Raw genomic sequence first — 288,358 nt, forward strand, 5'->3', positions numbered from 1 at the left:
CCATTTAGATCACATATCTTGTATGTCCAGTTTATCTGATCTATTAAACTTGCCAAGCACCATGAAGGAAGAACAGCACAGCGAGAAACAGCATGTTCATGCCAATGAGACAGCTAATGGATAAGTTCAGGATGGTCATCTGGCATGGAGAACATTGTTCTCCTCCTTGCAGCAAATCCTTCCCCAAGCAGCTCCACCAAGACTTTCAAAATGGGAGGAAAGGACTGCATCCAATACATCTCAAGGTTCTTATATAGCTGCCTATATTCGAGCAGCTTTAGGTGTTCCAGGCTTGTCAGACTTTAAATTAAGAGCTGTAACTTTCTATAATCTCCCTGTCATACATTCTGTCTGCATGTTTTTCAAACTAATAATTTTATATATATATATAATATATATATTATAACACTACATATAAAACACTATTAATAATGCTGGAAAAGTACTAAAAGTACTCATTATGAAAAGAGCTGATATCTCATCTTCCTGAGAAACTTGTATGAACAGTAGGTAATAATAGAAATGCTTGTAGAATCCAGTGGAGAAACTTGAAATACTGAGTAATAACTGTCAGAAAATATTATAGGGCAAGAAATGTCTTTCTTGCCCTATAATATTTTCCGACAGTTCTTACTGTTAAATAGGAAGCATGACTGAAACAGAGGTATTTAAGGTCAAATGTTGCTCAGGAAAGCTATAACTAAAGCAAGATTTGGTCGGTCAACATATTCACTTTCTTACATTGACTTTAAAGTAGCCTAATAAAACATGAATATGACTATGTACACTGAGAAGACAATCAAGCCTGACTTTGTCCGTATCATTCCTGGAGAGAATTGTATAGCACAGGCTCTGGGCCTCTAGACTTAATGATGAATAACTTTTTTTTTTTTTTTTTTTTTCCCAAGTGAAAAAAAGAAATGACACTAATGATGGTAGAACTGAACTGTTCCCGAGTCCTCTCCTTCACAGGAAAAACAAGCAAACTAACAAGCAAACAAAAATCCACCAACAAATACGTACAAAAATAATTATAAGATTATTTTAGCCTTACTTTTTGAATGTCATGATCTTCAGAGACATTCTCAGATAATTATTAGATTCAGATAAACTAGATGTAAAGATATTCACAGGTATGGTTATAATTAAGGTTCTCAATTTCAAAAGAACAAATTAAGTTAGCTAATTAACAAAGTCAGTTGGTCTGGAGTACTTATGGACTGCACAGTAAGTAGTATAGGCTTGGGAAATTTCTCTATTAAAGGTACAAAATCTACAAAAGGATCCTATCCCAAGTATGGAGGACACTTCTAATTTTTTAAGCTTACAAAATCACAAAAGAACATAGAATCATGGAGAGTTTGTGTTGGAAGGGTCTTAAAGACCCTTATCTAGTTCCAACCCCATCCCACTGGACCAGATTGCTCAAAGCCCCATCCATCCTGGCCTTGAACATTTCCAGGGACTGGGCATCTACAGCTTCTCTGGGCAACCTGTTCCAGTGCCTCACCACCCTCTGAGTAAACAATTTCTTCCTAATGTCTGATCTTAATCAAGTTTAAAATCATTACCACTTGTCCTACTGCAACACTCCCTGATAATGAGTCTCTCCCCATCTTCCCTATAGAAAAGGTACTGGGAAGTAGGTTATGTACTGGAAGGTTGTTATGAGGTCTCCCTGGAGCATTCTCTTCTCCAGGCTAAACAATCCCCACTCTCTCAGCCTGTAGGATATTTAAGAAAAAATAGAGGTTCTACAAGAAATGAAAACGGGATCGAGTGCACCCTCAGTAAGTTTGCAGATGACACCAAGTTAGGTGCATGTGTTGATCTGCTCGAGGGTAGGACAGCTCTGCAGGAGGATCTGGATAGGCTGGACCGATGGGCTGAGGTCAACTGTATGAAGCTTAACAAGGCCAAGTTCCGGGTCCTGCACCTGGGGCGCAACAACCCCAAGCAGCGCTACAGGCTGGGAGATGAGTGGTTGGAAAGCTGCCTGGCAGAGAAGGACCTGGGAGTATTGGTTGATAGTTGGCTGAATATGAGCCAGCAGCATGCTCAGGTGGCCAAGAAGGCCAACAGCATCCTGGCTTGCATAAGAAGCAGTGTGGCCAGGAGGGCTAGGGAAGTGATTGTCCCCCTGTACTCAGCTCTGGTGAGGCCGCACCTCGAGTACTGTGTTCAGTTTTGGGCCCCTCACTACAAGAAGGACATGGAGGTGCTCGAGCGAGTCCAGAGAAGGGCGACGAAGCTGGTGAGGGGTCTGGAGAACAAGGCTTATGAGGAGCGGCTGAGGGAGCTGGGATTGTTCAGCCTGGAGAAGAGGAGGCTCAGGGGCGACCTTATCGTACTCTACAGGTACCTTAAAGGAAGCTGTAGAGAGGTGGGGGTTGGTATATTCTCCCACGTGCCTGGTGACAGGACGAGGGGGAATGGGCTAAAGTTGCGTCAGGGGATATTTAGGTTGGATATTAGAAAGAACTTTGCTGAAAAGGTTGTTAGGCACTGGAATAGGCTGCCCAGGGAAGTGGTTCAGTCACTATCCCTGGAGGTCTTCAAAAGACATTTAGATCTAGAGTTCAGTGATATGGTTTAGTGGAGGACTTGTTAGTGTTAGGTCAGAGGTTGGACTAGGTGATCTTGGAGGTCTCTTCCAACCTAGATGATTCTGTGTGATTCTGTGATTCTGTGAAAAGCATAATGATAACTGTCAGGAACCAAATCCAATGAAAACCTGATGTTAAAAAGAAAGGATTAGAAATAAGAGAACACAATAGAAACATGGATTTGTTATGCACTGAGTATGGGTTAAAGGTTAGAAATACTTCCAAGTGTGGCTGAAATTCTAAATCAATGTTTCCTCTTAATTTTTTACACATACATTTCTGCTGAAAATGGAAGCAGAGTTCTGATGGCTTAATGTGAATAAATTTATAAAAATTTCCTTGGGAATAGAAATTACTCTATTGACTTAAAATCAGAAACCAAAGGGCTTAATACAGTGTGTGGAAAGCTTACAGAATTCTGAAATTGTTGATCTGGTAGCAAGTATATTTAATAATTTTGTTATTACTCTTTGACAGTAATACTGGATGACTGGAGAACAGCAAGTTAACACTTAATATTTAAGTAGAGGAAAGTTGTACATACAATTACAATATCAACCTGAGCAAGGTTTGGATAGGCTTGAAGGTACAGATAAATGGAAAAATCATATCAAGTGTGATATTGATTTGCTAAGGTTTGCCTAAGCCGTACTATTTAGATAGCTTTCTAAGATGAAAAAATGGATTAATTTTTTCTCTATTCTGCTGAGATTTCTGAAAGCAATTTTTAAAGTATCACATAGGAGATTAAAGTAGAGAATCAGATGATGAGGGATTATAAAAGAGGGCATGAATTGTTTAAAAGAGAGATAACAATGTGTGATGTTGCAAGGAGAAGCATCAAGGAGTTCAGTGCCTGAAAAGGAGGTGAGTCAATGATGAGTACTAGGGAGGATGAATAGCAGAATGGTGTCAAGGACCAGAGTAATAGACTAAATTCAATAGTCTAGGCTGCAACTGATCTAAGAGGCTAGTAAAAATAATAATAATAATAAAAAATCTGTTATAGGTGAGATACTCATCAACTGAAAATGACTGAGGAAAAAGACTCAGACAAATGTTTATTAATAAAAGAATTACATTACCAACAAGGAGTTATTGTGAAAAAAAAAAAAAAAAAAAAAGATCCTAAGTGAAATCAGCTAAGATAAGCAAGCATGTGATATTTTGCAAAATGATACAGTAAATTCTCTCTCATCTGGAGGTGTTTCTGTATAATTCTGTCAAACTGATGGCTGAAAGTCTATGAGAAGATAAAAAAAATTGTTAATACATCAAGCAATTTAATATTAGTTTGGGAAGAACAGTGCAGGATGAGAACAACTAGGTATAAATGATTAAAAATTAATTCACCCAGAAATAAGTGACATTTTAGAGCATTTTTCTAATGGCAATAATGGGAATAAAAAGCTGAACTGCACATAAAATGATACTGAATTGGTTTAGGAAAAAGGTTATTTCTATGATGCTTGCCTGCAGTAGCATGGAAATAAACTCAGTGGTTCCTAAATTCCCCTTGTGTATTTCAATGATTCTGATCTTGTAAAGAATTTTTTTTTTTAAATTTGATTTTTTTTTTCCAAATCTTAAAATGCTCATGTGCCTTCACAGAAATATATCTGTCTCATTGGGATGATTTCTTTGAAGCCAGTGACATCACCCATAAATCCACAGGGAGAAAATCAGACCTAAAGTGAACTCTCATAAATCCAAGGGGAACGCAGAATTCTAGGGACTGTGCAATTATAACAAATGTAAAAACACATATTTTGTAAAACATCACTAATCTTTTCTGACTAGCTTTATTCTTCCCAAGCAATTATGACTTCAATGTACCTTAGTGTTATTGAAATAAAATCTAAATATATAAACAGTTTTAATGTTTTGACACAAATTAATTAAGCTACTTACTGTAAGAAGCACATAAGGAAAAAAAAAAAAAAAGCATGGTTCCTTGATTTTGAGAGAAGTGATTTAAAAAGACCATATCTTTTCTCTATGCTACTGAAACATGAGACAAACTAAAAATGGTATTAACAAAAACAACAACAACAACAAAATCACATTTCCATACAGGAACAAGCCTAGGCAAAGCAAAACACATTACACTGAACCATCATACACATAGTTGCCAAAAGAAATATCCTTTTCCCTAAGAGCTGGGCATTCCACCAGAACATGCAGTATTCACTGAGTTGGAGCAGGCTGTGTCAGGCTCAGCTGAACACTAAAGCAGAGTTTGAGGGAGAGGAGGGAAAGGAGAAGGAGCATGCTGTCTCAATGTAGGTTCAGCTCTATTAGTGTTTTACCTTGGATCAGGAACATGCTTTTGAAGTGAGCTTCCTCATCCTCATCGTAATAGCTTGCATCACAGCGCAGTCTCAAAGTGGACAAACTGTACTCCTTTTGGATGAAACTAAACTGGAAGATGCACTGCCGAAGCCCACCTAATGCATTTCAATAGCAAATTGTTATTTAAACAGTCAGGCTAGATCTAGCCCAAAGAAAAGGCCCTGAAATACATTTACAGTGGGCATGAGGTATCCTCTGTAGTGTTTTGCTCCACAGATACACATTTATTTGGTTAGGTCATACCGCTTGCTCAGTGTAGACATATCCTATACCTCTAGCAAAGCTCACTTTTTCTTTTTCCTCCTGGGGAAACACAATGACTCTATAGCATAAAATGGCCCAAATTATGTTCAAAAAGAAATTACAGTCCACATACAAATGCCTTCAAAAAGGGAAAAATAAAAAGATGCAATACTGTGGGCTAGGTTAGAGGGAAAAGATGTACAAGATGGAAGACAGTTCAGACATCAGGGAAGGAAAGCCTGAAATAAATAAATAAAATAAAATAAGATAAATAAAATATAAAATAAAATAAAATAAAATAAAATAAAATAAAATAAAATAAAATAAAATAAAATAAAATAAAATAAAATAAAATAAAATAAAATAAAATAAAATAAAATAAAATAAAATAAAATAAAATAAAATAAAATAAAATAAAATAAAATAAATAAAACAAGGTAAGGAGCAGTAAAGCAAATGACATAGCTAGGAATAGAATAGGTAAAAGAACTGTGGGTGTAAATATTAACAGTGTATTCTCCTTTCCCATGTAATTAAAAGGATGTGAGGACTATGTAGTAACTTGTTCCATTTCTTGTTCTTCTAAGAAAACAAACAAACAAATAAGCAAACAAAAACAACAACCAAAACAAAAACCACTCCATCACCACCAAACTACTTTCAAGTGTGGTAGGTACCAGGAAATCCTGGGTGTCTTCTTTCTCCTTCACATAAAGTGGGGCTTGGAAAGCCTGGACTGAATCTAGCGAGAGCTAGCCCTTCTTCCAGTCTCCCCACATGAACATGTAGGCTTGTAAAGAAACACTTCTTCATGTTCCTGTTCATAGAGCAGGCTCCTAACGGAGAGTTTTTCCTTTGTTAACACACAAGTTCAGAATAGATGATCAAAGAGTTATCCCATCTCCGGGTAACCAGTTGTTAACTGCTGCAAATAACAGATGTGGACAACATCAAGGTGCAAGTTGTATGCTAGTAGCTTTTAAAATGGTAGGTAGTGGCTTAATAAGGGAAGAAATCAATACAAGTATGTTGGAAAAAAAGTGGCAGAAAGATGTGGACCTGAGCACTGGCACAGGTTGCCCAGAGACATTGTGGAGTCTCGTCCCCTGAAGATCTTCAAAAGCTACCTGGATGTGGTCCTTGTCAAGCTGCTCTAGGTTTCCCTGCTTGAGCAGGGGGGTTGGACTAGATGATCTCCAGAGGTCTCTTCCAACCTCACACATCCTGTAATACTCTGATTCTGTGACCCGTAAATTTAAGAGATGGTTTAGTAGAGCCTCAGTTTCTAAATCCAGGAGAAAAAGAGTTAAGATATTTCACCCTCTTGAAGTGATATATACTACCCCAGTACAGACACAATATATGTATATTTTACTGTCTTTGATCTACTGCAAAATGTGTACAGCTTCCCTCCAGTCAAAAGCTTTGCTTACTTAACAGAAGCTCTGTGTGTTCAAGAAGTTCAAGAAAGGCCTCCATTAGGCATGTAATTAACTTCATGAACTAGTCCTTAATCCCACAGGCTTAAACAACTCCTATTTACCTGCTGACAGCTGCCACAGCAATAAGTTCCCAGCAATCTGCCAGAGACCCTACATTGTGGCTCAGTGATATGCTCTGAAACTTTTAAGTGACTTTTGCCTCCTCTTTAACCACAGCCTACCTGCACAGCAGCCAAGCCATGGATATCACCTTACCCCACCTTCTTCCCTTCCAATGCTTATAGCTTGTATCTCAACCACAGCTAACCTTTCCATGTTTGGTGGCCTTGCAAGCAGAGCTGCCACCTGGTAACTTCCAGAAGCTCTTGCCAGCTGAAGGAAGGAAAAGATTTAATAAAAGTTGCATGGCTACTGTGAAAAAGAGAACTAAAAGTCTTCCAGTAAGTGACATACAAGAAGCTATTGGCATATTTTCAGTAATCAGTTCTCAGGCTTGTTCATGTCTCAGTTTTTTAGAGTTTTAGTGAACAAGTCATTCTGGAAGAGCAACCTGTACTATAAATGACTTTGTAACTGCCTTAGAATGAGGAAAAAGAAACATAATTTGCTTTTTAGTTCATTTCACAGGTTGCTGAGAATTGCTAGTTGCAGTACACTTAATAGCTCTTTAAAGTGAAACGAGTTAGTATTTTAAATGGACACATGAAAACAAATTAAACTATTGACAGACAGTACTAATGGTTCCTCCTGTCTGTCCCAACTCCTCTCTGTTTAGTTACTTTCTACTTCTGATAAAAGACAAAATATATCTACTAGATGTGAAATATCCTTAGTGAAATAAAAGGACTTATCCATGGTGCCAATATTGGTATTCTGTAAAATAACTACATTCACATAAATGTTAAACAATTCTGTAATGTGCCAGGCAATGTTTATAACTGCACAAAAATAATAATCCAGATGAGAGCTTTTACATTACAAGATGATTACACTTTTTTACATATTTTATAATGAAACAGACCCTTCTTTTTTCAGTTTAATAGCCAAGAATAGTATCTCATTAGAAGTGCTTTCAATTTAACCCTTGTAAGTTGGAAAATATTGTCCTATAATTAGCTCAGGGTATTTAAACCCTCCCAGAAAAGCAGTAAATGCATATGGATGCCTAAATGTTAAATGAAATTATAGTAATGCATAATGTAAGCCTTTTGTTGTATTTTTCTTCTTCTTCCTTTTTTTTTTTAAATCAACTAAGGTTATTATGAGAGAAATAAATAACTTTTATAATTTCACTGCCTATAGAATCTATTATTTCATGTACTCTTTCTTGAAATGGATTATTCAGCTCATTTCCAAGGACTTTTGAGGGCAGCCAGCTGAACTCTAGGAGTAAAGCTTGCCCTTATTTCTCTGTATTGTACTACTATGCAGTATAGAAAAGTGATTTGTGAAAATGTGCCAAGAGCTGCATTGATGTTATTCATTGGAAAAAAAGTTTAATTCTCCTCCCAGTGTGAATCCCTCAACTCTTGTTAAAGTTAGTCAGAGGTATAAAATGACAAATGCTCACACGTAAAGGATAGCAATAAAATACATTAGTTCACCTAAGTTAATGCTAAAGAGTTACATGCAGTCCATATTAATAGCCCACCTGAGGCAGACAAGGCCTCAATACACGAATGAGGCTAAAGGTTGTGGATAGGGCATTCCCAATAAAGAAGGGATGGGCTTTCAGTTCTCCTCAGATCTTGTTCTCTAATCACAGGATTATAAAAGTGGCTCCCACCACAGGGTCTTCTGTCCCACTACACAAATTGGACAAGATGCAGGAAGAGAAGTGTCAGATACAGCTCTCTCTCACCTCAGTGCTTACCCATCACCTGCTGGGTAGGGAAGCAGGAGCCACAGTTCTGACTACTTCAGGCTGAGGTAAATGTTTTAACCATTAGATTAGTTTGGAAAGAGTAGCATAAACTAACTACCTATTTTGAAAAAAGCGAAACAGACATTTCTATGGAAATGCACTAAACCACTGCCTGGAATTGAGAAACTGTGTTTGGCTCTGAATCCTTGTTTCACATAGGCACCTACCACAGAGATGCCAGGGGGCAAGGTGGGGAGAGAAGGTAAATAAACATACCTCTTTGCTTTCAGGCATTTTCTATTTGCTAGCTGAGACACAACTCTCCTCTGCGTGCTAGGTATGGTAAATCCTATTTTTAGGCACTCAGGTCTCCCTCTTCAATATATGGGGGACTAAGATGTTTCATACAGTAATTTCAGTGCCATTGGAGTAGAGTTTACCAGGTTTTCAACAACACAGTACTGTGTATCACAATGGCTATGTCCAGGCCTGAATTATTCATCAATAGACGAGGGTTACCAAGATGATTAGAGGACTGGAGAACCTGTCGTACAATGACAGGCTGAGAGAGCTGGGCCTGTTTAGCCTGGAAAAGAGGAGACTGAGGGGAGACCTCATCAATGTATATAAATATCCGAGGGGAGGGTGTTGAGAGGATGGAGCCAGTCTCTTTTCAGTTGTGCCCAGCAACAGGATGAGAGGCAATGGGCACAAATTGAAGCATAGGAGATTCCGGCTCAATATGAGGGGGCACTTCTTTACTGTGAGGGTGAGAGAGCACTGGAACAGTTTTCTCAGAGAGGTTGTGGAGTCTTCGTCTCTGGAGATATTCAAAACCCACCTAGATGTCATACTGTGCAACCTGCTCTAGGTGATCCTGCTTGTCGTGAGGTTAGACTAGATGATCTTCAGAGGTCCCTTCCAAGCCCACCCATTCTGTGATTCTGTGATTATTTATTGCTCAGAAAGCCACAGTTCTGTACATCTGCAAAAGGTTATGCAATACATACTGGCACATCACTGAGTATTTAAGTCATACCAAAACCAACATTGTTCAACATTGCAGTGACACTGGTTTGCAAGAACAGTGTTGTATCTTTCTACTGGTCTCCTTTGCACTCGTGTGCAGTACTGAACAGATCTCTTATGTGTCTGATTTGGTTTTTGCACCTCTCCTTCTGGGAACCAAAGCATAGTCTACTTTCTGAAGAGACTCTGAGTGGTGTTATCTTACCACAAGATGCCCAAGGCCAACAAAGGGTCTTTCCGGGTGAGATGTGAGCTATGATATGTTCTTGCCCCAGTAAGGGACAACAGCACACATGTTGCCCCTTACATGGGGACATGGAGGGAAGCTGGGGTGCCAGGATATAGTATCTATTTTAACCATATTGTAGCCAGATGGCCAGTGCTTTGAATCTCTTGATTTGCAGAAGTCTTCACTCTTCAAAAATCCCGGTGGCATGAATGGGAGAGGTTGTAAAGTGAGGCTATGTTCCATATCAGCCTGGAACAAACTGCTCTTACCTAATTATCAGTAAAATCATGTGGCCCTTGCTCACCATTTATTCAGAAAGAAGCTTTGCTAAATAAGGACTTCAAAAGCTGTAAAGTGAAGCTGTCTGAAATTGATATATTCTTAAAACCCTGATCTGTACCTATTACTCTCTCTGTTTATTCTACTCCTCTTTCCTCTGGGTACTACAGATGCTTTCTGGAATTTCCAAACTACAAATCAAATCCATCTGTGCAAAACTATAAATAAAAATTTTGCAAAACAGCTTTATTTAAATCGAATGCCAGCAGCACCAATTAGCTCTTGCTATGCTATCTACTGTATAAGGCCTAAAGATCTGAACACAGTCTTTCATCTGTTAGCATTCAGGAGACTGATAAAAATTTACTCTGCCTTTAAACAAGCTGTACGTGACTGAAATTTACCTCATCCTGGGGTGTGCTATAAATAATGTCAATCTGAAGGGGCTGTGAATTCTTTCACAGCTTTGTTTAAGAGCTATTTATAACCGTGGTTATCAATGACTGTACCACAAAATTTCTGTCAGCTTAGAATTTCAGTTGCAGCCAGGAAGTTTGATGGATGCTTGCCCACTCTTCCCTAGTGAAATATAATTATCAAGGCATAAAAATCACTTAATCACAATGCTGGAATGTTTAAGCATAACAGTAATTAGTTCTTCTGTAATGCTTTCCATCCACAGATGTAAGTATTTTACAACAGAAATTATCACTTCCATTTTATAGTTGAAGTAAACTGAGGCAGAGAAGGAGCAGCACAGGATCATTTTTACAGGTGGCTAGAAAGAAAGCCTTGAAGAGAAAAAAAGTCTTCTCATTGCCAATCCAGAGTCCCCCTTGCTCCTGCTGTTTAGCACAGGGTCAGGCAGAGAAATAGCAAGAAAACATTATGTCCCAGCTTGTTCTTTCTGCTGGAACAACCTCTACTGAAAATACTACTACTACTGTAATAATAATTCTATAAAAGCCCAACCTTTTAGAGTGTACTCACTGAGAAGTTTGATACAATTTTCTGAAAAAAAAAATATAAAAAAATTGCAGTGTGCTAAGCTGGCCATCTAACACTGTACTCCAGCCAGAAATGATGGAATAGGGCTCAAGCTCTCTTTTGTTGTTTTTCTTTGAATCAGAGTTATGATTATGAGAAATGGCTGGGGGCACTCATACTGTGCCACTTGAACTGAAATTATTGAACCAGTGGAATTATTGAACCAGAGTGAAAATGTGGACTCTCTCAGCCAACTCAATATCCAGCAGTGTTACTCTCATCACCCATAAGGCAGCTCAGAGGACTCCCAAGTCTTTGAATTCTGTGGGAAGGATGGTTCATGGGCACCACCAGGAATATAAACTGTAGATAAATTTGGTTCAACATAATAAACCTTGCCTGTTAGACATGGACAGGACTGAAGGAATCTTTTATTGATTTTTTTTGGGGTAGTGGTACATGGTCATTCTTAGCTGATAGAGCAAAATTAGTCTAGGTAATTTTCCTATTGCTTTTGACACCAGAAGAGAGGTGATCTGTAGATTTAGTCCTCAACAGAGCGTGTGAAGATAGCCACAAGGAGGAAAAGACAATTCAATATTACATATGTTTTAGACATGTTGACTGAAGACCAGCACTAGTACACACTGGTTAAATAGAAAATATTTACTCTAATATTATGAGTTCTTCATTTTCATATACTAATAATCTCATAACCTCTATGCTGAGAGCTCTCAAATGCAGCTTTTCAGCACTTACACTTGTGCAGTTTTGCAATGGTTCTTATCTCCCAGGTTTATGCCACCATTTCTTTATCATATACGTCATAAAAATTACCCTATTAATCTTTCTTGCTAAAATCATTCTTTTTCCCTTGAACAGCTGATAAAAGTATTTCCTGCACCTAACTACCAAATGACATCATGGTCTATTTTTTCCAACCTCATGTTCAAACAATGGACAGAATTATTTCTATTACCTCAGTAGCATTACTCTAGCCTGGTCTTATCATTCCAAGAAGAAAAGGAAATAAGAAGACATTTTGAAAGTATGAGATGTTGTTCTCCCACATAGAGCAGTCTGAGAAATGGTACAAAGAGCTCTCTCTCATGATGGAAGGATGGAAAACCTATGAATCATTTTCTGTCTTCTGTTGCTGGTGAATTCAAAATTCCTTCATATGATGTAGCAGTCAGCATGAAGGTCATAAGATGTTTAAGATCAGCATTATCTTGTTTTAAAATATCCATGAGAATTGTTTTGACAGAAAGACCATTAAAACAGCTTTACAGTCTTCAGCCACCATAAACTGTGCTGGCATCTCTTATTTACTACCTTATGGGGTCTGAGCCACAATTCCCATATATTTAAGTGGTAATATCTATGCAAAACTTAATATATATATATATAAAAATAAATAGCAAAGTCCTTTCAGGTTATGAGTAAACAAAAGATGAGTGGTTTGAAAGCTAGGGTAATACTTTCTCTACATGAATCTATAACTGAGTACCTACCTAGAAGCATATAATGCCTACTATTCTCAGCAAGAATTGTGTGTGTTATTTTGAACATGTCAAAGTGCATACAGTCATTCATCCTATGGGCAATAGTTGGTGGTAACTGAATAAGTATAGACTTTACACTACACTTTACAGTGGCACTTTTCAAAGCAAAATTGTACACGTAGATACCATTGCACAAGGAAAGTTCAGATTAAGGTTAGTGTTTATGATAAGGAGTGGATGGTTAGGCAGTGTTTTAGGAGCTAGTGCCTAGCCACAATAACCAGTTTAATCGGAGGTTAACTGGGGGAAAAAAAAAAATAAAATAATAAACATCTATACAATTTTAGGTCACATTTTAAAGAAAGATTATTTGGGGAAAATATCTGATAATTATATCAAGGATTTGATTGTTTTAATGGAATCATTTCAAAAAAACTTTTGAATATTTAAATGAAAAAAAAAATCACTAAAATCTTAACTATGAAAACATTTCACTGTTGCTTTCCATTAAATCCTGATCTTCAAACAATATCATTTGCCTCTGTCTTTACTCTAGTGACTGCAGAATCAGTTTAACTTAAAATATTTTAACTCTGGAGTAGTTGTTCATGTTTTCTTCTTTTAAGCTTGTATTTGGAATTTATTTAGTTCAATTGCTAGGGAAACATTTCATGGATTTCTTCCTAAAGATGTAGACACACCAAGATTTTGAAATGTTAAAAAACAGACATTTAAAGTGCATTGATGTGAAAGGTAATTAAAAAGTGAGAGAAACAGTAAAGTTATGAGCCTACCTCTTTGTTCTAAGAAGTTGTCTTGCCAAATAGAACATAATATTGTTCGTTGAACTGCGAAAAAGTTGTTTTCCAGCTTACTCTGGCTGTTTGTAAAAGCTCAGAAATGAGATCAGTTCTAGACTTTCAGTCACCTTACCAGACAAAAATCCATGTTTTAATTATAAATGCTTAAATGATTCATGTCATACTACATAATCCTACTTATGGTAAACATTAGAAAGAATGAATGGGGAAGAACACGTTATCTGGAAAATATTATCCTTTACTTCCGAGTGAAACTATTTACCTGAGGTCAGATTGATGCTTCTGTAAAAGACCAGCAAGGACTTAACAGCCCTGATGTAACACAGATACCAAAAGTAAGAGAATAAGAGCTCAGTAGAGCTAAGAATGATTTGTTATTTGGCCCATAACTGACCCAGTGTCAGTCCACTACTGTAGAGACCCTGCCTGACTCTTGTCCTGTTCTGTCTACAGGACTGGGGCAATGGCAAAAAAAAAAAAAAAAAAAAAAAGCCGGGGGGGGAAAAGGGGGGAAAGTTAGTAAGGAGTTATAACTCTTGGGATTAGAAGTTAGAATACAGTGAGTGAAGTACCAGGTAGATATGACACAAATAGGATTTCTGAGGCATTCACATATCCTCATAGATGACAGCAAGCAGATATACATCCTATCTACCAACACAACAGAAAGAGGGAAAAGTGGAAGGTTTCTTCTTTAGTAAATGCGAGTATGTGACATGGAGATTGAGACATGCAGGGTGAGTAAAGAACCTTTGAGGGAAATTAAGGCCCAGAAGAGAATTCAGCATTTTAATGAAAAACCCTTTGGTCTCAACACTGCATTTAAATAAAGTCCAGAATTAAGAACACGTATTTTCAAACAAACAAACAAACAAACAGACTGCTACAAAAAAAGAAACAACAAAAATATTGCAAAGCCTAAAATAAACACAGAGCAATCTGCACACTTGGGAATACAAACTTGGCCCTTTGCATCCGTTAGTGGTGAAACAAATTCTTCATCTCCAAACATTGTGAACGGTCAAAAGTTCACTTTACATATTGGTTAGTGTGTTTCTTTAATAAGAGGGCTGCATATCCGAGATAACAAAAGTGCCATGTGTTGCAGCAGATACTACAGTAAGGACTATTCTTACAGAACAGCAGAGAAGATAATCACATAGACCTTATGTAAATAAGCAGAACACACATTACAGCTACAGTAAATCTAAGCAGCTTTCAATTTGCTCTTTCCCTTGCTGCCTAATTTTTCAAGTCTTTTGCTTAACCATGCATTTTTTTCCTTCCTTTGCCTGACTACTTCCTGCCTTGTTTGGTTTAACTCTCCTGTTCTTAATGCATAGGAAACAGGTCTTGCACAGAATCTATATAAGAATCTTTATGGTATAAAATCTAATTTAGGAAATAGTTGTGTAGTACTTCACAAATTATAATCAAATCTATCAAGTTGATAAGGCAGGCACAATATATGCTCATTTAAAAAGCTTCCCTATGGCATGTTTATTTATATCTGCCATAAGTGATATATAAGTATGCATATCTGTGTGAGAGAGGAAGTGTGTTTATATGCTCATGACTACATGTTTGTGTGTGCTAAAATATATAGCTGCATCTATTTCACATATGCACATTATTATCTGCTGATACCCAGGGATAAGCACAACTAGAAATGTCATTTACTTAGCACTGCTGATGAATACTAGAAAATACCCTGAACAGTTTGCGTGTACATATCCTAAAGTGGATCACATTCACTAACTTCAGGCCAAGTTACAGCAGCTGAAAATTATCTGTTGACTAAGAGACAATGTGATTCAAGATACCAGATTAAAGAGAGAAGGCCTGAGTCCCATCCTTTGGTCTCCTGCTGACCTCAGTGTTATTAGCAAAAAACTTCACTGGCTCTTCACTTCTATAAAATATCTTCCCTTACAAACCATGCTTTGAAATCTGCATGTGAATAATGACTTCAAAGCAGAATATTTATTATAATTATCCAGGTGACCAGATGTGGACCTATGTGGACTGCTAACCAGGCAGTATCTGAAAATTAGAGTCCTAAAGCAAGCATTTCTCCTGATAAAGATTATCCTCATGAAACGTTTATTAATTCCCATCACTGTGAGAACTGCATAGTGCATCTGTGCTTTGAGAATCAGATCCTGATTCTACCCAAGTTGAAAAGACAAAAAAATGCTGTTGAGGGAACAGAAAAACATGTTTCCAATAAACAAGCATTGATTTCAGATGGTTTTGGCTGATTTCAGCATCACCTCCTACACTGTGTAAGCAAAGGAGTTATTTGTGATGTTGACATTTGTTTATTGGGTGCCATCATGTTCCACTGGGAGCTAGATAAGGACAAGTGTCTCCCTTTATACAGATCACGGAACAAACATTTTCAATATTCAAATTTTAAAGCTGTAATTTTGATTTGATTTCAAGTACTAATTTACCATAGTTACTGTTACTCTTCAGTGTATTCAGGAGATGACAATTAGACCACAGGGATCTGTAATCCTATTTATGACATAGGGCTCATTAAATCAACAGCAAGGGTGATGTCAAAATCAGGACATAAAAAGCAAAACTTCTCACTATTGCAAATTGGCACAGAGCCAGCTGATAGACACCTGCTGAGGCACCGGATCTCCTACTTCATAGGAAGCATACATTACTGGAGCAAGGCAAAAAATGCTTGTTTTCTTCCTGATGTTCATAAATAAAACTATTTATTTATTTTTATTTCCCTTTTTCTCCTATCCTACTTAGGCAGAATACTCCTGTGACTTCAGCTGAGGAATGTTCCATTGTGTGGAGTGTTAAATAGGGCATTTTTTAAAAACAGTCAAAGAGAAACTAAGGTCATAGATATGAGCAGTAGTACTGCTAAAGGAGACATATTTCAGTGCTGCCTATGAAGTCTAAGCAGACCAATACACCTCTGAAATAAACTTGTTCTTTCTTGCTTCAGTGAAAGCTGCATTTGTATGTGTTTATGGAAAATGCAGCTTTTGTGACAACAGTGAGTATGTATGATGTATATACACAAATGAATATAGAATATAGGAAAAAAATCTAAAATCTTTTCTGTGCCACTAAGAGTTTTATATGTCATTATAAATCCTGGGAACCATCAGAAACAGACTAAGGCATCAGCTTAAATATTGCAAATACAAAGAACCATTCAAAATGTGATGGTTATTTAAGTAAGTATCTTCCCAATAAATTACTTTTCTCTCTTCGCTTGACTCTTCAGTCTTTCATAGGTACTTACTGATGAATATCTTGTTTCCATGTGTCTGTGTGGGAGAATGAGTGAAATGAAATGCAGTGAAAAAAAAAAAAAAAGAAAAAAAAGAGGGTTTTTAACTGCCATGCTGAGAATGTCATCAAAGATATGTGTGTGTAGCACAGCTGGGTTGGACAACTCTGTACCAAAATGCAGATATTAACATCCAGCAGGAATATGCATATGCAAAAGATGCATAAGGACACAGAAAAACAACAGCTCTGGTGTTTGCCAGCCATGGACACAGACCAGATCTCTTGGTGTCTCTGCTAAAGCTCGGGTCAGGATTTGTGCAAAGTTTGCTGTTGACTACTACATTCCTCTTCTGTACCTTCTAGTAGGAGCAACAAGCCGTCCGTCCGTCCGTCCATCCTTCCTTCCTTCTCCATCCTAGTACCATCCCTTTTCCTACTCCCTGCCATGACAGCCCAAGCCCTGGCTTGACCCAGTAGGGATGCTAATATTCAATTTTGGGTTTATTGCTTTCAACTGTCTCTGAAGAGACTGAATTCCACTTTTTCTTGTTACATTTTTGTTTCCTCAAGCCACAAAAGCAGAAGTCACTTTGTGTGGGTATTCTTTCAGGCACACATAGGAACTAGACCAAGTCTGAAGAAGAGCCCCATAGTGAGTTAACTCTTACTGTAGGATGAAGGAAGGGGACATAAGTTTGTGTGCAGTTTGCAGGTTTCATGGATGATAAACACTCCAGGCTGCCACAGCTTCTTAATCCAGGGTGCTCAGCATCCTACACCAGGCTTCTCTGACTTTTCTTTCAGATAGCGGAAAAAAGAGTGGTGGAAAGGTTCCTTCTTTCCTTCTTATGTTCTCAGTAGGCAAAATCAGTACTAAGCCTCTCTGCTGCTTCAGCACAAGGTTTGCAGTTGCAGCAAAACTTTGCAAAGGCTGTGCACCAGACTAGAGAGTTCCCATACATAATTTCCTTCAAACTCCCATCAGCACGTATTACTGGTACTGGATGACCCAAACAAGCACATAGACATTGACACATTTCCATGCAAAGGAACATGTTTTATATGCACAAATATCTCTTCAAATTTCACTCTTGTATGATGATGATGAGCGAATCTTTAAAATATTATCCTATTAACTTCAATTAACCTTTGGAACGTGATTATTCCAAATCAAACACAATACCGTTTGACCACACAAGGGGCACCCGAGGAGAGGTGACAAATACTACAAAAAAAAAGATAAAAGATAATTTAACAAGAAGCAAGTTGTAAAGGGTGACAAAGTGTTATTTCCATAATAAGCTTATCTGAGCCTGGGTAAGTTCCTGAACAGGGTGTGGATTTGGCAGTAGTAAAGAAACAGGCCACACAAAGAATGTCTGTTGAGCTAATGAATGCCACTGAAGTGGTTGACTTTCATTTCTCTGGTTTGGATCCTTGCCACCTTTACTCTAATGTCAGATTTTGTTTAATTGGCAAATACACCTTCAAAGGATTGCAGAGCCCTCCATGCTGCTCCATGGGCTGTTAATATTTAATTGTGATTTGTTAAAGGCATACTAGCAGTTGATAAAACTATGTGTCTGGGTGCTTTATTGCAGTGCAAATCAGCGGCTGGTCTTTCTACGTTTCTTTTTTTTTTCTTTTTTTTTTTTTTTGAGAGAAGGATATTGTTTTAGAGACAGGGAGAGAAAAACATATATTTGTTATAGTTTTCCATCAGAAAGTTTTTTGCAAAGAACCACAGACATTGCAAATAGACTTTGCAGGTATGAAATTCATAGAAGTGATTTCCTTATCTACATTTATTTCACTACAAAGGAAAACAATTAAGTCAATTGGAAATTACTGGCATCTTAAAAAGACAGAATTAGCTTTTGCCTTTTGCCCTTTGAAATGCCTTAACAAATTATGGACTTTGAGGAAAGGGAAATTATTTAAATTTGGCCTTTTTGATGATCAGTTTGAGAATACAACAGCAGGAATCCTTTTGGAATTTGTCCAGATGTATTAAATTTCACTGAAGTTCCACTTCCATTGAACTTGTAGGAAGCAAAATACCTAGGACACGATTCAAATCAGTAAGTCTGAAGCACTATGTTGTATGAAGAGCTTTATATCACACTAAAGTCCCTACACGATTTCTAAATATCACCATTTTTGTTAATTACATGGCCAAAAAAACCACCCAGCCAAACAAAAAAACATAGTCTTTATTCAAACAAATGAACATTCAAGCACATGATACAAATAGCAATATAAAATAGAAAGTAAAGAAAGAATCCCTTGTAAAATATTTTCAGTCTTAGCCCAAGCACATTCAACAAAATCACACAACCACACCCATTTCTTTGCTGTCTAAAAATCCTTAGTTCTTTTTAATTAACTGCTCCATTACAGTAACTTTTTATCTTCCTCAGAAATGGGAGTCAGACAATTAAAAAAAAAAAAAAGCATCAAAGAAGTTATTTAACCCTGTAAGCAATAATTTACACTGATGCCAACACTTTGAAAGTGAGGGCACATTACCTTTTTGACACATGTGAGTAATTTCCCTTGAGTTCATTTCTGTTGTTGCCATGCTAGCAAATAAAGTTTATTCAAAGAGTAAAAATACACCAAAGTCTTTTTTTAGAAACTGTTTTAAAACACATCTGCTCAAAAGTGGGACAATATTTCTGCATCTTAGTTGATGTTTCCCTTTCTACAACATCTGAAACATAGATAACCTTGATAATTTTAAAATGTTCTTTAATCAATAAAGACCAAGCCATAATCCAATATTAGTTACACCACTGAAAAACTCAGTAAAGACAATTGTCTTGATTCATTTAACTGTTTTCTTGTTTTTTTCTTCTTGAATATTTCTAAGGATGAGGGTAGCTAATCATCCCAATTTTATCTCTAGTTCGGCTGGTGACCTGATGGTTAGTTTTGAACTGTTTGAATATTTCTTTCCAAGAAAACAGGGAACAGACTTCCTATTCAGGAATCGTATGCTGTTACAATCACCTGTGCATCTGCTGTCTTATTCAGCTGGTCAGAACATCTAGGGTGGAAAACATTCTTGTTAAGCAGTCCAGCACAGAACCAGTAGCTACCATTACAATTTACAAGGAAATAACTAGGATCTAGAGCCTGAGGCTCAGACGGTTGGTTTATCCTAAACCAGTAAAACTGTAAACCAGTTTGGATCTATGCTACTATTTCTGTACATTGGAGGGAAAATGCTAATTTTGCCTTTTTTTATTATTTATTATTTTTTAATTATTGTAAGGACTTTGAAGCAGAAGAAGTGTCATACCAATTCAGATTTTCATTATTCATTACTTTTTTTTTTTTTACTTTTCATTACTTTTCATTACATTATTCATTACTATTATTTTTTTTTACTTTACTTTTCATTACTTCTCAAACTACTCCTTTTTCTAAATCTTAAACATTACATTAAATAGTTCTTTCAAACTACGATCATAATTCACTATGTTTGTCTCATTATTTATCTGTGTGTCAAATCCCTTACAAATGCCTCAGTCACTGTGATATTCTACGGCAGTTATTTCCACAGAATCATCTCACATTCTGCAGAAAGCATTTTTTCTGTTTCAGATGGATATTTAACAATTTTTATCACATAGACGTCCTCTTGCCGTTCAACAGGGACAATGTGACGGGAATGAGCTAAATTTTGAGACAGGTAAATCCATATTGAACATGATATATTGTACATAATACAAATATGCCATACAATTGTCCTGGTTCCAGTTAGGACAGAGTTAAGTAGCTCATAGTAGCTGGTAGGGTGCTATGTTTTGGATTAGGATGAGAAGAGCGCTGATAACATGCTGATGTTTTAATTGTTGCAGAGCAGTGTTTACACCAGGCCAAGGACTTTTCGGCTTCTTGCTCTGTCCTGCCAGCGAGCAGGCTGGGGGTGCAGCAGGAGCTGGGAGGGGACAGACCCAGGACAGCTGACCCAAACTGGCCAAAGGGGTATTCCATACCATCTGACGTCATGCTAAACAATATATAGGGGTGGCTGGCCGGGGTGGGGGGGCCGGCTGCTCGGGAATAGGCTGGGCATCGGTCAGCGGGTGGTGAGCAATTGCATTGTGCATCACTTGTTTTCTTACACATTATTATTGTTAATACTATTACCATTATCACTATTATTATTATTATTGTTATTATTATTTTCCTGTCTTAATAAACTGTCTTTATCTCAACTCACAGGCTTCACTTTCCCGTTTCTCTCCCCCCATCCCAGAGAGGGAGGGGGGAGGGTGAGCGAACGGCTGTGTGGTGTTTAGCTGCCAGCCGGGTTAAACCACAACAGTCTTTTTGGCGCCCAACGTGGGGCCCGAAGGGTTGAGATATCGACAAATCTGACCAGAGTGTGTTAAACTAAAATTGGTATAAGTATTGGACCTGCTTAATAGTTGCTAGTCACGATGTTGATTGCCTTAATCTCCAGTCTGCTGTACCTGTATTCCAAATTGAGTTTTATGGTGCGTTACTTTCTGTATGTGCTCCCTGTTGCACTGTTTATCCTTTCCGGGCCCTGGTTTAAGATTGTTATGGTACTGTGCGGTGTAACAATGGCTTATGAAATGATGAAATATCTGGTCACGACTTTAACCTGGTATTTGTACTCAGCACTGACGTCGACTCTATACTTTGGAACCCATATCTCGGAAACTATTAGCAATTACACCTATTGCCTGTTTTCGTTAGGGAGCCAATCTGTGAAGGGGACAGGGGAAGACATGTTTCCCTACCTGTTCACTCTCCCTTTCTCCTTCACCACCACTCTCTTATCCCCCGAGTTAGTTACGGTGGTTCTCCGAGATGTTGAATATCCTTGGGATACTCAGACCAGCCTGCTCTTGTTGTTATGTCTCCTGAATGCGCTTCAGATTTTGTGGAGGGTTAAACAACTACTTAGGAATCTCATCCGGAGATCTGTCTTGAGGCGGGATAGTTGCGAGTGGCAGGGAGTGTGGGAGGATATGGGCAGGTTTCTAGAGCAGTGGTCACCTCCAGTGTTTTGGACATTCACCCCTGAACAACTGCAAAATCCTAAAAAGCTGGCAGAATGCTTGAAAAAAAGGTGTCATGACTCTGGCAGTTCCAAAGTGACACAAATCACTGTAGCGTGCTGGGGTCTGGCTTGTGCCTATCGAGCTGCAATTGATGTTATTAGCAACCTAGCTCCAGCTCCTGCAGCCGCTCCAGCTGCAGCTCCTGCAGCCGCTCCAGTTCCAGCTCCTGCAGCTACTCCAGCTCCAGCTCCTGCAGCCGCTCCAGTTCCAGCTCCTGCAGCTACTCCAGCTCCAGCTCCTGCAGCCGCTCCAGCTCCAGCTCCAGCTCCTGCAGCCGCTCCAGTTCCAGCTCCTGCAGCTACTCCAGCTCCAGCTCCTGCAGCCGCTCCAGCTCCTGCAGCCGCTCCAGTTCCAGCTCCTGCAGCTACTCCAGCTCCAGCTCCTGCAGCCGTTCCAGTTCCAGCTCCTGCAGCCGCTCCAGCTCCTGCAGCCGCTCCAGCTCCAGCTCCTGCAGCTACTCCAGCTCCAGCTCCTGCAGCCGCTCCAGCTCCTGCAGCCGCTCCAGCTCCAGCTCCTGCAGCCGTTCCGGCTCCTGCAGCCGCTCCAGCTCCTGCAGCCGCTCCAGCTCCAGCCCCTGCAGCCGCTCCAGCTCCTGCAGCTGCCCCAGCTCCTGCAGCTGCCCCAGCTCGTGCAGCTGCTCCCACTCCTGTGGCTGGGTCAGAGAAACGAGCTGTAGCAGTGCAAGTTGACCCCGCAGAGGGTATCCCAACCCCTGTGGCAGACCCTGTGTCTGGGTCAGAGAAACGAGCTGTAGCAGTGCAAGTTGACCCCGCAGAGTGTATTCCAAGCCCTGTGGCAGACCCTGTGTCTGGGTCAGAGAAACGAGCTGTAGCAGTGCAAGTTGACCCCGCAGAGGGTATTCCAACCCCTGTGGCAGACCCTGTGGCTGGGTCAGAGAAACGAGCTGTAGCAGTGCAAGTTGCCCCTGTAGACAAGGTGAAAAAATGGTATAGAGGCTCAGGTCGTTTAAAACGCAGACAGTCTTCTGCTAAGTCTGGGCGAAGTGAAGACGAGGCTGGGCCATCAAAGGTGCAGGAGACTGAAGATGAGGATGAGGATGGCGAAAAATCAACAGTAACTACCCGGACTCCATACCAGCCATCAAAGGTGCAGGAGACTGAAGATGAGGATGAGGATGTCGGAAAATCAACAGTAACTACCCGAACTCTACACCGGCCATCAAAGGTGCAGAAGACTGAAGATGAGGATGAGGATGTCGAAAAATCAACAGTAATTACCCGGACTCTATACCAGCGTGAGCTACGAGATGTGCGAAAAGATTTTGGTCGCTGTATAGGCGAGCAGCTTGTCACCTGGCTGCTCCGGTGCTGGGACACGGGAGCCAATTATGTGGAATTGGAGGGCAAGGAAGCCAGGCGGCTGGGATCCCTTGCTAGGGACGCATGCATTGACAAAGCAATTGGAGATGGAGCACAATCTCGCAGCCTCTGGAGGCGTCTCCTGTCAGCTGTGAAGGAAAGGTATCTCTTCAAGGAAGAACTTGTATGTTTACCAAGCAAATGGACCACCATGGAGAAGGGAATTCAGTACCTGAGGGAATTGGCCGTACGGGAAGTAATTTATAAGGACCTAGATGACGCACAAACATCCGCAGATCCAGATGCAGTCCAGTGTACACCACCCATGTGGCGGAAGTTTGTACGGAGTGCCCCATCATCATATGCCAACTCATTGGCAATACTAGCCTGGAAAACGGAGGAGAATCCCACAGTGAATGAAGTGACTAAAATACTCCGGCAGTACGAAGGAAATCTCTCCTCTTCCCTAAAGGCCTGTGTCTCAGCTGTGGAGAAACTCTCTGAAGAGGTCCACCAACTTAAAGAGAATTTATCTTCCCCTCCACCTGAACGAACCAGTGTCCACCAGCTAAAAGAGAATGCTTTAGAGAAACTTTCTGAAAAGATCCACCAACTTGAAGAAAGATTATCTTCCCCTTCACCTGAACGAACCAGTGTCCACCAGCTAAAAGAGAATGCTTTGGAGAAACTTTCTGAAAAGATCCACCAACTTGAAGAAAGATTATCTTCCCCTTCACCTGAACGAACCAGTGTCCACCAGCTAAAAGAGAATGCTTTGGAGAAACTTTCTGAAAAGATCCACCAACTTGAAGAAAGATTATCTTCCCCTTCACCTGAACGAACTAGTGTCCACCAGCTAAAAGAGAATACCTTGGAGAAACTTTCTGAAGAGATCCACCAACTTAAAGAGAGTTTATTTTCCTCCCCACCTGTACAAACCAGTGTCTCAGCTATTAGGGGTAAACGTTCATCTATGCAAGGAAGACAATATGGTGGGCACACACACCGCGCCACCCTGTGGTTTTACCTACGTGACCATGGAGAGGACATGAGAAAATGGGATGGAAAATCTACTGCGACCCTAGAGGCACGGGTACGTGAATTGCAAAGGAAAACAATTGGGAAAAAGGAGTTCTCTGAAAGGTTTGCTGCTCCAACTTCCAGCAGGCAGTCCTTTAAACACAGAAATGAAGATTCTGACCAGGACTAGAGGGGCCCTGCCTCCAGCCAGGGGGAGGAAAGGGACAATCGAGTTTATTGGACTGTGTGGATTCGATGGCCTGGCACGTCAGACGCACAGAAGTATAAGGCTTTGGTAGACACCGGTGCACAATGTACTCTAATGCCATCAAGCTATAAAGGGCCAGAGCCCATCTGTATTTATGGTGTGACGGGGGGATCCCAGCAGTTAACTGTATTGGAGGCTGAAGTGAGTCTAACTGGTAATGAGTGGCAAAAGCACCGTATTGTGACTGGCCCAGATGCTCCGTGCATCCTTGGCATAGACTATCTTAGAAGAGGATATTTCAAGGACCCAAAAGGGTTCCGCTGGGCTTTTGGCATAGCTGCTTTGGAGACAGAGGACATTAAACAGTTGTCTACCTTGCCTGGTCTCTCAGAGGACCCTTCTGTTGTGGGGTTGCTGAGGGTTGAAGAACAGCAAGTGCCGATCGCTACCACAACTGTGCACCGGCGGCAATATCGCACCAACCGAGACTCCCTGAGTCCCATCCATAAGCTAATTCGTCAACTGGAGAGCCAAGGAGTGATCAGCAAGACTCATTCACCTTTTAATAGTCCCATATGGCCAGTGCGAAAGTCTAATGGTGAGTGGAGACTAACAGTGGACTATCGTGGCCTGAACGAAGTCACGCCACCACTGAGTGCTGCAGTGCCGGACATGCTAGAACTCCAGTATGAACTGGAATCAAAGGCAGCCAAGTGGTATGCCACAATTGATATCGCTAATGCATTTTTCTCCATCCCTCTAGCAGCACAGTGCAGGCCACAGTTTGCTTTCACTTGGAGGGGAGTCCAATATACTTGGAATCGGCTGCCCCAGGGGTGGAAACACAGCCCTACCATTTGCCATGGACTGATCCAGTCTGCGCTGGAGCAGGGGGAAGCTCCTGAACACCTGCAGTACATCGATGACATCATTGTGTGGGGTGACACTGCAGAAGAAGTTTTCGAGAAAGGGAAGAAAATAGTCCAAATCCTTCTGAAGGCCGGTTTTGCCATAAAACAGAATAAAGTTAAAGGACCTGCACGAGAGATCCAGTTTTTAGGAATAAAATGGCAAGATGGACGCCGTCAAATCCCAATGGATGTGATCAACAAAATAACAGCTATGTCTCCACCAACTAGCAAAAAAGAAACACAAACTTTCCTAGGTGTCGTGGGGTTTTGGAGAATGCATATTCCAAATTACAGTCTGATTGTAAACCCGCTCTACCAAGTAACCCGTAAGAAGAATGCTTTTGAATGGGGCCCTGAGCAACGACAAGCCTTTGAACAAATTAAGCAGGAAATAGTTCATGCAGTAGCCCTCGGGCCAGTCCGAACAGGACCAGATGTAAAGAATGTGCTCTACACCGCAGCCGGAGAGAATGGTCCCACCTGGAGCCTCTGGCAGAAAGAACCTGGGGAAACTCAAGGTCGACCCCTGGGGTTTTGGAGTCGGGGATACAGAGGATCTGAAGCCCGCTATACTCCAACTGAAAAGGAGATATTGGCAGCATATGAAGGAGTTCGATCTGCTTCGGAAGTGGTCGGTACTGAAGCGCAGCTCCTCCTGGCACCCCGACTGCCGGTACTAGGCTGGATGTTCAAAGGAAGGGTCCCCTCTACGCATCATGCAACTGATGCTACATGGAGCAAGTGGGTTGCACTGATTACTCAGCGGGCTCGAATAGGAAACCCCAGTCGCCCAGGAATCTTGGAGGTGATTATGGACTGGCCAGAAGGCAAATACTTTGGGATATCACCAGAGGAGGAGGTGGTTCGTGCTGAAGAAGCCCCCCTGTACAACAAGCTACCGGAAAATGAGAAGAAATATGCCTTGTTCACTGACGGGTCCTGTCGTATTGTGGGAAAGCATCGGAGATGGAAAGCTGCTGTATGGAGTCCTACACGACGAGTTGCAGAAGCTGCTGAGGGAGAAGGTGAATCGAGTCAGTTTGCAGAAGTAAAAGCCATTCAGCTGGCTTTAGATATTGCTGAACGAGAAAAGTGGCCAGTTCTCTATCTCTATACTGATTCATGGATGGTAGCAAATGCCCTGTGGGGGTGGTTACAGCAATGGAAGCAGAACAACTGGCAGCGCAGGGGCAAGCCCATCTGGGCTGCGGCATTGTGGCAAGATATTGCTGCCCGGGTAGAGAACCTGGTTGTAAAGGTACGCCATGTAGATGCTCATGTGCCCAAGAATCGGGCTACTGAAGAACACCAAAACAACCAGCAGGTGGATCAGGCTGCTAAGATTGAAGTGGCTCAGGTGGACCTGGACTGGCAACATAAAGGTGAATTATTTATAGCCCGATGGGCCCATGACACCTCAGGCCATCAAGGTAGAGATGCAACCTACAGATGGGCTCGTGATCGAGGGGTGGACCTGACCATGGACACTATAGCACAGGTTATTCATGACTGTGAAACATGTGCTGCAATCAAGCAAGCCAAACGGTCAAAACCTCTTTGGTATGGAGGACGATGGCTGAAATATAAATATGGAGAGGCCTGGCAGATTGATTACATCACACTCCCTCAAACCCGCAACGGCAAGCGCCACGTACTTACAATGGTGGAAGCAACCACCGGATGGCTGGAAACATATCCTGTGCCCCATGCCACCGCCCGGAACACTATCCTGGGCCTTGAAAAGCAAGTCTTATGGCGACATGGCACCCCAGAGAGAATTGAGTCAGACAACGGGACTCATTTCCGAAACAACCTTATAGACACTTGGGCCAAAGAACATGGTATTGAGTGGGTGTATCACATCCCCTATCATGCACCAGCCTCTGGAAAAGTTGAACGATACAATGGACTGTTGAAGACTACACTGAAAGCAATGGGTGCTGGGACATTCAAAAATTGGGATACACATTTGGCAAAGGCCACCTGGTTAGTCAATACCAGGGGATCTGCCAACCGAGCTGGACCTGCCCAATCAAACCTGTTACGCACTGTAGAAGGGGATAAAGTTCCTGTAGTGCACGTAAGAAACATGCTGGGTAAAACAGTCTGGGCTACTCCTGCCTCAGGAAAAGGCAAACCCATTCGTGGAATTGCTTTTGCTCAGGGACCTGGATGCACTTGGTGGGTAATGCAAAAGAATGGGGAGGTCCGGTGTGTACCTCAAGGGGATTTGATACTGGGTGAGAATAGCTCATGAGTTGAATTGTAGTATGTTAATTATTATATAATAATGTATGTCATCACTACCATGATTGCTATATATCATAGATGAAAATGGTGATTAATTAGAATGTATTGGACAGAGTGTAACCTGAGCATGACATAAATGGTATGGAATAAGGGGTGGATATCTGTCCTGGTTCCAGTTAGGACAGAGTTAAGTAGCTCATAGTAGCTGGTAGGGTGCTATGTTTTGGATTAGGATGAGAAGAGCGCTGATAACATGCTGATGTTTTAATTGTTGCAGAGCAGTGTTTACACCAGGCCAAGGACTTTTCGGCTTCTTGCTCTGTCCTGCCAGCGAGCAGGCTGGGGGTGCAGCAGGAGCTGGGAGGGGACAGACCCAGGACAGCTGACCCAAACTGGCCAAAGGGGTATTCCATACCATCTGACGTCATGCTAAACAATATATAGGGGTGGCTGGCCGGGGTGGGGGGGCCGGCTGCTCGGGAATAGGCTGGGCATCGGTCAGCGGGTGGTGAGCAATTGCATTGTGCATCACTTGTTTTCTTACACATTATTATTGTTAATACTATTACCATTATCACTATTATTATTATTATTGTTATTATTATTTTCCTGTCTTAATAAACTGTCTTTATCTCAACTCACAGGCTTCACTTTCCCGTTTCTCTCCCCCCATCCCAGAGAGGGAGGGGGGAGGGTGAGCGAACGGCTGTGTGGTGTTTAGCTGCCAGCCGGGTTAAACCACAACAACAATAAAACAAAAATTAAAAAGCAAGTATTATTAAATATCAAGAAACACTGATTTTACATCAAACATATTTTTTCTTTGTCTGCTTTCTCTTTAAACACACTTAGAGGCACACTTCTCTGGACAAACACAGAAGTTACTTACTCAAGATTCTTTGCATTATAGTTTGCTCAAGGCTGCTGTAAAACATGCAAGACACCCATCTCTCTGAAGTCAATAGTAGTACTTGAGGTATGGAGTACTATGATTAAAGGTAGCAGAATTTAACCCTAAGTTCAATGTTACTTTTGAATGAATCAGATGAATTCATCTGCTCTTGTCCATTACGGAAGTATTATATTGTGATATGGTGCACATTTTCTCCTTCACTGTGTTTAGCATTATGTCTGTTTGAGCCTGAGGCAGAAAAAAAAAAAAAAAAAAAAAAGAATTATGAAACTGAGAAGGAGGAAGAAAAATGGCAATGGGACTAATAAGAGGGAAAATAAATAAATAAATAAATAAATAAATAAAGTTTTCAGGTTTCTATTCCTTTTGGAAATGTCTTAGATAAAATGAAAAGAGTTACATATTCCAATTGTTTTTTTTTTTTTTTGACATTGCTTTGCATGACATTCTCTTAAGCCAGAGAAGGAAATAATATCTTGAACAAATCACTCAATGAGAAATGCACAAAAAAAACATACTCAAAGAGAAGTTGTCAACATTTTTCTCACAAATTAGCAACATATTTCTGTGGCACCCTCTTCTATTCCATCCTTTCATTAAACATATGAATGACAGCACAGAGTCTACCCACCCTGTTTGTAAGTCACATAGAAAATGGGAAGCTCACTGGAGACCATGACTGCCACTCAAACCGATCCCTACAAATTGGAGATGTGGTCCAAAAGCAGCACAGCAACAACGACAAAAAATCTGAGAGATTGAATATGCAAACAGAAAATCAAGAACAACATGACAAGCAGCAAAAAAAGGATTGATGAAAGGAAGTTAGAGTGGATCACAAACTAAATCCAGGTGAAAAATGTGATGCTATTGACAATTAACAGGTTGTGACAAGTAACACAGAGGAGGTAATTTCTCTTTATCCTGCAAACATGAGATCTCAGCTGGAGTCCAGTTTTGACTACCCTGCTATAAAAACAAGGTAAATCAGTTCAATAGAGTCAAAACCAGTCATTTCTAGCCATCATTGCATACTGCTATAGTTCTAGAAGGATCACAAAACATACTCCGTATCTGGAGCCACCAGAACTACACCACTCTGAACTCGATGTAGCTACATATAGAGAAAGGTCATGGGAGGAATATTAATGATTCTGCATTCTCACTGTGAAGTAGAGAGATGCCAACATAAACTAAATTTCACTTTGGCTTTTACCCATGCCCATTAGCCATAAAAACAAACAAATTCCAAACAGCAAAGGGAGATTGCATGTGGATAACAAGGGAGTTGGGGGTTAAACAGGTGTAGGACTGATATGATGGCATGGTCCTAACACCAAGCAGCCACTAGCCTGAGAACTGCTGGCAGCTTTGATCATTATTTTGAACCCCTCCTGGATTAACATTAGATTTTATTATTATTATTTTATATATATACACTCAGTCTTCCACTCTTATTTGCTGGAAATAAGAACTTCTTCTTTCATTCTTCCTAATGCCAGGATACTTCCCAATGCCAGAATTACCCCACGGTAATTCTTCCTGTCTCCACATGAGATTGGTGTTTCTGGCAAACCCTCCATAATTCCTATATGTTGATGTAATTGTCTGCTCTGTACTTTGTTATTTGTTCCTGCTATTCTGAGATTTAATTTATAAAGGCAGTCACCTGAATTAACCCAGTAATTTATCTGAAATTTAGGAGTGCAAAGGAGATCACAGTGAATACAAGATTTAAGATTCACCAGGTGATAATACTTCAAGTAGCAAAAAAAGGCTTTTTGGAAAACATTCATTTTTTTTCTGGTATAATGTATATATATATATATGATACTGAATATTTAAATCTTATTTTTCTAACTACTGCTTGACCTTATATGTTGCTAATAAAAAGTTTTCTTAACTCAATTCACTATTGAAGTTTAACATTGTCCTCAGGTAAACATGAAGAGCATGCTCACACTGAACAATATACACAATTTGATACCAGCATTTTCATTTTAATTTGTAAGTTTGTTTGTTGTTTTTGTTGTTGTTGTTGAGGAAAAAATAAATAAATAAAAGCTTCCAGAATGCTTCTGTCAGCATAAAATATTAGTCTGTGAAAAAATGTTTTCATACAGGAACCTCAGCATGTCTAGCAATTCAGCAAAAACATTTATGCCAAAAATTTGGAGATATATTTACCAAGATATATATATATATATAACTTTAAAAATATATCTAAAAAGACCCCAAATATTTGAAAATATAAATTTATCAAATTATTTCCTATTGTGAGGATATTAGATACCATCTCTTTTTCAGTCAAGCAATGGCTCTTGGAGGGAAGGAATAGATGAATTCTCCTACTCGTTTTTGTCTTGAAAATATGAAAAAAGTGATAAAAGCAGAAGAGAAATGGGAGAAAACTCAGTGGTGGACAGCTGTAGAACCACACAAGATGGTGAATAGCTGTTGTTACTTGGAGGTCATGTGACACCAACTGCTAGTCAGGCTCCATCTTGTTGGCCAACTAAAGCAGGAGACACTGGTTAGGAAAGACAAAAAGCCTCAAAATTTAGTTGGAATTCCTGGAAAACTTTGTTCTTTATTGTAGAAGAAATATGCTTCTGTCTTCACTTGTGGTCTGAAACATATCTCTTTCCTACAAAATGCTTGACTCCCACCTGGCAAATATAGTACTGTATGGACAGTGAAATTGACAGGGACAACCTAGTGCCCCACATGTTCTGAAGAGTTTTGAAAAGGCACATAGTGAACGAGGGCATGGGAATAGTCTGTCTTAGCTAAAGAAAGCTTCGTCTGCCTTGCAGGAATAGTCTTCTTTTCAGTAGATATTCAAAACCCTCCTGGATGTGATCTTGTGCAATGTGCTGTAGGTGACCCTGCTTGGCAGAGAGGTTGGACTCTCCAGAGGTCCTTTCCAACCTCAGCTGTTCTGTGATTCTGTAAAATGTGTTGGTGGATTTGAGCACTAAGACTTGTAGCAGGTATGTGCCTGTTCAAATTGGAGAATATTCACTCTGCTTGGAGACATGCATCAGACGTGCATAAAAGTGAGTGGTTTCTCACTGGAGGTTTTATGAAGGTGTTTTAATGACAGTCCTCAAGACAGTACTAGTGCTAAACAACATGGACAGATGAGCCTCATGGACTTTACTGTGGGCATTGTAACCAGTTAGAGAAGATCACAGACCCAAAGCCTCAACCCTGTCTGCCCCTTCCTGCCTGAGAATGTTTGAGAGCCACTTAGTGTGTAGGAAAGAGGGGAATCCTTTAAATAAGAACTAAATCTGTTGAAACAAGTGAAGTAACAGCATTGTAAAAATCCATATGTGAGCAAAATGGCTTTGACAGTCTCTTACACAGCTCCAGTGTAACTCATTAAACTTGTGTTTCAATGTAGTATTTGTTTGACTATAATTTTTCTCAGATGCAGACCTTCTTATACTTATATTGTAAGAGCATAGGCACTCACTATTTGGGAGGTTATTGAACTAATTCTCCAATAGTCAAAACAAGGAACAACTGTGACTTAGAGTTAAGGGACTCAAAAACCTCTTCTTTCTGCACAATCAGCAGCCTGTCAGCTGTAAAGAATTACGAGCATTTTCAAGGATTTCTGCAGAAAAGAAAACATTAATAAAACGATTAACAGATTTTCCCTCCCTCTTAATATGTTTAACACTCAGCACCTTTGCTTACCTTTCAGCTTAATGTCACTAGTTCAGTTATTTTTATAAATACTGCTGTAGGATATCTTGATATATAAATAGTTTACAGTGAGGCTTGTTTGGGAAGATCTTAATATACTGAGTTTCTGACTGATATGGAAGTTAGTTACAAGGAAAATAGCATATCTTACCTGTTTGAAAAACCAAGCTTTGACCCTACTGCAGATCCTGTTGGAAGTTGTCAAAAACCTAAATTCTGCATTTAATTTGCATCCAGCTGATGAGTTTGCACCTCCTGTGTAGCTGCTGGAGAAGTGCACTGAGGCTGGGATGACCTGTTCTTGGCAGTACTCCTCCATCCTGATTCAAGGGGCCAGATATCCTGCCAAGACCAGAATACTGTGCTCTGCTCAGATGTTAACCGAGATCAAAACAGAATGTCAAACACTTCTGAAGCAAGGTTTCCTTCTTCACAGTTTCCATCTTCAGGTTCCACTGTACTACAACCCAGCTTTCTTCTTTTAGCTGATCTGGGAGACTGATGCACGTGTAAAACCTGCAGTTTATGATATACTGTAGTTTTATGCTTTCATCAAGGACATCATATAAATTGCAGATGAAGGACAACAAAATCATTTGAAAATACAGATACTTTCTGAACTTTTTACGGCCACCTACACATCTAAGGATTTGAGAGGTGAGTGATAGATGTGTTTAGCTGTTTAACTATTAAACAACTCAGAAGATTTTTACTACTTTGATAACTGATATTACTATTCAGGCTCATCTCTTTTTTTTATATGAGGCATTGAAAAAAAAGTTAGCATGTCTCTAATTATATTTTCAGTCCTTGCTGCACAATGGAAACAGCTGTACTATTCAATTAATGCAGTAGCCAAAACATTGAATTATATTTTATTAGATTTTATTGCTATTATGTAGCACTGGAAAGAATAAAAGCCTTACTAATTTACCAGCATATGCTTTAAAAATGCCAAAATCTTAAAATTTTAAGAGAGCTTTCTGAAAACATTAATTCCAGTGTGTAGAGAAATTACTACCTAAAGGTAAAGTGATGTAACAGAGTTATTACAAGAAAAAACATATGTGGCATATTACTCACATAGGCTTTGATTCAGCAAAGCACTGAAGCATATCTTTAATATGTGAATATCTCACTGACTTCAATAGGACTATTCATATGCTTAAAATTAGGCCATTGCTTAAGTATGTTGCTGATTTGAAGCCACTGAAATCAAATCAGACTTAAGACCATGACATCATAACTTAAAGGTTACTTCTTAAAATAATTCAGAATGGCATTCACTTTAATAAATGTAAGCATTTACACTATAAGCATTTATGTTCTTGGGGTGTATAGAAGAATAACTTCTCCAACTACAGATGTCCAAAGTTACTTAAAGATGAACTTTATTTTTTCCTCTCTTCTTGTTTTCAGCGTTATCCTGATTTCTTTACAACCTGATATGAACTAAACTCTTGTTACATTTAATCTAAAAAACAACGAACAAACACAGTGAAACTCCTGCCTGTCTGAGGTTAGATCAAAATGTCTTCCTATAAAGCAAGAGTCTTAATATTATGCTAATAAGGATCTACAGAAAACCATGTGTTTGTTTTTAGAGTGTTAATGATCTTCAGTTGGCAGGAAGCACCTGATTTCCCAGGAGCTGGATGATATAAACCAGTAGGAAAAGAACTGTAGAAATAAGACTGTAGCATTGAGAATATAGTTCTGTCTTGCTTCATCTTGGTTTCTCTGGCCTTTATTTGTTATGAAAGTATGTTCTTCCCTTTGCTTATGAATTAAACTTTTAATTATGCTGATTATATCTAGGTCCACCTTGAAACTTGATTTCATGCTGTGAACTGACTTTGGTGGAATTTAAAGCGAGCTTTTGTGGTTTGGCTGTTGAGTGTTTTCACAGAAAAATCCAATGCTTACCATAATTCCTCAAATAATTTAGAAAATCATGATTTCCTAGTAAACAGCTCAGTCCACATGATGAAAGCCTTATCTTATAATCTTTCAGGATAATTTCTTAGTTTCTATATTAGAAAATTCTTGCCATTACCTGTCTAGAGACACCAAAAAGTACTCCCAACACAAAATTAACTATTTAAATCCAGTGGACTTTATGCATGAATTCCTGAATGCAGCATCCTTTAGCTAATAGATCAAAAATCACCTATGAAACTGAAGTTATGCATGCAAACAAGCTCACAAAGCCAGTCAGTGAAGGAATATGGAGTAAAATCTTTTCAAAATAATTATTCTTTCTTCATTTCTTTAATGCTTAAAATATCCACAGAAGATGACTTATGGCATTGAAGTTCATAACATCTTTAAAACTTGACTGAGGAGAGTTATTATTTCCACAATGTATATAAACATTTGTTTGTTCCTGTAGCTCACAGAACTGATGTTTTTTATCACCTTCTTTCTGTTAATATTCTTCTCTGATAATAACTGCCCTTTTCTCTCCAACTAGCTAATTAATTACCACAGTTCAGTTTAAGATAGTTAATCTCAGCAAGTATTTAAATTGTTTCTATTTGAACCCTAAAAAGGATATTGCTCAAAGCCCTTATTTTTTCCCCTTCTGTAGCACTGTTTGATTGACTTTCTCTGCAAACCTTTATTTTTCTTTTACACCCTAACAGCACCATGGATACGGTATAATTTTTGCACTTGACCCAGTCAGTGGACTGTCTATATAGGATGTATTCTGCCAAATAAAAACATTCAGGGAAAAATAAAGGATTACAATATTTTCAGTTGAGTAATGAAGCTGCAAGTATGACTTCTTGGTCTCTCATCCACATGGATATACATCTTTTCAAATTTTGATTTATAGTCATGAATGAACAGAACAGAAAATAAAATTTGGCTCAAGCTACAGATTTTTGTCTGACTTCAAGTAAAAGGCTAGTAACATTTTTTTTCTTGAATTTTATACCAATTCAAAGAACAATACTAAAGGTTGAATATAAGGGATAAATTCATCAAAATTATAATGAAATATCAAAATTTAATAATGATGATGTGTGTGCTTCCAGTCCTTTCAGAATACTTGTCTCTCATCCAGATGATGACTGTGAAGTACAATGTAAGTAAACAACAATAAAGTTGAAGACTATTAATACTACTACTATTACTAAAAAGGTTAGCTTTATTTCACAGTTTCAAAAATTTCTATGGCTTATGATTGCATTGCTAAAATATTGATTCCTATTTAAAACATCCCTAATTTGAGAATTTTTAATTCATCTGGTAACATAATCCATTCCTCCAAGACCCTCTGGATTTTTTCTTTCCACATCTTGACATAAATGAAACATAAGATCCTTTGGAGCTTGGTTTTAGTTTGGGTTAATTTTAGTAAACATATTTTCCTCACTCACCTATGTTCACCTTTCTTGTATTACAAATTTCACAGCGTAACCAAAGTAATAAACTATTTCCTAGATAAACAAAATGGCATAAATGTTCGTAGAACAGTTTATTGTAGGAAGATTTAAACTAACATGCTATTATAGTTTAAAGATATAAATAGTTAATAATTTCAGATTAATTATTAATAATTAATGTTGATGATAATTTGACTCATGAGGTTACCTCCCTCTCTTTTTATGAAAAAACAGAGAGAAAGTTACTGTTCTGCCCCACTTGGTGCAGAGAATTACTTCTCAGACTTGCATAATTCAGGTGTGTCCCATCACCAGCCTGTTAAGTAGCACCTGTATTTTTCTCCTGTTGGGAGCTGATAAAGCTTGTAAAAATAGCATTGTTTTGGCAAGAATATATAACCCTCTCACTAGGACATTCACTGGCAATATAACAGATCTCTGTTCATGTTTCTTGTCATACATGTTTTGTACTGGAAGCCTGTTTTCCTATGCCTCAAGACTATGGGACATCAGCCAGGCTCTTGATCTGTTAAGTTTTTGTCTAATTCAAATAAAACCTGAAACTTCTTTTGATACTGTGAAGTATTTCAAGGGGTTTTTGTTCCAAACTTTCTCTTTCCTATAAAAAGTTAGTTTTTGCATATTGACATTTTCGAGTGAGTATCCATATAGTCAGAAATTCCGGATCAGTTCTACTGCAGTTAAGTTTTTTCCCCTCCAATTCTCATAAAACAAACTTCCTAGAAAATTATAAAATATAGCTAGCCAGCTTTTAATCTAATCTGGTTTGGCTTTCAGTATCTAAATAATACAAAGTTTGCCATTGTGTGTTTTTGAAAGAATTATGAACTGTGGCTTTCCCTAACTAAGTGAAAAGATGTCTTCCTTAATTTAGACTTCCCTGGTATGTCCAGCAAACAATGATTCATGAAAACCCTATTTTAAATTCTTCTTTACAAAAAGCCTTTTCTTTGCTCTGTACACAGGGAGAAAATTGACCACAAGCTTGTCTCCTGCAAATGTGGTTTCCTCATCACATAACTCTTCCAGCAGAGGACAATGCCTTTTTCATCCTAGTCAGAGCTAGGTTAACCAGGGAGGAAAGTGTGTCCAAAACTGATTAAAAAAAAAAAAGGGGGAGGAGGGGAAGGGGGGATGGGGGAGAAGGCAGACTCCCCCCCCCCCCCCCCCCCCCCCAACTGAAATGATTAGGAAACAACCTTGTACATAACAGATTGAGAAAACTGGTGAGAACTGTTGTATATATTTAATCTAAATGTGGGCCAGCTTCTTGGCTATCATAAACTGGTTATCAAGACACGTCTGAAGGCTACAGATGAATTTTGTCACTGGATAATCTGACCCACTTATTTAAACCACATATTTATAAAACATTTCTATTTTCAAATTACAGAAAAAGGAAAAAGTGTTATAGAGAAGGGTCTAAAATAATTCTTCATGTCACACTACTCATATCAAAATGGACATAATTACAAAATGAGGCCTGTGGACTGCCCCTTACACATCATTGTTCTGTGTTAGAGTTCCTCTAAGAATGGTGAAGAATAAAATGCTCATCTTAAACATTAAAACATTAAGAGGTATTAAAAAAAAAAAAAGGATAAGTGCAATATAGATTTTTGTAAGCGGTGTCCCAAAGTGTACCTTGCAATGTAGATTATTCTAGGGAAAAAAAGGTATCTTCTGTTTACCTTTCTGTTCATAATATTTCTTTACAGACTGTTTCAAAAAGCTGGATATGTGGCAATGATAGTGTTTTCATGAATTCATGCACCCAAAATTCTGTCTCAAGCCTAATTAAAAATGAGTTTTAACCATTTAAAAATTCTTATTCCCAAAATTGATTCATTTGGGAGCTATAAATTTTCTTAGGTTATCTGTGAAACAACTATAGCATACCATCCTTATTCATAAGAATAACTGATGCATGCATCAATACAATGGAGGTTTTATAAGTAGAATTTGCTTTCAAATTTATTTCTGTGCATTCAGTTGAATCCTCAGGGAGATGCAAAGACAAATTTGACCCCTCATTAGGAATATCTCCATGTCTTTCCATTTTTCTTTCCCGGTGATTTAGATGAGGTGTATGCAATTAATTCTGCAGTATTTTGATTTTATTTATTGACCTTAACTCTGCATTTCCATCTCATAGTTCAAAAATAATTGTAAAAGTGTAATATTTGTCAAGAACTGGATTTACCAATTTCAAAGTGCACAGCTGATTTAGAATAAATAAATTCCACACAATTCATGACACCCGATTCCTACTCCAACCACTATGTTTTCAAATAGTTTCAGTAGGCCCAGAACTACCAAATATTTGCTATTCAACCCACACAATAACCAGAACCCAACACAAAAAGAATGGAAGACTGAAAAATTTCTTTCCCAAGACAAGAATTTATTGGAGATCTGTGTGGAGGAAAATGTGTGCTAAATCATACCACCTTCTCTCTTGAATATATCTTTTTCTTTTCTCCATGTCTTGTATGTGGATTTCACATCCAATGCTCCAGCTTTCTTTTGGAGATGACTCCAAAATCTGTTTTGCCTATTTGTCCTCAGCATTTGAAAACACTTCTTCAGTGTTTTTGAGAGAACAATTAAAAAGCATCATCTCCTGATGTATATTAATGCTGTAAACAGTAAGGGCCTCAGATTAACCACAGAGATTGACACAAAGCCCTTTATGTATCAGATCTATATCTATAAATTTGTAGTCTGAAGTTACTGTATGCTACAGAAGAAGTTGCACCAGAAAGTATTCATGGAACCAAATTCTGGGGTTTTCAGTTATTGATGGAAGAAAAAATCTAAGCAGAAAAACAAACACATATCAAAGTCATACAGTTCTTGTTAACCAACAATATGATTCATTTAATGTGGGATTACTTAGCCTAATTGTTTACCATGTTTTCTTTTTAATTTAGGTTACTTTTTCTAAGGAGTAATACTCAATATTATTTTAAAAATCTCTCTTACCTTTCTGTTTCCATGGTTATTCTTGGAACTTGACTCAGATTTTCAAATATGTTTGATATTCCTTAAATTGCATTTTGAGTTTTGAGGTGAATTTGTTTTTCTTTTTCTTTCTTTCTTTCTTTCTTAAATTCTTAAATTCATTTATTTATTTATTTTATTTTCTCTGATGTAGTTCTGGATTTAAGTAACTCTTGAAGTTAAACCGATCTTGTGAGTAAATAAAGTTTCACTGAGGAAGTGTAACAGTCTTGTAACATCTTTTACCAGTGCCAGCTCTCACTAAGGAAATAGAAGGCTATTTGAATTGTAGATAAAAAGTGACCATTTTCCTCTTGTTTACAATCAATTTTATTGAACTTTGTGTAATTCTACATCCTACCATGGGAAAAAAAAAAGTGTAATATAACAGTTATAATGCATGTATGCTAGTGTTCTTACGTGTTTTGTTATTGCTCGTCTACAGATGCAGATCCAGCTGTAGAAAGCATCTTTGAATTTATTCATTATTTACTATATATACATACATATATACATATATAAAGCACCTTAATGTCTTGTCTAAGCAGCTTAAGAAACACTAGTAATCTTTACACCCAGTCACACATGATCTACAGAAAACAACTCTTATCTCTGGAAGAAAAAATCTCGTTTTCCTCAAGGATGAGGCTAAGTCCAAGTCATCTGGTCTAGTTGGCGCCAAAGTTAAGAAGAGATATTAGAAAGATTATGAGCCCATAATTAGGGATTTATAATTACCTAATTAAAAGACAAATCCTCTCAGGCCCAGCCCAAGAGTTTCTATTCAAACTAGTAACAGCTCTGAGTAATATGCACTAATTGGAGGGTCCAACTGGTGAAGGCTGTAATCTGGGGAGCAGCCTGGTTTCTTCTGGTCACTCCTAATGAGGTGCTGCCCAGTGAGAAGTTATTTTGCCCATTGCTTCAATGCTGTGGCAGCTATTAACAGTGACAGAGTAGTCCTTGTCTTACAGTACTCCTTTTGGAAGTCTAAATCATTTGATATTGTACCTGCTAAATGGGACAGGTTATGTTTGAGATGGAATAGAAGAGAAATCCATAGGTCATTATAAGTTTACAGGGTTTGAATTCCAGCAGTGCTGAGTGGATTATACCAATCAAATCTAGGTTTAGGACTGTTGAGAAAGCCATCTGTTGTTTGTATTTTGAATCTGAATGCATAAAATGTAGGGCAAATCAATCATCTGCCTCAAACATTGACTTTCTAGCTAAGGGTGAATAGCTTCCTCAGCAAAAAGGAAGGTTTTTGGTGGTGGAGAAATCCAGCTATTGATTTATGTGGCAAAATGTCAACTGATTAATCCTATCAGAGAACTTTAATTAGATGTATGCTCATTTACTATCCTTGTCCCAGGGCTACTGCTGTTTATAGTATTGGCTGGCATTTGGACTTGCTGGTGTCAGCACTGCACAGCCAGTTTGCAACAGGCAACGTCATCACTTACAAAAATACTGCAATTTTGCCAAAAAGCTATTTAAGCCAAAAAAAAAAATGTACTAAAGTTTAAAATTAAAAATATATAAATGAGTAATTCTAGTTGTACTTTGTGGTCTTCAAAATTATTTTATTATGCAAACCTACAAATAAAGGCCAGATGGTGTAACACATAGATATTTCAAGGCCTGTATTAGAAATTGCAATCAATATTCTCAGTGGAAGTTCTATGAATGAAATGTAGATTTGCCAGTGGAATAGCTAAGGTGGCTGAAATCTGTTCATGCGGTTTGAAACAGCTGCAAACAGAGCTTTTTTCTCCTTTCGAAATGCATCTCCCTCAGAGCTCAAACCAAACTGTTGTCAAATATAGAAATCAGGTCAGACAAGATGTGAAATTCATATACAAAAGAAAAGCTTTTTCTGTCTAAAGGAAGAGGTGTCCTTTCCAACTCTACATTCCAGAGTAGTTTGTCCAGAGCATGTAGGACTTGCACTGGATTTTAAAGTGCCTCAAAAAAACCTTGAATATTGGCAATTGAAGTCTGATCACCTCTCTGCCTCACACTACTTTTTAATATGCCACCTATTTAGAATCATAGAATCACATAATATCTGAGTTGGAAGGGACCCACAGGGATCATTGAGTCCAACTCCTTGGCCCCCAAAGGAATACCACCACCACCACGCCGCCCCCCCCCCCCCCAAAAAAAAAAATAAATAAAAAAAATAATCTGATAATGTTTTTGAGAGTATTGTCCAAACAGTCCACTTCTTGAATTATTTGTACATTTCTTTGACATTTACAAATATGTCAAATGATGATGAAGGATAAGTTTGCAAATCTCAACATCAGTCAAATGTAGGTTAAAGGGTATTATTTGCTGAAATGCTGATCACAGAAATATTTATGTCAGTTGAATAATTCAATAAAAATCAGTTAATATCCATATCAGTTGTTATGAAGTTTTATATTCTGACAGAGTTATCTAGGAATGTCCTACGTGGAATAGGATTTTCGTAACATCAATCACACCACTAGTATTTTTTCCCTTTTCTGGATTAGAGATAGGAATGCAGTTCATACTCAGTGGACACCAGGTCTTTTTTGTTCCTCTCTTGAACTTGCCAATAGGAGCAATCTCAAATATTGAAAGACAAGGTTGTCAATACATGAATGAAGAGGTGAACAATGAAACATAAATGTGGAAAAAATGCATTAAAAAACAAAACAAACAAACAAAAACCTTTGCATCTTTGCTCTCTTCGAGATCTGATAGCTGCTTCCAGATCTGATCCCCCGTTTATTTGTATTGGACCTGTGACAGCTCCTTCTCTTTGCTGTCAAAGATGTTCCAGCTATCTTTATCCCAGAGGAAACCCAGGTAGAAGTGATAGAGCAGTGCAGCATAGAGCACGTTCCAGGTTTAGCTATCCCTGCCCAGGACAATCCACATATCTCTGTAGACCTTGTCCTCGTATACACTTCCTAGTGCTATGTATTGCATCATACATTTTCATGTGGATCTGCAAAACTATAATTATGGCAGGCCATACCCCAACTATCACATTATTTCTTGTTATCACACAAAAGCAATTACTAAGACTTAAAGTCACTTGAAGTCCAGAGAATACCCAGGCCAAGTGTTCAGCATAGTGAATACAAAGAGTCTTGAGGCTAAGTCTAAGAATGTGAATACAAGCCACGTTGCTTCTTAGGCTTAAAGGCCACAGATAGTCTACTCAGCCAAAAGTCTTAGTGGTGCATAGAAGGGAGCAGAGTGACTGAGAATCTGTAGTGCATCTCAGTTTCATCTGAAAGGAATTCTGCCATGTTCTACCAGAACACAGTAACAGGGACCATCAGGAGATTTCATTCACTTTTGATAAAATGCTATACTGGTTGTCAGTACTAATAACCAATGTCTGCTTTCCTCCCACAACAACCTTCAGCCCCAGGCCTCTTGCTTTGACATTAGTAGAGTCCTCCAACACAGTCACTGTTCCCAGTCCTGTCTAGCTGCTTGTGCCTCTTGCTATCCTAACACCTGTCCTGGATCCCTGTCTGGTCAACTTCTCTCTTCCCTCAACCACTGACATCCAACCATATTCTCCAATCTCCTTCTTTATATTGAGTTCACATTCCTCCTTTCACTTTTTGTCCACCGTATCAACATGATACTTTACAATCTCTGCTAGTGTTCACATCTGAACCAGTTTAGTGCAGGATTATGAACATCACAGAGGAAGGTCTACCAGAATTTTGAATGAGGCCAAGACAACACATTTACCTGGACAAGGATCCAGAAAGAAAACCTTTTCTCAGTGTTCAAGAGGCAGTTGGACAATGCCCTCATTAATATGTTTTAACTGTTGGTTATCCCTGAAATAGTCATGCAATTGCACGAGATGATCTTTGAAGGTCACTTCCAACTGAAATATTCCTATTCCTGTTCTGTTCTATTCTATTATTCTATTCTATTATTATTCTATTATTCTATTATTCTATTATTCTATTATTCTATTATTCTATTATTCTATTATTCTATTCTATTCTATTCTATTCTATTCTATTCTATTCTATTCTATTCTATTCTATTCTATTCTATTCTATTCTATTCTATTCTATTCTATAGAAAGCTAATAAAGCACATCTGATAACAAATAAAGTTTGGTCAAGTGACAAACAACAATGCAGGGTCTAAAAGACAATGTCAATGTTATGAATCAGGTATATCACTGAAAGTCCTCCTGTATATTGAGAACTGTTTGAGGAAGTAAGATTAAAGGACACTTGTTAGTAATAGCAATCAGAAACAAGGATGCATTCTGTGAAATTAAGCACAATACTCAAATCAATTCTGGAAATTATTTTGAGAAAATAATATTTAGATCTAATAGAGGTTGATGTGTGAAAAAAATGAAGCTAATCTGGACAACAAGCAATCATAAAGATATTCATGTAAGGAGTGTAACAATTTTATCCTTTTCCCATGCATTTTATGTGATTTTTTAAAATTGCATTTTCTGCTAGTTCCTAATTCCATTCATAAACAAGTTATCCAATAGATAGGTAGATTTTTTTGTGTGTGTGACAACTTTCCAAATTATTTTATTGGATTTTGTTTTTATTTTTAATAAACTAACAGATTTTTTTTTCAATTACTCTTTAAAAGTGTTGAAGACCTATTTTCTCACAGGAAAAAAACAAACAAAAAAACAGGTCTTACAGCTATAGTCTTCTGATAGTTTTGTACATTGACTAAAAGAAAACATTCAGAAAATTCAGGACATTTGGGAACTTAATCTCTATAAAATATGAGAGTCCTGAACAATCTGAAAGGATAAGAGTTTTTATGAAACATTTAACTCAGTATTTTTCTTATCAAACTAAATCATTCTCTAAATAGAGGAGAATGTTAATTCTTCCATTTTTTAGTGGAAAAACAGGTTAAAAAATGCAAGTTGAAATCCATGCCACACTCCCATTTTGCACATTGTAACATGACAAAAATAATTACAATACAAAGGCAACACGATTTACATATTAAACCTCACATTCCTAACTAATATTCTGTGGAAAAAAAGATGAGCAATTCTTACCTTAAAATACAATGTCTATAATAATATAGGTTTAAAATGTTTTGTAAATTGTTGCTAGTATATTTTAAAATAACCATTTTAACAGCATTATGATATAAATTTACTGTGCTACAAATATACTGTGGGGATTCTTTCTATGCGGCTCAGATTTTTGTTCTTGAATGTTAGTATTGATATTCAATTAATTGAGATTAGAATACAGTTTGAGATTGTTTTCCCACTAAATATATTGATTATTTAGTTCTTCATATACTTTATTTTTCCCCTTATATATTTACTGTTGAGTTTTAGTTAATTTCCTGTTAATTTAGTAACAATTACCCATTTTTAAATTGATCTCTCATTTCTTTTTGATTTTCTAGTTCAGATGGTTCTCATAACTCACAATGTTGTAACACATGTAATATCTTGAATAAATGCAATTATCTCTGACTTAAAATTGTAGAAATACTCTGAAAAAATGTTTTATTTTGAAAATATCCACGTAAAAATATTAGACAGGTAAATCTTTTTGAAAATATGATTTCATTTGAATTACTAAATAATCTTACTAGATCTAGAATCTAATATTATTTAAAAGCTGATGCATATAGAAATAGATCTTTTAAACTAATCTGTTGTGAAAGCTATACTTGAAAACATTACCTCACAATAATTCTGACAATGGGGAAAGGGCAGACCCCTGGTGTATAAAATATTTGTTGTTGCGTTTGTAATAGTGACTGATAATTAAATTGGGTTTGTAACAGATGGCAGGAAAGTAAGTCAGTTTGTGGCAGAAGGCAGACATGCTAGCTAATGAGAAATTACAAAGGTATGATGCAAACACTTGAATGAGGTAGATAAGTGAACTGCATCTATTACGTAAACTGTATTTCAGTTAAAACTGTGAATGTTTTAATAGAATTAAGAGTACCATTCAGTTATTCAAGCATAATAGCACAGTTAACAATTATATACATTACTGGAGTTCTTCAATATATCTCAAGTGTACCAGAGGGACCCACTTACTAAATACATAAATAAATAGATAGATAAATAAATAAATAAATAAAAAGAATTCCTAACCCTGCGGCTACCAAAAAAAAAAAAAAAAAGAATGTAAAGAATGTCATATATGGTCCACAATAACTGACTGAAAAATTAATATATATTAATAAACTTTATAATAACCAAATTCACATTTAGCCAAAATCTGAAATGATAATCGAATTAGTCACTGATATTTGAACAAATGCTATTAGCACTTTATTTGACTGTAAAAGTAATGTGTGTTCTATGGAAATGATAAGCCTATTTCATGAAATGCTAATTAAATTATATATATTTGAACAGTGGTAGTCATTTCTATAGTTCACAAATAGCCAGATAATATAAACCTCAGAGCTCTGATGGGCTATTTTTCTGTCTACATAAAGATAAAACTGGAGCAGTTCAAGAGGGCATTATGATGAAAAAAACTCTTTCATAATGGGATGAATTTGATGAATTTCCTGATTATCTGGTAACTGCCCTACTTTCTTAACAAGCCTTTGTGGAACAGTACCTGGAAGAAGTCTGAGAAAGACAGTTAAAGCTCTATAAAGTCAGAGCTATCTCCAACTCAAGACCGAGACATGTCAATCTACGGACTGATGACAGTAATGGTATGCTAGCCCCTTACCAGTCCTGTTAGATGAAATATGTTTGACCAAGATATTTAAAGACTTGACACAGCATTCATAATAATGATTCTAATTAGACTGTTTGACATTCAGAAATCACACAGGAGTGGGCACTGCAGATGTTCTGGTGGTTATTGCCAGATCTATCAGAAACACACAGCATAGTCATCCTGAGCACCACTGGTCAGTGTGCTGCATTTTGGCTGAGCTTACCGGGTATAAACCATCCAAACGTATGGCAGATGTTGCAAGTGACCAACCAGGTTGGCTCCTCACATGTACGCCAGACATCCTGTGTACAGTCTGCCTGACATTGTATTCCCACGGTATTATACAAACTTGCAACTATTTTCAAATCCCATTTTTGAATCAGTTTTGCTTCCAATCTACACTTCAGATGTAAATAAACTTTGTAAAAACTAGAAATTCAAAAGATATAGCAGATCAACATCTTTCTAACTGCCTTTTAGATGCTGCAAAGCTATGTGAAACTTTCAGGGTAAGGATGGTACACTGATACTTCTATTTTTGTCAAAAAAAAAAAATCCACATAGAGAAGGATGGTAGAATCTCTCTTAGCTCTTATGTTGGGCTTGGCACAGATTTAATTGATAACCCTTCATTTTTCCTATTTTCTATATATTTGGGGGAGAAGGGGAATCTCTCATATGTATCCTTTTGAATTTCTACAATTACACAATTTCTACAATAACACAGTTCTGTATGACTCTAACAAAATATAAAAAGGTTGGGAAAGTCAGCTTTCTCAAATTCAAATCAGTGATTTTGATAAGTGTGATACTTTTTAAGATGGAAAATTCAAAAGAGAACTAAATCCAAAACAGCTACCTTTTGGTGTCTTTGTTGTTCAGAGAGAGAACAAGATTAAAGAACAAATGACTAGAAAAAAAAAAAGATTCTGCACCTCCAATTTCCCAAGGATATTTGCTGCAAAAGCTACCTAAACTTTACTACTACTCACAGAGTAATAATGTATATATTTTACGGATAGCATATTATTCAATCTTTTTATCAGACATACTCATCAGCTCTGTGGATGTGAAACGTCTTTTTTCATATGAAATTTCTCTTGGCAAAGAGCAATCTGTGAATTTGCCAATGTAAATTTAACTGCAGAGTTCTAAGAAAATTAGTTATAACTAGGCAAATTTTAAACTATTTAGGTTAACAAAGGTCTTCTATACCTAGATCTAATACAACTTGAAATAACAGTTGACTTTATATTTATGAGACAGACTGTAGACAAAGGGACCATTGCTTACCAATACCATAAAGGAGAATGTGTAAGTATTTGATTATAAACTTCAATGAGATGTTGTTTAAAATAGGAACTGAGTGGAGGCAGAAGCATACATGAATCATCTGGTGTGGCTGATTTCTCCCACTCCATATTATTTAAGAAGCTTTACTGTGCCAATGAGATGGGAAAATACCAGGAATGTGCATAAATTCCAGACTTACACTCATGTCTCTCAAAATCTCTGGAACTATTGACCCATTATTCAAGCCATTATCTCCATTATCTTCCAGGCTTATCCTCATAGAGCTTTTTTTTTTTTTTTTTTTTTTAATATATAACTGGTTTAATAGTATAACATTTAAAGCGGCATTGTTAGAACAGCTGATCAAAGTTCTGCTGATCAACTTTACTACCTTTCACATTACCATGGAGCTGTTGTCTGATTTGTGCAGGGAAGGTGGCCAGCAGTGGTTGTGTATGGCACAGAGACTCCCGTCACACTGCATGAGTGCAGCTGTAGGAACTTCTGTCCCTTGGAAAGTACAAGACAATTTATATAAGGCAACAACGGATGTGAAAGAGAGAGTCACCATCTGAAAGTCCTTCATTTACTGATTTCTTATAAATAAGTACACATTGAATAACTCCCAGTCTTCCCTCAAATGAGTTAAAACCATTTTTACAGACGTGTATTTTTCCAATTAGTCTTTTTGAATGTTTTTAATGTACATATTTAAATAATATAAGAAACAGGAGAAGACGTTGCATATATTACAATAACAAACTCAGAACAGAATAGCAGACTGCAGCAGATTTTTTTTTTTTTATGTTTCACACAAGGAATATGAATACATACACATTTTGGATGTTTTATAAAGACCAAATGGTTAGTATTAAAGGATCTGGGAAGAACAACAACAACAAAAAAGCTATGGAATCTGTCTAGACTTTGTCTGATCCCCATCTCAAGTGCATGCCTTGCCCTTGCTAAGACCTGATTGTTCTTCCCTCCCATCCTTGGTTTCCATACAAAGAAAACACAGGTATGCAGCTCCAGACAGGTTTGGATGACCTGAGGATAATGTGGATGACCAGGATGGGGGGTAGGGATTGGGAGAGGGAGAGGACGGTGCAACATGAATTCTGACAAGAATCTGCCAAGAAATGTGAGAGGTTTTTCTCTGTAAAGGGGATTTTCATTGGTTGATTTTTTTTTCTTTAGTATAAACATTTGTAATAGTCACATTCCCTCAGAAGTGCCTATCTGTCCCTCTTGTGCCGAGTTCCACTTTCTTTGTCTGCAATCTGGTAGAAATGTGCAGTTCAGAGTATTTACGTCTTTACCTAGTAATAAGAACGTAATAAAGCAGATGACAGCAAATCCTCTACATCACAGAGATTCTTCTACACATGGAGGGTGTCAAAACCTGGGGAGTATGCTACCTTTTGAGGTAGAAGATAGGTGTTGAGGTGTCTCGGGTATGACAGATTATCACCTCTGTTCCCATTACGATTATAATCCTCAAAACCCTCATGGTTACATTCAATGAAGTCAATGGGTCTCCATGTGAGACGGAAGATATCCCTCTCTTAAAGATCAGAAGACTGATAAGACTCTAGCTGTAAATATAATTATCTATCTTATTTTACACTGTAGTCCTTATGTTTCCTAAAGACACAAACAAAATATATGCCTTTATGTTCCCAGGTAGCACTCAGGAAAAGAGTTCTCAGCTTTACTCAGGCAGGGTAATTTTGATTACTCTGTCAAGAAAAATTGTTTGTGTCAGGTCACCTCTGCATCCCTTTGTGAAAAATAAAAGGTTTGAGAAAATACATATAAGAGAGAAATGGAGACATATCTCTTTTATACTTCAGAAGCGGTGTGTTTTGAAAGATTTATTTGAGGCTGTTATTATGGCTGCTTGTGAGCCTCTACAAATGAAGGTAGAATGCAAAGGAGTCAACAGAAAAAGTTGTTTTCAGAGCCCATTGTTCTGAAATGTTTCAATGTGGAAGAAAATGAAAGAAATCTGCTATACCTGAAGCAACAACATCTTTTTTTTTCTTATAATATTTTTTATTATTAGTTTTTTTAATTACAGAATCTCATCACAGCTTTTTAAGGTAAAACACTGCGATAATTAATCTAATTTGAAGGGAATGTGTTGCTATAAAAATTAAGCATGTTCAAAGTTATGCAAGTCTTCTTGTTAAAATGAGACCCTTGGCCTAGTCTGCTGGAAAATAATGTTCTTCTGTGTGGCAGGTAGTGATCAAACCCTTTATAATCTTCCATCTAAGCTAGACTGCAGCACTGTTCAATGCTACTTTGAAATAACAATACTTATAGTGAGTAAAGTCAGCAAGTTGACCATTCAGCCATCTTTTTTGTTCAAGTTCTGTAGCTTGTATTTATATTTTAAATTTTTTTTTTAATGAGATTTTATCACAGTTGCCTTACTTTTCAAATGTGAAATGTTCTTCTATTTTTAAGTAACCTTTTTTTTCAATGTGTTTCTTCCATTATGCTGGATTTTTCCTGTATACTTCAGTTTTTCTGCATTGTTTGCTTCCCTTTTCCCAGATTTCCCACTGTGAAATATTTTTATGTCCCTCATCTTTTAATGCCTTTGGATGGTTACTTTACAGCAATTGTAAAACTCCAAGTGGTGCCTTCTGAGAACATCTTCTCTATTAATGAGATAGAAAACAGTAGTACTTTATAGGAGCCGCTTTTAATACAGTGCAATGTTAAATAAAAACATTCCCACTGATATAGCTTGAAGGATTTAGGTTCAGTCTAAAGGTGGAAAGAGCAAAAATAAGTAAGATTTTGTTTTCTGTGAATGGGGGAAAGGTAAAGGCAATGCAAGCCCACTTGCGTATCCTGAGAGGAAAGCATATAAAATGGTCACATTAAAATATTCCTAGCCAGAGCAGCTGCTTTGGTAAAACATCTGCAAGTGTGTCAGTGCAAGAGACAGAGTTCCCTCAGAGTTGACCCAAAGTAGCAAATAAATTCCCACGGGAACAAAGACTTAAAACAAACCTCACCACCTCCTGCTGCAAAAGCAATCTTCGGATCTTTGACCTTACCTTGACCATTGTAACTATATAGGGTATATTCTAAATACTCCACTGGTCACTGCACATGATTATTGCCAAGGAAGGAGAGGAATAAACAAATATATAATGTACGTTAGTCATGTTCTACTGCATCCTGGCAGGGACTTAGATGAAGCAGGGGTGTATGGTAGAAAAGAGGTTGTGAAGCTTAATCGCAAATAATATATTTCCCATGCAGTATAAAATGGCCTGGCCAAATTCTTTATTAGCTTACAGCAGTTTGACATAAAGACAGTTCCTTTGATGTTATAGGAGAATTGTTATGGTTTTGGGCTTGACCAAAATGAGAGTCATTCCCGGTTTTTGCAAATATAGAAACAGAATAATTATGCTATTTATTCATTTATTTTTAGTAAATTTCATTATCCTGAGGGTTGTGTGAAACTGATTTAATTCAGTAAAGAATGAGTTGCCATAAGGATTCATGAAATGCCTTTGTGAAACTAGTAGCTGAAAAGCAGATGTTGCATGTAAGACTCTAGTCATGAATTAGGATGTGCAGTTTGGGGTTTAACGAAGATTTAAATCAAAGTACTCTGTTTGATACAGTTGTGTGAATGTCTGTGGGTACACATACCCTCATGAAGGGGAAGTGTGGAAGAAATCCAAACAACAACACATCACAGAATGACGTTAAGAAAATAAGATGGAATTCAAAATTTCAGCCAGGCTTTGCAGCATGATCCTAAAGAAAATAATAATAATAATAATTAATAATAATAATAATAATAATAATAATAAAAGCTTTGGGGAGTGCTTTGGAAATGTGAACAAAGAGAACTCCTGACTCCATCTGCTACTTCTACTTCAAATCCTCCCTGCAAGAACACAAATATTGTCTAGTTACCTTAGACAAAAATCAAGTGCACTGACATAAACATGGTCTATGTGGTGGCTACTGTATTTCCCTTATCAAAAATCAGACAGGAAAATAAGTATCTATTCAAAAGTCATAGCTGAACGCTATGTTATTCACAGTCTTATTCTGCCTGGAAACATTTGCAAAAGACATTTAAGACAGGAACAACCCTATTCCATTAATAAAAATGCTGGCATGATATGAAAAGACTTAAGATGACTGCTCTGGTTAGGTGAGCTAAACAAGCACTGTTAATAAAGTAATTGCTTTGTATATAGAGAAACGCTCCTGAAAGAACAAGCATTAGCCCATTAAAAATTAAATATGCTACACCTAAGTGAACGCTTATAACGTCTATAATGTTGCAAATAAAAACAAGCTATAAGGGTCCTATAGAGATGCATGGTAAATACACATTATCCCTAAAATTCACAGATCATTCAAACACAGTTAAACTGATGAAATTGAGGCTATATATTTTGCATGTAATCTTTCTGGTGAACAAGTCCAATAGGTGCATAGTTCTCCCCATGACTGTTGTTCTTATGAGTTCTCTGGGCAGAGCACTTACTGGCACTGCTGGTAGTGCTAAAGCTCCTGCATGGTTTCCATTATTGACTCCTTTTCATCCAAGCACTATTTTCAACTCTACCATGAAAATGTACTACAGAGCTGCAACCAGCCAAGAATAAGCTATTCATTCTGTATGTCTGTGTTTCTTAAACTGTTTTTTATTTTTAGAAAGAAAGAGAATGTTTGAACTGGGTGTTTTCCCTTAACACTAATAGTGAAATCTACCCCCAAGCTAAGGGTGTGTATCTGAGTTTCACTTCAGCCCCACTTGGAAAAAGTTCCTACAAACTACTATTCAAGACAGAGATTTTCCAAATGTAAGCAATGTCAATGAAGCTGAGAGTTTTGCTAATACAGATAAATTTGTGTTCAGGATCAGTCTAGTGGCTTGAGCCATTCATATTGTCTTGCATTTTAATACAAATAGTAGTAGTAGTAGTAGTAGTAGTAATAATAATAATAACAATCTTCAGTTAACTGAGGAAAAAATCCTAAGATTCATTCAGAGAAAACCTTTGACAGACAACTACATGCAGTTGGTGAATAAATGTGCTCTCATCTATCACACTGACACAAGGTTCAAGCAGTGTTCAGCTCCCTGAAGAACACTGACGTTAGCAAAACACAGCAAGTGTGCATTCAGTTCTCCTGACGCTCTTCATTTCAGTGTTCATGCCTCTTTTCCCTTCTGTCCCATCTGGAAAAGGTACAACTAAATCCTGGAAAGAAAATGCTCTTACATTTTATTACATGAAAGTATTCTGATTGTTTGGGTACAGTTGAAGGTTTGCATCAGATCATTTTTCTTTTGAATTCATTCTTTCATTTCTCGTAATAATTACAAAAAAATTTAACCTCAGGTAATTGCCTATCTTGCTTGCCAGCCTGCAGAGGGAAAGTTGGAGAGTAGAAGCAGGAATGTATAGTGACCTTCAGTTGGGATGTTAGACTTGATGTGTTTCCACTACAGTCAGGTGAGAACAATAAACATACCAGGAAGGCAATTCAGGGCATCAGGGTTAAAGTAGACCCTTCAGTCAGCTGAATCCCTCTCTTGACCCACAGACTTTATGGACTATATCTTCACTGACTACAAGAAGAGTTTTAGACACTTAGTTCACAGGTAGGCACACATAAAAACAACCATATGCCCAAGTGTCTCAGTGAATCTCTTGCTGAATGAGGCACATTAAGAGGCATACCTCTCTCAGATGCACTGAAACTTTCTGTTTGTTGACATTAGGAAGAACATTTTCTCAGTTCTAGAGAAAAAAAAATAAACAAAATCCAACACTACATTCTGTCAATTATGTAGTCTAGTTTATTTATTGTAATCCTTCATTAAATATTGCTGATTTAGGGCTCAAAGAAATCTTTCAAACCAAAAAAAAAAAAAAAAAACAGTAAAGAGAGAGATCAATATGCAAGCTCATTTTCTCTTGATTACAAATATTACCGAGGGGCAAAGATGCCCTTGTTCGTTAATCTGCAGTATAAATGAGCGAAAAGCTCTTTGTGCCATGTAGGAAAAGCTTTCTTCAGGGGAGATTATCCTTTCTTCTCCTTTATTTCTCATCAACAACATCACAAGGTTCTTTCTTTGGAAAACAACTTTTCTCATTATTGCTCAAAATCTTCTTGTCATTGTTTCTTAGGTGCAATCCCTTTGGCTGCTCTGCTCTGTGGAAGACAGTGATGCAAAACCTCATTTTAGACTTGGAACTAAAACTACAGAGCTGTGAACTGACTGGAAACCCTTAAGATTTGTCTACAAACATACAATGTGAAGCCTTTCTGCCATGTATTTAAATGGGGGTAACCTCCAGCTCAGATGCCATATAACCAGTGTTAGAACAACCTGGTGTTTGGAATAGTCTTGCTGAGAGCTATGGTATGTTAGCACGAGCACAGCATGGCACAGACATGGCTATAAGATTTCTGCAAGGGACATTAGCTCAAATGCAACATTTCACTAATACAGCTACTTGGCTTCCCAACAGGAGCTTGCCCTCAGATTAACGAATAGGTATGATCTGTATGCATCACTGGACATTCAGTCTGTGCACTGACTACTCTGCTCTGGATTAAAATTCTTTAACAAGTGTTAAATATACTCAAAAAATAATATATATATATATATACATTAGCCTATGATAATTTATTTGAAATATAACATTATACTGCTATATGCTTGAAATACAAAGAGTATTAAAGAGAATTTTTATTGATCTTCAGAAGCTTTCCAAAGTTGTCCGGTCCTTCAGATCTGAGATAAAAGACAGCATATACCTGCTGACTCCACTAATAAATGATTTTCTGTGTTGTAAACTCAGATTTACATAGAAAATATTAAATCTTGTTCTTAATGATATTGGCCTTAATTTTAGTGCCAGATTCTTAGCTAGTATCAGCTGATGCTGGATTCATTAGCTTCTTTGAATGGCTTAAATTTACACCATATGAGGATCTGGCTCCTATTTTTGAAAATCCAAGCCAACACAAAAGGACTTTCCTCTCTGCTTCTTATAGGTCTTTCCAGTATTACAGCTACTAATCCCAGATGTAGCTTGTGCTGCTGACAGATGTCCTCAATAATTATATTGTTGGGTCTTCTGCTTACTATGTTTAGCATGATACTGACATATGGCAATGTTGCAACGATACTGGGGCAGTGAGCCAATGTTGTCATTTCCTATTTACAAAGTAATATGTTTGGGAACCAACACAAATTCAAATAGGAAGGAGCTTTCTGATGAGGACCCCACAGTCAGTGCTGGTTAGTGGGAGGCATAATATGTAAATGGAGAGATTAAGTGCTTTATTTTAATTAATCAATTACTTAATTAAAGGGGCAGGACTGACAGCTGCATAATCAGGGTTGGAAGTTTGGAGATTGAAACATTTTCTCTTCAGGCTCACCATCTACGTCACCTTTCATTTCTGTCACTCCTTTTCCCGCCCTAATGTCCTGCTGCTTCTTTCTCTACAGTACTTATAAAATTAATCTCTCTCACCACTCCTGATACCAGGACATATTATATATTGGGCATAATTTCTTTTCCAGACTACCACAATCTCCCATCCACATAATTTGATATACAGCTGCAGGCGTTTTCTGCCACTGCCTCCCACTGCCTCAGTGGCTTTCTTGTTTCTTGTTCATTGCTCTGTTCCTCAGTGCCAGAATGTCTCGTGGGGGTAATCAGATATATCCTTCTCTGTTTTGATGTCCATGGTCTGCTCAAGGATTTTGTGTCCCTCCTCAATTCAGTTCCGTAGAGGACTTTCTACTGTGCCTCTGCTGGCCTTCCTGGCTAGCAAAACAAATAAGCCATTAAGATTGTTTCAGTTTGGAGGAGATATGAGTATTAAAATCAGGTGTTTAATCAACCTTTATTTTATTTTAATTTTTTATTTTTTTATTTTTAACTTACAAAGACTGTACAAAGCCCTATTCAACTGAACCTAGGAGGAAGCAAACAAGACCCTGCTTCCTCTTAGAACAGTTTCATGCCTCTTTCAGCTAGCACTTTACCCCCCCAAAAAGTCATTCCTGATGAGCTCTGTTTGTTTGTTTGTCTTGAGGGTCATGCTGTCAGCACTTGTTTGAAGAGTCACCAATGTTTCTTTCGTCAGTGTTGTTTTTCCCACTTCAGTGTCCTGTGCACACATGCTTCTCTCCTAGTGCAGCATTCTCCCGAATCCTTTGTCAACAGGAACATCACATGGACATTGGTTTTGATGTGTGTGCCTTGCAGGAGGTTTTCTACAGATCTGGCCATCTGGTTGCGATGTTTAACTGCATATTATCTAATAGATCTTACAAGCTGCTGGTTTTAGCTGAGGTTCAACTCAGAGATAATTCTGAAATGAAATAATCAAAGGTATGGACCTAAAAACAAAACAAAACAAACGAACAAAAACTTATAGTCAAGTACAGTTATCCTTTACAATGTGTTGGTCATTTGCAACTGCTAAGTATAGAAATTTTTGCAGGACAGCATGTTCTTGTCTAATATTACATATGCCCTTTGTCTCTAAGGTATAAAGACTTACAACAGAGACAGTGCAGAAGACCTTCTGGACCTCAGGTCTGATACCATCTTGAGAAAGCAACACAGAACTTCACAGAGGTTGTATATAAAGACCAAGCTGCTCAGTGAGATAGATGAACGGTTTGATCCAGAGGTTCTGCAGCCCACAAGCCACTTGAAAACAGTGTTTTGTCTGCATAAAGTCCTATTAATTCATCCACTTTTGACAGAATTTATCACCTGTGTATGTTGTAGCAGATACAGATCTTTTCCAGTTTTACTGGTCCCAGTATGAATAACTGGGCACAAAGGGCTGGAAGTTGTCAGCCAATTAGAAGATGGAGCAGTCTGTCTTGACAAGTTTTTACTAAGCTCTCTGGCTTTAGTCCAGAAAATCTTGCATACCAGACTCCAACTGCTTCTCCTGAATTCTGTCTCATTCCAATGGTAGATCTGCTCCCAGAGTACAATACTTAGATCAGGAATTCTGTGATTTATCCATTAATTTTTCAGATCAAGAAATCCTACCAGTTGAAACTAGACCATTAGAAGCCTGTTAGTCTGTCCTGGAAAGTAAGTTATTTCCTTCAGTGGCAAACATGGAATAGAAGATGATTACCCTTGTGCCATCCAGATTTAAATCAAAAGATAGATTTGGAGGTCTGAACATATGAAAAGAGATGTTGATGGAGCAATCATTCTGTTACATCTACAGAGCTAAAAATCCTGTGACTGAAGTATTCAGTACAAGAATGAGAAAAGAAGAGGCAATGAGAAACACCACATAGGCTGGATTGCAACAAGCTGCTGGGTCAGACCGAACTTTGTGAAATCTGAGGACTGAGTAATGTTCACACAGCCAGGAGGATGTAAAGAGCAAACCAACATGAATGAAACATGGTTAATTTCTGCAAAGATTCACCACTATCAGTCTTCTGAATTGCCAGCGCTGCCAAAAATTATCAGTTCTCTTCTGGAGTCCATACGCTTGTGAAGAGATGTACCCTATCATTACTGTGGGTGTGTTCAGGCTGAGAAAACAGCTGAAAAGTGGTGCTTTGATTCCATTGTTCAAAATGAAGCAACTTTGGAATCAAACTGCCTCCAAATTTTAACAGTGAAAGTCAGGTGTTCCCTTCCCACTCAAATGTGAATTCAGCAAAAATGTTGATCTTTTTCTTATATACAATTTTGTGTTATGGCAGGTATTTCTAGCTACGTCTGTTGAACAAACAGTGTAGATTTCAACATGCAATGTCTACATTGCCATAGACACTACTCTTTTTACCCCAACATCCTACCTACCACTGTTCAAGGATGAAAGATTAAGGATTTAACTGAATCAAAAACTTTAATTGGAAGTAACATTGAGGAGAAAAGCCCACTCTGAAGTACATTCAATGTTAGACAGAAAACCAAGAATATCTAAATTAGTGCTTTGACATCAGCTCACTTTTGCTTAAGTCCATGATTTTGGAGAAATCACATTATGAATAAGAGTCTATGTTAACTTGTTCTTTGTGAAAGTGAAGAACTGAACTGTGGGGAGGACATTTTTTATTTGAGATCTTTTCTCATTGATCAAGGGAACAGTGAAGATATTTTTGACCATAGTTATTTATATCATGACCCTTAGCATGGCATTTACACCAGCTTCAGGACTTCCTTCCAGCTATTCAATCTTGAATATATCTCCAGTAGTCCCACATCATCATGCATGTCACAGTAACTACAATCTTTGAAATTATCAGGTTAATGCAAAACAGAGGAAAAACTTGCAATTTTGTGTCTGTCTTTTTCTGCTGTAACATTAGAAAGATGGCAAATATTGAGGGGCCTTCCTGCCCCTCTCCCCACACCCTTCCATCCCCATTCCCATACCATTATTCTTATGGAGTCTTTGTAGATCTAAAGTCCACAATTTCTTTAAAGTTTCCTTTTGACAGACAGAGCATGTTGCCTGATGGAAATTCCCTTTTCTCATGGAGGAAAACTTTCCTCTGCAGGCTGCACAAATACAAGCTGCTTGTGAAGAGCTAGAGTCCTCTTCTCCAATGGTGTAACCCCTTTGACTTCAATGACAGCAAATAATTTGACTACGGGATCATTTTTTTGTACTGTAGCCATTAAAATCCCTATTGCAGTTTTTATCATATAAAGAAATCTGTTGAAGACACCTCAATTATTTGGCAAAGTGCTGAGCACTCTGGATCTGATATTTCTAGGGCTTAGTATGTGGGCTGGTTACCATGCAACTGGATTTTTTTGTTTGTTTTGGAAATACAAGACTTCTTTTTTGAGAGCATAGATCGGATGAAATTGCCAAATGCAATAATGAAAATCTGAAACAAAAAATTATCCCTGCACATAATTTCCTTTTATGTGCTTGAAATCACTGTTCTCTGTGTCTGTAACTGCTAAAGGATGTGCATGTTTAAAAAAAAAAAAGAAAAAAAAAAAAAGGAAGTTGTTCAAAGAAAAACACACACACACAAATAAATAAAATAATGAAACAAAAATATAACAACAACAACCTGACCCCACATAATACTAAAAAATAGAAAACAAAAAGAAAGGTAAAATAAAGGTGCAAAACACAACCTACTCGTCTCTAAATTACAGAGATGTATTTGATGGATGGTGTTTTTGGTACAAAAGGAGTTGGCTAGATGGTGCATCCAAAGAGCTCAATAGCTTGATAGGTCAATAGCTCGATGTCCAGGTAGAGACCACTGATGAGTGGTGTTCCTCCAAGATCTGTTTTGGGACTTGTACTATTTAATATTTTCAATGGTGTCACAGACAGTGGGATCGAGCGCACCCTCAGTAAGTTTACAGATGACACCAAGGTGAGTGGTGTAGTTGACACGCTGGAGGGAAGAGATGCTATCAAAAGGGACATCAACAGGCTTGAGAGGTGGGGCCTGTTGGAGCGTGTCAAGAGGAGGGCCGTGAAGATGATCAAAGGACTGGAGCACCTCTCCTGTGAAGACAAGTTGGGGTTGTTTAGCCTGGAGAAGAGAAGGCTCCAGGGAGGCTTTATAGTGGCCTTCCAGTACCTGAAGGTGGCCTACAGGAAAGCTGGAGAGAAACGTTTTGTCAGGGAGTGTAGTGATAGGACAAGGATTAATGGCTTTAAACTGAAAGAGGTAGATTCAGGTTAGATATAATGAAGAAATTCTTCTCTGTGATGGTGGTGAGGCACAGAAACACTTCCCTGGAGGTGTTTAGGCCAGGTTGGATGGGACCTTGAGGAACCTGATCAAGTGGAAGGTGTCCATGCCCACAGCAGGGGGATTGGAACAAGATGATCTTTTAGGGTCCCATCCAACCCAAACCATTCTATGATTCTATGACTAAAAATGGAAAGTATCTATGGACACTGCTGCCCTAGAAGAATCTCCCTACTTTTACCTCCTCTCCAGAAAACACACACACACAGAAAAAAATATTTTCCCAATTATTCTAACATCTTAAGTATCTTTGTTTTCAGAAACTGATATATCCAGAAAAAGTCCATCATTACTGTCAAAAAATATGTTGATCTGTAAGCTTTACTTCTTCAACTAGGATATGTTATTAAGGCAATAACTGAAATGTTATTATGCCATATGCTTGAAATAATGATGGTGGATAATAGATCTTGATCACATCTGTGTAGGATCCATTTCAAAGAATGACATTTATTGCAACACATAAGGAGGCACCTAAAATCTAGACTGCTTGGAATATGGGTGGAAAGCACTCAAGCAGAAGAGAGCCAATGGTAGCTATTTTGTTCTTTCAGCCAGGAGAAAACAAAAAATAGAGATAGAAAAGTATCTGAAACTATGCATCTGTCTGTGTCTTAAGCTTTGACATCCACTGTATATGCATAGTTGATGTTAGCTCCTCAGTTAAACCAGAATGCAGACCCCTGCTATCTGTTCATTTCTGAGCAGGTACAAAATTGGTTAGCTGCCAATAACTGGAACAGAAGAAAACCCTTCTTAGTTTAAGGGAGCTAAATTCAGGCCTAATCTACTGTGAAAAGATAGCTTATAGGTACACTAGATTGAGTCATTCACCACTCCTCAAATAGTTAACACAGTAACCACAAGTGTGGGACCAAAACTATGGAAAGTAAGACAAAGTATGTCAGCGTTTTCTGTTCTGCTGCTGTGGATTGCTTCTGCATTTCAATTTAAAAAGACAAATGCACAAAACGAAACAGTGTAGGGAGCAGTCTGCTCTCTTCCACCAGTGTTTAAGTCACTGGACTACAAAATTATGTTTGTTTTTTTTTTTCTTTTCTTTTTTTTCTACCTGTTCTTTCTACAACATCTTGGCTGTTACATCCTTTGCTGCAGACGTCTATTTTCAAGGGTAAGGGGAAAAATGGAAGTTATAGTTTTCTGTATGTAAGTTTAAATTATATATACCCTATTACGTGTGCAAAATCTTTAATGAATCAACTGTTCTGTAACCTCCTTTTGTCATGTTTCACATGAAACAGTGTTTCACAGTGAAAGCAATTTTGACTTTTATATTTTATACTGAACTCAATTCTCTCAGATATTGTTAAGGATTAGAGCATATTTAAGAGACTTCCAACGTCTAAACAGATTCAGAGCTTTAAATTAGACTGCTGTCCTTAATTTAGAGGTCTATATTCTATTTCAGAAACACAAATTCTATTTCGGAGCTTTCCCTAGAAACTCATTCTTAAACTGTGACTAAGAGGTATGAAACTACATGTTATTTATGGCCTTAAATGTACTATCTTGGTTTTGGCAGAGCTGAGAACCTTCTCTCGAGTGTCACTAGAATTTTCTGTCACACTGCACCTCAGAAAAATCAAATCTCTTTTGATTACTACTTCATTGAAAATTTAGAATTTTTAACTATCAGAAATACAAAATAGACATTTTGGCCTCAGAGCTCCTAGTGCTCAAATTCTTAGCTAGTGCCAATGATGATTTACACCAGCTGACACTCCTGCTACAGATAGCCAACTGATCACTTTGGGAACTTTAAGTGACCATTTAAGCATTTAACCTTAGACATATAAGTTTGCAATTCAGGTCTTAACAGCTTTGTACTCATCTCCATAAGAGGAACACCTCCCTTAAGAAGATTTCACATGTTATCAGGTCTGTTTTTCATTTAATCAACAAGTAGCATAGCAACTGCCTTGTCTCTTATTAGCTGTGAGAGCTTAAGTAGATACTTCAAAGCCCCTCTTGAAATTATAATGAAAAACAATTTCTAACTGAGAACAGTAGAAACATTTGCTTTATGTTCCCACGGCACCAGAGAAGAAAGAAGAGCACAGTGAAGCTGAAGAGTAATGTGTTGACAGAGAGAGAGGCTGAAGGCTAGGAAGGCATCTAAAACAATAAACATTGCATGTCATGCCATCAAAATATTTCAGAGGGCAAAGCAGTTCAGGAAAACAGCCTGCTTTTGCAGAGTTACATTTTATTTTTCAGATGCTATTTACTACAGTAAAATTATAGTGGGTGTCCAATAACTTTCCATTGTAGGAAATGGCCAGCAATCAAGCTGTATTTTTACCCCAAAGGCTACAAGAAACAGCTATTTAAATATTGAAAAGTATATTTGCAAAAGAGCCTTTCTCACTGCAGGTGTTTGAGTACTATTGTTTTGCTTGCACATTCATATTTTATACATCCTGCAAGAATTGCTTTATTTCCGGATGTGCTCAGAATTTTCATATTTCCTTCTCCTAATTCCTGTCCACTTCTGTTGTGCTATTGTAGAGTCACAGAGGGAAAAGACTGCTTAAAACAGATTTATGCTCAGTCCTCCAACTAGAACTCACAGGGCACCAGTGTGGGCTATGGCAGAGATGACTATAGGACTTGAGGCAGCAAATGCTGTCATAACTTCAGTCAAAACTAGGGTGACGGAAGTGAAGACCTGAAGACACTAATGCAACACCCAAAAGAGTGAGGCAAACATCATCCAGGATCTATTTACTGAGCGCATCAGTGCTGCAGGTTCCTACTGAATGGAATTTAAAGATGAAGCCCTGAAGGTGCAGCAGTGTCCAACCTATATTCATGAGACATCTACTACAACACCCACCACTAACTGAGGAAACTGGTGCTTATTCCTTCCTACGCAAACAGAACTGGCATATCCAACCTTTCATATATTCCTGGCATATTTTGCCTTTCCAGATTATTCATTCATGAGTCTACACTCCAAATTTCTCCTTGGTTCTTTGCCACCTTATTCTGATTTCGAATGAAATTCTAAATTTCCCAAAGACACAGATCTAAACAGGCCACCAATTAATCAGCAGGTATATTTAATAATTACTAACTTTTACGCTAGTGTCTTGGATGATGTAAGTCTGGAAAGTGTATCCATTTTTCATATCTTGGACCACAAATCCATGTTGTTCTTTTTATTTATTTATTTAATAACTGCTACATTCTAAATTCTTAACTTTAGCACTTTCCAAACCCAGCCAAAAAATTTTCTTTTTTTTTTTTTTCCTCCTGGGTCCCACCACTTTTGAAGAGTTATTTCATTATTTCTATATTCCACTCACAAAATTCTATATAAAACTTCATTAGCACATTTCTTTCTTCATTCTCTATTTCACAAGCTCAGTTGCTGAAGTATTCATTTGTGCTGATAACTGGGCAAGCTGTTCCCAGGTCTGGAGCCAATCTGTAGGTCAGCCAGTTGGAGCAGTGACAGAAACACTGAACTGCATATCACCCCCCAGGGGCCAGCAGCTCTCCTCTCAAAATGTGTTAATTCTTTTCTCATGTTCTGCTGGCCAGTGGCCTTTAACTTGATGTCCACTCCTTCATTTTCTGAGTTGGAAATTGCCTTTTGGTTTTGCAATGATTATGTCTGAGTACCAAAGCTCTAAAGCTACACTGAAAATGCAAATGTTCTGTGACAAGATCTTACTACAGAATCTATATGTATATATTCATTAAAGATAAGGGTAAAGTAAATAAACAACATAACTTTTAGTAACATTTAAACATTCAGGACTGATTAAGTCTGCAAATTTAAGAACTCAGAGCTGAAGCCTTTTTTTTTTTTTTTTTTTTTTTTACTTGAGCATTACATTGAAAGGAAAGCATTACACCATAATTTCAAAGACTCTTCTAAAGCTAAGTGTGATGCAGATGGTTGGAGGAATAAATGAAAATACATCATTCTGCAATTCCAACACCTTTTGATTTAAATGGTTTAAGTCAAAAAATCAAGGTTAATTCTTGCTTTGGGCAAGACAGCAGCCTAGCATACAGTGCTGTACAGCACAGTATGGCTACAATTTAAAGCAATGAAGGGCTACAATTTAAAACAATTAAATTAACAAAAATTTAAAAAGAAGACATACCCATGACAGAGGTGTTTAGCTAGTGTAGGTACAAGAATACACTGATACTGTGATCTCATGTAACCCAACACGTAGGTGAGTTTTTGCTGGAATAAACTCCTCAAGAAGTTATAACAATATAAATGATAATATAAACTTGTTCTTATAGTGTATCATGAATAGCTTTCCAACAGAAATATTAAGGAATATATCTTGGGTGACCTCTGTGTAGAGGAGGAGAGTGGTAAATTTTCCCAGTCCCACTGCAGAGAACTGGGAAATATGCTTACTGAAAATGTCCTGAGTCAGCTTAAAGGCTTCCTTTCAGAGCCTGTCATTAATGATCCAACAATTTTTTCCTAAAGCAAGGGGTAATTTATTCTCCACAAAAGTAACACAGTGTTACAAGGGAAAGGGTTAATATAACATCTACATATAAGGAGAGGAGTTGCTGAAATAAAAATCTATAGAAAGCTTCTATCTTCTACATGAGATCTTTTGCATATTGCTCCATTTTGATACATTAGGCTCTAGGATTTGCTTGGTTTGAGCAAAACCAATGTATCTCTCAGAGAGACTTCAGAGAGACTATTTAAATTCTTCTCCTCCATCTTTACCAATTTGATCTCCCCAGTCTTTATCCTCGGGAAGACAACCCACTGAGCTCACAAAACAGCAGAAGTAATACACCACAGGTGCTGGGGAGTGGCTATTTTAGCTGCTGTCCAACCTCCTGATCACCCAGATATGGAATTTGGATAGTAAATGCATGACCTTCTTAACATTTCTCATCAAGCAGTGCCCATAGATCATTATAAATGGTTTACAGCCTGCCACCCCAGTATTCATTGAGTGCCATTAGTGTGGTTGGCACTGCAAAGCAAGCAGTAGGAGATGTGGATATCATCCCAAAGGGAAAACACTCTCACGTCCATCAGAGAAAACACTGTGGAGACATGTTGCTGCCGTACTGCCCTTGCACTTGGGAAAGAACAATGCCATCTATGTAAGCTGAGTCTGAAAAAAAATGATTTGCATACTGCATTTTGCACTTTTAAAGCCAAATTCTCACCTTCTGCATAGAATAGCTGTTAATAGAAGGAGAGGTTATCTGGTATTCCTATGGCTATTCCCATGCATTTCATTTCACTGTTTGTGCTGCATCTGTTTGTTTCTGCCACCTCCTGTATTTTACTTTAAGATCCTTAAAATTATCAGGCACAGTATTTTCATTGTGTTTTTGCACCACACACAGCCCAAGGAGCATGATCCTTGAAGCACTGTGAAGTCTGCAGCACTTTTTGGAGCTGTTAAAGGTCAAGACAATGGTGCGTATATCAGACACATGGCCAGAGATCGTACGGAAGCCAGGGCCCCTGCCCACAGACCTACTCCACTTGCTTGGGACAAGAGACAGGCCATGATGGAGTCTGGGCTGTAGTGCAAACTATCATGACAAGAGGGACTTCAGGTGAGGTTTCATACTCGATATGAGCTAAACTATATTTGTGCTTGAAGGCTAATCCTGCTTCCTCCCTACCCTGACTTCTTGTTCCCACCTAATCTCTTGTGCTAGTTGCAAGTGCTGTTACAATATGATCTTCATTCCTTGTTTCAAACATTGTTTTCACCTACAATAAATATCAAATGTAGAAAAGTCATTTCAATGCCTTAGTTTTTGTAAACTGAAACCCATGGAGCCAAATACATTATTCTGGACTGACACCAGTATGGCTGATAGCATGTGGGAACAGAATGAGCCTATTGCATTAACTATTTTCAGGTCAAGTCTTGCCTATTTAAATTGATCTAATGTATGTATCCTTGAACAAATTCTACATTTCTTTAGCCTGTGCAACTTCAGGACCCATGGCTGGGGTTTGTAAGATGTAATTCAAGTAGATTCTGAAACTGATTTTCTTATGCAGGTAACTCTTCAGATATTTTCCAAAGAAATTTTATCAGAAGTCTTTCAATTCTTATACCATTTTATCTAGAAAGAGGGAAGATATTTCTTCCAATATTTACTGTATTCAATTTTGAAGATCCTTAATGGGAGAGCACTAACCTACATCCCAAAATAATTCCATAGAAACACACAGAACACTGCCTGCAGCAGGTTCCTCTAGTTAACCCAATTTACAGTAATAGTCCCTGAAATAAATTGTACTGGTGATGTATACAGCACAAGCATACACTAACTAAAAAAGTGCTGAAGAAGTAGGATTTTTAGGGTCATTTTTACCAGGAAATTATTTCAATACCACTCTTTAAATTCATTTTTTCCCCAGAACAAAGGCCTTTAAATTAAAGATCCTTTATACTGTTATCAGATACAAGAAGTGATTCTACAAGAAATAGAGTCCTGAAGGTTTATTGTTTCAGCAGTGGGCAGGAGGGTTATAGACAGGTTAAGATACTGGTTATAGAATCCCTGTATAAATCTGAATTTAAAAGAGCATATTCCTGAATAAGGAGCCTTGTCTCTCCTGAGAAGTTCAGTCACTTGTATTGTTCTGCTGCTCTTGAAATACAACCTGTTCTGCACTTCCACACTAGCCAGGCTGAATCAGGGTCAGGACAATCTTTAATTCTTGACCCAAACTAGTTTACCAGCACACAGATATAGCTGCAGTGCTTTCTGGGCTTCTAGCCTGAAGCCTCTGAGAACACAGCACATTTGGAGGATTTTATGGATTCTTCTGGAAGGGTCATACATTCACAGGTTGTATGAGAAACTCCTACTATTTCTTCTGAAATGCCGGGGTTAGGGGGGGAGTTCAGTTGGATTAGAAGCCATGTTACATTGTTGAAGCAGGGACATTTTTTATACCTGTGTGCTTAACATTACTAGCATTTCATTTTTCTCTTAATCAGCTTTCAGTGGAATTGATCTTGACTTAAGATAGGGGATGACCTCTCAAGGTCATACCCTTTCTGTCATCTGAAAAGCATTAACCATGGGCCACTCTAGGCCTTTTTTTCAACTGGTAGGCATGCTGCCTGGAAGCACAGTTTTAGATTTGACTTGTTAGTACTTTCTATTTTGAACTTTCTTTTGCTTTACAAATTCTTCTATACTTACTATATTCTTCTGCCTGTGAGTATGATGTTTCAGCTTCTTCCAGTCTAAAATGAGTGTTATCATCTGATCATTCTGAGCAGTAAACAAAAATTGCTACCAGGTCACTATTCTTAAAAGCAATAATAAGATAGTTGCACAACACTTTTTAGCTATGTCTTATAGGAAGCGACTGACAGCCCCTCACACAACACGATGTGCATCCAAAGGTACAGTGCTGACTAAAGGCAGAAGTTCCCATGATGATTTCTTCCAGTGAGGTACATATATTAACAATAATACCCTTTAACTTAAAAGTACATGACTTAAACTTCCAGTCATCGCTTCCTGTTATTTCCTTCCTCCTAGACTGAAGGGTTATTTAGTACCCATTGCATTCCCCTGTGAAAGTACTGTGATTGTGACCAAGGGCAAACCTACATCATGGTGGCAGAGGCATCTGAGCTGTCTCAGTTTATCTAGCCAGCAGAAGAAGAAGAGTAGAGCAGTGCAGTACTGAGCCACCAGAGCTGATTGCACATTAAAGAGCCCAAATCCAGAGAACAGCATAGTTGCATTTGCAGGCAGGCTACAATTAGAGTTAATTATCTGTACTCTTAGCATGCTGAGACCTCACATTAGGTTGCTCCTTCACTTTGATCCCTATGTCCTTTTTAAAGTCCTGTTTATGAAAAGATCCAGATCATCCTGCCTGAATGATTTATCCTTATTTACTACTTTATGAAGTATTTTTTTCCCCGTCTTTTAATTACAAATGTTATCATAAGTGATTTATTGTTTACTTTCAAAAATAATCAGTGAAGTCTCTGAATGGTATCACAACTGCTACTGATCCCCATGAAACTCCATTATAAGTATGTTCAGCTGTTGATAATTTCCTGGAGACAATCTCTTTTTAAGATCTATCACTTAACCAGTTCTTAATTCATAAAACATTTACTTTATTAATAGTATATGATGCCAATGTTTAAATCAGAACATCCTGTGTTGCTAAATTCAAATATTTTACAGAAATCTGATTATTCAAACAAGGTTGCAATTTCATCAAAGAATAAAGTGAGATCTTTTGACATGAGCTTTTCATAAAACTATGTTGACAGGAATTAATTTTATTTCTATCCTTTAATTATTTCTCTTCGCAGTTTTTCTGTTATATTTTCTGGAACAGATATCAGACTCATTGACCTACACTTACTCCAGTCATCTTGTCAGACTTTTTGGAATATTAACACACTAGCAGTTTATTTTCAGTCAGCTGAAGTTTCCTTAGTATTCCAGAATTTGTTTAAAAATGAGGATTAAAAATTTCCTAGAGCAATTTGCGTGTAAACCATCTGTGTCCACTGAATTAAAAGTTTTCATTTCTACTGAAAGTTGTTTTGTATTCCCCAGATCATAAGAAGCTAGAAAGTTTACTGTTCCCATATGGCAGAAGTATATCAAATGTATTTTCTTTCTACAAATTCAGTTATTTTATGAATTTTAACTATTTAATGTTTTCTAATAAGAATTAGATTGTTTACAGCCAAGATTAAGACAATTCCATATTATGTCATACTTTTCTTCTAGTATTCATTAAAAAATACATTATGTCATGCCAACATCTTCCCTCATTACTTTTAGCTTCTCACATCCTCTTCTGGGTATCTTTTAACCTCAAAGTTATAATACATAGGTATTTCTACATATTGTACCCATTGTGTTTTCTTTTCTTCCTGAAACTAGGCTTTATATATATATACATATATATATAAACAACTTAGAGACTTGGTTGTGAAGTAAATTTTGAAATAATTAATAAATACAAAATTAATATTTGAGATATAACTTCTCTTTTCTCACCTTAAATGTAGACACACTGCAATCAATAGTCTTTAAGAAACAAATTTCCAGTCCAAAACCACTCTTACTGCTATGTCACTTAACCCAATCTTTCACACTGCTGTAGAAACTTGAAAGCGTGAAAAGAAGCTCCACTTGATCCTAAAGAAAGTTATGAGTAAAGCTGACTTTTATGATCATAGCAGACTCTGTCCTGAAGAATAAGGTGAAGTTGTTCCACACATCTTCACTTCAGCCAAATGATGTCCCTCTTGGTTTCTCTACTAACTTGTAAAAATGAAATCTCTTTGTAAAAATGTTTGTCACGACCAACTATATCCCAAAGAACGGGGTAATTTGGAAAAGGTAAAGTAACTTCGCATCTAAAGAACCACCAGAGAGTGTAACAAAAGAACCCGATTCCTCATCAAAAACACCAACCTCAATACAAGGGCAGGCTTTCTATTGAGCATCCCTCAGCTTTCAGCTGAATCCAATTAGTAGGGTAATTTGCAAAATATTACAGTGGTTCATAAGACATTTAAATTAACTCATTATCTCTTATCTGAGCACGTCATAAACTTTGCAACTCAACAACAACAACAAAATTCTCTGCCTTTTACTGTAGTTTTTCATTAATGGAAAATGAGGTTCAAATGAAGTGCTCAAGATCTTATGCGAAATGTGCAGCAGAGCAGGGATTTGAATGCTGTTCTCCAAAAGCTTAGAGACATTAACTCATGTACTGATCTCCCTTTCTGTAAAAACTACAGCTGTTGTTTGGATGAACAAGGAATTTACTTCCTGTGCAGTCAGCTCACCCCCAGCAGTTCTCAGATTTACTTTCTTCCAGTTCTATTACATAGCTTATCTGTTTCTAAATCTGAACAGCAGATAGAGAAATGGACAGCTCTGGAATGAAGCTCATGATGAAATAATTTATAATAATTCCAGATAGCCCACTAAACCTTTATCAGTCTATAATGACAATAAGCTTACAATAATCTACATTCCCATCTCCATCTTTCATTGTTCTAGTTAGATTGTTTGTTTAAGCCTCTTAACCTAATTACCGAAATCCATTGTTCTCATTAGTGCCATTTGTTACCAAAAAAAAAAAAAAATAGTTCTCCTGCCAGAGTTGGAAAGCTACCAAAGCATGCAGTTGGCTCCAGCACTTCTCTCATTCTCACAAGCTTAGGCCAGCACAGAACATCTTTGTTTTGCAGTTGTCAAGGCTCTAAGCAGTTGTTGGGGTCTCTGCACACGGTACATTTGCCATCCCTTATGGGCAATATAAAATATGTTGATACTGACATGGATATAATTCCCAGATGAGATTACTGAAGGTAATTTTTCAGGAAATGGAAGTGTTGCAAATTGATGCTGGAATAAGGATTGTCAGGAAGAGAACAGAAACAAACAGACTTTCCTGTGGCAAACATCATTCTTGTCTTGTGATAAACTTATAATTAGATGCTGCCAAAGGAGTTTGCAGGAATTTTTTGCATTCCTTGCCATCTCATTCCAGTTCATTAGCCAAACTCCTTTTCCCACAGTGTATCTGTATTCATGACTGACTTTTTGTACAAAATGAAGTTCATTTATGAAGTTCATCCTCAACTTAATTGAAAAAGTGGGAAATGTGAGGATCTGTGTTAACATTTCTTTGGTACAATCCTTCAACTCTGGTGTTTGACTTTTCAGTAATATGACAACTTTTGCTACAGAATGTGGCCATGGTCAGTTAAATTCCAGTAGGAAGTGTAATTTTTATTTGCATAACAGGTGCACTGAAAATATGTGGTGTAAACCCTTAAAAATGAAATGAGAGTGCACATCATTTTTTATGTGTGACATGAATGAAAAAAAGCATGCACTTTTTCTTGTACACACTTTAAGAACTTCTTTGCAAAAAAAAAAATAAATTAGGATGACATCAACGTTTTCTAAACTTGGTGAATTTCAAGAGCTTTAAGACGTATATATTTAAACATCTAAACCGTATGTGAAAATCTGTTTTTTTAAATACAGAATTGCTATGTATCCCATGTTTTTGTGCACAAATGACTTGCAATCTATATTTAACATGTCTGTATTTGTTATTTTTCTGAAGGTCCATTTTGTCCCATTAAGCTTTGTCCTTATATTAATGAACATATTACATCTCACACACAAGCAGAAATAAAAACTGAAAATAAATTATCTGACATGAACTCATAATATGCTTAATTCAAATCTTACTTAAATTAGGTTTAAAGCAATCAGTTTGGATATGAAGTCATTCTTTAGGTAAAAGCTTTACCTTAAACTGGTATGGAAAGCATGTCTTAAACTGATATGGAATCCATGCAAGCTTGAGGAAGAGCTACTGGAATGTTTCTCAGCAGAAAAAGACCTTCAGTTACCTTGGGGTGATTGATAGCCGGCTGAACATCAACCACCTGTGTGCCCAGATGTCTAAGAATGCCAATGGCATCCTGGCTTGTATCAGAAATAGTGTGTCCAGTAGGACTAGGGAAGTAATTGTCCCTCTGTACATGGCTCTGGTCAGAATACACCTGGGATATGATGTCCAGTTTTGGTCTCCTCACTATAAGAAAAATATTGAGTTGCTTGAGCATGTGCAGGAAAGAGCAAAAAAGCTGGTGAAGGAACTGAAAAACAAGACTTATGAGGAGCAGCTGAGGGAACTGGGGCTGTTTAGTTTGGAGAAGAGGAGGCTGAGGAGAGATCTTATTGCTCTCTAAGACTCTCTGAAAGGAGGTTGCAGTGAGGAGGGTGTCAGAATCTTTTCTCAGGTGACAAGTGATACTACATGAAGAAATGGCATCAAGTTGTACCAGGTGAGGTTTAGATTGGATATTAGGAAGAATTTCTTCATGAAGAGGGTGATCGTGTTGGAAGGGGTTGCCCAGGGAAATGATGGAATCCCCATCCCTGGAGGCATTTAAGAGATGTGTGTAAGTGACACTAAAGGACATGTTTAGTGATGGAATTCTGTAGGTCAGGTTGACAGTTGGACTTGGTGATCTTGAAGGTCTTTTCCAACCTAAATGATTCTATGATTCTATGATTGATTCTGTGCCCTCCAGATGGGCATGTTCCTGCTATTCAATGTTTATTATGTAAAAATACACTGTGATCCTACCTGAAACATGAAAGGTTCTTATGTCAGTTATTCCACACTGATAGCCTATACCTAAAACACAATTTCTCATGGGTTGTCCAGGATCAAAGCATCTAGCAAAGTAAACATGCACTAAAAATATGCAACAAATTGCCCTTTTTACTTCTCCTCCTCTTCCTTCTTTTCCCTCCACCTCTACCTTGAGCCTAGTAGAAACCACATCTTACTTCCTACTCAACACGTGTCTTTTCTTCAGATCACAGGTCATAAACACACATTTCTTTCATGAAGTACTTCTGCTGTAGTGAATAACCTGACTAGTTCTAGCAGGGACATACCTTCCTGACACTGTGATGAATCATGAATTGTTCACACAATGAGACTGAGTTAATTTGAGAGAGATAATCCAGAAAAATTAATAGTTTATTTCATTTTGTAAACAAGGACATATCTTAGCATATAAATAAGATATATAGGAAAAAATATCAATTAGTAAGCTAGTTTTGATTGTGTACCTGTAGAATGTGTTTGTATTCTGTTTGTGTATAAAAGAGCTTTGAATATCTTACCTCTGAAGTATGTTGCTGAACTACTGTGTTGTGGTTTAACCCGGCCAGCAGCTAAACACCACACAGCCGTTTGCTCACCCTCCCCCCTCCCTCTCTGGGATGGGGAAGAGAAACGGGAAAGTGAAACCTGTGAGTTGAGATAAAGACAGTTTATTAAGACAGGAAAATAATAATAACAATAATAATAATAATAATAGTATTACTAATAATAATGTGTACGAAACAAGTGATGCACAATGCAATTGCTCACCACCTGCTGACCGATGCCCAGCCTATCCCCGAGCAGCCGGCCCCCCACCCCGGCCAGCCACCCCTATATATTGTTTAGCATGACGTCAGATGGCATGGAATACCCCTTTGGCCAGTTTGGGTCAGCTGTCCCGGGTCTGTCCCCTCCCAGCTCCTGCTGCACCCCTAGCCTGCTCGCTGGCAGGACAGAGCGAGAAGCTGAAAAGTCCTTGGCTTGGTGTAAGCACTGCTCTGCAACAATTAAAACATCAGCATGTTATCAGCACTCTTCTCATCCTAATTCAAAACATAGCACCCTACCAACTACTAGGAGGAAAATTAACTCTGTCCTAACTGAAACCAGGACATACTGTTATTCAGAGAGTTAAAAGCTGTCAGATATCAAAAGGTATTTCTTAAATATTATGGACTGAAACCCTAACTTCAGTGGATCAAGGGGACCATGGCTTTTATTTCAATGACACTGAACTTTCACCCTCTGTAGCAAACTCAGCAATTCTCTTTGCTCACAAAGTGCTTGGATCAGGTCCCTAGGACATTGCAAAGACCAAAGAATTTTCCTTTTCAGAATCTTTTCAGAAAGCCCTTTTTGATTTGGAAGTGTCTGTAAGGTGGATTCCGTCAAGGCAGGAAAGTCACCCCCTCCTTCCTTGACCTCAGGGAAAATGAGAAAAAGAGTAATGCAAATCCCCTTCAATAACAAACCATGTTCTTTTGCTAAGTAAGATAATAAGTAAGATGATAATTATATAACGTGTGCAGCTTTTTAATCTGAATTAACTGAATAGTATTAATATATATCAAATAATTGTATTATATATAAAATTCAATTTTTTGGGTTAGACTTTGTGGGTTGTGTTATATGTCAAACAGTTGTCTGTTACAATACAGAAGCAACGTCTACATGAGTAAATTAAACATATCCCCTATTGTTCTCCATCACTGAGGTCAAACTGCACAGAAAATCCCGCACTGAGAAAACTGCACTCAGTGTGAATGCCCAAATGGAGCGTATTCATCCCATGCTAGCTTTTGAACCAATTCTGAGGTACATCTGGGATATGGAGGTTGACATGCCAAGGACCTTTCAAACAATTCGACAGCAGAGATGATGAAGTTCCAGTCCACAGGGATGTTCAGTGGAGCTACTCAGTGTACAGATAGATATGATACAGTCAAAGAGCCACAGAATGAAGACACAGAGCACACCCCCAGTGATGTCATCTGGCCATACACTAGCCTATGTTCTCTGTCACTGCCTGCAGGACTTGAAGGTGCTAACACACCCAGAGGAGAGTCATAGAGCACCTATGATAGATGCACCATTAAAGCCAGTCAAATAGCTAATTTAAGTGCTTCTTAGATTGTATAAGGAGTTGACAACTGATCTCTGACTGTAGGACAGGATGCAATGTATTTAACACTCTGTGCTAATTGCGTAGTTAAACTAAGCAGGTGCAAATCCTCTGCAGCTCTCTCCTCTGAGCTAATTCCCTGACCCTTGATTAATAAGAGTTGGTAGAAATTAGACAAGCTCACATCATCAACACAAACTGAAAGTGCATTCTAGTCTCATATCAAGTGAATCAGCAACGTATCAACAACGCTTCCTGCTTTTTACGAGTATCAGTATTTAGCTTACCTCAGTGATTTCAGAGTGTCAGTGTATTTCACATTTCCATTAGTCATTCCCAAGTGAAGTATTGTAATTGATTCTTTTTTAGTCTCCACTGGTGATAAAGGTAATGGATTTTTTTGTCAAGCAAATGGACTTCCACTAAATGTCTGCTTCTCCATGTCACTGCCTCTTAAGTAAATGGTGAGGCATATTTCTATAAATAGACGAGTAGCTGGGGAAAAAAAATAAAAAATAAAAAATAAAAAAGTGAGAGGGAAAGAAGGAAAAGAAAAAAGAGTAGAAAACCATATATTTCCTGACATTGCAACTTTTATGATGGTTTAATTACCACAAACACATGAACATACATTCTTGAACCATTCGTTTCTTAGGGAGCATTGCAGAAAGCTGAGAATAATTTGGATGTTAACAGATAATGCTCAAAATACACAAGGAAAATGAATCAAATGCCCCAGTACAGTGTCAGTAGTTTCAGTCTGGGGAAACTGGTGTTCTCAGAAAAGGCTGCAGGAGCACCTTGCTATTAAGAGCTATGGCTTGCAGCAACAATTGATATACCATTTTCTAGCAGCTGGTCTGCACTTGAAAACAAGAGGAAGCAAAGCCTGAGAAAAGCAATCAGCTGCATTTGTCACAACTCTATGAAGTCCTCAGCTATGGATATAGTTAACTCAATACAGCTTCGCTGCATGCAGTGAGGGGCACCATGCCAAGAGAAGGGGTAGAATTACCTTGAAAAATGTTCTGGATGCCAGGTTTTTAGGGCTTCCTCTGTACAAAGCAGTACCATCCACTTTGGAATGCTTCCTTTTGCCACCTAGAATAGACTCACTGAGCAGGTGTACCTAAGGAACATCCTGGATTACATTAAAATCCCATCACATCCGAAATCTCTGGGAAGAATTTTTTCCCCCTATTGGAAACTCAAACTGCTGATTTCTTGGCTTTTTGCCAATGCTTCATCAGAACAGAACAGAAACATCTGGACTTTTGCCAAGATCGCATGCATGTTTTTGGGAGGAACAAAAGTAGCCACTGGAGGTAGAAAAATATTAGCATTTGTCTGCCAGTAGTGGTCTTTTCCTTCTTGACATTCACATGAAGATGTCAAAAGAGAAATCCTGGTATTCTGAGGTTTTCAGAAAACTAAAACAGAATAGGTGTATGCATGGATAGCTCATGAAAGATTCCTGGTGGGCTACTGTGGTAGCTTTTGTTCCATCTTTCCATTTAGCTGATTTTATGAAAGAAGAGCATGTGTCACCAAAGACAGATTATGTTCCACTATATTCACCCATCCTGTCAGGTCTATAAACTAAATCAGAGACTTCCAGAACTGGCTTTAGAGTACAAATCTTTCAGAAAAGGCTGATGATGCTTTCCTTTAAAAAGGAAAGCGTGCTTTCCATGCTGTTGTTCTTGGGTGAAATGTGTAAATGTGACTAAGGCTTTTGTATATTTTTCCCATGGCAGATTTTCAAAAGGAAAAGTATATTAATCTGTAGCCAACCTTGTCTGGGGATAGACTCTCTTCTGAAATTTGTCATCAAACTTGGTATGTTATAGTTTTCCTCCTATAGTCTACCTCACAGTCTAGTAATACTGCCATTCACTCATAAAATGCTGCAGAATTTTATGTTAAAGATAGATAAAGAGGTCATTTTTATAATGACTATAAAAATGTAATCTGAAGCAAAAAGCCTTATTTGTTTCTCTCTGACATTTTCAGCCATGTTCCGGTTTAGAAATCTAATCTAATTTACTTATCTAGACATCTCCCTCACTCCCTACCCCCCATATCAGTGAAACTTGTAGTCACTTCCAAAGAGTGATTCATTCTGTCCTAAGAAGTAGTTGGCATGAATGTCTTTCTTCAGAGCTGCCTGCCTTTCTCTGTGGAGGCTGATCCTCTAGGCAATTCACAAAGACAGGAAAAGTAAAGCGACATGAATCCTATCCTGGGCTTTACAGAGACAGGAGAAACACTTAACTGATAAAAGGGATATACCAAGCTCATTCAGATGACTGAAGTTAGTTTGGAGTTGAAAAGTGATTACTGCAATACCAACTCACTGAGCCCGTTAGCCAACATTGGAAAGCTGGAGGTGGTCTTTTTGGAAAAAGATGACTAAGAAGGGAAATGCAAACATTTTTCCCCCCTCACACACATCAGAGGACTCCCTGTGACACCTTCACTGATCCACGGCTGCATTGTGATTGGGCTGTGGAGGGTGTGATAGCTCAAAGTGAGCAGAGATTGGAAAGGGAGTGGATGTGGAGGAATCAAGCAGCACAGCACTAGCAGTGAAATGGCACAAGATGAGTTCACCAAGCAGCGGTCAGGGACCTCACACATCTGTTTCTCAGAGCTCAGCAGGCCAGCTGCAATCAAGAGAGATCAGCTCAGAAGAAATGGAAGATGAAAAATCTGGTGAATTGCCACAAATACAGTAAAGAGAGGTTCCTGGAGAGACAAGCAACTCCATCTGCAGCAGAACTAATGAAGCCTGGCTTTTTAAATATTTTTTTATGGATTTGTGTCTTGTGGTTACATTCTCTGGTGTGAGTACCAATTAAAACTTTTCCTGTGGTTGGAGCAGCCATAATAGTTGTCTCCTGTGTGAATTCTCCAGTGGGTGGAGAACATGCTGAACCTTGTGATCAGAGAAGGTATAACGTGATTAGCCCACTAATGACCTCTCTCCTCTCTGCTCACTTATTCCTACAAAATTAGATATTTAATTCCTTTAAAATTCTGCTGGCATGCTGTGTTGAAACTAGTTAAGTGGTTCAGGAGTTATTGGGATGTAAATGGAAATGATGAGCAGACCTATGTGCATATTTCTGTACATGCACAAATGCACTGTGATCCCATAATGTTCATTTTACTGTGATCGTCATACGATGTGAACGTATGTATATGGATTTATGAAACTATCTCCTAGGTAACACTGGTTTGTGAATTAAATAATAAAAGCTGAAACATGTCTTCTACCAAGGTGACATTGTTTACTAAGGTAACAGGGAGTACTGAAGTGGTTTTGAAGACACGTGCCTTTTGACTTAGCAAGAGTCAGTACAGACTAGTGAGTAGATCACTGCACGGGACAAAGGAAGTACAGAATCTAACTTGATGGGGTAATTTTGGGAAAGCAACTTCAGCTCTAAGTTTTCCTGCTTGTAAGAGGAGACTAGTGAACCCTTCCATCTATAGTGGTATCTTCTTCATTAAATACCACATTTTAATCAACTAATACCTCTTAAGCAAAGCAAAACTCAATTTTTATGATGGCGATGGCAATGGTTATTAATTGGTAGTATCCTTACTTGTGTGGCCAGGTAGCAGCTATTTCAGGTGACAGCACTTTCTTTTTTGGGAAGCAGAAGTCACCTTCAAGAGAAAGTCCAAAGCTCTAATGTAAAGGTCTGCAAAATCTTAGCAAAATTTGAATGGATTTTCTTAACACTCAGTTCTTATTGGCATTGGAACAAGTGGACCAGTTCTCTGAGCTACTTACTGAACTTCTATTTTTAGTAAACTTTAGGAGTGACAATAAAATAGGAAAGATGGTCTTATATTTAGAACTGCACTGGCTTCATTTCCTGACTTGGCTGCAGCCTTTCAAAGTGAGCTGAAATCTTGTATCATCTTTCACCTTGTAAAATTTTTCACTGTCTAATACGGTCTTTGTAAACTACTACTTCTTCCTCTTTTTAGGTGTAAAGGTACTAAAGCATATATATAGAGAGAAGCCTATATATATATTATATATATATTATATATATATATATAAATATTAAGAATATTAATGCAGTTCTGGAGCTACTTAATACCTCACAAAGATAGGATAAGTAGCTGAATTAAAAAAAAAAAACACTTTTTACTATAGAAAACTATTTGTGGAATTCTTATTTTGTTCTGGAATTTTAACAAAAGCAAAAAAACATTTTTTTTTCCCCAAAATATTCCCCCAGCTAAACACTTAAACACTAAGTAGAATATTTTTGTAAGGGTGATTAGGTGATTATTCCATACTATGCCCAATGGTTATATTAATTAAAATACTATTGCACTGCCTTGCTCCAGAACCATCAGCCCAGATTCATTGTTGTGGATATTGGTGTAATAGGACTCTCAGAATAAGACCATTTCTATGATCGAGTCAAAATGGTGATCCCTTCTGCTTGCAGTCAGAGCTGGAACATAGAGTAAAACCAACTCTTCCCAGATGTCAGCAGAGAATTACCATATATTTGTGGATCTTATTCTTGAGGAATGTTATGCCAAGAACACCCCCACCTGGTCAAGGAAAGAAATTGAGTCGAAGAAAAATTACTACATCTAAAATATAGTGAACAAAATCCTACAGTTCTTATTGTTGGAAAATTACTGTCCACGAATGTTAAAGCATGAATGAAATTCTACAGGTCATGGAAGGAGAAAAGAAAAAAGTTATAATTGATAATTTTCAGTTGTGTGACTGTTCTTTGGATAATTTGTCACACAATCTGTGTATTTCATATTGTAGTGTATATAGTCAAGCTAGCTTGCCTGGCCTGATCATCAGTCAGGACTCTACAACACAAGCCTCAATACAAACTACTTTCATTTGTTGGTACTGAAGAATAACAATTTTCTTAAATAATAATCCCAGGTCTAGATATGGAATTCTTATATTTACAGGAACTATACCATACTGCACACATTTAGTATTGAATCCTCACATATGTCTGTTTATGTTGTTATTTGTGAATTCATGATAAGATCTTATTTCCCAAAACCTAACAAAAAGCAAAATATCCATAAACTGTTTTAATCTTCATTGAAATTCCCTGTGAGTTTTTCAGTGATACTGCAGTGATGCTTGATCAGATCCCATTCGTAAACTAAAACCAACAGTCTATTATATATATTATATATATTATATATATTATATATATTATATATATTATATATATTATATATATTATATATATTATATATTATATAATTCAACAAATTTAAAAAGTAATGGAAACGAAGCATGAGCTCAGAGTTACAATCTCATGCAGGACTTGGGTAATAATTTTGCTACCATTCTCTTCAAAAGGACTTTTAAGTTACAGCTGGATAAAGCAATGGATTTTCTACCTCTTGAGAAATGAGCACAGGCACATTCACTGAGTGGGAATTTGTGATTTTTAGCATATGGATTGTTTAGGATTTTATTATTATTATTATTATTTTTAGCAAGATTTGTACAGGGTTTAACATCCAATCTGAGCTGCCACCTTCTTACAGCAGTGCACAAAACACATCAACATGAACTTTTTTCCTACAGTCCCTCTCAACTTTCCAAGAAGAGCAGAAAAGCAGATCAAGAAAGCCTATTTTATTTACTGTAGACAATCAACTTATAATCATCCCTAATTAGACTTCCAACAAGATGTTTGGTTCCAGTCCAGAAGTTCTTAATTAGCCTATATAGTCATTGATTTCAAGGGGAGTTTTATCTGAGTCAGGATTTTGAATGAGGTCATGAGGAGTGAGCCTGGAGGAAGCAAGTGGAGCCTCACCCCTGCACAGGTGTGTGGGTGAAGTTACATGGAGCTTCTCCAGCCCCTGTAATCTTTTTGGTCCCCCTTTAGGGAACAGGCTGTATTTTTACTGGAATTTGGAAGCATTCAGGCAGGGTTCAGCGTGCTTCAGAAAAGGGAATTTTTTTTTTTTTTTAAAAGGTAGGGAAAAAGATTTCACAGTGAAGTTCAGGAATAGCAAAGCTTTAGAAATATGAAATGAGGGACTGAACTTGACACTGAGTTTCCGTGAGAAAAAAGAAAAAAAAAAGACATGTGGCAAGAGACAGGGAGGAAAATGCAAGCAAGATGTGAAGGAACTGAGGCTGGATGGAGAATCAGAGATGGAACCAGCCAGCTGGGTGGGAACTCTGGGAGGTCTCTGGCCAAAATTCCTGCTCAGGCACAAAATAGAAGTGGTCGGTCTGTAACAGTGCAAGCACTGAAATGAGAAAAGGGAATGAATTTACAGGAAGAGATATAGTGCCTCTATGGGAAGACAGGGACTGAGATATTGCAAAAAGTACAATCCCCCCTGCCAAATTTAAAGCCTCCTGGTATGTGGGTAATCGGATTACTTAAGGTAATCACCTCTGTCACGTGGACAAAATAATATTCTTTTCTCATAAGTGATGTATTAATTCTCTGAAACAGATGAAGAATTTTGGACAAAATTTTCTATGCGCATACACAGAATTCCATACACGGCAGATGCTTTGTCTAAAAAATAATAACCCAGGAAAAAAAAAAAAAAAGAAAAAAAAAAAAAAGGAGATCCTAAACAACTGCAAATGTATTCCTACAAGCAACAATGCCTTTAACCTTAACAAGATACAAGTACACCTCTAAGACTTCAACATATTATTTGAAAGATTTAGCAGACTGGGTGCACATAATAGTAAGTAGATGATGAAGTCCTGTAGATGTAAGTGTAGCAATCAATAAGTTTGTATTGGCTTTATAATTAGTTTCCTATTAAAGCTAAATTAGCTAAGGTATATTTCAGGCATTTGTTATAATCTAAAGTATTGCCAATAATTCTTATCTTATTGAAGGAAAAAAAAAAAAAAAAGATTGCTTTTTATTGAAAAGGCCATAAAGTAAATCTGAAAATCTTTAGCTATGGAGTTTGTCTCACAGCCAACGGTGTCATCAATAAAATGTCTCATGGAATGCTCACTGCTGCTTTGCAGAACTGAGGACTATTAAAAGTACCAGGTACTGGTCATTTTCTGTCCTGACACACCCTAATGCTGGCGTTGCTCTTGGATCATGTCTCACTCCTTTAGGACATGTCAGTTCAGCATCCAGCTGACCTATCCAGCATTCCTGGCATATCTTCAGTCAAGCCTCCTGAGTTGATATCCATAAAAAGCCACTTTAGCTGACAGAAAGGTTACAACACAATACCCTGGTTTTAAATGCCTACTTTTAAAACTATGCTTCATAAAACTTATTTTTGCTTGGGCCACCCAGCTCTGTTGTTCTTTGATGCTGCGAGGAACAATCTTCATTCCAGTCTTGTATCTCTCCCCCTGGATTTTACCAGTCTGAAGGGGAAGAACACACCATTAAAGCCTCTCACAAAATGAATATTAACTCTCACAAGTCACGTATAGGAGAAAAAGTCTGCCTCTGCACTTGTCCCTCTTATGTATTCTGTGCATGCTACAGTTCCTCTCCCTTGCAACCCAGGCAGTTTTCTTAGGATTATGTTATTTACATTCTGCCTAGATCTATGTGGATCCATACCTCTCAGCATAAGTGATTTTTACAGATTTACTATACCAGCCAGAGACCAAGGTAGGATTTGATTATTATTTTTTTTTTTTCTTGAATGGGATTCACAACAGAGTCTCAAGGGCAGAACATCCCCAAGCTGTCTGGGGTGAAAGGTGCTTTCCACAGCACAGTCCCTGCCTAAGACTTTTCAAAGGCACAGAAGAACACCAAGAGCTCTGACACATGATCAGGTTATTGAATATTAATGAGTTACCGTGCATCAGCTGAACCACAGAAGCTCACTGCATACTTAATCTTAGCCCATTGCTATTGCCACAGATAACATTAAAGAATTACCTTTTACACTGAGGACTGGTGTGACTCATTTTATCTGCATTTGTTACAAGCTAAAAGCACTCACAGAGTCAGTCACTGCCACTCAGCTGACATGTGGTAACTCATGAAACTATGGTCACAGGGGATATAGGGAAATGAGTAGTCAGGTTCATCAAAGGTTCTCATGCACTCCTGAAATGTCATGTCAAATGTCAATATGGTAGAAAAAGCACTAGCAAATATCTCCTGACTTGAAAAAAGACATCCTTCAGCTGTCAGGAGAACAATGAAATGATAAGTTGAACATGGCTTACATTTTGCCTGCACAGTGGCTCTGTTCTTAAGCTCCCTGTCCACCCCAATAGTTTGTACTTCACCCCAAAAGAGCTCGTTTCTCACTAGAACTCCTTTGCATGGCCACCATGTTCATGACAAGAGGATGCTTGTGGACCAGTGCAGACCCATTTGAGTAGGTTGCCTCTGGTCTTCTCCTATTGATCCTATTGACTGTGCTGAATAGTTTAGCTTTAAAAAATATATTTTCAAGTTTATGTACACAAACATATCGATCGAGCCTTTCAGATTATTGAGAAAAGTGGCCTTTTTGACCTTTTTCATTTGTATTTTTGTTTGCTTCTTTGTGTTACTGAAAAAAAAAAAAGTCACATGGGATCTACCTGCAAGAAGTGTTTTGCTTTTAAATAATACCAGCCAGTTGCAGGGAAAAAAACAAAAAATATTAGTGGGCAATTGATATTTTGCATTGTCTCAGGAGGCAGAAGCCACTGAACACTTGATAAATGACGTTGCTAAGGTAGTCAAGTAAATACATTAAGCTACAGTGGTCATGTAAAACCAATGAACATAAATGCTAGGATGGAAGTTCCTATGGGCCACCAGGTGTTGCAGTCTAAGATCCTTTGGGTTACTGATTTCAAAGTTTCTTCCTTGAAATACGTGATGTCTGTGCACCTGGACTGTCTCTGCACCGATCTCCAAAATTTCCTGTGATAGGATTAGTTTGTGCTGACACCATATGCAGTGCGGAAATCTCTGCAAGTCCATTCTTCCCTAGGTCCTGTAAAATATAATTCAATGAACAAACAACAACAACAACAAAACCACTAAACCCACATCTTCTCTTGTTATATATGCACTGCTAGCATTCTGTCCACCTTACATGTTTCCCATTAAAATCTCAATTTCATTAACTGAATTCCGCACATACCAAAGTTACTGGAAAAACTCCAGCAAGAGTAGAGTTATGGCAAATCGAGATTTTCAGAGGAGATAAATAAATTAATAAATAACCCAAAGAATCATTAGCCAAAAATCTTAAGTCTTTTTTATTATTGGCACCAGAGGGTGTCTGTACTTAGAAATTGAACCACACTGAAACCCATTCCCTGGGCTCCCAGGCCAACTGGCACGAGCAGACTGTGTCCAGAGCACCAAGCTGCTGGTACTCCCAAAGCAGGTTGCCTGCACTCAAGCCACAGCTGGGACAGGCTGTTCTTTGCCTTCGTTTGGGAGCCTACGACAGACTCAGGCCTAAAGATACAGACGATCGAGCTCCAGTGTCCAGATGCATCTCCTGACACTTTCCTAACAAATTATTTTGAAGTTTATTGTCTGCTTCACAGACAACAAAAAAACTGTTGCATTGGTATTTATCCATAGCATAGCTAGGGCAAACCTCTTCATCTGCTAAGGAGAGACAAGAAAAAGCCCTAAACTAGTTACCAAGACCAGGGGTAGCATTTACGCAACTACAACTTCTCTGTAACACCGAGCTTTGATTCACCAAGGTGGAGAGGCTATTTCTACTTTTTAATTAAGATTCACGAGATAAAGACAAAGTTGCCAAGCTTTTAGTGTTAAACGTAAAGGAAATTGCAAGCCCTAGCAAAAATAGATGCTGTGAGGCAGAGTGGGTTCCTCATTTATTAATGATAAAAGTGTTCAGCAAAAGTAATAAATGTGAAGAGGGAAATAATAAACGCAAAGAGGGAAACTGCATGGGTCACACAGCGAGGACACGACATTCATTTCTCAGCTCTGCCTGCTCAGAAAGGAGCCATTTGCTGCCGGTTCAGTTAAAAGTTGCCCCCTGCTAACCTCGCAGGAAGTTCTGTGCAGCTTTTCACAGCCCATAATTTCCACGATCCCACAGGGGGGTGGAGGGCTGTAGGGGAGCCCTGTCGCTGATGGGAAAAAGATTAGCACGGCTGGCAAAGACACGGAGCAACATGATAGGGAAGATAATGCAGCGGAGCGTCTACCCCAAAATGACTTTTTTCCCCCTTTTTTCTTTTTTTTCTGACAAAATCGCCGGCGTGTTGGCCTGACAGCCCCCCGGTTCAGCGGGATTAACATCAAGGCTGCGGCGCAGGAGCGGTTCCAGAGTGACCGTAGGGAGAGACAATAGACAAAGCCGCGCTCTTTCATCTCGGGGCTGCCGGAGCAGCGCCCTGACAGGTGATGGATGAGCAGAAACCGACACGGCTTCCCCGCGTCCTCCCCAACACTGCGCGGTTTATGGCCCAGCACACTGCGCCCATTATACCGCCCCTCGCCTCTCCCCGGCCCTCCTCTCGCCCTCCAACCCCCCCACCCCCTCTCGGAGCCCCCACCCGGGGCGGGGAGGCGCGGGGGGCTGCGGAGCACGAGCACCACCTAGAGCCGGGTGCGCTGCGGCGGGGCCCCGCGGCATCATCTGGGGCACGGCACGGGGCCTCCGCGGGCAGGGCCTTTCTCTCCTTTTCTTCCTTTTTTTTTTTCCCTTCTGGTTTTCTTTCCTTTTTTTTTTTTCCTTCTGTTTATCTTTTTTCCTTCCTTTTTTTTCTTTTTTCTTTTCATTCTGTTTTTCTTTTCTTTCCTTCTGTTTTCTCTTTCTTTCTTTCCTCCTGTCTTTCTTTATCCTTCCGTTTCTCTCTTTTTCCTTCTGGTTTTCTTTTTTCTCCTGTTTTTCTTTTTTTCTTCCATTTTTCTTTTTTCCTTGTTTTTTTTGTTTCTTTCTGTTTTTTTTTTTTCCGTTTTTCTTTTTTTCCTTCTGTTTTTCTTTTCCTTTTTTCCTTTTTTTTCTTTCTGTTCTTTTTTTTCTTTCAGTTTTCTTTATCCTTCTGTTTTTATTTTTTTTTCCTTCTGGTTTTCCTTTTTCTCCTGCTTTTCTTTTTTCTTCCATTTTTCTTTTTTCCTTTTTTTTCTCCTGTTTTTCTTTTTTCTTCTGTTTTTCTTTTTTCTTCTGTTTTTTTCTTGTTTTTTTTTTCTTTCCTTCTTTCTTTTTTTTTCCATTTTTCTTTTTTTATCTTTTTTTTTTTTTCCTTCTTTTTTCCCCCTTCAGTTTTTCTATTTGTTCTCTTCCTTTATTTTTTTTTAACTCCCCTCCCTCACCAAGTGTTTATGAGTGTTACTGTTTGTGTCTGGGCCTGGGCTGTAGAACAGGGAGGACAGAGATCCCCAGGGAGAGGTGGGAGAGTCTTGGCCCCCCTAACTTGACCCAGGACATCACTGGGTCTTCCAGGGCTTTCAGGGCCCCTGCGGAAAGGACAGCCACAGACTGGCTGCTACAACCTGAGCAGTGACACAGATGGACAGGTGGCATTTGGGCTTTTTGGGTAACCCAAAATGCAAGAGGCAGAAGCAAATTGCTGAGGTCACAGAGAAGCAGCCAAACTCTTGTATCAGGAAGTTGGTGTTGCTCCGTGTGTGTGTGTTTGTGCCCTCTGTGTGTGTGCGTGTGTGTGGCAGGGGCACCCAAGCCTGAAGACCTTTTAGTCATCTGTCTTCCTGGGACTTTGTTGCCATCGTGACTTTTTTTTTTTTTTTTTTTTTGCCTCTGTTACATGTTTAACCACCAAAAGCACCAAACCCCTTTTCAGCCTTCTATCAGTTTTGGCACTCCGTGCTTTGCGGTCATAACTACCATCAGATATAAGCATTGCACAAATGTTATGGAATATATCCCACAAGGCTCCCAGAGGGGCACATTTAGTGAGGAGTGAGAGCACAGGAGGTGGAAGGGAAAAGCGCATTCTTCCTGCCCTGCTGTTCACAGGACGGCTGTACCAGCTCTTCACAGGTTTCAGCCCAGGAAGACTGTAGCCTCTGCACGTGGTGCTTGTCCAAAAAGATAAAAGCTCTCTAACCTGCTTGGTGGGTCAAGACCTTTCCAGCTAGCTGCTGTCATACGAGGAACTATTCTTTAAACTCCTTTACAGCAGCTTGATTAGCACTCCAGTGATATGAACATTTGACTCCTTGATTCAATCACTTCCCTCCAAATTCTCTGAAGTCTGAGGTGCTTTAAAGTATCTAAGTCCTCTCGGATCTGTGCTTCAAATTCATACTTACTAAATAAAATTTAAAAAAAAAAAAAACTTTTAAAAACTTTGGGCAGCTCAGCAGTAGTGTCACTTTGTAAGCTTACAAAAAATAAAAATCTCTGAGTAGAGAGCAGGAAATTCCCTGCAGTTTAACCTAGATTTTTTTTTTTTAATTCACTTTCTATTATATTTCAGACGATGAGACAAGAAGGATCATGAAGGATTAAGTACAAACATTACAAAAAAGACAATAGTGTAAGTATTTGGGCAAGGGAAGCGGCAAGAATAAAATAAAGAATAAGTGATCTTTTAAATGAGCTGAATTTATTGGAGTATTATGTGTATGAAATTTAGAATATTTATATTTGCCTTCCTGCATATAGGTATAGAAATATCATACCCATGCTCTTTTTTGTGTGTCAGCATAAGGGTGTGCTTTCCCAGATGCAGTTACAGAGCAGACCCAACTTGTGTGTGTATGCGTGCTCTTCAAGGATAAATTAGAGAGTGCTAAGTGTTTTGTCTTTGGTGTGCACATCCAATGGAGTTGTTGCACCTCTAGATGATGATTCAGAGACATAAAAAGATGGTTGGGGAACCAATGAGAAACCATCTGAGCTTGCTCTGGAGAGACCCTGATTGATGTGCCATGTATTTCCCCAGTATTCCCTATGTTACTAGTCAATACACAAAAACTAATACTTCAGCGAAACACAGCAAAAGTGAATAATTTGGAGGCCCTTGAGTCCACAGTGTTGTACAGCTGACAGTTTTATAAATTCAGACCACTTGAGCAATGACAAATGCATGCCATTAAGCTGAATAACGATACTATGAGGCTGAACAAGGAAGAAGTAATATAAATGATAGCTAGACAGACTAGAAAAGCAGCAAGATAGAAAGCTGAGGTGAAGTACTGTGGCTTTAAAGGTAAAAAGGTAAACCTTATTATCAGGCTGGTTTTCTTGTTGAGACTGGCAATTTTCTGACCTCAGAAAACGCACAGACCTGATATCATTAATTTCATGAAGCACTTCACATTGCTGATAAACAAATATTATTTATATCTTGATAGCACATAGATATTTTAAAAAGCATTGTAATAATTTTATGTAGCAATGCTACTGTATTAAATTACACAAATTTGAATTTGATATTCAGAAACCCTCAGAAAAATTCAAGCTTTGGTTGGCATTACTTACCAAATGCTATCCTCCTCATTGAATATCCAGCAGCAAGCTGTACAGATTTATGTTTAAAACAAACAAACAAAACTAAACTAAACTAAACAACAACAACAACAACAACACCTTTATTTCTATAACTTGCAATACACAACTAGATTGCCTGTAAGGTCTGTGTCCCTTCTCAAGCCTTTGATGAAATTTTCACCATGCTATTAGATTAATTCAAGTGATGCAAAAACTCTGTTTTGCTCAATTTAAGGCATCAGCTGGTACTTAAGAAAAATAAATAAACAATACTTTGTAGAAAGTGAGAGTGGTTCTAATCTAACTGATAAATGGTTTAAACACTTTAAATTTTACTATGACTAGTGAATAGAGATACTTTTAAGAAACAAGTAAAGATCTCCAAACTGTACTTAACAGGTTCACCCCCTGAAATGTGTTCACTCCTGATGCTATGATTTTTGCATTCCTAAAAGTAACTTTAATAAGGCTGTAGGGATTGTGGGACAAAACTGTTTGCCAGAACATAAGAGCTGTTTTGAAAACTCGGCTGTAAAGTTTTGCTTTGACATCACAGGTGATCTTAACATTTCCATCAGGCAGAACTTCCACTCAGCATAAAGTTACTGGATCTAGTCCAGAGAACTTGGCTTGGATGAATGAACAGATCTGAACAGAAATCCTGGGAACGCCTCTCTTTGCTGTGACTCACAGGGGCACTGCTGGGCATAGTCAAAATTTTAAATTAAAATTAGGAATCTACTTGCTTTGTCATACATGTGTTTTGGATGATTTTAATGAAACAGTTCACACGGGGTAACTGAGCAATATTAATCCCATTTATACAAGAAACTTTACCATATTACTTAGCATTGTGTTATTAATGTTTTGGTATCTGCTCTGGTAAAAATTAACTGTATCACAATATTTATTTTAAATTGCCTTGTTAGTGTGTCCATAAATTATAGTGCTTGATCTTTCTATATACATTTCATGTTCATGTTTTCAGACTTCAGCTCATTTGTTCCCTACCATTATTACTAAAGAAAAACATTAATATGAGCAATTTTTATACACATATTAATTATGGATTACTGAGATTGCTTAATGAGGTTTTAATTTTCTGTTAAATATTTCTGACAGAGAAAAAAATCAGTATATAATTTGAAAAAACATCATTTCATGATGAAAACAACTTCCAGCAAGTTTTGTTGGAAATATTTGTGAGAAAGCCTTTACAGTTCTTCAAGAAATTATCCTGCATAATGCTAATAAAGAAGAATTAGCTCAGGTTGTTGCTGACAGCAGAAAACTTCTCAGTTGTTTCACCCTATCAGGCTACCATACTTGGAAAGTATTATAAGCAACTACTAGGAACAAGAAAATTAACACAGGGAAAAGTGGAGAGAACATTTGGTTTCCTCCAATTGTTCTTAGCAGTTTGGGATGATCAGCCTAAACTGGGTCCTGACTCAGCCATCTGAGTGAAATCACCTCCAATGGAAGCACCTCTCAACACACAGGCACAAATTTAGTTGGGTTTTCTGAGAGTGTGTTTTTTTACCAGACTTTTGGATTATGCTTTATTATACAACACTGGAACTCTAAGGTTTTAAAAGGACCTTAAAGACCACCTAGTTCCAACCTCCCTGCCATGGGCAGGGACAGCTCGCTCTAGATCAGATTGCTCAGGGCCTCCTTCTAACCTGGTCTTGAACACCTCCAGGGATGGGGCATCCACAACCTCTCTGGGCAACCTGCTCCAGTGCTTCACCACTGAGTGAAGAATTTCCTCCTAATCTCTAATCTAAATCTCCCCTCTTTTAGTTTGTTGTGTTTGCAAAAAAAGCCGCAGCCATCTTGCCCTACCACACGCAAATGTCTCATTTGCAAGAGAAGAAACGGTAAAGGCAACTCACATTTCCTCTTAATTTGAAGAATGGATGTTAAGAAAGTGGGAAGTGTTTGTCTGATGACCTCAGGCTATGTCTACGCCTGAAAATAAAATGTGTGGAAGATCATAGCCTGGCTTACACCCAGGCACGTAAGCTCTCTTCCCTCCCAAACCAGGGTTGACTCAGGTAAAATCCTGGCTCTCTTGTAGTGAAGTTGCACGTATCTCTCATCCTCTTTCTGTTTAGTTGTTGTTGTTTACTCTAATGTTTTAATTTGAGACTTGAAGAAAAAAAAATCCATCACATCTGCTCATCAGGCTCTTCAGACAAGCAGTACTATTGGGCTACTACAGCTCTTTGTCATACAAACAATGAAACTTCCTGAAGCAGAAGAGCCTTTTTGTACAGCCTAACAAAGACTGGTGAAACAGGACATTTTGATGAAATGATATTCCTGTTTAGGAATTCTGTACAGTGTACCTGTCCCTTATTTTATCATTCTTACTCCAAGGAGTGGACCACAGAAGGTGTGAGTACACCTATGTCTGCAGCACCTAACAGTTGGACTCAGAGACAATGCATCTGAAATCTTCTCTTTGCACATAACTAGTACAGCTAAAGCCCATCCTGCTGATTCTGTATACTTTTCAACTTGCTTTGATTTCCTGGCACCGATGAAGATGATGCCAGTGCCCAGATGTTATAGTTATCAACCACACTGTTTCTGATGTTGGGAGTACTGCAGATGTTATAGTCTCTTCATTTAGGAAAACATTGTCTTGTATCTTTAACACACAGAAAAATCTTCGCTATATATATATATATATATATATATATATATTCCCCCCCCCCCCCCCCCCAGCTTTATACCTAAACTCCAAAGATAGCAGCCTGCATTTCTACAGAGACATTGTGGTTAATGGGAGTTCAGGTATAAACTGCCAGCAAAGATTTTGCCTCAAAATGCAGTGCTTGGTGAGGTCACATCCTCTACATGGATAAATTAGAGTTGCTCATTTAAATAGAGCTAATTTGTACCACTTAAGGAATGGTTTTATATATAGATATATTTATAAAGGATAATGTTCTTTAACCTAATGAAGTCTAAAAGGGATTTGTAAGATTTCAAGTTTGCTGTAGGCTGGAGAATAAATTGACATTCGAAATCCTGATCTTTCTGTGATGAAGACTGGGACAATTGAGTTTTCTTTTTTATTAGATAACTGTGCTTTTCTGGTTGGCAAAAGCTGCTTCTTCTGCATCACCTTCTTGCTCACTTCTCTACTCTGGTGCATACTGCTCTCTGCACTACTGCAGCAGCACCTCTGAATGCACAAGGATGGGCATCCAGCTCACACCATCCTTCTCACAGATGTGTTCAGAGCTGTCACAGAGCACACATCTAAAGAAAGTCTCTACCCAACAGTATAAAGCTTCTTTTATTTGTAACTGGAAGAATATGGAACATCTTAGCAAGTACTTTATAGATAGATATAAATTTGTATGTATTTTTTATGTATAATTTGTATGTAATTCAGCCACATGGTGTGCATGTATAAATGTTGTAATACAATGTGGTAGCAATTTTTTTTTTACTTTTTTACTTTTTGGTTTCATTTTAGGTGAATTACAAGATTGCAGTTTCCCCTTTGAAGTACATTTTACTTCCACGCTGACTTCTGAGTGCACCATCCTGATCTTGCTTCTCTGTGTTATCTGTGTGAAATCTGGTTTGCCTTTCCAGTTTGGTTATAATGCTCTGGCATAGCTTGCTTATGGTTTACTCTGGCAAACCAGAGAGCAAGCTGTTCTATAAGTCGGTGAGCCGATACTCAACCTGCTGCCAATGCTTACTATAGATAATATCTACAGTAATCCCTGTGTACTACGAATGTTTCACTTACAGCCTCCAGTTTCTGTCTTCTCAAACAAGGCAGAAGACAAAACAAACAAAAAAAACTGCTCTCACAAGCAAAAGTTAACAACTTAAACAATATGGTGAGATGACTTTATGTCTCTGATGTTGTATAGCCACAGTTAAACCAAAGCTTGAGGTCTTTACTCAGTCTTAAACTAGTCCTTGCTCAGGCAAGGACCTTATGGAAAGAAGGCACTTAACCACACCAGACCTCAGCTCCTTCTCTAGCTACCACTCAGTCTTATATTGAGGCTTTGTAGTAATCCCTTTTTATAGATAGGTAGCCCAAAGATGCTCCTGTGCCCTTCCATATATCAATAGGGTAAAAAAAATGACGTAGTTTCCTACATTGCCCTCATTACCTTCCCATTATGAATTCAGCAATAATGTGTATAGTTAACATGTCAGATTTCTCTGCGTAGGCTTTTACCAGGGGGATAATAAATTCTTTTTCTTTGCATCTGGAAAAAAAAAAAAAAAAAAAGGAAAATGGAGTATTTATTTAAGAGTTACCTTCTGATGTTATTAAAACTAATGGAATTGCACTAGGATAGACATGATATGTACAAGAAGAGGCTCAGGCTCCTAAGCCATGTTTACATTGGCATTTGAGTGAGGAAACCCCTTCTCTGAGCTGTACACAGATCATTCTCTATGCAGTATGGTTTGTATAAAGATGTATTGTTCCCTGTTCCTCCTCACTCAGAGACCTTTTTGTGTTTTCACTGCTTTTTTATTCCCCCAAATCTTGTATGCAGCCCATTTTGTCTCCTTTCATCTTACTGCTGCTGTGTCCTGCTTCTTTCTTTGGCCTCTTTGCAGGATGTAGCGGAGCTTGGACTCCAACCTCTCCACAGATGAGTCATGTCTCCCTCTTACAGCAGCCTGCAGCACTGGCCAAAGCACTGAGCATCCCTGGACAGATCCCAGCACACACAGTGACCACACGCTGGTGAAGTTGGTGGCTCAGCATTTAGCTTGTGTCAGCAGTATCTCACACACCCCGAGTTTTATTCTACAGACATATAAAAAACATGAAGAAAACACAAAACATCTAATATTGGATTAAATGTTGCTTACAAAACATTGCATTTAACAGCTTGTGTTGAAAAGAGAGAAGATATTTCTTCCCCAGGTGAGATCAAGGTGTGATGGAAGAGATAAAGAACAGTTCACAAAATTCAGCTTTTGCCTGGCATGATTGTTTATTAAATCCAGCTTTATCACTATTAAAATTTCTTTTGTTCTTTTCTTATTTGAACTATAATAGTTATAAGATAATAGTTATCAATAGATAATAGTTATACAGCAGGCATAAGACAGTGAGAGTAGCATTTTACCAATATTCAATTATACTACACTTCATCTTTCTTGGATGATATTAATTATAATTCATGGCTTTAGCAAGCCACTCTTATAGTTAAAGGACACTCAAATGAAAAAACAAAACAAGACAAACAAACAAAAAAACACACGAATATAATGTCTGGCTCCAGTGTACTCATGTAAGCCATGTTAACCCTTTGATTAAATAACCTAACTTTCTGTAATTATCACTATTTCATGAACTGGTAAACGCAGGCAAAAAAGGTGGCTTTCCTAGTGAGAGCCAGCATGAGAATATCTTATCAATTAATTCAATGGAGGCTTAAAAGTTATTGTTAGAATGCTAGTATTTTATCTTAATGTTCACAAACTTCAGTCAGTTTCTAATGTAAATTCTTCCATTTGAAATCAGTTACGGTCTTTCAGAAGGGGATGAGAAATGAGATGTACAACCCTCATATTTCCAAATCCATGGTAGAGTTTATATTTCATCAGCTGGCTACAGTTATATATAATATTATTTAATAAAGTTATACATTTTCCTTAACACAAATGTGTTCATTTAAGGAATAAGTGCAGAAAAGGTGTAATACAAAGCAAATGTCTGATGAAGATCCATTTTCTTTCCCCAACCAACATCTGAGTCTTCTTGGACCACATTTTTGGGGGGTAAGATTCAAAGTGCCTACATGGTTACAGATTTCACAGTATCACAGATTTCTAGGTTGGAAGAGACCTCAAGATCATCGAGTCCAACCTCCGACCTAACACTAAGTACTCCACTAAACCATATCGCTAAGCTCTACACCTAAACGTCTCTTAAAGACCTCCAGGGATGGTGACTCCACCACCTCCCTGGGCAGCCCGTTCCAATGCTTAATAACCCTTTCGGTAAAGAAGTACTTCCTAACATCCAACCTAAAACTCCCCTGTCGCAACTTTCGTCCATTCCCCCTCGTCCTGTCACCAGGCACGTAGGAGAACAGACCAACCCCCACCTCTCTACAGCCTCCTTTAAGGTAACTGTAGAGAGCGATGAGGTCGCCCCTGAGCCTCCTCTTCTCCATGGTTGTCTGAAAAGGACTCAGGTTTAGTTCAAGGCTGCATCTCTGCTAATAAATTGAGCAGGTCTGGTCTCTGGCTAGTGGGCTGACTGGCATGGTCTGGCTACAACGGTATGTTCCTTCTTTCTCTGCCCCCAAAACAGCATAGTCACACCTGGCACCACCACCAAATGGAGAGAACCCCGAGCTGCAGGTGGACCTCCTTGGGGACAGGGTGATGGGGTCAGACTGATGCACGCCAGGACTGAGGCTCAGCACCCTGACCCTGTGCAGCTGTACAGCTGGAGCCCCTGCACGCAAGATTGTAGCAGATTTATCTAGACAACATTTCTTCAACCACTTACAGGAAATCAATGTGAGGTACCATCAAAAGCCTTCCACAGGCAAATTACTTGACATTGCTGATTCTCCTCTGCTACTTCTTCCTCTCTGTTAAGGAAACTACACTTCTTTGACATGGTTTGACATGGCCCATTATCTAACTGGGTTCTTATTTTCACACCCTGTCCTGATTTTTAAGGACAGCCACTTGTGTTACCATTGCTTTAGAAGTAATCACATGTAACTAGAGTCAGTGCTAAGACAGTTCATTAAATACTCTATGGTGAAGTTCATTAGGCCTAGCCTACCACAAGTATTGAAGTTAGCTAAGATTGAGGCATTGAAGCATGAACTTGGTATTTAAGGATATTACTTCCAGTGTATCTACTACTTGCTATGAGATAATTATGAAAAAATATTAGCTGATAGACACTGCAATGCTTTTCGGTTACCAGGTCTGTGTTTTCTCTGATTGGTATTGTCAGCGCAATGCACCATTGGAAACATCATTCCTCTCTCTCCTCAGGCTGTTTTAATGCATCCATGTCTTTAATATTTTATGTTGAGAAAGACTCTTTGTCTAAAAATATCTCCACTAATATCAATCCAGAGTAGATTCACTGAAGTAAGTGCAGCAATACCTGTAGGACAGAAAGAGGCTTTTTAGGTATTCCAAAAGGCTAAATTGTTTTGCAGTACCTCTTGATTTTATTGCCTAGATCTATAGGCTTTTTGTGAAGCCCTAAGCGTTTCCAGGTCCCCCTGTCCCTAGTTGTTTGTATTCGCCTTTCACGTTCTGATTTCACTGTTTAAAGGGCAAGGAAAGTTTACTGAATGGAAAGACCTTGGAGTCTACAATATCAAACAGCAGAGTGACCTCAAAGGAAAACATATTTCATTAAAAAGAAAAAAGAGTTTCCTTGCAAATCCAGCTTGTTTTACCCACCCAGATCTGTCTTTTTGCTGCCTCTGTGGTAACACATGTTTTATATGAATCTATATTAAGATGAATTTTAACTTACAAATAACTAGATACAGCTATGCAGTAGGAGGGAATTCCTACAAGATGATGTAAAGTTTTTTAAGCAGTAAAATTAAAAATAGCACATAAAACCTGACCAGTAGATTTGGATCTGAACCAAGGCAACACATTTGGGAAACATTATCGAGTTTATCAGGGGTAACATATCACAGAAAATCTGCTTCTGTTTATATGCCATTTATTATTCATTTTTGACATTTCCCTTTTTTCTTCAACCTTTTGCAAACCCTAAGCAAATATATGTTAGACTTAACTGAAATGTGAGATAACAGACTAGCCTTTTTATTTCTTTCCCTATAAGACAAAAGCAGATCTGACTAGAAGCAAAAAATAAAGTAAAATAAAAATCTATAAAGTATAAGTACAAGAAAAAAAATGTTGATGGAGTAACACTGGTAATAAAGGAGAAATCTGTTTCACAATGAAAACCAAGAAAAACTGAAATGTCTAATAAGATGAAACTAAGGGCCAAATTCTGTCCTTCCCTATACCGTCTTGCATTTCCTGATGTATAAATAGCACATTATAGACTGCTTACTTATGTGAGCATACCATATTCATTATATATATATATATTTTTTTGTATGACTAGGACATCTGTATTAATAGGGCTATGCCACCCGAGACATTTTTGCCTATGCTTTTCAGAATGTTTGCAGATCTAAACAGTGCACAGTTGCCAAATCTAATTAAGGGAATAATGCACAAAATTCAAAATTAATGCAAATTAAATTCTGGTAAATGACCCAATCACTCAGTTTTACTCAGACAAATTCTCACTGATACCATTGCAACAAATTTTAAACTAGAACTTTTGTCTAAGAGTGAATAGCCATGACTTTTACTTGCTATTGATCTGTCTTCAAAATAAAAGTAATCGTTAAAGTCAGTTTAAACCTGATCCAAAGTCAGCCAAGATGCATGTAACCTTTCTACTGAATGCAGTTCATTTAGGTTGGAGAAGACCTCTAAGATCATCTTGTCCAACCTTTAACCTAGCACTGCCAAATCCACCATTAAACCACATCGCTAAGCACTACATGTGTTTTGAAGACCTCCACAAACAGTGAGGACTCAACCACTCCCCTGTTCCAATACTTCACAACCCTTTCAGTGAAGAAATTTTTCCTAATATCCAACCTAAACCTCCCTTGGTGCAACTAAAGGCCACTTTCTCTTGTCTTATCACTTGGTGCTTGGGAGAAGAGACTGACTGCTGCCTTGCTATAGCCTCCTTTAAGGTAATTATAGAATGTGGTAAGGTCTCTACTGAGCCTCCTTTTCTCCAGGCTAAACAACCCCAGTTCCTCCAACAACTCCTCATAAATCTTGCTCTCTAGACCCTTCACCAACTTTGTTGCCCTTCTCTGAACACACTCCAGCACCTTGATATCCTTCTTGTAGTGAGGGGCCCAAAACCGAACACGGTGTTTAAGGTACAGCCTCACCAGGGCTGAGTACAGAGGGACAACGACCTCCCTGGTCCTGCTGGTCACACTATTCATAGAATCATAGAACATCCTGACTTGGAAGGGACCCACAAGGATCATTGAGTAACTCCATAATACAAGCCAGGATGCTGTTGGCCTTGACCACTTGAGCACACTGCTAGCTTATATTCAGCCAGCTATCGACCAATACCCCCAGGTCCCTTTCTGCTGCTGAGTTGCCCATCAGTAATTTGTGACTTTCTTCAGTGGATCCAAATGTAAAATATCAACATGTCTTTGAAAGCAGTTGACATTGCTTTGTTCTGATGTTCAGATCTCCAGCTGAGGTGAGTATTCATTTTTCTATGCTCAAATAAGCAAAACTTCTGGACTGGATTCAGAAGCAGATCTTTACTACATATGTTCTAGAATACACATATATCAGCATACTCTTCACATGTCAAAGAAAGAAAACACAATACAGAACATAAAATAGTGGAGACACTTATTTTAAAATGTAAGTACAATACCAGAATATAATAATATAAACATATATTATTTAGTTTTTTTTTAATACATGCTGCAGTTTTGAAAGTAGAGATTTTTTTTTAGGATCTATTTAATAAAACTGATCTGTGATTTTACCAATCATTGCATGCTGTTGCTGATGCAAATGTTTTATTTGAATAACTATTGAATATTTTCAGTTGAACAGTTATTTATGGTAATAAAAGGGAAGATTTATTTTTAAGATTCTTGTAATTACAGTGTACAATGACTGCAGATTCACACCCAGATGTTATGAAGGAAATTTTGGATAACTCCCCACTACTGTGGCAAAGCACAAAACTCATGTTTTAGCAAACATAAGTTAACGTCTTAAAACATAGTATTCAAAGGACATTTGTTCAAAGTGGATACAGATGGAAGAGACCAGAGAGTAAGTCAAAAGGAGTTCCTAGTAACCCAGTAAGGTTGAACTGCTGAACCCTGTGGTGGAAATTAGCATTGCTGGTTATGCTGTCAGGTAGCTGAGTGCTACTAGAAAAAAAAAAAAGATGATTTATTAGAGCACATGAAGAAAAAGTTACAGCTTGTAGGAATGAAGAGGGTTTTTTCTTTGTATTCAGCTTGCCAATTCAAAGGCTAATGACTTGAACAGACTTTGAATCAGAGCCTCAAAAATCAACTAAACCTGTATGAAAACAAAATAATTTATTTTATATTGTTGCTTTTGTTTCCTGTCTTTCATTGTTGCAGAAATCCCAGCACAGGACAGCCAGACACTGCACTAGGCATTGCTCAAAGCAAAAATTTCTGCATATTGGGAACACTTAGATGTGCAGTTGCCTCTCCTTCTGACCAGTGTAAAAGTTGGCATTTCATCCAAGCCAGGATCTTGGACTTTCAGTCCAACCCATGGTCCATAGTGGAGAGACTGAAAGACACTTCTACAGGGCTGATTCACTGCATAGGAGCTCAAGAAAGGATGAGGCTCTCCAGCAGTCTGTCTCTCCCCAGTCTTTGGAGGACTGCATAGAGGAGGTCACAGTTTGCTATCTCAGACAAAGCCCAGGGCTGCTCCAAGTGATACCCCTTGAAAGACCAAATGAAAATTAAGGTTCTAACACCTGCCACCTCTATTTGTCAAGATGTTTGTGGCAGGCTGGACTCAAAAATCTATGCTTCAAACCAAGCAGGCCAAGCTGAGCAAAGCTTTGGAAGAATTTATCTGCTTCAAACAGAAGAAAAAAAAAAGTATTTTCTAATTTTTAAAATGGATGACAAATAAATAAATAATAATAATAATAAAATATAATTAATGCCATTAAAAAGAAGGTGAGATGATGTCTTTTTAGCAACTCTGACCATGAATTATTTTCATCCTGCTTTCAAGATCAGGGAGGTAAATGACCCGTCACTGCAGAGTCTAAAATGCTATCTTTCATTTTTATGCTTCTTGACCCATGAGGTCAATAAAAGATGTCTCAGAGGAATTCTTCCAGCAGAAGTTTCTAATATAAATGTGATACAATTGAATGAACACCTCAGGAAAAATGAACTTTCCAAACACACACAAACAAAAACCAACAGATTGACTTTCCAAAAAAACCTCCTATTTCATGGCCCTTTAATTTTACACAGAAATGGCCTAACTCCACCCTGGCATAAAAATAATCTGAAATAAATTGAAGACTGTACCTTTCAGAGCTAAAACCCCCAAAATGTTTGCTTGTCAGTCTTTTGTTGGTTGATTTTTATTATGTATGACATTTCAAATTGTTCTTGGGGTCAGAGTTAAAGAAAGGACAGTTTGTTTCCTTGTTTGTTTAATTCTATTTCATAAGTATGAAAGAAGTGAGGAATATCAAACTTTCCAATGTGAACAATTATCAGTAGCTTGGGCTATGTAAAACTCTACCAAAATTGTTCTGTGTTTTCTCCATTCTGTTACACCATACCTCCAGATTCAATTTATTTGCATACTTTTTTATAATTCATGTATAGTAAAACTCCATTTTCCATTTGGAAAATACATACGATAAGGGACTTTGTTTGAAAAGTAATCTTGTTTCAGAAGTAATATTTTCCAATAAATTAATTTAAACTATTTTCCAGATAGCATACATTTGACTGTTTTTATTGACTTCATTTAACCTGTGCTGGATTGTATTATTTAAAGATCTGGCCAATTATATCATGAATGGAAAAAAAAAAAAAGAGCAAAAATATTTGTCTTATTTGGTCTCAATTAAAGTAACTACAGTTGTAAAACATATAATCAGAATAGTGGGTCTCAATGTCAGTGTGAAACTAGTGAACAAAAGAAATCTTCATTAGGTTTTTAAGCTTTCAAATTTTATAAAGCAAATGTCACTTTGACAGACTACGTAAAACAAATGTGGCATTCACCTTGAAGTTTTAAAACACAGCTGCAAAGAATTGCATAAGTCAGTAGTTAGAAAGAATTGCATAAGTCACTAGTTAGAAATAATCTTTCGCTGTATAAATATTATAGATAGTATTATGAATGTATGCCTGAGTATGTGTGATCCAAAATTAATCAGAAGAACAAATATGTATGTTTCATCTGAAATACATAACACAAATCTCCACAAAATCCTTTAATAAGGTTGGCTAGATAACAAGTTTTCTTTATCTAAATGATTTTTTTTTTAATAGAGATGTACTTTGTGGTTTGGTCTTATATTGGTACATTCAATATCTCAGTAGCTAGGACCATGTATACCTGCTCAGTGAAGTTCATCTAAGAATCCTAATTCAAGTCCACTGTAAGGAATCATGTTTGGGAAGGTTTCTATTAAAAAGCCTTTGAGCTATGATGCTGCATGCTATTTAAGCCTGAGTTTCATAGTTAAAATACTTATAATTAACCACAGCCTTGTATGCAAAAACAAAACAAAACAAAAGACATGAAAAGGATTATAACAATTTTGTTCCCAGATACCCTAAACCAAAGACACAACTAAGAAACGCACAGAAAATTCTGACAGAAAGCAAACAAAAACATATAAACATAGCACTTGATTTAGAAATATATCTGAAAGTATCAAACATTTATCTCTGCTGTAAAAATTGTACAAGGTCACTTTTTTCAATAACCTTCTCATAAAAATTAACAAGCTGTTTAGTTCCCATGTCTCTGAATTCACTGGGAAGACTCCATTTACAACAATAGAGGGCAGATGGAGGCTGTTTATGGGTGAGCTAAGGTGAGCCACCTCGCATTCCCTCACAGGCAGCTTTACACACAATAAGGCTAAGCATCAAGTAGCAGAGGTTGTAGCCTGAGGTGGGCCCTCAGGCAGCAAACGGAGTGGAAACTGAGGCTCCACATAGTGCTGTGCTGCTGTCACAGAAAGGGAGGTAAGGTTAGTTAAGCCCTTAAGCTTCTTAAACCTCGGCATCCTAAAACCATGCCTGTAAAGAGACAAAGTTCTTCATTTGGGGTAGAGTCCTTTCCTCACCAAGCCCTTAAGAAGTCCCATCTCCATATGACATGATCTGACCCTGGGACATTGCCACGTCACACAACCCATGTGGCAAGGTAATTTCTGAACTGCACATTGCCTGCACACATGCCAAGTCTTATACTTTGATATCTTTTCATTATGGACAGCTTAAAACCTGTTGAGGTTGATCTTATCTTTTCATTATGGACAACTTAAAACCTGTTGAGGTTGATCATCTACTGCTATCCTCCAACTTCTTTTGTGCATCTGAAGATAGACAATCTTTCACAATTTTCAAGGCAGTAAGGAAGTATCTCTTTGCCATTTCACTAAAATTCATGGAAATATTCTTTAAGTCCTAGGATTGCTCTGAAGTGAATGCAACATCAGAATAAGAAAAATCACATGGGCTGTAATAGCAGTTTTGATCCAAGCCACATAAAAATTTTCTAAACTTTAAATTCTCTTAGCAATTTTAGAATTGCAAGAGTAATGTCAATAAGTTAATACCCAAGTCTGTACATTTGTCACAGTCTAAATATGCAAGACAAGAGTTTGATAATTCCATCTGGATTCCAAATTAAGATCAGCTGAAAATTCATGATGTATTTTCCTGTTAAAGTAGGGATTAGCACTTGGTTGGTCTATTTTTTAACTATATACTTATTGATTTTCTGTAACACCTACTGCACTGTTCTTTTTTAGTTTTAATTTCAAAGCAGTCAAGAGCCAGATCTCTGCAAGATTATCGGGTTACGTCATTGATCTGCACTAGCAGAAGACTCAATTTACTCAGTAATAAGCAACTTGGGTCAAAGGCCACAACTGAAAAAAACTCAAAGAGTATCATTTACACCCATGTCAATCAGAAACAGATCTTTTGCAATCAACTGAGTTACATTTATGTCAAATTGATGCAAAGAAGAATCAGGTTTGCAGAATTTGGATTATTTGGCAGTCAGGAATTCACCTTTATTAGTCTACAGCAGGAAGCACTACAGAGTACTAGGTTAAAATACTAAATCTATTAGATGTGTTCTTTTAAGCAAACAAGGCTTTATTCCCTTACTGATGAATAAAAATTGTGTTACTGTTGTGTTACTGTGTTGGCTTCCATTACACTATCTAATGTGCTTCACGTCCATAGATTCTAGAATTTTGCATCAGAGATTTCATCTGAGGCAAGAGAATAGTAACTACTGTCCTACTTTTCAAGGAAATAATAATAATAATAAAAAAAAAGCCTTCAAAAATATCTGAAACTGTCAACAAACTTTCCGGATAAGCAAGATTTTACATTTCTTGACTTTTTATGTTCATTGAATCATGCACTTCTAATAGTTCTAGAACACATGTAAGATTTAAAGCATATTCCCAACTACAGAACCACAAAATGGCTTCCAGGAAAGATTAAATTTGGGAACTGCAATTTTTTACAGGGTTCTGATTGGAAGAATTGCATGGGATACAGTCCTGAAGAGGACCCCAGGAAAAGCTTGTTGATTTTCAAGGATCACCTCATCCAAGCTGAAGAATGGACCATCCTGATGAGCAGAAAGCCAAGCAAATGTGGCAGGACGCTTACGTGGATGAACATGGCATTCTTGACTAAACTCAAATATAAAGAGGTAGCACGCAAGAAATGGGAACAGGGACAAGTGACCTAGGGAGAATATAGACACTGTCTGAGCATGCAGGGTTAGGGTTAGGAAGACCAAATCCTCTCTGGAGTTACATCTGGTGAAGGACATGTATAGCGACAAAAAGGGCTCCTACCAGTGTATCAGCAGCAACAGAAAGGCTACAGAAAATGCATGCCCACTGCTAAATGGGGTAAGGGACCTAGTGATAAAGAATGCAGTCAGGGAAATGAATGTTTTCTTTACCTTGGTTTTTAACGGTAGGATTTGCCTTCAGGAATCCCAGGCCCCTGAGACCAGACAGAATGTCTGGAGAAAAGACTTACTCTTGCTAGAGAAGGTTCAGGTTAGGGAGCATTTAAACAAATTGGACATACACATGCCCATGTGACCTGCTGGGAAGCACAGAGTGCTGAGAGCTGGCTAATGTCACTGAAGACTGGATGGAGGCAGGTGTAAGTCCTTAATTCAAGCAGGACAAAGAGACTTTAGTTAACTACAGGCTAGTCAGCTTCACCTAAATCCATGTGAATCTGATGGGATTAGTCCTATAAACTATTTCCAAACATAAAAAAGGACAAGAAATTGCTTGGGAGTAGTCAGCATTGACTGATGATAAGGAAAGCATTGAATCACAGAATGGTTTGGGTTGGGTTGGAAGGGACCTTCCAGATTATCTAATGCCACCCCCCTGTCAAGGTCTGGGACACCCTCCTCTAGACCAGGTTGCCCAAAGCCCCATCCAACCTGGTCTTGAACACTTCCAGGGATGGGGCATCCAGGGATGGGGCATCCACAGCTTCTCTGGGCAACCAGCTCCAGTGCCTCACCCCCCTCAGAGTAAAGAATTTCTTCCTTATACCATGTCTGATAAACTTGATAGCCTTCTTTGACAAGACGACTGGCCTGGTGAATGAGGGAAGATCAGTGGATGCTATTTATCTTTACTTCAGCAGGGTTGTTGACAGTACCTCCCATAACATCTTCATAGACAAACTGATGAAATATGGATGAGATCAAAAGACAGAGAATTATACTGAAAAATAGCTGAACAGCCAGGCTCAAAGGGGTTTTGATTAGCAGCACAAAATCCACCTGGATACCAGCCACTAGTGGTACACCCCAGTGGCTGATACTGGGGCCACTACTGTTTAACATCTTCATTAATAATTTGGAGGGTGGGACAGCATACACCCACAGGAATTTTGCAGAAGAGACAAAACTGGGAGGAGTGGTTGATACACCAGATATTTGTGTTGCCAACAAGAATATCATGAATTTCAACAATGGGAATTGCCAAGTCCTGCACCTGGGGAGATGTACCCCTTCCACCAGTACAGGTTGGGGGCCAAGTAGCTGCAAAGCAGCTTGTCAGAAAACAAAATAAAACTGAGGCACCTGGTGGACAGGAAGATTATCATAAATCAGCAATGTGTCCTTACAGCAAAAAAGGCCAACAGCATCCTAGGCTGCATGAGGAATAATACCATGAGCAAGCTGAGGAAGGTGATCCCATCTACTCAGCACTGGTGACACACATCTGGGCTGCTAGTATCAGGTCCAGGCTCCCCAGTAAAAAAAGACATGGACTTACTGGAGTGAGTCCAGTAAAGGGTCATGAAGATGATTAGGAGATTGGAGAATCTGTCATATGAGTACAGGCTGAGAAGGCAGGGACTATTCAGCCTGGAGAAGAGAAAGCTCGAGGGACTCTTACCGAAGTGTACAAACATCAGATGGGTGGCAGCAAAGAAGACAGAGACACACTTTTCTCAGTGGTGTCCAGTGTTGGGCAAGAGGCAATGAACACAAATCAAAATTCATGAAATTGTGCCTAAATATATGAAAAAACTTTTTTTTCCTGTAAGTGTAGTCAAACACTGGAACAGATTTCCCACAGAAGTTGTGAGTTTCCATCCCTGAAAATATTCAAATTCCACACGGACATGACCCTGAAAAACCTGCTCTAGCTGAACCTGCTTTGAGCGGGGGAGTTGGACTAAATCTTTAGAGGTCCCCTCAGCCTCAACTACTCTGACTCCATGAAGCCCTTGAATCATATTGTTATTTAAACAGTTTTGTTCTTTTGTATTTCTTATTGATCTTTGAAGACCTGTTTTGCAAACTTGGAAACTGAAGGGGAAAAAAAAATAAAATAAAAAGGAGAGAGAGAGACTTGCCTACATCCAAATAGGTTTTCTGTAAGGGTTGTAGAGATATTTAAACATGAATGCAGAACTCTATATAGCTAGAACCAGGTGTGAGATGAAAGAAAGATGCAGTATTTTACCAAATGTTTGCATACATCTACTGGTGCTGTATTTTGTAGGAATATATTGATTCCATTAAACTTCTCAAGAAGGAAACAGGAGAGGGGGAAAAGATCATTTCATGTAGCCTACTTTGTTTAATTCAGAGTAAATGTAAGAACCACAAGTCATCTTATATATTACTTAAATTGCATTTCCAGTTTAAGTTTGGCTGAAATACAACAGAGAAAGCAACAAAGAGATGACTTTTTATTGCTTTGTAAATGTCTGTATACATGGAAAACATTAGATAGCTTATCTGTGGCCTATCACATACCAGCAAATATAATCTTAGCAACTATGCTTTGTGACAGCCACTTAGTAGTAGCAGAAAGCTTAGAAGTCATAAATTATACTTCTGAGCTGATGTTAAACCCGTTCATTTTTTTGCAGCAGCAAATTCTTGTCTTATACTGAAAAAACAACCCCCTCCCCTTCCCCCCCCCCCCCCCTTTTTTTTAAAGGCTATTCTGTCCCAAACTAATCACACATATTTATGCACATTTTACAATGCTCTCATTATGAGGCTTAAATATTTACCATACTACAAAATATGTATTCTTACATAATGATGAACCAAAACAACAAGAAGCACTGAGAAAATGGAAATCAATAATTTTGACTATTAGTCTATAGAGCTTCTCTTCTGAAAGCAATTCATTTGCACTTATCTTAAGATTAAATGAATCATCCTCTGGTAATTATTGATTATAAAGGCAGCCTGAGACAGCCACCACAGCCTTGGGTAACTAATGTGCAGTTATAAATTTTATGGAAGGAATTCATCTCTTCTTTGTAAAGCAGTATCAACAATTTCCCCTGGACATGATGACAAATGATACTATCTGTCAAAAAATCCAGGAACTGTTTAACTGACTTGAGGTTGTATTGTTCTGGCATGCAAGTGAAACATTTTAAATGCTTTTTAAAGAAACTATAAACTGGATACATAAAGGTGAGCCTACTATATCTCAGATTCAAAACTTTAATAAAACCCTTTTCAACTTTTAAATGTTGTCCCTAAATACAGACAGCGCCAATGCTTACTGTACCAAACGTTTTATTATTTCAAACAAACTTCTGTACAAAAACATCACAGCAGGCAAAGAAATTCAGTGGCTTCAGCAAACAGCACATGACAACTCGCAGAATGCTTTAAAGTTTACATTTTTATTATACAAGTGACAAATAGTTTCCTCCGGGCTACTTAAAGACTTCATTGTTTGACAAATAATTGCAGGTAAGCTCTATTAACTTTAGTTACCAAAACTCAACAGAATGACCTTTAATCCACCTAAATTTATCTAACTGAAAGTGGTTATGAACAAAACGGGATTTTCCTTAATACACATTTGTAAATGTCCCCCCATTAAAAATGGAGTTTGTAAACCGTGGATTTACTACTATAAAATAGCAGTGTGATCACTGCTTCCAGGAAAAGAAAATCTACTAGCAATTTCTAATTCTGTTCCTGACAACAACATAGTGATCTGCTACAACCGCAGATCTCTGAAATGAACTCTACAGTTGCAGTGGTATCTTGTAAAATTACATGTGTAACACTAGCTTCTGTGGGTTCTCATAAGATTTGAGAAACCTCATAGTGGCAGTTCTGCTCAGAAATAAACTCTAATGCAATTCCTACTCCAAAGAACTTACGATAGTAATACTGTTTAAGGACCAAGTTCAATGACTAAATTTGTAACAGTGCAGCTGAGTTTTAGCAGACCAAATGCATCTTCAAAGTCTTATGGGTAATGTTTCAGAAGTGAAATGCATGAAAATTCCAGTGAGAGCACACAAACCCTGATTGATGTACACAAGAATAAACAAATACAAATCTGAATCTGTGCACAAGCACTGGAGTTTTCATACATACATGCAAGCAAAGTACACAATTGAACACATTTTCACAACGTGACCTCTGCAAGAATATGTACAGCAACTGCAGATCACTCAGAAAAGACACTTAACAGAGCATGAACATTTTGCTGCTTTTGGCAAAATATTTCTATGCCATTTACTGGAAAAATTACTAGAAAGAAAGAACAAACAACTCAGCAAGGAACGCAAGCCCTTGAAGCATCAATCACATCTAGAAAAACAATGAAGAGCAGTCAGCTGAAACATACCTCTGTGTGGATTCTGAATCAGCTGATGAATATTATTATCCAGGAAATTGATGGAGTGCCTAAGAACAGCTCAGGTCTTGAAACTCCTTTATTTCATCCCTAGTCTGATGCGTGCAATTTGACACTAGGGAATTTTACTGCTACAGAAGAGTGTTCTGCTTTATAAAGTTTTGTATCAGCAAAAAAAATTATTTACCAGGAAGAGCTGTCTCTAACAGATAATGTTTACCATGATATATTTACACTGACAAACTCTTTCTTCTCAAGTCAAGGCATTAGCATTTTCCCTTACCTTTCTAAATCTAATAAAATTATACAGAATTTTCAAAATCTAGCAATGGTCTTGAAACACACTTCATGTTTATATTGAATCTGAAAACAGGTATTAATTTCCTCAATTGTGGAAAGGTATAGGCTATATTTATTAGAGGTAAGGCGATCTCTTTTGCAATGCATTTTTGGATGTCAGCCAGCAAATAATCCTTAAAATCAGATGTCCACTCATTACAGGAAAGACAACATATTTAATGAGGAAAATGAACATTCAGGTATTCTTCTATTCATACAATTTTACTTTCTCTTTTACTAAATTTCTCCTTTAAAATTCATTTTTCTATGGCATCTCTGATATTCCAGTTTATCTGATTTCCATTTTGTCTTCATTACTACCTACTTCTCTGGAAGAGAAGGCATTTAAGGATTAAAATATACAGATAAACTGTTGTAGCTGAAGTATCTAAGTAAAAAAGGTATTTTAAAAGTCAAAAGATAAAGGCTAGCGTAAAAACTTAGGCTGCACTATATAAAGTCAGTCAGGTTATGACTACAGATTCATATATTTTAGCAGTGCGAAGAAAATGGTTATGTAAATACACACAAGTATTAACACCAACTGTATTAAATTATGTAAACATACACATCTTCTGTGGTCAATACAAACATCTACTTGTCTCAGGATACTACTGCAGCATAGCTCGGATTTGTTTTGAAGTAGATTCATCATTCAGGTGTTTTGTAGTGAACCTAGAAATTACAAGTTAAAACAGTAAATAAAACAGTAAGTATAATAAAACAAACACGGATAATAATAGTCTGAAAACTTCTTTTTTTTTTTTTTTGAAATCAATACAGGTCAATTACACAAAGACCCTTGTATATTCCTTTACTCACTGACCACTGGAATTTAATTACTATTAGTCTGGTGCTCTTTATCTTTCAGTTACCCTTTGCAATAAATTATTCCTTGTTAAAAGGTGGAGAATTGTGAATAAATCCTGGCCTCAAGCCAACAATCATAGTAACTTCAGTGTAGCAAGTGTTTTAATTTAAAAGATGGGTACGCAATCAAATACAGTGCCTGCGATCTGGCAGGAAACTGAAGTCAAATCATCATATTTCAAGAACAGCTCTTGATACTGTCAATGACATTATCTTATTCTTTTTTGGCAGGCTCATCTTCATTTTTTTTTATCCAGTTAAAAGCCTCAAAAGAAATATAACACATGGAAAGAAATAAGAAATAAGATAATAAATAGGAATCTAGAGGAATCCTAAATAGGATTTGGGAATCTAGATTGAATTTTGGCAGAACCGAAAAGTTTAAGAAGCTTTTTTAAAGGTACTCTTGCTTCTTATGATGTACCATCACACAGAGAATCTTTATTTATTTATTTATTTTTAAACCAGTGGTTTGTTTGGTGCTGAGTTACACTATTATGAATATCCTAGGAGGTCTGAAAGAGCTTTAGTGTGTTTCTTCCATTTATGCCCAAACATATTTGACACTATGTATGTTTGTTGGGAAATCAATTACCACCTAAGCTCAAAAGACAACTGACACCTGTAGGATTTAAATCCGTATCAATTTCAATTCAAAAGACATAAGCAAAAATGGAGGTGGTTATGGCTGTAGTTCTCACTCTATCCTAGTCCTCTACAGCTAAAAAATTCAAAACAGCTGTAAAAGATTTGTTACTATGATGCCTTTCTCAGTTTCAGAGAGGTCAGATCATTGTGTCTTGCTTTCTGAGACAGCGCCTCAAATGCTCAGGTACAATATTGGGATTTAGGTTAGATGTCTTCTTTAAGTTGTACCATTTAGCAACATTAAAATAAAATGATTTATTAGATCACAAGGAAAGAGAAAAGGGAAGTAACAATGGCTTGAGAAATAGAAATTCTGTTCTACTCAATTCTATTCTATATTCTATTCTATATTCTATTCTAATTCTTTGTTTCTGAGTGTACTAACCACTGAGATATTTTATATAAAAAAATCTTTCTCTAGCTGTGCCTTAAAGTAAAGCTCAAACTGTCTACTCAAACTGACAGTCCAATGCAGGAGTAGATGCAGTAGATCAGTGTTCTAAATTGCAACTTTCCTGAAACTTGCAGTCTCTCTCTTGCCCCTTCCTCAGACTTCCTGCTGTTCTCCATTACTGTCTCTGCACAGGCTGCTGGTTATCTGCAAACAGCTTTGAGGAACCTAGCTCTGCATTTCTAGCAGTCATTTCAACTCTGAAGTCGGCTCTAGAAAGTGCTTGTTGAAGCACCGTACCATTCAAGTTTTTAATATAGTTCTAGACAACTGGAGATGTCTCAAGAAGATTGTGTAAGCAACAAAGACAGAGAAGTAGACAGAAATGCCCATTTTTTTCCACTGAATATTAACTGGGCATAGAAAACACACTTAACTATATTGTTTACTTTTTAGATAGCTAATTTTTAGGCAATTAAATGAACTTTTACTTAAGTATCACTGACGTAGGACATTACGACTTCCAGTATTAATTGTCATTGACTATCAAAGTGAAATGTAATTGAGAGAAATTAATATTATTTAAGAAAATCCCAGGTGATGAACGCATACCTGAAAGTAAAATTTTCTTAATAAAACAATCTTCTAGGGTGAAAAGTCTTAAACATGAAAAAATTGAGAGGGGAAAAAAAAAAGAGGAATTTGTTAAGGCTGACCAACAATTAATCGATACATACCTGAGAGCATTCAGAAGTCCTTCCACAGTGTCAGGTGGTTGTTCCTTTAAAACTTTTATGCATCCCTTCATCTGGGAACAGAAGCATGCCACTATTGAACAATAATATATGAATTGCACTAGCTGAAAGCAAGGAAAAATTTCACCAAAGATAGGCATTTTTTTTCCTACTGAGTGTTAATGCTGCTTTATAGGACACAATAAAAAGTGTATCTTATTTCAAATTAGAGAAAACACCTACTTCAGTTAAGTAGCTGTTGATACTAAATTATAAATCAAAAGTGTTTATTTTAACTCAGACACAATTTCTCCAATTCGAACTTAAGAAGAATTCAAGAATAGCTGATATAAGCTAAAAAAATCAAAGAGATTGTGAGAGAATTCCATATCACTGCTGTTAGGAACTATCAAAAGAGATGTTTTAACTTTGACTTCTATTTTTATACTTGCACACAAAGTAATTTTCAGTATTCCATTTACAGTTGTAAATGGCGATAGCTTACGGTTTGTTTCATAACTAGTGGTTTCTAACTTCACCTGAGATGAGAAGTCCCTGATGTTGACTTTAAACATGATAGTGAAAGAACATCTGCCTTGGAGACTGTAATAATCAGGCTAAAAATACTGTCCAAATTTACAAAAGATAATAAAGCAGAGAAAGAAGACACATAACTCATCTGACCCAAAATACAGACTCCTTATATAGTCCACAGAGAGAAACAGTAAATTCCTCCAACCTATTCAAAATATAATTTCAGTTGTAGTGAATGGTGCTCTGGAAATATATATTTATTCCCATTGCTATGTAGATATCCATTAGCTATCCAGAAGTCAGTCTAGATAAATTCAATCTTATTTAAAGTAACAGATAAAGACATGGCACAGTCAAGATGTGATCCTTTTAATTTTCCAAGTCACATTACAGTGCTAAATCTACAAGTCATTATTTTCCTTGTAGCTATAGAGCAACTCTGCCTTGTTACGGAAGTGGATGATTAACTGAAGTCAGGATCCATGTATTTGCCAATAAAAATTATTTGGAAACTGTAACTCAGCCTCCTGTACAGAGACCAGTCTAACAATTACTGATCACTGTTCGGTTGGCTTATTTCTACCTGTAACATAAAACTACCTATGCAAACACCAAATCAGATGAAATTCTCAGCGTATCAGCACATGTATTGTTAAGTGACAAAGTTACTTCTCCTGAACCAGAGAAACTCCACGTTGCAATACAGTATGAAGTACACATTCGGATGTCCCATCAGATCAGACAAACTCAAAAGGGATAAAAATTCAAAGCATTCATTTCCATTTTTGTCAGCATCAGAATCCTTAAAACAGTCAAAAAAATAGAAGCTCTTAGCTTGTCTAAGCTAGGTGCCTATCATTAACAGCTTGAAATACAACTCTGTGGTATCCAGCCTTGAAAGAGTAACAGAAAGGTAATTTGTTACACTGTCCCTAAACTCTTGAAACGGCTCCCAAGAAATGACTAGCTTGGAGAATAGAATTGCTTTTTTTAATAAAATAAATGCATCACCTGAAATACAACAAGATTATTATTATTTTTTTTTTTAAAAGAAGAATCTCTAAACTAATTAAGCAAATTAATAGTTGAGATCATATATTAATTTTTAAAAACTGAGTTGTACATTTCCTGCCTCCCATTTACACTGACTATCCTGTAAGATTACAGGACTTTAGGATAAATGTGATAAACAAAGTACACACACTGTATATTTGGTCCTGTGAAAACTTCTACTTTTATTCTTTGAAGGCAAGAGACTGAATTAGAAGTCAGGAAGTCTGAATTTAATTCCCAGACTTTATCTGCTGCATGACCTTGAGCAAATCAATTCACCTCTTTGTGAAATCCCTTTCCCTCTGTTAAGCACAGTCAAAGAGATCCAGTAAAATATTGGTATCCGCAAATAAAAAATGCTAACAAAGACTCAGTGTCATGGAGCACAACAACATCATATATATATATATATATATATACATTTTTCTTTTGAAGTAGACTGTCTTGTAAAGGGAAAGATTTAGCTTTTTTCATGAATTAATGAATTACAGATTATTTCTTCTGAAAGATGTAGTTCATGAGATTTAGGCTTGTAAAAACATGTAGCACCAATAGAGCACTTTTTTGTATGTGCTTGCAATATCTCAGATAAAAAAAAAATGTTGATTTTGCTGTGACTGTTCGTGCCAAAACTAGAACTGAAGGCTCATTATCAACATTACAACAGTAGCATTTCAGTTCTGTTACTTTAGATAACAGACAAAACAGAGACAATGTAGAATATCTGCTTATTTACAACAGAGCTACAGCCAAATATAAGCATTTCAGTATAAAGAGATTACATGATTAATAAAAAATTATGACCACAGAACTCATTCAAGGTTAGCTATAATACAAAATTATTTTAGTGTAACTGTACAGTTGGTAGAAAACTGGAGCTAACAAAGACAAATGAGTATCTGCGTCTGAGAGAAAATACCAATCCTTATTTTAATTTCAAACAAGCTGATATATGAAAGTATGTAGGTAGCATAAATTTTAAGTTTTGCCACTCAAAAGTAATTAAAATGATTTATACAAAGTCGTAAGCTTGTGCTGAAAAAAATCTGCAAACTAGTTTTCAAACTTATGGAATATTAAAAAAAGTAATTCTTACATCAATCTTTGATGTCTTTGAGAAAGCTCCCACAGGATGAACATGATCATACAGAATAATAACTCCCACCATTACACGCATGCAGAACATAAGAGTCTCTTCACTGGTGAATCTACTCCTGTACTCACTGAAAAACAGAACAAAAGAAACAAAGTCTTGAATGTTTTTAGCTTGATAGCTTTCTAAATTAGACTATGAATGTGTGAAACCTTAACACTGTACTTAAAGATAGTATAAGAAGAAGAATTTTAGCAAAATTTTAAAGATCTTTAAATTGCATAAATCCATGTCAAATTGGAAAAAAGTTCAGAAAGCAAAGAGATATGTAAATCTGTCCTATTAACTCTTCACAGCTCAGATTCTCACTACTGTGAAGCCATCAACTTAGGACCATCAATTTTGCAGAAGACTTCCATACTTAATGTAATATAATGGAGAAAAAATGAGTTTCTGTTTAATCTTAGAAATACAACATATTAGGACCTCAAAGGAAAGCTACTCTTTTTGCTTAGTTTGAAACTACTAACGTTTAGGTGGGATCTAATTTTAGCAGCTAGGAAGCTTAGGGCTTCACCTAGGTGAATCATAGCCATTGCTCTCTTCTAAGTACACAGGCAACTTCAACAACCCAGGTTCAGTAAACATCTAAAATGTAGAGGCACACTATGTGGGACTAGACCGAACTCATTCCAAAGAGATTTTCTATGACATTTGAACTGCAAAATAGGAGTATGGATGGCACAGTTAAGTCAGTCCCTAACAGCTCCAATACCTGAAATCATCACAAAGAAAGAAAGAATTAATTACGGTAGAGAAAACTAGAAAGTCTGAAAAACAGTTATCACTGCTATTTTTCTAACAAGTATTATTTTGAATAGATAATACATAGACATCTACTGTCATTCATTGGCTTTCAATATAAAAAAATACTTAAACATTAAAAACACCAAAAGCTTTACTGTACTATCTCTCAGTTTACAACGACTTCAGATTTTATTCTTTAGTTTACAACTACTAACACAGCATCGTAACATGACCTGATTTAAAGGCTGTAGACATTTACATGTGAAAATGTTTGATTATCCCACAATTAGACCCAAGAACTGGATACTCAAGTCAATTTTATGTTTTGGTAGACAACATTTTACTTACCGTTACTCTAATTTTGCCAAAAAATGAGCTAACACAAGGTTAGTTTTCAATGACTCATTCTAAGATGTCCAAGTATTGTGAGATGAGCCCCACCTCCTATATACACTTCTCCAGAATCTTCATGATCACAATAACTTCAGGCATTCTACCCTTTATATAGCATTACGAGCAAACAATTCAAAGACAAGAAGACTACTGTGAATCTACCTTGTATGTGTTTTTCACTCAGAGACCTCTAACCTAAGAAATACTTGGCCAAAAGCACAGCTAAACAATAGTAACTCCATTGGCTATAATTACGCAAATAAATACGAAAGCAACTATATGGTTTCCATACAGTTGAACTTTCTCATATCCAGAATAAGATAGCTGCATCCACAAAAGACCTATTCAAATTATCTTCAAAATAGCCCCTGTGTATCATCTGCAAAAATGCCACTTGGAAGAGCCAAAACCTGGACTGCTAATAATTCAGCAGAATGGGCAATCGAGAGATGGCAGTCGGCCTATGACTCTGGTTAGACAAGACACAGATATTGAAACCTATGCACTTAAGATTACACTTGTATGTTAACCTTTGTTGTAATACAGGCTGACCATATAATCCCAACCTAAAAAAATTTAATGCTGATTGATGAAAAATATCCTAAGATGGTTAAAAGAGGAGGCAAGGCTTTCTAAAACAGATAATGCTTTGTATACCAATATGATAACAACTTAAGGTAAACAGTAATTCATCAAAAAAATGTTTATTACAGGTGCAAATAAACAAATACATATGGTACAAATTCACTCATAGAAGAAAAACAAGATTTAAGGTAAAACTTACGGTGTTTCCAACATGACTTTACATACACTAGCCATAGTACTTAGACAGTCCGTTGTATTTTCAATTGGCAATGTTTTGTTCTAGAAGGGTTAAAAATAGATATTATTCAGTAAATTGTCTTGTAAAATTAAAATTAAGAATGTCTACGCATTTCTCCGTTTTCTCCCCCATTACCTACTTCTGATACAAAGTGTGTAGTTGCATTACTGAGTGTTTTCAGCATTGGTGTGGCTTCAGCATAAAACAGGGACATCCTATTGGCCATTTCATTGTTCACTTCATTCTCAATGTCTAGCTGATGAAAACACGAGAAAAAAATAGTTAGTAAAACTCTCAAAAATCTTGGCAGCAGCAAGATGCTCATATCAGCAAGCAGATTGTTGCATGAATAGTTCCAGCCTAATCACTGCTGATTAACTCTCAGTGTGAAGGACAGAACATGACAGCTAGCTAATCAGAAGAAAAAATATTACCACAAATGGTGTAAATGCGCACAAAATGACAAATACATGTGCATGAACAGCAGATCAGATTTTATTTACTTACATGCATGTTGTTTATTCTGTTACGACTTATTGTCCGTCTATAATAACTGAAGTCATTCTGAATTGCTGGGTTTCTCATCTTAGGGAAAGACAAATAGGAAATAATCAGTTTCAATTCAAAATATATGGAAAAAATAGCATGTAATAAAAGATTTTATTTACCTTAAGTTCATCAAAACGAAGAGTAAAATGCAAGATTTCTGCAAACTCTTTAGCCAGAGCCTGTTCCCGTTCCAGGTGTTGAGTTGGAGTATAAGGTGGGCAAGTCAAGGATTCTAATAAGCTCTGCAGGGCTTTTTCTAAATAAAATAATAGAAGCACAGCTTTTATTCAGTCCATGTTATGACAATTTTTTACATAGGTATCTAAATATACTTTGTTAGAAAGGAAGGAACCCTCTGAATATGCAGAGTCCAAAGAGGAACGCTCTTCCTTTCTATTCTAAGGTGAGAAACATTAGTCAAAGACACCTGCCTCTTTAAGCTGCTATTTTCTCTCCATTTTGCATCAGTGAGCTCCTTTCCCTTACTTCTCCTTTTCCTTTCTAACACCCTTTATCTGGGATCCCTATCAAAAATTGTATGGAGAAAGCATTTTTCCTGTATTCAAATATCCTGCCCTCTCTCTTTCATCTTACTCAATTAGCCATCAACACAGTACAGAGATTATTCTGGCATCTCAGTTATTAAAAGTGTACTCTTAGGCACTGATAGCAATGTAGTTCAGCTCCTGTGGCTATAATTACTAGCATTACTCAAAAAGGGATACACTTATGATGTTGTAGAAGAATTCCCTTGTATTGGTAGCTCTCTCACTTTACAAATACATTTTTTGCACACTGATTCCCATCCAGAATCCTAATTCAAGATTAACTACATAATTTTTTGAGGAGAGCAGGGATGGCAAAATCAGTTTAAAATATGCCCAGCCTTGGATTTTCACCCTACAAGAGACTTTATTGATACCCTTCTTTCTCTTATCTCCCTCCTTAAAAAAACACATATTACTATATATTTTACTATATTTATATATATTTAAATATATATTATATATAGTCTTAATTCATTTTAAAACCGCTCTCTTCAAGAATCCAAATTACAAAAAGCAAATTGCATTACTACAATAAAGATCAATGATGTGCTGAACAGTGGGAGGCATCAAACGTCATATTGTTACAATCACACTCTCTGCTTGTCCTCTATTTAGATAATACAGACTTAAGTGACAAGCTAATAAACTGTAATAATTTTGAAATCAAATAAAGATTAAAAGGTATGCCCTGAAAAATGTAATTGAAGGCAAATTTTTGTTGGTATCAAAAAGAAAGAATAATAACCTTTTAAAAGTTTGTGGGAAAAGAAACCTTGTATTTCCTTAAAGTAACCTGGTAAAACAGATAAAATAACACAAGGCTCACCTAATCTGAGTGAAAACTCATAAAAGCGCTTCAGCCTTACAACCAGAGGACATACTGAATTCCATGCTTTTTCTTGCAACTGGATATCATTGGGGTTTTGTATTGCCTGAAATGAAAATATCACAGTAAAGAATTGTGATCCATGAGTAAATAGCAAAAGGTGGTTTGGAAGTTTTTTAGTACAGAGTTTTAGAAAGTAAGTATTATAAAACACAGAGCAATTACAAGAAATTACACTGTATAGGAATAGAAAATTATTAAATAAAAAAATAAACTACCATTCTTTTCCAGCTTCCTTCTCCCTTTTAACTTGATGATTAAAAAAATATTGTGAAAGCGTAAGGGAAGACATTTGTATTGAGCACTGGTTGAAGAAACTTTTTTTTTTCTTTTTAAGTCTTGACACTTTTGAAATTTTCAACATATTCAGGTTCTTAAGTAACCAATAGCTCATCATAAAAGTAAACATGAGGCTGATGCAGGAAAAGATTCCGTAAGTTGAGACAAATTTTGAGTTACAGTTCAGAATTTTGTTCAGGACTAGTTTCACAGAAAAAGACACCTGCAAAGTTGATATAAAGTTATAATTTACTGTGTTTCATTATTTCTCTTATACAGAACAACTATTTTCAACTTTTTTTTCTATGTATTTCTGACATCTGAGCGTTATTTCTTCCACATTCTCAACTGTGACTTCTGCCATAAGATATATGAAATGAGGCATTTGAAACTGTATATCAAAGTGAAAAATAATTACTAATTTCTAATAGTAAACCCACAAGAAATTCCGACAGTCATTTCATCATTTTATGATGTGACATTAGGGCTTATTATGTTACCCATAATCAGTAACATTTTCAAAAAAAAAATTTAATGAAGATTTTCATATAGTTCCACAGAAGATGCTTAGATATAGAACAGAAGCAAGGAACACATTGAGTTTTGCTTGATTTTGCTTCCGGAGAACTGTTATTAACATTAATGAACATACATCTCTAATTTCTTGTCCAGCTCCTTTGTAAGCCTGAAGATCTGCAAGCATACTTTCCGAGTCCTGCAAAACTGCACTGATCTGATTCCATACCTCCCTTTCTCCATCTGTGGGCTGTGCATCTAAGAAACATAAAAGCAAAAAGCATGAAGTCAAAAGGTAGCTGCTGTAAAAATGGCAAGATTACTCAGTTCTACTTAATTATATTCAACTTGACAATGTGTTAAATGCATTTTTTAAACACACAATTATATTGCACTGCCACTCTGCTAACATCAAAGTTTTTCTTTTCTATACACCAAGGAAGGAAAACCAGTACAGTTTTGGTAAGCTCTGGCTCAGAATGTCTCTTCTCAAAAAGCAGCGTTTTGAAGTGAAGCAGTATCATAAAGCAGTAGTATTAGAAAACAGGATAATGCCTCAGTCTTTCAGTAAAAATGCCTCTCACTCGTGAGATCCACAGCTTGAATCCTCAAGCAAAGGATTGTTCATGTTTCTTGCAGCTTGGGGATAAAAATCAAGCCTTTCAGTGAACGGTGCAGTAGAATATTAAACTTCCTCCAGGCTTCCCTAACTGGGGTAATTTTTCTCCTTTTGTAAAAACACAGGTACTGTAGTATTAAACATTTTTCCTTTGTATGTCAAAGACCATTCCTGCTACTAAAATAAAACCAGTTCCGTCAACGATAAGTTTGTTTTCAGGGTGGGAATGGCCTGTAGGCCTTTATATTCAGAGAAGTGACATTTTGAATGAGATTAAAATGCCTGCATGAACATCACGAAATTCAACAAGTGCAAGCAAGGCACATAGTGATAGGACAAGGGGAGATGATTTTTAACTGAAAGAGGGTAGATTTAGATTAGATAACAAACTATTCACTCTGGTGGTGAGGCACTGGAACAGGCAGCCCAGAGAAGTTGAGGATGCTCCCTCCTTGGAAGTATTCAAGTCCAGGTTGGATGGGGCTTTGGGCTGCCTAATCTAGTGAAAGATGTCCTTGCCCGTGGCAGCAGAGGTTGGAAACAGATGATCCTTATAAGGGTCCCTTGTAATCCAAACCATTCTACAATTTTAAGATAAATTTTCCAATTCAAATCCCATGTGATGGGATTTTTAAAGCAGTATGATGTCAAGTGGTGATGTCAGACCTCAAACGTCAATTTGCAAGACAAGGTAGAGATCTTCTCCCTTCTTTTGCTCTGAAACAAAGTTAACAACACTGATTTGACAGGATGACCTACATTTACAATTGCAGTCAGCAGTTGTAGAGACAATCACACTGTCCTAGCAGATTTCTACAATGAGACTTTTTTTTTTCCTCCCCTAAAGACAGTATTTTGATCTTAATGGAAGAAGAAAAAAAATAATACTGTGAAGGTGAATCTTATGACAACTGTTAAGGACTACTTGTTTGAATTCAAAGCAAATTCAATGATTAGGAAGAGTGACTGTACACATCTCTATGTTAACAGGCAAGAAATATCAAAAATACTTTTTCTATTTAGTTTTCTCACTCTCCTTAAGAAATGAGACACAGTTCTCCAGCTATAAATAAGTATGAGGTTCATCTACTCAACCCCCATTAGAGGCAAATGAACCATTTCAACTTGGAGAGTATGGAAAGAGCAGACACTTTTGAAGACTTTCTCTATGACTTTTCAGGTTAGGTTAAAATATTCAGTTTAAATATTAAACTGGTACCTTCTTCGGCTCAGCTCACTCCCTGAGGCCTCCAGGGATATCACCTCCTGTAAACATCTCAGAGGAAAGGGAGAACCAAAGGGAAAAGTACCCCAAAGACAAAAATCACAGCTGAGACAGTGCTGTTGAACTGAACTCTTAGTGATATTAAGTTTACAGTGATACTGACTGATTCTTTCCCCAAGCTGCAAGAAATCTCATGTATACACTGTAATGGTTCTCTGACCTTGTGAAAAAGAGGGGAACAAAACAATAAACATTTCTGAGTTTAACAAGGAGGGTGGTACTCTTGCTAAAAAGTTACATACCATAGAACAGTAAATTAGGGGGAAGGAAGGAGTCACCTATAAATCAGTACTTATATTGTAATTGTTAAATAAAAGTTAATTAGAGTAGCATTTCCAGCATAAAAGAGAATAAGTAAACTATTAGTACAAATCACAAGTGTAGAACTTCCATATACAGGTCACCAGAAGGATGGGTTAGTTAGCAAAGTACTTCTATGTTACTTTTACAGTTTATTCACTTTAAAAAAGTTTTACCCCCTAATAAAAATTTAAATGTTGTACACTGCTCAGCATTTTGGAACTTAGAAATGGTCTTTAATAACATCCTTTGTAGTTAATCTTTTTCAAATTTTCCTAATTCATCTTTTGGAAGCTGGGGTAAGGGTGAACATTTGAAACCGACTGAGCTATTTTGTAACCCAGCACCTGGGGAAGTAGGACTAGCAGAAAGCTAGATGGATGGAAAAGGGAAGGGAGAGGGAAAGGGCTGCAAAAGCTACAGAGCAATAGGCTTAGCTTGCACTTGCGGAAGCAGTTTGTATTTATGCTGAAAGTGTTTAGCTTAAATGCAAAGGCAGGGAGGATGAACCAGGCTCTTTTTTTTTTTTTTAAACATGCATCTTATTTATGAACTGTATGTTACACAAACAGATGCTCTGATAAAATTATGGTCGTGTTTCAAAAGGGATTTTACTTAAAGATTTTGCCAAACATGGTCAGCTAAAAAGCTGTGATCAATCACTGAAAAAGATACAGCTTGCTTCAAACAATAACAACAACAATAATTAAAAGGAATAAAGAATTATTCATGGTTGAGAGTTTGGCTTTTAAAATTGTTTTTCTATTCCAACAATGCCAAAGCTCATTTCCCTGTACTGAGTGAAAAAATACCATATGTGAATCAAACAGTAACAGCCTGGAACTATTGCTTGGTAGTATCACCTCTTGGGCCCTATTACCAGAGATCCAGCATGTGCTTAAGCACTTTGAGCACATTTATAAAGAAAACTGTAGCCACTACTAATCCACACAGAATGCAAGCCCTCTCAGTAAGGTACCATGATCACCGAACTTACTGCATTTCAAGTCTTTAGAGTACCCTCAACTCTGAGTCTTTACAATTCACAGTTATCTTTCAGAGGATGCTTTCTTTAGCAAGGCAAAACAGGAAACCCTTGCACCTCTCTGATAACTGAATAAATCCTCTTCAATTATTTCAATATACTGTATTCAAGTACAGTGTGGTCAAGATGCTGCAGGGAGGGGATGCCATCCAGAGGGACCCTTACAGGCCTGAGAGGTGGGCCTGTGCAAACTTCACGAAGTTCAACAAGGCCAAGTGGAAGGTCCTATACCTGGGCCACAGCAATCCCAAGCACAAATACAGGTTGGGCAGAGAATGGATTGAGAGTAACTCTGAGGAGAAGAACCTGGGGGTGGTGGTTGATGAGAAGCTTAACGTGAGCTGGAAAGCCAACTGTATCCAGGGCCGCATCAAAAGCAGCATGGCCAGCAGGTCGAGGGAGGTGATTCTCCCCATCTACTCTGCTCTTGTGAGACCCGCTTGAAGTGCTGCGCTCAGCTCTGGGACCCCCAGCACAAGGACACAGACCTACTAGAACAAGTCCAGAGAAAGGCCATGAGGATGATCAGAGGGCTGGAGCACTTCTCCTGTGAGGACAGGCTGAGAGAGCTGGGGTTGTTCAGCCTGAAGAAGAGAAGGCTCTGGGGAGACCTTACAGTGGCCTTCCAGTACCTAAAGGGGGCTAAAGGACAGCTGGGGAGGGACTCTTTGTCAGAGAGTGTGGTGAAGGACAAGGAGCAATGGCTTTAAACTGAAAGAGAGGAGGTTTAGATTAGATATTAGGAGGAAATTCTTCACTCAGAGGGTGCTGAGGCACTGGAACAGGTTGCTTAGAGAAGCTGTGGATGCCCCACCCCTGGAAGTGTTCAAGGCCAGGTTGGATGGGGCTTTGAGCAACCTGGTCTGGTGGGAAGTTGGAACTAGGTGATCTTTAAAGGTCCTTTCCAACCCAAATCATTCTATGATTCGATGAAATCTGTATATTTCTATATACAGATTCTACCAGCAAATTTTCATACAGAAAGCAAAAAAATTTAGTTCTAGAGAGAAAAGTTATTCCATTGGCTCCATCAGGATTAATGAGAATATGGTAATTCATCCATTCCATGAACAAATGAACCCCTTCATCATTATACAAGCTCTATTCAATATTTTTGATGGGACTTCTGATTTAAAAAAAAAAAAAAGAAAAGAAAGAAAGCAGGAAAAGATGGAATCTGGACCAACTTCAGTCCATTTGTGGATGCATTATGTATTTCAGGTACTTGGTAGAGTTGCAGCGTGGAATCGATATTTTTTCTTAAAACATGTCATTTGTTTCAAAAAATTCCTAACAATGAAAAGGTACCTACCTCATCCTTCACCATTTATGCATTAGAAAAAGCATAGACACTGCTACATATGTAAGACAATAGCTCTCATAGGGCAAGATTAAATATAGAAAAATGGATATGAAGCATTTACCAAGACAAAGTCAAGTGTAACAATATCTCAACAATTGATTTTTATGAAGAGATAACAAGTCAGTACTAAAAGTAGTACTTCCAATCCATACACCATTTCTGTATCTGAAATGCAGACGAAAAGCACAGAAATTTATTCCACCCTCAAAGTAATTTCAAGCTAAGGGGATTCCCAGTGAGGTTGGATAATGCTTGCATTTCATTAAGTGTGCAATCAGATTTGTCACAAAATACCCTGGTCAGCTGGCTCTGACAACCTAACAAAATAATAGTGAGTAAAGCAAGATGTTTTAAAGGCTCTACTTTCACCTTTTCTTGTCCTACCCACGGCTGAATGTGGCCAATAATTCCAGCAGCCACCAAAAGCAAGTCAGAGTGCAGCATATATATATATATATATTACTGCATCCTGCTGAAGTCCTCTTACAGGTCTGTCATCATGCCAATGATCTTCCCTCTTCCAATCTGGCACATGATTACATAAAAAGTTAGCTTATGTCCTTGAAAAAGACAAAAAAAACATTACTTTCAACTACAGTGAATAATGTATTTCAGAGGGTATGAGAACCTGCTATATCCCATGCATTAAAAAGAATGGTACCATGTAGAAACAGCATCCTGCCAATCGTATAAGGCAAAGTTCCATTGTACACTGGATTTTTGAATTTCATCTTTTCTAAATTAGCCAGAACAAAATGAAACTCTCTAAATCATTAGTATCTGCTATGGGCATGATGTTGTTCCAAGCAACTGAGTCTGAGGCTTCCTTGTTTGCTGCTCCCTTCAGTTCTGTGACAGATGTGGAGTGGACAGCCTGAGGAGAAGAGGCGGTGTGACCTCTGAGACTAAACCACAACTTCTTGCTTAGGGCACTCTCTGAAGTGCAGGAGACAAATGTAATCTCCCTCAGGCTGGATACAGATTACATCTCCAGCCTTCCTGCCTGCAGAGCAAGGGAATTAATTAATACCCTATTGTGCAAAAAATGGGCAGTTGCTCCGCTGCCAGACATGTTCTATTAATAGACACTTTTAATCATATATGAACAATTATAACTCAGTGCTTCATTTTGGTTTTATAAAAGATATTTATACTTGGGGAGAGGATGGGACTGAAGGTGACACTAAAGACATTTCCTGCCAAAAACTTACAAGCTTTCCAAAGCATGTTATAAAACTCCAGTCTTTTAAGTTCAAAACAAATTGCTGTTACCATCAACCATCAAATTATTTCCAAGAATTCAAGAAATACTTATTTACTTTGCCTGAAAAGCGGGCAGTAGTAATTTGACAACAGATTTCTGCAAAAAAGAGCACTCATAAGTTGCTATGGAAAGAGCTTCAAATACTCAGAATTCATTTATCTGTTACTAATTTAAACAAGGTGAAGGTCTAAAGAACAAAACAGTTCTTGAAGGGACAAAATCAATTTCAAGAGAATTTACCCTATGTGCTAACAACGAAAGCTTTCATTAGCTGTGAAGACCATAAACTCTGAAGATTTGTCATGTACTCACTCTTCCTAACAAGATCTCTTGAGTTAAGGGCAAAGGAGGAATTAAGACAAAGTGGAATATAATCAATTCAAATACCTACCATTTTGAACACAAATACTCACACAAAGTGTAGAAGAGTAATACAGTTTGCTTTCTGGGATTAAATTAAAAAAAAAATCTGGGATTTAATTAAAGCAGAATTCTGTTCTGGAAAAATCATAATTTCTGAGAAAAATTTATTTCTGTTGCACAGAACAACTCAACCTTACAACTTGTTGCCTAAAAATTAAAGGTAATAAGGGAAACTAGTAAAATAAGAGTCTACTGACTACCATGATGATCTTATTGTGCAGTTTCTTAACTGACCTAAGATATCTAGATCTGTTCAATTGCTTGTCGTTCTCTCTGGCATTTCTGTTCTCATTCAAGTGACACTGTTAGGGCTTTTCCAACCATGCAGTCATCCAGATCACTCTGATCTGACTGAAAGAATTCTTAGTAGGAAGTGGAAAGAAGTAAGCTGGTAGGATATTTTGTTCATTTGTTTTGTTTTGAACAGGTAGTTCCTAGCAGCGTCATTTTCCCACATAGTTATCATTCATGACTGGTGCAACCATATTTGTACATGTTAATTCTAGTACAAGGATATGAGACTACGTGACAAATCATCGGGGATCACCCCTTTGGAGCAGCACAGAGCTAGATCAGCTTAAATTGATCACGTGGATTTAAAACCTTCACATTCTTCTTGTGCTTCCTTTGTATAAGCACTCATACTACTTTTGACCAACACCAGCACATAAAACCACTGACTCTTGAGGTATGACAACAGATCATATCTGTTCTACTCCTACATAGTAGGAAAAAGGTGTTTTTTTTTTTTCTTAACAATATTTGTATGGCACATTGTATGCATAGCAGGAAGAAGTATGTCACACACCCTCTTTTCAGGTACAATAAATTCCAAACGAAGAACAGCAAAACGTACTATGGAAGGAATATCCAAAAATTCTGTAAACAGTTCAGAAGTAGTGCTGACAGATTTACTTTGAGATTTCAGCTTACTGCTAATGAAAAAGTGCACAAAAACTAAAAAGCAATATCCTGATGCAAAAAATGAAATACAGTAAACGCATCAACTCAACATATCTCTCATTTAAAAAGGGACATTATCCAGAGTATTTCCTGTGTTTTTATAATGTTCAGTATTAACTCTTGCAGTTGAACTCAACAGAAACCTCTCTGGGATACTTACACTCGCACAGCAATGTTTTCAAGTTACTGAACAACAATTACTTCACTAACACTTGAAACTATAATTTTACCTATTTAACTTTGGTTTAGTCATTTCGCAGTCTAAAGCAGAAATGAACACAGGCATGATTCTTTCTCAGATGAATGTGTCAGAATAGATGTGGCACAGCTGGAATAAATCCTTGTGGGCAGAAAGGGATACTGCATTTCTACAGTCACACTAATTCTTCCTTTAAGTCTCATCTATGATCCATCACACTTCTAGTTGGAAGATAGCTGGAAAATTAGTAAATATTTAAAGAGCCTGGCAGCTAATCTTTTTTACGTAGTATATTTGAAATTGAATGAAGCCTATGATACTGTTATACGAATTGTGAGCATAATACAAGTACACTTGAAACTGCATTTGGTTGAAGCCTTTAGTGACACAGAAAAGGAATTTTTGCCCTCCTTAAAATACGTACCTAACCTGTCTGTATTAACCTGCATAAGAGATTTTATTTGTATGTGTATATACATATATATATATATGTACGTGTGTGTGAACATTTCTACATATTTTGCTTTTTACCTATCAATAAAAAGCACAAGCTACTTGACTCTACAGACTAATATAATTTAGGGGGAGAAAAAAGGAAAGAATTGTGTAAGAAAACAATTGTCTCTACAGTAACCTTAACTCTGTTTAACTTTAAATTCAGCAGATCTAAACTTTATCTTCTAACACATACCTACAATATTCAACAGCTACAGTGACTGGAAAAAAACTTTTGGAGAAAGCAGAAACAAAACTCCTAACTCAGCCTGCAGACACATTAAGTCTTTCAGGGAGAAAGAAAAGAATAGAATTTCTTGCATCTGTCCTGTTCTATAAGGAAGCACTACACCACGTTGCCTCTGGTTTTACATCCTGCAGTGTTAGGAGCTCATCACACTAAGGGTTTTTTACAGAACTGTAAGTAATGCAGTTCTAGTCTTAAAAACATGACTAAACTTACCTTTTTGTTATAAAACAAATGATAATATCAAAATATCTGAGACTTCTTAAACTATCAAAATTTGATTTTACATTAAATGAAACACCTTTCCAAAGCTTTGGAAAGTTTTTTTTTTAACTTATTTACAAGGAAATATTTGTAACTTCAATAGGTTTAATAATACTTCTTATTGCTGATATCAGATATGTAAGAACAAAAGTGTGACAAAAAAACACTAAAAGAGCTAATTATTTGACTTTTCTCAATAAGATACATATATTGATAGTTTTTTAGCTATGGTGAATGCACTTTGAAATATTTGTATTTACAAACAAAACAAATTTTCAAGTTTTTGATTATAATCAGCATACAGTCACTTTACAATTGGTTTCTCAATTACAATTACTTCTGTGCCTCATACAGCACACACAGCACCAGAACTGTCTACCAGATACCTGGAGATTTCAGTGCATGCTCCCAGATTAACATTTGGCTGTATGTTTGAGAATGCACGAGGAACATCTCTGTACTTTAGCACAGTCCTAACTATCTTGTTCAACAAGGTATCAAAAACTGAGGCCAACTTCTGACTGGAACTACAGTGGATCTATCTTTAGCAACTATACCTTAGAGATACAAAGCTGAAGGATTTTTAGAGCTCTTTGAATAATCAACTCTAGTGACAACTTTCACCCACTGAACTAAAAACTAAGTCCACAGAAAGTCACACACCCAGCAAACATGTATGCAGACTGGTGTCTACAGCCATTAACAGAGCGCTTTTAAAACATCATTCAATGTCTAAGGGGACAAAGGCGTGCAACCACAGGCCTCTGCTCTCACATCCCTTCCACAGAACACAGATTTCATTCCATAAAAATCTTCATGACTTTATTTCAATCTCTAGGTAGCTGTGCCTGACAAGTGTTTGTGTGTGCTTACACCAATCACTTGCACTTCCCTTGGGAGAAGGTGCTTTGGCCCACTTCAGTTCTTGTTGGCAGTGCACTTTTAGAAAGGCAATAAAATAGGTATTTTCCCCTCTCCCTCCTACAAGGCCTCCCACTGCCAGGCCACCTGTTTCCTGCTACGTCTACATTCCTGGTTCTTAGGACTTTCTTACAATACAGGACATGATGGGACTGATTAAACCTGAAAGCTCAAAGCAGCTGAAAACCTTTGTAATAGCTTGGCACAGTGCTCCGCTAAAGTATTCTGAAGTTTGGTAGTAAAAACTACACGATCCTTTGGACAAAGATTTGACATCTCAGTTTTACAATAAAATTGTCAAATTATATAGACAGAGGTGAAAATGGGATAGATGGCTTCCAGTACCTTTTTTCTAAACCCCAACTAACCACTTAACTTTTTCCATAATTTAAAACTGATCCTTCGTAACATGGTAAGATCTAGATGAGAAGATTAAGATACGTACAAAGTTATATGCATACACTCCAGTTCTGATCCAAGAAAGCATGTTTGAACAATTTCATAAGATTTACATGCGCTTCAATGACTTTTTGAACCGGTGCTTCTGAGGTGTGCACACACAGAATCTCACATCATGTAATTTTTTTCAGAAAAAAATACTTTCAGAAAAAATTATTCAATAAAGCTATTTCAAGGTAACAAAATTGATGCCTACTCATCTGGAATTCTCTCTCAAACCATTCTTGAAAATGAAGTTATTAAAAAAGTGACTTTTCTCAAAACATTTTTGTTTGTTCTTTAAAGATTTTAAGAGAGAAAACATTACACACTGTTAGCATTTCAAATAAAAAGCATTTCACATAAGTAATGGAGTAAGATTAAACTCATATTTAATGACTCGATGACCAGTTTTTAAGACAATGTCTAGAAGTACATGCAGGAAAACTGTAGCCAGCAGAACTGAAGTAGCTTTGATTCAGAGACAGATGCAACAAGGAAATTAGAAAGCGAAACACTGTTTGCAAACTGATAAACATGCAATTAAGAGAGATGCAATCAAGCACATACACTCTGACCACTTCATTACTTTTTAAAAACGGTAATAATCCTGTTAAATCATCACTGAACCAGGCAAAAACTGTGCCACCTACACTGTTGACATTTTAAAAAGATTTTTATTTCCAATATATATTTGCATTCAATGAAGCAACAACAACAACAACATAACTGAATGTTAAAGGAAGCTGAAGTCAAGTTCATTCATATGCAAGTTTAAAAATGGCTTATAAATCTTCTGAAACTAAGTTAAGGTAAGATTTTACTTGCATGTCTATCATTCTGCCCTCTTCTCTGCTCAGAATGAATTTAAATCATTTTACATGGTTTTATAAATATCAAAAAACAATATTCAACCGAAGTGTAATTTGATTTGCTTGCAAATCCCTTTTGAATTGCTTTATGATGCGTAAGCGCATGCAGTTTATTAGGAAGTAAAAAGCAAAGAAGGCAAGCCAGGCAAGAAGCTTTGCTCACTTTCAAAGTCAAGGAAAAAATTTGGCCCCTGATCAAGCTCTGTGCAAGTGAGAACTTTTAAAAGATTTCCCATTTGGTTCCTGAAAAATAGAAAAGGAAGAGAAAAGGAGTCCTGAGTGAACAAATGATTTTAGAGACAAGGACTTGGACAGACTGGTTGTGCTGGAAAATATACACTGCAAGCAATCAGATTTTAAAAGTTTTTCCTCAGTTTGCTGTTAAGTCAGGGAAAAGATTCTCTCATTGTCTAGTAATTGTTTGAACTTACTTTCAAAATCCAGGAAAAAATGTGGATAGTTTTCAATTTCCCTGGTAAGGACCTTAAGAAGATTACCCATCCCAGCAAACCTAGTAAATGCAACAAAATCGTAAACAGTTATATATGTAAAGTTAGAATACTACAACTAAGGGCTTGACACAGTCTGCATCATGTATTAAACATTATGGCAAGTTCTGGACCATGAGAAACATTTTGATGGTCAGTTCAGTGATATTTATGTATGGGGACGGAGAGAGTAATACCTTGGATAAATACCGAAATAATTCTATTCATCAAATTGGAATTTAAACAACAGTAAAACATTCCTAAGTACAGACATATTTATGAGTTTATTTACTTAGCAAAGAAACTAACTCAGAACTGCATCTATATTTGTACATCCTCTAAGTTGCTGGACTCAGATTACTGAATAGCATTCCAGAGTAAGAAATAAGGTCTTAATCCTCGGTTTGGATTCTTAAGCATAAATTCACACATTATTTCATTAAAATGACTCAATTATTTTTTTAAAAATATTACTATATAATGTATTAGAAAGCTAAAAAGTTTACTTCTTAACTTTTAAGAAAATACGTATTCTTGAAAGAAATACTGAAGTTCAGACTCTACAACTTTTTATCTGTTATTCTTATCTTTTATCAACTCAAAAACATTTACATGTGAAGTTATTGAGAAAAACTTCCAAAAGGAAAAGTGACCAATTCTCAAAAAGGCAAGTTTCTATAGGAGAAAAGTAGGAAGGAGATTTGAAGGTTTTTTTTTTTTTTTTTTTCCCCCACTGGTATGCTCCTTAGAAAGATCCATTATTCTAAAACTATGTGAAAGTATAGCTTTCTTGGGTAAGCTTAATCTTTTTTTCCTCAGAAGAGAGGAATTAAACCATGAAAAGCTAGAATAAAGAGGGTCTGCCTGGAGGGATGTAGAAAAATGTAATTTTAGATTTAAAGTCAGATTGAAAACTGTTTTTTGCCTCAAAGATAAACATTCTCAGTACTCTAAACCATGGCTCTTGAGGCTTACATCTGATGCTCATCTATTTTTCAGTTTAAGACTTTTCCCACTTAAGAAATCAGAACACACACACAAAAGTGATTCTAAGCATGTATACGGGTAAAACTTCAATAGGAGACATAGCTTTTTTCCAAATTTTCCCTCAAGCATTACAGAAGAAAAAGTATCACGAGTTCTAACTGCTTTATGCATATAAAGGATACATTTCTATAGCAGGAAAACCTAGGAAGGTAATGTAAGGCTTGGAGATTTCAAAGCAGTCATAGTCATCCCATAAAATGATATAAATTTAGTCAACAATCCGTTCCGAGTACACAGCTTCATGTAAACCAGGTTTTTGTTACACAATGCTTTGCATAAAGTATTTCTTCAAAATTTTCTCTCCAGAACCGATCTAGTGAGCAGACTGTCAAGCCCTTTACAATTAGCATCATCTTGCATACACAGTATTGAAACATGAAGAAACATTCTCCATTATTCATAAAGTCATGTCCATTTACATGCAGAAAAAAGAAATAGTTTTACTTCCGCAACAAGATCTACACTTTATGAACTGAACCTAAGTTTCTGATTAGCCTAAAAAGGGGAAAAAACATGCAAACAGGGCAAACAACTTTATACATCGTTAAACCTTGTATCTTGAGTAATTTAACATCTCATCACACCGAAATATTGCATTTTATCAACATCATTTAAGAGGGACAAGATAATACACATATAGTTATTTTCTTTTTCAGAACTCAGAAAGAAACATTTATATTATCAAGAAATACTACCACAATCTAAATTCAGTTTGCATTCTTCACATTCAGCTCATTTTAAGCTGTATCTTACCTCATTGCCTTCAATCTTCAGAGAGAATCCAACCATTTCTTCTACTGCCAAAGTTAGCACTGCATCCAGAGACTGTTATAGTTGATAGCATGCTTCGAACAGCAAAAAAGCTGTTTCCTTTGCCAAAAACTGAAGCAATGAGCCCTTACTTGCATTGAATAGCTTGAGGTCATGTGCTCAATCTTTGGTTTCTAATCCTTCTTACAGAACTATAGCACACCAAGGCTGTGGAGATTTCTAAATATTTTTCCTGAACATTTACTATATTTCTTAGCTTGCTTTCATTTTATTCCCCTCTCCTTCAATCCTCATTTAGAAAATAGATTCAGCTATTCATGTCACAAGTACTAAACAAGAACTCTCCTGCAAACTTTATACCAATTTTCAGGATCAAACATGCATTTTCTAGAGGTCTTAAAGGCACTGGTTTGACGTCATCAATTTCCAATACACACAAAACCAAAAAAATAAGTGATATTATTCAACACCAACATCTAGAAGGCATGGTTTGAGTGTTTGATAAATATGCATCTTTTTTTTTTGTTTTGAAATAATTTCTTAGTGTTTTCCTAAAAGCAAAACTAAAAGAAAGATCTACTTCAAAGTAAATTTTGGTTTTAATTATAAGTCATCATTCAATATTAAGTTTTTAACTCCATATTAGAAGACCAACCTTTACCATAATAGAAGTGTTGATAAGCGTATTGCCATGCCCCAAGCTGAATTATTTTATTCTTTATAGCTTGCTGCTTCCCATGACTTGGATCTTCCAAACTGTCTTTCCCTGGAAACTAATAGTTTTTCAAACCTCAGGAACCAAAAGTCACTTCCAAGGTGATTTCTTAATGAGATTTCAAAGTAACTAATGACATAAATGCTGAATAGGTCAGTATTTATACTACAGTTGTGACAGAAATGCAAATATGCAGCTGATGCACAGTAACGAACCAGAAAGGTTTAATCTTCAGTCTAAAATTCCATTTCATTAAACTGGAAACCATTTTCCTTTACTTACTGTAAAATCAGTTCAATGTTGAAATAAGACTCAATGCATGCATAAAAACATTGCTGTTGTAGCGATCCTAAATGACAGCAGCTTCTCCTTAGTGTCTAAATCCATTAAATATTCAACTTTTATCAGTATGTTTTAAAAATGACATGACAATGATGTTTGCATCTTCATGTTTTCTACTTTTTCCAAACCATCAAAGCTTATCCTAAGAATATACATAAACATACAGAAAATACTAAGGTATTGTTGACAGTTTAATCCGTATTCGATAGTCAACATTTCATTAGTTGCACAGATATAAACAAACCATAAAAAAGCAGCAAACAAGAAGGTACATTTAGTATTTTGTGTTTCATATACCACTATTCACTGGTATTTAAAAAGTCTTGAGCTTTGAAATAAAAATAACACAGACTGGTTTTCTATTGCATCATCACTTTGTTCCTAAAATTGCATTAATTTAGTTTGGACATTCTCCAGGTTACTATTTATGATGGGTAAAGAAATTCCTTCTCCTACACTAAAGCAATCAATATATTTTTGAATAATGATAAGTAAAACACTCCCCAGAGTTCACTAACTGGGTATTATCAACTGAATTTTGCATGTCAAACGCTAAAAAACATGTTATTTAAACTTTCTTAAAAATATTTGTGTATTTGCTGTTTTATGTCATTATATAATTTTGATGTGTGGAGTTTTGTAATATTTCTAATTGATAACTATAATATTCTATATATTGCTAAGAAGTAATAACTTTATAAAACGTATTTATTCTTCCTTTATAAGAGTAATTTACATCAGTGTAAACTCAAAAACATCACTATCACTACAGCTACGTTGAAGGTAGACATAGAGAGACAAACATTTAAACACTGTATTGGTGAAAAAAGACATGTTCACCAGCTCAACCCTTTGCTGATCATCAGCGTTCCTTTGCCAAATTTTGTTTCCTAAATCTGCCTGCTTACATAAACACAGTCTAAAAGGCTTCTGTCAAAATGAGCTAGATCAGCAAATACCTACTGCTTAAATTCATTTAGATCACCCTAACTAAATGGGGCTGGGAGTGTTCTCACGAGCAGCTCCACTGGGAGTTTCAGGAGAAACAGAGACTCCCAAGTTCAGAAGCAGCAAGGAGTAATTAGGAATTATGACTTCTAATGGTGCATCTACATTGATAGAGACAGGCATCCAAGAGGGAACTGTACTGTACTAAGCCTATTAATACCACTAAAGCAATGGAACTGACCTTACTGCCTGAATACTTGACTCTGATTTCAAAACAAAACAAAACAAAACAGCAGCATCTGAACCCAAAATGATGTCTCAGATCAAAAGCACAATTCCAAACTGTTGTGATATTTACCCATGAAATTTGTTGAGGCACTTCTACGGGAACATAGCAGAAGTGCAAGACTCAGAAAACAGTCTTATTATATTGAGGAATAAAATCAAAATGAAAAAAATGCTGATTGAACATCATCAAAATTTCTTGAAAATGATAACCAAGTTCATTTTCTGAAGAAAACCCTATATCATTAGTTTTCTTTTTGTTTGTTTGGGAGAAGAAGGAGGATATAAAAGATTGCTTTTAGCTGCGTCTGCCTACTCTATTACTAATATTTTTGCTTTTTCTTCTTCTGCTGTGCAACAAACATATTAACACTTACTCTCTTAATGTAAGACTAACTCCAAGCAAACTGGAATTGATGCAGTTCTTGGAATCATCCACAGAGTGATGGCACACAGAGAGACTGGAGTACTTCCAAACAAGCGAAGAAAAACCAGTACCTCACATTCCTTGCCCAGGTGAAGGATAAACAGACAAAAACAAACAAACAAAAAACACAACACAAAACACAACAAAACTCAAACCCCCAAGACAGATGTAGAAAAGTGAAAAGTGGAACAACAGAAGAATGTTGCTCAAGGTGAAAGCAATCAAAGATAAAATAATAATTTCTGCTTTGAACAATTATTTTATTACAGTTCCTAGAAAAACAATGCTTCAAGCCAAGAGCTTTTACTGTCAACGGACAGGTAGATTGTGGGACACAACTGAAAGCTACAAGAAAGGTGAGGCATATCAGCAGGAGTTAATAAATGGTTTGTAATGACAAATACATTTTTAAATAATCATAAAACATTAAAAGAGTTGGCCAACAATATGAGAACCTGTAGCCCCAAGGAGCAAAGAGCTTGGCTCGTGGTTTCACTAAAATCAAAAGGTAAAGAAAAGGATTACCTCAGATGAACTTAAAACTTATTTAATGGGGAATTTTTCAACATGCCAACCCTCACACCTGAACACACTTTGAAGAGAATACCTATATATTTTCAAAGTGCATGATGTTAAAAAGAGACATCATGAAAGAATGAAGACCAGGCAAGCAAACTATTGGGATTCTGACTTACAGGTCACAATAAAAAAGAATGGAAGCCAATGAAATAATTAGAAGAAAATTATGTTTGAATGAAGGAACCACTGTTGTACTTGACGCTTCCACCTAACTATACAGTAAGTACAGTTTGAATCCAATTCATTGACTACTGGCATCACATCCACAGATGCTCACACACCCAACAGGGGTTAAATTCCTCCCCTCGCCCAAGAAATAGAGCCTCAATCATGTAAGCTAAACAAGATTCTAATGTCTACCCAACTGATACCTGTTAAAGGTATCCTTAACAGAAACAGAACAGGTTTAGCTAGTTTAAGTGTTTTTTCCTTCAAAACAAAACCATTTTTTCCAGGTACAGTTTGACTTAGTGCTTTAGAACTTCCATTTCAAAGGGCATCTGCTTTCAGCATTTGTTGATATTACAAGCAAAAAAATCTGCTACTGATCCCATACAGTCTTACATACAGAATCAGAAACAGAATTCAGATGAAAAATCAGAAAGAAAAAAAAAAAGTTGCTCCTCTTTCTGCCTTTTAATGACTGCCAATTATTCAACCTTCTGACTATGCCATACATAACATTTCATCCTATGCTCATAGAAAATCCAAAGTATGTGTCTGAAACAAAAAGCTGAAACCCAACATATCCTAGTTCTTTGTACAGCAACAGCAAAGATTTTCCTCAAAGTGATTTTTATTTTCAAGTTATTTCTTGAGAAAGTTGATAATGGGAATAAGTCTTTGCATGCTAACTTTGTTCTTTATCTATTTTACTTCTCTTTTTAATACTTAAATACCAAAACAGCACATAAAACCTCAGTCAAGCCAGACATAAATCCTACAGTGACTGGATTTCTTACTGCATATTTGCTACTGATCTGCTCTGAATGTGTCAATACGTAGGGCATAGTGCATTTTGTTTGCTAAATATGTATTTCTAGTTTGAAGGAGGCTGATCTACAAGCTACAGATCTGACTCAGTCTTTATACATATTCCTTTCTAGAATAGGAGTCAGAAATCAAATAATATCTTACAACACTAAGCAGACAATTAATTTCGATCAAAGAAGTATATTGATACTGTCAGAATTAAGATAGCTATAGCTGACATACTGTACATATCAATTGCTCAAGATTTTGGCAATTAAAGATGAAATGTAGACCTTTTAGGGATTAGTTGCTATTAGTTTAAAATACTTCCATTTGTGTAATACTGGTCATACTTAATATCTCCTTACAGAAAATAAGAAAATTTGCTGACTCATTTGCGTTACATTAATGCTGTTGTCGAAAATAGCAACAATTCTACTAGAAAGAAGAAAAATATTTTAAAAAAACACTGTAAATAGGCTGGATGGTAATATATATGTATAAATATATATATATATATATATATTTTAATTCAGAAAAGGGTAAGAGAAAAAATTCCAATATATTCCCAGGTAAGGGTAAAGGAGGAAAGCACAGGTATCATCAAGACAGCATTCTAAGAGATCCCCTAAGCCCAAGAAGGTTTATTGAACTATGGAAGCATCTCAGTAACAGAACTGGGCAAGAAGTTTAGGAGGTTTAATTAACCATTTACCTGTACCAGTTCCTGAAGTTGATTAGCAATAAATGTTGTTTCTCAAACATGAATGGATTTACTAGAAGAAAGGCTATTTTAGACTTTCACTTTTATTGTATTTTTATACTGTATTTGGTATCTGTTGTAAAGATCTGTTTTTCTCCAATACTTTTAATCAGTGACAAAGAAGCAGAAAATATCATTTTAAAATATGCAATAAACTAGAATGGAATAAAAATATTCTGGAAAACAGGATTACAATTCAAAATCATTTTGATAAACTAGAGATAACATCCAAAAGATATTCGGTAAATACTAATGTAATACACTGCAGTGAAGGAGTGGAAAAAAAAAAAAAAAAAACCAAAACACCAACAATTAACAAAACACAAAAACAAAAACAAAGTCACAAATGCAGATGGTCTGGAATGCAGAGAGACTGAGGAAAAATTACTTCATCATTATACTGGACAATAAATTAAACATAAAGCTAGAAAGGTGTTAAAACTCCAGATTTTTTCAAAGATTGCGCTTACAGTCAAGGAAAGGGAAGGGGGGCCCATATATTGAAGAATATATTTTCTCCAATGTATTAGTGTAATCTGTAATTAGACAGGAGCTAAAGAAATAGATGAATTCCAGTAACACTTCCTTTTAGCTTCATTAGCCTTGTGTCATTTTTTAATTCTTCCTGATATTATTTTATTAACTTTCACTCTTTCCCATTAGACACTCAATTCATTAGAACTTGCAGAGAAAGCCTGGGACCATGGCATTGCTGCAAAATATCCTGCCTTGAAAATTGTATTCCATTAATAGGCAAGCACATTAGCCCTCTTAATGATGGAAACATAAAGAGATTCATAATTTTGCATCGTGCCTAATACTTTAAGGAGCACATCCCCTCATAAATGTATTTCCAACTAATATGTTTTATGTACAAAGAATACCAAACAAATTTTTGTGCCCCAATATGAGCTACTAAAAGCCACCAAAACTTTTTTGGCTACATTAACAAATCTGCTGTTTGCCTTATGACAAATAAGGGAAGAGCACTGTGGATGGTACTGAATTAAAAAATCATCCTTTTAATTAAAAATTGTATTAGATGGTGCAAATGAAAATTGAAATAACATACTGACCCTGACAGGCTTCTTAGTAATTAATTCAAATCACTACTGGAAGCTGTTCTTAATTTAGCAATGAAATTTGCACAATAACTTTTTATTAAGACAGTAAAATTGATGCACAGTAGTGACTTTATATCCTCCTTCTACTTTCCTATAAAATCTATTTTTACTTAATCGACTAATTTTCATGATGGTTAATCACAAGCCCATTTATGACAGCTTATTCCCCTCACATTAAAAGATGCACAAGCCTATAGTGGCCCATTATACAAAGAAAACAGAGTATTGTTCAATGATGTGAGCAAGTTAAGCATATGCACAAAAGTGAACATTGTACGGTTGTTTTGACAACCCTACAATGCTACTCAGTGGATTTCCTGTGAAGGAGACATTTAAAACTCACAGACCAGCCTATAGACATTTGCTCATTCAACATGGCTTCACATGAGTAGTAGCTGCAACACAAGCTCAGGAAGCCTTTTGCTGGTGATGTGGTGCCATCTGCTGTCTGTATCGGAATCTCAAACCGAGACACATTTTTGAGTGTTTTTAACTTACCCAACATTGCACAGTACGATACTGTGGAAAGCACAAACTAGCACTTTTACACAAAACACATGAAAATTCATGCTCTAAATAAATCTAGTTAACTAATATTTTATCTGAAGTGCTTATTACTTTTATGCTTAAGTAGCACTAGCACTTAGATCTAACCATGAGTTTATATATGCACATATGAAACTGAATTTTTGCAGGGAATACAGCTACACTATCAGTGGGTGAATTTCTTCTCTACCTTTACTTCCTTTTGTAACTAAAGCCAAACTAATCTAGATAGTATTTTAATAACCAAATTTCAGAACAAGTATGAAAACCATTACATTGTTTTCCCCTTCCTCCCACTGAAACTCAAAATTTAGTTTAAAAGTGACCGCAAACTTGCATATAAAATTACAGAAACCATCATTTTTCCTGAAATGTTCAATGGTGTATTATTAACCAGGCTTAGGAGAGAATGAAATTGGGAGGCTGGTGAGCGTTCTGAGCAGGGTATCCCAACCCAGCATGTAACGTGCTACATTGGTCTTTGGCAGCAGTTGTTTCCTCTGTGTGAACAGAAACACCATTTTTGTTTACAGTTATTCAAGAAGTTTCAATTACCACTTTTTCTTTGGAAGTTAAGAAGCAGACTACAACCTGAAAAAGAAGAAATCTGGTTTTCCCTTCATAGTCTCTGACTAAAAAATAAATACACAGGATGAGATACACTAGTTTAAAAATGCCAATCGAAAATGTATGTAGGTAGGTAGAGTTAGCTTCAACAGTTTTTTACTGCCTTTGTCGAATACTGCTGTTTGAGAGGCAATTCTAGTTTTAGAACTAGAAACTAGAGAATAGACACTATAATTATGTTTACAGCAAAATTTAGTACGGTTTATTTTTACCTAAAAAGGATGTAAGAATTTTCTATTCACACTTAGAGGTGAGATAAATCAAAAGTAAAAGTACCCTTGTAAAGGCATCAGTCATTACCTCTAACAAAAAATTCCAACTATAAATTATTTAAATAGTTCATTTAAAAATATTTTAGGTACAGATACATAACTCATTAAAAATGTTAAATTCAGTATATAAGTCATACATGCACACAGATGTAACACAACATATATACATAGATACTACACACAAAGTTGCAAATCATTATATTTAACCTAGAACTGAGAATTAGTTGCTTGTTAAAGGGGAAGAATATAAATTAAGATTTAAATTGTAACAAAATAATGTGAATCAAGATTAAAATAATCTACTTAACCAAAGCCTTCTATTTGTTGACTCAAAGCTATCTATTCTATGTGTCTAGAGACACAAACCGCTGTACAGCAGTAAAGCACACAGCAGAATATCTCTGTGATTTCAGCTCTAAGAGAGTCATAAAACTCAGGTTAATTTCAGCTCCTTACTTAGATGATGTGAGTTCTTTAGAGGATGGGGTGAGACAGAAGAAAAAAACTCAATTATTCCCAATTTCATTACAAACAAACATAATGATTGGAAGATATAAATTTTCTGGAAAAAAAATAAAAAAAAAGTTTTATTTAGGCAAATCAAAATCAGTGTTTTCTTTCAATCTTCATCAGTACTACAACCAGTCTGTAATAAAGCATTAGAAGATGACAGGAAATTTAATTATGTTTTCTTCTTTCTCCTCAGAGCCAATCAGTATTTTACTTGTAGTTTATTCAACTGACATTAATAAAAGTAGTGCAGCTGAAAACTTCAGAAAAAAAAAATGAGAGATTTAGTAAAAAATGCTCAAATGAAATGACAGTTGAAGATTTGGGGGGCTGATGGGAAGCAATGGAAATTTACTTAGGGAATAAAGAGTTCAAAGAACACAGTTTAAAGACTGAATGAGTCCTAAATCAGGCCTAAACCAGTGTGTTTCCACAGGGGAAACAATTTCTTCCATCAAAATAAATAAATAGATTATTTCTGTCAGATACAAAGTATGAATTTCTATGTATTTAAATTTTCTAACAGATACACCAAGTTATTAGCACTGTCATCTTTTCTAAGCAAAGAAAAAATCCTTGGAAAGAATGGAGAGAATATACTTCAAGTAGTAACTGTAAGGTAGTGACTGAATAGACCTTTTGCATCTATCTCACCTTTCTGTTATTCCAAAGCAGAATTATTTGAAGTCTACTAAAGATTTCAGTTAAAACAAGATCTAGCCCAGTGCTATACTCTCTCCTTTTGCATATACTCTCTTCAGTGCCATCCAAGAAAAGGCACTGACCACTTTCAATTAGGTCCTCTTCAATTCAGTTCTTGAAGAATTGGCTTGTTCGAGGTCATGGCTTGCCCAGCCACACAATCTTTCAACCATAAATGCCCAAAAGAACTCATTACCTGAAACACCATTATCTTTAGCTTACTAACAATTATATTTCACTAGCCTAAGGAATCAATGCAATAAGACTGAGAATGTTTAATCTTTCAAATCAAGTGAAATATACAAATGAGAAGATCCTTACTTTCTTCTAAGAAGTTTAACATTCTGTATTAAATGACTCCAACTTTTTAACACATTTCATCCAGAACCTGCACTGACTATCATGAACTTCATAAAATACTGATAACAGAAGGTTCTTTGAAAACATGCTACTATCACCATATTCTAGCCAGGAAGAAAACTACAATATAGAAAAGGATAACTTTATGCTACTTGATTTCTTTTTGCAAAAGACTGTAGTTAAGGCTATTATCCACTAAGTGGCATTATCAACTCAAACATGTAAATTTGACAAAAAATAATCATAGTACAGTTCGTTTTTCCTCCTAGAAACAAATTCATGGAAAACATTTTCTTTGGATGTTTCATTTTATTTAAGTTTGTCAGATCTTTTGACAGAGTTCCAAACAGGCAAATATATTAGAAAACCAACATTACCAGCTTATTCTTCATGCAAATATCAAGCAGAATAGAAACAAGAACATTTGCAAATATCTAGCAGAATAGTCAGGTCAGAAATAAAACTATCATGATAGACATATTAAACAAACCAAAAATATTACAGTAATATGAGCTCAAATTAGATAAAGGTATTATAAGATATTTAAAAAGTAGCTGGCATTTCAGAACTGTTGTGCATCAACAGTTCTAGTACTTCCTACTGTAAAATATAAAGGCACCAGAAGTCACACCAGATGTTTATTTTACTTTAGATGAAATACTTTTTTAAAAAAATTAAATCTAATACATCAGGTAAACTAATTGATTGTTGCTAATCGATGCTAAAAGGTATTTCAAAAATACCATCCATTTGAAAGTAAGAAAAGTATTTATAACATTTCAGTAATTATTTAAGGATTAGTTTTCAAAATGTTACTTAATAATAAAAGAAAGAAAATATAGGTTTCTGAGAAAAGTTTACTGGAGCAAAAGCATTTAGAAACAATATAAATAGAAGAAAAATGTATTAGATCGAAACTCTCATTTTAAAATAGGTTTATTCTATTCCTATTGTTAGTCCCTCATCTTTTATCACTGTCACTTTATACGTAGAACTGCTGAAAATAAAAAGGAAAAAACTAGTGTCACTGTATAAGTCTAGGAAAATGAAATAAGCAACTACTTCTGTCTCTCTTTACCACTTCAAAGCATGTATTTTAAGCTTGTGAAATGTCCTATACATGTACTCATGTGAACATACAATGCTAGAAGAATCAAGACATTCTTTTTGTTTTCCTTTTACTTTTTTTTTTTTAAATTAAAAAAGGGGATTTTTTTTTCCTCACTGGTCACAGAGGAATTGCATTAGGACATAGTCCTTTTTCCCTACATCCGCCTACGACAAACATTTGCTGCAAGTCAGCGACTCCAAAACCAAATTGTTTACAATTAACTCAAAAAGCCATTTAAAAAAATGTTTCTTTGTTCCAGTTGGAAAGAGAGACAGCCAGATGTGTGGCTTGTTGATCTTGCTCTTTTCTGACCTCTGAGTGTAGGAAGAACTGTAGCTGAGGAAGGAAGTCAGCAAGTTGTGTTAATGAAGGTGAACATTGCAAAAAGAAAAAGATGTTTGCATTTTTTTTTATATAAGAAAAATATCTTTGAAGCAGTTTTTATTTAAAGAAAAAAGGTATTAAGAAGCCTTTCTTTTTGCTAGTGGTGAAATATTAGAACCTTTGTTTCTAGAAAAGTCAATAAAGAGTACAGGTTTTGTTACATTTAAAAAATTCAACCCTTAATTTCAGGAATTTCATAAAGTTTCATCACTGTAAACTAGCAAACACCTCATCATTAACACCTGCTGGGAGACTGTCCTCCTTTGAGAATGCAAAATTCAGGAAAGACATTTAAATTTTGGACTCTGACTGAGTCATACTCTATTATTACTGACAATAATCAGACCTAAAGCTGAGTTCCAGATTGAGAGTGCACCCACCTCTTTGTAAAACACATCTGGCAAAACCCCCAAGACAATGAACGATGTTTTCTACATTACCTTTCTTCACGCTTCTCCCTGAAGCACACGTGTGCTTTATAAATATTCAACAATGAATTAAAGTAATCTGAGTTGAAAACTATTCATTACATGGTACTATTGATGCAGTACACACCAAGATATTCCACTAGCGTAATAAAGAACAATCTCTCAAAGACTTCACACTAACAGACACGAAACATTATCACCTTATTTCTGAACTTTGAATTATTTTGTGGAAAATGTCTAAAATGTATTCTAAAGTTCTGTGACTACTGGCCCTCCTTTTATCATGGTACCTGTCAAGTCAGTGAAAGTTACCGTACTTGAGGTGCTAAGAATGCATTTGCATGTGAAGCAAAAAGTTACACCAGATACTCAGTTTTAGATATTATTTTTGGCACCTAAGCATCAATCCAGACTCATCAGACAGTGAATGAAGATTCCAAAATGTACTATACGCATCTAACTTGATTGTCTGAATTAAGCAAAATTTATGAAGGTACTCTCCCTGCATTGCTCTCTTCACACTAGTGACAACTCACACTAGTTTTGGTAGAAAATGATAATGCCTAAGTTTTGTCAACTAGTTACTATTTCAAGAATATACTTACCATCCAAAGACCTGAACAATATCATCATAGTTCATCTTTCAACATATGCTTATTATGTTACTATTTAATTAAGAATTTATTATGTATTCTTTGAAAACAGGAAATTGAAAACTAGTTTACTCTCTTCCCACCTGACGTGGAAAATGTTATTAGATCACCAAACACATGAATATATACACACAAAAACATTTCTGAGAACAGTTATACAAATGTTTAATCTGATTCCAGAGAATTAGAACAGTATTTCAAGTCATACATTCTGAAACTTTTCTAAGGGATATGGATCATTTTAAAAACAGCCTAAGAGACTCAATCTTCCTCTTTGTGCTAAGAGAAGTGGAAAATCTTATCATGCAAGACTTCCAGCACAGCTCAGACAGCTCAAAGCTATGACCACAAAGACACAAAGAATTTCTTCTGCTGCATTAATATTTAGAAATTCTTTTTGGCTTGCTGTTGTTATATGGTTTTAAGAAACTTATTTTAGGGAAAAGTGTTTAGATGTTTCTATAGTCCATGTTTTGTCAATCTTTAAGGTCATTAATGGCATGTTTTGGAAAAAAAAAAAGATCTTAATATCTGTAAAAGGTTTCTAATAGCAAAAAAATAGGACTTCAAAAATTTATCAGCTAATAGAGATATTACCGATTTTTTTTCTACCAGTTGTAGTTCCTAGCAAAGGAATTAATAAAAACAATGAACTACATTGTAGTAATGATTAACCTTCTATGGACTAGATTTAAAGAAAAAAAAATCCTTAATTCAGTAAATCTCCATTTCTTTATTTTACATTCCTTGGTTCTTATAATTCCCTGTTTATTCTAACATGTTGGAGTCTTCATCAGCATTCCTACCATTTTTCCCTTTATTCTTTCTTTTCAGTTTTCCTGTCTCTTAAGATCTCCTTGCCCTGTGCTTCAGCTCATCTCAGACTCCCTCCACTAGGACAGATAAGACCATGAAGAGCAGTCATTTTTGAGATCCTCTCATCTCCAACTCAGGAAGATCTTCTTCGACTAAAAAAATTGAATGGGCCCTAAGTTTGAATTTAAATTCTATCTTTATAAAATGTAATAGGTATATCATATACATATGTATATATATATATGTACATATTATATACATAATTCTTATTTTAAATTCCACTTGCGTTTAATAGAATAGAAGGATGGAAGGCCCTTCAAAGGAAAAAAAAGCGTAAAAACAAAATACACACAGACACTTCACTGATTTAGTCTGTAGTCCTCTCAAGCGTCACTTCATTAGCTTACAAGGTAGAAACGAATAATTACTTACACTGCAGAAGTTATCAAAGTTAGGATTATAGCCTTCAATCTTAACTAACTTTCCTTCTACCCCTTACATCCATTTCTTCCCTTGGACCTGGGTTTGTTCAACCATCTAGTGAAACAAAACAGGAATACTTGCTGGTTTTCAACTACACCGGTTCCACTTTCAGCAGAAACCTTTGTGGTCTTAAATTAATGAATCTTTAAACTTTCTGAAGTCCTCTGCGAGTGGCTTTGTTGCTTTTGAACAAACATCCACATGATTAGTAAATACTTTTACTTTGATAGACTGCCATTGAGATTCCTGGGGTCACTTGGGAACTGCAAACCTGCTTTGATAAATTGCCAGTCAGACTGCTGCCATGTTGGGCTTGTTTTTTTTACGCACAACAAATTGAAGTCTTTGTGGTCATCTGCCTGCAGCAACCCTTGCAGGATGACTCTCACAGCAGCTGAACTAAATGATAGAATTCACTAAAGCAGGGCCAGCTTCAAGATTCCTCTCCATACTTCATGATTTCCTTCTCTCCTAGAAACCACTGGATGAAAGCTAGCATGTCACAGGGCCTTAATTCCCTTAACGAATTAAGATATTAGTCTCTTTAAGATTTTAAGTGTTACATGCTGCAACAGCACAGCTCAGATGTCATGTCTGCTTCGCATTTCCCAACAGCCTAGAAAGGGCTGGCAACCAGCAGCGTGTTTGGGTCAGAACCAACAGAACCATTTCCTGCAACTTGTAGCCTTCAGGCTCAGGAATCATAGCATATGGCCAAGTTAGTGTCAGCTAAGTGTTACACAGAGTTTTCCATTCTCATCTTTATAATCTATGTGGTAAATACTAGCAGCCAAATTGGCATGACCTTGAGTATTTCACTGTGAGGAAGAAGACAATCTCCAGGGACAACTGTTGTAATTACATATACCTATTAAAACCTTCCAGCTCTACTCTACCACCCTCTACTTCCTCCCCGGATACTGAAGTCTCCAAAGTCTCCAGCTGTTCACAAATCCTTCATCTTATTTCTCATGCATCAAATTTGTTCTTGGAGCAGAGTAAGCAAGAAGTTTAAAGACACACTAAAGCTGATACAACAATTTGTTGCCACAAGTACTGGCACTGATTTCCTTGTGTGTGTCAACACCAGCACTTGTTGGATTCCACAGCAGGCTGATCCAGAGGTCTAACCTGTCAGAAAACCCTCCAATACGTCTTTAAAATCCTACAGAGTTTCAGCAGCAAATTCCCCAAACCAGCACAAAGATGGATACAGGTGCTGATGCAACAGAAGGGGCAGACATAACTGAACCACCACTTTTTACAGCAAAAAGTTAACCAAACAACTACTTACTCGATCACAAAATTAAATCCTACACACAGTTAGAACATGTAGAGTTGCTAATGCAGTTTCTCTCAGGAAAATAAAATTTTAGGACAACTGACCTCTTATTCAATCTCAAATAAAAGTGGACTCATTCAACAAAGATAAACACTCTATATACACAGTAAAGTCTAGCATATTGCATTCTTTAGCTTTCTCATAATCAGTGCAAAATTAAGGAGATACTTAAACACAAACACTTACTTATGTCTTACCTAGAAATAGAGTGGTTCCAATTCACATTCAAAAATCCAAAGTGTTGATGCTAAACATTCAACGTCCGTCTGTCACGAAAAACATTTAAGATTACACATGAGATCATTGTGCATTTCCTCTTTCAGTTTTCAGTTAAAACTTTTTTGCTTGGAAGCAAATATACCAGATTGTATAAACTGAAAACTGAAAATGAGTCTTTTAAAAGTGAAGTTTGGAGCATCCAAGAAATTTTAAAGTAATTGAATTCAAAAAAATCCCACTGGATTAAAATGGTCAGATATTTAAACTGATTTTTCATCCCATATAATTCCACAGGACAAATTATATTTAATTTTGATTTTTATATTGAGCATTGCCAAGATTGTACAGCCATAGCAAAATAATATTCATTGGTACCGGTATGTATTGCATTAAGAATGAAAAGAAATAACATTGAAATAATGAAAGTGTAAACACATTTCCAAAACATTATAATAGCTACTTATTATAATGGTTATATTTATTTAAAACAGTATTTACATTGAAAGTAGTCTGGTGAAATTGATTCTAAGTTCACAAATGAAGTTTCCTGTCTTTGAAACTTCCAAAATAAAGAATGAAACCAAAATGCTTAACAGTGATCATTTCATTCTTGAAGTGTGTTGGGGAAGCTAAGAGAAACACAAGTAGACCAACCAGGTCCTTTATAAGGATCCAGAGGTAGACTTGTTCTTAAGATCTGGATATCACTTCTACAACTCTCTAAATGAAAGCTTATAATGATGCATGTTTGCTCCAATAACAAGGTTAAATCAACTTAAGAGAAATAAATCTGCTAAAGAAAAGATTGGAAGTGAGTTTGTTCTTCAACCATATCCTCAGAACTGCTAATTTGGCTCCACAAACACTCTTCTTCACAAATATTCTGTTTCACTATTCTCATGACTATGGAGAAACAGAGGTTAAGTCATCAGGTTCATAAATCAGTTGATATAAGTTTGGGCTCTGAAAATCCCATGGTTTCTGCTGCCGTACTTATAAAGATATGTCTAGGAACTGGGCCTAATCTAACTATGAATTTTTATTCATTTAATTTCAAAAAAGTAAGCATGTTTAATCACTTCCTGAAGAGAAATTCTCTTTTAAAAATCAGAGAGTGATATGGCGCAGATATTTTTTTCTAAAAATAAGTCCCTCGCTACAAATTATAACAATTCTTATAAAAGCAGATTGAATTAAATTAGAATGAAACACTAATTTCTCAAGTAGAGCACCAACATAGGGAACTAATTAGGAATAACTCCTTTGAGTAAACAAACCTTTATACCAATTAGTAGCTGGTCAAGTCAGGGAACTCCCTTTCTCTAGGGAAAAATGTCTATTTTCAGCATTGCTTTATTTTGCTGCTGGCTACAAATTCTCTCTAGTTCCGTAGCAATGGAGGGTGTTTAGAATTTAATTTTGGGACAGTTTGCTAGGAATGCGGTCAAGATTAAAAAAAAAAAAAAGTAACATTGGAAGACCTAAATAATCATGGTATTAGGACTTCAAAAGGGATGAGAACAAATCCTATTTTCCATCTAGGCCAATTTTGCCCCAAAGTCTAAACAAAAAAAACACGTTACAGTAACAGTGAGATGACTCAAACAGTAGCATAAGTGAAAGAAAGTACAAGGGAAGGAGAATTTACAGCTTTTGTTCTACAAGAAAAGAAAACAAATAAAAACCCTAGGGCGAGAATATTATGCCCACACAGCATTTTGAAAGCATCAGTTAGGTGCAACAGTAAAACTGTATCACAGGACATCATTCAAGGGAGGCTGAGTATTCATTTATTATTTATGACATCTGAATCTGCTAGACAGCTGTCCTGTGCAAGATGGAAAGTACATGGGTTGATTCTTACCTTGCTGAAGACGATTCAGAGTGTTCCTGATAATTAGAGAGAGACTGCAATCTGTGAATTTTAAAATTGGTTTGAAAAATTGTTATTAATGCAAGTTTTGATTATTAAGTAAAAATCAGAAAAGTTACCAAAATGCCTTCAAAACATTATACTAATTTCCCATTTTTAAAAAGCAGTGAGTACTGCTGCAAGGTATCTTCTCTTGTGCATTATGCCCAAAGTAAAAGGTCAATTATCTCATAGTACAGTGCACCAGGATAGTGAACTACTGTTCCCATGGTTAGAATAGCAAGGGAAAGTTCAGACCCAGCTTAGGAAGCTCCTGTAGAGTTAAATTTGACTAGACTCTCAGCAGCTTTAACTGTCTCTATGGAGAGTTACAAAGAATTGAAGAAAAGGAATTGATATGACCTTTCAACTGTTTTAACTCCACTACTCGTGGGAAAGAAGCCAAGAAGGAGGCATCAGAGAACAGGCAAAAGAGGGACGCAGAAAGGACTGGAAACACCCCACAGAACCCAGAAATCTATTGATTTCTTACAGAGTAGTGAAATAGCAACAGACAATTTTCGACCCTCCAGCCCTGGAAAACAAAGGACTGACCACCATACTTTTCTACATTTACTGATAAAAGATGCATCAAACCATCACCTCTTCCCTCTTGACCCATCACAAATGACAAATCTGAAGGATTCAGTAACCTCAGCACTAATTAAATGAGTATCAGTGGGAAAGTTTCAAAGAGGGTATCCCACTTACAGCACCATGTTAACTCCCATGCTACTAAGCATCTAGGTATTTTCCTAAATTCATGTAATTAAGGGTTAATAGCTGGATAACAGCTGGAAAGAGTGGTCAAGCGACAATGCACTCAGATTCATATTAAACAGAAACAAAGCACATTTGCTACAATGAATGAGAGAAAATGAAGTTGGTAGAACAGAACAGAATGGATGGAAATTAAAATATATATATATATATATACATATATATATATATATATATATATCAGTGCAGCTAAAGAAAAAGGCCTGTGAAACTTGATGCTTTTCAACAAGAAAAAAAAAGGAGTTAAGCAAGTCCAGCACAGACTACTCTGACACATATTAACTGTTTTTGGAGGGTGCTCACAACTGAAAAAAAAAAAAAAGACCCTAAATCAGTTTGAGAAAGGGGAGGAAAGCATTTTAGTATTTTAGATACCTTTAACTTTAAATAAATACATGAATTAATCCATTAAAAAACTCATGGCAAAGTGGGCATCTGCAGAACTGTATTTATTTGATCCATAATCAGGAAAAGTTAATCAATTTGAAAAGATCAGAAATTTTCAGTCATTGAAGCCAGAGGCAATACAGTTTAACTGAATTCATAATCTAATATCACAAGAAAGAAAATAGAACTAAAAATACCTTAGTAAGGGCACTAGAAAAGTTACTAAGTTTCCACCTTTTTGAAAGTTTTAAATGAAAATAGGGCGACAAAATTCAAACTGTAGAATCAGTCTTACATGTTTAATTATGGCAAAGAATTGCTGGAAACCTTTAAACAGATTGCAAGAAAAAAATCCAGTCGATAACTCTATGGAATAAAGAACTGTTATAAAAAATGAAACAGTGAATGTCATGATGCAAGCACAAAAGATAAAATATACTTGACAGAAACTTTAGAATTTCTATCTTGTAAAACAAGACATTTGAATTGTTTTAAAAAAATCCCTATGTTCATATCACGTGAGCCTTCTATAATAGTATTAGTGACGCTAAATGAAAAACTTGAAATCTAATGTAGACCTACAGAAAGGTAAATGAGTATTTTCTTGAATTATATTGATTGTTTCCATATGTTCATGCTTGACCGATTTGTTTTGTTATGTAACTTGTCTCATTTGGACAAAAATGAAGAGTGTGGGCAAGAGTAAACTCTCCTTTAACAGGTGTAAAGTATACTCACAAAAAGCTTATAGACTGTCTGGAAGTAGGCTAGCACAGTTACTTAGGGAGTCCTACATGTTTTTATATAGAAAAAAAAACTAAGTTTTGGCAACAAAACCCAGCAGAATGAACTATAAAGAAGTAGCTCCAGCACAGTAGAATCACGAAACTACACAAACGTTGCTACTTCCACAGAATACTTGTTTCTGTATAAACCTAACACAACCTAGCTACCAGTTGACACTGGATTTGGTTTTTAAAAAACTGTACATCGCCTTGTGGAAGTCTTTTTAACCTTTTAAAAACTTATTCTGGATATCCAAACGTCTTTCAAACTTCAACAAATATATACATATATACACATATATATATAAATTATATATATAATATATATAAGAATATATAAAAATATAAACATATATATATATATATATATATAAAATACTATATAAAAATTCAAATGGCACGTAAAAATAATGCCAGCCCAGTTTAGTAAAGCTGATATGACCAAGGGGGATGGAACAGGCATTTAAAAGAGACAACGACCAGACGCCAGGAGGCTCTTGTTCAGCTAGCAATAAATGCCTGGATGGCCTGGGAGGCAAGTTTACTGAGGTAAAACATGTGGCCTGAGTGAGATGCCATTGAGCGGGAAAGCAAGTGCCATGGAACAGAGAAGATAAACTACTCACTGAAAGAGCTTCCAGTTTTCAGATCTTAGCCTTTAATACAATATTCCTTTAAAAGTTCAGATAAGCAAAGATTGGTATCAGTCTTCCACAGGAGAGCCAGAGGAATCAAGTGGGTCGACACTTTAAAATGTTTATAAAATAACTAAATACCAGTATACTCCCTACAACACTGACCCAGACAGGGAGTGAACAAACACATTTAAGAGCAACTGAGAATTCTTGTGTCAGGGAGAAAGGAAAGGCACCTTTCAGCAAGGAAAACACCAGTGCGATGAAAACGGACAGAAGCAAATACACATGCTGCTGCTTACTGTGGAAACCTCAGCAAAAAATTCAACCCCTAATGTGGCTTTAAAGGAAGGATGTCAACAAGGAGGAAAACCATCACAGATTAGTGTAAAAGAGACAATTCTGTTAGTGCTTCGGTAACACCTAGTAATTCCACTTATCCCTCGTTAAAACGCATTTAGAAAATGAAGCACAGGAGTCAGTTCTGTACCCTCAGAGCAGTCAGCTGGGGGGCCTGCTGGCAGTAAAGCTTATTATACACCCAGGGATTTGGGCCATCACAGCCCACCACCAACTCAAACCTAAGGCACAACACAGCTGCTACTTTGAATGTTTCCTGCTGTGTAAGAAATAATTAAGGCTGTATGATCGGTATTCAAGAAAGCATTTACAGCAGAGAGGGCAAGTTAATTCTACTTGCAAATGAAGAGGTAAGCGACGTTGCATCACAGAACAGACTAAAGGTGAAACAAGAGTTAAGCAAGATGTGATGTGTAATAGAGAGGCCAGACTCTGAATTATAACAATGCAACCACGATGTTATTTCACATTTTAGAACTCTTTTATTCAAAAAGAAGGCGGCACATGTTCCAAAATGAAGTTATGAATCTCTATTTCGATTTAAGATACAGGGGAAAAAAAAAAGGAAAAGCAGCAGAACACACTTATTGATGTATATAGTGAAAAACAAAGGCTTGTTCAAATGTTTAGTACCAAGCTGGTACTATTTAAATATTATGTGGAAAGATGAGAGAGAGAGAGAGAGAGAGAGAGAGAGAGAGAGATGGCAAATCTGGACTCTTGTGTTCAGGGCAGATCTTGCTGAACTTCAACTTCAGTGGCACCTGCTCTTGGTTTTGGCTCCCTTCACACACAACCCGTCACCCATTGCACCTGACATCCCCAGCCCAATCCACCACTCAACCCAGGACGTGGTTTTTGATTGCAGGGCTGTTCCCAGACAGAGGGACACACACCTGGTTCAGCAGGCAGCTTGCATAGCCTGTACACCTATTCCTCATCCCCTACAGAAGAGGCTGGGAGACAGATGGGAGCGCTCCACAGACCGTATTCAACCCTTAAGTTGTCTAAAGAGAGTCTGGCTCAACTGACATCAGGTTGCTAATAGCTTTAATGCTGCTTTAAAAAAAAAAAAAAAAATCAACCCACTAGTTTTGGCAAAATATAAAGTTAGACTTAACATCTCCTTGATGGGAGGCAGTAAGACAATTAAAGAGGGTTGAAATATTTGCTTGAGACAGACTCCCCAAGGAAACCCTAAAGATCATACCAATTAGGGTTGGTGTTAGCAGGTTGCTACTGTTACTTTTGATAACAGAAAGCAAAGCTTAGGAAAGGGATACGTTTTACACTAGTACCAGGATATATGTCCTCTGGTCAGAGGACACTGTAGATGCCATCTGTTTTCTTTTATTTTACTTTTTGATTTAAAACGCCAGACCATTATTCATCATAAATATATATTTTTTTAATAGAACTTTCAAAATGTCTAATTGCCTGTGTATTCCCTGGGGCTTTTCTCATACACACAATATGAAACTTAATTATTCTATGATTTTAAGTTGCTCAGGATTATTTTTGCAGCTTTCTAGACACAGATTCTTACCTTCAGATTTGATCGATTTTTTTTCTCAACCCTGCTAAGCACGCAAAGAGAATACTGCCTTTGCTTTCTCAAATAAGCTCCTGAATCCCAGCTTCCTGAAAAGCAGGATCTGCAGCTGCATATATGATAAAAAATAAAATAGAGCAGGGCAAATGGCCACACTCTGGGCTTGGCACCAGCTAGCATGGTATAGCTTGTGGCTGTACCAACTAAAATCCTGTCCCTCCAAAACATCATGGCCAGATCCAGACAGCCTTTTGGAAATGGTCCACAGTCTACACTAACCCCAGAACTATGCTTGGGCATAATGTGGGAGAGTGTTAGTTGGCACAAGACAAAACTGTGTCACGAACAGTACTAAATTTGTAACAGTACAGACAGTTGCATGCCATATCCATTCCTTATTTAGTTCCTACTATAAACATGTATCATGATTATAGTTCCCAGTTGCTTCTGGAGAATATCATTTTAAGAAGTGAATTCCATAAGCAGCCAATGCATTTCAGAATTAACAGGTCACCTTTTCCAGGCACGAGAGGTTCTAGCCTCAATAACACATCCTAAACTAGGCTGTTGGTGAAAATGTGTACTCTCTAGGTTTTAGAATTTTTTTAGTGTATTCAGATAGACAGAAGATGAGCATCTGTGATCTGACTCCATTTTAGCAAGCCTGGATTGCTGTCAGTATTGTATTGGACCAGACTGTCAGCTGGTATAAAGTGGGCACAGCTCTAGTGACAAGTAGCCAATGTACAGCAGATGAGACTCTTCCTCAAACTTTACCTGCATCAGGGTGGTGGGCAAGGACAAAATTCAAATACTTTAAAAGGTTAGTGTTTTCTGTGTTTTTTTTTTCTTTCTGTAATTAACAAACTCATCCGTGTCTTCACAAATTTGTTCTAAATCAGAAATCCTCACTTATTTACTTTTCCTGCAGACACAGATCAAAAGAATTTACACTTAATTTGTACAAAAATAAACATAAGTAACAAGTCTTTGTGCACACAACAAAGGCATGTGTTTTTTTTCCAAAGGAAAACATAACTACCCTGGTGTAAACTGGATGCAAATTTTATACTTAGTAAGAAATACTGTCTCTTAAACTTCATGTACATGTGATTATGCAGTGTCACAGGGTAATGAAAGAAATAGAAAAATTAAAACTGAGTACAAAAACATATACTCCTTTCATAAATGCATACCTATAAGTTATCTCAATACATGCTTCTCCAAGGCTTACCTTGAAATAGCCTTAAAAGGTAATGGTATTGACAAAACTGCGTATTATTCTGTGAAACCTCAACCTGGCTTTGACAACTGTTGGAGTATTGGCTGCCGATCTGGTCCACTGAGCTCTGAAAAATTAAAATATCAAACAATGCTGCTTTGTCCCTTGCCCAGTGTAGCAGTCCCAGTCATTGAACTCTTGTACCCACATTTGCCTGGGAGTGCTTTAATCGTAGCCCCTTGAATTATACGTGCAATTTCTGTCTTTCAAAAAGTGACATGAGCACATGCATAAAGATGATCACTCCAGTTAACCAGAAAACTATCAGATCTGCCAACAAAAAACAACCAAAAAAACTAAAATACAAATGCCCTCCCACATAAGAGAAGTAACAAACTTCTTAACTCTCAGCAACAATAACATTGCTGGCATGAGACAGGCATATGTTTCGCACAGATCTTGGCCTAAATCCTAGTTCTGATGTGGAAAAAAAAAAAAAAGTAATAAACCAGCTTGTTGAAAAGAGAAAATATGACTTTAGATCCAGAATTACTATGGTCCTTTTTCTCTGTTTTCTCTGACATGCTGCCCAGAATACATACAGTAACACTAGAAAAAGATGAAGGTAGGAAATAACTGGTCAACACTGTCATCTCCATTTTCTCCATTTTCCTTTGGACTCCCTGACAAAATACTTCATTTCATATGAAAGTAAATTCTTGCATCACAGATCTCTACTTTTCACAGTTGTTTAAGAAAAAAAAAAAAAGTAAAAAAAAAAGTCTGGTTTCCAAAGGTAGATACGTTCTGCTATCATTCTAAAACCTGTTGTGTTAGATTGAGCTGGAAGAGAGACAGCTGATTTACATGCCTCCAAGTCACATTGTTTCATAGCATCAGTAAGTAGGGAATGTAGAAGACTGACTAAAACCAAATTCATCATTACTGTGGATTGACTTGGAGATGGTTTTGAAGGTATGTTCAGGACATCAGCAGCATGCATGGCTGGATCTGACAGATTAAGACTGTCCTGGTGCTGGCTGCACACTTTGATGCTGAAACATAAACTAGCTGAACGCTACCTGGTAAGCCATGGTAGAAGCCGGGTGGCACTTATTTAGAGCTGTTAATTGTCTTCACTCTGTGGAAAAAATGTGACACTCACCAATGCGAGGACAATGCTTTTTGTCAGAATATGTCAAAAGAAAGTCAGGACACTCGTGCTTTGCTGTACAATGAAAGACACTAATTACGACTGCAGAGCAAGTGGGCACGAGGCCCCCAGTCATGGAAAAGCACTGAGACTTCCAGATTTGATTTCTGGGCAAGCCTTCAGAGAATCACCTCAATAGTCTGTTTTCTTGAAAACTGGAGAAGAAACTTTATAACAGTGCAACATTAAGCACTAAACTTATCCTGCATATCTACAGTCACTGGCACAAGATGGGAGAATACCACACACAGTCATTCTTTTAATCACCGTCAGGAAAGTTTCTGCAGGTTTGGAGGACAGCCTAATCCCAGAGAACTGGTATTTTTTTTTTCTTTATTCCAAATTCATTTATATCCAGCCTCCCTTCAGAATCTCTCATCCACGTAGCAGAAAATAAAAAAAAAGTTATTCTAAGAATGAAATGTTTTACTTCAATGTCAGCTGAAGGAAGTACTACCACATACTCTAAGAGTTATATCAAATTAAACGCAGAGAGCAGAATGTCTAATGCCATGTGGAAGAGTTAGTGCAAGAAATAGCTACCTGAGTAACCTCTCCCCCTGCTCCCCTTTGAGATCCGCTCTAAAACAAGTCATATGGCAGCACTTTTCTCCTTTTATGGGCAAAAAAAAAGGAGAAAGGAAGTCAGCACCACGAGCAGGACTGCATTGCCACGTGAATCGAGCAGCTCAAAGCTGTAAGACTACGTGCTCGTGCCTACCTTGGTGAAATGAGAACACACACCCTGGAAGAGGGATACCATGAATCAGTTGGCAGGCACTTACCGCGTATATAATTATGTCACAAAATATTTCATGCCTGCTGAACTAGAGAACGTACTAAAAACCAAAGGAGAAAGGGCATGTAACATATTTGTATTTGCTTATCTAACATCTTCTTTCTTTATGTGAATGGCCTATCGCTAGATGCGAATCTCTTCTTTTGGAAGCAGCTGTAGTGATAGTATGACTCAGAGCAGCAATTAAAATGCATTCCTGTGAACTATAGTACTTTCTCCTGCGTATATTTCTCTGCCAGTTGCACACTGCCTTGGTGCCCAGCACCCACTCCCAGTACCGTGGGAGTTTTATTTTTTGTTCAGCACCAAGCTGTGGTCTACAGGACAGTCGGAGAAAGTTACAAACGATCTAACTTAACACAGCTTGGCCTTTTCAAGAAAACTGTCAGAATGTCATTAGCTCAAAACTCGGGAAAGGTAAATGATATAGAAAATGCCCTATGTATCAGGCAAAAAGGAATAAAAGCCTTGTTGTTCTTTTATCAATAGGAAGAAAGAAATCATTGTTTCTGCCTCAATAGTTAAACCCCTAAATCATATGAGGGGACTCCTACCTATAAAAAGCTAAAGAATCGAGAGACAAGAAAGCCCTTTTCCTCACCATGCGCAGGTGATGGGACGATGACATTGTAAGAATTCCCATTTCCTCTCCAACGACAGGCGGTCAGGCGCACCAGCCAGACCACACACAATGTATGTACATACATACAGTGACCTGCAGGGCACCTGCAGACACCTTGCACGGAACTAGGTACTTATCTGTCAGCCGTACAGGTACCTATCATTGACCAAGAGCCACCTTGCTTTTCCTCAGCTGTTGATGCGCAGTCATTCAGCATTTTATTTGAGTGCTGCAACTTAATATTCGACTGCTTTGGGACTCATCCTGCAAACAACTAAATTCAATTACATGAGTTACGCTTGCTGGGTTGCAACCCACGCATCAAAGTTAAAACGCAGATAAGCACTGGCCGGGTCAGAGTCTCTGTCCTCAAAGCATTTTTTTTTAAAGGAAGGAAACAGTCTTCCCACTTATCAGATCATTATCGGGTCAGATTAGATGGCCAAAACAGCAGAGCTCTGGAAGGAGTTTAAAATAATCCCACCATTTCTTGAAGTCTAGCATTGCTATTACATGGAAAATCAAATTCATTAAATATATATATCTATATATCTCTGTATTTGTTATCGGTAAAGATTATAATTTGCTCCTGGGAAGCTTTCAAGAGTTACCAGTGGGTCTTTAACTCTCTTTTGACAAATGTTATTTCAGTATAAACAAGGGATATTTCTTTAAAAAGTAGTACTTTAACCTGTAGGTGTCCCTTTGCCTTATAAATAAATTAGAAAGCACTGAATAACTGCAATTGCAAAAGTACAAACACTTTATTACGATTGTGGTGAGTCAGACTGCCAGGATTTGGCAGCCCACAGTGTTCCTCAGCAGCAGAACAAAAGGGGATTTTTTAGGCGGATTTACTTTTGGTTCAGTAAAGGACAACATGATACTGTCTGTGCCATAATGAATCAAAACCTCAGTTAAACACAGGCGTAAGTAGTCAGACCACAATAATTTTTGTCTCACGGTATAAAAATGGACAGGAAGATTATCTATACTTCTAAGGCCTCTAATATGTGTGCTCTCTCAAAGTCTTTTGGATACAAAAACCAATAAAAGTAGTAAGATTATCTAGTTGCAGAACTACAAATCTGTTCTGCAGGCAGCATATCCCCAGAATACTTCAAGATCAGGAATTATTTTCTATTTTCCTCTTGAGTACAAGAGGTGTTCATACAAAACAGTAAGTGGATTTTTTAACACCTTCCCTAATTAAAAATATAAACCCTGTAGACCTAAGTATTGCACTCCCAACAAAATCTTTCATGTATTCAGAGCATGAAACACATTTTAAGAGAGACTCATTTTCCAGCTTCCCAATCATGATCTCATTTGGACTCGCAAACCGTTCCCACAGTAATTGATATTACAGCGCTCTGCTGTAATACGGTCTTCTGAGAGGGTGAGGAAAGTGTTCCAGTCCTACAGGGTATTTGTGCTTTAATAATAAAAACATAGGAAAAACACTTGCAAAGTATCAGCTCCCATTTCCTCTGCTGCCATGAAAAACCCAATCAGTTATTAGGGAGATGACTAAAGTCTTATTTCCAGAAACTTCCAAAGATGCCCACATCCATCATGAAATCCTTATCTACAGGAGTCACCAACAGTCTACAGATGATCCTTCAGGCAAAACATCATAAAATTACCAAACAATTCAGTAAAAGAAGTCAGACATACGTATATGTGGGTGGGAAAAATTGTAACTGATAAAAAAAATCAAGACTGTTCTTGGAAATGGAGCGTAACAAATTTAACAATCTAGCCTTCTAAAATATAAAGAGGTTTGAACAACCTAGAGAAATATTATTATAAATGTTTCCCCTCCCCCAATTTCCACAGCATTAGAAGAACCCCCCCAAAAATTAGGAACAGCAAATCATCTGTACCAAATAACAAACCAAATGATAAATACCATTGCACATCTCTTATGATGGCTATTTAAACACAATTCTGGAATCAATTTACTTGAGATAGGATCATACGGATCAGTTACCAGAGAGAGTTTTCCTTATTCTCCAAAACCAATCCAGCTCCATCAGTGGCACCATCACTCAGCATTTCCGTACCAGCTAACAGCTGACAGTAATGAATTTCTGCCCCACAGCTCCACACCGCCGTTAATATGCATGAGAGAAACCCAAAGATGTACTTTCTGCTCCCCTCCCAGAAAGCCATTAACTCCAGCTAACCTCCCAGACTTAATGTGGGGTTGCTGCAAAATGAAAATGAGGATGATCCGGTTATGTACCAAATACATTGGCAATTAAGAAAGGAAAACAGAAAGTAGGTTTTCTTTGAAACGCCTTTGAGAAGTAAGAAAAACACCTCTTCCCCTCACTTCTCAACCTAAACACATTCAGCCTAAACAACAGAAATCTTGGTACGCTACCGGGCTCAGTTCAGTTGTATACTAGGACCAGCTGTTCTCAGCACCAACTTCGACCCCCCTGCATTCCCCACAGACATTACTCCAGGCAGGACATGGGTCTTTGTACATCTTGCATCTGCCAGTGAAGCACAGGCGCAGTGGAAGTCGTAGGGCATCTGGGATAGGACATGATGCCTGTGTTGGGCAATTCCATCAAACCATGCTCCATTGTGTCCTAATCCCCAAATAAAGATGGTCTTTGGAAGGTAACTGCAGTCCACTCTTGCCAAATTCTGGACTTCATCCCCCCAGAAATCTACTCTTTCCTTAGATTTACCACTTCCTATGAGAACAGAAGCACAAAATTGGATTCCCATGAAAATTCTGGAGATGGTTACAATAATTCCAGTTAGGAACTTAAAGTAACTGGGTTAGTAAGCAGGAAGCCCTCTAACCTAATAGGAAACAACGTTGAGAAGTCGATACCTTAAACATCATTATCCTGGAAGCTCAAGAGATGCCTATGTTATTAAGAAGGGTTTTAAAACCTTCAAGCCTCCCCGGGAGCAAAATACAAAGACATCCCTTTCACAAAGAGATGAGGGAAGGAGTCACGCAATTTTGAAGTTTCGGATGAGAAGACGAGAGCACACCCCCGAGCACCATTTAGCAATTCAAGAGCATCAGTAAACCAACCATGGAGGAAGTAAAAGAGCTGGGTGGTATGCTCTTTTCAGGCTAAAATGCAGGCTCACAACCACACCTCCACTTGACAGGGCACTGCCCTAGCCAACAGACTAGTCTCTCCCAGACCATTCCCAGCGAAGGTATGAAATTGAAGAATATTTACTGGATGAAAGAATGAAACACCGATAGCAATCAGATTTCCCTCACCTCAGATGAATGTCTTGATCACAGGGCAGGAGTTACCCTCCCTTCGGCCTAATTAAATTTTTTTTCCCCCAAGTAACACACTTGCGGGTGAAATAAAGGTTTCCTACCACTACGGGACACTTTATGAGATGCTGACTGTTGTACTCTCCTGGGAAGAGAGAGATGTGAGCTTAAATTACTTCAAGCTGAAAAGGGGACATAGAAACAAGCTTCCCGCTTCATGGGTAATTGATGCAACTAATGCACCATTGAATATAAAGAGAAGAGGGAGAGAGAAACATCACTGCAAACATTTCTTCCTTGAGTTTGAATAAATAGTTTACACTTCTTATTTATTTATAAGCAAAACAAGGTTTTCAAATCCAGGGGGATCATTCCTGTCTAACGATGCCAAAGGCAGTTAGACACAAGAGAGATGCCATTCTCCTGAACAGTCACGGGAGTAACAGTGCTGGATGGATGCAGACGTGTAGCTCAGTGTACCTAATTTTCCCTACAGTAAAAATACAGACAGCAGTGTGCTTTCAGAAATGAGTTTTAAGAACACCATAGTTGGCTTTGAGGCATCTAATTGTAAAATAGGCCACTCAAATAATTTATGAATTCAGGCTGCAATTCAACAGGGAGAAAGATTTTCCCTCCAAAATACCATAAATTATACATATACATATATATATATATATAAAAATATAAAGCTTCTAATAGCTACTTAAATTTTAAGTAAAGCCTATGTATATCAGAGAGCTATAGGACAGCACAGAACAGCTGTTATCTAAAATGTCAGCGTAAGTCCACAGATCCCTTTAAAAACACCAAACTACCTCCACAGCATTATTAAATTGTGCAAACTCCGATGCCCAGATATGACTCAATCTTTCAGAGCTCACCACAGATAAACAGGTGACCAAACGCAACATCCCAATATATTCCATTCCGTGTTCCATATATGACACCTCCCAGGACATGTCAATGCTATTCAACAGATCTGAGGGTGACAAGTTTATGAATCACATTTATTAACTCAAAACTCTGACAAAAACATTGGCAGTTGCGATAGGCATAGATAACACCACAAGTTGCATTGCTAGTGGAACCTTCAAAATGAAATTTTCACATTTTACAAACTTGATAAATTCCTTACACAGATTTATTGAAAAAAATAACTCTCAAACTTAGGCATTAGCTTCACCTGTTCCACTGCCATTCATCCAACTCATGATCTTAAAAGTCAACTTGTACACTGCCATTTCAAACAGGCCTTCCTTCGGAAGTATTATCATTGACAGGGAAAAAAAATAGGGCAAAACACACAGAAAGTTCCCATAGCACACTAGTTATGTACTCTATGGACAAGCTGGTAAAGTAGACAAGAATATTTCAGCTGTTGGTGAGCAAAGGTAACTGTTCCTGAATTAAGTCCGTAAGATATGGAAGATGTGAAGATACCACTCATGAGACTATTTCTAAACATTTTAAATCCATAATAATAAATACAAATCTTTTAAGCACCTGCGTGTCACTGCTGCCCTAGTTCATATCCATCCTATATTTGTCTTGTATCTGCTATTTTTCATGTACAAGCAACTACTGTTACCAAATCAGGAATTTGTATCAAACAGTATATAAAGACGGAAAATAAGACACACGTATTTCATTTTAATTGCAAGTGTAGATTGGAATTTTGTGAAAACAGAAGAATGGTAAAAATCAGTACTTCACAAGAATTAGGACCTACACAACTCCCATCATTCACATTGCTCTCATCATCATTCATACATGAATGCATAGCAGCTTCTATTACAATTTTAATTTAAACAGCAAAATTCAAATTTATGACTCCATTTTTTGCAGCTCTCAAGCTGTCCCGTATTTTAAATATTTTAATTCATGCCTCTCAAACTGTTTTCTCAGATTTAATGTTACTATTTTGCATTCATAGATAACGTAAGTAGAAGGCACTGCTAAAAGAATGATTGATAATACTGAAACAGATCCAAATACATACTGAATTCAGTACACAGGAAATACTATGAGGTTTTGGCTCCTTCAAATTGATACATACTATTACTATGCACATTCCTCTGCCCACTGATACTATAGCTCACATTGACATAGTAAGTTTGTTTCCAAGGATTTAATAGGAGGCCTAATGATGTCTGGATTGTATGCAGGTTTTGGATTTAGAATATATTTTTCTGTTTTGTGTACAATGTGAACTGAATGATCAAGTTAATGTGCTACTGCATCTAGTACTAAAGAATGTCAGTGATTCCACAAAACTATTTTACAGTTTCTCTAAAAACTCCAACCAAAAGGGTATTTGGAAATACATATAATCAATTCAAGAAGTCTTATTTATAGTATCTGTATACCTATGAAATATAGTTTCCGTTAAGGTAGGAAAATTGTTATTCATCTAAATAATGTCTAGTATTTTTATATACATTTTAACCACTCATTTTGTATAACACATAACCCATGTAAATCTGAAACACACTGCATATGCAAATCCCTGACATCTTTGTGAGACTACCATAGTGCTGAGGACAAGATATTTTAGGCTGACAAAACAGTGTCAAAAATGATGTCATGAAGACAAGCTAAGCACACTAATAATGAATTATCTTCCCAGCACTGTAAAATTCACTAACAGGCTCACTATTATGGCAAAATGACATCTGCTGACAGTAACTATACAGTAGTACCCAAGATCTTCACCATTTTTCTTTTGTGAATTAACCAAGTATTTTTCATTCTAATTACTGGCATACGTTGTCTTTTTAATGACTTGTGACTTGTTTATTTTCTGTTTTTAATAAAGAACAGAAGTTCACAGGCATATGTGACTGCAAAAATGGTAGATGAGAAAAAGTACAGAGCAGTATACAATAAAATAATGGACAGTCATTAAGAAACCATGCAAATAATTCAGAAAGCCTCTCTTATGCTTGCCATAGTTTACATTCAAGTGAAACCTTAATGATCAGATACACTATACTACAGTGGTTCAAAATACAGCTGAAGAATCTTATTCTTAGTTGCTATTTTATGCTTTTTATATATTTAAATTAAACCCTTTACGCTAGTCTCAATCTGTAATTTCATTAAAATATTTTGTGAGTTGTTGAACTTTATGATTTGTTTGTTTTTATTTCAGGCCTGGTGTGTGTGGGGGGTGGTTTACAAGAATGCAGAAAGGAGAATCCAACATGAGAAATTACAAAGTTTATTCCCTAAAAAAATAAGATATCTTGCCGATGTATAAATCTTCTTTATATCTTACAAAGATATAAAAGTTAGCATAACTGAGAAAAGGGAAGTATCAACTTAGTTCTTCTCTGTGTAATATGAGTTGGGGTATTTTTGTAGACCAATGCTGAGCATGTAAAATTCTTTGCCCACAAGGCAACCTCCTGTCACAACTGCATTTCATTCCAGATCTCCCCACCTAAGCGTTCACAGTCAAAGTCATTTTTATTTTTTTCTGACCTTGCAGATGGCAAGAATAGGAGAAGGAAAGCAAAGCAAAAACATCCCTATCCCCCTCAACTTACCCTTTCCACATACAAACTGCCTTTAGGAGCTGGTAAATATAAACAGAGTGCAAAGATCCCCTGTATGGAAATCAAGGACTACCAGAACAGGCTGGAAACCAACACACATCACAACCCTCAGCAAGTTATTAGCAACAACACTGAAAGAATGGGAAGTTAAAAGTCTTTCTGTGCTTCTCGTGAATTATGGAACATTTGATTTTATACACTGGCATCATATATTACCAGGGCCGTAGCATAACAAAACCCAGATAAATAAATTTGAAGCTCAACTGTCTTGAAATTAAATTAGGGGGAAAAAAAAAAAAAAGAGCAGAAATGCTTGTGTGGTATCTGTTCAGAGATTCAAACGATGAGATGAATTTAACATTGCAGAACGTGTTTTCCATCTGCTCTCTCTCATGCCTAGCCTTCACAATGGCACATCCTTCTAGAAATGGTGCTCACAGCACCCTGCATCCAACCATCTCCAGCAGCTGAAATAGAAAGTTTTCCCTAATAACCGAAGTTGTGAAATTGAACCCCCCTTATGCCCAGCCTCAAGCAAGGGCGTACTTAATCCAGAGAAGGGCTACAGCCTTTTTGTTTGTTTGTTTGTTTGATTGATACCCTCAGCCCTGTTACAGCTCATCCTGGCACCTGGGCCCACAGGGAGCCAGGTGCCCACAGCACATCAGCCTGATGGGGGTCCCTGAGGAAGACATGGGAGCTCCTTTAGGGACCGAGGCAGTGATAGGAGCTCAGGCACGGTCCTTTTGGGGCCGAGGCTGCGATGAGAGCTCCTTTTGGGGCCGAGGCAAAAAGCCTCTTCCCGAACAGAGGCTAAGATCTACCAGCAAAACGTTTTACCACGGAGGAAGGGAAAGCAAAGCCTGGCCCTGGTGCCCCGTAACCCCACTCGAGGCCGCCGGAGCCGGTGTTTTTTGAGGCAACAGTTGGCCGCCTCCCCACCGGCAACCCCCCCCACCCCTCTGCCCCCCGAGGCTGGCAGGAGGAGGGCAGGGAACGGGGGGCGGCCGCGGGGAGCTGGGCTGAAGGAGGGGGGCACAAAGGCGGCGGCGAGGGGAAAGGCAACCCCCGATCTGAGATGAGAAAGATAAAAATAAAACCACCACAAAACAACACAGGGGCTGCAGAGCCTCCCGTCTCCCAGCAGGGCGCTGCGGGGGCGGCTTCTCCCTCCCCCCCCTTACCCCACGAATCTTCCACCCCTCAGACGACGGGGCGCCGCCCGCCCCCACCGGCGGCCAGCCGCAGCCCCCGAGCCGCCTTACCTGAGCTACCCGTCGCCGCTGGCCGCTGCGGGGACCCTCGTCCATCCCCCGAGCCTCAGAGACAGCCGGCGGCGCGGCCCAGCCCGGCCCGGCCCAGCCCAGCCCAGCCCCGCGCCACACTCGCAGGCCCGCCCCGCGGTGGCTGCGTGCGGCTGCCGCCAGCCGCCGGCCCCGGCCGGGCGCGGTTCCCCTCCCGGGCCCGCCTCTCGCTGCTGAAGGGGGGCCGAGAGCCCCTCAATGTCTCCCCACCGGGCTGTATAGGGTCACAAGAGGGAGGAGGAAGAGAGGATGAAGCCTCCCTCCCCCGGTGGAGGGTGGGGAAGGGGCGGCAGGGCGCGGGGACAGAGGAGGCGGCGCGGTTTGAGATAAGGGGAAGAGGGAGAAGGAGGGTGAGGGGGGTATCCTGCCTTTGCACAGACCTCACCAAGGGTGATTCGTGCTCCACATGTACCCCCCAGCCCAGAAGGGTAGAGACACCCGGTGGTGTTACCCCTGAAGTCACTGAAGAGCGGCCCCCACCCATCCTATTCCCCTCAGCAACAGCGGCTTCGACCCAAATCTGCCCCGTTTCCACCGAAATTTGCCCCGTTTCGACCCAAATCTGCTCCGTTTCGACCAAAAACTGCCCCGTTTCGACCCAAATCTGCCCCGTTTCTCACATTTCCCAGCCTGTCCCCTTCTCCTTTGTGGGCTTTTGACTCCTGGTGTGTGTGTGAATGCTTGAGTTCAGCAGGGCTGCAAAGACATTTTGTATGTGTGTGTGCACATTTCTGACTTCGCAGAAGGCAGCACTTCCTCAAGATGTCAAAACCAGATCTGAGCCCATTCACAGCTCGTGAAAATACTTTGTACTTCCTCTTACTGTTTGGAGGGTTAAGTAAGGTTAAAGTTGTAAAAGCGGCTATGCGGCGCTTGGTTTCCCCCTTCCCCAAAAGCCAGTCTATGAGTCATTTACAGGAAGAAAGAAAAAAAAAAATTGCCTACAAGTAACTATTGGAAGTACAGCATAGAAATACCAGGTTATTTATTCACACCGGGGTTTTGCTTACTGAGCTCTGTAGATGTGAGACGCTGCAAGGCTGACCACAAAGCCATTGTAACACTCTCAGCGCACCCAGGAGTTCACAGCTGTGCTATGTAACGTTGGGAAAACGTGTCAGAGAAAAAGGGCCTCTGCGCGCTGAGCAGGTGTGATGCTCTTGAACAAGGTGAGTTTTGCAGTGCTCTGGAGCAGAGCAGCTCGGTAGAGCTGGGAGCGTGTAGGATCTGCTGCTGACCTGATCTTCTGGCCTTTCACACCAAGTCAGCGTCCCAGAGCAGCAACACTTACATGCCCAAACTTGTTGTCTTTACCCAGGCTGTGGTCAGACATCCTTGAACTATTGTCTTTTGGTCTGAAAATTCCAAATTTTCTGGTCAGAAAATAATTCAAGGGACAGAACTGGTCTATTAAAAGGCTTAGTCTCTGTTACAGTGGCACATATTTAATACAGCTATCCTTACAGCACCCAGCTTAGTGGAACACTAAACTGCTGGCTTGCATTTTTTATCCACAAGTCTCAAAAGTACCTTTTAAAAGAAGTAAAAAGCATTGCTCCACTTTCAAGCAGGAAGAATGGTCACGTGGAAAACTTGAACCAGGAGAGAGAACTGAACCTCAGATTCACAGCTAGCAACTTAATGTCCCCTTTTCCTTGCTTATTTTTCTGGGGCATGTGTTCTGACCACTGTATAATGGACACGTCTTTAACTGTCTGCTGTTACAAAAAGAAAGAGCTGTCACCCATCACTGGTAAATACTCCCGTTCTGTTAGTGTGTGTTACGTATGCTCTCAGAATGCCTGCACTGAATGCAGCTGGAACTTAGCCACAAGAATATTTTGATTCTGGATACTGATAGTATTTAGGAGTTAGATATGTCCAACTTTTAAATTCTGCCAAAACAAAGGGACTGTTATATATTGATGAAATGAACTGTAGAACATCTACCCAGCTTTAGCGTAACATACTGCCGTAAGACTGAAGTTGAACAGCCTTTAGGGGGAACGGCAGTTGAGTGATAGATTTCAGATTCTCAACTTTGGACAATGACGTTACAGACCAGGAATTAATTGTTTAGTCAGCTACTTGCATATTGGCCATGCCACAGTAACTATCTGTGTGAAACTGCTATGCCAATGCAGATGTGAGACAAATTCAATTTGGGACACATTTGGTAGGATTCAGATTCCTAAATAAAGCTCTTTCTTATCATTTGGACTCTATGAGGTGTCTTACATAGTGCCCAGCTTTTGCTCAGAAGAGGTGCAGAATCTTACAAAGTTCTGTCTCATATCTACCAGCTGCATGCCAGTACCTCAAACACCCTAAACTTTTTTTTGATTTAAGGATGTGCTTGCATTTAGGCAGGCAAATTGTACCTCTAAAATTAGGTATGTAGACACTTAAATGATCTTAGACATTGGTCAGGTGTCTAATCTCCCACTGAAGTCAGTAGTAGTGTCTGGTTCTGGTCCTTTCATATGGGTGTCTCAAGCATCACAAGAAGCAGTCAGGTGCCTACTGGGGAGCGATGATATGGACCAGCCACTACAAAGCTGTGTTATCACAGCTCAAAGCTACCCAGGCTCCACTGAGCCAAGTCCTGAAGGGGTAAGCAGGAATATGCAGGGCATTTCAAGATGCCCTTGGTTATCTTGCTTTGTTTTCTGCCACTCTTATGGAAGCATGCAGGTCTCTTCTAGGTCCTATGACCCATACAGGTAGCTCAGACAACTCAAGATGCCCACTGCTGCAGAAGTCAATCTGTCTTCACTGCAATGGAAATTTAGATCCCTAGCTGAAGACAACTGCATACAGACAACAAAAATTTGGAAGTTTGAGTCTCACATTGAATCCCATCCAAATCAATTTGCTATCTTAAATCTCAGGGGAATTTAACACATTTTGTTGCACAGTTATGACAATGTATATGCAACCAGTTCTCATGGCTTAACTGGAACATAGTAGCATAGCACCAATAGCCCATTTTTTAGATGCTGTCTGTAATTTGAAAGATAACATAGAGGTTTTTGTTTGTTTTTTTTTGTTTGTTTGTTTGTTTGTTTGTTTTAAATGGGAATGATTGAGTCATAAAGTCATAGAATCATAGAATCATTAAGGTTGGAAAAGACCTCTAAGATCATCTAGTCTAACCGCCCACCTCCCACCAATGTCACCCACTAAACCATGTCCCTAAGCATGACGTCCAACCTTTCCTTGAACACCCCCAGGGGTGGTGACACCACCACTTCCCTGGGCAACCCATTCCAATGCCTGACTACTCTTTCTAAGAAAAAATGTCTCCTAATTTCCAACCTAAACCTCCCCTGGCACAACTTGAGGCCATTCCCTCTAGTTCTATTGCTAGTTATCTGGGAGAAGAGGCTGACCCCCAGCTCCCCACACCTTCCTTTCAGGTAACTGTAGAGAACAATAAGGTCTCCCCTGAGCCTCCTCTTCTCCAAACTAAACAACCCCAGTTCCTTCACCTGCTCCTCATAAGACTTATGTCATAGACTTATGTCAAGGCTTTTGGATAAGCCATCCACAAAGCTGGCAAATATTTGAATGACTATCTACCTAGGACAGTGTAGCCTTCTGTAGAGAGTACAGTGCCTTAAAAGTTTTGAAACTCATAGTTTTAGGCAGAATTGCACTAACAATCATCTGGATGCAAACAGTGGCCTTGGAACAGATGGAAAAGTGAGTTCTCTGCTTTTGATATTTGACTTGCCAAGAAGAAGTAATAGATTTATCTAGCAGTTTTCTCAAGTATTTAATGTAGGGGTTGATTTGTGGAATAAAAGGACATCTTTCTTAATATTCATTTTAACTCTGTACAGACTGCCATGAAAGAAGGGTTTAGCACCCACTTCAGAGATTACCAAATTCAAAGGAGAGTCTCTTCAATTTCAGCGGCCATTGAATCAGCCCCTTAATCACCTCCTCCATCTGGAAGTACTTTATTTTTGTGGTTAATGCAGAAAAAAAAAAAAAAAAAGGATAATGCTAATATATTCTATGAAGTAAATTGTATGAATATTCAGTATGATCCTGTCATCACTTGCATAATTCATGGTACCACTGATACTGTTTGGAATTGTAGCTGTTCATCACTTATGAAGACAATGCTCTGTACTGTTCTGGAATTTAGGGACATAATTTTCTGAGTTATGAGTTATATTGCTCAAAATTAGGAGTAAAAACCGTAGATGAGACATAACAAACCAAATAAATAAATAAAGGGATGGTGGAGGGGAGGAGTTAATCTGTCATTTTATGAGTCTGAATTGTGTCTGAAAATGTTTCCTACCAGAGAAATGTGCTGCTGTGGTTTGTCAGCTTATTTTTCTCTCCTCGCAAAGAATCAGCTATTAGTAAGTGGGCAGAGAAAACTTCTGCTTCTCAGTTGTTGTGGATATCTTCTGCTTGAAGAGCTTGCTTTCTCAACATGCATTGAGCCTTCATTGGAAATCCCCTGTTTATTTCTCGCAACAGCTGATGAAAGAAATTAGCAGAAGCATGGGCAGACGGCCCTTTGCTGGCAAAGGGCCAACTACTGGAGATCACAGCAGCTACACTGATCACAAAAATATAGGAGTCCCCACTGAACACAGCTGGAAATCTGACTTGTGTTTGTTTACCTATTTGAAACTCAATATGTTGGAAATATAATCCTCTTTATAATGCATGTACACACCTTAATGAGGTATACAATAAAATATATTTATTTTATATGTTAAGTATATTCATTAGGCATTCAATGCAGACAATCTTCACTGTCAGTCTTACACAAATTAAACAACTTTTCTCAAGAAAGTGATATGATTAAGCTTCTGGTATAGGTTTTTAAAGGTATAGATATGCATGCATGCAATTTAAAAACAGTTGAGATTTATGAAATATATTGCTTAAAGTAAAAAATAATTTTATTTTTGTCATTTTTTACCAAGTCAGAATAATATACATTAAATAATGAGACTTTGGTTATGTAATTGAATAGGAATGTGGTAAGACCCTAGGATATTTTTGGGGCACGGTTCTCAACTGTATACAACTTATCCAAACGTACACAGGCAAAGCTTAATATTTGTGTCCCTATACACTGATACATGCTTATTGATAACACTATAACACTGAAAATCATAAAAATTAATAACAGGAAACTTACCTTTTAAATTCAAAAGTTTATCAAGTAGCTAACATGGAATATTTACTCATTCTGTATTCTTCTTCTACAATGAAACTGCAGAGTAGTGGAATTATATTGTACAAAACAAAACAAAAAAAGCTCAGATTTTCTTGAAATAATATTCCTAATGAAAAATTAATAGCAATAATTGCAATAGCTTACCGGGTATGTAATGTTACATTTATCACTATTAATGTTAATAAGAAAATGTCTAAGTACCAAACTATTTTAAGCTGGTCGGCACAAACCCATTTTCATTTGCATCTAGCAAGATGTATCCTGGCAACCGTATATTTCTGGATTCGTAACAATTTATTCTATTCATTTTATGCAAATGAGGTAACCAATACTGCAAGAATCATGAGAATTCAAGATGGATAACTTGGATAACATCGTTCAGAGCTATATATAGATGACTAGGAGTGATAAGTGAGTAATATATATATATATTTAACAATCTATTGAGCATTTCTTTCCATGTACCTATCTAGCTAAGGGGTTTATCTTGCACAATTCACGTACTTTTACTCCAAAATAGAAAGAAGTAGCAACCCAAGCTGCGTCCTGTGAAGTAATGATTATCACACACCACAGTCATGCTTCTGTTTTGTTCTTTTTGGGGTTGAAAATGCTGCATGTTTCCCAGACTCATACAGAGTTTAATCAGCTGAAGGGAGGGGGAAGAGCAAAGGCTCTAGCCGTTGACCGCATCTATGCATGCTGACTTGATAACTTGATAAGTTAGCACAGTATCTAGAGCAAACACAAAGCTGAAGCTATATATGGAGTTTCTATCTTATTGTGTGCAAATGTCATTGAAAGGACACATAAGAAAACTTTTGGTTTCAGTGCATATGTGTGAATGATTTCAATGCATTTGCTATAGGATTAGGTTACAGCAACCTGTGCATCTTCAGTGTGTTCTAGTATCATCAAAACCTTGTTGGATTAGAGAAGATCTAAGGTGTTCAGCTGTAACAAAGCTCTGCTTATAAAAATGCAGAGTGTATAATGCCATCATAAGAACAAAACTCTCATAAAAATAGTTAATACTTTTTTCTTACCTATGTTGTTCAAGAGCTTTCAGCCTGGATCAAACTCAATGAACCTGAATAATCCAGAAGTTGGACCTATATATTCCTTCTAAAGCAACAACTGAAGCTTTCTGTAGCAGCATAGCTGGTAGACCTAAGCTGGATACTACTAGATGTTCCTCAGTGAATAAAAGATACTGTTGTTCCACTCTGAGATAGTAATCTTCCACTACCGAGCAGTGAAACTCAATTATATCTACAATAAATTCAAACTGGGCAACTGAAATGGTCCTCAGTCACTTTTCCTGTCGTTGTTTCAGAGTCAAATGTACCTATAGCAAGAGCAAGGGAACTGTTTTCAAAGTAACTCCTACCTTATACTGACAAAACACAATGTTCAGAACATGCTTCATGAGCTAATCAGTAGAGCCTTCCTTGGGTACAACAGGCTTTTTAAAAAGAAAGGAGTACATAGCTGGTGAAAACAGTAATTTCAGCAATATGATTTTTCCCTATTGCTACATGGCAGTCACTGAAATTTTTGTCTGAGATCTTTGTTAGAGAGTTAAAAGGTCAGAACAGCAGGTTCGAGACCACCTGCAGAAACTGAACAGGAACAAGTCTATGGGGCCGATGACATGCATCCCAGGGTCCTGAGGGAACTGGCTGATGTAGTGGCCAAGACTCTTTTCATCATATTCAAAAAGTCCTGGTAGTTAGGTAAAGTCCCTAGTGACTGGAAAAAGTGAAACATCACTCCCATTTTTAAAAAGGGTAGAAATGAAGATCCAAGGAACTATAGACCAGTGAGCCTCCGCTCTGTACTTGGGAATATCATGAACAGGTCCTCTTGGAAGCAATGTCAAGGCACATGAAGGACAAGGAGGTGATCTGAGACAGCCAGCATTGATCCCCCAAGGGCAGATCATGCCTGACCAATCTGCTGGCTTTCTATGATGGAGTGACTGCATCAGTTGACAAAAGAAGACTGACTGATAACATCTACCTGGACTTCTGTAAGACCTTTGACGCAGTCCCAAATGACATCCTGGTCTCCAAATTGGAGAGATATGGATTTGATGGGTGCACCAGTCAGTGGATAAGGAAGTGTCTGGATGGCCTCAGTCAGAGAGTTGCATTCAACAGCTCTGTGTCCGGATGGAGGCTGGTGATGAGTGGCATCCCTCAGGGGTCTGTCCTGGGACTGGTGCTGTTTAATATCTTTATCAATGACATAGACGGTGGGATCGAGTGCACCCTCAGCAAGTTTGCAGATGACACTAACCTGAGTGGTGCGGTTGATCCAACTGAAGTAAGGGATGCCATCCAAAAGGACTTGGACAAGCTTGAGAAGTGGGCCCAAATGAACCTAATGAGGTTCAACAAGTCCAAGATTCTGCACCTGGGCTGGGGCAATCCCAGACAGGAGTACAGACTAGGAGAACTCATTAAGAGCAGCCCTGCAGAGAAAGACTTGGGGGTTCTGGTGGACAAAGAGGTCGACGTGAGCCAGCGGTGTGCACTTGCATTCCAGAAGGCCAACTGCATCCTGGGCTGCATCAACAAAGGTGTGGCCAGCAGGTGGAAGGAGGTGACTGTCCCACTCTGCTCTGCCCTTGTGAGGCCCCACTTGAAGCAATGCATCCAGGTCTGGGACACTCAGCACAAGCAGGACATGACCTATTAGAGTGGGTCCACAGGAGGGCAAAGAAGTTGAACAGAGGGCTGGAGCACCTCTCCTATGAAGTAATTTTGAGAGAGCTGGGGATGTTCAGTCTGGAGAAGAGAAGGCTCCAAGGAGACTTCATTGCAACCTTTCAGTACTTAAAGGGGCTTATAAAAGAGATGAAGAGCAACTTTTTACATGGGCAGATAGTGATAGGACAAAGGAGAATGGTTTTAAACTAAGAGGGAGATTTAGATTAAATTTTAGGAGGAAATTCTTCACCCAAAGGGTGGTCTTGGACCTGGGGGGTTTTGGCTGATGAGAAGTTCAATAAGAACTGTATGCACACGAATGTGTGCTTGCAACCCAGAAAGCCAACCACATCCTGGGCTGCATCAAAAGAATCATGGCTGGCAGGTTGAGGGAGGTGATTCTCCCCTTATACTCTGCTCTTGTGAGACCCCACCTGAAGTACTATGTTCAGCTCTGGGGCCCCCAGCCCAAGAAGGACATGGAATTGAGTCCAGAAGAGGGTTCTGAAGATGATCAGAGGGCTGGAGCACCTCTTTCATGAAGAAAGGCTGATAGAGTTGGGATTGTTTAGCCTGGAGAAGAGAAGGCTTCAGCAAGACTTTATAGTGGCCTTCCAATACCTAAAGGGGTCCCCCAGGAAAGCTGGGGAGGGACTTTTTACAAGGGCATGTAGTGATAGGACAAGGGGTAGTGGTTTTAAATTGAAATAGGGTAGATTCAGATTAGGTATAATGAAGAAATTCTTCACTATGAGGTATATGAGGAACTGGAATAGGTTGCTCAGAGAAGCTGTGGATGCCCCAACCCTGGAAGTGTTCAAGGCCAGGCTGGATGGGGCTTTGAGCAACCTGGTCTGGTGGGAAGTGTCCCTGCCCATGGCAGGGGGGTAGGAACTAGGTGATCGTTAAGGTCCCTTTCAACCCAAACCATTCCACGATTCTATGAAATACTGTATTGAATGCATTCTTTATGTATACAGCACAATTGTTTATGGAATACATCAAACCAAACAAGATCCAATACCCTGTCTTGCATAGAGTGTTTGGGAAGGATTTGCAGGATTGAGTTTCTCCTTTGCAGAAGCATTAAGTTGTGAATGGATGTTACCTTCTTGGTTCCACTGTGTTAATAAAGGACATTACCACTCCCAGCTGCTTGTCAACTTTTTGCCTGTGATTATTGTTCCCCATCTTATTGCTGGGATGACTTGCTAATATAGTCAAAATGAGACAGGTTAGATGAAACAGTTTAAAAAGTAAGTCTTTGCTGGGTCATCTCATTTTGACTGAATCGTACTAGGATATGCTCACCCTGTCACCTCTGCAAGAAAACATGAGTAAATGTGACAACGTCCAGCATAAAGTGGAGAGAGGTGGGCAGGTTGTTCCTAGAATGCACTTCTGCTTATCACTCAGCAAACTTGAGGAATTCAAAACTGAGTCCTCCCTTCTACAATTGTTTGGTTCTTTTGATACAACAGACAACTTAAAGCACATGCTGTAAGTTTTACTAAAGTCACCGGGATTTATCTGTTTGCTATGTCAAAACAAATCTCAGTGTAGGTGTAAATCACTATGTGTAAATCTAATGATTTTTCTTGAATGTGTTTTTTTCTATTTACCCACATTTCACTAATTGTAGATGACCCATAATACATGAAAGGCAGTAGAAGACTGGCTCATCTTGGTTTTCTTTTCTGGTTTTATTTGAGAACAAGTAGGATAAAGTACTTTAAAACTGTCTTATATGTTTTAATCAGACCAAAAAAAAAAAATCTATTTTTTTTTTACCTGAGATCTTAAAAGTCAAAATTACTTTTTTAGAAAGAAGTGCTTCTGCCTTTTAGTTGAACATTCAAAGAAAATTTAAGTATAACAGCATCTGTAAAAACTCCATTTGAGAGGGTGCCAACACACAAAGACACACAAACAAAATTAATTCCTCTATAATCTAGGCATTCCAAGCTTAGTCTATCACTTGTCTAGTTTATAATACAAACAGCACAGCAACAGAAGTGCTAGGAGCATTGAGATAATGCTTTCTTCACTGCCCAAAAGTGCATTACTCTTTTGCTGTCTTACTAGAGTTAGAATAGTTATAGGTCATATACTATCTTCCTGCTAGATAATGTCAAAAGTAATTAAAAAAGGTAAATATCATTATTAGTAGGAAACTACCTGTGCCTTTTCTGGCATTTGAACAAGGAAAGCTAAGCACATTTTCGTGAGTTCTCTAAATAACCATTATATTTCTTCTTTCAAGCACTGAATCTATCCACAAATGTAAGAAAGTATTACTTATCTGAAAGATAAATGCAGCCGTAATTATGAAAAGTCAGTAGTCAGCAGTCAAGAAGATGTTAAAAATGAACAGCAATTAATACCAAGTCATTTATGAGGATAAATTGAAAGTTTATTTACATGGGTGGAAAAAGACCTGTTTCCACAATATATTGAACAATTATAGGATAAGAGGATCATAAAATTATTAATGTTGGAAAGGACCCGAGGCAGTTTCTAGTCCAACCTCCTGTTCAAAGCAGGGTCAGCTCTGAGACCAAGTTGCTCTGGTATTTATCCAATCAGTTCTTGAAAACCTCCAAGAATGGAAACTGTACAGCCTCTGAGCTTACTGTCTGACTGTCCCCATGCTGAAAAGACTTTTCCTTATATCCAGTCTGAACATCCCTTTTTTTCAACTTATGTGCATTGAGTCCCTTCCTCCTGCCATACATCACTCTGAAGAACTTGTCTCTGTCCTGGATAACCTTCTCATGGGTATTAGAAAGCTTCTGTTATTTCTCCCTAATAGTGATATACAATAGACAGTAAGTCTTTGCCTCATTTTTCCTATCAGCTACTATGAATGTGAAATAAATATCTTACTCTACCTCACCTTCTTCTGTTTTCCTGATAAAGCCACCGATCCTAATCCCCTGTCCTCCCCGGTGGTATGTCTTCTGTGAGCCATGTATAGCAAAGTCCCCAAAGCCATCTTAAATCATGATGTTGCCTTGAGCTTTTATTCTAGTGAGAGAAGCTCCTTGCTTTCCAGTAGTGACCAGAAGTTTCTGGGAGCCAGCTATAGTGTCTCATTGCTTTGGCATTGCTTCTTGTAACAGTCCTAGTTAGACATACCACAGTTCTACTTTGAACAGTTTCAGCTTTGTCACTATGGTGCAAAACAATCCAAGTATTTCTCTGAGAAGATGATATGCAAACAGTCTTTTCTAGCTCATTAATAGGTGGCAACAGAAAGCTATTTCTCCTATGATAAAAAATATGTTCATTCAGTTGTTAGAAGGAACTGAGCATTGACTTATAAAACAACTGATTTTGCATAAAAATGAAATTTAGAAAAAGCTTTTTTTCAGATCCTTATAGATCTCATAGTAAGGCTGAAGCATACTCTCTGCTTTAAGTCTTTCACTGCATTTTCTGCATTTCTTTGCATACAAGAGATGGCTTCCTGCTGCAGGTAGCACCTTTAAAAGGAGCTGTAGGACTGAGCTAGGAGCTGTTTCAGTGCAGCCATAACAAGAAAATGTCAAGCTGTGCCACAAATTCTGTCAGAATGAAAATGAAAGCCATGGATGAAGACAGAGAAAAGCATTTAAAATTTTCTTGGATAGGACAGCCTCTATGACTCAAATATGGCAGTGGAAAAAAACAAACAAGATAACTTTTCATGCCATCATAACTAGATCAAATCATAAGGAGATCTCTCTTCATCACAGAGTTTGAAATATAGCTAAAATCTTACGCATAACCTAGTTGGAGGCTGGCCTTCCTGTATGCAGAGCAGAGAGGAGCTCTGCCCTTTGCTGAGGTTCAGGATGAGGGCATGAAATTCCTCTCTGTGTGTTTGCTTTGTGCATCCAGTGATTACAAATGGTGTTTTCTTTACCCTGAAGGTTCAACAGTGATAGGGAACGCCATGCAATGAACAACATAAAACAAGCCATTAGAGTTTTTCCTTCCCAAGCTTTAGTTTGTATCACATTTTGTGCTGAACGATTTTTTTAATGTCTTTTCACCAAGTAAAACACAGTATAAAAAGAAGGCTTAATGCAAACGAATCAACGAGATAATTAGTGCTTTAATCAAACAAGCAGGTTCAATTCATGCAGTACCAAAAAGGCATTTCCAGCTCTGCCTCCCTGACAATCTTTGCTATTAATTGAGCACATCTAGCTTGCAGTTTGCTAAATAGCACAAAGATGACGACATGGGCCATGCTGCTGTACGTGGTTTGCAATCCATTGATTAGCCTACAGTAAATGGAGAAAAAAGGGGTGAGGTTAAAAGTTGTATTTTAACCTCTTAATGACTTGGAAACCTACTGACTTCAGGGTCTTGTTCAGGGTTTCGGTTTCTGGCAGTCAGCAACTTTCAGATCTCTGAAGGGTTCCTCTCTCTCCGAGGGTAACTGCCGTGTGAAGCTCAGCAAGAAGCAGCACAGATCTGCATATTCAGTTCTGGATACAATAGCTCCATTCTCACTGTCAGGTCAGCAGTCAAGTTCAATGTAACTCCTCCTTCTGTTTCTGAATCAGGACTTTATGGAAATGCTGAGGATTTTTAATAAAGTAGCTCTGCTGTGAAACAAATCTGCCCTTAGTGACAGCTCTGTACTGAGCCACACCAGCGTAGAGCTTATTAAGTCAAAATTTTAAAGTTCAAAGACAGCATCAGGTTTCAGTGGGCGTCTCTCCTGATCTGCTCTTCACAGCAACATAATTTGTTACCACCCATATTTTATTAGACAAGTAAAGTCTACATGCTCTTGCTGTTGTAAAACTGGGTATATTTCAGTAACCAGTGAACCATTCACACACACGCACATGCACATGCACACACACATATGTTATCAGAAGCCCAAGCTTCGAGTCTTTAAACTGATTTTCAGCCTTTTTTTTTGCACCTAAATTCAGATCCAGTCTATGATTTCTAATCAGTAACAAGCTTTTCCATAACCCTGGAAATGATATTTTTCAGTATTTTGGTGTAATATTAAATTAATGCATCACGGAGCAGAGAAGAATGTTATTCCATGGGTCTCAATTCAGTCATTAATATGACCTGACTTACGGTCAAATCTTTCTTCACAGAATATAATTTCTGATGTGGGTAAACTCCATCTTTTAAATTTCAGTGTTATAGCCTTTGCAAAAGAACCATTGCAGTTGATTATAATCTTGCATGAAATCAGCAGCCAAATTATTTTATTTTTGAAATAAAATTGCAAATTGTACCATTACTGTCAACACTTGTACATTTTCCCCCATTGTTTTTATAGAAACCGTAAGCAACTTTTTTATTTTTTATTTTTTTTAAATATAAATCTCTACACCAGTTGATGGGATTTTATTCTGATTTCAATGCTTTGTGTTGCAATCATGTGGAATACAGTTTTTAAGTGTGGAGGGCTTGTGATAATGTTAAACACATGGAAACCAATTTCCTTTAACTGAGTTTTTCTTGTGGTCCTCACTAACAAAGAATGTCATTGGGAATCCATCTGCTGGCCTGAATGTGGCATTTCTAACTTGGTCATTGGGTCTCTCAGTCCTTTTTTTTTTTTTTTTGAGGATTTATAAACACAAACTTACTTCTTTATATCTTCATCCCACAGTAATCCAGTAATCCTATAGATAGCTGCTGTAGATCATTGTCCAATCTCTGTCTGCCTCCTTGGATGTTTTTCTGCTGATTGGGAGGCCTTCCTCTGTTATTGCCAGAAGAATTAAGCTTCAGCCACAATTAAAAGATTTTGGAAAACAGTTTTTGAAAACAGATAGACCTCTCAGTGAGTGGGTTGCAGTGGGTAAAAAAATAAAGTAATTTTAAAATAAAATTCTTAATTAAACCAAACAATTCACTATCATCTTCTGAGGTCAATTTTGTGTGTGACCAATGGACGCAGCAGGATTTGAGTGGGTGTAGCTGTGGAAAGGATCTAACTGATAAATTTATTTTTCAGGGTAAATTCAGCCGTATCTCTTTTGCCTTTTTTTTTTTTTTTTTTTTTTTTTGGTCAAAGTTTCCATTTTCTGTGCAGGAAGTTTTCACTAAAATTACTTTGGTGTCTGTCTGAAATGGTATGCAGCATATCATGCAAGGTGACAGTAGAGTAAATAGGATGCCTGTTAATGAAAGTGAATTTCCTTCTACACAATCATTACTTTTGTCATGCTAACTTTCCATATCCTGTAAATATGAACCTTGTCTCCAACAGGAAACACATGTGCACACGTTCTTGTCATTGAAAAAAATGATACAAGGCAAAGTTAGCTGGCACTGAACTTTTAGACTGCAATGTTTGTGAATAGTCACAAACATGCCAAGAGGGGATCTATATAAAAACATGAAGCATGAAGTTGTAAAGTAAGAGCTGAAAATTTACAGTGATAGTTATAAGTTTACATAAGCTCAAGCATTCTGATTTCCTTTCCTTCACTCTGAAGCCTTTTCTTCTGCATATAATAGAACATAAAAAACCTCTAATAATAATTCTTCTTTGAAGTCACAGGGTTTATAATACTGTAGCTACAGAGTACTGTCAAGGGTCTGTTCATTTTATCATAAGCTGGTGTTGCTGAAAAAAATTAAAGGAATTACTTGTGAAGTGCTTTCATGTATAAAGTAACCCATGTTCATGTATATACAGAAAGATCAGGACTATCTTACAGAACAACAAAGCATCATCATTTCATAAAGAATTGTTCTCTAACATTATATATTTATTCATGCCACTATATGGAACGGCATACATGAAAAATATTTCAAGGATTGTGTTTTAGTGAAGTTTAGGAATGGGCCTTCAGGGAGCCATGGGAGAATCTTATGAACAACATCTTTGGTAGCTTTAATTACAGAGACACTACCTGCACTCAAGAAGAAAAAATGTAGCTCTTATCCCTGCTTTCCCATTTACAACCTGATGTGTTAGGACTGTGCTCCAGTATGTCTAATTCAGTAAGGTGTAATGGCAATCGTGGCCTGAAGAAGCTGCTGAGACAAGCAGTAATAGCTCAGGAATATTGACATAGCTGTATAAGTGTTATGTGTTGCATAAGAGAAAGATAAAGAAAGAGAAAGAAGTATTACAATATATTTGAGAAAAATGTAGCATCATTATAGAAATTTACATTTCTATAGCAGCTGTCATCTCAAAACATACAGGTGATGCTTGTAGAGATGAATGCAAGTTGTTTTAATTGGGACTAAGGCTGATATGTGGTAGCTTAATTTGGGAAACAGCTCTCAAAATCCCCACTTCATTTCACAGATGCCTCAAAATTTCATCAGTAGTGTTTCCTAAGGCCTTGATTTGAGCCTTTGCTGAGCACTCTGATTCAGTCATGTGAGGAGCACTAATGGTCAACGCGGGGCTGATCGATGTCAATGGCAAGGAATAAAAAGCAGAATCTATTCTGGCTGCTCTCTGTGAGCAAGCTGCTCTTGGAGGTCCTGCTCAAAGGGTATGGAGTATGGAGCTTTTCTCATTCACTTCTGCAGAAGACACCAGGGAAAGGAAGAACTGGGAGTTTCTGCACTTCAAATAAGGTGTCAGGGAGCAGCAGGGGCAGGGTGAGGGGCAAGAGCAGGGACATGGGGAGCCAAGAGTGCCTCCATTTCCCTGTAATAGCATCCTGACCTGTCTTCTCATTGGCTATGTCAGAAAATAGTAATTATTTTCTTAACAGATATTTAAAAATCCAATGATGCTTTTTAGTACAAGTCTGTTCTGAATCATCAACAGAGTCTGATGGCTTTTTGCCTCAGAGACCCACATGTAGCCTGCAGCTATGCAGATGTAACATGGGATCTACCACAAGTCAAATATTTGTAAACATCTGTAAACATACAGGTCAGGTCTTGATCAAGCCCTGCATGGCTTTTATTCTTTACAGATACATGCTTTCATTTAGCTTTTGTATGTAAGTGTGCAAAAAAGGCAGTACCAAATTGTGGGGCTGGTATCTCAACTGCAGCCAGAGGTCACTTGAGAGAAGGCTTATCTGTCCAAAGAATTGGCAAATATAGGTATTGGCAGTTGTTATGCAAGCAGTTCTAAAAAGTTCCTACAAAAGATCTAGCGAAATAGGATCTTCTTTAAAAAATAATAACAATCACTGCACATACTAAAGTGCTGTTTGTAGGAAGTGACACTAGGAACATTAGATATTTGTGTCATAGTCAATGAGTATAGCTCTTAAATTAAGTCATTGCACGTCTAAAATGTTGCTACTTTTTTTTTTTTTTTTTTTGGATGCCTTGTAATGAAGTCAGTCCAGTTATGGTAGCAGGCTTAGACTGCAAGAGATATTCATTCCAACTGCAACAATATTTGTAAAAGAACATTCCTGGGAGGTCTACTGGCTTATTTCAGAATGATTTTTTTAATAGAAGCCATCTTTCATTTGAATACTTCTGTTTATTTTTTTTCTTTGTTCCCTTGGTTTGTCTTGGAAAATCTAGGATGCAAAATTCAAGACAGCAAAAACATTACAATATTCATAATTTTACCAGAGTTACAATACTTATAGATGATACAGAATGCTCGGAGGTATAATAAACAGGCATATTACAATATATCACTAATTTGCTTTAAAAACAGAGCTTAAAAAAAGTCAGAAGCTATGTAAAATTTCTTTTAATACAAATCCACACCTCCCTGACTACTGCAAAACACCAGATGTCTTCTCTGTCTCACCTTTCCTTTCTATGAAACTTCAGCTTCTGGGTCTCTGTTTTCAATTCATGTGAAACAGCAAGGTGTTAAGTATAATTAAACTTTGTTCCATTACTGCAATGTTTAGTTGTTACAAGTTCCAGGTTGAGGGGTTGGAGAACAGAAACAGATCACCCAACTGTTTGATGCTGAAGAGAGCAGTCTTCTCATTATGAAGGCATATGAACAAAGATAAACAATAGTGCTATAAAAGCTTATTAAACACAGTTTTAATGTAAATATAAGAACACATGTATTTATGTAGTATTTAGATTCTAAAGCTTTCTCTCCTTCATCTGGCCAACTGATGGATGCTTCACAGTCCTCTGCCTAAGGATAAGTACCTCCCTCAATATTAAATCTTGAGGCTGAGCAAGATCTGAACTCTGGTACAGTTCTTCAGAACTGTCTTTGGAGGATATTCAGATTCAGTTCTCCCTGTCTTTTCCTTCTTTATGATTTTCTTGGTCCTCAATTGATCCAGGAAGGAGTTTTGACTTTTCTGTCATTGGTTATTCGCCCCCTTGAGTTTTAGAAATATGATGTTCTTTAAGTTCTCTTCTATGCTGAACTAAACATTTAGTAAAATACTCATCCCAACATGGCCTTATTCAACTCTGAGTCTTCGGCTAGGCAATATAGTAAATTCAGTTTCAGAACTCCTAGCGCCAGATCAAAATATCATGGAAAAATGATAGTAATCATTATTCTAATATAAACCATCTGTGTGAGTTCAAATCTCTTTGATTAACTTTTCTGAAACATGGACCTTGCAGTGGTAGGTTTTATGAATGGTAAGTCATTGTCTCTCTGTTCCACTTCATGCTGCATCAGATGCTTGCCATTTTCCCATGGTCAGCATAAAGATGACAGAAAGACATAAAGCCAAATAAATTTTGTATATGCAATTTGTACCTATTGTCTCATCTCTCTTCATATGCTAAGACTTATAAATCATTAGAACCTGGGAAACAACAGCCATACTTTACACCAATATGTGAGTAGAATTAACCATTATGACTTCTGACATCCCCAGACACTGTGGTAACAAGTCACTAGAAGGAATGTAACTCCTCCCTCTAACTCTGTCCTTGAGGGATACCATATAACATGATTCATCTGACCTAACTTTAGATGTCTGCATCTAGGCTAGCCATACTTTATAGACGACGAAGAGAAAGGGGCATGTGATTCATCTGACCTATTTTAGCCACATACTTTAGGATGAGTTTAATTGCAGTCTAGAAATGTGTCTTGGTCTCCTTGACTATAAAATTAGTCTACAGAGACCTGATCAGATGAAGATGTCTAAAATAGGTCAGATGAATACCATTTAAACTGCCTGAAAGCAGAGACCAGACTATGTAAGAAATTCCACAAAGGAGGGAAACTAACTAACTAAATAAAAGATTGGATCTTAAAGCTACCTAGTGCCAGGAAAAATTACAGGTGTCAGGTGCTTGCTGCACCATTTTGTGTCGTAAAATAATTCATTAACACAAAATATTCCTTGCTCACTTGCTCACACATAAACATCCAGAGCATTTTGAGATTCCCTGGGGTATTTGAAAGAATTGAACATGTTCATCAAATACGACATTGGTGATCCAGGCCATTGTGGAATGGCAGGTAGAAAACAGGTCAAACACTCTAAGATATATGAAACAGTACTAGACGTACTAGTAGTATGGGAAACTACATCAGCTCTATACTGTCCTTGTAGAAGGGTGTCTAGGGTGGGTATCAGTTCCAGATGGAGACACTTACACTCAGGTTTCTACTTATATATGTGCTTGGTGTCTAAAGTTATGGTTATATTCAACAAACCTTAAATTTTTATATATTGCCCTGCATATAGGCACCTAATGGTGTATGAGGTGCCCCAGAGCATCACACCTGTCCTCCTACAACTGCTACAAAAACACATCTTCAGCAAGTCCTATTCATTTCTTAAATAGCAGTACATGGCAATTTTTTCAAAGGCAAGCTTGAGCTCAAATCAGTATTGGTATCCCATTCCTATATTGTGCCACTCAGTAACTGCAAGGAGAAATAGTATTTTATAAAATGTAAGCAATTATTTAAGGTAAAAATAAATAAATTTTACTTTTACTTAATTCAGTGAGACTACCAAGTTCAGAGGAAGTTGTCAATGAAAGAGACTTCAACAAGTACTGCAAATGCACTGACTCTGCTCCAGCTTCCTGTCCAACTAAGGAATCAATTTTTGTTGTTCTGAATGTCATATGTTGATTTGTATCAATTACAAGTTGGCCTCAAAGAAGTGTTACCAGGTCAGAATGTTGTTATACAGCTACTTAAAAGTTTAAGCACGAGTACTGACTCTCCTATGAGAAATATATATATTTTTTAATTCAATTTTTATTTTTTTCCAGTACCATCCGTATTATTACAATGGGCAAATTCACACTTTTTTTGATGTGACATTTGTCCTGTTACTATCATTTCTTCATTGTTTATATTGGAATTGAGCATATAGTCCCTGGGCTGTAAAAATTGATCATTTGTACTAGACTTATTCAGTTATTTTGAAATTCTTTTAGTGACCTTACAGCAGAATGTCAAAGTGAAAAAAAAATAACAATAAAAAAAAATCAGATCTCATAGGCACATTTTCCTGTTTCTAATCTCTAAAACATTAATTTCCCATTTCTAAAATATTATCTCATGTTTCCAGTAGGTTATGTTATGAATGTCTCGAGTTACTAGACAGATTTAAATATATTTTTCACCACATCTTATAACAACTGGAATACATACTTCAGGTTTTCATTTTATAAAAACTGGAAAACATATTTTGTGTTCGCATGAAGAAATTTAGAAGACTGCTTCTTATGGAGCAAGTATAGATTTTTCTTGCATAACCTAAGTTATTTCTACCTATAGTTTATTCTCAAAAGATATGTATTTATTGCTATTTTATTTATAACATTTAGTGTCATATAGATCACAAGCACTGGAAAAATACATATTTTGCATAAAAGTATAACAACTGAATACCACATAAGCCAGGAATTTCTATATTCTGCCATCACTGATCTTGGAAAAAATAATGAGATGATTATTACAGGAGAAGACATTACCACACAGTAATTTTGAGCATTAGTCAGAACTCTGAATACAAATAATTCCTAGATATTATTCTCTTATGAATACTGAACAATATTAAACTCTATGAGGATTTTAAAACCATGGCAATATTTATTTTCCTACTTACTGTGATAATAAAGCAATCACTAAATAAAGATTCAGATCTGACAAAATTTATTCACATTTGAGGCAATTTACCCTGTGTTGGTGTAAGTGCATATTATAGATCTTGTTGCTTAGAGACATGACAAGACTGGGCTATCTCCAGAATAGCAACTCACTACAAACACGTATTTCAGGGTCCTGAGCCAATCTTCCAAACACTATGACTCTTTTGTTCCCCCTCCTGTCTCTCCTCCCTTCCCCAGCAAACACATCAAGATCTGAGCTGAGAAAACCTTTGCCAACATTCACCTTCATTATTCATTGCCTGACTTGAATAGACTAAAAGACCAAAAATCCCTGGTCCTTCTGCCTTTTCTTCTCCTCTCATCTTCCATGAAGGCTGCTAATATAATGTCTGCAAAGCCGTTTTCCTATAGTAGGGGACTTTTAGTAAACACAGTCATGACCTTTTAAGACTGACTATCCCAGTGCAAGTAACCATTAAGAGGAGGAAGGAAAATGTTTTAAAGGAACTAATTAATATTTTTTAGAAAGATTTCTTACAATGCTTATCAAATTTGATGTTTCTTTGTTGATGTAATATTGTTGTACATGTGATGCCTTTTTGTGTCTAAGCATTTTAGTTTCTATCTTAATATGTTCCAAATGCACATAATTTTAGCAGTTTCATATAGTTTTATACCATATGAGCTTTGCTTTGTTTTTTCCTTCCAGAGTCAGTAAATTAAAATAACCATTCAGTATTACAAAAGTCCTAAAGTGACCTTAAGTTCTCTAATGAAAATTGATTGCTCCTGGTTTTTAAGACTTTTTCTAACAAGATGTTACTAGCTGGACAAGAAGATTCAGTGAAAGGTTGCAAATATAAGGAAGCTTTTCTTAAATGTACATTTAGCCATTGCTGTGTCCTGCTGGAAGCACTGTTCTCCACTCCAACTTGGGAGCTTTAGATGTGCTTTAGAGTAGAGCAAACAGTTGAAAGGAATGTTAAAATGGTCTTAAAATGTTTGATCTGAACTTTTGAACAATCTCCCTATCTTGTGTTCTGGCTTCAAGTCATAAGCATGTTTAAATACCAGCATAATTCATAGCTACTCTGGATAAGGTGATATTTACTTCCTTGTTATAGAAAGTAATCAGAAAAACGCATCAGAATATGAAATGATAATTTGTATGACAAAATTTCTGATGATATATGTATGGTTGAGGGTTGTACTTCCCCAAAGAGGAAAATATATGCTCCAATTACTTGAAAAAGGCTCCAAATATTGACTTTGTCTTGCCTATCTTGGCATGTATGGTCCTGCTTCTTTTTAATTGCTTTATACCTGCAGTTTGATCCCAGCTTAGAAATGCCAGGGCTCCTCTGTACATACAGATAGGGCAGAAGGAACAAAAACTTTGACAGTAAGGAAGAGAACAAAATATAAGAAATAATGCTAATATTGCAATAATAAAAAGGGAGAGCTGTTGGAGATTCCTTGAAATTCATCAGGAACTTTCTCATTATCATTGACTTAAGGTGAAGGCACAGATCTACTTGTGATGAGTGGTTACTCAAAACTCAGACAAATGTCCTACACCTGTCTTTCAAAGATATGCCTAAAAATCTATCACAGCTAAACATTTTCCTATGAGTCAGAAAATTTCACCTCGCATGTACTGATATAAAGACATGTTGTATATTAGTTGTGTGACATGCTCCCCATAAAGACAGGTATTTTGAATAAACGTATTTAATGCCCTTCACTTTCTCAACGAGGTAATTGGGAATGTATGACTTCCTCCATATACCTTTCATAGCAGCCTGTTCCCAGAGGAATGCAGAGAAGGTGCAGGCCATGCCCTCCCAAACTTGAAGGCAAAATTGATCTTGACATTCATGCAGGAATGTAGAGAAGAAAGTTCCTTGTGCTTTACAGACCAACCCACTCATAGAAGAGCCACAACTTTTTAGGTCTGAATAAGCATTTACTGTCTTAAGTTTCAACCACCAATACCAAAGTGAGTGTATTGGGTGTGCCAGGAAGCTCTTTTGATCCTCCTTTCTCCCTACATGAAACAAATTCCTCTTCCCCAGGTTTAAAACATGGTATGTTGTGTCATGCTGTTGTTCTGGAAAGTTTGAGTAAAATTAGTCTCAGGGCTGCAAATAATGTGAATACACACTGCGCAAATGTTTGTGTGCACATGCTCTAGAACTCATTTCCGATGTAAAATACTTTTTCTAACTATACAAATGAATGCAGCTAAATGTCACCTTTCAAAGGACAGTAAAAGGTTGAAAAACATTATAAGGACAGTCAAGTATTATTTCCTGAAATTGAAGACTCATATTGACAAGTTCTTGGTTAATATGAAGCAGACCAGCTGTCCTCGCTTCCAATCCCTCTCTACCTTCTGATAACATCAGGGCAGATAGTTCACTGAAGAATATGTTCAATCTTATCTATTTTATTGAATCTCATGTTTAGCTAACTTTGTATCATATTTCCTGCTCATTTATCATTATTCACGTTGTTTTATAAACCTGTATATGCATCGTTACTGGTTTTATAATCTACGATACTCTATTTATTGTTTTAGTATACCCCTTAGAATAAATCAGGTGGCGTAAAATAGTGCCATCTTGTGGAACTCATCAGTTGTGTAGCTATTTCCATTTTTTCCCAGTGATGTTATTTCCAAGTCAACATTTTTGAGTGTTAATTTTTGTTGTGACATACTGAACACCCCATACATGAAGGTCTTCCAGACTATTCTTGAAATGTTGTTCAAGAAAACAAAAATGAAATTTCCCTGTTGAACCACAAACATTCCTGTGGTTGTCTTTTATTTTTTTTTAGAGAAAAAAAATATCGATCCCACTATATAAATGGAAAAAAACCCTACTCTTTCTAGGAGACATTTCAGGTTTTGAAAATAAGGAAACTATCTAATTATGCCATGAAACTATGTTGCTAAAAGGGTGGCCTGACAGGTTGCCCTGATAAAGTGGGGATCATGGAAAATATTGTTTTCCCAAAATTCTCTTTTGGATGGGTGAAGAGTGTCCTGGATATCAATGTACTGTAGACAAAGCACTGAACATCTGAATTACTAAATTGGCTTCAATAATCTATCTACTATTACATTCATCTACCTAGCTAGCTGTGTTTTTTCCCCACAGAACTGTGAAACTAAGCAATTTTCATGTTTTTACTCTGTGTTGCTCCTGATGAGAATGTTAGCATCTGGGGAGGAGGAATATGACTCACTGTTTATGAGTAAAGTAACACTCAAAGTAAATTGAAGGATCAGGGTGAGTGCCTTCTCTTCTATGATTCTTGACTTCTGTTCTCTGCTTGACCTTCAGTTAGAAAACGTAGTGTGAGATTTTCAAAAGCATTTGGCCTTGACCTAGCTCTTCTCTAATTAAATCATTCCTAAAACTCCCACTCAGTAAGAGGTCATTTAGGCCATCAGTGAGGACTTTAAAATTAGTTCTGTTGCTTATTTATGCTTCAGTTCCTCCCCTCTGTATAATGGATGTAATAATTACCTGCTCTGTAGTAGCTCTGCAAAACTTCATTAGTATTGGATAAAACTAACTACAGAAGTGCAAAGCAACGCGTGCTTCAACCGCAGTTGAACTTGTACATCTGGCCGCATGGCATTTTGCTATACAGATCATAGGAAGCATTGTCCAGCTTATAGAATGCCACTACGATGTTTTCTTGAAAATAAATAACATGGCTTGTATGATATGATTATTAATTAAATGTCAACTACAGTTGTCAGCTATGGTTTACCTATGAAAATACAGTTACCCAACAAAACAGCATTGTAATTATATTAAAGCAACCAAGTACCACCAGTGTGTGGTTTATATGGAACCAATTTGTATGTATTGCAGTGAAAACTAACAATGTACCAGACTGTAATAGCAAGACTGCAGCCAGTAGGAAGAGGGAAGTAATGATTGCCATCTATTCAATGTAATCAACTTGTAAGGTTGCATCTGAAGTTCTAATTTTGTGCTCCCCAGTACAAATAAGAGCAGGAAAAAAAAAAAAAAAAAAGAGGCAATTCCCCTCCTGCCCTCCTGACTATTATTGGGTGTTTACAGAGAAAATGGAGCTAGATTCCTCTTGGAGGTGCAGAGCATCCAATGCAAGGGGCATTGAGGACAAAATGCAGACAGTTAAAATTCTGATTAAACATTAGGACAGAAACAACTACTATAATGAGGATGGTGACATTCTGGATCAGGTTGTCCAGAGAGGCTGCGAAATCTCCATCCTTAGAGAGAGACAAAGCTTTACATGGCAAGGCCCTGGGCAACCATATAATGTCAAAGTTAAATTCAACTTTGAGATTGGCTCTACTGTGAGTGGGGAGTTGGACCACACAACTTACAAAGATCCATTTAATCTTAAATAATTCTCTTATTCTCTGTTTCTATGTTAGTAAATATGTTTTACCATCAAGAAAAAATTACAAGAGCATTATTCTCACGCAATAAAAGCACAGGCTACTTCCATCTTTCCATAAATCAGTATTTTTGTTTTTGCTTCTATCAGAGTGCAGTGGCATTTACAATGTGCCGTCTGGAACAGACGAATAAATAACTCTAATTCTGCTGTGTTCATTTGTTAGTATCAGTGGCATATAAATACAAGTATATATATTATTTATTCTGTCCCCAGCAATGTATTTTTATGTTTATAAAATCCTTGCTATTAACATTCAGAACACTGGAACAGTCACACTGGGACCAACAGAAGAAAAAAAGCAAGCAAGAAAGCAAGCAAGTAAACAAGAAAGAAAAGTTGTTAATTCTAGAAAACAAAGCCTCTAAGGAAATTAAGACCTTTTAGAACTAAAATACTTTGGCATTCATGATAGCTTGTGCTCTTCTCCTTACAGAGACGTACATAACAGACGTAGTATCTAGAGTCTCTGGTTTTCACTGTTCTTGAGAATAAAAGCCCAGGTAGAAGGAATTTATTTACCATAAACACTGTAGACAATATATCCCATTTAATGTATATATTCCATTCTATTGAAGGAAAAATAAATAATAGAAATGTTCCAAATCAGATTCCTGTATGGCACACTTTTTATGGAGTAAATGAGTTGAATTTTGAGGTACATACATGGAACTGCTCTCAAATGTGGTTCCAGACAGGCTCTATTTTACAGCCTCTCTGCACTACTTATGCTTGCCTTTGCACTCAGAAACAAGTCCATGTCATCTCAACTTCTCTCTGAGAGAGAAATATGGACTCCTGACAGAAAAGGCAATTCTGGAAGAGATCTTTCTTATTTTATTCTTTTCCTCCTCAAACTCTAGCTTGGCCAGGGCTATTTTCTGCTCAAAAACATTTGGTACGGATCTTTTCATAGCTGTACTGAGCTCTACACAGGCAATAATCATATTTTAGTGACTCAGCACAGCTATGCTATGTTGCCATTTTTTCCAGTGATTTACGTGAAACGCCCATGTCTGTCATAAAATTAATCTTTACAAAATTAAAATAAAAATTACAAAAGTAATTTAAGTACAAAAATAAAATAAAGAAGCAACTAATAAAAAACAGTGGTTACACTGAACATCACAGTTTGCGTGCATGTAGTTGATAAGACCTCTACAGCAGAAGTCTTAAGGAGTACAAGATGGCATAAGATTATGTTTTCATCATACAAGTCTAATAGTTTTTTACAGAGAAAGTAATGGAGCCAGTGAAATCAGAAGTTCTGGAGAAAGTCTGTTGGGATTTCCTAAGGAGCAAATGCCAGAATATGAGTGCTACATTGTTAGACAGTAATAACTCTAAAATAAATGGGGAAGGGTAAAGAAAAAAAATAATATATATATATATATTTACATCTGTACCTTCTAGCACGAAGTAACAAAAAAAAAGGATGATAATTAGGATTAGATCTTGTCCTTCCACAGTCATATTCCAGACAGTGCATGCCTGATATGAGCAGACACCCAAGGACATAGCTGTGCTGACTGTTATTTTAGCACTTCAACTATGGCATGCAATTTGTTGACATACTAAATATCTCCCACGTGTTGAGAAACAAATGATATGTCGGTGTCCCGTGCTTTATGAGGACTGGGAGGATATCTATATAAAACACGTGCTGTGTTTGCCCGTGGGACAAGACCTGTGCATGCGGGTGTCCAAAACCTGGGCTTCACCCCTGGGCTGGGTGCTGGTGCGAGCAGCCTTGGTCCAGCAGGTGGAGCTCATCCCTAACAAAAAGGCATTAAAAAAAGGAAGAAACGAGGAAAGCTTTTTTTTTTTTTTTTCGTTCACATTTTCCCATGACTAACAGCTATTTTGGCGTCATTTTTATGATTTATCACCCTGCAGCTAATATTACAATGTCGCTCACAAGTGATCATAATGAGTCCTAGGTGGTGTATAGGTGAGGTGGTGCTGATTAGCTGTTGACAGATCTTCTGCAAGATCCTTAATGACATCCTGTGGGATTCAGAGTGCTTTCAGATTCCTATAAACCAGACTGCATCATAATGAGAATAGAAATGACAGCTAATTGCTGTGGAAGAGCACTAGAAACTTAGAGAAATTCTGCACATCCTGTAGAGATCTAATCTTGAAATCCGAGGACAGGCTTTAAAGAACTGATAGTACAGACTATTCACTATACTGCGTTAAATAAGGCTTGGCATAAGAATCATAATTGAAACACTTGAACAAAAATCCTCAGAACATGTCTTTTTTGTTAATAGGAAAAAATAACTAAACTTAGTAAAATATTGTTCATATCTACACGTTACTCACTTCTTAATCAAATTAGATTTTGTAAAGCAGTCAGATAAATCTCAGATATTTATTTTGTCTTTGTACAGGAAAAAAAAAAAAGTGCCTTGAGGTCTGTTGTCAATGGGCTCTGACGATGACTTAGAAACTGCCTGGCAGATTTGGAGGTTGGGCTTGTCACCTCTCCAGGCCTAAAGGACAGTGAAGAGCCACCGGCAGTTTATCAGTGCTGCATAGTTCATGTAGAGGATACAGGCTGGCTTGTTAATGTCTGTAAAAACATCATGTTGGAAACACTTGTTGGCAAACCCTATAAAAACTACTTGTTCTTATCTGGGTACAGAAATCCCAGGACACTTCCTTAGGGTTGGTCTCTGAATCCCATTGAGGCTCCAACTTTACATTTCATTTTGACCTTTTAAAGAAAGACAAAAACAGCCACGTGTAGATGATCTCTCTTCCTTTTTTTCCCTTTTTTTCCCTTTTTTTCCTTTTTTTTTTTTTCTCCCTTTCTTGGTGAACACAGAAAATAACTGTAATAATCCCAGACACAGGGAGAGATCAGAGGCAGATGCCTGAAGTCACTGATAGTAAAACAACAGCTACTCAGTCCTCTCCCTTCAGAAATCAGGTTAATCTCAGGTCTCATGACATTTAAAATGTAAGAAATCTTTATTCTGGTCTGTATCTTAACTCAAAGATCAATGTTTAAGTAGCAGAAACAAAACAGGATAAAAAATATAGAAAAAAAAAAGCAGTTTTTGTTTTGTTGTTTCACTAAATCCGAAGTTAGAGACAGCTATATTTCTCCTCCTACCTTGTGTAGGGCTAGAAGTGAATGCAGAATCCTTATGAAAATCCTTGATTTAATTACCATTGTTAGTACCTAGGATCTTAGCACTGGGTATAGTAGATATATTGCTGTGTTCCAAAGCAATCATACAATGTCATGAGATAAATTGTGTGAACCCCCAAAATCTGTCCACTCTAAGCAGTTTCACTGATGGCATATAAAACCTGGTAGAAAATCCATGACAGTAGAAATTTGGGATTTTGACAAGTTTGTCATTGACAATATGCTTTTATTTACTAGGCAGAAGCTTTGCTCAGTTGTAATATACATATACATATGTACTTTATAAACAACAACAAAAAAGCTAAGAATGTTTTTAGGAATTGCATTGACAATTTATATATTGCACTGAGGTAATTTGCTGTCACTGAAGCCAATTCTAACAAATGTTTCAGTGGTTGGAGTGGATATTCTATTTTATTTTATTTTATTTTATTTTATTTTATTTTATTTTATTTTTTTTGGGCGGGAAAGGGAAGGAGTAAGAATAAAGAATAAATAAACTCATTTATTTAACAAAAAAAGCTACAGGCCTGACCAAGCTCCCTCCACGGCAGACTACACATGCCTATAAACCATAGCACCAGGCCATATATCTGCATTTGATGGCCCAGAGACAACATATTTATCAAGTTTTCTCCCTGCTTCAACCTGCAGCAGGTGAGATACAGCATGGCCCCAGACAGCAGACACAGGTAGCCTGCCTGCCACCATGGTATGGGTGAAAGTCAGGGGTGCTTGCAGATGCAGAACTCACTGGGAAAATGTCAGAGAGAACCCAACTTGGTGTGGGCTTAATGATATTGTCTCCTAGGGTGTAAATTCCCCCCCCAGCTCCTACCTGGGATTTATCTTGGAGAGACGCTGTTGAGGATTTTTGAAGGTGGCAGGGAAAATGAACGGTTCTGCAGCATGGAAAGGATGGTCCATGTCTCAGCTTTCCTCCCAGGATGTACCTTATTCTTCTGTGTGGGTATATAAAGACACTGTGGAGGAGGAGGATTCAATATCCCAATAGTGAGGGTAATCTACCGGAGCTGAGAAGGTTTAAAGTTGCAGAAACCTGCATTAGAGAAATGAAGAGACTGAGTGAGGCAATTTCTATCTACTCAAACCCTGTAGACTACACCTTTAGTTGATGGAATGATATGGGGACCCTTATGTTAGTGACTCATTGTGACTAGAGGTGAAATGAATAGATGAAATGAAATAAATAGGCATATTAATCCTGCCCTTAGTGATCAATGCTGAAGTTCCTTGGACACTTTGCAGCATTCATTCCATCCATGCAAAAAGTAGGAAATTTATTAGATAAGAAATCTTCTATTCCCAGGAACATTCATAGCTTTTGGGAATTATATGAAATACAATTAAAGTAGATTTTCAAAAGATTGCTACGTTAGAACTGTGTTAGCACTTGTTCGTGATGTTGTTATATTTTTACTTGAATTATAATTTCGTCATCATTCATCTTAATTCACTAGGATGAGTCTTAATAGCAATAGACATTGTTCTAAAAGTTGAGCTACAAAGCTAATTCGAATTAATGTAGAGTATGCATCTAATCTTCAGTAGTTATTCCTCAATACCAATCTATTTAGAAATCTTCATCTGAGTATTTTATCACATATTCAGGTTAGTCCAGAAATCAAATCAAACTAAATGGGACACACTTATATTTCAAATTTGGAAGATTCAGAAGAACCTACTGAGTTCATTTTGTATGTAGACAAACTCCCAGGAAGTCAGTAGCAAAGCAGTGTCAAACAGTGTGCTGAAAAGAAGGGGAAGAAAACGTTAACTAGAAATGCAAATGGAATATGACAGGAGGTTGACTCTGAGTATTTATAGGTGACAGGGTGTTAATGCATTATGCAAAAGAAAACACAAAGCTGGTTTCTTTTTCTAGATATTACATTAAAAACAAACAAACAAAAAAACCACCACCACCACCAAAGTCAGTAGAAACATACTCTATTTACAGTGCCATATTCCTTCTCCAGCTAAAATGGAGGAGCCTTAGGAAATGAAGTCCACATCATTTTTACTACCTTGCATAATTCCTCAGGGGCTGGGAGAAGGCCAGTGAGTGTAATTCCAGAAATGTTAAAGTGTGCAACAGCATGATCATCATGTTTTGTGCCCGTCTAGTGCTGACTTTTGCTGGCTTCTTCAAAAATCAGTGGACCTTAACAAAGACCAGATCTTTCGATAATGCCTGAGGTCCATGATTCTTGACCCACAAGTGACAGGTATAACTTCACAACTGCTTGGCAGTGGAAAAGCAGAATGCTAATGTCTGAAATTGTGTGGCCAGTTACTAGTGGATCAGATAAACCATCTCTGTGAATAAATCTTTCCTGTGTCCTTGTAGTTTAAAATCAGGCTTTGCATGTTGTAAATTACTTAGAAATTAAGAGCTCCAGTGTGAGTCTACTAGGTCTGTTATGCTCTTTACATCGTATGAAGCATGCTGCCATCTCAGCTGTTGCTCTTATTCCTGCACTGATTATAAAGGGGGTGGGGAAAGACATCCTGTCTTTTATAGAGTCCTCCTCCCCAGTCACAATCTAGGGCAACCGTTAGCACAGCTCTCAGATCTGGATTGCTCAAGAAAGGATTGCCACAGAGCTTTTGATGTGTATTCTCCATACAGATAATCTGAAATCAATTTGACCCTGAATTATACATTGGGACAACTATTAGATTTTCCCTGCTGTTACTGTACAGCTATTTTTTCCAACTGCATGATATACCATAGAGCTTCTAACTTTCTTTAAGGTGAGCATCCTTTTAATGGGAAATACGGATGTTGCAGTTTTTCAGCCTGTTTACATCCCATGTGATTAACTACACAAAAGGATATCATAGCATTTATAAATGACAAACTCATTTATCCACAGAGAATTCATTCACCTTGCGGATTAGACACTGGAGCCGGCTCTGCCTGGACTATAAGTTATGAGTTCAATCACTGCAACATGCAAATGCATGTATATTGCTTCCAAGGCTAGCAGCGTAACCAGTTAGCACAGCCTAACACAACTGTATGTAACAGCGAGCTGATAACTTACCCATTATCACAGCAGCAAGCTGTGTTCCTGGAAGTTGGAGTCCTAGAGGTTACAGCGAAAAGACACATGGCTCTGTTCCACGTCAGCTCTTATCCAGAAGGATTTATTATTTTTGCCTGAGCACAAGCCCTGCAGGACATATGCTAGCTCCTGCAAATCCTCTTATGCATGTTATTTCTAGAAAGAAAAAATGAAACAAAACAAAACAAAAAAAACAAGAACCAAAGCCTTATGGAGAATTCATGCTATAATACTATACCACTTATGGAATAAGCAGTACTGAAACAAAGAAACTCAGTTTGCATTTTCTAGACTGAAGAAAATGTTGTCTTAAAAATTATTTAAAAACAAAATCCTTCCAATGAAGAAGGTTTCATGTCTCACATATGTACTTTTATACGGTATGGTCCAGTTTAGTATCATCATTGTCAGAACCACTTCATCTTTCAGAAGGGAACATTATTTGTCACCTTCTCATATCTCTTATTAAATTGTATTTTTGTTACAACCCCAGCAACAGTGTGTTGATAAATCACAGTTTTCTAAAAATACTATGTCATGCCAATTCCTTAGAATCTAACTATAATCAAAGTATGTTGGCAAATATATATGAAGTATATATGTAGCTGCTTTCCTCCAAACACTGCAGCTTCTAGAAATCATGTGGTTACAGGAAATATCCAGCTTTCGTATATGATGTAAACTTTGTTTACAAAACTCTTATTATTGCAGAAAATGCCTAAAAATATGTTGAGTTGTACGGATGTTTTGCACCTAAAGGGTGCAAAAAATGGACTGCAAAGAAAACGAGAAGCACTAAACCAACACATACAAATCCTGCAATTTTAAACTATTTTTTTTATCATTAAATTTGTACTAAAGGTTGCATGTTTGAAAGGATGCTCCACACCTGTAGAGTTTTAAGGCCAAGACAGAATAACTTAAGTCCCTCAAAGACTTATTTGTGGAAAAAAAAAACTTGCAGTCAACCTGACACAGCAGAGTGTGATGCTTGGAGCTGTAGGCAGCTAACAGCCTCTACACTCTTTGAGTCTTTGAGGTTTATTAAAGTGATTTTCACAGAATTAATCCTCCAAAATTGCTGTCTCCTTTAGCTGATCTCCTTCTCCAGCTAGCTCTTCTGTTCCCTTGCTTTGATAATTCTCTTCACAGAGCAGTCTCATGAAGCATGCAAGAAACATGCATATAATAAAGCTGTCTTGAGCAGTTGCTTGGTAACTGTATTAAAATGCTTCTAATATTCAAGAGATACATGGATTACAATAATAAAATACAGGAATACAGCAGGGAATCACTAACAGCTGTTAGAGATTTAACACCCACATCCAGATGCTTGAAAAAAACATGTTGTACTAATTAGCAATGGATTATTAGCAGTTTGAGTAATTGCTTTGGATTCAACATAATGATCCTCTCTGACATGAAGAATTTAAAAAAATCTTTCTGATTTTTTAATAAGATTACTCCTTATTATAAGTATGTATCAAGAGATTATAAAATTTAAGGTCATAGATTTAAAAATTATTCTTGAATGACAAGGTTTGGAGATCTTAAATATAACAAGGAAATAACTGGTATTCTTACAGAATTCACACCTCCTATTCAGGATCCACTGCCTTGTGTTTGCTTTTCCATACAAAGATCATAGCAGATATTTGTGCAAGGAAGGTCAGGAGGAAAATGTCTTGAAAAGATGCAGTACATTTATGAGTGTGCATGCTTTTTTAAAAACGTGGGTTGTACTGAAATGTTTTTTTTAGCAATGTAACCTAGGACTCATAGGATTAAATATTCATAGCCAGACTCTTCCTTCCAAAACCAGCAAAAAGAATATTTGGGTTCCTCTCATACTGCCTAAAAGATTGTAGAATGACTGCAATGGCTGTACTGGAGCCTTGCCAGTCCTATTCTGAGGTGGGAGTGGGAGGCGTGGGTCTGACTCCGGAGGCTGGTGATCAGAGCAGTCCCCTGAGAAGCCAAACATCAGTGTTCCAATCCCTGCTCCAAAGAGCATTTATACAAAGAGCACATTCATACAAAGTTGAATAGCTCAAGCAGGAAAGACTAAGAGGATGTTATAGCCAAGTAGCCAAGTTATTATTGCAAATTAAAAAAGAAGAGTGCTAGACTTTAGATGAGAACTCTTCATTCTGTCCTGCATCCTTTTTCTAGAATTAATTACCAGATTACTTTGGGATGACAGCTTGTCCTTTATTAATAAATAAAAATAAATAAATAAACACAATAACACTCATAATATTGTGAATTATAGTGTAACCAATATTCAAGTTTCCTTCACAGAAATATAATGTAAATAAAACCAGAAATGTAGAATGCTTTCTAAATTTCACCTGTCCCGTTACTGGCATTTATTAATACTCCTTTCCCTTTTCACTGTAATTAATTATAAATAGTACAATTATACTGCCATCAGCATCACTCCTTCTATGCTGCTGAATAGGAGGTAACACAGTAGACAACAAGAAAAAGAGACCATGATGATAGGGCTGAGGGATAAAGAAAAGAAAAGAGGATAGAAATGTAATCAATGTATAGGTACCACATACAGTCATCCTTTGAGGAGAGGTGCTATGCAAATACAGAATATTACACAAAAATAAGTCACCTTAGCTATCTGAGCTGTCATAAAGATTAAAATTGAGTTACCCAAGTGAACAAGAAAATCAGGACTTAGTATGCATTTGCAAAGGCACAAAAGTCTAAGATTTTATAGTATAGTCTTCTGAATATTAACTGTTAAATTATTGTACTGCTACCTTTTCCTGCTTCTTTGTAATGGAGTCTAATGATGTTATGTATACTCTGGAAGTTATGAACTGGATGATCAGACTATGCAGAAGAAAATACTATAGTATTTGTTGAAATGGTACTGAATTTTTACCTGGAGCTGCCAGAACTCGAAGCACAAAGATAACACACATGGTGAAAGTAATTTTCTTTTTTTTTTGGATCAGTCGATGAGAAATGTGCCATCATGCAGCTCACTTTACAAAACAGATTTCTTAGATTACAGTACATAGAATTCAATGTCATAGATGTAACTTTTATTTGCTGGTCCAAACTAATTCCCATGTTTTAGACACCATAGCCATAAGGTCCATTATATTACAGTAATAAAAATTAGGTATTCAATACCTTTTAGAATTATTAGCAAATAACAGAATTACTTTTGGTAACTTTAGCAGCCTAGTAAAATCAAGAAATTCATATTACTCTAGCAATTACCATAGTGGTTCTATCTTAATTAAAAAAAAAAAAAAGCAAAGAAAAATAAAACAATCTTTGAATGCATTTATAACATTATTTTTATTCTACGACTACAGAAAATGCAAGGACTATTTATCAATATTATGCTCAATTTTATTTAGGAATAGCTCAGAAGTGGAAATTTATTGTGCTTGTGATTGTCTTTTATTGGGGTCATATTTACAAAGTGTTTTGTTGTGTAAGTCTAGTTTTTCATCAGTATGCCATGTACAGTCATTATATAAGCTAAGGCTTGGCTATCTGCTATCAAGGTAAAGACATTTATATTCATGTATTCAATCTGACACAGAGGAGGTAGATTTAATTAACAGTTCATAAATCATATCATATTGCCAATCTGGTATGTCTATACCAGAAGGCTTTGATCTAATCTAAATTTCTATGTGCATGAAGTTTAGCTTCTTCCTTTCTCTGCTAATCACCAATCACTTTGGTACTGTAATAGATATAATAAAGCACGTATTCTTTGTATAAAGCACTGAATAACTTGATTGCTGCTTGTGCCTTCACATTTCAAAACCTTGATTTTATAATCAAATTGTTAACAGATTTCACAGAAAGGCTTCATTGCAAGTGGCAGCTGGATGTCTCTTGTTTACAATACAAACTGCATACCCATCATCAACAGCATCATAGGTAATCCTTCTAGTTTAAGCAGAATAGTCTTTTTTGGTACACCTCAGACCTCCATGGACAGAGAAAGAAAAACAAAAGCATAAAGCAAAACACTGAAAATGCGGTGCTAAGTATGTAAGTCATGCAGAATGTGACTTTTTCTTCTGCAGTGGGAAACAAAAAATTCATTTGGCGTTAATATGTTAGTCCTAATCACCTCCTCTTCACTAAAAAAGCATGTTCATACTCTCTTCAATACTCAGCCTGGCTCCAGTCTACTTCAGATCCTAAAGAATCTTAAGAAATCTTAAACATTGCTTTAAACAGAACAGAGGAGCCTGTAGCTAATTTATAAGATTAACTTTGGTCTTTGCAGTCCTGATTATGTTCATCAATCATAACAGCATAAATATTCTTATCAGTGTTTTGTTAGAATGTCAAAGCTGAAAGCTGTCAAAACTGTTTATAATTAAAAGCAAAGATAATCATAACATTCTGGAATCTCTGACTCCCCATTATGGCCCTCTGCTGTGGAAACTGCTAGGGAATATGCTATGGTTCTGCAAGAAACATTTAATCTGTGGAGGAAATGGAAATCATAAATCTTTCTTCATATAGACTAAGGAAAACAATTGCTTTGTTTATTTGTTTGTTTGTTTGTTTTAACTTTGTCCTACCATGGCATGTAAATCTGTGATATTTGACATTGAAGCTATAAGCCATTTATCAAAGGCAGAGACAAATTATAGGAAAGGAAGTAGGAAAACATTTTTACTTGAAAGTGCTAATAGATAGATGCTTTCTGTAGCTCGTGTCAAATTTATTGAACAATAAGAGAAATAACACTTCATGTATCCTTGGTTACAAATCTCTTTACTTAAGACATTAGAATTTGAAAGTCAAGTGCAAGGAGTAAAAACATAAAAAATATAGTCCAGGATGAAGTTCTGAACCTCATTCTAGGACAGGGTAAAATGCATCTATGTATTGAATCCCAGTCAGTGACATTGACATTCTTCACAAACCAGGGGTCAATGTATTTTGATTGAGATTTAGGTATGAGAATACAGAAATGGAGCTGCCAAGGCTCTCTGCTTTTTTGGATGACCTATATGTTTTCAGATGTTTTCTCCTTGAGATTTAGGAGTCAGGGAACATCATCACTGTTCCCAATGGGTCTTACTTGTAAAACTGTTGCTCCAATGATAGCATAAAGATTTAAGGGAAAGAAAAAATGGACATTTTGATTTAAGCATCTTCAGGGAGGAATTCTCCACAGTAGTCAGTATGTGTCAAAGGAAATAAATCCAGGGTTTCAAAGAGTAATCTTGTTTCTGTGACCAAGTGCAGGGTCTTACCTACCAATTTGCAAGCTGTCTGAACACGTATCAATCAGTATGGCTAGGATTCAGGGCAACACTAGTACAACTCTGATTTTATATCTTTTTATAGAGCAACTACAGGCTTAGTTCAGTTGTCCAAACAGAGACTTCTAGTGCTATTTTAAATTCCAGAGGGTGTCTAAGACAACCACATAGTGTTTACAGATGAGGCATGAGATACATAGAAATATTGTTTACACTCGTGTACCATCACTTGGGCACAATACTTTGATTATCTGAAAACGCATTAGACAAAAGGTTGTGTTACAACCTTGCTTTGCCACAGTTTCCTAAGTACCCTCTATGGTCAGTAGGGATCTAGTTAAAGAAGTTAGTGGAGCTCAGGACTTTACTGGAAGCCCCTGAAGTTAATGGAGTTGCTTAAGGTTTCCTCAGTAAGAAGATGCAAATATCTGACTAAAGAAAAAAAAAAAAAAAAGATACTGCTGTTCATCTTTGCCAAGGTGGATCAAATATATGTTGTTCCTGCCAAAAGAAAGAGGTATTCAAAAGCCCAAAGTACTTTAATTCTCCACTAATATGCATTTTTTTCTATCACCTACTGTTTTAACTATCACATTTTGAGAAATGATGACATATGAATTCCACCACATTCTTTTGTGGTCAAGATTTGTTAAAAAACTCTTTGAAACAAATTCTGATTTCTGTGGGGCTTAGAAACCAAGGTTCAAGTGTTATCTGCATCCTAAAGATCTCAGTAGCTGTAGAAAAACAAACTAACAAAAAAACACACAACCCCTCACCCACAGGCTCTAATGCCTTGATTGTGAAAAACAAAACAAAACAAAACACAAATTGACTGAATTCAGTGTGAAAGTTCTTAATAGTTTAAAACCATATAATTTCTTTCGGTGAAAATATTTATAATATTAACAGTGCTTACTATGTTGTAGCAATTAGCCTGAGTATGGCCTAGTTAGTAAATCTGCTTGTGTAGGTCTGTGAACTTTAACCAACTTGCTGTAGTAGAATTAGACGAAAATATGATCAAACCCTCTGTCCCAAACAACAAGATAGCTGTGGTGTGGTCAAGGAAACAGGCAACCAAGTTATGCAATCAGCTTGGATATCAACAAGAAGTCCCAAAATATCCTCAAGTATCTAGAACCAGCAGATTGTGAGCACCAACAACAGTGAAGCAAATCAGAAAGCATCCATAAATAAATAAATAAATAAATAAATAAAGTCTGATCATCAGTGAGGTGATGGATGAGCAGTCAGCAAGTCAGTGAAGTGGATCAAAAACTGGCTGAATGGCCGGACTGGTCATTGGGAAAGTCTAGTTGGAATCCAGCAATGAAGAGAGTATCCCAGGGGTTAGCACTGGGTCCAGTCTTTTTTAACATCTTCATTAATGATCTGGAAGAGTGCACCCTTAGTAAATGTGTGGATGACACAAGCTTTGGGGGGACGGATGACTCACTAGGGGGTCGTGCAGCCATCCATGGGGACCTTGACTGGGGAGGGGGAGAGGGGGGCTAACAAGAATCTCATGATGTTCAACAAGAAGTGCAGCATCCTGGACCGAGATGAAGAACCCCAGGCACCAGGACATGCTGAGGGCATCCAGTTGGAAAGCAGGTCTGCAGAAAAGGACCTAGGAGTCTTAGTAGACACCAAGTCAAATATGAGTCAGCAATGCGCCCTTGCTGCTAAGGCTAGCAATGTTCTTGGCTGCATTAGGCAAAGTGTTGCCAGCAGGTCAAAAGAGGTGATCCTTTCACTGTACTCAACATTGATGAGGCTGTACCTGGAGTAGTGTGTCCAGTTCTGGGCCCCCCAGTATAAGAGAGATGGACTTACTGGAATGGGTCCAATGCAGGGCCACCAAGATGATCAAGGGACTGGAGCACCTCTCCTCTGAGGAGAGGCTGAGAGAGTTAGCACTGTTCCTCCTGGGGAAGAGGAGGGTCAGGAGGGGATCTTATCAATGTGTATAAGTACCTGAAGGCAGAATGCAAAGATGGAGCCAGTTATTTTTTTCCTGTGCCAGGACAAGAGGCAATGGGCACAGACTAGACCACAAGGGATTCTGCCTGGAAATCAAGAAGCATTTCTTTACTGTGTTGACTGAGCACTGGAACAGGTTGTCCAGAGAGGTTGTGGAGTCTCCCTCCTTGCATCTTCAAAAGCTGTCTGGCCATGGTTCTGGGCAACCTGCTGTAAGGGTCCCTGCCTGAGCAGGAGAGTTGGACCAGATGACCTCCAGAGGTCCATTCTAACCTTAACCATTCTGTGATTCTGTGACTCTGTGATTCTGTGTTCTTTAGCCAGTCCTATGAGTAAGAATAAGCTAAGAGTACTGAGATAAAAAATGGTGACTGAAAAAAAAACACAACCCAAAAACCACAAACCAAACTCCAGGGAAGTAAATCCAACACACCTTCATCAGTATCTTTCCATCCTCCAAAAAGCCCAGAGAGTGGAGAGAAGCCCAGGAAAACCTCACAGCCCAGCACTAGAACAATGCACAGCAGAGCAGGAACCACTGTAACAGCTGCCCAGCCCCCCTCCAAAACTGTGCCATCTCTCCCATGGACCAAGGAGGTCATGCAGGCAGCCAAGACATTAACCTGTACAGCTGCTCTCCCTCACTGCACCATCTCCCCCACAGCACAGGAAAGTCATGTAATTAATGTATGTGTGATTAAAGTCCTTTAGTATGCAAACCTTCCACATTGCCATTTGGTTTTACATATGACATATGTAGGTTGGACTTATTGGGGTGAAGGGAATTACGGGAGTCAGGGGAAGCAGATCTTACACAACAGCAACCTTGAGTAAGCTAGTGAAGAGAAATGGATGGTGATGAACTACTTTGATCCTGTTTGGAACTGAATACTTTTGAATAGAACTAAGATCTGCGTGAGGCATCTGCAAGTAAAATGTGCTGACAATGAGAGGAAGAAAAGCCAACTTAGGGAGGTTTTTCCACTCTTGTTTTTACTTACATTAGCATGATCTATTCAATACAAATGAACATTTTCCACTCTTTTGCATGGAAATGATTTAATATTTTTGATTAAGATGAAAAGAAACAATGAAAGAAAGTTTCTTAGATTCTACATAATTTAGATAACGTGCATAATTCAGCAGGGACAAAATGTCAAATGAAATAGAAATTATCAGCCTGATGTAAACTGATCTGCCTTTCGTTTATTCAGCTGACCCTTACTTGTTGGCTGCAGAGAGCTGAACATTATCTTTGAGCCCCCAGTATCTTATTGGCATTTGTAACCTCATGCATGGAGCAGTAATTTGTAGTAAATATCCTCACACAGCGCTATATTCACAATAATTTCTTATCCGAACAGTGTAGTGAATATTGATAATAAAATACCAGACTTTAATGCTTGCTAACTGTTGCAGGACACTAACTATTGCATAACTTCCTTCCAAGTGATAAAGGCCAAATCAATAGGTATGAAAGAGAAAAAAATAAGAATTGTAGAATCACAGAATCATTGAATCATAGAATATCCTGAGTTGGATGGGACCCATAAGGATCATCGAGTCCAGCTCCTGAGATATAGCAGAAACATTGCTACCTAGAAAGAACTACGAAAACAAACAAACAAACAAACAAAAACATGGACAAATTACTTAAAACACAACAATATCCTTTTGTTCTCTTGATTCCTTTTTTTTTCTTTTTTTTCTTCCCTGTTTGATGTGACAAATCAAGCCTCCAAGAGCACATATAGCCCTCATACCATTGTCTTTTGGTTTCATGTACACACAGAAGAACAAATGTCTTCTGAGTCCAGTGATGAGTAGCTTCTGTTTTATTCAGGCCCCAGCAAGGCAATGTGGTTAGACAGCAGAAGGTGCATAGAGCTGTTCAGTCTCATAAAAAGTCAAACTACTGTTAGTGAAATATTGTGAGTCTTGTAACAGAAGTACAATTTTTTATCTAGTGAATATTATACTTCTATAAGGAAGTTTCCAAGAGTAGCTGTTCCCTCTCTTCTTGTTTGCTATAACTGCACAAATAAGCATGTCTGAGATCATGCCACAGCCGTTGTCCTTACAGCTGGTCTTCCAGATTCCCATAAAGGAGAAGGGTCGAGTCCAAACTTTCTGTGGCTCATGCTCCTGGAAGGTGCTAAACCGGAAGCCTACCTGAAGCACGTGAGTGAGTATTAGTAGGCTGGAGCCAGAACCATGCCAGAGACCACAACAGTTTAAGTGTGAATGACTATGTGGAGGTGCTCAGGCCCATGCCCGGTTCAATTTGCTAGTGTTGGCACAGATGCAGAGAAGATTTGTGACAGCTAGAGAAGCTAATGTTCTTTCTACTGGAAGCACTGGTTTCAAAGTTTTTATCCTTAAAGAGAAAAAAAGTGAAAAGAATCTAACTTTGCTAGATAAGAAAAAAGGAAAGAAAGTGATCCACATTTATCAGACATTTCACTTGAGAGACGTTTGAAATGTCGGAGTGGAAAAGTCAGGATGAAGCAACAAGGTCAAATATCTTTCAAGCCAGAAAAAAGCTGAAATAATTTGTATTGCTAGTTCTCTGTAGCAGATACTATCAAAATAGAATATTCATGCAAAACCTCCCATTTTTCAGTGAAAAATGATTTAGCTAATTTTTTTAAACCTTTTTAAGAACTCTCAATGAAAATTTTCCTCCATGGTTCCACTATATCTGTTACAGAGGGAAGTACATGTTATTCAGGAGATGGGGAGTGGCATTTAAATGAATTATTGAACACTTCTAACTGAAAGTGTCATCATTGCTTCATTTCAGATTCATTTGTTTTACAGCCTGTTTTACAGAACATCTTTGCTCAGGGACTGGAATGAAGAAAACTAATGTCACATCTTAACCTACTCTTAGGTCTTGCCTTAGATGTCCTAGTAGAGCTCATAGTCTCCAGCTGCCACAGGAGACCATCCTGCCTTGGTACACTTTATGTATTGCAATATTACACATTGTAATTTACATATTACCCAGTTGTAGTGCTTTAATATCAGACTAAATCCTGCTCCAATGACTGGTTGATAACTATATACTCAGGATCTAGAAACAATATTCATTAAACATAAAACTTGAAGATATGAACAATTCAAACTGTTAAACAGAGATTAAGACAGTCAATGTCTATGAAAAAAATGCAAAGACATTTAAGATAATACTTAAAAAAAGTAAAAAATTAACACATTTAAAAATATATAAATGTGCATATGTATGTGTGCATATGTATCTTTTTTTCTGTGCATTTCTATTGTATCACATAATCTTATTTTTCTTTTTCTCAATACTAGCTTTTACATGACGAAGCCTAAATGTAGAATTTACTCTTTTATTTTATAGTATAATTGACCAAGGCATAGTATAAGAAATTAATATGTGCTCATCAGCTAAAATAAATAGAAAGTTGTATGAAGTGGCTAGAACATAGTTATATATGTGGCTAGAACATAGTATGCCAGGTCCTAACTTTTAGCACACATATGTAGTCAAATGGTTGTTAAACATAGGTTGTCAATATAGGTTGTTTCATTCAGAAAGTTTGCTATAAATGATACCTTCAAAAACATAACTATGCCACTGTAAGTTGTGACTACTCTTCAAGCTATCATATTCTTTCAAAAGAAATTTGGCCTAAGGGAAATCACTGCAAAACAACATTACTGAAATCTTTACTTTACTACAAACATCTAACAATGCAGGGTGTAATCCTGGCTTTACAAATAGCAAGCATTTTACCCTTGAGTTTCTCTGAGCCAAAAATGCACCTGAACTTTTGTGTTGGAGAGAGCTGACGCTATGCAATGAACATGTTCTGTAGTACACAAAATTATGATTAGTTTTGAAAGGATCATAGACAAATTCAGTGGAGCTATGTCTAGGGCTGCAGAGATTATCAAGTCCACTCACTGCATGCCAAAGCTAAGCTGATTTGTGCTGCAAATATCTCTGCTGATTGTAGAGATTTCCCCTTCTCAATGCCTTTTTACTTTGCAAATAAAAGCTTGGCATTTCAAGAGTAGCCCCACTTATTCAAGTAGAGCCAAGAAAGAATCTTTATTTAGTGCACAGCCACTATTACTTGCATCACTAAATTGTACCATTTGCTTGGCCTGACCCCATATGTTACACACACATCTGTCATTAATTGCAGATACAATATTGGTGTATTCTACTACTGTCAAGTCAAAATAGAATGAATTGAATTCACTAAGAAATGGAAAACAAAGAAAAGACGAGATATATGATAAAACTTGTTTAAGACACAGCTTTATATATGGCAAAGAGATACTGTATTTAGCTTATAGGAATAATAAGATAATGAGGTAATTAGCCCATTAGTTCATTTGAAATTCATAGTTGTATCCACCTACTCTTGCAGTTCTGCAATGCTGCAATTAAATGGTTTTATAACTCATTTAGATTTCCACAACTGACTGACTGACTCACTACTGTCAATGGCCATAGAGTGACAAAAGTGAGGCAGATTTTTGTCCTAATTAGACTGCAAAGAAAACAAAAGCAAAAAGAAACAAGCAAACAAAAATGTAGAGGTGCCATTTGCATTCACTTCTATACTGAGACAATAATGAAGAATACATTCAGAAACTCCTTATAATTCAAAGAACAGTCTTTCTGATGCTATACACTATAACAGTAGGGGATTTCCAGCACTATGCACTCTTGACAGGAAAATACCTTAGAGTTGTGTATGTTGAAAATATATAATAAATATGCAGGGTCATATTTATTATGCAGGGTCATACAGTTATACTGTATCATATTTAGATCATATTTAGTAAAACGTTCAATTAAAGGTTGTATTAGAAACTACATAGACTCTTGTAAATGAATGACTGAATCAAATGTTTGAATTGTATGAAATTAAATCAAATTTTGTAAATGAAATTTACGAAATCCTCTTCAAAAGGAAAGAACCTCATCAGATTGATGTTTGGGAATTTAAGTGTTAACATTTTTTTTTTTAATTTTATTTTATTAATAGCTGCTACTATTTTGAATGATAGCATCTCCTCCTCCAGATAATCATAATCATTATGCCCGAGATGCACTTGAAAGACAATTTAGAAATGAAATTGTAGGAAAATCATCATCTCTTTCTAGGGAACATTGCTGATGGTGAGTTGCCTCCTCTACCATCTGTGATTTCCATCAGTGTTTTTTATTCAAGTTTATCAGAATTCAGACCTTGATACCTATCTATCTATCTACCTATCTATCTATCTATCTATCTATCTATCTATTTATCTAATCTACCTATATACCTCTATATTTATTTATCTATATATCATCTATATCTCTATATATCTAATCTGCTTGAAGAGATCCTTGGACAACTCTTTAATATCCCTTATGTTTCATAATTGAAGAGTCCTTCAAGTTTAAAAGACATTCAGCACCTGTTCTACTCCTTTGCCTTTCTTTCCTTCTCTACCCCTAACAGTCAGGATATTCATGTTACTGAGATATTGTAAGATGAATTATAGCTGAGAGATATTTAAACTATATCTCTTTTTCTTGTACATGGGAGGATAGTTAAATTAACATCTAGCAGAGAGAATTACATGGGAAAATACCTGCCTTAAACAGACTGCGTAAGATGAAGATGATGCTGGCTGCCAATAGAAAGCATTCTGAAGAACTGGAATAAAGAAAGGTCTCCACCTCTGGTTTGTAAACCCAGACAAATGAAAAGAGAAATTACTTCTATCACCTTTTGGTCACCAGAAGATTCTAGATATTTTTTTCCTGTAGAATATATATATATATTTTCCTGCGGTTAATTTTGCCTATGCTATTCTAAACTTTAACAAATAACAAATTCTAGTCTGAGTAATGATTGTGACCATTTCATTTCACTAACTTTAGGTTTCACTTACCATGCTCGGAGTGAGAAAACATGGTTGAAACCATACTTAAGGTCATACTCTATACCCTAAATCAGCTGCATCTTCATTTCCAGATGAGTTGTAAACTACAGGTCATTAAAATAATATTGCATGACTTAAGTTATTATTTGGCAGAAATAGATTGGCTGCTTGTCCGTTTTAGAGATGAAATATGTATGAGTCAGTGTGGTGTTTTAACACTGATGGCCAGGTCAGCTCCACCACATTGCTCTCTCACTCCCCCTCTTCAACAGAATAGGGAGAGAAAATATAGTGAATAAAAAAGGCTTCTGGATGCAGATAAGGACAGGGAGATCACTCATTAATTACCATTGTGGGCAAAACAGACTCAGCATAAGAGATAAAAAGATTCAGAAAAAAAAAAGTTAGTTGTTGCTTATTGATAACAGACTAGATCAGTGAGAACTAAAAGCAAACTAAAAACACCTCCCTCCCCATCTATTCTACCTCCTCCCCACAAGCAGCATTGGGGAATGGGGGCTGCAGTCAGTCCATGATGCTTTGTCATCTGCTGCCCTTTCGCGGTCACTCTCTGCCCCTGCTCCACATGGGGTCCCTCCCACGGGATGCCGTCCTTCCCGAACTGAGCCTGCGGGGGCTGCCCACAGGCAGCAGCTCCTCAAGAACTGCTCCCACACGGCTCCGTACCACGGGGGCCATCCCCCAGGAGCAAACTGCTCCAGCACGGGTCCCCCACGGGCGGCAGCTCCCCCCAGACCCCCTGCTCCTGCGTGGGCTCCTCTCCACGGGCTGCAGCTCCGGCCCGGGGCCTGCTCCTGCGGGGGCTCTCCATGGGCCGCAGCCTCCTCCAGGCCACATCCACCTGCTCCACCGGGGGCTCCTCCACGGGCTGCAGCGTGGAGATCTGCTCCGTGTGGGACCCGTGGGCTGCAGGGGGACAGCCTGCTCCACCAGGGGCCTCTCCACTGGCTGAAGTGGAACTGCTGCTCCCTGCCTGGAGCGCCTCCTGCCCTCCTTCTGAACTCACCTTGGGGGCTGCAAGGCTGGCTCTCTCACATTTTTTCACTCCTCTCTCCCAGCTGCAGTTGCACAACAGCTTTTTCCCCCCCTTTCTTCCATATGTTCTCCCAGAGGCCCACCCAGCCAGCATTGTTTCCTGGCTTGCCTCTGGCCAGTGGCAGGTCCCTTTTGGAGCTGGCTGGAGCTGGCTCTGATCTGACATGGGGCAGCTGCTGTGCTGTGCTCACAGAGGACACCCCTGCAGCCCCCTGCTACCAAAGACCTTGCCACATAAGCCCAATGGAGGCAGAGGTATAGAGAGTCTCACAAATAGCCTCTTACACAGATGCAAATGGAATTACTATATTATAACTGAATGGGGATAAACATCTAAATAACAATGTTTAATTTCTTACAGTACCCAGGTGCTGTGCAGGGAGATGCATACCTGTAAATTCAAAATTTCTTCTTTTTATAGAAAAGTCTTTACAGATATATATAAAATGCACTGAATACATCCCCAATTTTAGGACCAGATCGACTATTCAATCGATTTACCCATGTGAAATTAATTGCCTGTTCATAACAGCATGCTTCATGTACTTAAAACATACTGCCCTTCAGTAAAAAAGAATTCACTAGCATTTAGAAACTAAACAGCTCCAAGGTAATATGCTGGTAAATCCCAGAATAACAAAATATTTAGTTATTGACAGCAACTCTTGTCCTTGAAATCTCAGCATTTTAGTCTCATTTGCAGGAGGAACCAGAAAAAAAATTGGCAAGTAGTTATTCTTTGTTCAGTTTCCATAGCAACAACAATAATATATTCCCTCCTCCCCCTTTACTTTTCCCTTTACAGTGATGTGAATTTCTGGAGATTGCAGCTTATTTGCTACTGAATATAAAATTGCTCTGCTCCTGCCTAGGGGGAGCTGTGCTGCAACAAATATTCTTCAAGTATTTATGGGTATATGCTTGAGAATTTGGCATTGCATAATAACAATCTTGTGTTGTGACATGGTGACTCTTATTGTATAAAATAAAATGATACTACTAAAGAATCTATCATGATGTAAGTATACTTCTACCAGGCATTAACTGATGTTCTGATTTCCTTTTCTCCCTCTGGTAGGGAAGGAACACTGTTTTCTGATGTTGTGTCCCAGGAAGTTCATGCAGCTTTATAGCCATTGACCATAAGTTTTATAGCTATGAGATCATGCAGCTTTATAGGCATTCCCAAAATACTACCAATGATAAATCTAAAATAAAGGAAGCAGCACAGTCAGTATGAGGTCCAGAGCAGGACCAGTACTGTTCAGCATCAATACTGTTCCACGAGGTGGTCTAAAGTGAGCTACACCCCATGGCCTGACTTTTCTGGAAGAAAAATAAAAGCCAGGAATCAAATTGTGGTAAAACCCACATTTTTTTTTTATTTTATATTTTACATTTTATTTATTTATTTATTTTTGGTCTGATCTTGAGTGGAACAGCTCTGTTTTACCCTCTCCTGGAGCCTACACTCATAAAGCATGCCTGGCATTTGAGGCAGAAGTCAGGTGTTGTTAGATGCTGCGAATGATACATCAGAATTTGACAATTTTTGTATCACCCTGAAAAGTAGAGAGAAGGTTCATGAACCGAAGTGATAAGACAAGGGGAAATGGCCTCAAGTTGCACCAGGGGAGGTTTAGATTGGATATTAGGAGAAGTTTCTTTACTGAAAGGTTTGTGTGGCAATGGAATAGGCTGCCCAGGGAAGTGGATGACTAACCATCCCTGGAGGTCTTCAAGAAACATGTAGATTTAGAACTTGGTAGCATGGTTTAGTAGTGGACTTGTCAGTACTGGGTTAAAGGTTGGACTGGATGATCTTAGAGGTCCCAGAGTTGTCAGGCATGATCTCCCCTTAGTTGGCTGTCACCAATCACCTACTTATTTTCCACATGCTTTAGCAGAGTCTTCAGGAGGATGTGCTCCATGATCTTGCCAGGCACAGAGGTGAGACTTACTGGCCCGTAATTCCCCGTGTCTTCTCTTTTTTCCTATTTTAAAAATGGGGGTTATGTTTCCCCTTTTCCAGTCAGTGGGAACTTTGCTGGACTGCCACAACTTCTCAAATATGGTGGATAGTGGTTTAGCAACTATATCTGCCAATTCCTTCAGGACCTGTGGATGCAGCCCATCAGGACCCATGGACTTACACACCTTAAGTGTCCTTAGATGGTCTTGAACCTGATCTTCTGCTGCAGTGGGCTGTCTAAATTGTAACTTACTGTCTGCACAGAGGTTAGCTGACTTTTCTTTCCCATAGCTTTTCTTTCCTATGGCATCAATCTCTCTCGTGTACATTTTTACAAAATATAAAATATAAAACTTTAATTTTGTTTTCTCTGTTATCATTATGAAATGGAAGTGTTTAACATTGGTAACACAGGCACAGCTACCACACTGCTTTTTATGGAGCAAATTTATTGTCAGTGAAAGACTGAGTTTCATAATTTACAGTAAGAACTGCTGAGACAGATAACAAAGTCTACTTTCATTGTATCTTTTAGCTGTAAGGCAAAGTTAGTGGCATTTGTGACAGTATAAACATACAAACTAAGAAACCGCATGGGGAAAAAAAGCATTCTAAGTAACGTTTGTCATGTATTTGTTTAATGCCATGGTTCTTGAACAACTAGTGTTGTAAGACATTGATTTTGAAGAGATATTTGTATACTTTTATTGATGCACAACACTGAAATATAATACCTTTTCATAATGAAAGCTCTGTATGTTTCATTTCCATTTCTTTGGATATTAACCAGCAACCTGATGAAGAGCCAGATGCTAATGGAATTACAAGAGAACCTCAACAGAGTCTTTAGCAACTTTCTAACCAATTTTTTAATGAGCAAATGAGGACTTTGCTTTGTTTTTCTAGAATAAAAATGTACTTTTAAAATAATGCTTCATTAACTTAACAATTCTAAAAATAAACTTTGGTAAATGTGAGGTGCTTTTCCTTCCCTTACTGTGAAGTAACTGATTAAATTTGGAGATGCAAACAAATCTTTTCTGTCACAGTATTCAGAACAAGATGTGGAATCTCAGCAGTCAGGGTCTTGCATGACAGTGTTCAAGAATTTGGCTGAAGAATAATAGTATTATATTAGTACACGATGAGAAGTCTCCTCTTTGGCTAAACTTTGTTTTCTTTTTTTTTTTCATTTTTCATACAGAATCTTTGTTCCATATTTTACAGACAAAATGCAAAAGCTAGGAATTTGAAATCATTTGTTTTACAAGGTAAGAAGGCAATTATAAATGTAATAATCCTCTACCCTTTCCAATTTTAAATGATCATGGATAAGGGGGTATTTGCAGTGAAACCTAAAGGCTTGTTTCAAATTCACAAAGCTTAGATATTAACTGCCATACAAATACCATTAAGCATGTGGGTCATCCACCTGGAACTGGTTGTATGGGAGACCTGCATCTTTCCACAGAAGGCCTGACACTAGTAACCCATGTTACTAGTTCAGGTGCCCATGTTTAGACAGCTAAGTTGAGCCCCTCATGACATTCAATTCAAAATGTTTTGTTTTGTTTTTTTTTGAGTGAAGAGTGAATACATATCCTAAAGGTAAAATAGATCTTTCAGCTTATATGTGTGCAAAAGCTCCATCTTGGGCAGATAAGTGATTTTTTCCATTCTTTTGCATCTTCAGATTTGAACTGCAATGGTATGGCATAAGAATAATAATGTTCTCAGCCTTGACCTATGTAGTATTTCATCCGTAGACATAAGATGTCACGGTCCACAGGCACGCCACAGCATTTTGTGTGGCAGTCAGCTCTGTCAGCACAGGTTAAAATGCAACAGAGGCACAAGCTCTGCAACTCAGATTGCAGACCCTCTTAGGGATGACTTGCAAATTAATATGTGAATAAACAAACCAAAGATGAAGAAGGTAGTTGGATTGCCACCTGCATATAACTCCTCTTTCAGCTGCAAGTGGGACAAGTGAAGATTTTGTTCCACCTCTACAAAAAGATCAAACTCTAATCTGTAAACTTTTCTTACAATGACAAGCACTTACATATGTCAAAGAAGTTAATGAAATCAACTACACCAAAGGCAAGGACTGCTTTGCATAGTTGAGGGAATACAGTCTGTAATTTTAAAAAAGATTTTGTATAATTTCATATACCTGAAGCATAATTTCAAAACTTAAAGCAGGTTAATAAGAACAGCATAATTTATGGATACCAAATATGTACTTTTCTCAAAGTAGCACTGCAGCTTTTAAGCACTGCAGAACACAAGTTCAACATGCGCAGCTTAGGGACTGGTGAACACCAGGAGGGCTCTTTCAGTGAAAGACAAGCTGCTCGTAGATTCCCTTTGGAAACCTCAGTGGAATCCAAAACTCATCCTGCTTCAGTGAGCAATTCCCCTGAAGCTAATGGCTTGATTGACAATTGCAACTCCATCAGTTCTTCTGGTTTATTTGAAATGGCTCATATAAGCCAAATGTATTATGTACACTTAAATTGAAAATGTCCTAGTTGTATTTGTGTAATAGCTTAGACAAATACACATGCATCCATTAGCCATGCTTTAAGAGGGGAACAAGAGAAAGTATTCAGTGTCACCAGTTTCAAAGGATCATGCTCTGAGTCAAATCCAAGTAAGAGCTGAATGCTTGTGGAAAGAAGGAAAAGTTGAGATTGTATCTCAAGCCCTATCATTAAATACTGGCAACAGCTAGCTCCTGTTCATTTTGATGGGAATTCTCACACAGATAAGAAGTCACCAATGCAAGAGTTCAACAGACTGACGTTTCTTTATTTTCATATAATTCCTGTAAATGCATACCATGGAAAAAATAAAACATGCTCTCCAGTTATTCACAGAGTCAGACCTATGCAACACATGAACTCAGAGGTCTTCTTAACTTGCTATTATTCTATTAAATTCATTTTTTGTTTCCTTTGTGACATCTTTTTCTGTCTTCTAAGAGTAGCTTTATTACCATAGGCCATAATGTCAATATATATGTATAAAAAAAAAAAAAGTAATTAAAAAAATCCTCCTTTAACTGTCAGAGTTCAGCACACATGGAAGTAATTAAATTCAGAAAAAGACTAGTCAGCTTTCCCCATCTTTCTTCAGCCAGTTATAGTTATCAATCTAAACAGAAAATCTCAGTTTAAAATTTCTGACAATTGAGCTCATGTCTGCAAATTCATCTCAAATATCTCACAGTCAAACCAGGCTACTGCAGAGTGCTGTTTTGAAACACATATGAAACACATTTGAAACACATATGACTGTGTTGAATGCTTTGAGAATCTCTTGGTGTGAAAAATGAGAAACGGTGAGTATAAGCTGTTGAATGAGAAGTTCTACCTTCAAGAAAACATGTGTGTGTAATTAAAAAATAAATACCTAGTGTCCAATCAGTTATTCTTAGATCAAATTTTAATATGCAAAATAAGCAAAAAAAAAACAGATGCTAGCACAGAAGACAAACTTTTCTGAAGTTTCTGCATAAATTGTATTTTCTAATGTCTACAGCTCCAGGTTTCCATGCTTTTTACCTTTCATCAGCTGATGATGATATGATTTCATCATATCATAAACACTAAGGAAAAATAGTGGAAGAGAGAGAAGAGTTATTTGTACAAGTAAACTGAAGATAATTTCACAAATGATAACAAATATGAAGCTTTCTATAATTAGTGACGACATAATTCTGCAAATGTTTTTGAAGATAACATTATGTGCAGTCAGTACAAAGGGAAGCACAAGGAAGTGATGCCTAGGATGATCCGTCAAGTAGGTTCAAGTGCACTGGAAGAGAGCTCATCCCTCTGGTGGCTCTAACAAGTCTCCACTTAAACTCCAAATCTTTGTTGGCCAAGAAAGCCAACAGCATCTTGGCTTGTATCAGACATAGAAGGGTCAGCAGGACTAGGGAAGTGATTGTCCCTCTGCTCTTGGCTCTGGTAAGGCTGCACTCCAGAACACTGAATACTGTGTTCAGTTTTGGGCCCCTCACTACAAGAAGGACATCCAGGTGCTAGAGTGTGTTCAAAGAAGGGCAACAAAGCTGGTGAAGGGTCTAGAACACAAGTCTTATGAGGAGAGGCTGAGGAAACTGGGGTTGTTTAGCCTGGAGAAGAGGAGGTTCAGGAGAAACCTTATTTTACTTTACAATTACCTTGAAGGATGTTGTAGCAAAGTGGGGATCAGTCTCTTCTTCCAAGCACCAATGAGAAGACAACGGAAAATGGCCTCAAGTTGCACCAGGGATGTTTAGGTTGGATATTAGGAGAAATTTCTTTACTGAAAGGTTTGTGTGGCATTGCAATAGGCTGCCCAGGGAAGTGGTTGAGTCACCATCCCTGAAGGTCTTCAAGAAATGCATAGCTGTAGAACTTAGTAGCACGATTTAGTGGTGGACTTATCAGTACTGGGTTAAAGATTAGACTGGATGATCTAAGAGGTTTTTTCCAATCTGAATGACTTTATGATTCTATTACTCTATGATTCTTGCTTTGTACTCGCACATATGAGAGGTGGTGCCCAGAGAGGTTGTGGATGCCCCATCCCTGGAGGCATTCAAGGCCAGGCTGGATGCAGCTCTGGGCACTCTGCTCTAGTGGTTGGCAACCCTGACCAAAGCAGAGGGGTTGAAACTAGATGATCTTTAAGGTCCTTTTCAACCCAGACCATTCTATGACTTGGGGTTTGTTACTGTGACCACTTTGACTTGCCTTCCTATGGCTGTCCCTGACCCTCCTTGGTGGTTATAGCTATGCTTCACTGCATATTTCATGCTCAGATGTGGACAGACTCACAGAAACATTGTAATTTTCTTGTTATAACAAGGCTCTACTTCTATCTATATTTGCCAGCAATTCTAACGGAGAACGAAGCATTAACTTTTCCCATTTCTTTCAGTACTTGGCTCACAGATTAATTTCCACTGCTGCAAAGCACCAAAAAAAACCCCAAACCATATACATGTCAGGTGCTCTGGAGGACAGACATCTGGCCCACATACTTCTGTGGCCTCAATTATTGTCTTTGGCAATGAATTTCACCATTGACTGTTGAAAAAATGCTGCCTTTACTCAAATCAAAAAGAAATAGGAGGAATTTCCAAAGGGATAGAGAATTGTTCTAGAGAAAAAAGTGCTGAGGGAAGACAGACTAATAAGAGCTAAGAAGCAGAGAATGGAAAATAAAGTGGAGAGAAGGGTAAAAAAAAGCCAAACCAAACCAACCAAACAAAAAACCCACACATCCCATGACAAAAGGTAATATCCTGACTATGAATACAAATGAAGACATGCTCTCTGCCTAGTAACACTGCTGATGAGAAATGTATGGACATTTATAATGCTAATCACAATACAAACAAGCGAACTGTCAAACAGCAGCAGCAGCTATTTATGGCTAGTACACTGCCCATCCCAGACTTTCATTAATATCTCATTTGTATCCTCTGACTTTTAGGGCAATTTTAACCATACATTTATCCCCCCATCCCCAAGTCCACAGGCAATCATGATCTGCCCCATGTTTCTGGATGCATTTCATATCCCTGCACATCCACCCAAAGTAAGTGAATATGCAAAATTTAGTTATAGATCTTGGATCTGCATTTGACTTTGGAAATTTTTACAGACTCAAATGGGCACATTGAAAGCAATAATTGTGCTACTCACATAAACAAAGATCATATTTCCAACTCATACTTTTCAAAAACAGAACATAATAGTCAAACTAAGTGAGCAAATCAGGGCATTAGGAATGCCATGAGAAAGTGGAAGATGCAATAATAAAGAATACTGTCTTACAGAGTGAATAACTGTAAATTAAGTGCTGCTTTCACTTCTGATCACATCCTGATTTCTTTTTTGAAAGAAAATGATTCTGGAAATCATTCAGTCTATATATTGCCTTGGGCAAAACTTCTCATTATTTTGCCTATTTTTATTTTTTTTAAATACCTAACTCCATAGGTGTGACTACTGATCTTTAAGGTTTTTTGCCTTTTTTTTTTTTGGGGGGGGGGGGGGGGGGGAAGAGGATTGATTTTCATTAGAGAAAAAAAATATCCAGCAACCATTAAATTATGAATAAGCCACTGAGCTATACTACCAATATGCAGATCTTTTAAAACGAAATGTGATGTTTATTTTGAAAAAAATATCCATTTTGAAGTTTGCTTTAAGCTTTATATTTTGTATCATCTATTCCGAATCTCATGCGACCAAATACTCAAAGCTACAAGTGTTTATGCAGCTTTGCTGGGAAGATAAATAAGGTAAATTTATATATCATTTTATTTTTTAAAACATTTATTTTTTAAAACATAATTTCAAAGGATTTTGATGAGATTAGTTCTCATCAAAAGCCAATAGAAGCTTACAAGAATCTCAGCAGCTTCCAAGATGAAGAGAAAGAAATATTTTGTGACAGATTAAGCCACACGCACAGACTGAGTCACAGCTGGGATCATAACTCAGAAAACCTGACTCTATTTCCCAGTTTTTCCCATTCCTCTACCAAATGTTGCCCACAGGACTTTATTAGACTTGCACATTGGTTTTGGCAAAACATTAAATGAATTCTTGGGCAATGACACCTATACTTAAGGAGAACCTTTGTCTTTAACTAGATCACACAGAAGATGGACTGTTTCCAGTAACTACATAATGATCTATCTGAATCACTTTTTCTTCAAGCAAAATTCCGTTTTGGCATATTGAATGGGTGACATGAAATGTCAAGTTCATCTAGTCTTCAATATGTAGCCTTGTGCTACAGCAAAGTGAGGAAAAAGCTGAAGGCTTACTGACAGCAATATAATCTCCGTAACACTGAGATTGATCTAGTCTGCTGAGAAAGGGATGGCTGTGGTGCATGTAAACGAACAAGCAGTGCTTTTGGAAAGATTGCAGCCGATCTGATCTGTCTGTCAGCAAAAGACTGAGGTTGTTCACTAAATATCACAGCCTCCAGCTTAAGAAACCATGTACAGGAGGCAAAAAGAAGATAACGAAGGATGAGAGAAAAGAAGCAGCAGATATTTTTTCTGTGCAGGCTCTGATTAAAATACAGTAGAGGAAACCATTCAAAGTTCAGTCAGCAGGCAAGAGAATCAAGAATGATAGACAAGGGCATAGCCAAACAGGTAATTTTTTTGTCTTAACCCTGATGTTACCAGGATTGTGAGAAACCATAAAGATATTAAACTGTTTCAAATATTATGTTTCTTTTTCCTATTCTTGGTGTGAATCATCATGAAATGCTACTTGAAGGTATTAAAAAATCTGTCCATCTGTATCTTTGGCCAAGAAGTTGTAGTCAACAGACTAGCAGCAGATTTTGAGGAATTTCTTAGCACATTTAGAAACTGTTAAAAAGCCTAGTAGTCTCCAACCCACATACAAAAGATAATCTATAGGGACTGCACATATCCTATCTTACTCTTCTTTTAATTCATCACATCATCAGTAAGTTTAAATATACAAACATTTTTTAATATCTTTATTTTTCCCCATGTAAAAGAAGGGCAAGTGCCCGTGACTACAAAATCATCCAGTCAAATTTTCATTACCCAGTAGGCCACACTATAAAATGTAGATTTGAATTATTGAATTTGATCCCATATGTATGTCAGGCAACTGAACTTTTCTACATGGCTTTGAAAACATGAAGATAATAGACCAGTGTTGCAGCGTCATTTTGTAGGATCTTTCCATTCCTCTGGTTATGGCTTGGTATATATCTGATACCAAATTAAAGATTAAATGACTGATGTTATTGAGTACTAAACAGTATTTTTCCCCAAAACACCTTTTAAGGGTGTTATTCCTTATACACAGGGACACAAAGGAAAACAGAAGATAAACAATTAATGCAAAACTATAACATATTCACTGGCTAATTTGGGAACAGAAGCAGGCTTGCAAGCACCTTCCATAAATTCACAGGCACCTAAATTAAGACTTAAATACCATTTCAGAGTTATCCATATATTTCTATAGAGACAATTAACTGGGTCATGGACAGGACACAGCTACCAGGCTCATTACAGCTTTGATGAAGATATGGAGCAGACCCTTCCAGTGGATCAGATGACCGGGGAAACTCCCTGCCTCATGCAGCAGTAGCTCCCAAGTTTTTTGCATGTTCTTCCTGAAGTACCTAATGCAGCAATCAGTCCAGGTCTGAGATCTGCGTTTTTTCAGGATAAAACAGAACAGCCAAACAGCAGAGTGTAGGAGGCAGTATGATACTTGTGGCATATGATAAACTTAAAAATGCATGATAGAGGGCAAGGAAGAGAAAGTTCAGGTAGGCTTCTTCTTGAGCGTATAAACCTGCAAATGCAGCAGTGCTACCAGAGAGCTCGGGATCCATTTTCCTTGTAATAAAAATGTATTCTCTAGTGGTGAGGTTTCTCATTGGTACTAGACACAGGTGTGTTATACTGGATTGTTTTGGGTTTACGTGGCAAGGGTTTGGTAGAAGGGGTGGCCTCTGCAAGTAGAGCCCAGCAGCTGCCCCATGTCAGATCAGAGCCAGCTCCAGCCAGCTCCAAAAGGGACCCACTGCTGGCCAGAGCCCAGCCAGGGAGCGACGCTGGTTGGGCCTTTGGGAGAGCAGATGGAAGAAAGGGAAAAAGCACCATGCAACTGCAGCAGGAAAAGCGAAGAGTGAGAACCAGCCTTGCAGCCCCCAAGGTGAGTTCAGAAGGAGGGCAGGAGGTGCTCCAGGCACGCAGCAGAAGTTCCCCTTGCAGCCCGTGGAGAGGCCCCTGGTGGAGCAGGTGGTCCCCCTGCAGCCCATGGGTCCCACATGGAGCAGATCTCCACGCTGCAGCCCATGGAGGAGCCCCCGGTGGAGCAGGTGGATGTGGCCTGGAGGAGGCTGCGGCCCATGGAGAGCCCCCGCAGGAGCAGGCCCCGGGCCGGAGCTGCAGCCCGTGGAGAGGAGCCCACGCAGGAGCAGGGGTCTGGGGGGAGCTGCCGCCCGTGGGGGACCCGTGCTGGAGCAGTTTGCTTCTGACGGATGGATGGACCCTGTGGTACAGAGCCATGTGGGAGCAGTTCTTGAAGAGCTGCTGCCTGTGGGCAGCTCCCTCAGGCTCAGTTCGGGAAGGACGGCATCCCGTGGGAGGGACCCCACGGGGAGCAGGGGCAGAGAGTGACCGTGAAAGGGCAGCAGATGACAAAGCATCATGGACTGACTGCAGCCCCCATTCTCCAATGCTGCTTGTGGGGAGGAGGTAGAATAGGGTGGATGGAAACGGGGGCAGGAGGTGGGGGAAAGGTGTTTTTAGTTTGCTTGAAGTTTCTCACTGTTGTAATCTGCTAGTGATAGACAATAAATTACATTAATCTCCCTGTGCTGAGTCTGTTTTGCCCATGATGGTAACTGGTGAGAAATCTCCCTGACCTTATCTCAGCTCATATGCCCTTTTCCTTTGAGAAAGGGGAGTGAGAAAATATTTGTGGTGGAATTTAGCAGCCCAGCAGGGTAAATCTACCACATTGATAGTGTTGTGAGCCCTCAAGAGGTCTACAATGTTAGTGAAAAATCCGTCACCCAGTAGCAGCAGGATACTCTGCTAAGACCTGCACACTAAGAACAGTTTCCAGTTCTCAGTTAACTGCAAACATTGATCGTGACCCAGAACGCATTGATGTAAACCATGATTCCAACTCAACAATAAAAGTCTGGGTGAATCCTGTAGCTCCTTGCAGATGGCATATTTTTTCCAACAGTTATTTGCTATTTTTTAGTGTAAGGAATTTATTACTTTAGACAGGAAGAGTTTTGGGGAATGGCAGGTGGAATCCCAGTAGAGATGAACAACAGAAACCAGAATTGTTCTGTTACGCTTTCTCCTTGCTCCATCCCCGTTGTCTTTCCCCACCCACGCATCTTGTGTGTTTTTATCATGCTCTTGCTTTCTGTGCAGGCAGCGACATGTAGCAGAATGTTTGTCATCTGCTTTCCAATTCTATCTCATGGTCTTTCATGGATGACCTGGCCTTCAGTACTTCTAGAGAAATGTTTATGTGAGACTGTGGCTCCTGATGGTATTTTAACTGCTGATTTTCTTTGTTGTTCAAAGATTGTATGATGAACTAATTAAGCAGAAACATATACACTGAAACTTCAGAGGGACTGTTTGTTGCTCAGATATTATAGTATCATAGAATCATAGAATGGCTTGGGTTGAAAGGGATCTTAAAGATCATCTAGTTACAACCCCCCTGCCATAGGCAGGGATGCCACCCACTAGATCAGGTTGGCCAAGGCCCCATCCAGCCTGGCACTGAACACCTCCAGGGATGGGGCGTCCACAACTTCTCTTGGCAACCTGTTCCAGTGCATCATTATGTTTACAGTGAAGAATTTCCTCCTAATGTCTATTCTAAATCTATCCTCTTTTAGTTTAAGACCATTCCCCCTTGTCCTATCTTTATCTACCCAAGTAAAGAGTCCTTCTCCATCCTTTTAGACCCCTTTAAGTAATGAAAGGCCTTGAGTGCTCGAGGTGAGGCCACAAAAGCACTGAGCAGAGCGGGACAATAACTTCCCTCAACTGCTTAGCAATGTCTTGCTTGATACACCCCAGGGTGCAGTCAGCCCTTTTGACTGCCAGGGCACACTGTTGACTCATATTCAACTTGCTGTCAGCCGTAGCTCCCAGATCCCTTTCAATGTCAATTATTTTCAGCAGGCTTTCCACCTATGTCTTCATTACACTCATTGACTCACTTCTTTTTTTTGTTACATCTTTTTCTTGTCTCTAAACAAATAATTTATTTCCCTGACTTTATTTACATTGTTTTGTTCTGCCTCAATTCATGTGTTTTGTGAGTTTTAAAAGTCAAAGTAAGATTTAATCTGAGTTAAGTTCATGTTATTATAATGACATCTTCACAAACAAAACAAAACAAAACATGAAAGCTGCTTGTTCCTGTCTGTTATCACCAATGGACAGCACAGAGTTCTTGCAGTCAGTTATTCCAGCGCAGTATGGTTTATAGCTTAAAAACTGGATTATTAATTCATGAGTCACGAAAGTCAATATAACTTTAAAGCTTTAAAGATATATAGTTATTATAATACACAAATATAAACCCAATAATTTCACATCCATTGATTTCTAATGGCTTCACAAACGAGTAAAACTGAGCACGAATGCTAGCAGCCATAGGCCAAAACTGTAAGAGGAACCAGATGAAGATTAAACTATTTGTACAGTCATATTTGGGCCTTGCACTTGCTTCATTTAGTGTAGATATAGAATCCATTCTACTGCAATATAGTCAACAAATTACAGGAGCTGCTTGCATGAAGTTCCTTCTGAAATGCTTCCATCACCCCTCTAACAGTGTCGCAGAATCATAGAGTAGCTTGTCTTGGAAGGGACCTTAAAGATCATCAACCCCCTCTGCCATCGGCAGGGGTGCCACCCTTTAGATCAGGTTGCCTGGGGACTTGTCTAACCAGAGCCTTCATCAGCATCAGATCAGGACAGACTTGTAACTGGGCTTCCTAAACAATTCCAGCAGACTTATGAGATAAATAAGGCATCTACTTCACTTTACAGTGAAGTCCGTATTTAAATGGAGTTACAATATAGATCTATGCAGAATTATGTCATGATCATCACCCTGCTGTAGGTGCTGCTTTTAAACACTTGCAGGTCCCCTTTTCTTCTCCTCACTCCCGTGCTGAGGAAACCAAGAATCCTTCCTCTACTGACATCTTCAGAGGGATACAGTCATTTTGTACTTACCTCGCTCTCATCACAACAATACTGTGAAATCTCGCAACCTACATACAATATGTCTCTGAGAAGGGCAAATGCCTTCTCTTCATAGGCCATAACAGAAGTGCAGATTAAAGAGGAGATCAGTAAAGGAGGCTGGAGGTATTTGGTCTAAAATAAAAATACCACTGTAGAACCCCTCATGCTATTGTTTTTTACATCTTCAGACATTTCAGTTCATTCACTACTGCCTTAGTTTACATGAAAAAGTTTTCAGATGCAGCTGTTCTTGCCTGGGGGTGTCCAGAAGTTTTCACATTCATCCTCCAGTACGCAGCCCAAAAGCCAAACAGATAACATAATATGGTGGTTTTACCTTGCTGAGCAGCTGAACTCTGCCACAACCACTCTCTCAGTCCCCCTCCTCAGAAGAAGAGGGGGAGAAGAAAATATGCTGGAAAGAAAAAAAGAAAAGGCTAACTGGTTGAGATAAAGATAATTTAATTAAAGGGAAAAGGAAGAGGGGAAAAACAAGTAAAGGCCGTGTAGTAGCACAGAGAGAGAAAAATATATATTCTCTACTTCCAATCAAAGAGAGATGTTTGGCCACGTCCTGGGAAGCAGGGCCTCAATATATGTAGCACTTGTTTGGAAGGACAGACATTTTCATAACAAGATACTCCTCTCTTCTTTCCCTTTCCCACCTTCTATTGCTGAGTATGACATCATATGGTACGGAATATCCCTTTAGTCGGTTTAGGTCAGTTGCCCTGGTGAGGTCCCCTCCCCACCTCTTGTCCACCCGCAGCCTGCTGGCTCTGGGGATGTTTAGAGGGAGTCCTGATGTTGTGCCAGTATTGTGCAGCAATAGACACAACACTGGTGTGATACCAGTGCTGTTCTAGCTACGAGTGCAGAGCACAGCACTACACGGGCTGTTGCAGGGAAAGTTAATTCCATCCCAGCCAGACACAGTACACGTAAAAATACCTTGAGTGGCATAGTTCAATACACAAAGATAGGTGTTTTATGCTCCTGTTTTTAACCCTCCCCATCCGTGCATCCTTTTTTCTTCCCCCAAAGAATTGTCATACCTAGCTTTGTACAATAACCAGCTAGTTACATTCATCTACATTCTGAGGGAACTGAGGGAATAATGAGAGGACACTGACGGATATTCAGACCAGCAGTTCAGGGAATCATTAGCAATTGGCCTACATTAGCTTTTCTGTTATTCTGGAATGTAAAAGCTTTCAGCTACTCTTTTTGAAGCTTTTGGGGAAAGAAAGACCAAGACATGAAGGCAGGAAGGTGGAAGGAAGGCAGGAAGGCAGACAAGAAAGAAAGAAAAAAGGAAAAAAAAAAGAAAGAAAAGATTCACTGGACCAGAAAAAGGAAGGAAGAACTGAGATGAACATAAAAAACGGCACTCCCATTTCCTCCAGAACTCTAATCTTTGGGTTACTACAGAAAAGACATACAGTGCTTAACACAACTCATAACCAAGAATCAGATATTACTTTATTTGAAAGACATATCGTATAAATCTTGCTGCAGCAGAGTGCTTTCCATCCCTAAGGGGAGATAGCTCCCTTATTTTCCAATCCACTTTAGGTACAAAAGTTCACAGGAAGGTGATTCACAGGTATACTTTTGTATTGCCATTTTTATCAACTAATTCCATGTGCTTCAAAACAGCTGTATTTTAAAGTACCTAATTCTCCCCAGACCACATTCAGGGATTGAAGGTATGGAATCGAGAAACTTTGATTTACACTCCATGGCATGACTGGAGGTGATTAGAAAGATTCCCAATCTACATTTCTGACTAGATCTGGTCCTGACACCCAAAAAAGCTTACACAAAACTCCACAGATGAACAACACAGTCCTCTGTCTTCTGGACAGCCTTTGTCACATAAAATATTTTATCTTCTTTCAAAAAACAATCATGAAGTATATTATTCTAAAAGGAGGGTGATTCAAATCTTCAGTAAGTCAAACTGCTTTTTACAATATTGCCACAAAAATGAAAGAGCTGGAAGCAAGTTAAAAGTTTTCCACCCAGGAAAAGCTATTCTTAGAAACAGGAGCATCATGTCAGCACCTGACATGAAACTGCCTCATTACCCAAGTGCATTCAAAATAATTATAATAAAAAGCCCGCCCTCTTTGCTAAACTATATTTTACTGCATGACGTCTTCCGATCAGATGTCAGAACTACAGTTATATATAGCCTGTCTATAATATCTGAATGATTCCCAGATCAGTGAGCATGTAGGACCACTGATGAGCTGCAGATACTTTTTGTATTGAGTCTTCAGCAGCCCTTGGAAAACTCTTTGACTCTTAGAATACTTTAAGAAAGTTATTAAGCTGGGTCATTGATGGGCGTGATCTTTATGGCTCTAAATATTAAAAAGCAAAGAATTTATTTCCTGAGTTTGGAAGGATTTTTTTCTTTCTAAAAAAAAAAAAAAAAAAAAACCAACAACAAAAAACCCTACAGAAATCAAAAGGACTGATGTTAAGAAAGTGATAAAAATTTTGTTGTCATAACAACTGAGCTGACTGAGTAGAGAATCCAGAATAACCTAATTAATTTTTCAGAGTGTGAGAAAACTTTTAGGGTCATTTTGTTCAACAGTCAAATAACAGTAAGTCAATACACACACACCCAAAAAAAAAAAAAAAAGTGGAATAAACATATATGTTAAATCTGACATCCTAAATTCTGACTCATACAAAACTGATTTTGATATCTATTCTCACTGAAGTATTCTGGATTTTAAAAATATTATTCTGAGAGACTGCACAGAGTTGTTTTGGAATGAAAGTACAGGAAACCTGATACTTTGGTCCTGAGGTTACATTCAAGAATCATGTGCTGCCTCCACTGAAATCATTCACTGTTTTACCCATACAAAGGGTCTGGAACTTAATATTGACTCTGGGTTTTGCCCTGAGATAGTGTAAATTATCTTTACTTTACTGACTTCACTCTCACAAAGCAAATTTACCGTCGTAGAAATTGAGTTGTCACCTACAAATCTACTTAATCTTGTACCAAATCTTTGCTGAAAGGATAATAATAGAAACATTTGAATTCAGCAGGATTCATTGATTTCCTGGAATGAAAACCTGCAGATATGCCTGCAGTTTTCGTATAACAACTGTTGTCCTTTGCGACCCTGTTCCAGATGATAATTAGTCAAAATTCAGCCACTGGACTCCATGCCAATATCTCAGTTAATCAAGAATCCATCTTTAATGATAAATGAAAGATAAACTATGCTTATTTTTGTTCAGCAGACAATTTAGTAATGTGTTAAACTGTTTTATGCTTAATTAATATATATGTTAAATGGTTTATAACTGCCATAAAGTATCTCATTTGCTGTATTTTATTTTCCCATGGTTACAAATGGGCATCATTTGCTCTTGGGACTCTGCTGTGCTGCACACAGAGTGGAGTGGATTTACAAGAGGGTTGTGGCAGCTTTTGCTTCTCCCTTAGTGCTAGCCAGAACACACTTCATGCTACGCTACAAAGAGTAGCTAAGCTCTCTACAACAGTTTTATCCCTAGCATAGGTACCGGGAGGCACCCAGAGCTTTCTCTCTTTCTCTTATACACCTTGGCTTTCAGTTATTCACGACTTTTTCAGTGAGCATGCAGGCTGGGTATACTTTGCCACAGACAGAATTCTGATGAAGATGTTCTTAGTTTTTCTTACATAATCTGCTTCTTTTCAATAAGTCTGTCTGTGATTACAGTGGCAGCCAACAATACATAGTGACTCAATGAGCTACCACGCAGATGACTCATCAGATCTGCTAAGGTGACTGCAAGGCCATCAAGGTAATGCACATTATCCCTTTCATCATCCCACATAAATAAATAAAAATCACTCACTTTCTGCAGTACCATATTTTTTTCATACCCTGAATCTGTTTCCACAAATCCTTCACTCACAAAAACATGGCATGCAATATTATTTATTTATTTATTTACTTATTCTGAATTATTTTGTTTCCAAAGATATACTTGTTACTTTAAATCCCAGTATTTCCCTCTGTGTGATCACTCATGCATCAACTCAGCTCACTTCATCCAGGGGAAATATTTTTTGACAAAATAAATGCCAATCTTTGGTGGAGGGGAAGCTTTTTGATACAAGTTTATTGCATATTCATCTACATGAACTGGAGGTGTGTTTGCAGTACAAATATTCTTTACTAAGTTTACTACAGATGACAAGAAAATAGCATCAACAGAAGAGTGAACCAGTCACTCACAGGGTACCCTGTCAGACCTACAGGTTTCTGTCAGCCTAATGACGAGGTGAGTGATCACAGACAGCGCTTCTAATTTGCAGTTGATGCTGTCAAGACAGCACATACTTTGAGATTTTATCACCTTCTGGACAACAGTCTGAGGTGGGTGGATTCTCAGGCTTTTTAAAGTTATGACAGCAAAACACATTTATGGGGCATATGTAAACTTTAATTAGAAGGTTTAAGTAAAAAAATAAGGTTCATCCAGTAGCTACCAAGTTGTGCTAGCAGAGGTATGAAAGGAAGTCGCGCTTGATTTTCACAGCTTCAATGAATGTCAGTAGATACTATAATGCTGAACAAGAAACCAAAGCTCTCACACACACATACAAGAAAAAAAAAATTCACAAGCAAAAAAAAACATGGTTACTCCTGTTCCTTCCTGAGGCACTTCAAGTTCACCTGGCACTTAGCACAGAGAAGTTGTCTCTTTCTCACTGGCCGAAAGGCACTGCTGGGAGAGAAGGAGTCACTGTCATCTTCCTCTGTTTTGGAATGGTGTGGCAAGTTCTGAGACTGCCTACCAGAACAAATCCAGCAGGTTTATCATGGCAAACACCTCTGGGTATCAGGCTGAACTGAATTTTGCTTAAGCATTCATGTGTCTTGGGTACTGACCTGATCAGGAGCTGGGACATTTCAGTCCATAATCAGACTATTCCTTGGGGTACCTAAAACTCTGGTAGTTATAAGGAGATCTAAATTCAAGACTGATAAGAAATACAAATATAGATATAGATAGATATAGATATATAGATATAGATATAGATGATATAGATATAGATAGATATATACACAACCATATTGTATATGGTTGATAGATCCTACCCCATCAGTAGGAAGAAGTCCTGATGCCAAGGAGTAAATTAGCTACCTCAGATAGGCATTCAGTTAAAGTTAACTTTCCAGAGAAGCATCTCTACCCTCCTGATAGGGAAGGATAGGTGACTAGTTCATTTCAAATATTTTTCTCCTTTCACTGTTTAGAGAGAAATACTAGATGATGGAATTAAATGATGGAACTAAATTCATAGATGCTTAAATTTCAGTGTGGTAATGCCTGCTCTAATCTTATAAGAAAAGTTGTGCCTTAATCCTACTTTACTTTTCTGAATTTTGATGGTTTATTTTAATTAACATTGATTTACTGGCAGATTTACTGACAGATACTTGATACAAATAGAGTGAAATCATGTTCCCTTTAGTGTACATGACAGCATTGTCATTGCCTTTAGTAGGGACAAGTTTTTATGTATATCTTGGACTCACTTTTGCAGTACCAAACCTAACAGCTTTTCCCTCATTATCTACTCAGTGATTGTCTTCTGTGATGACAGTGCTCCCCTTTTACAAAACATTTTAGAAGTTTCCTAAATTAACATTTACATTGGCATGCCTGTTATTCTGTTTATGCACAATTGAAGATACTAATAGGTGAATTGGCACTGTAAAGCAGCTGTCAGTGGGGAATTTAGATGACAATTAGTATACATTTAATGCTTTAACAAGTTTTGAGGATATCTCACACAAATGCACATTTGTATGTGCAGCTGCTAGTCTAATAAACCAAGGACTTCATTAATTATTTTCCCAATCTAATTAGGGAACACAAACGCTTATTTTATCAACAGAATTACAAGATAACTCAAAGCAGGACAGGTAGATTGAAAACACTGTAGAATTAATTACTTTGACTTCACAAGGGCATCTGGCTTAATATGCTACAAGCAAACCAATCCAAAACACTGTATAGCTGATGTTGGTAATTATTATTGAATTTGCTATTAAACAGACTCAGTGTAGTATCACCACTTTATTCCATAGAGAAGCATGCACATAAAATCTTAAGTTGATAATATAAGATGACACTGACCTCTATCAGAGCACTCGTAGTTGGGTCTTATTTCTGAGAGGACAGATTAGCATTGGTTGGTGCTGGGATCTCAGCTGTGCCATCCACTGGTGCCATTCCACTACAGAAGGAACCAGCTCCATTACCAACATTTATATCCATAAGCACTTGCATATTTCATATGAATGTTTTGAGATGGGATCATAAACTGTTTGCATTCTTTAGCAATCTAAAGGATGAACATTTAATTTAAACTCATCACCGTTGCTGTTTTCGTGGTCAGCTAGGGAGAAACACTTCCAGAAGATATACACACATTGTAAGCTCTAGACTTCACTGGGAACATATCACTCACTGGAGACACCTAAATCTTAAAACTGGCTGTAGAAGGAGCATATATGATTTGCTTAGGCTAGATGTCTGGTTATTTGAGTGTTGGTGGATGAGAGGAATCCCTCTCTAAATGGACAAACACAGAGGGCAGAGATACACGTAATCTTTTTTTCAGTATTTTTAAAGGCAACTTTCCACAGTTATTAAACAATAAAACTTACTGCTAAGACTATCTAAAGACAAGAATGATCAAGATTTTCTACATTAAGAAAATATTTTCTACTATTTCACCTTAAGTATATGAATTAAAGCATTCAATGAATACTTTTTGGGATGTCAATAAATACGATTGGCACGTCTAAAATGAAATTCGCACTATTAAATTCAATTCTTCACATTATATATATATATATGTTAAGATATTTTTTAATGAAGTCCCATTGCCTCCATGTTTAGGAAAAGCTATGTAATATTCAACTGCGTGATTTAGTGTTAGGTTTGTGTCATTGACTTGTTACACAAAAATAGATTTGGATTTGCCCAATATATAAAATTTTATATTGGCAAACTGAGTTTTGTTGTTTTGTAGCCTTGAGTACTTGTATTTGTAACTACGTTACTTTATTAACAGAATTTTGCTGTCTGATAAATCAAAAATATTGATGGCAGCTTTTAGTACATAAATTGCAAAACAATGTAAGTACTTGTGGTTGGTTCTTAGATTACTTAGGGTAGAACTGTGATGAATATCAATCTCGTGTAATTTCAATAGTATCTACATCACAGACCTTTGACATATTCAGTCTTGATTTAAAATTCCAACAAATGGGATAAGGATGTTTTTTGCAATTAATTATCCTTTATTAAACTTTTATGTTTCAATCTTAACCTGAATTTATTCAGCTTAATCTTGTTTGAAAAATTAGATTTCATTATAGCTTTTTCTGTAGAAGTATTAACCTTTATCACAAATCTTTCTCTCTTGAGGGGCTATGTTATCAAATTAATTCAAAAATATTTATTTTCAATTCCATATCCAAAGGTCTGCTTTTTTTTTTTTAATGTTTGCAAACTATAAAACTTGAATTTACAACGAAAGAAAATTGCCAGAAAAACAAACAAACCAAAACTAAAAAACTGTGCCCATTTTTCTGAAGAAGCTGAACATCTTGTGAATACAGACTCCATTGTGTCAACAGAACTAGCTTTAGCACATGCTGCAAGGTATCCTGCTTTTTTTTTTTTTTTTTTTTTTACCTTTTGTGCTTTCATAAATTCCTATTTAAAATTCCTATCTTAAAATTATCAGTACAGATAACAAATTAGTCATTTTGAGAATTATCAGTTTTTAGACTCAAAATTTAAATCCCATGTCTACATTTTAAACTATTTCCAATTAATTACTGAATTACATTGAGTAATGGAAAAATGGAATCATCTTATAAATCACATATGATTCTTAATTAATTAATTAATTAAAATAATAATTAAAAGAATATAAAATAATACGATAGCAAGACCTTACTTGCCAAAGTACTGGTGCAGTACTGGTGCACCCACTAAGTAGCCTGTAAGCAAATCATAAAATACCTAGACAAAATTACAGGAGCCCATGATTCTTTATTTACACTTGAGCAAGACCAAGAACAATATCCAACAGGGGATGGAGCCATGCATTCATGTCATCTATGTCTGTATTTGCCACAATCCATTTTTTGGTGTTTTATTATGGTATACGTTTGCTCATGGAGGCTATTTTCACCTGATATAACTTTTGTTTGTATCTCTTTTTTCATTTTCAGGGAACAATAAGGAGAGCACGTGACATTGGACTGTGATGTTACTCTCCCTTTGACATGCAGAAGGTCTAATCCATTTTGTAATTCTGGTCTGGTATGATTACTGAGCCTAGAAAATAAGTAAATCTCTAGACATAAAATAATACAAGGATCTAAAATAATACAGAAAGCACAGCATTTACTTCATTTTGAAGTAATGGGAGACTAAGTCTTACCAATACATGTGAATTCATATAAGTCAGGTTTAATTAAGGATAAAATAAATTTCCTTTTAGTGTCACTAATACATCTAGTAATCCTCCACATGCACAGCAGCCAACTCTGACTTGATACTTTCCTTTTATATGTGAATTTACTTGGCAGTTATTAATGCTGACCTCTGGCGAGGTTTCCTCCTTTAATTAGATGGGATTTTATTCTCACTAAAACTTACAGCAGTAGGCTTTGACATTTTTCTTTTTTACATTTAGATTTCATAAGACGACAGTATCATTACTAGTATTTCCAACACTTACTTTATGTGGAAGAAAAAAAAATCTGTTATCTTAACTACAGATTCAAAACCAACAGACACAGTGTTTGTGAGTGCACCTTCCAGTATTTCATGATGGTGAAGCACATACAGCTTCACAGCAAGAGGCAAAGAATGCAGCAAGCAGCAAATGGCTGAAAGCCCAGAAATTCAGAAAACCTAAATTGGCTGAGATTTTGACATTCATTACATATTTATTTTACAAATATCCTTAGAGAGAGAATGCCTTTCCTAGATATTAAAGTAGATATTTATAATATTTGATTCTTTATTTTTGTATAAATGAGACTTAAATCCATTAGGGTTATGGTGTTACAAAAATAACCTGAGTGTGAATGTCTCCTCTGTTACTGAAAATTGTAATTTGTTTACTTGTTTTCCTTGTTTGAAAATAATCTGTAGGACTGATCACAGACAAGAGCAAAAGGAGCTATTTTTATTAACATAGGAAGGCTGTAAAGTGTGTAGTGTTGAAGATGACAAAAAAAATCAACTCTTTCTGTGGGCCTACAGTTTATTTTTTTTCCTAATCTAAGAGGTGAAAAGTAGTTGGATTGTTCTTTTTATACTGCTGCTCAGTTAGAGTGAAATATATCTATATAACACAATTGGTTGCTCCAAAGAGGTCAAATTATCCAGGCTTTGATATCCACACATTGTCATAGTACTGTGTGTAGTTTTGTTAGATTTTCCTTGGGTATAACACCATGCTGACACAACTGCTTTGCTTCAGTTTCGCAGAACCAGCTCTACCGAACCTTATGTGAATTCCCTGGGCTGCACACAACTCTGCACGATCTGCAGAGGGGGCCTGGCAGTGCCTGCTTGGCTCTGAAGACAACAGCAAAAAGCTGACATAGTTTTTAGACTGGCTATTTCACGTTTAGAAGCTGGAAAGTCTTACATGTTCAGCCCTAGTCCAGGTTTTTTCCAATTTTTTTTCAGGTTAGTGCTAAAATTCATTGAAAGTTAAAGCAAGAGTAAGTCCAAAAGGAAAAAAATATGTATATATATATATATATATTCTATGAAATGAACTTCATACAAAAAAAGTTACAGTGTAATCCTGTCCAATAGGCCATTGCTGCTAGGCACAAGTTTATACATAGTCATTGCCATCGCAGGGTGTTTGTCTACAGAGTCCATCCTTTCCTGCAACAGAAGGAATAAGTCCACCTGTGAAGGAATCTGTACAGCTTCTTGCCTGGCTTTGGTGGCATGGTGTTACTGCAATATATATATATATATATATATATACATATACATATAATTTATATATATATACATATATATATAAGTTTATGAGCCAGCTACTTCCCAAATATCTGGAAGCACAAATATGACACATGCACACATGTCCATGACTGCAGTCTAAAGCACAGGGCAGTATCCTATCAGTACCGAGTCCTTACATGGCAAAATAGGTTTGACATACTGCCAGGATGCCAACTGTATGGATTCTCAGCTAAATTTGACTTTTATTATCTCTTAGACATTTAAAGCACACATGATCAAATTTTTTCTTCTCTTTGTTCAAAACTACAATGACAAAAAGCATATAAGAGTGAGAAAAAGCTTGAAAAGTGGAACAAGAAAACGGTATGAACTGAAGGATGATGAATAGCATATCTATTTATTGCCTAGGAAAACTCAATATAACTTTTACTGTTTTAATTCCAGTAAGAGAAGAGGGACATAGACTTAGTTCAGCACATGTGGCACAAAGATACAAGATAAAATAATTAACCGACAAACCTGTTCCTGTCCAAGTGTTACAGAAGAGAAGCAGAAAAGAAGTGATGTGGGCATATCCACATGCAGTTATGCCAGAATGATAAGTATCCAAGTTTTCAAGAACAAGAGCTGTACAAATGATAAGGAATCTTACTTTATGTATTTATTAACAAACCAAATAATGGTGCAATGCATAAGAGAGAAGTTCACAGTAACAGCTTTTCTTCTGTTGCCTGAGCATTTGGGGTTGAAAATATAATAATAATAATATAAACCCACAATCCATCACAACAGTGGAATGTGTTCCAGAAAAAAAATATTATATCTAGTTTAACTGTTAACTGGAGTGTGTCAGTATCTCTCAGAGTTAATATAAAATTTCTGTAAAGAAAGGAGAAGTGTGCAGCAGGTGCACAATAAGAAAAAATCCTTTTGCTCTGTCTCAACAATCTCAGAAACTCTTCAGTACTGATGATTCTGCACAAAATTCAGGTGACGAGTGATAAAGGTAAAGCTGGCTGAATGAGCAGAAGATATGACAGTGGATTAGCAATACAAAAGTCCAACAAGCACAAAGGCAGATTAAAAGAAAGTGCTGAGGCATGCACTAAAAGCAATTCCACAACCCCATTAGCAATTAGAAGATATAGCAAAGCTCCTTGCTTCAGCAGGTTGGAAACACAGCCATGTTAGATGTCTGTACAGAGTCCTCTGTATTTGGTGTTTTCAGCAGCTTGAACTCTGCTACATTGAATTACATTTCATATACATGATCTTTTGATCCCTTTGTTTGGGGAGAAAAAAAACATCATCATGCCATAGATGACAGACTCTCTTTTTAACAGGGAGTGGCATCAGGGTTGTGCTGGCCTTTTTTCTAGCAAGGAATTTAAACAGGAATGGCTGTGAAACAACACAGCAAATCCTAGGCAGCTATATTTGATGAAAAAGGACCTGTTTGTACATTGAACGAAACAGCTGGAGCTTAAAATGGGAATTCTTATTTAAACACTCTACACAAAATAATGGTACCTTCAGTAGTGCCTCCTCAGCTAACATTTCTCTCAAGACAGTCCAATTTTTTAGTTTCAAGGTGTGAGTTTGCAGAAATCATACTTAATTTTCAAATGGAAAGGCTCCATAATGGTTTTGGATATGACATGCACGACATTCACTTGATTTATTGTGTTACAGCTTTGGAGCTCTGTAACTCAGAATAAGAATGGAGAAAATATAGAAAATTAGAGATTAACATGTTACCATTTATAAAAAATTAAGTACTGGATGTTTTTTGTGTAGATTTATTAAAGGTCAAAAGATGTTTAAAACATGCCATGCACTCAAAAAAAAAAAAAAGCAAAAAAGCAAAGCTCTCTGTTAATTTAACTTATACTCAATACTTCTCAGCATAGTTATTTCACAACTTCTTTGATTTCACATTCTGCTGCATATGAATTTGTCAGATTAATGTAGTTCTCTTGACTACCATTTGTGCTAGTTATTGAATTAGTACATACTGTTTCATATGCAGTTTTTTCCAAGTGCCAGTACGTCTTCAATTTTGTATCAGAGAGTTTTTAACAATGTTGCCAAGGCTCCATATAAAATATTTAATTATTGTAGGTATCAAAATAAAATTGATTCTCTGTTGGGCTGTTATTAGAATTAGTGCTTCTGAGCTGAAAGGAGATGCTACAGGACATATATTCATAGTGAGCTAGATGGTATTTTAATCTTGCAGTCACACTGAGCATAATTGGAGACAGGTGGCTAAAGCTCTACATTGTACGTCAAAAATGTAATGCTCTCTCCATTCAGATATGCCTAATAAATTCTCAAATTTATCCTGTTCTTTTGCCAGCTGAAGGCAACATACAGTGCAAATCCTATCTATTCATTTAGCTAAGTCCACATGGATTTCAGGTAGTTTAGGATTTCACAATGCATGATTACAGTATTGTGTATTATAGATATTTAGCCATAAACCACCACTATGACAATCTATTCTGACCTCCAGCTTTTCACAGGCCACAGCATTTCAACCAGTAATTTTTGTAGTGGAAAGAATGAGTACTCCATATTGCAGAAGGAAAGCTTATTTGCTCAGAGGCAACGTTTTATAAAGTGGATAATAATTAAAAAAGTAAGCATGTATAAGACTATACATAAAAAGAATATGAAACTTCATATCTCTGGGATTTTAAACATCAAGAATACTATTTTAGACACATTACTATATAGCCGCAGCCTTCAGGATTTTTTGTTGATAAGGACTTTGCATTGATTTGTCGTATGCAATGCTATGCATCTAACACTGCTCCCTGGCAAACAGCCTGAATCACTGTCAGGAAGACAATTCTTATGTCCTCAACTAAAAAATGTTTTATATTAGATATTTGGCTGAAGAAAATTTCATGTCCTGTAGAGCAGCATCAAGAAAGATTTTGAGATAACATTTGTCAGTTTTTGGACTCTGTAACTTGAATATTTTAGAGGTACTTAACAAGGGAGACCATGCCCTGTGCATTATTGTTAGACTAATGCCATCTGTTTCTCATCACAGCCATCAGAGAGGCATAAAACCAGACTCAACTAATTTAAATTTCAGGCATGTGAAATATTATTTGCATTTTAAACTCCAGCATATTCATTTTCAAAGTCTTTCAATAATCTTGCTTCCTGGACTAGACATGTCCAGCACAACTGGGCATTTCTTTACCTGAATGTGAGACCTCTTCTAGGAAGTGTTTGTAGAACATGATAGCAAATGACCTTGTGATTGTGCTGGCTATAAAATGCAGTGCAAAGACCTAATTTTAAAGCAACTTAAGTATACTGCTCCTGCATTTTGTATTATAAACTGTGATCTAAGCACCGATCCTGAAGAAAAAAAGAATTCTTGAATTCAGTTCGGGTTGAATTCTCCTTCAGCCTTGGCGGGATTCAAACCCAGAATGCTTAAGTTACAGGTAAGAATTCTGACCAAACGCCTGTCATCTGGGTCTGGTGGGAACACTAGCAGAACCATTGAGATTGGATTATTGCCCAAACCTATGAGTAATATCCAAGGGTACAAGTTCTGCTTGGAGTCTCCCATTCTGATGTTACAAGGTTTGCAGTATGAGCAGGGGGTAAGGCTATATTCAACTACCATTAGTTCACAGTTGTCCTATTGCAATTTTAATGTCCCCCTGGGAAGTAACTTTTTTTTTTCTTTTTCCCTGTCTGTCACATATATTTTTTCAATATAACTGTCCATTTTCAGTGGGATGGAGGCAGGATAACCTTCTCCAACATTTTGTTCCAGAGTGGCCTGAAGAAAGCCTACCTGTTCAGAGCTGTGCAATTCAGTTCTTTCAGGGCTAACAAAGCTATTGTGCTCACCATTTCCTTCTTTCCAAGAAAACTCTCTAAGAAGTAATGAGTATATCTTCAACAAAAATAGCCACCATTTAAAACAGCAAGAACTTTCTAGTTCATACTGCTGAACTGCTAGCACAGTTTATGGCACAAATGTGGCCCATTCCAACTCATACCCTCCCAGAAAATGTTTCATCACATCTCAGTGGGGAGGAGGGACCAAGAAGTTCCCCAGAAAGGCAGATTGGATGCATTGGCTGCCCAAATGCAAGCCATGCTATACCAGCTGTCTACCAAGGGATAGAGGTGGTCTGTGCTCAGTTTTCTTGCTATAACAATGCACACTGGGTGCTTACATCTGGGCAACAGCTCTCTTTAAGGGGAGCAATATCCAGAATTTCAGGTGTGTAATTTTAATTAGTCTATATCTATGGTATGTCTAGCACAAGTTCAGTCCAGGTTCCGTGAAGTAGGATGATCTTGTGTCAGGCCTGGAAGACTTTGTCTCCTCCTATATTATACTGCTGACAAAAATGCTCGCTCAAGTTCTTTTATGTTGAGAAATGATGATTAGCACCAATTATCTGAAATTGGTAGATTCATGTACTGATTAAAGCACTGCTCAGTATATGTCTAATGAAAGCCTGCTTCAGCAAATTGACTAAAGCAATCTTTTCAGGCTTCCTAAGGATTTACAGTGAAACAAACAAACAAAAAACAATTAGTTTTAATCCTCAATGAAGGCTCTTCCTCTATCTAAAAGCTCACTTGCTCACAGTGAGTAATATATGCAATAATAAATACATAGATAGCTCCTTACTAAATTTATTTAAAGGATGTTTACATATCCTCAATTTATCAGTTGCATAAGGACTCAACATTTTCATAACATATGCACACAAACAATTTCTAAAGAAGACATACGATATTTATCTTCTGAGAGGTCAAAACTGAGGCTAAGTAGCTGCTAATGTTATTATTTTTTCTTTAAAATGAAAAATACCTAATATTTAATTATTTTTGTTATTATTATTAACTTGGTAATTAAAACTTGCTGAGATGTAAAAAATGTATTTTATCTCCTAGACAAACTAAACATGATCTTGTTGGTCTTTGGAGCTCTAGGAGAAACAGAGCAACAACTTGTTGCTAATCTGCCAGCCATCAAGTATGTCATACATCAATGCTAGGTCTGTCTATGTATTCCTGTTCTACCTCTGGACACTGCTGTCCTCACTTGATGAAAACCAACAGATAAAGTGGATCAAACAGTTGAGGAAGACTCTTAGAATCTCTTTAAATTCCTTAAGAATCTCAAGATTCTAAAGATTCCTTTAGAGAAGGAATTCTGCCCACACTGATTTATATTCTTTAACTTAGTTACACTATATTGACTTTACCATATTGAATTAAAATTTGTGTCAATGACATATGTAAATAGTGTATTTTCTATAAAAAATAAATTTGTCATTTTTTTTCATACATATAAAAAAAGAAAAGACAAGGATATCAAAGCCAAACAAGAGATGAAAGTTAGCTACTTCTGTTTTCTTGTCAAATGTTGATGTAAATATATTCCATCAAAACACATGCTCATTTTAAACTTGGCAGGACTGTATTTTGATTAAAGAAATGCAGCATCAAATAAATATTCAGCATATCTAGTTGAAAATATAGGAGTATTAAATTGCCCATTTGCCTTCAACTGTGTCAATCATAGTATACAACTAGTTCACTATGTCCATTTAAGAACAGAAAACTTATGGAAAGATGATTTTTCTTCATCTTTTCTGTTTTGTACCCCTAAAGATAGAGAAGGACATGTTATTTTCTTTTGAAAAAATGAAAATAAAGGGAAAGTTTCCATTTCAAAGCTTATTCTTAACTTGGGAATGCTTTTTTTTTTTTTAATATATATATTTTTTACGGTGCAGATGCACTGCAGCAATACAGTGAATACACCTTTATACCTTTCATTCCTCATTCTGCACTTTATTGAATATTTCAAAATTTTAAACCACTGTTATTGTCTTTTGATCTATTCGTGTGAGAATATAAATCCAAAATAAAATTCTTTTGTGAATATAGGCCATAAATTCTTATTCTCTCCTAAAGAGGTACAAAGGTCCCTGCTTATAAAATACAAGCATAATCTTGACCACTCTCCTTATCATGACTTTAAAATCTTCCATTTAAATTCTCAAGAATGATTTAAGACATTAGCACTGATCCACATCTTCTAATTTTTTAGTGCTATGGGTGCATAGGGTGCAATAGTACCCTAAGTATCTCTCCACTCCCTCCCCTGCAGAGATTCATGTTTAGTTAATTCTCCAGCAGTGTCACTAGATGATCATTTTGATAAGTCTTGTAGTCCAGAGAGACCCATAGCCATTTTTTTTTCACATCTGAGCTTTTTTCATAAGTGCAAATAATGCTGGTAGGACCCTAACACAGCTTAGACATAAATAGCTTCCATAGATAATATTTTAATCTTTAATGCTGATGGACATGAAACAGGCAGAACATTACACTCTGCACATTTTGCATCCATGCAAATTTCTTCATAATTTTCGATTATATAATGTTGTTAGGTAACTCTAATTCAGAGTTTAACTTTCACTTTAAAACTTCAGTATTGACCAGATAAGTTGTGAATGCCCCATCTCTGGAGGTGTTCAAGGCCAGGTTTTACAGCTCCCTGGGCAACCTGATTTAGAGGGTGGCATCCCTGCCCATGGCAGGGGGGTTGGAACTAGATGGTCTTAAGGTCTCTTCCAACCCAAGCCATTCTATAATTCTGTGATTCTATGATTTGCCAACTCTTCAGCAAATCCCTTCTCACTTCCCTTTGTGATGTGATAGCACCTGTGCCAGTTACAGAAAATGTTTGAGAGGAACAGCAGTGTCAGATATATGGTTTCATTGTACCACCTGGGAAGAAAAAAAAAAAAAAAAAGCGCACAGAGCTCAGCTTCCGCCAGAACAAGAACAGTTTCAGCTAAATATTGGGAGTAAACTGCAGGATCATGGATTCATTTATTAGGAGATGCTAAGAAAACTAGTCAAATATCTAGGGATCTAAAACAAAGAATATGTTTTTTTAATTTTTATTTATTTATTTTTCAGTCCTTTGATTTTTAGGAAGGCCTCTTTCTTTGTTAAGTACTAGAACTCCTAATATAAAATCCTTACGTATGCAAAGGAAATTAATAAAATTTTATGTATTATTATTATTATTTTAAATTATATTTGAAGCCTTTCAAGAAATAAACGCTCCATGGAACTGTCAAAATCTCCAGTTTCTCTACTGAAACAAATAAGCAGTCCTACCACGAGTAATATAAATGGAGTTTAATACAAAAGACAAACAAACAAACAAAAAAACAAGCAAACAAAAAAACCACCCACAGCTGAGGGACAGGGACTGATTAGATGCAATTTCCTCAAGGTGGTAACTTAAGCCTAAGGTGCAATAAAATACAATGCACATTATTACCATTTTTTTTCTTTCTAATTTTGAAGTGTCTAACGTAGTCTGTCTGACTCATTCATTGTTTTGAAACAGAATTATATTGACAAAGATAGAGCCCTTGGTGGATGTAATCAAATTACAAATCAAAAGAGTTTGTGGAGTTTCCCTCCTTAGAGATCTTCAAAAACTGCCTGGACATGGTCCTGGATAAATACCTCTAAGTGTCCGTGCTTGAAAAAAAAAAATAGAAATAACCTGTGCATGTGTAAATGTAGTGCCAATTTTAAGTCTTCAAATCTTTTTCTTCAGGATGTGAGCAATTCTCTTCAAGATGAATCAGACAGAGAAACTACTGTTAAGAAGAGAAATATTTGAACATCAAAGAAAGTTAAATCTATAGTCAAGAATACTCAAAGTAAATTGATCAGAAATCTGTTCTACAGTCTCTGAGCAAAGTATAATTTGCCCTAAATTATCCCAAACAATTTCATGAAAATAAGAAGCAATTCTGATATGACTTTAATACAATCTATACTACCTAGACATTAAATCCTACTTTTCTTTAAAAAAACAATGTGTTTTCTTAATTATATTTCAAATAACTATTTAAAATTGTCTCTCTTCCATGGTGATATAGAGTATAAATTTGATGTAAGTGCATATAGCCTATGCTAACAAAAATTTTGAAAGTTGAAACAAAAGCATAACTACCACAATCTAAAACAAAGTAAAAAAAAGGGCAAAAAAAAGGGCTTAATTACTGCTAATTCTAATAATAACATGGATATAATAATATAATTTACTTCCGAAAACACAAATCAGCCACATCCGCATATATGTTTAAGAGTTAAATTTCTATAATATATAGAGATATTGGTAGCTAAAACAAGACCAACAACAATCAAATCTGGTTTTCATTGACTGCATTCATATAAAGTTATAGAGATTCTTCATTTACATAACTGGAAAAAGCTGTCTCAAACTGAAGTATCATCACAAGAACTTTAAAAACAAACTGGCAAAAAGTAGGCCACCAGCACCTGCTCATCCATGAATTTTAACTAAAATAGTAACTCTTATATGAGAAATGTTGCTGTAACTATAGAATCATAGTATCATAGAATCAGCCCCACAATATAGCAGAAATGATGCTCATGTCTTTCAGTACTCCTGAGTAGCCCAAGTAACTGCAGACCAGGGACCTCTGATTTCAATTAATGCAATTAGGTGCAAGGGCACACAGAACAGAGTGCGGAAAAAATTGGATTATTTGATAAGGTGCTACAATTACAATGGAGTTTTAAACAAAACGGTAAAGATGTTTCTGGCTTTTCCCATTCTTAGGACACCATCAGCCCTGATTGTTCCTGCCCAGCCCCTGTAGCAGAGAGCAGGGCTATAGTGGCTTTACTCAGTTATTGTAACACCAAACAAATACCTTAATTATCCTGCCCCCTTAATTTTTGCTGCCTGCTACTCTTTGCAGGACTGCTCTGTCAAGCGCAGTGCCAGTACTGTCCTGTTGGCCTGAACTCAATCTGCTCCTGATGCTTGGTCTTTTTTAAAATACACTGACTTCCTGAGAGTGATCACATTGCAGTGCTCCAGCCAGGTCTTCACTTGAAAACCAGACTGGCCTGTTGCAAATAGCGAGAAATATTGAAATCCTACCTCTCTTTCCATCTGATCTTAATGCATTCAAATAAAGAAGTTCCTGTGGAAAGTTCTTGATTTAAAAGATTGGCAGATGTTATTGGAAAATGTGGAGACCGTAGCTCAGAGCCAATTGCTCCCTAAAAGTAAGATATAATTTTAGAATATAGCTCTTAGCAAGTTAAGGTGATAACCTCCAGGCCGCGACTGGATATGCATTTACTTCTTCCTGACTCTATATTCAGTTTTTAAGATAAAAGATGTTTTCTAAGTGTAAAATAGAAAAATTTAAAAAAATATAAGATCAAAAGTGTTGAGAATACCATGGAGCATTAGAAAACCCGGATTAGCAAAAAATTTAAAACAGTCAGTGAAGCAAAATGCAACCTGATTACAGTTAGAAATAAGAAGAAAGAATATTTGCAATTTTTATTAATAGGATAGATCAAATAAAGTCATTGTGCAACTGAAATGAAATTTGTTTCCACAGACCCACCAAATACCAGGATAAATCATAGTTAAAACTCTCATGACAGTTTTCTTCACTTGTTTGAGCAAAGAGAAGAACACAACAGCTGTGTTATCAAATTTATCATCTGGCAATCTATAATATACTCAGATTTCTGAAGTAAGTGTGCATCTCTCCATTAATTTTAATTAAATGTTTGCTTGATCTTAACTTTATTAAGATAACAATTAGAGGTCAGTCTGAGATAATGAGAGGTAATTTTGGTTGCCACTTTTGTATTTGAGGGAAGGAAGTAATTTCATAAATCTAGCAGCATAGTACTTAGTTTTGGACTTTAATGAGAATAGAACTAACCTTTAGCTTTACATGCCTCTTGAGCAAAATTTAGATGGTAACTGATTAATATTAATTTTCACAGCTTTGGTTAGCTGCAGAAAACTGCATAGTGCAAGACTACTGCTTATATTTGAAGTGACACAAAGGAGCAGGGGTTTGGAGGTGGCTACTCCTCCAAGGAGTAAACTCATCAAGTTGCACGTATGCTGCCAGCAGAAATTAAAAAATCCAGCCTTCCGTTGCTAATTGATGTTGCCCTCTCCTCCTCCTCCTCACTGCCCTTTTGTGTCCTGCTGCCTTTTCTGACCTGAGCACCGAACTGTTTATACCAGAATGCCTTTGACTGCTTCTGTCAGAGGAGGCTTAAACAATGAAAGTCTTTGCTAGCTCAGCTCATTTTTACTTCAGCAGGAGAAGGGGGGTAATTACAGTGGGTCTGGGTGAGGTCAGTAGTTTGTCAGGCTGCTGGGACTAATTGGGGGTCCCCCCCAGCAGGCACTTTCTTGTGCTAAGCCTGAAGTCTTTTATTTTCTTTTTCTTTTTTTTTTCTTTTTTTTTTTTCTTTTATTATTATTTTTTTTTAATACAAAGGCAAAAAGTTCCAGAAATAGATTTTTCCTGCTCCAAAAGGTACCCGGAAAAAATATATTCATTGCAATTACCTGTATGAAAACATGCACTGTCAACCAGCTCTGCTTTTGTAAATCAGGATAATTTTCTATAAATAATGTAGATGTTTTCATAACTAAATCCTGGATAATACCATAAAACTGGCAGTAAGCATAATTCTGTAGAGTCTCAGACCTACAAGAGATTTCATGCCAGTAATATACTCTGTCCTAAAACCCATAGAAAAAAAGATATTTTTAAATTTTTACTAAAAGTTGAAAGATAATGAGAATGCACAAGACTTTACAGAAGACTACTACAGAATTATCAAGAAGGAATAATTACAACAACATCCAGTCATTGGTTTATCAAAAACTTATAACTTGAGTGATGTGACCTTCAGGAATTCACAGAGCTGCAAGAGGAAAAAAAAAAAAAAAAAAAAGGTATAGTTATGGAAGTGCACTATTTATTTCTTCCACATAAATCAAAGAGAATTGATTTCATCCCTGCCACCTTGTAACTTCTCTGTCTTGGGGGGAAACAACACAAAATTCAAACACAGAAAAGTAGGAGAAGCATGAACCAGGTTACCAAACTTTATATAATGCAGTAAAAGAGAGAAGCAGAGAAGAAAGAGAGGGAATAAATACAAAGATTTTAGACCTCTTTGTTTTTATTGTTAAATAACCTGTTATGAAATATAACATTGAAAAGAAAATAATGGAAGAAAGGAGTTGGGGGAGGAGGATTTTTTACGTGGCTGATTGAAAGAGGCATCTTTCATTGTAGTCTTCTCACTCTGATTATGCTAGAGACTAGAAGCATCCTTCTAAATGCTTTCTGGTTGTAAATAATTTCCATGTTCCACACCATTTTTATTCTTTCCTTAAGATATATTTAACCTAGAAACAAAAATAGTCTCAGACATACTGGCCTTAATTTGATGAAGTTCAGTAGGTGTTCTCTGTGTCTGAGACTCAAACCACATCCTTCAAGGATTTCCTGTTAAGGGATATTACCTGGATGGGGGCCTGGTGAGCCTTTTCTCTTTCTCAGTGAAGCATGTGTGGTGGTTGTATGCTGGCCTCATTTCCCAGGTGGTGCATCAGGATGTTCCTTCGGGCTCTTACGCTGTTGAGAAGCACTTGTGTCTGTTTAAGGACCCTCTGCATTAAGTGTGGTGAACAGAAATTCACAGAAGGTGTTTTGCAGTCAGACAGGAGGACAACCATCTGTCCAAACTAAGGATCCATAATGTGGATATCATCAGTCAGCTGAGAGTTGAAGGATGATCATCTCATTCCAAAGCACATATCTATGAGAGGAATCACCTTTTCTAGAGAACTAGCTAACATGTGGTTGTCAATAACGTGTATGTCATGGGGTGGGCCTACATGGGGTAGGCCCAGGAATGAGTTGCCCCTCACCTAACCTCAGACATCTGCTAGGTTGGATGAATCAACATCAGAAATGTGTTTCTCTCCACTGACTTTAAAGGTAAATCTGTTAGGACTTTGACATGCAATAGTAAATAATTATTTGTTTATAGGAACTTTATAGATTTTTATGGGCTAACTGGTAATTTGAACAGTGAAAAGAATAATTAAGATTGAAAAAAACCACACACACACAAAAACAAACAAACAAACAAACAAACAAACAAAAAACCAGAAATGCTCAGTCACTGTTTTGAATTATTTATCAGTCAGGAATCTCTCCTTTACCCTTTGCTCTCAAATACACATAGGCCCTTTACTTTAAAAAAAAAATATATATAAAAATGGCAGTCCTGCTCTCAAATGTAGTAGCTGAGAAGTGCAGGTGGTGGAAGTGGATATGTTAAGTGGCTATGTTTTGCTTCATATTTGCAGCACCTTCAAACTCTAATGGCAAATATTAAAATTTTCAAAAATTTTATTTCTTCTAAGGCAGAAGGGAACATTAAAATACACATTTAGAATAAATGAACCAAAAAGCCTTCAGACCTACTGTGGACCTTATAAATGATTAGTTTTCCTGGTTTTCAGAGCACTGACTTTCAATTTATTGAAATGCTAATGAAAATTTGATTACAATATAAAATATCATTTTTCCTCTAGAACATTATTAATGCAGTTTCAGAGATTAATGTTGCAGCCAGAATGCTTCGTTTTTCATTAATCTACTAGTTCACTGATGAATTTACTTATAAATCTCTCCCTTCATCCAGTTTATATCTCATTGCTCCACCAAATTTTATGACAGCAGAAGTATATTACTGCAATTAAAATATCAATAAAACAATCCATAAGGCCATTTTCACTATCTTTTATACCATACTGGCAAGATATGAGGATTAAAGTGAGCATGGGCCCATTTATGATTTAGCTGCACAAGGTAAATCCAGCCACAGTGTCTGAACAGAAAGATTCAGTAAGATTAATAAAAAACCTGGACGAAAAGTAAAATGAAGGCTGAATCCCATTAATCATTAAATTAATTTTATCTAATTGCATACCCCTTTATTCCTCCTTCTTTCCCGTCACTGGTAGGCCATGTATTGAGAACTAATTTTGTTGCCATTTCTGCATTGCCTCTTGCACTGAAATCACCACCACAGCATCTGAGATCCTATAGCTCTTTAAGCAACCTAGCTACCATTTGCAGCACATTTTCTTCTCGCACTCTTTCAAGTTAGAAGAAATGTATCTGGGAGGGTGCTTTATTCTAGAAACATGCAAAAGAAGGAAGATATTTTTCCCTATGCTTGGTGCAAATATAGATTGCAGGCATTCAGAGTTATTATTATTATAAATCCTGCCTGAGAATTGTGCAGGTTGATAAAGGTTTTAGCTGTCTCACATGTCCTCAGAGTGGGCTTGGGAAAAGCATGTTACTTTTTGTTAGATCTGTTCTAGTGTTTTCTTCCCTGTAATGAGGTCTGATTTCTCACTTTCTTTGTCACTTCCTGCAGTGAAAGCTGTTTAAAACCTCAGGTGGCCTATGAGGGAGATGAGGAGAAGGACTGTTTATGAGCAATTAGTTGTTGACCAAGACTCATAACAACACACAATTCACCAAATTCCTCAACTTGTTCTGTGGGTAGGGTGTCTTTTAACAGCTGTTGATACTTGACTGTTCCCCACTCTGTGACCAAGAGCTAATGTGAGATACACATACACGGGTCTAAATATCCTGATGAGTTCAATCTGTTGCAGATTTAGCAAAACTCGCTATACTGTCAGTAAATCCTGGGTATTGGACTACAAGGTACATTTTTATAGCATGCAAAGCATGCCCTTTGGTTGCAGTTTTGTAATAACCGATATATACACAATATCACTCATAGGTTCTGAATTTAATATTTTCCTGCATGTGTCAGTAGACAGATAAGTAATATCCTGATATAACTCAATTTGAAGTCTGCAGATAGTTGTGTATGAGGGATGCACTGGGAAGGTAAAAGATATTTGACAAAGTTATATACTGTGTCTGTCTTACAAAATCAGAAAATTGAAAGGTTCATCCTAGTTATAGTTTCTAATAGTAAAGAATTAAGAGCATATGCTTTTCAATTGCATTGTCTAATATTCTATCTTTTAAATTCTTGGTGGATAGTTCTTTTCATCTACTCCTGCTAATTTGCAGTTCAAAATAATGCAAAAATTCTAAAGGGCTTCATGTTTTAGCAAAAGAAAAAAACAAATGAGAAAAAAAAAACACTAATCTTTTTAAGTTGTTGTTCAAAGTTCTTTCTTTTTAGCAACCAATAAATGGTCCCACTGATGCACCAAATTTGCCCTTCACCAACTTTCAAAGTTCTGATTTGGGTTTTTGCAGAAGTGTTGAAACTCTCACTAATTTGTGAGATTAACAAGTCATTTTGCGGCTAACAACTGTAGGAAATTATTTATGCTGCTATTATCTGTGAGAGAGAGCATATTGCCAAGGTTAAATGCTGAGACATAGAGTTACTGCAGAGAGCATTACCGACTTGCTTTTTAAATGTAAATCTCGCATAAAGGAAGGATGAATTACTGTGCAGCTTTTAATTCTCATTTACTTTAAAATGCTTTGAATATATGTGTGTATTCTGTGGTATTTTTTTCCTCCTCTTCCTTTTCTATTCCTTGTTCTTAGGTGCTTGCCATGTGCAGTATTTTCAGTCATGACTTCTGGCTTGCATCCAGAAAACTTGTATTCAGCAACTTTGACTTTGATAAGATTGTTTGGTTATCTGAAGCCAGGCACATGGTTGTTCATGTAGGCAGCCCAAATAGCCAAGGGATACATGGGGATGAAAGGAAAAGAAATTCAGCCTCATTCCACAGTGTAGTGATGGACCTGCTTTAAAATTCCAGTGTTGCATTCCTGGCAGTCCCTTTGTCCCCTCCATGGACATGGAGGATATAGCATTGCATATTGTTCCATTAACTTTTTTGGCCTCTCTTTGTATGACTGTATTCAGCCAACAAACCTAGAGTCTACCATTGGTATCTCCTGCAGTTTCTGCACACAAAAATGTAAGAAGTGTTTCTATAAAACACGTTTTATTTTCCCTTTCACCATAACTTTCTGAGTCCTGTCCCAAAGCATTATTATTTCCACTAGAAACAAGTAGTGGAAACTACTGAGTTTTTTTCCTGTGCTAATTAGATCCTGGAGAATATGTAAATGTGTCTTTTGAATTACCCTCTGCAATTTTGCTGTAATAACTACACTGATTTTGAAACTAGAGAAGAAAACAGCAGATCAAGACAAATTAGTAATGAAATCAGATAAATGGGCAAGTCAAGCTGGATTATCAGAGGCCTGATATAATTCAAAATCTTATTTTAATGAAGCTGGAAATAGTGATGAAAGAATCTGACAGGGTGTTGAAGTTTAAGAAAAAAATCTGTTAGATGTTTAATAACCCATCCTAAAATCTACTTCCTCAGAGTGAGCAACAATGATAGTTTGCAGGAGATATTGCAGGAGATGCAGTTTTAAAACTGAGGGTAATATGTAAAGCAAATGAATTCTGGAGAGAAAAACAGAAAATAAGTAACACATAGCCTTTACTTTTGAGTGATGAAGTAGAAGATATTCACACCAAACTTATCAGCCCCTCCTAGACAACAGAAGGGCATGCAAGTAGTTGAGCAGATCAAAAGAATGGGTCCTTCTAATCTGCTAAGTATACTCCAAAGCTCTGCTGAGTTCATCTCTTAATTGAAGCTCAAATAGTAGACTGGCAGCAGCACATCACTTTCTGACATATAGCTGTTGCTGTATTTAATTGATAGATATCTGTCAATAAGTTAATTCCAACAGCACTTTCCACAATGTCTCTAGCAAGAATGTCAGCTTTCTGTCAACAGTGTAACTGCAGGAATGGCACACATTTGTTAATTCTGGCAGTGCTGCACATGCTGGGAAAATCTGAAATGCTCGATCCCATCTGGTTCTCCAGTTAAGTAAGAATGTGGTGAGACAATACTTTGATGACAGACTTTTACAAAGAATTTAGGGCCTTCAGCACAGTTGTGTGAGCTACTCTGTTGATATTCTTTTTTTGGAGTCAGTAACAGATGTGTAATGAAATAGCAGGGTTTATTTTGTCTGGTCAATCTGTGCACAAAAACCCCTCTGCAGTCTTGTTTCAGAGATGCAACGGTGGAGACATCCTCAGCTTTATAATGCCCATCGGCTTTGCTGCATGAAAAAGCACCATGATCATAAAACTAAAATGAAGTTTCATCAAGAGAATTACCTGCAGAGAGGCACAAGTTCTCTCCCACAGGCTGCCTCTCAGGTCTTTTGCTCTCCAACATCTTGTGCTATTCATCTAAGTAACTAACACATGGTCACGTCCTGGATAACCATTAAAACCACATAGCTTTCTTCATTATGTCAATGCCTGTTCGTTGTCAACATGCTTGGCAATGAAATGTACTGATTCTCAAAGCTTTTAATCATATTGTTTTCAGAAATGAAAAGGAGTTATATCTTCAATTCGAGGTCAGTCAGCTTTCAGTTGCTATGAATTCCTGCCCTGGTTTCAGCTGGGATAGAGTTAATTTTCTTCCTAGTAGCTGGTATGGTGCTTTGCTTTGAATTTAGAATGATAATAATGCTGATAACATGCTGATGTTTTAGTTGTTGCTGAGTAGTGCTTACACTAAGTCAAGGCCTTTTCATCTGCTCATACCACCCTGCCAGTGAGGAGGCTGGAGGTGCACAAGGAGCTGGGAGGGGACTCATCCAGGACAGCTGGCCCAAACTAATCATAGGAATATTCTGTACCATGTGGTGTCATGCAGAACAATAAACTGATGGGGGAAGGCTGCCTGGGAGGGTGCTGAGCATTGGTCAGTGGGTGGTGATCAATTTCATTGTGCATCACTTGTTTTCTATATTCTTTTGTTATTATTATTATTATTACTAGTACTATTATTATTATTATCCCTTCCTTTATGTTATATTAAACTGTCTATATCTCAACCCATGAGTTTTTATTCTTTTTATTATTCTCTCCCCCATCCCACTGGGATTGGAGGGGAGTGAGCAAACTTCTGTGTGGTGCTTAGCTGCCTGCTGGGTTAAACCACAATTCCCTGCCTATATTAGCTCAACATTTGCTTGCTAGGTAGGGTTGAATGTTGAACTTCACATTGAGCCAGTGGAGCTGAGGCTTGCCAAGTTCCTTGTGGAAGCAGACTAATAAGATATGACATTTAATCATATATTGTAATGATACGGTTATATGAATCTCCCAGGGTTCCTCTCATCCCAGTCTGATAGAAGGGAGGCTGCTGCTGGTCCATGTTCCCTATCTGCCAGCAGTGAGGTTGAACATGTATTCCCAAATGGTGCATGCCCACACAGACATACACCCAGTGCACAGATGGCCAAGCATACAGGTCAGCACTGAGGTCAGCGTGGTACAAGCACCCACACAGATACCCATGGTGCTCACAGACATCAGCATCACAGACAAACACCTCCCGTTCTTCCTCCCAAGAAGACTGGGATTGGAGTCAGAGCACGTACACCCCCTCAGTCGTGGTTCGCAAGCAAACCCATATCTTTGGTATACTTGAGTGCTAACACAGACTTTAAATCCATCCAATTTCTGTGGCCCGTTTCCACAGACTCAGGCCTTGGGTCTTTCTCTGTGTGGATGTCTTCCTACCCACCAGCTAGTCCAACATGAAGTTCGTTAGTTGTTTGTACACACAGGCTCAGAATAGGGATTTACTGTCACAGAAAATAGTTAGAATGGATTTAATAAGAAATTAATGCATTTTCATTTTTGATTTGTATTAGTTTTATCAATACAATCTCCTATATGAATTTTTTCTTTTTATAATCATAATATGTATAAAATGCATGTCTGTAAAACTTATGTCTTGGCTTCCATAAAACAAATAAACAAACAAACAAACAACAAAAAAAACAAACATACAAACAAAAAACAGCTGGAATATAATACATATGTAAGCCTGCAAAATTTCAGCATGTAAAGAGTAAAATAATGTATGAATTTAGAAAGTCAAGCAGAAGATAGCAATACCGGTGACTGCTATATATCAAAACACTCTTCTTATGACTAGTGTGTATCACCTTGAATTGCTCCTTCCCTTACACACTAATTATGCAGTAACAGCAAAATTTGTATAGGATAAGAAGGCAATCTTATTTTATCTTGCAAGCCTGACAAATCAGTCAACTTGCTTTAAGAGTGTCTTAATTCAAAAATCTTTCATTTATTTATTTATTTATTTATGCAGTGTATCCCAATTCAGAGAAAAAAAGACTGCAATGAAATACCCAGTGAATAATTGATATACTCACATGCATTTAAGTCAATGAAAACTAATCCTATCACTCTGTAGAATTTATGCTGACATAAAAAAGTTGACTAAATTTAGCTGAATCATTTAATCAGGTATTCCTTTTTACTCCTACATTAGATATAACTGAACACAGGCATTTAAAAAATGTTTTTCTTTTTTTCAGAGACATCTCTTGAATTTCATGCTTAATATTTTTGTTTGATAACAGCTGTCAGATTTCCACAGATTAGGTACATTCTTTAGAGGGTAATACATACGTTGTCCTTAGAAGGAAAGAAATATTTTCTACATGGCAGAACTGATGCCATCTAAATAATGGCTTTTAAATTTTTGTTCAGCATCAGGCTTCTATGTCAGAATTCAGATGAAAAAATTAAAACATCTAAATTTAGTTCTGTGTGTATATGAATCAGTAGGCATGCCACTTATCTAAATCTCTATGAAGTTAATAGATAATACACTAATCAGTACAGTCAGTGTAACTTAGAACTCTTCTAGAAGTTGACCCTAAAGTGAATACCTAGGTCTTTGATTCACACAAATGCCCACATATAGGCATTTTGTATAACACGCATTTTGTATAGCTACCAAGGCATTGTTATGGGGCTGGCAGATCTAATATAGGATGCTTGTGTTCTTTGAGATCAGCAACTGAATGACAGACAGGATACATTAGAGCATCTTATACTCCACTTAACACTCCTGTGTGGACATCTGAACAAAGCCTCAGATCTCTGGAGTGTTGGTAGGCACTGATGTGTGGAAGAACTACATTCAGCTCTCTGTAGTTACCTAAAGGTGATGTACATTAAAGCTGTGGAAGGACTCCTTGTCAGGGAGTGTAGTGACAGGGCAAGGAGTAGTGCCTTTGAACTAAAAAAAAGGTAGGTTTAGTTTAGATATAAGGAAGAAATTCTTTACTGTGAGGGTGGTGAGGCATTGGCACAGGTTGCCCAGAGAAGCTGTGGGTGCCCCATCCCTAGAAGTGTTTAAGGCCAGGATGGATGGGGCTTTGAGCAACCTGGTCTAGTGGGAGGTGTTCCTGCCCTGGGTAGTGGGGTTGGAATTAGATGGTCTTGGCCCTTCCAACCCAAACCATACTATGATACTATAATTCAATACCTCTCCCCTTACAGATCTGGTAAATTAGGGGGGCTTTACAGTAGTCACCCTTGCACAGTATAAACCTCTTTTCTCATATCTGCCCCAAGTTTTCTTTTGTTGGTAGATCAATTACATGGTTTAGTTTGGTTTAGTATTCTTATGTCACAGAAATCATGAAGAAAGCTTCAGAATCACTGAAGAAGGCTTTTAGCACCATTTTTCCTCCCTGTAGCAGTGCAGCATTGTTCCCTGTTGAGCTGAGCTGTTCAAAGTATGTTTCCAGATATAAGCTGTTCCTTATTTGGTTATATTAGTAATATCTATTAATTCCAATATGCCTAATTATCCATTTTTGAAGATTATTCTTAATAATATTTATATATCTAGAAGTAAAAATCAAGAACTTTTTAAACTTAAAAATAATAAGAAAAAAAAACAACTTTATATTCTCATGGTAGAAAAAAAAATTCTAACAAAGCTTCTAATGAACTACGATTACTTATTGTAAACTTTTTTTTTTTTTTATATAAATCATATGTAGGAGCTTGAATGGATGAAGTTTTCCTAAAAGTATTAACTTCATTCCAAAATGAAACTGCTTTTTAATTCTTCACAAATCAATGATTGATATTGCTTGAGTTTTATTCTGTAATCTTTTTAGCCTTTTTTCCTTCTTGCAGACCAATGCTTGGTAAAATTATGCTGAAAAATATATGAATGAACAATTCCTGTATTCAGAAGCAGTTTTTCAAGCCAAAAAATAATTTTATCTATGGCATAATGTAGAAAAGAGAGAAAGAGCTTAAATTAGTCAGTGTGTGAATGATATATTGGTGACCTTTCTAATATACAAATGGTTACACATTTATTAACTTAGATTAAATTACCAAAAAATATCTCAAACGAATTGGTAGGGGATTAGTGTTACATGTGAAAAGTTTCTAATTTTCTTTAAGCAACCTGTGACAAATAGACAAATTGTTCCATCTAAGAAAATGTATTTAATGCATGATAAAACTAATTCTGAAACAGAATATGTTGACTGATAGGAGGAAGGGCAAATATCAGTTATCTTTTTTTTACAGTCATCACTGTCGTGAAACTTCTTTATATTTGGAACAGAAGAGAATAGTATCTTTTAAAATAAATAAATAAATAAATAAATTGACATTTAAAAGTTAGATAATTAGTCTAATCTAGTCACTTAGAGAGTAGGAGGTATAGAAACAGGCAACACAGGTGGGAGACTCATACCATCTGAAGATATGAATTTCAGAAGAGTGTGAGGAATTTCCTTTCTCTTTCCAGAAACTATTGAGGGAGCTTCAGTCCCTAAACCAGACACTTTTTAGGTAGCTGAGGTTAGGTGAGATCAATCTTTCTCTGAATTTCTAGTGATAAACCACTGTTATAATGAAGATCACTAGGTGTTCTGCCTATTTTTCCTGTCTCCCTACTTTGCACATTTTTATTTTTTTATTTTTTATTTTTATTTGTTTCGTTAAATGACATTTGGAAGAAAAACTGATCTTTCCCTCCTTATCATGTATGTACTTCACAACTCCGTAGTAGATAGCTTGCAGGCAAGAATCCTTTGCAGTAAATGAATTAAATGTCAGTTTTCATGCTTCAACAGATCCTATTCCAGATTGTGCAGCAAACTATGTCAAGATGGAATTCCACCTGGAGCAGAATGTGGCCTCAGGTTCTGAGATAACATTGTGAGGGCTTCCTATGTGGAGGTAAGGCTCACCTTTCATATTGTTTTCTTGTTCCTGAAGCATACGACATTGGATGATTTTCCAAAAATATCATCACATCTAACATTCTTCTGCTTTATGAGCTGATCTCCAGTAAAGTTACATATTTTATAAAGATGTACACTCATAATTTGGTTGGTCTCTATCATTATTTCTTTTTTCAAGCCTTATTATGGAGTCCTTTGTGGCTTATTTGTGAGTGGAATAAATGCGTCTGGCCCTTTTTTCATCACTCCTTTCACTCACCAGAGTCTGTTCTGCTAAAGGCTGCTAATCCTATTGCTTAAAATTGTTCACTAACAATATCTAACATAACCATCTACTTTTGCTCTTCTTCTGTGCTATTTATAATGTTTCATGAAGTTACATAGTTTCATTTCTGTGTATATTTTCATATTTTAAAAACAAAAATCATTTGTGTTTTTCTTTTTCTTTTTTTTTTTCCCCCCTCACTCTTGATATTATTCCATTTCTGTAGTGTTATAATGGGCTAATCATAGAGATAATCCATGTTATTAAACTGACCTGAACCAAGGCTTTTATGCTGAAATCTTAACTTTTTTTTTTTTTTTTTCCCCAGTTATATCAGTTATTGTCATAGTTTATTACCTCTTCCTGCAAACTGTTCTTTCTTAAACACCATGGTTACAAATACACTCTTCAGCATCTGTTTTGGTCTAGGTTTTCTGTAAGGTATGGTATTTGTTCATTTTTTTAAAAGGATTTTTTATTATTATTATTTGAAAACTTTCATGATGTTCATCAGAGATAGCTAGTCTTCTTTAAGGGTTTTGTCTTTATGTTTCAGGTAGCAGCTGAGGGAACAGCTATGCTGCCAGCAAATCTTTGAGCATTCCATTGGAACTCCATTGCAAAGAATTCCCCAGCTTCCCCACTTCTGAGAGTCAATCTAAAACTATCTAAACAGCAAGAGTAACACTTAATGTTATTTCTTGTCTTCTACTGCTATTTTAAGCCACTGTACAATTTCTCTGGAATTTTTTTACATATAATTTATGGAATAATAAATGAGGTGTGAGCATTCTGCTCTCTTTTTTATTTTATTATTAAGAAATTCTGTACTTTCATCTACAGCAATCCGTTATCCTTAAACAATGTACTCTGGTGAAGAACATCAAAGCATCAAAATGAATACAGAATAATGATGATTAGCAATTTATTTTCAAGCTTTTCTATAGGATTCACAATATAATTATTTGTCAAGCACATAATCTTCCTCCTCTGAAATTTCATATTTTTAAACTTTTTTTCACGTCTTCAATTTCTTCCAATGTAAACAATAATCTGTCTAAAAATTATTTGGTACAGTCAATAAAGCTGTGCTGTGACAGTAATTGCAGTTTGACATTATTTTCTTTTTATATATTCAGCAGTTTGACAATTAAAACCCCTGTAGTTACTACACCCTCTTCTTTTCAAGCATTGTTTCATTAGTTGTGTAAATAGTCATATTTTGGTCACCTTTAGAAGTTTGTTACACTATATCAATATCAGGTGATTCCTTTCTTCAGCTTCTTACCAGCATTTGCAGTTTTTTTCATGTTGCATAGTTCTTTGCTGATAAAAAGAAAAAAAAAAGATTTGAGGAGCAATGCAGTATCTATAAAGATAATCCCAATATATGCAGAATCTCTTGAAAAAACATTTCTACTAATTTCATGTATTAATTGTCAATATAAGCATATTCTTCTGTTCATTTTTGCTTTGCCACCTATGAAAGCTTTGATGTTTCTGTTACTTTAATGTTAACTTTTTACGCTGCATTTTCTGATTCACTAATTTTGTGACTCAATTTTATCTCACTATTATGTCTATGTTTGCTACAGAGAAAATCTGCTTGAGAGATTCAATTTTTCATCTGTTTCATTATTTTTCAGAAGCCTAAAATATATTCCAGAAATCTTATACTTTTTCAGTTTTCAAAGGTTTCCATTCTGTTTAATGTTTAGTTGTCTAATGAACTGATAAGCTTAAATTTCTTTTCTTGCTGATATATTATGAGATTCTCTTGGAGCATATGATCTAATTATGATGTCTGCTATCACAAATGGCCACTGTAATAGCCATTTTAAATGGCCAATGTAAATGGCCACATCCATTTCACATAAATGTACATCTTATGGTGGTCACATTCATCTTGTGAAGTCTCAGAAGGCTTATTCTTATTTGTTGTCTTTCCCCCAGGCTGCCTCTTTTACATCTTTATAAAAACATTTGTGAGGGCAAACAGTCCCTAGAACAATGAAGTTACCCTATTTCTATAATATAAATAGGCATATTATAAAACCTTTAATTGGTAGAGGAGATAATTATTGTATTGTATGGGACCTACTTAATATTAATACATTATTCATATGCATTTACAAAAAACAGGCTATTTTAACTCACTGACTAGAAATTTTGTTTGTCTGTTTCACACTGAGATTTAAAATATAAAGCTAGCCATTGTGTTTTTCCACGTTTTCCACACTTTGAGAACAAGATAATAAAAATGCATCTTGTGTTTGTGTAGTAAGGACTCAAACAAATAAATAAAGCATTTCATAGAGCAAGAATATCAGAAGGTAAAGCAGCTGTTAGCCTTGGGGCTGACCACAAAAATTCAAAAGTCTGAAAAAGATCAAGGCAGTTATGAAACTGTGTGGTTCACTAGTCAAGACATTTCACAGCAGCTTGTAAGCCTAATATAATGCATATGGAGTTACACGGTCAGGTGCAAATTTATTACAGCTCACCTGACATTTTTTTTTTTTAAGCCATTCTCTGGAGCTAAAATATTAAATTCCTGCATATAGGCACCAATGTCAGAGTAACAGATCAAATTTTTTTTAGCACTTTGCTATTCTAAGATTATAACTATTTAGACTATCAAAATAAAACCAAAATGTTAAGTTTTTGTCTAAGTGTTACATAGTTACTTATTTCCCGATACTGAATACTTCAGAAACCTCCCTGGTGCAAGAAAACATGCCTTTTTTTTTTTTTCTTTTTTCTTTTTTCTTTTTTCTTTTTCTTTTTCTTTTTTTCTCTTTCTTTTTCTTCTTTTTTTTTTTCCTGATCAATATGTCTTAACATCTTAGCTTATTGAAGTTCATACAAAAGGTAGTTTGTGCCTCAAGTCCAGGCTAACATCCAACATGAAACTGTTATGCTTTCCCCAAGTCCTTGTACTGTGAGTACTTGCCTGACTGAGGTGCAACATTCAGGAAATGTGTCACTAGTGTCCTAAGAAATACAAAATGCATTTTCAGTTTCTGCTCCTTTTAACAGTAAATAGTAACTGAAGAACAAGGCAGGAACAAAAGAGCTCTTTGGATCCTCTACTTGCTCTGAAGGACAAAAAATGGCATATAAAAGGGTTGTCTCTATGTTGTGCTGATTTTCTCTGTGAACAACTAGCTTTTTTTTTTTTTTTTTTTTTTTTTTTTTTTTTGGTATGTACCTCTTTCTTCAAACATACAACCTCTTGCATGTGTATTTATATACAAATGTAAAGAAAGACCAAAATATGATGTATTAAAATAAAATCATGTGACATAAAAATCATGAAGCTTTGAAGGAAGCTACTTGTATTTCTTTTTGTTTAGTAATCCACTGTATTGAAATTGGTTAATTGTAAGACTAAATAAATCTTTGCATAATGGTCTTTCAAAAATAACTGGAACTCAGCTCAGGTACAAAGATTCTGGCAGAAACGAGATAACAGTGAAGCTTAAAATTTTCATCTTTAAAAGCAGAAATATGCATCTTCCAATCAGGGCTTCAAAAGTATAATTGAGGCTGAAATTTTGAGAGAAAAAGAAAAGAAAAGAAAAGAAAAGAAAAGAAAAGAAAAGAAAAGAAAAGAAAAGAAAAGAAAAGAAAAGAAAAGAAAAGAAAAGAAAAGAAAAGAAAAGAAAAGAAAAGAAAAGAAAAGAAAAGAAAAGAAAAGAAAAGAAAAGAAAAGAAAAGAAAAGAAAAGAAAAGAAAAGAAAAGAAAAGAAAAGAAAAGAAAGAAAAGAAGAAAAGAAAAGAGAAAAGAGTAGCTTTATTCAAAATGCTCATGTTTGCCCATATAGCAAACATAGAGAATTGCTCAAGAATAAATATCTTAAAATACCAACTTCATATCATTTGACTATTTCCAAAGGGATTATTTTATCATTAAATTTAGGCTTTTTCTTAGTTTTTCTACAAGTTGTTCAAAGGGCTTCAAGAGGAAAGCTCAAGGAATATATCTAACAAATATCTCTAATTTGACACATCTTAATTCCTTCTGCAGTCGATCAATTCTTCACTCAGTAAAGGAAAATTAATTTGTGAAGTACAAAGAGGATATTTAAGTGGGAGAAGGAATGTGTGAAATATTTCTTCTCTGTTGCTCTTCTGGGAGCTACATGTACTGCCTAGTGTTTGTGTATTACACCAAATATCTAAGTATCTAAGTCTCCTAAGGAGATCTGAGATCATTTGACAACATCTAAACAATAGGAATTAATATTCCTATCAGTATAAAACTGCAATGACTGAGCAGTTAGTTGCATGAACACTGTTGGACCAATTCCCTTAACTTATAGTAAAAAGACCACATAACTGAAAGCTAAATTCACACTGGCAGAAGATTTAAACTGGCAGAAAAAAAAAAAAAAAAAGAGACATAAAATATTGATGGGGCAAAAATGATTTTCTCTCTTCCATTTTTTTTGGATTTGATGCAATATTTTGTGGCCAATGAGTCACATACAGTTTCATATTGGTGCCTCTTCTGCTTATAGTTATTTATCTCCATTTTCATTGCATATCATTAAAATTGCTGTGGGGAAATATTGGAGTTATTCAAGCTAAAAATCTATTTGATTGTGTAAAAAACAGTATGCAGATAGATTCATAAAAACCTGTTAGACTTGCTATCAACATTAAACATAATTTTTCATTCTTTACTGCTAATTTTAAGAATAAACAACATGCATATATATAATACTGTTGAGGTAAAACATTAAATGTCTATATTAGCAAGTGACTACATTTCACTGCTACTGCTTAAGTATAAAAATTTCACAATAGTGTTCATAAAATGGTTCCTTCTCAACTGGATACAATTGTAGATTTTGATCAATTTCATTTAACAAAAACCTTGGAGAACATATTTATTAAAAATGAGAAATCCTAATTTGATATGCCTTGAGACACTGTTTTTTTTTTTTCTCCCCAAATGTAATTTAATTTTTAATTAATTTTATGTATAGAGAACTTAAATCTCAATTTACAAATAGTGCTTAGAGTATGTTATTTACATAATTTTATTTAATGAAAAAATAGCCTTTGTACTACCTAGAAATTTGAAATGAAACGTTAATTTGACCAAAATAGAAAATTTGTTTTCCTGTGAGATTAGCAGAAGAGTATTCATCTGAATTCTTTACAGATTAAATAAACTCTCAATAAATCCTGATTTTTTATTTTTTTTTTTTAATTGCAATAGAAGTTGATTTGGGACTGCCAAATTCAGACTAGAATTCAAAAGCAATGTTTTATGATTTTTTTTTTACCAAAATTTTTGTCTAAAGCCCTATAATGTTGAGCTAATTGTATAAGTATCTGCCATCATTTGAAAAACCGTGTTAACATATGCAGATTTCTGAATTATAGTTGATTTATTTAGTAAATCAGCAGAAAGAATGGCGTATTTTTTATCCAAAGATTCCCAATCATAATGATTAGTACATATATAATCACAATGCATATTTTACTAATGTCAGTATAAAAGATGACTGTCCTGTGGTATTGCACTGATATTAAAATCAAGTTACAAAATGTGAGTTTTCTAACTATGCAAAACTAATCTAAGATGAACTGACTAGTGTAATATCATTGAAGCCTTAATAAGATTTCATCTATTCTCTGATTTGAAAAATGAGGCAGTTTATATTTCTCCAGAATTTCAGGAAGTTTGAGACATAAGAGTTGAATTATTTCTCCAAGAAAAGGGAAATTCCACAGTTTTTCCTCAAGTAGAACCTCTATTGTTTAACTCCTTATTTGTACCAAGCATTTAACAAACATTTACTGAGACTTAATTATCTTGAAGTAGATCAGCTATAAGAGCAGTATGAATCTGCATTATACTTTGAAATCTTTGCAATTAGTAAACACAGTAATTTCCTTGCATGTATATGTAAGGCTTTATCTAAAGCTTTACAAAATGTGATTTAAAAGTTCACACTAACTTCAATGACAATTGAGGAAGGCTCACAAAGAAGTCTAGAAGAGCAAGAGTACATTTAATTTTAGGTATTTAAATAGTGCCATTGAAGGCAGAGGAAATTATTCACACTCTTAAAAAGAATAAATGCTGGAAGAACCAGCTTTTATATTTCTTTAATCTTCTCTAGGACTTTGAACAGCAAATAAAATGAAGTCCTTCTCAAATAATGCATTGAGGGAATGAACCTGGGCAAACATGCAGAAGTACATTAGACCTCAGTAAAGCATATGCCACCAAATACCTCTCCAAGTGTATGGCGTGAGCCACTGGAATGCAAGTTTCCTCCTGAAAGAGACTAAGAGCAGTCTTTCAGAGGGACTCTGCAGCCAATAAGTTACATCAATTTTTATGTCAGGCTTGTTCAGCCAGACCAATAGAACAGCATACAGATAAGTAACTCCAGGAAAAAAAAAAAAAAAAAAAAAAAAAGCAGGACTCCATTCATTCACAGTGTTGCCAGCTATGACTATTCAATTCTGCCTACTGGAGCTGCACTTTGTGCCGTTATTATTTCTCTGTAACAAATAACAAGATGTACATTTTCTACAAAGGGTTCCTTTGTGTTGAGATGTCTTTCTTGACAGAACACATTTGTGCTGTCAAGGCAAAGTAAAATCAGCAGGTCAAGAGAGGTGGTCCTTCCATTCTCTTCTACTGTGTGAGGCCACACGTGGAGTACTGTGTTCAGTTCTGGGGCCCAAGTGCTAAAGAGACCTAGGCATACCAGAAAGAGTCTAACAGAAAGCCATGAAGACGATCAAGGTATTGGAGCACTTTATTCTGAAGAGAGGCTGAAAGAGTTGGGGCTGTTCAGCCTGGAGAAGAGGAGGCTTAGGAGATACCTTGTCAATGTGTATAAATACCTCAAGGGAGGGTACAAAGAAGGTGGAGCCAGGCTCTTTTCAGTTGTGCCCAGTGCCAGGAGAAGAAGTAATGGGCACAAACTGGAACACAGGAGGTTCCATCTAGGAAAGACTTCCTTACTGTTCTGAGCAACGGCACAGGTTGCCCAGAGAGGCTGTGGAGTCTTCCTCTTTGGAGATCTTCAAAAACCACCTGGCCATGGTCCTGGGCAAACTTTTCTGGGTGTCCCTGTTTGAGTGAGGGGTTTGGACCAGATGAGCTCCAGAGGTTCCTTCCAAACCTTAACCATTCTGTGATTCTGTGATATTTGTGACAAATAACATGCAGTGTCTTAGCATATATGTATAGAGTAACACAAAGTTTTTGCTTCTTGAAACAAATGTGATGTAAATAATATACTTATATAACAAAATTTCAAGTGATTTTCAATTTCAATTTCCAAATTTGAGGAGCTTTGCAACACACTTTAATTACAAGACTATAATAAAAAAGAAGTCCCTTACAGCTCAGTTATTTTCACAATCTTTATTATTTGCCTGGAACATGAATAAATCTGTCTTACATGCAATTGAGTGGGAGCACAGAAAGAAAAGGAAGACAACTAAAACCAATTACTGAAAACTTCCTCAGATTACTACTTGCATCTGTTTGTGCAGTTCTGCATGTTTTCAGCCTTATTAGGTGAATATATGTTCTTACGGGTGTCACTACTCTGTATCTCTAATAATGAGGTGCAAGCCCATGATGCCTTGAGTACTTGGATTTATGTTCAAGGAATCAAGAAGCTAAAGCAAGCCAAGATGCTTGTCAGGCAGCAAGAAAGCAAATGCAACTCCAGGGAGCCCAGCAAATCAATTATTGCCACTGAGGAGGCACCTGTGTCTGCTAAGATTATCTACATCCTTCAGAGGTGAGTGTGACTGAATGTTAAGAGAAAAGAGATCTAGCATAATGACAAGAACTGTTGACAACACTGGATTTGCCTTTTATGAGAAGTATATACATGAGCAAATACCATGCCTGACCTGAGTCTCAATAGTTAAGGAGAGATGGTGAAAATGACCTGAGAAGTATCATTTTTTCATGGAGAAATAGATGCTTATGCATTTGGAAAACAACAGTATCTGCCTAAAACAGGCTGTTTTCTAATAAAATCTATAGTGTTAATATGCAGTATTACTGATATTTTATTGGCTGAATTAAACAGGGACTGAAACAGAAACAAAAAACTTACAGTTTATTTTATATATATAAATTATATACACCACATATGTATGTGTACACGCACACACATATATTTAATCACTTGAATTGTTTCCTTCATTATTTTCCTATTTCTCAGAACAGTTAGAAATGCTCTCAGTATTGTCAGTAGGCCTGTTTAATAACTTAATACTCCAGCGGACTACCGAAATAATGCGATTTCTGTCTTGTAAATCTGCCAATTTCAACCAGAAACTGCAAGAGAATAATGTGTGTCATTTGTGAATTTGTCTTTTGTCACCTCTAGTCTAGCAAAGGGACAGAAGGAAAAAAAAAAAAAAAAAGGATCCACAAGAACCCTCACAGTTATGATCTTTATTCCCCCAGGAAGAATTAGTTTAATACCCTCTCTACTCAGCATACAGACATACAGACATCATTAACATAAACTATATTTTCTCTCTGGTGCCGTACAACTTCATAATCTTATTTAGACAAAGTAGAAGTTCATACATTATCCCGATACAAGTAAAATGCACATGAAGTTATGGCTAATTATCAGAGATCAGATCATAGAATCATAGAATCATAGAATATCCTGAGTTGGAAGGGACCCTTAAGGATCATCAAGTCCAACTCTTGATACCGCACAGGTCTACCCAAAAGTTCAGACCAGATGTAGAAGACCATATGCCTATACATTCCTGCATAAAATCACATTGAGAAGAAGGAGTGGGACTTTGTGAAAAAGATATACAGATAAAGGTTATTTAGAAATCACGAGAGAACAAATAATCAGCTAAAGTATGCAGTCGTCTGAAATAGTCACTTAAAATTGTCCACTTCTGCCTCAAAATTATGGATGAGTTTGAGCTATTCAGACACCAAGGTATGGTATAAAATGACAAGTTGCTGTACGTATGCTTGTGTGCACAAGGAATACTGGTGGGATGTTTTCACATTTTAGCCCCTACTTCTAGTCCTAATGTTTTTGTGTGGAAAGATCAGAGAAAGTGGCACAAAAGAAACCTCCACCTGTAAGGGAGGTGATGGCTCCATCACTCTGCTAGTGAAGCTGAACTATCTGACACTCAGGTCCAGCCTTGTTATTCACCTGGTTCTTGTTCTGAGGAAATGAAAGTCAGAAAAAATCTAAGGACACCCACCTCCTATATGCATTTTAATCACATTTTTTCATGAACTCGTTTGCTGCGATATGGAGAGAGTATATATGTATGTCTGTTAGAAGAGTTAAAGACATTTCTGGTGATATTAATTCTACCTTTTAATTCGTTTTTATGCTAAAGATTGTCACAGATCTTTACACAGAAGACACGGGTCTTGTGTCTTCTCAAGTGATCAGAAGCCATCAGTGCACACTATCAGCTATGCTAGAAAATACAGCATTGCTTCATCTCCTGCACACTGGTGGGAATATACATCATTTTCCCAAACCTTCCAAAGATACAGATAATTTCATGATGTTTGGAGACCTACACTGAAAGCTCTTTCAGAGAAATTTCTATCCCCTGAAAGAAGAGTTGTCAGCATCAATTTTCCCCATAGTAAAATGTGTGAATATACAGCACACTTGATGTTGCATTTGTTAAGTACCTTTGGCAGTTTGCTGTAGTGTTAGCTGGAGTGACGTATAACGTTACTAGAGAGAAGCAAAGTTCCCACAGAAATGATGAATCTTTAGCACAGGAAACTTAAGGTTTTGAAATGCATTTAGCATTATCTGCTGGTGTCTGCTGACCCCTTGTACTCTTCTGGAAAAATAAATAAAGCTTGTAAAAATACTGCTTGCACTACAGAGAAAAATGGTCCCTTGAAACAGGGAGCTAACCTTTACTCTCAGTGTTCTTATTTTTTTTTTCTCTTTAGCCAATCACCAAAGAAATGATTTCCCTGTCACTTTCAGAGTCATGTATTTCTTGTCTCTTGAAGTTTGTAGCCATAAGTGAAAAAAAGACAAAAAAAAGAAAAAAGAAAAAAAAAACGGCATTAAAAAGGGAAAAGGACAAGGAACTCTGAAACTATTTGTGCTCTAACACTAACACCATAGCAAAGATTTTTTAAAGGCAATTACACAAGAACATATTTGTTTGTAGTTCTATAAAAGAGAAATGATTAAGGTGCCTATATCAATTTTCATGTGTTTTAAGCCTGGATAGAAATGTTTTCCTTGTTTGGGTCTTGAGGAATGGAACTGTTTTCTGCTATTTGTGTCTGTTTCTCACCTTTTGTCTCCCACTTTCCTTCTGTTATTTTTTTACTGCAACTTAACACAAAGAATATGTCAGCTGGGATAGTAAAAATTTCTGGCACAGCCACATGACAATTGGACAGTGACCAGATGTTATTCACACTGGTCACTCTCTCCAGTTTGTTCTGATGTCTTTTCTTTTGCTTTATTAAAAGATGCAAGGTTGTAAAAGGTACTTAGTGAAAGGGTAAATAGCATACACGATTTGAAATGGAAAGTAGAAAACAGCTCAAGACAGCAGAAAGCTTCTCTGTTCTTTCCCTCTGAAGAATCTGAAGAAGAAAAATGAAAGTAGTGGAAAAAGTGAAGCAGATGTATCTTTCTATAGAAAACAATATTTTTAAAAGGACTCCATAAAGGTTATTATTATTATTAACCATATTTACATACAAAACCACATAATTATTTATATACAATGTCAAAGTGGATATTTGACAATACATTTGCATTATACTCTAGATCAGGCTACATATAGATGCCAGACAGTCCAAGCTATGGTCACTGTTGAGCAAATGATGGACTATCATTATTTTTCTACAGATAAGTAGAAATTTTATTTTGAACCCTTAATCTACGCTTTTCAAATTATGCTTAGATGCCATTCCTAAATAAGTATTTGTTTTTGATGACTTCATTAAACAAACAAGTCTTGTGTGAACAATGTACCCACTAGGCAACTGGGATGAGGAGTGGAAATGGTGAAATACTAACTGTACTTTTGCTAGATGCTTACACAACATTCATATCAGGTTATGATAATATGAAAATAAATATATAAATCTTAACCCAACGAAGATAAATGCCCCACCCCTGGAAGTGTTTAAGGCCAGGTTGGGTGGGGCTTTGAGCAACCTGATTTAGTGGCAGGTTTCCCTGCCCATGGAATTGGAACTAGATGGTCTTTAAGGTCCCTTCCAACTCAAACCACTCTATGATTCTATGAAAGAGCTCTAAAGCTCTAACTAATAAAGCTCAAAATATAATGGGAATGAGACTCCTCTATGTCATCATCATGTGCTTCTCAAAGGCAGTATAGAGATCAATTACTGGCCAACGACTTTTATAAAAGAAGTGAAAGAGAGAATAGGACAATACCTAATAAAGGTAAGACAAAACCTGGTGGGCCACTGCATCGTGATGTGAAGAGCCACAGACATAAAGACAGGCTTTATCAGTTATAAACTTGTTGCAGTTAAGTGCATCAGAATATTCACTTTAAAATAAAGACAGGTAGGGGCAAAAAAGGGAGGGGGCAAAAAGGTAGGGGCAAAAAAAGAATAGGCTGCAGAACAACAGTGAAAGGGACATAGTAGATAATCATGACAATTCAGTGCAAAACAAAGGCCAAAGATATAACAGTCTTCTTAGATAAACGGTTTGTTTTGCATATATTGGTAAATAAAATGTTATTTTGAGATTGCCTCTACTAACAAATAAATAAAATAAAAAAAAAATCAAATTCCTCCTCTGAAGTGTTAATAACATCCTACACCTCCACTGGCACCTTAGTCCAGGCAGTATTTATATCATAGTGTTTTAGCATGCCAGGATCTGTGTTTATTGAGACAAGGCTAACTATTAATCATTACTATGCCTGTGCTTCTGTACATTTTATAATTCACTGAAATGAAGTAGCATATGGTGGATAATATTTTCCAATTACTTTAGTTAAACAGTGTGAAATAAATGTAAAAGATGGTGCTTCCTGTTGCTGGACAAAATACATCCCCATTTACAGACAATCTGAGAAGAAATAAATCCTGTGACAGATGTTCTGCTATAACTGACCTAAAAGTTCCGTGGCTTAAGATAACCTGTTCTGTATGTTCTAATAACAGGCAATTATTTACCTCTGGTCCCGAGGGTGCAGCTTATATAGAGAAATTTTCAGACCCTCTACTAGGTCAGGTTGTCTCCTGGCATCCCACAGTTACTGCAGCATTAGCTAGAAATGAATTCTTATTCTTACAAGATCTTCACAAATTTTCTCCAACTACTAGGAACTAACTTGTATACCTGCATAATTATCAGTCTTTTCATAACCTTTAGTGCTTTAAACAGCATTTCTACTCTTAATGCCGGTTAATGTCAACCATAGACAGGGTCTTTGACCAGTTACACCTGTATGTACAGTATTTATTCTCCTTCATATTGCCACATTAACGTCTTCACTTTTACAAGCCTTACAATAAGACAAGGAAAAAAAGATCATTTATCTTTCACAAGACATGCAAACAAATTTGATTTACTTTTGCATTCACCTCCTCCTATCCTTTTTTTTTTTTTTTTTTTTTTTCCGAGCTGACAGCATCATCCTGAGGAACACTGAGTGCAGAGAACTGGTTCTAAAGGGACAGTAAAAGTTAGTGAAATAAAAGAAGAAATAGAGATAAAACTGCTGCAGAGGGAAGTAAAAGTTGTCTTTCTCCCCTTTCTTTCAAAATTCTGGACATGAAAGAAAGTAAGTGTCAGAAATTTGATATTAATTGTATGTGAGCTTGGTGTTTGCAAAGTGCCATGGAAGTGTATGCCCTCCAAAACACTATCAATATTGCACTTTAATCCTTGTTTCAGAAGCAGTTATAAATATGGCCTGAATTACTTATTATTAGTATAATACTATCAATATGTATATAGCATGTTATTATACTGCATTATTATCCTTATGATTGCAGCATCAATTTTTCAGGTTGGGAAACAAACAAACAAACAAAAACAACAACAAAACACCAAACTTTGGGAATGCTCAGGCCTCAGCTTGATCCCTGGGAAGGTGATGGAATAAATATACAGGGGACATGGAGGTGACTGGGAGTAGTCAGCATGGATATATGAAGGGGAAATCACACTTAACAAACCTGATAGACCTCTATGATGGTGAGGTTGGTGGTGAGCAGTGCATGCTTTTTAATATTGATGTTATTAAGGCTTTTGACACTCTTGCTCGTAACATTCTTATGGAAAAAAAAAAAAAAAGATAAAGCACTAGATAAGTGGACAGTGAGGCAGACGGAAAACTAGATGAACTGCTGGGCTCAAAGGATCATGATCAGAAGCATGAAGTCCAGCTAGAGTCTGGTCAATACTGGTGTACCCCAGTGGTTGTTATTGAGGCCAATATTGTTTAACATCTTCATTAACGACTTGGAGGGTGGGAAAGAATATACCTCAGCAATTTTGCAAATTTTCCCAAAACTGGTAGGGAGGGTTGATACAACAGACGCTTGTGTTGCCATTCAGAAGGACCTTGACAAGCTGGACAATTGGACAAACAAACACAGGCAGTGCAATAAAGGGAAGTGCAAAGACCTGCACCTGAGAAGGAAAATATTCAGTTATCAAGACAGGCTGTCAACAAGAAAAGAGCTTTGCAGCAAAGGACCTGGGTACTGTGTTTCATAAGATGGTGATCATCAGCCATCAGTGTGACCTCATGGGAAAGACCAACACCTTCTTGGACTGTATAAAGACGGGTGTCATGAGCAAGTCAAGAGATGTGATCCTTCCCCTCTACTCAGCACTGGATAGACACACCTGCAGTGCTGGGTCCAAGTCTGGGCTCCCCTGTACAAGAGAGACATGGACATTCTAGAGTAAATGACTATTAAAATGGTTAATGGATTGAAAAATCTGTCACATTAGGAGAGAACTGGGATCAATCAGCCTGGAGAAGAGAAGGCTTGGGTGGACTTGTCAATGTTTATAAATACCTGCTGGGAGGAGTAAAGAAAACGAAGCCAGACTCTTCTGGCTCCTTAGTGGTGTTTAGTGATAGGATGAGAAGCATTGCACACAAAATGAAATACAAGAAATTCAGTTTAAACATAAGAAAATATTTTTCCTGTGAGGGTGCTCAAACACCAGAACAGGCTTTCCAAAGAGTTTGTAGAATATCTGTCCTTGGAGGTATTCAAAACCCAGATGGACAAAGTTCTGAGAAACCTGCTGTATTTGAACCTGCTCTGAGTAGACAGTAAGTCCTTCTGACCTCTACTAATCTGTGATTATATGAATTAAAGCCACCATGTCCCTTGGGTATTGAGTTTTCCTTATTTTCAGTCACAGGACAAGACCCTAACAACCAGATGATGGACCTAGATGATATGGCATAATATATGATCAGTGCCTTGCTATACCAACCAGTTATGTGGGTATTTGATTATCAAGAAATAGGCTAGAGAGATACAGGGACAGTCTGACATTGTGACCTGCCCTATAGCACAAGGAAATAAGACAGAGAAGTCTTAGGCTCCAGTTATTGTCTCCAGCATGTGTTATGCAACTTCTATTAATCAGTCTTCAGATTAATAAGTAAGTAAATAAATAAATAAAAAATGAGTTGCCAGATCTTGAGTGCTTTCTGTGCTTAAAATATAGAAGGAAATTAGAATTTAAATACATTTCTATTCATAAATGTTCCCATTGACCAGCATTTTAACATTTTCTAACAGTAGGTATGATATATTTGTCAGCCACTGGAAGCACACACTTAAAGTATCTGCTCTCTGAGAGGCTACATTTATAAATTTAATATAAATATATTTATTTATATATTTATATTCAAAGCTCTGTGCATAAAAGTTAGACATAGTGGTACTTAGCCTGGGGGTCATTTAAGACCTGGCCTGTAGACATAGACTACATCTCTCTTAGTGGGCTGAGCAGTACCAGGACCTATTCCCTGGAGCAGCTGACAAAGGCAGGCCACATCCATTGCATTAAATTCTCTTATTCTCCAAAAGAAGATACTCTGTATGCAAAACTTCTATCAGAGATGTTTCCTGGCCCATCCTGGCCCAGAATCTTTCCAGGAGCAGTCTGGGAAAGTACTGTTTGCCCAGGGATGATGCTGTGCCAGGGACTCTTGTAATAATTAAACAGCCCAGATGGTTGGCACTATTTAGTTTATGGATACAGTAGTATAGCAGATGTAGTCTCATATCAAAATTTATCTTATATAATTTAAATTTCAAAGCCTAAACTGACCACTTTAGCCTCCCTTAACCTAAATAGGGCTGTGGCAGATTAATCTCATTCTGTTCTCACCACTGACTATGGTGCAATTTAGGGTGATTTAAGGTGATTAATGGGGATCAGACAACTAATTGTAGTCTGTTAATCAAGAAGAGTTCCAGTTTAAGGACAGATTTCCAAAGAATATTCAAGTGTGAGAGATGTGATAGATGCTTTATGGGGATTTTAAAATCTGACAGATCTTAACTGCTACCGAGTTTTCTACAACCATTGCTTAGTAACAGCTTCTAGTGAATCTTACCCAGGGCTCAACATGAATCAGAAGTAAAAATGCATTTCAGATCACCATTAATCATTATTTGTTTGAAAAACTCTTCAGGTAGAAAATAACAAAAATTCAGTGAAATTTGGTTAATTGCAAGCCCAGAACCTAAGTTATGTGAATGAGTCTGTTAGTCTTGAATCCTCAGCACCAGAAAAACATCTTTATTACATTGGTTTGCCTCACAGTGAAATTCTGTCAATGAATAAGGAGTGCCTGACTATGCAGGGCGATTTATGATTGGTGGGGGATTAATTTCAGTTTTCGCACTGAAAATAGAACCAAATCTAATAACAAACTCATCTCAGCATGTCACATGTTCATTTTGTTAAGCAGAAAGGATGATCCCCCAAAATACAAACACATCTTATTTACAGACAACTTCCTGTGAAGCCAGCTTGTCCACAGGTGCAGAAAGCTGATCCTATTTCATTGGGAAATGATTTTAGACTGTTTCCAGGGACTTGCTGGTGGATAAAGAAGTCTGATTATATAGGTAAGTATATTAATACAAATAATTCAGTTTCACTTCAAGAGTCATCTGAAAAATGACAGAATTGTTAGTGATGGTTGAACTCACACAGAGATGTCAAAGATTTGGCATGTGCACATTTCTTTTAAATTTTAGTTTTTATCTGATGCTAGAATAATACTAATTCTCTTTTTCTGTCAGGATATCATATCTGTAAAAAAAAAAAGAGACTAATTAGTAAAGGCTTTTGCAGCTTGTCAGAATGAGAATTTGGAATAAATTCTTGTCTAGTGCAATTAATTGAAATTGGGTGTGATACCATATGTAAATGTGATTTTCTCCTATTAATTAGAAGCCTTAATTACTTTGATCAGAGACCTCATTATACCACTTCTGGCAAGTGATGGAAGTAGGAAAAAAAGATGGAAAATCTTGAAAGAGACATTTATTCTAATATCAAAAATTTATTTTTCTTGGTGGTCTTTATAGAAAAGCTTTATTAGATTTAGATCAGAATTATTCTGGAATTTTATTTCATTCCTGAGCCCTACTCAACCCAGATTAAATTTGTTCAATATATATTAAAGTTGTTTAGTTATGTTGCTTAGTGAGAGCAGCACATCAGAACATCTCAGAACATATGGGGACCAGCAGAGAGAAGGGTCCTGCATGGCAGCCAGGGGTATCAGGGTCCTGTGATCTGTGTTTAGCTCCTGCCAGCCAAAGTTCTCCTATGAAGTCTTAGATTAGATGCTTAATATTACTGTGCTTCAGTTTGCTTCCTGTGTAGAAGGATAGAAATAGTTTTCTCTTTTGCATCTGTTCATTATTGTCATTGTTCTGACTCAACATAGAACAGACCAGCAAGTGCAGCACATTTGCCCAGCACTTTGTGCCATGGGTCAAGCAGTCCTGTTTAGAGCAGGCTGGAGGGCTTGCTGCACAACATCACACGCAAACGGCCAACAGGGAAGGAAGAGACACAGACAACTACTTCATTAACTACACAAATAACATCTTAGTGAAGACTTTTAAATTTTTCTATGTACAACTGTGAATCCCATGTAAAATCCCAGCCTAGGTCAGCTATATGAACATACAACATAGAACACTTTCTACAGCTGTAACCACCTAAATCCATTTTTAGGTGATCTTTTACCAGGAATGAGTGATGAAATCATTTACCATTCATGTGGTGAATATTCTTTATTAGGACGGGAGGAAGGAAGATATCTGTGTTCTATTTAACAACAAAAAATTAAATAGAATAATTTGTCCTCTTTTATGTAGGGCTCCACAATACCTAAAGCTGTAGTGTGTATTTGTTTCAAATGAGTACTTCTTCTCTTCAGCTGCTACTATAATTCTTATGTTACCAGTGCCACTAATCACATTTTTTTTTTTTTTTAATCTGTACCTTCTGTTTATCCATCTTACAAAGGTCTGTAGTCCTGGTCTGCATTTTAATGAGGTGATCTAAGGACACTGGAAAGTTTGCTGAATGCAGTCAAGAATAATGAAAAGGCTTTAATAGCTCCCTACAGCAGTGCAGGTGTTTAAGTTCTGTGGAATTTAATATTTTCTAGTATTAGGACATGAGGCCAGACTTCAACCTGTTGTTTTTCTACTGTGATCACAGTAGTCAAGTTTCTATGTCCTGTTACTCTGAGACAGCCCAGAGGCTTACATACATTTGCTGAAGAGTATAAAAGAGATATTTTTCTAAATTTTAGTGTCAAGTGGCAAAAGTATGAAGGGGATAAAATAAAGACTCTGAATTTTATTTTTGAATGAATTTTTAGAGTCTCAAAAATTAATGTTCCGTACAGTAAATATCAGAAAAATGTCTGAAAAATGCATTTTTTTTTTCTCTGCATGAAATATCACATTATATATGATCAGACAGAACAAAAGAACTGTCACTGCCAAACACCAGCTGTGTACCATACTCCTGAACTTCATCAAGCATCCTTCAGTCATTAATTTTGTAATGTTCTGATTGTACTTATAAAGTTCTAGACAAAAAATATGTGTCTAAGGTAAGATGACAAAATTGCATCAGATTTAATCAGCAGGAGAAGGTTGCTCTCCTAAATTAGTGTTTTGAGACCTGTTTGTGGGTTAGCCCTGGCAGGCAGCTCAGCACCACCCAGCTGCTCGCTCACTCTCCCCAGGTGGGATGGGGGAGGGAATCAGAAAGGTGAAAGTGTGAGAACTCATGAGTTGAGACAAAGACAGTTTAGCAGGGACAGTAAAAGCTGCATGCACAAGCAAAGCAATCCAGAGAATCCATTTGCTGCTTCCCATCAGCAGGTGTTCAGCCACTCCCAAGAAAGCATGGCTCATCGCGTGTAATAGTTTCTTGGGAAGAAAAATGCCGTCACTCCAAACATTCCAACTTTACTCCTTCTTTACCCCAGCTTTTATTGCTGAGCATTACGCCACATGGTATGGGACATCCTTTAGTCAGCCTGGGCCACCTCTCCTGGCTGTGTCCCCTCCCGGCTCCTGGGGCACCTCCAGTCACCTTGCTGGCCGGGCAGCACAAGGAGCAGAAAAGTCCTTGGCTCTGTGTAAGTACTGCTCTGCAGCAACTAAACCATCAGTGTTTTATTATCACTAGTTTCTTCAGAAGTCCAAAACATAGCATTGTGTGAGCCTCTACAAAGCAAATTAACTCTATTCCAGCCAAAACTATGGCAGACCTTGAACATGTTCTTTGCCTTTCTTCATCTCAGTTGTACATTAGTTGGAAATAATCCCACAATAGGTACTGAAGCAGAGGAGCTTACATTCAAAAAAACAAACAAGAAAAAAAAAAACACAAAACAGTTTTCTCTCTTGTTTCAGTCAGTGCTCTCTGACTTCTGTTAGCTTGCTAGCAACAATACTTAGAAAGAAATGTGCTGCCAGCCATATCTGACTTTTTTATCTCCTTAAGAGCATTTCAACTTTACTGGCGACAGATTCCTTTGTCCCCACTGATGTTGGAGGATCTTACAGAGAACATATTGTCTATAAATGGTATTAAGAACCACTGGTAAGTGTGGATTTGTGTTGTGCTCACTTAGCACCCATGTGCCCTTTACAAAGATGAATATGAAATCTCTGTTTTATTATAGACTAAACTTAAAGCACTCAGGAGACAACAGTATTTTCAAACATCAAGTTAATGTTGAGCAAAATTCAAGCACTCTTTTGGTAGAGCCTGGGAGAGGGAAAGGTGTAAGAATTCATAGCAAAACTCCAGTAAATGTAGTTAACATCAAGGGATGATTGCTACATACTTTGCCTGCTTAGAGTTTACTTCAAGCATGTACGTTTGTCTTTCCCCCAAGATTTTTTGTTTTGTTTGAAGTCAGTGCAGAATTAGCTATCTACACTTAGAGTGGATACCATAATTTACCACAACATGCTTTTCTCCCAGTTTGCCTTCTGTCTACAGCTTCTGTTCAAGTGGATCTCTGAACAGCGCTTAAATGTTTTTAACTGTGCTTGGGTGTACCTAACCACTTGCACTTAAAGTTGTTGCTGTACTTGGCAGACTGTAGCTATAGAGGAATTTTAACTAGGCCAAATCTCATTACACGTTTATATTTCACCTGAGCAACCAAGCCAAGCCCTCTCTATAGTCATGAAAATGCCATGGGACATGTAAAGCTTTAAGTAGCTGAGATCTTAATTTTGTATCTCTTTCAAAGCAGCTGCTGCAGTAGCTGAAACTTCTGGGGTAACAACACTTTTTCACTTAATGCTGGTAACTATCCTCAAAGGGCAGAGCAACACCCATTAATGAACTAGTACCAAATAGGTTATTAGTGGATATTCCAATGCTACTCACACTCAGTTCAGTCAGTCTGAAAGAAAGTTGAAAGGAATAATAACTAAATCCCTGGGAGTATGTCAGATCACTTGATCTATATTTAATAGGTCATTCAAAAAGAATCATTTAGTGGTCATTTTTCATATTATAGCCAGAGGGCAGGTCTATATTTCAAAATAGCCTCTTATTCCACTTACAATAGTGTAAAGGTGGTTCAATAGCTCGGACCATCCCTGAGGTTCATTTCATCCTGTGCTCATCTTGCAACAGGCTTCAGCTCATATCCTCAGTCAGGTCTTGCTACACAAAAAATTAAACCATCAAAGTAATGTTTTGAAGGATTTGTGAAAAAAATCTAATGACATGATACTCAAAACCCAGGTCTAGGCTGTTAGCAACCTCATCTTTCACTGTTGGGAATACTGCAAAAATCCCCTGAAAATTCCAGTCTAACAACCACAGAGCTGCACTGGCAGGGGTTTGTGAACTCTGTACTTATAGTTATGCATACTTAATATATATAAAGTATAAACACATATCTCTCTCTATGTAATGTATTTATAGTTTATATATGTATATTTATATGTTTTATATACATACAGATAAAAGAGCTCCATGTGTTTACATGCAAATACATTAAGTCTAGATGTTAATTTTTTTAACCTTAACCAGTGCCGAGGCACTGCAACTAAGTATGCACCCTGGTATTCAAATGTGGGTATGCAAGAAGTCTCACTTATTCAGAAATCTTTTGCCTCTGTTGGATTTTATTGAATGCCAGCAGTTTCAGTTTGTCAGCAGGACATAAACATTGTTTAAGAGGTTTAAAAGATACTATTTCTGTGTCTTCACTCATATATGGGCTGTATATTAAATTGTTAACAATTTTCCCAGATCCACAAAAAAGTGCTGTGCCACCTGCCATCTCTGACCCCTTTTGCATCATGTAACGCCCACAGTGAATGTGTGGCTGAAACCAGATGTGGAAGAACACACCAGCCTTCCCCTGAGATGCTAATTTCTGCAGAGTATTTAGTACTAATTAAATCACATCAGGAACTTTCCTGAGCACTGGTATGTGCTGTAAAGTCATGGTGTGAAAGTGGCTTATGTATTGCTCCCTGAGCAGCTCCTGGGCACAGTTGGGCAGTTACTTGGTTTGAAGACCCAAGAGGCTGTTTGCATGTAGTCATTCTGCTATCAAGGGTAGAAGAGGGAATACATCAAGTAGTATGTATACCTATTAAGCCTGTGTACATACACTGATCTGTATAGACAAAGGCTCAGTAGGCATCTTAGTATATGAGTTCAGATATTGTTTAAGACTGCAGAATACAACCAGTCCTACACGGCAGCTGAGAAAGACTTGATAGAGGTTTTCTGTGATGCATTTGTCTGTCAGGTTTGTAGCCTGACTGCAGCTTTCTGTCTTAAGGTGACAAAGAGCAAAGCAAGAGACAGGGGTATTTATTAACTAGAATTTTCATTTATCAATTAAATGCTGATCTTTCCATTGATCTTCTATTCTTCTATTCCAAATACTTCTTAAATACGTTAAGTGATGCTGCTGCAGAGAATAACGGTATCCAAACATCTCACAACAGGAGTGCATCAAATATGTTCCTTATATTTGCCCTCAGGTCTCTGTAAACATCATGGACCAGATAATAACACAATTAGTAATTACACTACTAATTATAATATAGTAATAAAGATATTATCAAATGGCACATTTGTGGTAGATATTGCAGTGAACTTCCTTACTTATTGCATTTACCTGAAGACTTTGTAAAGTTAAAAAATAAAAGAAGAAAGAACAATCAAGATTCAAAATAAAGGAAGAAAAGGTACAAGCTGGCAACTAATGGGAGGATTTTATGATGAATTTTAAGTATTATACTTTAATGAAGCTATTTAAATACATTTTTTTCCTTCATGTTCTATGCTTAAACTGGGTTTTCTAGAACAAAAGGTAATAAAAAAAAAAGCTATTACTCAGGTGGAAAACCTGACTTTGGTCCATGCAAAGCTCAAATGATCCAGTCTGCAAGTGTCATTTCCCAGCTACTGCAAAAAACACCACATTTTACAATCTTTTCCACTTTGTCTAATTTATGCCTTTCATAAGGTGTTAGAAAACTCTGCATCTCAAAAGGACTATAAAGATAAGAAAATATAGCTTGCAAGTATAAAAATTAAAAAAAAAATAAAGATGATACCTTCATTTACACTTGTTTTATAAGCCTTTTTGTTGTCATTTTTTGTGGTTTTTAATTCAGGGTTTTTTTCCTGCTTTTTTTTTTTAATTATTTTTTGTTTTTCCCTAGATATGTTCTTAGTTTTGTAAAGCAAATTCACTTGCCAGGTAGGTAAGTATGTTGTACTTCTAAATAGAAAGTGAACAAGTAAGTTGATTTGAAATGTAGTGTTAAACAACTAAATTAGTTAAATAAATATAGACTGGGAATTGTCAGGTAAATATATATATAAAGTAAATAATAGATGTAAAAAAAATAAAAAAGAAGGAGACAAGCCTGCTACATTTTATGAGGTAGTGTTTATTGAGATCAGGTTATCTATTTCCATCCGGGCTGTAACAAGACAATTAAGGGGTTGCTAATTGATTTTGTTTATTGCCATGTGCTGTAACAGTAATAAATAAGTAAGTAAGTAAGTAAGTAAGTAAGTAAAATGTTTAGTAATATAATTATCTTACCTCTCACATTATGTTCTGGTAAGCTTGAGAATTCTGTGACAAATTTTTCAGTGTCTTGTTAGAGATGCACCTAACAATGTAGCATGTTTATGCAGCCCCGTTGAATCTGAATCTAACTTTGTAATAAATATTATTATTTATTCATAGTCTACATACTCCATTCTTAACTGTCAGTTATGCTATTGCCTGATCTGAAATTACACTTCCACATCTTATGATTTGCCTTTTCGGTTATAGAACACGATATAAAATAAAATGATCAATTGGATTGGTTTTAGCATAAGGAAATAATCACTAATTTAATACATTGATCAGAGCTCCCATTATACCTGCCACCATTTTACAGAAGATGAATGATATACCTTATTTGTGTTCATGTCCTTGCTGAGATTATAAATTGTACTTTTAAAAGCCCGCCAACAAGTGCAAGAAGTTTATTACTTTTCTCTTAGGTTGGTTATTCAACATACTTAGTCACAGGGTCATCTTTCTGATTTTAATACAAATGTTGGAAAGAGGAAAAAAATAATACCTTTTTATATATGTTAAGTCCCAACAGAGAAATCTAGTTACTTTTACCATCCAGCATAGGCCTCTTTGAACTTTCAGGTCTAAAAATTTGTAAGACTTATAATATGTTATTGTAATAGTTACAAGCACTCTCTTTACAAGCATATTTTCTTCATTTCTCTAAAACAAACAAACAAACAAACAAAACAGACCACAAAACAAATAAAAACAAACAAACAAACAAACAAACAAACAAAAAACAGGCTTCTAGAATATGTGGAAAACCTTCTTACAGATTCCCTTTTTTGTTTTAATACACTTTTTTTTTTCCTATGTATACACTTGGAAAATGTGTATTGTTTCTCTGTGTTTATTTTCAGAAAACTCACAGGCAACGAGGCATGTTTATTTCTCTCTGCTTTGGGTCTAAAATAATTGTTTAATCCATGTCTTAATATCATAGTCAAATGCAATTGAATTCAGAGGGATTTTATTTTTCTGCTGATTTTAGTAGGCTGTAAACCCATCACATGTACCTTTAGGTAAATTGAATTGCCATTCGGATGTGCTTATTGTTTCCTATTGTTTACCACCTAGTGTAGTTTCCATAAAACAAGTAAAAAGTCCAGACCTAAATGGAAATTTTGGACATTTCATTCTGAACCTAGATAGGCAAAACAATGTTAGTATAAATTCGGGATCATATTGCACATGCGTTTGCTTGTTTGTTCCTTCACTAGTTGTACTGGGTTTGGCTGGGATGTTGCCTTGTAGGCATTTTTACCATATGCGCTACAGGAGTAGGCATCTCAAGTGAGATATAATGAAGAAGGTAAAGGCAAAGAAATCTTAAAATCTTGAACTCCCAGCTGAGGATCCTCTAGTGTGAATTCTTTCCTACACAGACCTCAAATAGTCTATACAGGTCCTTGAGTAGATGTTTTCTGAATGCCTTAGACATTGGAAACTTCAGCTGTAAGCTCACTATTTAGTGGCAATCAATTGTGAGGCATGCCTCCAGCACCAACACGGATTTTCTTGCTCCAGTAAGCTACTTGTCTTGACAACACCAGGGCTATGTAGTTTTTCTTCAGATCTGCTATAGGAACCATAGGGGATTTCTCCATATGGTGAAGAACTTGTTCTTGGCAATTTTTGTCACGTTAGGTGTCAAAATTTTCTTCAGAAAAATATGTATACGCACCTAAACCAAAAGCAGTTTTAAACAGTCTACTCCTGTTGTGAAACACAAACACAAAACTTTTACTTGATGTCACAGAAGTCTAATACATATCTTAAAAATCTGCCAGTTTTTCTTTACAGTTAAATCATTTGGTCTAAGCGTTGTCAGGCACAGGAAATCTATGTTATGCTTAATCACATTGATGTGCATTTCAGTTGATCTTTTCATCCTTCAAAGAATAATTACACTTTTTAGATCCAATTTAAAAATGACAACAACAATAATAACAATAAAAACACACACACACACATAAAAAAACACTGTTTTTTCATAATTTTAAATTCCAAGTGGTGAGTTAAAATAATATTTTTGACTGGTTATAAATCCTCAGTAACAGACACATGATATAAAATCAGTGAATTCTTTATAATGTTAGTTTTACATTTACATTTATCATTTACATTTACCTTTTGATATTGATGTTTTGGGAGTCAGGTTGCATACTGTCAGACAGATCACAAGTAATAATAAGCTTATATTGGAGTATTTTTTTGATGTCTTCAAGAATTGTATTACATTATCATTTTATTTCAAAGTCATCATATATAGCAGTCCTTAAGCCTGACTGCATACATTTAAACAGAGTTGTTGGCAATTTGACTTCTTAGAATTGTCACACAGACATATACACTTAAACCATCAGTACTATCAAAAAAGATCATTAAGTATGCCAAACATTTTGAAAGACATGTTTTCAAACAAAAATATAAATATTATATTCATTTTTCACTAATTAAAGGTCAGATCTCTTTTCAATATACTTATTGATTTGTTCAGTCTGATGTTGATATGTTTCAAGTGTTGCATAAATTGACCTGCATTTCTGTTCAGCTTCCATTAAAGTGACATTGTGAAAGTTAGCAGGAATCTTATTAAGGATGCAAGATATATATATATATATATAAATTAACTTTTCTGAATGTAATACAAACCAATTTATGAATGGATTATTTTGAAATATGGAAAACAAGTATGATTTCATGAATAAATATCTTGCTGCTTGGGACAAATTTGAGGAAAAATTTTCATTTCTTGAATATACTTAACCTGCTTCCAATTTGCTTGTACTTTTCTACTGCTTTGACAGACTATTTTTGGATTGATTGGTCCCTCTTTATAAAATCTGAGACCACGCAGAGGAAAACCAGAAGCATAAGAAATAATTTCTCAATTATTTTTCCAAAGTACTGGTGAAACAGAAGGCAATTAATCAGTTTAAATAGAGTGTAACTATGAAAATGTGAAAACAAGGGTTTAGTCTTCAACCTGTGCAAAGGTCTTGCCAGAACTGAATACATCCTTTACAATTTTTTTGACAACTCATGATGATGACTGTTGTTCCTTGATTAGAGTAGAGTTGAATATAGGTCTTAGCCTCATCGTGACATTGACAAAAAGCAAAATATTGTGAACAGAGGTTAAAAAAAGGATAACTTTTCTGACACCTCTAGTTGCATATTTAATAAAGTTGTATCATTTTACTCTTCATTTCATTCCCAGTTTGTGTTGGCAAATCCTGTCTCTCTCTTGGAGAAAACTTATCTTTGGTAGTTAATAGTTTCCATACACTGCTTGCACACCTACATGGAAGTGGAGGATTTTTTTTTTCCAAGATATCTAAAGATTGGATGAAACATTGAATTTGATGAGACCTAGCTTTACTTAGGATGGTTCAGGATTTGAGTCAATTAATTCAACTGTCTGCAAAACAGTTTCCCTTACAGTCAATGCAGGGGGAAAATAAAAGTCTTCACAGGAAGACTCATCCCATACTAAGAAAGATCTGTCCAATGGATAAGACGAATAACCTTCCCAAAGAGATTTATTACTTTCATTGACAATGGAAAGATCTATCATGTCTTCCTGAAACTAAATGCTAACTTTTGGATGCTTAACTTTCAGTAAGAAATTCTTAAGAGGTTCTGCAAATCCTACTAGGCAGCTGACTAGTTGATTAAGTACCTAATTATCTTTGAAGTCTTGCTTTTTCAATGTTGGAATTTCTACAGATAAAACATTTCTAGAAAACAACGTTTTCCAGTAGTGCATAAAGAAAGTACTGTTTTCCACCAATTTGTAATCTTATCAGCATGCACAAATAATTTACTTTTCATGCTGCTTTTCTTATTTAAGCATTTCCTATGATACAGTAATGTTGACTTAAGAACTAAACCATCTATACCACATGGTTTGGTCTATGTACAAAAACAACATATACTTTAGTAGCCACAGAAATCATACTACCCCTGGAAGGTGATTCTAAGCCCATAGTATTTTAACATCAGTTCCATAAGAGCCCTTTAAACTCTGTCTGATGGTAGATAATGGGGCTTTTTTTGGCTGGATCCAAAATCTACTAGAAAAAAAAACAAAATCTACCAGAAAAAAACAAATTCTGAATTCATTTTGTATATATTAATAAAATACAGTTTCTATGATGACATGGGACATTGGCCTCTATACTCTAAGGTATTTATTATGAAGAATTTAAAAACTGAATCGACAAGTATGACAATTTGTTTTAAACGTTGCAGTCCTCTGTGCCTCATCATGAAAACAATGACTATTTTGCAAGGTGTTCAGGAAAGATAAAAAACCTTGAAAAGAACTACATCTAGGAAGTAGACTCAATACACATTTTTCCAATTATATATAGAACTTCTGAACTGAAATACTGTCATCATAATAACTGTAAGAGAGACAATGCTGTAGCATTCCTACTTATACCAAATTTTGACACTGATTATAGATTACCTAAGCATTAAAAGGGTACTACTGTTGCATTACATCCTGTATCATGACTCGTCATGTTAATATAAAAAAATTGCTAAAGTTCTCAAACATTTTGTAAAATATATTATCTCAAAATGAGAATACTGCTTGCCAAATGGTAATATTTCTTGTTCTGCCTAAGATGTTAGTAGTTTTAGTAGTTGTCTTCACTGAAAAGCAACTTGTTTTCATTTAATTTGTCTCCATTAACCTATTGTTTCTAGAGATTAATTTTTGATTGCTTGCTTCATCACACTGAAATGTGAATTACTATGGGACAAAGTTTCCACAGCAAGTGGAAAGAACATTAAAGAAAATTAAAGAACACTTTATGTATATCTTTAATTAAAACAAAACCATTAATCAGCTACACTGAGTTTAGAAAGTTTTGTGACTATAATAGAAACAATAGAGATAAATTTATCTCAACTCATGTGTTTGGAGGTCATTATCATCTTAATGGGTGGATAATGCAATGTGCCTGTATTCAAACCACCACGGATTTGTAGAATTATTATTATTATTATTATTATTATTATTATTATTATTATTATTTTTGTCTTAAACTAATACCACACAAACTCTTTACCCTATACCTACTATAATTTCAGGTATTCAAGCATTTGGAGAAAAGAATACAGTTAGGAAATTGTTCTCTGAAATAATGTGTGAAAGCCAACAGAAAAAAAAAAAAAGAAAGAAAAAAGAAAGAAAAATTTTACTCATAATTTGCTAACACTTCTTTCTATTTGATTTAGAAAACTTTTTCTGCAGCAACATAACACAGTTCTAGGGGAAACACCAGGTTTATGAGGGAGGTAGAGGCTACTGACATTGTTTCACAGTGCTGTGAGAATTCACTATTTGAAGTTTATTAGTGTTATGCTTTGGCATCAATCTTCCTTTCCTGCCAGGGAAGAACTTCTCATTCAGAGCTTATCTGAATGAGTTCTTTGTATTCTGCTGTCCTGTACTGGGAGCCATAGTGAGGAATGGCAGAACCAGTGGAGCTGGCCACCTATAATTATCTTGTTTTAAATTGAAATCTGTTTTCATGGAAAATACAAATTTTCTGGGCAAAGCAAGAAATCACATTAGTACTAGCTGGCCCAGCATAAGCTCCCATCTTTCTGCATAGAGCATCCTCTTCTGTTTAGCTGGAGGCTCTGTGCACCCTCACCCAGAATAACAGATAGGGGAACAAAACGTGGCTTCAAGTCTCCTTCAGGATTTGTCCTTTAGCTCACTAGAAACAATCAATCAGCCCCCTAGGAAATAATGTGTTCATGTAGCCTATTTCAATAGCATGAGTTATAATCTTCTCATCTGTATTGCAGCTGAAGCTATTGAACAAATAACTACTTTCCAAATAATTTGGAGTGAAACCAAATGTTAGTACATTTTATTCAATTCTAATAACTAAAACTCTTGTAGACCTAAAAAATGCTAATATTTCTCATCTTAAATGTGTAGAAATTGCATGTAATTCTTTCACAGTCTAGATACTGGATTTTCTTTTCATCTTTTATATGGACCTAATTCTTCTTTACATGGACCTTATTCTTCCCAGTTTTTATGCATGCTTACAGTGTGCATGGAGTGGAATATGTATTTCCCACCACCATTACTCTAGCTTTTCCTCTGTCTTTTCTTTTCCATTCCCACACTTTTTGGGGGACTCAACAAACAAACAAACCAAAACAAAACAAAACAGGAGCTACCTAAACCTGGTGTGTATGAGTGCTGTGAAGTGTTTTTTGCATATTCCCCCACGGTGGGCACTACTAAAATGCATGGATGAGCAGAGAATCATATCAGTGTTTCGTCTGTGTACCTCAAGAGCTGCAGGAAGACAAGAGCCAACAACCTGACAAAAGTATGGTAATGAATATACTGCCTTTGCTTTCCCTGTCAGCCTTCTGATCTTCCAAGGCAGGAACCTCCAAACAGATCTCTCCATAATCCAGAGGAAATAAAAACTGAATACAACCCAGAGATAATCAACCTTTCTTACCTTTCCTGTAAGATTTGCTCAAATATTTTCAGCAGCAGAGCTCCCAGTAGATGGGTTGCAAGAGTAAATTTAATTGTTTTTTCTGGGAGAGAAAATAAGTCAAGCAGTGCATTTTTAAAGGAGACCTACAGGAAACATATATTCTGGGGACCTTGTCTGAACAACACAGCTTTGGGGGTTAATTTAATCTTGTCTCTAGTTTCTCAAAAAACTTGTAATATCGGAATTTCTTTTATCTATGTAGGACCCGCAGACCTGTCCAGCCCCTGTCCACCCCCAATGGAATGAGATATAGCTTCACATTGAAATTATGAAATTACATTTTTCCTCTCAACAACATTGATTATTACTGTGTAGTATTCAGTTTTGTAGTGCTCGTGAGAGTAGCATGTTTTAAGACATTTAATGCCCTGTCCAAGTAACCTGAAACAACTGGATGAGAATATTATAATTCTCTTAGTAAAAGATTGATGCACAGTCTCACAAGGCAATTAGAAACTCAGTTTTGCCAATCTAATGTTTAATTCTTTCTCATGTTTTGTTAATAAACAAGATCCAGGACTAGAAGGAAAGAAACTACATCACTTTTTAATATTCCACAGGCACACATCCTACCCAATCTAGCTGAAATGAGCTATTTACTCTGAAATGTTTAGTGTCAAGACTTATATTATGTCTGTCTCTCAGGTACCTCATTTGGAGAACAAATAGACCTAGCACTTATTCTGCTTCTGATTTGTGGTTTCTGTGCAGTTTGTTAACATTCGTGAGCTTATGGAAAATTACAGGTGGGACCTAGTCACATTTCACCAGTCCCTAGTACTTATGTAAGTTTTTGGTGTCCAGCAAAATAGTTCTCCAGAAATGTTTAAAATCTTTTTTTTCTTTCTTTTCTTTTTACTGTTATTTGAGATATACGCTTATCTTTGAAATCTTTCAGAGTAACAGTTTATTTGTTCAAGTTGAGCTTTCAAGGTTAATGAGGAAATTTCACCATTATATGGCTTCAAAGGCATTTCCAAAGACTCTCTCCATTTATGCTTTCAATTTACTGGATCTGCCTTTGGAAATAATTGAGTTTTCCTTTTCCAAAAATCTCCTTTCAAGTCCCACATTTCTTGACTGTGTGACAGAACACAAGTGAGTTTCCTAACTTTGTTTGACTAAGGAAAAAATCATAAACCTCCTCATAACCCACCATTTTCCAACAAATATCTCAATACATTTTTAATTTTCAGTGAAGCATTAATTCAAAATTTGGACACATGTAAATTTAGAAGTTGTCACAGTATCTATCAAAAAGTATGTAAAAAAGATGACACTTAGAAATCCCTTTCAGTTGTCCATAAAGTGACAGACGCTCGAACCTTATGATTCCCAAAACGGACTAATTCTTGGTAATGCAACTGATTTGTTTCGCAAAGGAAAAATTCCTGTCAGCTTTATATCTCATAGCTACAATATGTAGTGGTAGCTATAATTCTTGCTTAATAACCCCCCTGTCCCTGCTTCCCCTTCCCCACCTTCCCCAAAAAGCTAAACAATTCTAAGCCACATCATTTGGAAATCCTCTACAGGAGGATGGACATCTCTACAGAGAGAATAACTAGGTAGCTAAGGCAAATGGGATGAATCTGTTTCTTCTGTTTCTTCATTTTCTGTAGGAAAAGTCATATTATAACTGAAAATTCTAAGACAGAATTTTTAGGTGAGAGAAGTCCTTCCCAACCACTCTAAAATCTCTAGGATGTGTATTTTCTTTCTCATAACATGAAATCCAAAGTCAGATTCTTTTCTTCTTAAGTATAAAGTGTCTAAAATACTACAACTTCTGTATGTTTTATAACAACAAAGATAAAATTATAGTGTCAAGTGTCAAAAGTTGTATTATTTTAAAGGAAAAATGTACAAAGATGAGCACAGAAAGGGATTTAGAACATTTTAGTATGATTTGCTAATTCCTTCTTAAAATAAATAAAAAATAAAAAATTCTTAAATGGGGTACTAGTTACTAACATTTTCATTTTTTAACAACAATTACTTTTAATACAAATAGAACATTTACATGTTAAAATCAACTACTGGAATATGGAAAAACAATAAAGAGAAAGTAGGAGAGGTAGAACCTGCAAGTTTCCCAGCTACACCCCGAAGAAAGATATAGAAATGTATATCAATCATGTCTTATTAATGAGAACACTAATAAGAACACTATTAGAATAGGAAGGAATAGTTCAATTAGAAGGGGCTACGAAGATCCTCAAGTCCAACCACTTCAAGGCTAAACAAAAGTTAAACCATTTTATTAAGATCATTATCCATATGTGTCTTGAACACTGATAGGCATGGGGTGTCAACCACCTCTTCGTGAAGCCTGTTCCAGTATCTGATCACCCTTATGGTAAAGAATGTTTTCCTAATGTCCAGTCTGAACCTCCCCTCACGCAGCTTTGTGCAGTTCCCTCATATTCTATCTCTGGTTATGAGAGAGAAGAGATCAACACCTCCTTCTCCATTTCTCGTCTTATAAAAAATATGTCTGTTAATAATTCTACATTTTCATGGTTTACATACAAAGCTGATACTTCAATCTGTGAGCTTGTCAATATTTTGATTGACCCCTGCCACGTTTCTGCATGGAAAGCTTTCTCCTTGTTGAGTAAGCAAAGTCATCTAATACAAAACATAATCATATCCTAAGGTCTTCCTTCTGGTGCACACTAGATTTATGTAGGCATATTATTTGCTCTGTCTTTTTAATAACACTTAGAAGGCTAAGGATAGCTAATGATATTTTGTTGACCTTTCAGTTCCTCTGTGTTAGTGATCTGTCATAAATCTGAAGGTTCACATCCCTTTTATACTTTAGTATAACAATTTTTGATGTCATTATTTACAACATTTGTAAGACTTCTGGTTGCAGAGATATTAGAAATATTTAATGAATATCTATCTCAGGGTTATAGACTGTTTGAAATAAGGTTTTTAAAGCTTCAATTTTAGAGCACTGTTTCAATGTCAGATGTTACATTAAAAATATTTAAGTAATGGTAAGATCTTTGGTATCTTCAACAGAGGAAACATGGATAAGCTCCTGTACTTTTTTGAATAGATATATATATTTAAATTGGGTATTCCACATCAATCATTTTCAGCTTTTTGTCAGCTTGAAAATTATATATATATATATATATTATTTATTTATTTTTGAGGAAACAGAAGGAATTAAAAAGAGACTAAAATAGATTTGGGAAAAGAGTGAATTTCCCTCTTAAAAAAAATATCCCATTTTCATATGTTAAAGCTGACTTATGAAAATTAACATGTAATCATTTTCAAAAATGCTTTTGAAGTAAGTTTCACAAATGAGAGAAGTAGAAGGAGATTCCAGTGTTGACCCACTCTAGTTTCTATTAACTTTTATTTCTTTCCTTGGAAGAACTTATTGGCATAATATCCTTTCCACTACAAGTTTAAACCCTTTCTTTTCCAAAAATATGTTTTCCAAAGATCTCAAATAGAGCATTAGCAGTCATACATTTGTATTAATGATGACTTGCAGTATCTTCCTAAGGACAAAATGTTGGCTTTGGTATGTTTTGGTATTCTAGGAAAACTGGTATGATTTCCTAGAATCTATCAACAAGAAATTGTCAAATTTTAAAATATGGTCATCTGTTCACAATCCTATTGCACAGTCAATTTTTTTTTCCATTTATTTGACCCATAATTAATGGCAAGGGAATTTTAACAAATGAAGAAGTGTTACTGTAGCTTCTCATCCAATCCTTTAGCACATTTTGGAAAAAGTGGTTGATAGGGTTCAAATTAAAAGTAAAATGCCCAGAGAGATCAATGATTCTCTCAGGAATAAGCATTTTAACCTCATAATCACAACAGATCATTACGACCTTCTTCAGTCACCATAACCCAATTTACCACAAATAAATCTATTCTCCATATATTCATTGCTCTCTTTCTAGAGACACTGAGCTGATAGCTGCTGTAGTTGTCTACATCATTTCAGTCACTTTTAGAAAAAGACTGGTTATTCTGCATCTTATTCACTCCATAAAATTTTATGATAAATATTTAAATATATACAGTACTTGTTTATATAAGACATAATTACTTTAATTTGGGCTGATTAGATATGCCTGACTGAAAGTACGTTAATAATTTACTTTTCATTGATTTTTTCCAGTGCCTAGAGGGCTCTGAGAACATTAAAAAAAATCCTAAAATGTTAAATAGGAAAGCAACTCAATTTATCTGAACAATGCATGCTAGTTCAAAAGAAAAAATAAATAAATATCATAACAGATTCATCCGGACAGATATTCAAAAAGCAAAGAACCACGTCATTTGAGTTCAGACCACCAGGCAAAGTGTAGGTGAACTACAGAAGAAAGAAGGAATAAGTGGATATTACCTTCTTGTATAAAACTCTGGGATGGATTTGACGTAGAGTTTTTGACCCAAGGCTTTTCTGCTTTATGACAAGTTTGACACATGCAAAAGGATTAAGTTAAAGACTTTCCTGAGCATTTACTTGAAAAGAAAGATGCATAATCTCCATTTCAATTAAAGATTTTCAATTCTGCAGTATCCATTGCTGATTTCATTAATTTTGCCATTCTAAATAAGCCACACTAGAAATTTTGTAATTGATTTTTAGACAAAATCCCTTCCTCTTCACAACAAAGTATCATGGATTCATAGAATAGTTTGGGGCCTTAAGGGACCTTAAAACCAACTAGTTCCACCTGCCCTGCTATAGGCAGGGACAGCTCCCACTAGACCATGCTGCCCAAAGCCCCATGTAACCTGGGTTTGAACAACTCCAGAGATGGGGCATCCACAGCCTCTCTGTTCTAGTGCCTCATCACCCTCAGAGTAAAGAGTAAAATTTCTTCCTAATATCTAATCTAAATATACCTTCTTTTACTTTAAAGCCACTCACCCTTGTCCTACCACTACATTCCCTGATAAAGTCTATCCTACCTGTAGGCTCCCTTTAGGTAATGAAAGACTGCTGTAAGGTCTCCCTAGATCCTTCTCTTCTCCAGGCTGAACAACCCCAACTCCCTCAGCCTGTCTTCACAGGAGAGGTGCTCCAGTCCCCTGATCACCCTCTGGACTTGCTCCAACAGCTCCACGTCCTTCTTGTACTGGGGACTCCAGAGCTGAGCACAGCACTCCAAGAGGGGTCTCACAAGAGCAGAGCACAGGGAGAGAATCACCTTCCTTGACCTTCTGGCCTTATTTCTTCTGACGCAGCCTAGGAAACATTTGGCTTTCTGGGCTGCAAGCACACATTGCTGGCTCATGTCTACCAACATCCACAAGTCCTTCTCCTCAGGGTTGCTCTCAATTCATTCTCTGCCCAGCCTGTATTTGTGCTTGGAATTGCCACAACACATGTGCAGTACCTTGCATTTGGCCTTGTTGAACTTCATGAGGTTCGCATGGGTCCAACTCTCAAATCTGTCACGAAGGACTAAAAATTTCAAATATAAGATTGAGTAGTTCCTTACAAAGTAATGTTTGTTTCTCACATATACCAATAATTTTTACCAAACTATGCATCTAAAATTAAGGTACTTCAGAGACTGCTGTTCAAAGTTGAATTTTCCCAAAACCATAAAACTCAAAACATATGTTAGTAATAATGTCATCTTTTTCTTCCTTGCCAAGTCTTGTGGGCCATAGCTCCTCCTAGAAGCATGATTCAGCAGTTGTGTAGTGTTATTTACATTGCATCAGGTAGATTACCTGGCTTCCAGCTGCTTTCCCACAAGTCCTGTGTCATATACGCTTGCCCCTTCCAGATGTCTCTTATATCCTAGAGCATTTCATGTGGCATTAGTGATGTGTATGTGTGCAGCTAGAAAAAGACGTCAACATTTGCAAGTGATCAATCAGTGCTCAATACAGTTAATGGGGTCAGTGAGTATTTCAGCCAACCATCAACTGCAAAAGGCTCAATTCAAATGCTGTAACATACTCACCTCCCTAAGGCTGGACACTTGAATGACCTGAATCCTGCTGGGAGGCTGCTGAAGGCCAAGAGAGATGCTGTCAAATATTTATATTTGACATTAATTGACATTATTTGGCATTAATTGCCTACTTTGAAATAGGGAGTTTAAAACAGCTAAACAGAGGTGTCTAAATGTCAGTGTTTACAAATGTGTCTGGAGAGGAGGCAGGTTCTAAAATGAAGGAACCAAGGGTCATTTCAGGTGTTCTGAGACAGTGTAAGGGTTAGCAGATCTCATTTCTTAGTGAGCTTGACTTTAATCTTTTCATCTTTCAGCTAAACAGAGTAATGAGATTTATCATTCCTGCTCCTTATTTAGCTGCTAGGAAAGTACCCTAGAGTACTGTACATTTATGCTCTGTGAAACACCAGTTCCCATGTAATGCAGAAGATTTACATGTGCATATTGCTGATTAGAGAGTGTTGAAAGCTGACTCCTTGACTATGAATAAATGCTGAAGAAATCAGGCACTGAGGCAACATATTATTTAGGAAATTCCTTTTAATTCTATCCCTACCCAATTTGTTATTGAAAATTTCCCAGTTCCAGGGTTAGAATATATAACATTATTCAACAATTTTGAGATTGTCACACACACACACACACAAAAGGAAATTCTGGCATATCTTATGAGAAATGTGTGGACAGTTGGGCCAACCATGAAAATATTATGTCACTGACTACTTTTTTTTTTTTTCTCTTTTTTTACTTTTTTTCAGTGTTACTACAAACCTGCTTTGCAGAAGTGCATCTAGCCGTGACTGCCCCAATTTCACATTGAAGTAAAACTACTCAGTGAGTAAAACCACTCAGTTATGTTCTTCCTTAATATGTAAGTCTGATGCCTCTCTGCATATTTAACTGCCTGAAAGTCTTTCCATCTCCTCTCTCCATTTCCTCACTGTTGTGAGGGGAAAAATAACAGCATGACTCTCCACATCTTCATGGAGTTCTCAGCTCCCATGCAGGAGTGGGATATATATCTGCTTTTTCCTAATGCAGAGAGTCCAAAAGATTTAAGAACAGCTCTGGATCAGATTGATTGGATCAGACTGACTATTCACACAAATCTCACAGCTGGCTTTACTCAGTGGCCATTGGAACACCTCTTTTTTTTTTTTTTTTTAAGTGTTTTCCAAGAATATATAAAAGAAAGAACCTCTCTACAGTATCTACTAAGAGATTCAGTTTTGCTGTCATACTGTAGACTGACAACCTATACAACCTACAAGAGTATAAAACACTATGCATAACATACTTTGCATCACTGAGTCTTGCTCTTCCACTCTTTCTTTCTACCCCATTGCTCACTGTTCCCTGGAAAGGAACAAACTAGCTCTTCAAACAAGGCCCATTGAAAGATGATGTTAATACCAACAGTTAAATGCCTGGTTTTACACTAGAAAGTAATTCTCAGATTTATTTGTTTAGTTATTTATTTTTTGAAGCAAAATACCTTTATTCAGAATTTCATGAGCTTTCAACATATTAAACATTTATTTTTCCTTTCATTAAACTTTTT

The 288,358-nt window shown here is 37.0% G+C and overlaps 2 protein-coding genes and 3 long non-coding RNA genes across 11 annotated transcripts; 2 read left to right on the plus strand and 3 right to left on the minus strand.

The window, feature by feature from the left end:
- Positions 1 to 24,385: 24,385 nt before the first annotated feature.
- LOC308192092 (uncharacterized protein) lies at positions 24,386 to 215,469 on the plus strand. The gene is made up of 3 exons (XM_080585276.1): positions 24,386 to 27,942; positions 209,595 to 209,661; positions 215,052 to 215,469. The coding sequence occupies exon 1, from the start codon at positions 24,388 to 24,390 to the stop codon at positions 27,439 to 27,441; it is 3,054 nt and encodes a 1,017-aa protein (XP_080441402.1). The 5' UTR covers positions 24,386 to 24,387; the 3' UTR covers positions 27,442 to 27,942; positions 209,595 to 209,661; positions 215,052 to 215,469.
- Positions 103,992 to 126,754, minus strand: CYRIA (CYFIP related Rac1 interactor A). Its single transcript, XM_080585277.1, is given in 12 exon segments — positions 103,992 to 106,103; positions 108,075 to 108,145; positions 110,755 to 110,881; positions 112,736 to 112,815; positions 112,914 to 113,030; positions 113,282 to 113,359; positions 113,443 to 113,579; positions 114,698 to 114,803; positions 115,689 to 115,810; positions 126,414 to 126,479; positions 126,482 to 126,493; positions 126,682 to 126,754. Coding segments are annotated over 12 exon segments (1,050 nt in total). The 5' UTR covers positions 126,752 to 126,754; the 3' UTR covers positions 103,992 to 106,039.
- On the minus strand, positions 187,760 to 207,209 carry LOC308193253. Its single transcript, XR_013949495.1, has 4 exons — positions 205,849 to 207,209; positions 192,167 to 192,343; positions 190,802 to 190,866; positions 187,760 to 190,155 (listed from the first exon to the last, which is right to left on the minus strand). It is a non-coding gene; the product is annotated as an uncharacterized lncRNA (long non-coding RNA).
- Positions 215,470 to 233,801: 18,332 nt separating the features above from the next.
- On the minus strand, positions 233,802 to 241,806 carry LOC308191418. 5 transcript variants are annotated; one of them, XR_013947964.1, is made up of 5 exons: positions 241,596 to 241,707; positions 239,263 to 239,384; positions 237,847 to 237,943; positions 236,985 to 237,050; positions 233,802 to 235,919 (listed from the first exon to the last, which is right to left on the minus strand). It is a non-coding gene; the product is annotated as an uncharacterized lncRNA (long non-coding RNA). The 5 variants fall into 5 exon arrangements; XR_013947965.1 differs by lacking the exon at positions 233,802 to 235,919 and having other exon boundaries at positions 235,927 to 237,050; positions 241,681 to 241,806; XR_013947966.1 differs by lacking the exon at positions 233,802 to 235,919 and having other exon boundaries at positions 235,927 to 237,050.
- Positions 241,807 to 242,037: 231 nt separating this feature from the next.
- On the plus strand, positions 242,038 to 252,385 carry LOC308191419. Of its 3 annotated transcripts, none has more exons than XR_013947969.1 (3): positions 242,038 to 242,158; positions 251,222 to 251,327; positions 252,154 to 252,385. It is a non-coding gene; the product is annotated as an uncharacterized lncRNA (long non-coding RNA). The 3 variants fall into 3 exon arrangements; XR_013947970.1 differs by lacking the exon at positions 242,038 to 242,158 and adding an exon at positions 250,168 to 251,131; XR_013947971.1 differs by lacking the exon at positions 242,038 to 242,158 and adding an exon at positions 250,168 to 250,951.
- The last annotated feature ends 35,973 nt before the right edge of the window (positions 252,386 to 288,358 follow it).

The sequence above is a fragment of the Anser brachyrhynchus genome, assembly GCF_964034855.1.
Source record: "Anser brachyrhynchus genome assembly, chromosome: 3".
Classification (NCBI taxonomy): Eukaryota; Metazoa; Chordata; class Aves; order Anseriformes; family Anatidae; genus Anser; species Anser brachyrhynchus.

Bases quoted from the DNA above. Each gene is read 5' to 3' on its own strand.
- LOC308192092 (XM_080585276.1), top strand. From the start codon at position 24,388: ATGCCATCAAGCTATAAAGGGCCAGAGCCCATCTGTATTTATGGTGTG.